This window comes from Tamandua tetradactyla, chromosome 5, assembly GCF_023851605.1.
Source record: "Tamandua tetradactyla isolate mTamTet1 chromosome 5, mTamTet1.pri, whole genome shotgun sequence".
Classification (NCBI taxonomy): domain Eukaryota; kingdom Metazoa; phylum Chordata; class Mammalia; order Pilosa; family Myrmecophagidae; genus Tamandua; species Tamandua tetradactyla.
The window spans coordinates 77,856,608-78,107,316 of NC_135331.1; the positions used below are offsets into that span (position 1 = coordinate 77,856,608).

At 38.3% G+C, this 250,709-nt stretch overlaps 3 protein-coding genes, 1 long non-coding RNA gene and 6 pseudogenes across 6 annotated transcripts; 4 read left to right on the forward strand and 6 right to left on the reverse strand.

The window, feature by feature from the left end:
- Positions 1 to 41,690: 41,690 nt before the first annotated feature.
- On the forward strand, positions 41,691 to 84,886 carry ACTL6A (actin like 6A). Of its 2 annotated transcripts, XM_077161132.1 has the most exons (14): positions 41,691 to 41,878; positions 48,420 to 48,496; positions 48,657 to 48,831; positions 51,299 to 51,399; positions 52,209 to 52,306; positions 73,508 to 73,602; positions 73,915 to 74,021; positions 74,334 to 74,423; positions 75,621 to 75,682; positions 76,700 to 76,814; positions 76,962 to 77,042; positions 78,208 to 78,303; positions 83,021 to 83,107; positions 84,394 to 84,886. In XM_077161132.1, the coding sequence occupies exons 1-14, from the start codon at positions 41,854 to 41,856 to the stop codon at positions 84,472 to 84,474; spliced, it is 1,290 nt and encodes a 429-aa protein (XP_077017247.1). In that variant the 5' UTR covers positions 41,691 to 41,853; the 3' UTR covers positions 84,475 to 84,886. The 2 variants fall into 2 exon arrangements, with proteins under 2 accessions (XP_077017247.1, XP_077017248.1); XM_077161133.1 differs by lacking the exon at positions 74,334 to 74,423.
- LOC143684278 (protein transport protein Sec61 subunit alpha pseudogene) lies at positions 52,318 to 56,390 on the forward strand (annotated as a pseudogene).
- On the forward strand, positions 78,317 to 83,013 carry LOC143684280 (nascent polypeptide-associated complex subunit alpha pseudogene; annotated as a pseudogene).
- Positions 84,887 to 85,103: 217 nt separating the features above from the next.
- MRPL47 (mitochondrial ribosomal protein L47) lies at positions 85,104 to 146,982 on the reverse strand. Of its 2 annotated transcripts, none has more exons than XM_077161135.1 (7): positions 146,839 to 146,982; positions 139,336 to 139,487; positions 138,780 to 138,840; positions 135,857 to 135,953; positions 117,923 to 118,053; positions 103,168 to 103,263; positions 85,104 to 85,447 (listed from the first exon to the last, which is right to left on the reverse strand). In XM_077161135.1, exons 1-7 carry the CDS (start codon positions 146,934 to 146,936, stop codon positions 85,324 to 85,326), a joined length of 759 nt encoding a protein of 252 aa, XP_077017250.1. In that variant the 5' UTR covers positions 146,937 to 146,982; the 3' UTR covers positions 85,104 to 85,323. The 2 variants fall into 2 exon arrangements, with proteins under 2 accessions (XP_077017250.1, XP_077017249.1); XM_077161134.1 differs by having other exon boundaries at positions 135,806 to 135,953.
- On the reverse strand, positions 90,211 to 100,108 carry LOC143682179 (integral membrane protein 2B pseudogene; annotated as a pseudogene).
- Positions 125,333 to 128,527, reverse strand: LOC143682180 (ras association domain-containing protein 3 pseudogene; annotated as a pseudogene).
- Positions 146,983 to 147,033: 51 nt separating the features above from the next.
- On the forward strand, positions 147,034 to 206,682 carry NDUFB5 (NADH:ubiquinone oxidoreductase subunit B5). Its single transcript, XM_077161136.1, has 6 exons — positions 147,034 to 147,254; positions 177,911 to 177,999; positions 179,234 to 179,300; positions 180,069 to 180,130; positions 185,132 to 185,238; positions 206,496 to 206,682. Exons 1-6 carry the CDS (start codon positions 147,131 to 147,133, stop codon positions 206,614 to 206,616), a joined length of 570 nt encoding a protein of 189 aa, XP_077017251.1. The 5' UTR covers positions 147,034 to 147,130; the 3' UTR covers positions 206,617 to 206,682.
- On the reverse strand, positions 153,340 to 155,432 carry LOC143682181 (non-POU domain-containing octamer-binding protein pseudogene; annotated as a pseudogene).
- On the reverse strand, positions 177,089 to 188,573 carry LOC143684283 (uncharacterized). The gene is made up of 4 exons (XR_013175950.1): positions 188,518 to 188,573; positions 181,265 to 181,359; positions 179,007 to 179,069; positions 177,089 to 177,314 (listed from the first exon to the last, which is right to left on the reverse strand). It is a non-coding gene; the product is annotated as an uncharacterized LOC143684283 (long non-coding RNA).
- Positions 206,683 to 240,898: 34,216 nt separating the features above from the next.
- Positions 240,899 to 242,245, reverse strand: LOC143682538 (serine/threonine-protein phosphatase 6 catalytic subunit-like; annotated as a pseudogene).
- Between the last annotated feature and the right edge of the window lie 8,464 nt (positions 242,246 to 250,709).

Consider the following 250,709-nt stretch of genomic DNA (forward strand, 5'->3'; position numbering starts at 1 on the left):
AGGGACTAGGTCAAGGAGATGAGTCAGGGTTTTCGGTGTAAAACAAACCGAAAGCAGTTTGCTGTGGCCAAGAATCACCATATTTTGTAATTTTTCAGGAAAAGCCATAAATCTGGATATTTATGTAAGATATTCTTGATTTTTTAAACCCTGTATAGTTGTTCTAGTTTCCTAGCTGCCAGAATGCAATATACCAGAAACGGAATGACTTTTAAAAAGGGGAATTTAATAAGTTGCTAGTTTACAGTTCTAAGGCCGAGAAAATGTCCCAGTTAAAACAAGTCTATAGAAATGTCCAGTCAAAGGCATCCAGGGAAAGATACTTTGGTTCAAGAAGGCCTATGAAGTTCAGGGTTCCTCTCTCAGCTGGAAGGGCACATGGTGAGCATGGTGTCATCTGCTAGCTTTCTCTCCTGGCTTCCTGTTTCATGAAGCTCCCCGGGAGGTGTTTTCCTTCTTCATCTCCAAAGCGCTGGCTAGCGGATTCTGCTTCGTGGTGCTGCAGCACTCTCTACTCTCTCTGAATCTCCTTCATTCTCCAAAATGTTTCCTCTTTTATAGGACTCCAGAAACTTATCAAGACCCACCCTAATGGGGAGACATGTTGTCACCTAATCCAGTTTAACAACCACTCTTGATTAAGTCATATCTCTAGGGAGATGATCTGATTACAGTTTCAAACATACAGTATTGAATAGGGATTATTCTGCCTTTACAAAATGGGATTTTGATTAAAACATGGCTCTTCTAGGGTCCATACATCCTTTCAAACCAGCACAATAGTCAATGGAATATTATTCAGCTATAACTAAGAATTAAGTTCTGCTACACATAATTACATCGTGCATGAAACTTGACATCATGTTTAATGAAATAAACCAGATACAAAAGGACAAATATTGTAAGATTCTTCTTAGATCAAATAACTAGAATATGCAAATTCAGAGAGAATAGAAAGTAGATTGCAGGGTACTGGGGGCAGAGTAGAGGCGGGAAATGGGGAGTTAATGCTTAACAGATAAAGGATCTGTTTGGAGTGATGGAAAAGTTTTGGAATTGGATAATGGTAATGGTAACATAGCATTGTGAATGTAATTATCACCACTGAATTGCTTATTTAAACGCGGTTAAAAAGGAAAATGTTCTGTTGCACATATGTTACCACCATAAACAAATTTTGAAATAGGGAAATATGCTTTTTTACCCATCAGATTGTAAAAGATTGAAAAATTTGTCATGTCCAGAAACTGGTGAAAGTATATAGAAAGTATATATAGAAAGATGCATATTTCTAAAGGCAATATGAACTTTGTATCAAAATTTTAAAGAAACGTTGCAAATCGTTTTAACTTCTAGGAATTTTTAGAAACTATTAGGGCATTATAAAGAAATTTTAATTGAGAATTATATACAATGGCAATAAATGTAAACAATCCAAATATTCGTCGATGATACTTATTTAAATAAAACATAATATCCCTCTATCCATAATATAGAATACTATAGATTGCTACAAAAAAAATAGGAGGGGTAGATCTATAGCTACATACTGACAATATAATTATTTAGTGAAATAAAATTTTTTGAAAAAAACAAATCCTGTATAGACCAAACAAAACATGATACAGTCCTGGTGTGGCACACAGGCCATCAGCTTTCAACTTCTGGCCACCTCAATAGTCTCAAAGCTTTCTTCATTGTCCAGCTTCCTCCTCAAGGAACTTAGAACAGGGGGTTGGATTTCTCAGCCCTCCCTAAGCAGAGTCAAACTATTCTCACAGCTGTTTTCAGTGCTTTCAATGCTTATATTTTTCTCTGCCTGGTTATTTACATGTTTGTATTCTCAGCTAGATTGCAAGTCTCTGGAAGAGGGGAACATCTTCTACTCATCTGTCTACTGCCAACATCACAACTGGAAATAGAAAGCATCTAATGCATGTTAGTTCAATGGGTGTACATAAGATTCAGAAACCTAGAGTGGCCAAGGACCATTTTTTTCATTTTCATCCCCACAGATATGCAGAACATCATGCATTACGCCCACTAATTCAGAAAAATGTTGGGTTTGCATAGACTTGCCATCTTGGGGTGCCACTGCCTTCCCTGGACCATGGATTCTGCTAACTGGACTGCGTAGACTGCTCTGTTGACATAGCAGCCTTCAGCACACTGACAAATCTGGAATGAGAATTTCTCTTTTAAGACTGAAATCCTACTATTGTCTGATTTTCTTATTAGACTCCAGTTTATATCTTTTCCCTTGTGAGCATACAAGTGAATGAGCCCTGGCGGTTCATGAGGGAGTAGGATAGCTGACAGCAGAGGCAGTAGCCTCAGGCCATATTTCCCCTGTCTGCATGGAGTGTCTTAATGGGAACTGAGATATGGGGTGTTTACCCTCACAAGTGTGTAATTTTACCGTTACACAACAAAATGATAGCGTTTTCCAATGGCAAAGTGTCTCTAAGAGACACAGAGCATGTGCCTCCCGCATGGGGTGGCTGTGGACCTGTGGGCAATATGGATGGCCTTATTTACTTTGCAACTGGACAGGACGTTTCCTGGGGCAGCTGTATATCCGTGCCACACTATATGATTTTTACCACACACTGCTAGCAACTGGAAAATAGTTAAATCTAGATGGCAAGTGACGCTTATCCCATGATAGTTTTATTCTTTAGCTGTTCTTGCCCCAGGGGGAGCTGCAATGGTTACTGAAAAGCCTTAGCTAACCACAATCATGTCCTTTGTGAATCTAAATTAGCAATATCCTTACTAAATGATGAAACCACCCAATTATGGAAAGCAGTCTTACAAAATAGAATGGCTTGTGGCACAAGGTGAAACCTGTCCCCTTATAAACACACAATGGTTGTGTATATATACCTGATCACTCACATAATATTTTACAAGCTGTAAACCATATGCAAGAGCACATACACAGTATTGATAGATTATCTACTGACCCCCTATCTACTTGGTTTAATTCTGGTACTCAGCCTTGGTGGCACTTCTCTGTAGGATGATCTGCCCTATGTGTTGGAGTATTACTATTCTGGTGTCTTTGATATTGTCGTTGTGGTGTATGGATGCAATGCCTGCCCTGTGGTCACTGCAGCCTGTTATGGGGGTGGGGATATGGAGTATGGTAGCCCAGGGCCCAGGCCCTCTCCTAAACACCCATAAAAAACCTGCTTTTGCAAAGGACAAGGTCAAGAAAGCAAACAGTCTCCCCAGAGGGAGGATGTAACCATGAATGTAAAAGCAGCAGTGATTGTATCTTAGTCTTGAACACCAATTTTGGTAAAACATCAGGTCTGAGGCCCCTGCAGTGGCTATACTAGAGACCCGATGTCCTCATACTATATGGAATGCACTTGTTCCCAAATCATGGACTCTGATTCCTTGTGGGGTGAAAAATATACAGAATGGCTACCACAGGAGAACCTCTCTTGCTTGTAAGTCCCAAAAAATCTATGTCTGCTTCTGTGCCTGGCATGTTTTCGGTCTTGCAGCAACCCCAGCCTGCTCTGCATAAGCTCAATGGGGGCCCGAGCACTATTATTCAGTTATCAAAATTCATAATGGGTTATTGAGAGATTCTAAGAGTATTTGAGGACAGACCTATTCCTGATCCCCTGTAGTTGGCATCTTACAGAGCAAAGATGCTCAAGAACAAAATGTCACTGTATCTCATATAAAATATTTAAATGTTCACTGAAACATAAAAAGATTTTTCCAACCTGGAAATATTTTTCCCTAGAAAACATCTTTTGTTTAATATATTGAAATTTACTTGAAAAGTAAATAAAGAAATTTTAATGCCAAAATATACATACTTAAGAACATACAATAGTAAGAGCTGATTTTGAAATAAAAGAGCCACCAACAGAAATGGAATATCTGAAGTGCTTGCCAGAGCTTCATCTTTTAATACTAGATTGGGTTCATTTTCAAAGCAGGATGAAATCCACCTTAACTGTAGTGGGACCCTTCGTCAACTTACAATGGCTTATTTATTGCTGCCACACAAAAATACATATTTATGCTGAATGAGTAGTGTAGTAAAACTTGCTTTTTATTGATCTAAAACTTACAATTAGTGTAATGTAACAAAGATGTCCAGTTATAGACATATCCATTAACCATGATGATTGATAACACCAGTTAATATTGCTCAATTAATTTTTAAAAATCACATACTTTTCAAAGCTGAAATAGTCATTTTTTTAATTTTTAACTTTTTTATCATATAGTTTAGCATATATATAAAGCAAAGAAAAAAAAAGCAATAGTTTTCAAAATATTCTTCAACAGTACTTACGGGACAGATCCCAGAGTTTGTCATGGGCTACCATATGATCCTCACAGATTTTTTCTTCTAGCTGCTCCAGAATATATGCATATACCACATTTTCTTTATCCATTCATCTGCTGATAGACATTTGGGTTGCTTCCACCTTTTGGCTATTATGAATATTGATGCTATTTGAGCATTAGTCAAAATATGTCTGAGTCCTTCCCTTCAATTCTTAGGGTTTAAATCTAGCAATGGGAGTTCCAGGTTATGGGGTAGTTCTATGATTAACTTTTGGAGGAACTGCCAATTTTTTTCCAGAGAAGCTGTGCCATTTTACACTGCCACCATAATATTTAAGGGTTCCTATTTCTTACACATCTTTACCAGCACTATTATTTTCCATTTTTTAATAACAACCATTCTAGTGGGTGTGAAATGGTATTTCATTGTGATTTTGATTTATATTTCTCTACCAGTTAATGATATGGAGCATCTTTGCAAGTGCTTAGAATATAGGAGGTTAGAGGGGTTAAATATTTTTTTTATCATCACAATCGACTTTTTTCCTTCTTTTTTGTGAAAAATAACATATATACAAAAAAAACTAGAAATTTCAAAGCACAGCACCACAATTAGTTGTAGAACATATTTCAGAGTTTGACATGGGTTACAATTCCACAATTTTAGGTTTTTATTTCTAGCTGCTCTAAAATACTGGAGACTAAAAGAGATATCAATTTAATGATCCAGCGTTCATATTCATTTGTTAAATCCCATCTTTTCTGTATAACTCCACCATCACCTTTGATCTTTCCATCCTTCTCTTTAGGGGTGTTTGGGTTATGACAATTCTAAATTTTTGATATTGGAAGGTTCTGTCACTAATATGGGGTAGGGAGATGGAACTATCTGATGTTCTGGAGAGGCTGGGCTAGGTTTCAGGACTTATCTGGACCAGAGACCCATCTGGAGATTGTAAATTTCTGGAAAGTTATTCTAGTGCCTGGAACCCTTGTGGAATGAAACAGTCATTTTTAACAGATTGCAATTTTGCTCCATGCCTGCCATTGAAGTAAACTAGAACATCCTACTGGCTTTATCAAAATTATTTTATGAAATATTTCCAGTTCCTCCTATTTTTTCCTAGATAAAGGTTGTGGCATACATAAAAATCTGTATATAGTTCTTGAAGAAATCTGGTCATTAAAAGCAGAGCTACAGAGACAAGAGTGGGGAGCTTTTTCCTGTACTGTGAAGTTTGGGTCTCTGTGAAGTAAAATTTCATCAAACTGAATGTGTTATGAATTTTAAATACATTTGATGCTAAAAGGGAAAAAATAAATAAGCTGTCTTTCCTTGTAGCTTCTCTTTAGATCTATGTGGTCATCACCTTGGTAACCCTTACAAAGGGCAGCTGACATCAAAAAAGAGTAAAAACACTGCTGAGAGCATAAACTTCATGCATTATAGATAATTCTGCGAACTTAGACTAAGGCAGGCAATAAATGGTCTTTAGATGAACCCAAGGGATCTTCCATTTCACAAAAATTCTTCATGCACTTATTAAGGACTTGAAAGATCTGAAAAGAACATCTTAAATTTTTCATCTAAGCAAAATAAATGCCACCCATTGCAAATAAGAGTTGAGCTATCTATTTAAAAAAATTTTTTTTAATTAAAAAAAAAAAGTCTAAAGAGACTATGATAATTCAATTCAATTCATGATCTTGAACTGGATCTAATGGTGGAGGAAAAAAACCCCAAAAGGACACTATTGGAACACATGCAAAAACTGGAATATAGGCTAAGCTTTATATTAATGTTAAATCTCTTGAACTTGTATGGAAAGTGGTTACATAAGTGAACATCCTTGTTCTTAGGAAATGTACGTGAAGTATTGAGTGATCAAGGAGCACGTTGTATACAATTTTCTCTCAAATATTTGGAAATTGATAAATGGATAGATAGATAAATAGATAGATGGGTAGATGGATGGATAATGTATAGCTAGGTAGATGGATAGATAGTATGATACAACCAGTATGGAAAAGGTGCCTTTCAGAATCTGTGTGGATATTATGCTGCATTCTCTGTATGGGTTTTGTGTTCTTTTTGTAACTGTCCTGTAAGTTTAAAATTGTTCTAGTTTGCTAGCTGCTGGAATGCAATATACCGGAAATGGAATGGCTTTTAAAAAGGGGAATTTAATAAGTTGCTAGTTTACAGTTCTAAGGCCGAGAAAATGTCCAATTAAAACAAGTCTAAAGAGATGTTCAATCAAAGGCATCCAGGGAAAGATGCCTTGGTTCAAGAAGACCGATGGAGTGCAGGGTCTCTGTCTCATCTGAGAAGCCACATGGTGAACATTCACAGTTTCTCTCTCAGCTGGAAGGGCACATGGTGAGCAAGGCATCATCTGCTACTTTCTCTCTTGGCTTCCTGTTTCATGAAGCTCCCAGGAGGCATTTTTCTTCTTCATCTACAAAGGTCACTGGCTTGTGGGCTCTCTGCTCTTATGGTTATGTCATTCTTCTCTGCTCTCTCTGAATCTCTTAAATATTTCCTCTTTTATAGGATTCCAGTAAACCAATCAAGACCCACCCAAATGGGTGGAGACATGTCATTACCTAATCCAGCTTAATAACCACTCATGGCTAAATCACATCATCCAGGGAGATGATCTGATTACAGTTTCAAACATGTGGTATTGGATAGGGATTATTCTACCGTTATGAAATGGGATTTTGATTAAAACATGGCTTTTCTAGGGGGCATATCCTTTCAAACCTCCGCAAAAATTATTTGATAAGAGTATATATTACACACAGCTATGGATTTGGTAAAACACAGCAAGTGTACATTTAAAATTTCTGCATTTAATTTTATATAAATATTATATCAAAGGGAAACCTATATACAAATGTTGAATTATAGTTAATGAATGTTTCCTTTCTAAGATATAGAACATTATCATTGCCCCAGACAGTTTTCACATGCCTCTTTCCAGTCTGTTCCTGTCCCATCCACCCTCGTTAGGTGACCACTTGTTTTAGTAGCCTTGGCTGCTCAAGCAAATAGCACAAAATGGGTTGGCTTAAACAATGGAAATTTATTAGTTTATGGTTTCGAAGCTAAAAGAAAGTCTAAATCAAGGCATCATCAAGGTATTGATTTCTTCCCAAAGACTGGTGTTCTGGGGCTGGCTGTTGGTCATGTCTCAAGGTACATGTTAGCATCTTTTGGTCACTCCCTTCTCTTCAGGGTACTGTTGATGTCCATTTTCTTTCTTCCTATGGCTTTTTCTCTCTGTGTCTGAATTTCATTCTGCTCCCATAAGAAGATTAAGAGCCATCCTGATTGGATGAGCCCACACACACCTTGTGCTAGTTTGAAACTATTATGGAATCCAGAAAAGTAATGCTCTTTTTTTAAAAAAATTATTTATTAATTTAAAAAATTAGCAACAAACAAAAACATTAACATATCATTCCATTCTACATATATACTCAGTAATTCTCAATATCATCACATAGTTGCATATTCATCATTTCTTAGAACGTTTGCATCAATTCAGAAAAAGAAATAAAATGATAACAGAAAAAAAAGATTATACATACCATATCCCTTACCCCTAGCTTTCATTTATCACTAGCATGTCAAACTAAATTTATTTTAACATTTTGTTCCCCCTATTATTTATTTTTTTTCCATATGTTCTACTCGTCTGTTGACATGGTAGATAAAAGGAGCATCAGACACAAGGTTTTCACAATCACATAGTCACATTGTGAAAGCTATATCATTATTCAATCATTATCAAGAAACATGGCTGGGCGGGCCATGGTGGCTCAGCAGGCAAGAACGCTCGCCTGCCATACCAGAGGACCCAGGTTCGATTCCCGGTGCCTGCCCATGTGAAAAAAAGAAACATGGCTACTGGAACACAGCTCTACATTTTCAGGCAGTTCCCTCCAGCCTCTCCACTACATCTTGAATAACAAGGTGATATCTACTTAATGTGTAAGAATAACCTCCAGAATAACCTCTCTACTCTGTTTGGAATCTCTCAGCCACTGACACTTTGTTTCATTTCACTTTTCCCCTTTTGGTCGAGAAGGTTTTCTCAATCCCTTGATACTGAATCTCAGCTCATTCTAGGGTTTTTCTCAATCCCTTGATGCTGAGTCTCAGCTCATTCCAGGATTTCTGTCCCACATTGCCAGGAAGGTCCACACCCCTGGGAGTCATGTCCCATGTAGACAGGGGGAGGGTGGTGAGTTTGCTTGTTGTGTTGGCTGGAGAGAGAGGCCACATCTGAGCAACAAAAGAAGCTCTCTTGGGAGTGACTCTTAGGCCTAAATTTTAAGTAGACCTGACCTATCCTTTGTGGGGTTAAGTTTCATATGAACAAACCCAAAGACCGGGGGCTCAGCCTATAGCTTTGGTTGTCTGCACTGCTTGTGAGAATATCAAGAATTAAACCTGGGGAAGTCGAATCTTTCTCCGTTCTCACCATTCCCCGAAGGGGACTCTGCAAATACTTTTCCACTCACTGATTGAATCACTCCGGGATTCATCGGGGCATCACTCTGGACAAACCAACAAAATCTCATGTCCTACCTGAGATTCCAAGTACTTATGGTGTTCAATCAAACTGTCTACATAAGTTATATTAGGAAATGCACTAGTCAAAATATAAATTTTGTACCAAATAAACAGTTTTTGCTTTAGTCTCACACATAAGGTGAAATTTTAAAATATTCATTACCATCTATTTTCAGCACCCTGTAGTAATGACATTCCTTTGTTCTTCCTCATGCACAAACATTTTTAAAATTTGTACATTTAGTCACTATTATTATACACTCTAGGCATTCCTAGATTATACCATCTCAATTTTTAACATCTGTCTTTCTTTCTGATTTCATTTATGCCCCTAGCCCTCTTCTCTCTATCATTCGCACATGCAGCTTCATTTAGTGTTTTAACATAATTGTATTACAGTTAGGTAGTATTGTGCTGTCATTTCTGAGTTTTTACATTCAGACCTGTTGTACAATCTGTATCCCTTCAACTCCAATTACCCAATATCTTACCCTATTTCTATCTCCTGATGGTCTCTGTTACCAACGAAAAAAACCATGCTCTTTTAATCCAATATTGTGGGTACAGATTTATTGTGGGTGGGATCTTTTTTAAAATGCAATTTTATTTGAAATATGTTATAAATTCACACACCATATAATCATCCAAATTGTACAGTCAGTGGTTCACAGTATTGTCATATAGCTGTGTATTCATTATCATGATAGATTTTTGAACATTTTCATTACTCCAAAAATAAAAATAAGAATAAAAGAAAAATGAAACCCAAACATCCCATTCCACCCTCCCCCCTACTATTTGTTTTGTGTGTGTGTGTTTGTATGTTTGTCTCTTTTTTTTTTCTCTTACTCATCTTTTCATACAATGGGTAAAGGAAGTGTCAGTCACAAGGTTTTCACACTCACATGTTCATACCTTCAAAGCTCTATGGTTATTCAATCATCTTCAAGAATTAAGGTTATTGGAATACAGCTCAACAGTTTCAGGTATTTCCCTCTAGCTACACCAATACTTCCAAAAACTGAAAAAGGATATCTATATAATACATGAGAACAAGCTCCAAAATGACCAATCAACTCTATTTAAAATCTCTCAGCCACTGAAACTTTATTTTATCTCATTTCTGTCTTCCCTCTTTTGGACAAGAAGCCTTTCTCATTCCCATGATGCAGGTCCCAGCTCATCCCTGGGTTTCAGGTCCTGTGTTGCCAGGGAGATTTACACCTTTGAGAGTCATGTCCCACACAGGGCAGAGGACAGTGAGTTCACCTGCTGAGCTGGCTTAGAGAGAGAAAGCCATGCTCTTTTAATCCAATCTTGTGGGTGCAGACTTATTGTGGCTGGGATCTTTTGACTAGGTTGTTTCCATGGAGATGTGACTCCCATCCATTCAAGGTGGGTCTTAGTTTACTGGAGTCCTTAAAAGAGCTGGTGGAGAAGAGAAAGAGCTCAGAGCTGATGTAGAGAGCAGATGCCTAGACACAGAGATTTGGAGATGGTTGGAGAGCCAACATAGAAGGCCACTGGGATCAGAAGCTGAAAGCAATGAAACCTGAGGGCAAATAACCAGTAGATGCCAACCATGTGCCTACCCAGCTGACAGAGAAATCCTGGATGTCATTGGCCTTTCTTGAGTGACAGTATCCTCTTATTGATACCTTACTTTGGACATCTCTATTGCCATAGAATTGTAAACTTGTAACAATAAATCCCCTTTGTAAAATCCAGTCCATTTCTGGTATATTGGATTCTGGTGGCTTTAACAAACTGAAACACTCCTTAACTGAAGTGGCCTCTTTCCTGCTTATAATGGGTTCACACCCCCAGGAATGGGTTTGGTTTAAGAACACGATTTTCCAGGGTACATAAGCTTCAGACCACACCACTCTTCTGATTTCTGAAAGTACTTTTAACGCTCATCTAAGAGTCTCCCCACTTTGAACTATGCCTTCAAATTGCTTTAATTTCCTTCGAATTAAATATAACTGCACGTTTCCTTCAGCGTAATAGTAAAAAATAGTGTTCATTTGTCCACAATCTACTTCTCCCTTGGTATGCCTTTTTCCCTAGTTCACATGTAATCACAGCATCCCAACTCCAGGAGGAATGATAATCAAAATCTGGGAAGGCTATATAGTTTGAAAATTACATCGAAAGGCAGGGTCCTTTGTTTAAAATTTATTATGAATTTCATAATAAATTTCATTAAGACCTTGACAGCCAAGCGCTAATCTAAGCACTGGCCATTTTAAGCATGAGGTTGTGAAACTGCAAACAGCCAACTCTGGTCAAAATATTGAACTGTGATAGTCTGGAATCAACTGATCAAACTAGTAATAGCAGAAAAGCAAGTTTATGAAACCTGCTGGGTCAGTTCCCGTTGAGTAGCTGGATGGTGAGGGAAGGTACTTGGGGGATTCTAGCAATAATAAACATGGATATGCCAATATTTCAGCCTTGTGTGTGCCCCACCTGGTCGAAGATCAGCCCAGTCCTTAGCAAGTAAATTAGGTTCAATCTATCTTAGTACCTCATTTCCCTGAGTACTAAAGGGTTAGGAAGCAAGCCTACTTCCCAACCTAACCTAATCTAATCAGAGAACTTTCCATTGATTTTTCTATTTGGAGCCGTAGAAGTAGTACCTTTCCCCCTGTGTCTTATAGAAAAGCACTAAACTAGGATTATTCTTGGGATTCTGATCAGTTTCAGAGTTTAGTGGAGCAGTTTTTCTAGATATACAGTGAGACCCAGACGTCTGAAATCTAACGCGGCATGCTTTGCACAATTTCGCAATTGTTTGGGACCTATGGTCCCTGTTTTCCTTCCATTTGTTTTCTATGGGAATGGAAATGTTTAACCTATGCCCATCCCTCCATTGTGTATTGGAAGCAGAGAACTTATTTCCTTGGTGTCACAGTCTACAGACAGGGAAATTTTGTCCACGGCAGACCACAGGCATAACCAATTATGATGAGACTTGTACTAAGCATTGTTTCTGAATTGACTTAAGGCTTTTAAGACATTGCGATGGAATGAATGTGTTTTCATGTAGAAAGAACATGCTTCTGGGGATCCAGAGGGTGGAATGTGGTGGTTTGAAGCTGTATGTGCCCCAGAAAAACACGTTCTTAAATTTAATCCATTCTTGTGCATATAAACCCATTGTAAGTAGGATCTTTTGATGAGGTTACTTCAGTTATGGTGTAGGGTCTTAATCTTATTACTAGAGTCATTTATAAGAGAATGAAATTCAGAGAGAGAGAGAGAGAGAGAGAGAGAGAGAGAGAGCCACAGAAGGAGCAGCCAAAAGCTGAAACCAGTGGAATAGAAGGGAGATGCCAGACACTGGCATGTACCTTGCCATGTGATAGAGAAATTATTTTTAAACCTCTCTCAGGTATTCCAAACAGAATAAATTCTAATAGACTTACTATGAGACACATACTAATCAGAATGCCAAATGCCAAAAATAAAGAGAATTCTAAAAGCAGCAAGAGAGAAGTGATACATCACGTAGAAGGGATTCTCAATAAGACTAATTCCAAATTCTAATCAGAAACCATGCAGGCAAGGCGGCAGTAGTATGATATATTTAAGGTACTGAAAGACAAAAACTACCAGCCAGACATTTTTTATCTAGTAAAACCATCCTTCAGAAATGAGGAAGGAGTTTAAAATATTCACAGGTAAACAGAAACAGAGAGTTTGTAAAAAAAAAAGACCTGTCTTACAAGAATTACTGTAGGGAGTTTTGCTGATTGAAAGGAAAAGACAGGAGAGAGTGGCTTGGAGTAGTGTAAAGAAGTGAAGATTATCAGTAACTAAAAGGGCAAATGCAAAACCCAGTAGTACTGTATCCTCAATACACAACTCTACTTTTTAATTCCTATGAGTCAGAATACAATAGAACAAGAAAAAAGCATATTTTAGTAATGGATATGAATGTAATATTGGAATATTACTTAGCCATAAAAAGGAATGAAGTCCTGATGCTTGTGACAACATGAATGAACATTCAGGACATTATGCTGAGACAAATATTGTATGATCTCACTGATATGAACTAATTAGAATAAGCAAACCGATAGAGTTAGAATGTGGAATATCGGTTACCAGCCAATAGAATGGGGTGAGAGAAAGGGGCATAGATGCTTAATTTGTATTTCTATTTAGGTTGATTGTAAAGGGTTGAAAATGGATGGTGGTGATGGTAGCACATTATTGTGAATATAATTAACAGCACTGAATTACATAGGTGAATGTGGTTAAAGGGAGGAACTTCAGGTTGTATATGTTACCAGAATAAAAATTAAACAATAAAACACAGGACTGTATAACGGTGAACTTTATTTTAGACAATGGACTATTGTTAATAGTATAAGTCTAAGAATGTTCCTTCATGAATTATAACAAATGTATGAGAGTAATATAAGGTGTTAATAATAGGATGGTATACGGGAAAAGATACAGTTAACATAAACCATGGAGGATAGTTAATACGACCATTTTAATAATCTTTCGTCAACTGTAATAAAGACAACCACTGTTAAAAAAATAGTATAATTACAAAGAAGTGCTATCATCAATTGTAACCAATGTTCCACACGAATGCAAAGTGTTGTTGGTGAGGTGGTGTATGGAAATGCTATATTTTATGCATGATTGTTCTGTAAACCCACAACTTCTCTAATCACAAAATAAAAAAAAATTTAAACCCTCCCCCCCAAAAAACAAACCTCTCTCAGGTATCGCACTGTGAATATTGTCAAGGCAGGAGCTACTTCATGTTCGCTATTGTATATTTAATACCTAACATGACACCTGATACACATTGGTGGCTAAAGAGATTTCAGGGTATTCGGGGCTGAAAAACACTTTTTTTTTGGCATGGGCAGGTATCAGGAATCGAACCCGGGTCTCCGGCATGGCACTTGAGAATTCTGTCACTGAGCCACTAACGTACTGCCCTGAATAAATACTTCAGAAAAAATGTCTATGCTTTGGTGTATAAATGCTTTACAGTCTTGACAACTAATTCCCTGAATTGCCCTATTATTACACATCCTTGATTATGCTCTTGCATACTCTGAAATGCCTGGGCTTGAATGTATGCTTTTAAAAAAATTTAACAGAATCATAGGGAGAAGATGATCACAAAGCCTGTGGATTTAGGTCACTTGAGCTCTGGGGCCATCAGATAAATATATCAGTACTGTATTTCCAACAACAATCCTCTTTGTTTTAAAATGTGAAACTGCTATTCACCAATATCTTGGTTCCATTCCCAGAAATCATGCTTCATTTAATTGGCAAGTTTTTGCAAAGGCTGTTCTCTATTATGCAGCCTCTCTATTAATGTGCTTGATTAATTTCCTCAACTGTTTCTTTATCCTATCCTAACTCAATACAGGTGAAAAAAGTCTCCTCTTCTACAAAGTTTTTAGACTTAAAAAATATATATAATGGAATTTTATATGCAGCATAACACATGCCCACTCCACTCCCAGGACAGCAAAAGTAACTATTCCAATCACATAGCTGTGACATTCTATATTTGAGAGGGGTGAACAAGGATAAATGTGATTTTTAATGTTCCAGTGCCAGCATCACAAAGAGGTATATAGAGGGTTGGATTTGAGTATAGAGGCAATAGCTGAATAACCAGTCAAATGAAGTAAAGATCTTTGACAGTCTTATTTGGTTCTGGGTAAGGGGTTACAGAATATTCCACAAGACAAGAAGTGTTGTATCAATCAGGTCTCTTTTGGTTGTAAGTAACAGAAGCCTAGCCCAAAACAGCATACACAAAAAAGGGAAAATTTTGGTTCTCATTAACTGAAGAAAGGGCATGGCACAACCAGGATTCAAGGATATCTGGAATCAGGAAGTCAAATGCCAACAGGAGTCCCTGCTTTGCCTCTTTCTCAAACCCCACTGACTGTTCTAAAGTTCTCTTTGAGCTCTCCCAACTTCAGTTTCAAAGGGATAGCCTGTAGTCCTTTTTTTTTTTTTTTTAGCCTACGGCCATGCCATTTTGTTCCAAGTTTTTAAAATCCTGAGGAAAAACTCTGATGGGCCCAGCTTGGGTCAATTGTCAAGCTTTGTGATCAGTATTTATCAGTACCCACTAGAACCAAATGGTTGGAATGAGGGCAGAAGTGGTTCCCCAGCAGAAGAGGGGGAAAATGCAGGATAGAAGATAATGGAAGGCCTCTTGCAATTCTCAAACTCTGGAAGTGGACCAAAAAACATCTAGAATTGCTCTGATTTACAAATGACCCTAGATCATGGTTGGACCCAATTCTGAGTTGCTGAGTTTCTTATACACAACACTCAAATGGATGAATATTGGTTTTTTGGAAGTTTTGAGAGATAGGGAAAATATGATAAGAAAAAGTTTATATGAGGCATTTGCTTTTTGGTGTTTGAGTTGTTAACTTGTTTTTTCAAAACGGCATGTGCATACATTCAATGGTTTTCAACAAAATAAAGAATGTGGGCATGTTCTAGAAGAGCAGAAGGAAGTCTGTAGAAAAATGACCTACCCTAATATTATATATTGCCATGGTATTAATAATCAAGGCAGAGGTGGAGTATGGGTGATGGAAAGGAAACAAATGTCTACAGACCTTCTGAAACCAAGATTCTGGGGAAAGCAGTTTTTATCAAGATGAACAGATTCATCTTTCACCCACTGTCTATTGTCTTTAGAGCACTGAGCAAGTGTAGTGCTCATACCAAACCGGTCCACAGAGGAAAAGTCTTAGAAGAGTTTTTCCTGCCACCTTGGGCTCTGCTGCTCTGTGATCACTGCTCTTGCCTACCTTTGTGATATTGTGCCAAAGGCCAACTATTTGGGGGAGATGGAAGAGGTGAGGAAATGGAAAAGTTCCCTGAAAGCATGGTGAGCTGGAAAAGCAAGTGAGGAAGTATTGAAGAAGGTAAATTAGTACGTTAACATTGTTTTGGGAGGTGAAGTCTGGATTAGAGAGCCAAGATTTATAAAAAAGAAAGAAAGAAAGAAAGAAACCAAAACATACTGGGTTTCCACTGGGAAAACACATTAGTTGCAAAACTGCAACGACCAATATGACAGATTCTGAGTTCTGATTCTCTGGGCTAGGGATACATATTTAATTTGGTCTCATTCTTGGATACACTGTATACTTTTTTTTGTTTATTAAACTAGCAACACTTTTCAAACCTTTTGACCAAAGCACATTCCTCTCCCCATCTAGTCAAACCAGAGACGTGAGTGGGTGTGTGTTGAGCAGTGGGGGTGAAGAGATGGTCAGTATCTGAGGACAATGTTTGAAATGGCTTGCTGCAAACAAAAAGTTTCGTTTTTTCCCTTCAAAAAATCATTTGAACTTTGCATTTCATTTATCACTGTATCAGTGTTTGTTTTGACATTAAGTGATTATTTAAATTACTTCTCCATTAGGTTACTTGATTCTTTTTCTCTGCATGTCCCTGTCTCCTGATCATTGAAGGAGAAAAAATGGAGCCCCTTAAGAAGATATGCCATGTGTTTGCTATGGCTGGGAGCATCTCCTCTCCTTGGTTACTTACTCTAATATATTCCTTGGGGTGCATATACCCCAGTTTGAGGGACATGGAGTTCTATGTGACATTGGCGCTCCATTCCAGGAGCAGTTTAAGGAGCACAGGAAATGGGAGTGGGTAAGTCGATACTAAGTCCATTCCAGTTTTCTGTAGTTGATACTCAAATCCTCTTAAAAGCCTCTGAAGGAACTGTCAGAAGTGGGGATTTCTTACGGCTTGGGCTCGTGACTGAGCTCATCTCACCTTCCAGGTAGTCAAGATGTAGAAGGGATCGTCAACAGACCCATGAAGGAGGCAGAATATAGCTTTGATTCTCTTCTTCTCCCTGCTGCTGATTCCTGGAGCTGGCTTTGGTTACTGATCCTGTCACCTCACCCAAGACCAAAGGGCTCATTCCTCAGACACTTTCTTTCCCCACTCATGCCACCTTCCAACTCCCACTGTTGAAGTTTCCCTCTCTTGTCTACCATCCAAGTAATACTTGCAAGTGAATTTATGATCACATGAGTCTGCTGTGGTGTGATAAGATTTCAGCTCAAATATTAGGATTTTAGAAGAGGCTGCACTTTCAGCCTCATGTAGATGGTTAAAGGCTACATTTAGGGATAGGTTGGTTTTCAGAATTCTTCAAATTTTGGACACGACAGCCTATTTCATGTACACAGGGCCCTCAAAAAAAAAAAAAAGGAGTATGAGAGCTTGGGATTTGGAGCGTAAATTCTGGTTGTGCCACTGCTGCGAGCTGCAACCTTGTGAAAGATTTTAACTGTTTTGGGTCTTAGTTTCCTTATTTGTAGAACGGGACTCTAAGCCCCTCTCTTTCAAGGGTTCTGTGGGAAGGGCAGGTATTCTTTTCTCCCCGCACCCTTCCTTGAGTCTGACACATCTAAAAGGAAGAGAGCCTTTTATAATGCGACTCAAGAGGGGAAAGGCCACAGACATTCTCTTTTAGTATAAAAATATAAACATATAATATACAACATATTGCATGGTGCAACCGTGGCTCAGTGGCAGAGTTCTCACCTAACAAGTGCTGGAGACCTGGGTTAGATTCCCAGTGCCTGCCCATGCCAAAAAAATATATATATACGCATTATATGTATTAAGGATCTGTTGACTCTGGTCCTCTTGCCTGCCAGCCCCACCCCCATCCCATCCTGCTTCTCACAGTAGAAGGAAAGGAGAGTAGAGATTACCTGACTACCCAGGCTGGCCGGTCACCAGCAGAGGCAAATACTAGAGCTAGGGGAGAAGGGATAGAAAGAGGTGGTGGCAGTGGCTAAAATGTAAGCACCCAGGGGATGAGCAGGGAGGTACTGTCAGCCAACCATGGGTGACCATGTGTCATGCTCCCACTGTCTGGGGTGAATGGCTTTGTGGACAGAGCTAGGGATAAGGTGAGGGGACTAGAGAAGCTATTTCCAAATTTCTGATAACCTGTGGACTCGGTGAGTGTTGGAATATAATGCTTGAATCTTAAGTATATGTTCTAAATGAGTATATCTCAGGATTTGGTGGGTGTACTTTACAGGCTAACAGCAAAATCATTTTGAAACTGCCTTGTTCCTTCCCATTCATGGTAAGTAGCATAAGATTGAGTTATTATATGTAGGGCAGATAACATCATACCTGGCATATTAGTATTTGGAACATGAAAAACATGGATTTTATTTTTCAAGGCCCCATGCACTTGTGAAACTTGAAAGTGGGAATTTTTTTTTTTGATACTTTTTTTTTATTAATTAACGGAAAAAAAGAAATTAACCCAACATTTAGAAATCATACCATTCTACATATGCAATCAGTAATTCTTAACATCATCACATAGATGCATGATCATCGTTTCTTAGTACATTTGCATCGGTTTAGAAGAACTAGCAACACAACCGAAAAAGATATAGAATGTTAATATAGAGAAAAAAATAAAAGTAATAATAGTAAAAACAAAACAAAACAAAAACCTATAGCTCGGATGCAGCTTCATTCAGTGTTTTAACATGATTACTTTACAATTAGGTATTATTGTGCTGTCCATTTTTGAGTTTTTGTATCTAGTCCTGTTGCACAGTCTGTATCCCTTCAGCTCCAATTACCCATTATCTTACCCTGTTTCTAACTCCTGCTGGACTCTGTTACCAATGACATATTTCAAGTTTATTCTCGAATGTCGATTCACATCATTGGGACCATACAGTATTTGTCTTTTCGTTTTTGGCTAGACTCACTCAGCATAATGTTCTCTAGGTCCATCCATGTTATTACATGCTTCATAAGTTTATCCTGTCTTAAAGCTGCATAATATTCCATCGTATGTATATACCACAGTTTGTTTAGCCATTCTTCTGTTGATGGACATTTTGGCTGTTTCCATCTCTTTGCAATTGTAAATAACGCTGCTATAAACATTGGTGTGCAAATGTCTGTTTGAGTTTTTGCCCTTAATTCCTTTGAGTAGATTCCCAGCAATGGTATTGCTGGGTTGTATGGCAATTCTATATTCAGCTTTTTGAGGAACCGCCAAACTGCCTTCCACAGTGGTTGCACCATTTGACATTCCCAACAACAGTGGGTAAGTGTGCCTCTTTCTCCACATCCTCTCCAGCACTTGTCATTTTCTGTTTTGTTGATAATGGCCATTCTGGTGGGTGTGAGATGATATCTCATTGTGGTTTTGATTTGCATTTCTCTAATGGCCAGGGACATTGAGCATCTCTTCATGTGCCTTTTGGCCATTTGTATTTCCTCTTCTGAGAGGTGTCTGTTCAAGTCTTTTTCCCATTTTGTAATTGGGTTGGCTGTCTTTTTGTTGTTGAGTTGAACAATCTCTTTATAAATTCTGGATACTAGACCTTTATCTGATATGTCATTTCCGAATATTGTCTCCCATTGTGTAGGCTGTCTTTCTACTTTCTTGATGAAGTTCTTTGATGCACAAAAGTGTTTAATTTTGAGGAGCTCCCATTTATTTATTTCCTTCTTCAGTGCTCTTGCTTTAGGTTTAAGGTCCATAAAACCGCCTCCAATTGTAAGATTCATAAGATATCTCCCTACATTTTCCTCTAACTGTTTTATGGTCTTAGACCTAATGTTTAGATCTTTGATCCATTTTGAGTTAACTTTTGTATAGGGTGTGAGATATGGGTCTTCTTTCATTCTTTTGCATATGGATATCCAGTTCTCTAGGCACCATTTATTGAAGAGACTGTTCTGTCCCAGGTGAGTTGGCTTGACTGCCTTATCAAAGATCAAATGTCCATAGATGAGAGGGTCTATATCTGAGCACTCTATTCAATTCCATTGGTCGATATATCTATCTTTATGCCAATACCATGCTGTTTTGACCACTGTGGCCTCATAATATGCCTTAAAGTCAGGCAGTGCAAGACCTCCAGCTTCATTTTTTTTCCTCAAGATGTTTTTAGCAATTCAGGGCACCCTGCCCTTTCAGATAAATTTGCTTATTGGTTTTTCTATTTCTGAAAAATAAGTTGTTGGGATTTTGATTGGTATTGCATTGAATCTGTAGATCAATTTAGGTAGGATTGACATCTTAATTATATTTAGTCTTCCAATCCATGAACACGGTATGCCCTTCCATCTATTTAGGTCTTCTGTGATTTCTTTTAGCAGTTTTTTGTAGTTTTCTTTATATATGTTTTTTGTCTCTTTAGTTAAATTTATTCCTAGGTATTTCATTCTTTTAGTTGCAATTGTAAATGGGATTTGTTTCTTGATTTCCCCCTCCGCTTGTTCATTACTAATGTATAGAAATGCTACAGATTTTTGAATGTTGATCTTGTAACCTGCTACTTTGCTGTACTCATTTATTAGCTCTAGTAGTTTTGTTGTGGATTTTTCCGGGTTTTCGACGTATAATATCATATTGTCTGCAAACAGTGATAGTTTTACTTCTTCCTTTCCTGTTTTGATGCCTTGTATTTCTTTTTCTTGTCTAATTGCTCTGGCTAGAACCTCCAACACAATGTTGAATAATAGTGGTGATAGTGGACATCCTTGTCTTGTTTCTGATCTTAGGGGGAAAGTTTTCAATTTTTCCCCATTGAGGATGATATTAGCTGTGGGTTTTTCATATATTCCCTCTATCATTTTAAGGAAGTTCCCTTGTATTCCTATCCTTTGAAGTGTTTTCAACAGGAAAGGATGTTGAATCTTGTCAAATGCCTTCTCTGCATCAATTGAGATGATCATGTGATTTTTCTGCTTTGATTTGTTGATATGGTGTATTACATTAATTGATTTTCTTATGTTGAACCATCCTTGCATACCTGGGATGAATCCTACTTGGTCATGATGTATAATTCTTTTAATGTGTTGTTGGATACGATTTGCTAGAATTTTATTGAGGATTTTTGCATCTATATTCATTAGAGAGATTGGCCTGTAGTTTTCTTTTTTTGTAATATCTTTGCCTGGTTTTGGTATGAGGGTGATGTTGGCTTCATAGAATGAATTAGGTAGTTTTCCCTCCACTTCGATTTTTTTGAAGAGTTTGAAGAGAGTTGGTACTAATTCTTTCTGGAATGTTTGATAGAATTCACATGTGAAGCCGTCTGGTCCTGGACTTTTCTTTTTTAGGAAGCTTTTGAATGACTAATTCAATTTCTTTACTTGTGATTGGTTTGTTGAGGTCATCTATGTCTTCTTGAGGAAAGTGGGAATTTTAAAGTATGTACAGAACCCCTGTGTTGGGCAAGTTGTATTGCCAGGCCCTGAGTGCATGTGTGAGTGTGTGTATGTGTGTGGGAGGTAGTGGTGTTGGTGATCAAATAGGTGTAACAGGCGGGTGCTGCCTTAGAGGAAGTTATCATCTAGTATGAGATAAAATAAGCACGGAAATAACTGTACATGAGGTAAAATACAACCGCTGTAAAAGACATCCAGGGTGCTTTTAGAATTCTGAAGAGGGAGCTATCATATCTGTTTGTAAGATTAATGGTGTAGGTGGCACTTAAAGTGGTTTTTGAAAGGTGGATTTTATTTAGACAGGCAGAGAAAGGGAGTGCTGTAAAGATGCAATGTTGTGACCAAAGCCCAATGGCAGAGAGACATGGGCAGCCACCAGAGAATGACCAAACAAATTTGAATGTCTAGGGTATCTGGTGTGGGAGAAGAGGATGGATATGTGGATTGAAGCTGAATTGCAGGGGTTCTTGAATTTCAAGCAAAAGCGTTTGGGCTGGATTCTCTACTTAGTGTGAGCAACTGAAAATTTTTAATGTGGGCTAATGTGACCCAAGCTGAGCTTCAGAAGAAGACCCTGAGCCATCTCCTGAAGAGAAGGAGCTAAAAAAGGAGAGAGGCAGGAGGCTAAGTGGATTATTGCTATTGGGATAAATTCTTACAGTTTTGTATTTCTGAGCTGAAGCTTATTTAATGCTGTGTATTGTTAGCCCTGGTACAAAAGCCTGTTCAGGATGGGAGTGAAAAAAGAAGATCAATAGGTATGGGACAAGGTTGGGAAAATACTCTCAACTAAATGGAGTTACTTGTCTCAGCTCTAAAAACCTTCTGCAATAGCATGTTTGACATTTTCAGTGGAGCCATGAGGATACAAAAGAATTTTGCAGCAATGTTCATGAGCATAAGATGTACTATTTCCAAGTGTTCAGAGGACAGCATTGTGAATAACAGGTCTTGAACAGGCATCTGGCCAGGAGTCCTGAGCAGATATATGTGCCCAGATGAGGCAGAACCTAAAACATGCTTCCATATGTGCCTTTAGACTTCATTTTGTTTATGGCCTTCTGGAGTCTGACCATTCGAGACAAACTGAGGCAATGAATATATGGATCTGCATAGCACGTGATTAAAGTGAGAACTGGTAACTGTGTAAGTAGTAAGGAGGATATATGTTGGAGGAGCATTGTTGGGGGATATTGACAGGACATAGCTACAAAATGAATACGAGGATAGTAACTGAGATTTCCTAGGTTCAGAACCTGGTAAATTCAGAATTTGAATTTTAAAAGGGCAAAATAATTTTATTTTTGGATATTTGAGTTTGAGATGCATTACCTCATGGGGCATGTAACTGCAAAGGTCTAGCAGCCCAAAGTAGAATATATAGATTTGAGAGCTGTTCACCCTGAGGTGACAAATGTAGCCACAGCAGTGGGTGAGATATATAGTGAAAGGGGAAGTGGGGTGGGGGCTATGAATAGCTGTCCCCAGGCTGGGGTAGGAGGAAGGGAGACTGAGCAGTGGGTAGAGACGTCACAAGGAAATCAGGACACAAAAGCCACAGGAGCAATCAATCCAAACAAATCATGTGGCTAAATTTGGAGAGAGATGGCTAGATGGAAATACATAGGAGTGGAGTTAAAGCTGAGGATCCTTAGGTCAGATGAATTAGATTTTCAAGAGAAGTGAAAGGCTAGATCATCTTAGAGAGTGATAGAGGGGTTAGAAGAATAGAAAATGTTTGAAATAGGCACCATGAGGAATATAATGGGAGGTAAATAAAGTTGATCAAAAAGACTGCTGATCCCAATGAGAATTCAGTTGATATATCATAGCATAAAAGTATAAGGGAATCTGTTATTTTTCTCTTCAGAACAATTAAAGTTGTCTAAAATTGAGAGTGATGATGATTGTACAACTAAGTGAGGATACTGTGAAACACTGTTTATTTTGGTTAGAATATATGCTATATGAATATATCTCAATAAAATCTGCAGATTCAAAATAAATAAGTAAACAAAGATTCAAGTGCTAGAGATGTGGAGAGAGGGAAGCCTATTCAGTGTTGGTAGGTAGCAGAATGGGGTAGCTCTTCTGGAAGGTAATGCAGTGAATTCACAGGAGGCTAAATATAGGGTCACCACATTATTATGCAATCCTGTTACTGGGAATATACTAGAAAGAACTGAGAGCAGGGACTCAGAGAGACATTTGCACACTGATGCGTATGGCGACATTGTTCATGATGCCCAATGGTTGGAGGTGGTTGGAGGGCACATTGACTGAGAGGCAGAAGGACAAACTGTGATGTATACATATGATGGAATATTGTATGACTACAGAAAGGAATGAAGTCGTGAGGCATGCAACGAGGTGAATGGACCACGAGGACATAATATTGAGAAAAATAAGCCAGAAACAAAAGGACAAGTATTGTATGGCCTCTTTTAGAAAATTAGGGCCTAGATTAGAAACTTTTACAGTACTCACATTTATTCCTGAGCTTTAAGTGTTATTTCTAAATTCTGAGATGCTGCATTATATGTTTATAACTATGTATTTTCCTGATACTCTGGGTATGTTTATAATGCCCGAGACTCAGGTTTGGAGTGCTGAAGCTCTGAAAGTCAGCATTGCCATGTACTGCAACTGTTAAAGAAGCTAAAAAAGAGATCAGTCTTCAATTAGAGATAAGAATGAAGCTAGTCTACTTGGGACTAAGGTAAATCAGAGCACAGGGTAAAGGATGACAGTATCTCTATTTTAGAATTTTACCTACTGTATGAGACCAAAGGAAGAGAGGTTTATTTTGTCCAAAACCTAAATTTTCTGTAGCACACAATCTAACTTAACCTGTCTGGCCAACTCAGCTAAATAACCTAAATGCATAGAGTCTAGTATTGGAAATGAAGTTTTGCAATTCAGTATAGCTCAATGTAATACCCAGAAACACTCCAGAGTATGTTGGTGAGAGAATTAAAAAGTATTGGCAAAGTCTCTTGAGGGACTGGAGGAAAAATATGCAACTCTTAAACTCTCATCTGGGAAAACCCTGATACTCTCTTAAACATTAGGGACTCTCAAGTTAACAGGCCAAACCCTTGATCTTGAGTCTTGCTCTTATGAAACTTTTTTCTGTAACAAAGAAGCTAAACCCACCTATAATTATGCCTAAGAGTTATTGGCAGAGAAATTTTTTGTTGCTCAGATGTGGCCTCACTCTCTCTCAGCCCAACTCTGCAAGGAAAATCGTTGCCCTCCCCTCCACATGGGACATGACATCCAGGGGTGAAAGTCTCCCTGGAGGTATAGGAGATGATTCCCAAGGATGAGCCTGGCCCTGGCACCATGGGATCAACAATGTCATCCTGTGGGATAAAGAAATGTAACAAAATAAGGTATCAGTGGGTGAGAGAGTTCAAATAGAGATGAGAGGCTATTCTGGAGGCTACTTTAGGCAGGCTTAGCTAGATATTGCTAAGTGCCATGTTGTGCCAATCCCCAACCCACAGTATTCCTGTGAACCCTAAAGAATACCCAGGACTCTGTCAGTGACTCTATAAGAGTTTCACTCACTGTTTATTTTTCAGAAACCTAAAACCATCAGATAGTTCCTAGGCCAGGTAAGCCCCGAGACCCAGAGGGGCCAATCTTTCTAAGAGTATCAACCGCTTGCATTTCCCTACCCTGAAAGGTCAACACCCCTTTTCAACATGAAGAAATTGGAATGGTCATTGCCCAAATAACCCTAGAGATTGGGAGAAGGATCAAAGGAGAAGGAGGAGTTGTAACAGAGAAGATAAGATTTTACTAATGAATGTGGCTACTGAATCATTATATTGATATTTCTTTTAGTCTCCAGTGCCTTAGAGCAGCTAGAAGAAAAAACCTGAAATTGTGAAACTGTAACCCATACCATTCTTTGAAATTTGTTCTAAAGTTACTTGTTAAAATGTAATTTATTGCTTTTTTGTATATATGTTTTATTTCACAATAAAGAAATGTATAAGGGAATATTCTCTATTTGATGTTTCCTTTAAACCTTGGTAGCTGTTTTAGTCAGTACTTTTCAGTTGGAAGTGATAGAAATCCCATTTCAGATTTGCTTAAAGAAGAAAGGAAATTTATTGGCTTACATAACAGGAAATTCTAAAGAGTATAACAACTTTAGGCATGGCTAAATCCAGGGCCTCAAACAATGTCATTAAAAATATGTTTCGGGCAGTGTGACAGTGGCTCAGTGGCAGAATTCTCGCTTGCCATGCTGGAGACCCGGGATTGGTTCCTGGTGTCTGTCCATTGAGGGGAAAAAAAATGTTTCTCTTCATTGTTTGGCTGCATTTTCTTATGTATTTGCTTCACATCAAGTAGGCTTTTCTTTGTGATTAAAAAGACAGCCACTGAATGCCACTAGGTGTAACTCAAAGAGTTGAACACAGGGACTCATATCTCTACACTTTCTCTTGGTAAAGGAGACCTTTCACGACTATTCACATTTTGTTGGCCACAGCAGAGGGTGCAGAGAAATAAAACTCTACACGTGCCTGGAGAAAGAGAACTGGAACTTTTGTAAATAGTTGTGGGATTAACCAGTTGGAGGCTGGCAGAGAGAAAGTGGTAGAAAAACCAAGACGAGAAAAGGATTGGGATGTTCTGAAGAGAGAAGGAAACAAGTAATGCAGGAAAGAGGTGGAGAGTCTGAAAGGCAAGGAAGAGATTAGGGGACTAGAGACAAAAGAGAAAAGGGAAATCTAATTTGATGGGAGCGAGAGAGTGGTGGAAAGCTGGGGGAATATTCACATATCTCATTTCATAGCTATCCATAGAAAAGTTCACTGCAGCTTGGGGAGGCAGACTGGGTTGAGGCTAGATATCTCCACTTGGATGAGTAGGTACCAGGGATACAGACTTGACTGTTGGTACTGGGGGAATATCCAGTCAAGCAGGCAGAACAAAGTAGTAAGGAAGAAGGCTGAACTATAAAAGTCAGGTCCAGATGCATAATCAGCAGCAGGGAGTGTGAAGTTGAACTTACAGGATGGACGAGGCGTCTAGAATGTTGCAAGGCAACATTCAGAGAACTGGGATGTTGCAAAGAGGTAGGCATTGGGTAAAACCTGGGAAAATTTGCCACAGATAAAGCCCCAATCTTTGGGCTATAGCTCTGGATGTCAAAGGGCAGGTGTGTAGAGGTCTATAGGAATAGGACAATGTCATAGGGACTTAAACACTAGGGAAAAAAATGAAAATCACTTTTACTCCTTGGCAGGTTCTGTTCTAGAAAAATGAGGTAAAAGTTCAATTGCAAGAAGGGCTATTTGATTTTGAGTTCTTTGAGTGGTGAGGCAGAGATTTGAAAAGCTTTTATTTTCTTTCAGAGGGTGGAAGGCCAGGGTCGAATGGATAAGTCGGGAGTAAGCAGACCCAGCTCTCACTGAGAGAAGGAATGTGTAGATCAGGGAATTACGCTGGTCCTAGCAGGAATTTTGTGATCAGACTGTTGAAAAGATCATGTTTGGTTGTTGAGGTTGATGGTAGTGCACACGATGGAGAAGACTGAGATCCTGAAATGATCAAAGAACATGGACAGCATCTTGAAGTTCCAGTGCTGATAACAGGAAAGAGGAGAGGAGAAAAGTGGAAGTGAATGGGATGGCTTCCTTCCAAAAAGGACAGGGTTGAGAGGAGTGGTGGAATAAATAGAGGGAAATAGCCATAAAATCAAATAGGCTGATGCCTCATTGTGTGAGCAAGGAAACCAGGAGAAGCGGCTGTCATTGGAGGGGATGGTGGTCCCGGTGGAAAGTCAAATTTTAGTCATAGTGAGGCATGAACGATGTGCTCAAGGATAGGATGGTTGTCAAGCCCAGAACAGGGGTTTCCGGTTGCACAGGAGACGTTAAAAGCCAGGCGTGGGAGATGGGAAAATGGATAGGTCCCAGGTACAGCACGGGGGAAGGCCAGAAAGGATGTGGTTATATAATTATAGACATATTTGCCCCAATATCTCTCTGCCTTTTATTTTATTGTATTTTTTTTGTATGGTCAGGCATTGGGAAGTGAACCTGGGCCTCCGGCATGGCAGGCGAGAACTCTGCCACTGAGCCACTGTGGCCCACCCTACCTCAATAGTCTCTTTATCCACTTTTTCATGAAAATGACTATTGCCTTTATAACTTAGCTCTGAGAGAGAAAATATGAACAACATTTTCTTGTTAGTGTATCAATTCAGGTAAAAAAAAATAGATAAAGTATACAATAAGACTCTATCTCTGGCAGTAGAAAAAATGCCTTCTAAAGATGGCCACTTCTTAATCCCTGGACCTGGGAATAGGTTTCCTTATATGGCAAAAGGGACTTTGCAGATGTGATTAAGTTTAAGGACCCTGCGATGGGGAGAGTATCCTGCACTATCTGGGTGAACCTGATACAATCACAAGAGTCCTTATAAGAGGGAGGGAGGGGTAAGGGTCCAAGGAGAGATGATGATGGAAGCAAAGCCTGGAGTGATGCAGAACAACAAAGCAGGGACCAGGAACCAGGGAATGCAGCAGCCTCAAGGAACCACAAAGGGCAAGAAACAGATGCTCCCTACATAGCTCCAGAAGGAATGCAGCTCCGCCGACGCTTTGATGTTAGCTCTGTAAGATCCCGTTTGGGACTTTCGGCCTTCAGAACTGTAAGAGAATAAATTCGTGTTGTTTTAAACCATTAAGCTTGTGGTAATTGATACAGCCACAATAGGAAAGTAATCTCTCTAAGGAGAGATGATACAGGGGACCCCTTCCCGAGGTCAGGGGAAGGCAGGAGAACTAGGGCGGACGCTAGGCGGAAAAGGAGTAATTGTCCTTTGCTACCCTTAATCTTTAAAATTTAATAGAAATAATAACAAATCCTTTCATAATGAATAATATGGCTATGCTTACAGATTCTAGAGCATTTTGAAGTTATGTGTGTCATTCTATAAAGAAAATTGTAAATCTCTTTGGAAAGAGACAAAGAAAGAGAGATATAAATGACCAAAGAGAGGGAAGAGGGTGGCTCAGTGGTAGAATGCTTGTCTTCCATGCGGGAGACCTGGGTTCGATTCCTGGACCATCTAGCTGTCCCCTGACAACCAAAAGAAAAAAAAGACAAGGAAGAAGAAAGGAAATAAATATTGCATTTGAGAAACAGCTATTCCATGGATTTACGTTTTGCAAGATATTTTCTGTATAGTTTAAGAGAGAATGAATTCCCAGGAAAGCAAAACTACTTGTGACAATAAATTCTGAGAAATTTCAGGAAAGTATTTTTATAAGAGTAGTGAAAATTCCTTATTGTCCATGTGTTCACTAAGTTGAGGTGCCATCCTATAGGTCTTCTGAATTAGGTTATATTTTAATTAAAAATAGCTAATTGTAAGAGTTAGTTTCATTATATTGCCTCCATTCCTGCCAAATCTCTTCTCGGATCGTATCTGAAGTATACTGTCATTTAATTCAGGCATTTGAAAGTATGTGTGAGGCATTATTTTCAGAGGGTTAATTGGATTTTTCTTAATTAACAATTTTTTCTTTAGTAACAAATACACATATATTCAAATATCATACATAGAGAACTATTTGGAGAGGAATCCTGTTTGGCAGTGGTTCTGTCAACCTTTCAGGGCTGGTGACTACACAATGAACAGGGCAAGCCATAAGTTAGAAAGTTGCAGCCAAGGGTGTGAGATCAGTTTGGAGGGCTTGGGCAAGATCAAGTTCAGGAAACCAGGGCAAGTTAGGCCCTCTGAAAACTAAGCTGCACCAGGTTAGGCATGAGGCATAGGCAGAGTCCTGGGAGGGCTACATAGGAGAGACCAGCAGGTGGGGGAGCACTCAGGGAGGGCTGCTTGGGAGAACCTGGCAGGAGGGGAGCACTCAGTGCCCACTAATGCAGAACTCAGGATGGGTAGTTCTGCCCAGTTCAGGGGAAGGTCAGCTCTGTCACAGGCAGCTAGGCCACTCCAAAGAAGGGTGGCTGGTTCCTAGATAGCAGCCTGGTTTTGAGCAGTTTTCCTGAAGTCAGTGGTGAAAAGGATAAGTAGACCATTCAAGTACTGGAGAATTCTGCAGAGAGCTGGATATTTCAAGAAGAGGAAAAAACAACAGTTTTTGGTAGCTTTGGGATATTTTAACAAATGTGAACCATCCTCTTTTCTATGCCTGTTACTAAAAGTGACAATCAAAAAGGAAAAGATTGATAGAGTAACATAATTAAAAAAAATTCTATATGTCAATAGTCACAAATATGCAAAGACATATAAACTCAAGATATTATAATGTGAGCTAGAACTATGGTTTAATCTACATGAAAGTTTATGACATCAGAAATAATTGAAATGCCAATCAACTGGAGATTGCTTAAACAAAAAATGAAATATCCCTACAGTGAAATTCAAAGGTTTTTTTTTCTTAAAATGTTAAAGAGTAAATATTTTTGGCTTATGGGCTGTAAAGTCTCTTTTGCAATTGCTCAACTCTGTGGGTTTAGCACAAAAACAACCATATATGATACAGAAATAAATGAGTATGGCTGTGTTCCAATAAAATTTTATAAAAATAGGCAGTTGGCTCATGGGTTGTAGTTTGCCATCCTCTGTTCTAAGCAATCACTTAAAAAAAATCAGGTAAATTTCTTCATAATGTGACAAGCTCTCTAAATTATATTAAGGGGAAAATATCTACCAAAGTATTAATCATGGCGAGGTAGTTTTGGAGGGAAAAGATAGTTTCATTTCCTACTTTATACTTTTCTCTCTTATGTTTTCAGTTTTTATAAATAAATTTATCCTTCTCCTTTGCTTATTTTATTGACTAATTTATATTTTTAAAATTATTAAAGTAATACATACTCATGGTTTAAAATCTAGAAAACAGTAATAAAAATGGGAGTGGGGGCAGGTATTAACTGATAACATTGCTTATCATTGGGGTTTTGGATTATCAGAGACATTGACTTTAGATATTTATAATACTGTAGCTGTTTAAATATTGCTTACACTCATCAGGTGCTACTTTCATAAACAGGAAGTAAAGATATTTTAAGATATATTTAAATAAGGATATTTAAAATACCATGCACAAAATTCAAATTCAAATGGTAAAATTATAGTATTACTTGTAAACAACAGGACAAAGATTGATGCAACAGCCTTCCTTTATCTTTTCAGAAGGCGTTTTGCCAATAGGTAACAAAAAGCCTTGAAATAGCACATGCCCTTTGCTTCCATAGTTTTACTTCTTGGAAATAATTAAAGATGTGCATAAAGATTTAGCTGCAAGGATATTCACCGAAGTGTTGTTCAAAGCAGAGAAAAACTGGAAGTAATCTAAACTTCAATAAGCGCAGAAATGGACTAAGTATAATATGGTACATGCCTTAGTTCCCTAGGCTGCTGAGATAAACCCCACACAATGGGTTGGTTTAACAACAGGAATTTAGGCTCACAGTTTCAGAGGCTGGAAGGGTGGTTTCCTCCCGGGATCATTCTGGCCAACCTGGCAATCCTTGTGTTCCCTGCCTTTCCCATCGCATTTGGAAGAGTTAGTTAGAAAACTGCAGGTCCCTTTCCTATATACAACATAATAGGAGCTCATTAATTAGTAGCTATTATTGTCATTTGGTGGATGAGTTCCTTCCTATTTTAAAATGGTTTCAGAAGCAATAGAGTGCAAGAATTTGGACTCAGTTCAGTATTTCTTCTTAGGCTGTGTAACAGCCCAGAACATGGTGCTGGCATGGTCCTAGATCAGTGGGAAACCCATGACTTACCCCAGAGTGCCCCCAGGTGGAGTGGTGTCACTTTATACTACCAGTTAATTAAGTGTTCACATGGTTTATACATCTCACAAGAGCTATGTTGAATGAAAAAAGAGGGGGATTTTCTTAAGGGATAATGAGTAACAGTGTAGACTTGCAAAATTCACAAAGGATCTAGCCCTTTGTATTAGTTAGGGTTCTCTAGAGAAACAGAATCAACAGGGAACACTCACAAATATAAAATTTATAAAACTATCTCATGTAACCGTGGGAACTCAGAGTCCAAAATCCGCAGGGCAGGCTGTGAAGCCAGTGATTCCAATCGAAGCTCTGAACGAACTCCACAGGAGAGGCTCACCAGCCAAAGCAGGAAGGGAGCCTGTCTCTTCTTAATTCTCCTTAAAAGGCTTCCAGTGATTAGATTGAGCATCACTTGTTGCAGAAGACACTCCCCTTGGCTGATTACAAATGGAATCAGCTGTGGATGCAGCTGACATGATCATGATCTAATTCTACGAAATGTACTCATTGTAACAGACAGGCCAGCACTTGCCCAATCAAACAGGTACCACCACGGCCAAGTGACACATGAACTTGACCATGACAGTTTACACCTTGTCAACTTGGCAGCTGTATATATCACCTTAAACCATATCTAATTTCTAAATAAAAAACATTAAGACACACTTTTTTTTCTTTCACCTAACAATACTCAACTGTTCTACCTATAACTGGAAACACATTAACGCTCTCCAAAATAGAGTACAAGTCCTTGGGTAATGTTCATTCTTAAACTTGATATCTTACAACTTAAATAGTATAACATGAACAAAACAGCATTACAGTCCTCATTTCTGTAACTGATCACGTGGGTGTAGTTCATATTTATCACTACCTTCTTCCGCTATTCATTCCATGTTCCCTTTACCCTCAGCAAGCACTTCAGCTGGCTGTGGTTCTTTGCCTGGTGGGGTGACCTAAACCTTCATTCCTGAAGTTTCAGACCAATTGGTAGTCCTGCCTGGATTGGGTTGTTGTAGTTTTCCATTGATTTTAATCACAGGGCATGGTAGTACTAAAAGACGCCCTAAGGGATCTCCTATATTCCAAGAAAACTCTTCTTTATCTCCACTGTGTAGTTGCAGTCCTATTTCCTCCTGATAGTCAGGGTCAATCACCCCAGACAATAATGCAATCCCCTTCTTGGCTTGTTGATCAAGGGGCATGAGTAGCCCGAAGTGACCAGGTGGCAGTCTTAGATTTCAGTTCAATGGAATTGTTGTTTCTCCTGGTGAAAGCACTCCCCCTTTTGGAATTAAAACCTGTGGAGCAGCAGAGCTCAGGGTCGCAGGGACAGGAAGCAAAAATTTTCCTAGTGGATCACTAAGGGTAATAGTGAGTGGTGCCACTCCCATTTCCACCCCTTTGTTTCCCATGGATCCTGGCTATGGGAGAAACAGCACCATACAGCGGATGCTGGTTCAGAGCATATATAGCTTCCCGGAGAACATTACCCCAGCCTTTCAAGGTATTGCCACCTAGTTGGCACCATAATTGTTTTCAAAAGGCCATTCCACCATTCTATCAATGCAGCTGCTTCTGGATGATGGGGAACATGGTAAGACTAGAGTTTTCCATGGGCATGTGCCCATTCCCACACTTTATTTGCTGTGAAGTGTGTTCCTTGATCAGAAGCAATGCTGTGTGGAATACCACGATGATGGATAAGGCATTCTGTAAGCCCACAGATGGTAGTTTTGGAAAAAGCATTGCATGCAGGGAAAGCAAACCCATAGCTAGAGTATGTGCCTATTCCAGTTAGAACAAATCGCTGCCCCTTCCATAAAGGGAGTGGTCCAATGTAATCAACCTGCCACCATGTAGCTGGCTGGTCACCTCGGGGAATGGTGCCATACTGGGGGCTGAGTGTGGGTCTCTGCTGCTGGCAAATTGGGCACTCAGCAGTGGTTGTAGCCAAGTCAGCCTTGGTGAGCGGAAGTCCATGTTGCTGAGCCCATGCATAACCTCCATCCCTACCACCATGACCACTTTGTTCATAAGTCCATTGGGCAATGACAGGAGTTGCTGGGGAAAGAGGCTGACTGGTATCCACAGAACGGATCATCTTATCCACTTGATTATTAAAACCTTCCTCTGCTGAAGTCACCCTCTTATGCGCATTTACATGGGACACAAATATATTCATGTTTTTAGCCCATTCAGAAAGGTCTATCCACATACTTCTTCCCCAGACCTCTTTGTCACCAATTTTTCAATTATGGTCTTTCCAATTCCTTGACCATCTAGCCAAACCATTAGCCCATGAGTCAGTATACAAACGCACCTCTGGCCATTTTTCCTTCCAAGCAAAATGAACAATGAGGTGCACTGCTCGAAGTTCTGCCCACTGGGAGGATTTCCCCTCACCACTGTCCTTCAAGGACACCCCAGAAAGGGGTTGTAATGCTGCAGCTGTCCACTTTCGGGTGGTACCTGCATATCGTGCTGAACCATCTATAAACCAGGCCCGAGTTTTCTCTTCCTCAGTCAATTCACTGTAAGGAACTCCCCAAGAGGCCATAGCTCTGGTCTGGGAAAGAGAAGGTAATCTGGCAGGAGTGGAAACCATGGGCATTTGTGCCACTTCTTCATGTAACTTACTTGTGCCTTCGGGACCTGCTCTGGCTCTATCTCGTACATACCATTTCCATTTTACAATAGAGTGCTGCTGTGCACGCCCAACTTTATGACTTGGGGGGTCAGATAACACCCAGCTCATTGTAGGCAACTCAGGTCTCATGGTAACTTGGCGGCCCATGGTTAAGCATTCAGTCTCTACTAAGGCCCAGTAGCAGGCCAAAAGTTGTTTCTCAAAAGGAGAGTAGTTATCTGCAGCAAATGGTACTGCTTTGCTCCAAAATCCTAAGGGTCTGCATTGTAATTCTCCTATAGGGGCCTGCCAAAGGCTCCAGACAGCATCTCTATTTGCCACTGACACTTCCAGTACCATTGGATCTGCTGGATCATACGGCCCAAGTGGCAGAGCAGCTTGCACAGCAGCCTGGACCTGTCGCAGAGCCTCCTCTTGTTCAGGTCCCCACTCAAAATTAGCAGCTTTTGTGGTCACTCGATAAATGGGCCGGAATAACACACCCAAATGAGGAATATGTTGTCCAAAGAGACCAATTAGGCATTGTGCCTCTTTTTTGGTCGTAGGAGGGTCCAGATGCAGCAACTTATCCTTCACCTTAGAAGGGATATCTTGACATGCCCCACACCACTGGTCACCTATAAATTTCACTTAGGTGGAAAGCCCCTGCATTTTTGTTAGATTTATCTCCCATCCTCTGACACGCAAATGCCTTACCTGTAAGTATAGAATAGTTGCTACTCCTTGCTCACTAGGTCCAGTCAACATGATATCATCAATATAATGGAGCAGTGTGATGTCTTGTGGGGGGGGAGAAATGATCAAGGTCCCTGTGGACAAGATTATGACATAGGGCTGGAGAGTTGATATATCCCTGAGGTAGGACAGTGAAAGAATATTGCTGACCTTGCTAGCTGAAAGCAAACTGTTTCTGGTGGTCTTTACTAATAGCTATTGAGAAAAAAGCATTTGTCAGATCAATAGCTGCATACCAGGAACCAGGGGATGCACTGATTTGCTCAAGCAATAATGCCACATCTGGAACAGCAGCTGCAATTGGAGTTTCACATGGTTGAGCTTATGATAATCCACTGTCATCCTCCAAGACCCATCTGTTTTCTGCACAGGCCAAATAGGAGAGTTGAATGGGGATGTGGTGGGAATCATCACCCCTGCATCCTTCAAGTCCTTAAGAGTGGCAGTAATCTCTGCAATCCCTCCAGAAATCTGGTATTGCTTCTAATTTACTAGTTTGCTAGGTAGGGCCAGTTCTAGTGGCTTCCACTTGACCTTTCCCACCATAGTAGCCCTCACTGCACGAGTTAGAGAGCCAATGTGGGGATTCTGCCAGTTGCTCAGTATGTCTATACCATTTATGCATTCTGGAACTGGGGAAAGAACTACAGAATGGGTCTGAGGACCCATTGGACCCACTGTGAGATGGACCTGAGCTAAAACTCCATTGATCACCTGGCCTCCATAAGCCCCCACTCTTATGACATTTTGGGTCCTCTGGAATTAATGTCACTTCTGAACCAGTGTCTAATATCCCTGAAATATCTGATCATTTCCTTTCCGCCAATGCACAGTTACCCTGGTAAAAGGCCGTCGGTCTCCTTGGCTTGGAGGATGATTAACAGTATAAATTTGTGGCAGTGTAACAGGTTTCTCCCCTAAAGGGACCTGGCCTCCCCTTCATTCAAGGGACTCTGGGTCTGTAAACAGTTTCAAGTCTGGAAACTGATTAAGGGACCGTGACTCTGTGTTTTTGTAATTCAGGTTAGACTTCTGTTCACTTGACATAGAACTCTTTTGTTTAAACAGCTGGAAAAAGAATTTAGTAGACCGCCCTTCTATTGTATTTCTAGGTACCCCATGATTTAATAGCCAATGCCACAAATCTCTGCAAGTCATATAATTTTGACTCCTGCTTTGAGTTTGCTGTCTATTGTCATAACCACGTTTATCCTGTCTTTGGCAATTAAGTGCTGCCACCTGGCTTCTGCCAATTTGGGATCCTGTCATCTCCATTGTGTTTAAGGATTCCAGCTCAGTGACAGCAGTTCCCAGAGTAATATCTGACCTACAGAGAAGTGCAACCACAGAGCTTTTTAGGGATGATGGTGCTAGTCTCACAAATTTATTTCTCACTGTTCTGGTAAAAGGTGCATCCACCGGACTTTCTGTGGTGTAAGAGCAGGCTTTGCATGATAAATCCACTCTAACATTCCAATTTCTCTAAGCTTCTGGATCCCCTCATCTACATTATACCAGGACAGTTCTGGCATTTCAACCTCAGGTAATGTTGGCCACCTTTTGATCCATCTTTCAACCAACTATCCAAACAAACTGTTAATACCTTTTCTAACCCCTCGAGCTATGACATTGAATGCAGAATGTCTGCCTAGTGGGCTCATATCAATAAATTCAGCCTGATCCAGCCTTATATTCCTCCCACCATTATCCCACACCCTTAAAATCCATTGCTACACATATTCCCCTGATTTCTGTCCATATAAATTGGAAAACTCACACAGTTCTTTTGGAGTATAACGTATTTCCTCATGTGTGATATTTTGTACCTCACCTTTAGGGGCCTGCTGGGACTTTAGTCTAGTTTTAGGTCTGGAAGAAATGAGGGGCGGTGGAGGTGGGTCAATGAAAGAATTACAAATATCTTCCAAGCCATTTGCTTCAGGGTATTCATTTGCAGTTTCATCTGGTGAAACAGGATTGATCACTCTAGGGCTAATCCCTTCAGGAGGAGGTTGGGTGGCCAACTCCTCAAGGCAGGCTTGAGGTGGGGTGACTATGTTCTCAGGTCAGACTATTACAGGGTTATCTAGAGAAGACTCAGCATGACCTAGGGTTTCAACCTCTCCACCAACATCATTATCAATCCATATGTCACCATCCCATTTTTCAGGGCCCCACTCCTTTCCAATCAATGCCCTCACTTTAACGGCAGACTATCATGCAACATTGAGATTTCAGTTTACGTTGTAAAGTTGCTACTCTAACAAGATTCTGAGTCTGATTTTCAGAAATTTTAAGTCTACGGCTATAGGAAATAAGATTTTCCTTCAGGACACTCATAGAAACTTCTACATCTGTCTGACAGTGCTTAAGTTTCTCGTTTGAAGCCTTAAGCCCATCCCTTTCACTCCTTAATGTAGCCAGTGTATCTAACAACAACCAGCCAACATCTCTATATCTCTTATTTCCACAAAACTCTGTAAAGGTGTCAAAAACGTTATCCCCGAGAGCTTGGCTTTGTACAAGTGAAGCATTAGGAGAATTGAAGGCGATATTTTGACTATCTCTTTTGCCAGTTCACTCCATGGATTGGGAGTGTCATTCTGCTTATGGGAATCAGAGTCCTTAGTGCCTCTGAGTCCAGTCAGAGTAGAAAACCATTCATAAAAACCCATTTTTAAGATTCTGTTTCTTAAGAACCACTCCTGGTACAAAGATGTATTAGGGTTCTCTAGAGAAACAAAATGAACAGGGAACACTCGCAAATATAAAATTTATAAAAGCGGCTCACATGACCGTGGGAACACAGAGTCCAAAATCCACAGGGCAGGCTGTGAAGCTGACGATTCTGATGGAGGGTCTGGACAAACTCCATAGGAGAGGTTCACCAGCCAAAGCAGAAAGAGAGCCTGTCTATCCGGAATCCTCCTTAAAAAGGCTTCCAGTGATTAGATTGAGCATCACTCATTGCAGAAGACACTTCCCTTGGCTGATTACAAATGGAATCAGCTGTGGATGCAGTTGATGTGATCATGATCTAATTCTATGAAATTTCCTCATTGCAAAAGACAGGCCAGCACTTGCCCAACCAGACAAACAGGTACCACTACTTGGCCAAGTTGACACATGATCCTGACCATGACACCCTTCATCTTTTTTCTCCCTTTTTATCCCACCCCCACGTCCCCAGGACCACAACGTTAATACTATAATAAACCTATTAGTGTGCTATAAAGTAAATATACGTTCGTTTTCTTTTTCACATATCTACATCATATTATTGAAATGGTTAGCAGAACTATTTTAATGGCAAAAAGACGTGTGAATTTGATTGATCATATTTCTATGGCTGAAAAACTCTAGATTCCAGATGTTTGCTCTGGAATGTAGGAGTGCTTGCATAGGTGTTTTACTTTTGGAACTTTAGCAAATAGAGGATGGCATTTATAACTAAGTAGTCTTTACACATACCTATGTCTACACAAAACACTCTATATTAAAATTTGCTTTTCAGAATTGCTAATGCCATGTATTTTGCAGCACGACATAAAATAATTCTAGATGTATTTAAGTTTGGGCATCATTTCTTCCAAAAATTGTCTTAGTAGGACGAAACTCTATTCCTTTCATAGCCTGTATTAATGACAGTTTCAAAATTAAATGACAGGAAAGCTTCGTTTTTCCCAACTCTGAACTTAAAGGACGAAGCCCACAAAGGATAAACTCAGCAGCATTTTGTAATGAGTGCCGTAGTTCCATCATCGGAGCGCTGACTGGGCTGGTGACAAAAGCGGTGCAGGTTCACGCGACTGTAGGCGGGCCTGGTACAAATTTACAAGTACTGGGGAACAGCGACCCAGTGAGGCAAAACCGAGTATTGCACCCAGGTACGGAGGGAATTCTTGATGACTGGATTTTATAAAAGATTTCTGAATGGACATTCATTTTTATAGACCTAGATAGAGAATCAATCATTGAACGCCTTCTGGGGCTACATAAGTTTGCATACATGTTATTTAAACTTTTATTTTCAGGTTGGCATACCTAATATTGTGTCTCAGAGAGGGAGGAGGAGGCTGCAGCATTGATTGCTATTATTATTATTTTTTACATGGGCAGGCACCAGGAATTGAACCCGGGTCCTCTAGCATGGCAGGCAAGCATTCTTGCCTGCTGAGCCACCGTGGCCCGCCCAGCATTGATTATTTTGATACGTTATGCCCACGAGGACTGAATACCAGGAAATAACCTTGAGTCCTTGTTGCTGTTTAATCTGTTATTGACAACATTAACGCAGGCTGAGCCGAAATTTTAGCAAGAAGGTATTAGGTTACAGAAAAAATATTGATGCAAAAATACCTCTGATTGTGTGTGTGTATGTACTTGTATTCTGCTGAGTCTCTGTTGTATTTGTCTTATTACATATTTCCTGTAAATTTTCCTAGTTGGGAAGAACAGAAGAAAACAAGCTTGCACACTGTAAGTCTTGCCTCAGAGGAAACAATGTCAGTACTACACAGAATGTGCAGTCCCCAGCATTGTTCTCTTAGGCTGCTGAATAGGTTTCTTATTTCTCAATTTTCCTTTTTTCCAACAATTCAATACTTCAGGGCCAATCATCTTCATGCCATAATACACTGTTTAGTGATTAAATTTTATGAAAGGCTTAAGTGTGCACTTTTATCTGATCAGCCCTGACACATCAGATATACTGTGCAGTTAATTTCATTTGAAGTTCATTTCAATGGTTTATTATTAAATAGAAACAAGAGTCCAATGATACATGAAGGAGTAAGCTGACCTAGAGGTAAGGATCTGTTTTTAAATATTTTTCCAAATTATCTAATGGGGAAAAAAATCCTTCCTTTCAAAGCAAAAATACCCAAGCATAACTTTTGAGTACATCTTGAACTGCTCCTGGTGTGGGCATGGTGGCAGGAAACAGTCACAGCATTTCAAACTTCCCTTTAGAGCACTGCAACTCAAGGGAGGGTGGGGGAGTTGTCAACACTGCTGATCTGTTTCGTTTCTGGTAACTCTGAACTGGTAGGACAGACATTTCACTCTTTGCCAGACTAGACAGCTATTTTTTTTCTAGAATATGTTCTCCTACATGCATGGGAGATAGTCTTGATGACCAATATCCATATATAAAATCAAATTTAAGTTACAGTATATGAATTACTATGCATTTGAATGTAAAATTTAAATGGATTGTAGCATATTATAAATTCACAAATATTATCTCTTCAATATTTAATTATTCAAGACCAACCCATCACAATTTTTTTAGGTGAGATAGAACATATATATAAAAAAGCAATAAATTTCAAAGTACATTTTAACAAATAGTTATAGAACAGATTTTTAAGTTTGGCATGGGTTACAGTTCCACAATTTTTTGTTTTTTTCTTCTAGCTGCTCCAAGACACTGGAGACCAAAAGAAATATCAATATAATGATTCAGCAGTCATATTCATTTGTTAAATCCTATTTCTTTGCTATACTCCTCCTTCTCTCTCTCTTTTTCTTTTTTTTTTTTGTGATAATAGATTTACAAAAAAAAACAGTAAATTTCAGAGTACATCGCAACAGTTACTTGTAGAACAGATTTCAGAGTTTGGTATGGGTTACAATTCCACAATTTTACGATCACAATGTTTTATAGGTCATCAGCTTTATCAGTCAAACATAAAAACAGAGTGGAAGTAAAAATGATTTGGGGATTTGATATGCTAGAATAAGAGCTGTAAATAAGGGACAACTATTAAACGAGGTGTACTGTGCTCAGTTTGTTACATGCATTGTTTCAGGACTAAACAAACTTTTTCCTAGTAAATATTTCAGGCTTGGTGGACCACATGGTCTCTGTTAGTTACTCAACTCTGCCTGGATAGAGTGAATACAGCCATAAATGGATGTTTGGCTGTATCACATTAAAAGTTAGTTTATGGTCACTGAAATTTGAATTTCATATAATTTTCACATCATAGAACAATTTTTTTTTTAAAACCATTTAAGAGTGCTTAGCTCACAGGCCATGCAAAGACAGATGACAGTTGGGCTCTGGCCCATGGGCCAAAGTTTGCTTAACCCCTGCATCATCTCACTGGGTCAATGGAAATTTCTTAAGTGATATAATATACTGTGATACAATCCTACTGGGTAAAGTGAATGGGCCAGGGTTTTCTCACTAGTTTTGTTTCCCACCCCATTCTCCATCACTTCCTGCCACCCTACAGCACCATCACTCATGAGTCTGTATTCAATTTTCATCAGTTTAAGAATAACCCTAAGTATAGATTCTAGACCTGCCAATTTCAGAACTGACTTCAGCTAGAAGGCTATGCAACTATCTCACAGGTGTGAGCAATGGAGAGACATGAACAGATTTGGGCATCTTTCTTTCTTAAAGAATAAAATATTTTACGAACACAGACTTAAAACTTTATTTAAAATTTTTTTATTAATTAAAAAAATTAACAAACAAACAAAACAATAAGATATCATTCCATTCAGACTTAAAACTTTTAAACAAAATATTTGCAAGCCAAATTAAGCAATCGAAAAGGAAGATACATCATAACCAAGAAGGATTTATCCTAAGAACACAAAGTTGATTCAATATTTGAAAATCAATAAATGAAACTCACTATTCCAGCAAACTGAAAAAAGAATGAAACATCATATGGTCATGTCAACTCTCAGAAAACTAGGTATTCAAGGCAATTTCCTCAACCTAATTAAAGACGTTTATTAAAAACCTACAAGTAACACCAAAGTCAACGGTAAAAGACTGAAGGCGGATTTGGGCGTTTTTAGAGATCAAACTGCTGCCAGCCTGGAGAAGCAGCAGAGCGACAACCGTTTGCCGTATCCAGGGACAGGCAGCGTCTCAACCTCAGACTTCGATGCCGGAGGTCTGCCTTCCTCGGCTGCCCTGGGCGGCCCCCCCCCCCCCCCCGCCCCCCGCCTTCCGCCCCCCGCCTTCCGCCCCCCCGCCCTCCGCCCTACCTCCTTCCCTCCCCTCCGGTTCTCTCTCCCTCCCTCCCCTCACCACCCCTCCATCCTCCCTCCCGCCCTTCCCTCCCCCCTCAACTCCCACCTCCCTCCTCTTTCCTCCTTCTCAGGCTCCCTCGGCCCCGCCCACCCTGCTAAGTCCCGCCTTCTTCAGCTCCGCAACCTAACTTTCTGCCCTTCCGTCGCTCTCCCCCCTCGCCCCGCCCCTATGGCGGCCTTCGATTGGCTAAACTAACGGAGCTGTCGCAGGGACACAGCAAGCCTTGTTCTGATTGGCCGGCGGAAAAGGCTGGCCCGCTCGCGACTGGTTGATGAGAAGAGCCAGCAAGTGTGATTGCGCGCCGGTGTGCGGCGCCGCTTTGTTGCTGAGGGGCGGCTGTGAAGTTAAGGGAGGGGGCTAGCGCCTCCCAGCCTCAGCCGGACACGTCCCTTCACCTGGCGGCTCCGCGTAGGGGTCGCGCCAGCAGCGGCCATGAGCGGCGGCGTGTACGGGGGAGGTGAGTGAGCGCGGCCGGGGAGAGCACCTTGTGTGGCGCGGGCTGTGTAACCGCCGGCCGGCCCTCCCTCCCGCCCCCTCGGATCTCACCCCGGACCCCAGCGCCCCTGCCCCGGCTCTCGAGGAGCAGGCGCCGACCTTGGGTAGGGGCGAGCAGCGCCTACCAGGGTCCGAGCCCGGCTCCAGTCCCCATCCCTTCAGGGGCGCGCTCGGCCGCGTCGCCCAGTGTTTCTAGGTCCTGGTGTGTAAAGGCCTGGGCGGAGGGCTGCCTCCCGGCCTAGCGAGGGCGCGCGACGGAGGGGCGGGCGCACCGGACAGCGCGGGCTCCTCCTCCCCATTCTCCTCCTCCTCGTCTTCATCCTCCTCGTCCTCGTCCTCGTCCACGTCCTCCTACTCGTCCGCCGCAACCTCCTCCGCCTCCTCCTCCTCGTTCTCCTCCTCGTCCTCCCCCTGCCCCTACTTCTCCACCTCCTCCTCCTCCGCCGCCTCTTTCTCCCCCGCCTCCCCCTGCCCCTACTTCTCCACCTCCTGTGTGTCCGCCTGGAGCGGCCTCCTACTCTTGCCCCTACTCCTCCCCATTCTGTTGGCCCAAGTGGAGTGGCCTCCTCCTCCTCCCTCTCCTCCTCCCGCTCTTCCCCTTCCTTCTTCCTCCTCCCCCTACTCCTTCTCCTCCCTCACCTCTCTCTCCTCCTGTTAGTTCACATAGAGGGCTTGCTCATCCTCCTGCTCCTTCTTTCCTCCTCCTCTCCCTCCTCTCCCACCCTTCCTCCTCCTTCTCCCCCCTCCTCTGCCTCCTCCTCCCCCTTCTCCTTCTCCACCTCTCCCTCCCTCTCTTTCTCTGCCTCCTGGTCCTCTTCACACTCCTCCTCCTCCTCCAGATCCATGTGGAATGGGCGTGGCCTCATGTCCTCCAATAACGCCTGGCCATGTTCACTGGGTTCTCTGGAGTTACGTGGGCAGGTCTGTTTAGGAACACGTGTGACCTAAGGGTGCCGGTGTGATGCATAGACCAACAGCCAGAATCACCTGGGAGCTTTTTGGAAACGCAGAATCTCAGGCCCCATCCTCAGCCTTCCACTGAGCCTTCATTTTTAGAAGACCACTGGCAGACTTGAAGCTCTGATGTCTGTGATTTGTGTTCTGCATTGTTTGATGAGTTAGTGGACAAGGAGACAAATTGGAAGTATTACTGTTATTGTTTCTGGAAAGGATGACATTTTATGAGTAGGGGATAAATAATGTTTTCACAGTTCTCAGTAGTTTTTGGCCTGTAGTTTGTGTCTCTTCTGAGTGGAGTACAGACCTTTGCTCTCTCTCCACTTACCTATTTGATTTTGATATCTGAATGATGGGAATTTGGAGAAGGCATCGTGGATCCTCACAATTACTCTCCCCCTAGCCTGAAGATGCAAGCTTGAGAGAAAAACTGGGTCATGTATGGTTTAGGTATTTGTAATAAACATCCTGTGTCTTGTTGGCTTATGTAGAGTCTTAAAGATCATTTCACAGTTAAGTGTTTAGAATTCACAAAAAATAAATGCATGTTTTATGATTGAGCTATCACTGTTTCCAACATTTAGAGTGGGTCTCCCTTTTACACATGTTGTCCATGTAAAAGCAAGCAAACCTCTCACCTAAATGTTGTGTAAATAACTTACTAGACTATTTTTTTTTTACTTTTTATTGTACAATATAACATATATACAAAGCAAAGAAAGAAAAAAGCAATAGTTTTTAAAGCACTCTTCCACAAGTGGTTCAGATCCCAGAGTTTGTCATGGACTACCATATCATCCTCTCAGATTTTTCCTTCTTTCTGCACCAGAGTATAAGGGGCTAGAAGAATAAATATATATATTTTTTTATAATCACAATTGACTTTTTTTTCTTTTTTGTGAAAAATAACATATATACAGAAAAGTAATAACTTTCAAAGCACAGCACAACAGTTAGTTGTAGAACAGGTTTCAGAATTTGGTATGGGTTAAAATTTCACAATTTTAGGTTTTTACTTCTAGCTGCTCTAATATACTGGAGACTAAAATATCAGTTTAATGATTCTGCAGTCATACTCGTTTGTTAAACCCTACCTTTCTCTGTATAACTCCACCATCACCTTTGATCTTTCTGTCCCACTCTTTAGGGATATTTGAGCTATGGCCATTCTAACTTTTTCGTATTGGAGGAGACTGTCAGTAATAAGGGGTAGGGAGATGGAACCAGCGATGTTCTGGAGAGGCTGGGCCCTTTAGGTTTCAGGACTTATGTGGTCCAGGAACCTATCTGGAGGTTGTTAGGTTTTTAGAAAGTTACCCCAGTACATGGAACCTTTGTAGGATCTTATATATTGCCCTAGGTGTTCTTTAGGATTGGCTGGAATGGTTTTGGGATTTGGCAAGGTATGATAGATATATGTCTAACTGAAGCTTGAGAGTGACCTCCAGAGTAGCCTCTCGACTCTATTTGAACTCTCTCTGCCACTGATACTTTATTAATTACAGTTCTTTCCCCCCATTTGGTCAGGATAGAACTGTTGATCCCACAGTGCAGGTCGGGATTCATCCCTGGGAGTCCTTTCCCACATCGTCAGGGAGACTTTCACCCCTGGATGACACTACGTGGGGGAGGGCAGTGATTTCACTTACAGAGTTGGGCTTAGAAAGAGAGAGGCCACATCTGAGGAACAAAAGAGGTCCTTCTGAGGTGACTCTTAGGTATACCTATAGGTAGGCTAAGCTTCTCTGCTACCTACTTAAGCTTCACAAGAGTAAGCCTCAAGATCAAAGGCTTGGCCTATTGATTTGGGTGTCCCTAATATTTGAAGCAGTATCAGGGGATTCCCTGATGGTAAAGTTTAATAGTTCCATATATTTTTTTCCCATCCCTCAAGGGTTGACTGTATTTTTCACCTGCTTGCTTATTATTAAACAGCTCCTTCTAGTTTAAAATCTAAAATTTATTGTTGTCTTATTTTAATAATTATTTCTGAACAGATCTGACATCTGTCTTTAGCTCTAGGTGTAATGCATAATTCACTGGGGTTTCCTTATCTCCCAGCTAGTTGCTGGGCCTACTCACTGCTGTTTGTTATCTTTCCCTGTACTCCTCTACTTCAGGTCCCTTTGCATGACAGAAGTAAACCGGTATGCCGTCCACTGTAGCCCAACTTTAATAAATTGTTAGTGTCATCACTCTTTCCCCGCTTTCCTGCCCGAATCTCTAACCTTAATCATTTCTTAGTCATCTCCCCCATGAGTTGAAATTACCAATCCTGGCTGTGTCTTCATCCACACAAAAAAATAACCACTTTCCTGCACCCTCTCAAAATCATTAGTCATTAGTATCCTGTTGGAATGTCTTAAGACCAGGTTAGAAAATTACCATCATTTTCTCATGTTTCCTCAAGAAAATCCCATTACCCCTAAAATTGGAAGCCATTTAGTCTGGGTAAAACCCTGAAAATCCTCAAATAAGTGGAGATAGCAGTGTTTTTAGTGGAAAAGGATCCAGTCATTGAGGATTTTTTTTTTAATCCATTGGAAGTTTCATCCTAGGTTTTAAACATTCAGACCTCTGTGGTTGTGATGTTAAGCTTCCTGTCACTTTTCTACTTTAGGTTCATTGGTGCATGAATCAAGGGAATTTGAGAAGTATTTAGGAGCTGTTTTTCCAAATTTGACAGAACTTGCTGAGAGGTATGAAAAAGATGTACAGCATGCCTCTTTGACAGGCCACCAAGTGCGATAGGGAATGCTGAGAGATGAAGTAGGCAGGTTGGAAGGCAGTGCTTCACATATGTTCAACTTCATATACCCATGGGACAGCAGGTAGAATTGATATGGATGTAGGATAAGAAGTTCAGGATCTAGATCTGGATCGAGGTTAGGGTTTAAAAGAGAGACATTTGAAATTAGGATTATCAGTGTTTAGATAGAAATTGAAATTTTTAAGGATGTTGGGGAATCACCTAGGAAAGGATAAATTGGGGGAGCTGCTGCTAATATGAAGTCCATGGCCTTCCCAGGGAGTCCCTCGTTTGAACTGTATTTTATAATAATTGATTTCTTTTGTAATCTGTTTTAAAACATTCTGAGAACGGATTCATAAAAAGTTGAAATTTTTGGTTAATCAAGTAATTAATTCATTTAGTGAGGTTATTTCTTTACCCAGAATTCTGGTTACAATTTTGTAACCAATTCATATTAGCCAATCTGTTCGTTGGTGTGCATTGCCTACTATTTATACTTGACATATGTGATAAGGTGAAAATGAATGCAGTATTTTGTTCTTACAGACCCCTAGACAAAATGATTAGGGCTAGAGAGTTTTACAGAGAAGGGTTAATTACATTGGAAAGTGTAATAAACAGAAATTTCATTTCGAATTATAAATAAAACTAGGTGTCTCTTCATTTTATTTAAATAAAAATGGAGCTATTACTTTCCAAAGTCACCATCTCTCAACTGTGAATATTTGCAGTGTAATAATTAAATATACCAAAAAATAGTATGTATGTAAGCATGATTATACTTCTATACTTACCACTGAGATTAAAGATATATTTTGCCATATCTGCCTCATAAAATGTTATTGATATAGATTCTTCCTCTCTCCTCAGAAATAACCACTGAACTCAGGTTGGTATGTAAGATTCCCATACCCCTGGCATATTTTTATATTTTAACTATATGTGTATGTATCCATAATGAATTAAATAGTATCTTTACACACACACACACTCCTTATAACTTGCTTTATGTAGTCAACATTCTTTTGAAATATGTAAGATCCAGCTGATTTACTTTTAACTACCATATAGTATTTCACAGTATGAATAGACTGTAATTTTTCTACTTAGAGACAAGAAGGTTTTTTTTTTTACCTTTTCCCATGACAAGAAGTGTGACAGTAGTAATGTTAGCTTTCAGTGCTTATTATACTTATTATGGGTCAGGTACTGTTCTGAGTACCTAAATACATTGAAGTATTTAATACATTTATGCCTTAAAGCATCCCTGAGATAGATACTATTATTATACCTATTTTATAATGAAGAAACTAAGGCAGAGAAGTAAGTAACTTGTCCAAGGTTGCATAGCTAGTGAACCTTCTTATATATGTCTCCTTGTGACATATGAGAGTGTTGCTCTAGAGAAGATACCATATAATAAGTGTAATTTCAATGTATGTACATCTTCAGCTTTAATAGATGTGAGTAAAATGATCACTGTAGTGGTTCTACCAATTTATAGCTTTTATTTACAAATGCATAGGAGTTTCTCTCCCTAAGTTCTTGGCAATACTTAGTCTTATCAGAATTGTTAATTTTTGCCAGTTTGATGGAGGTGAATGGTTTAATTTCTTTATTATTTTTAATGATTGGTTTTTGAAAATCTTTCTTTGAAAGTCAGTGTCTAAAACACCAAAGTGGTTTATTTTAGGAGGCCTGATGTTTTAGGTGAAATATTTTAAAAGGATAATTACAGGTTTTTCTCTGAATTTGAATGTAGAAAAGAAATTAACAGCCTTTTCTTTCAGGATGAGCTCTTGTCTGCTAAGTCTTTGAAGTGGGCAAATGTTGATGATAACCTTCATTTTAATGATTTTTACTTTGTCTATATCATTGTAACTTAAAACCTCGTTCTTCAGGCTCCTTATTTTTCTTTGGATTTGGCTAAGTTTCTTCCCTGATCGATGGACATATAGTCTCCCTTAATGTGTGATAAAATGGTACCTAAGTGTACTGGATATTTTTCCTGTTTCCCTCCAGATCCACTTTTCTCCCATTTTTGCTCTTTCTGACCCCTTGAAGACTGGCCTTATAGACCACAGCAGTGGACTGTCTTGCCCTCTGGCTTTTAAAAGGTTGGATGTGGTAGATGGTGGGGTGGCCAGACTCCTGCTTTGTATCTTTTGGCCCGTTATAATTAATAATAGGGCCTCCTTTTACCTTCTGGAGTGCCCCAGTTTGGATAATTCATGTGGCCAGTAGGGAGGGGGAAGGGAAAGCTTGTCCATTTATTACCCTTGTTGCTTCCCCTTCGTGTCAGTCATGGCTGACCGCATCCCTCAGCTGAAGGGGTTGGGTCAGGTCTGATCAGGAGCCCTCCCCACACAACTAGTCTCCAGGCTCTGAGAACAGTTCTTTCTCCTTGCTTCTTCATGTCTAAGAGAAGTAACAGGTTCCTGCTATTATTAACTCTGTAGTAACAGGTCCCTGCTATTATTAGCTCTAAGGTACTGCACCCTCCCTTCTGGTTTTCCTATTTCTCTGTAAATAATCTTTAATAAATCAACTCTTTCAAGTTATCCAATGTATGTGTACCATCTCTTTCCTGGTTGGACTCCTGGTAATACATAATGTATGGCTTGCTATATTTTAATTAAGTGAATCTTTAATTTAAGATGTATTTCAAGCTCATAATAATATAAATGTAATGCCTCTTTTAATTTTTATAGGGCTTTCACATATGTTTTATTTTAATCACATTTCACGTGGTACTTGCAAGTCGTAAATGTTAATTATCTTTTCATGTTTTTAGATGAAGTTGGCGCTCTTGTTTTTGACATTGGATCCTATACTGTAAGAGCTGGTTATGCTGGTGAGGATTGCCCCAAGGTAAGTGTAATGTTAGAGTTAATTGAATAAGTAAGGGCAATATATATAGAACTAAATTCATGCAATTCAAATAAGGTAAAACATGTTAGTTGGGAAGAACAAAAATGTCTCCTTGATAAAAGCAGCTGAAACTCATATGCCATATATTTTACTCTTACAGGTGGATTTCCCCACAGCCATTGGTATGGTGGTAGAAAGAGATGATGGAAGCACACTGATGGAAATAGATGGTGATAAAGGCAAACAAGGCGGTCCTACCTACTACATAGATACTAATGCCCTGCGTGTTCCAAGGGAGAATATGGAGGCCATTTCACCACTGAAAAATGGGATGGGTATGATGTATTTCCCAGAGTTGATTGTAAATGTAGAATGGACATGGTACCTTTAGATATAAAGCAGTGGCTTCTTAAAAGCCTAACATCAGATAAATTTTTTTGTTTCACAAATTGATGTGCCAGTCACTGAGAATACAAAGATGCATAAGACATGGTCTGTGCCCTTGAGGAACTCAGTGAGGTAAGAGAGATAGATGTATACATAAAAATCTGGTGCTTTGGGATAAGTGTTATATGATTGTTGAATATACAACTTTATTATTGGGGTCAGGGATAGTTTTCACAAAGAAGGTAACTTCATACCAACTCCTGTTCAATTAATAAGAGTTGGATGAAGTGAAGGGATGAATTTGTGAAAGGACTTCGGTGTTTGGAAGTGTCATACAGTTAAGTATGGCAGTAACGTTGGGTGCATAAGGGTGGCAGGAAAGGTAGGCAGAGAACAATCATAAAAGAACTTACAAACCATCCTCAGGTTTTTTTAAGCTAGTAACTGAAGAGTAACCCCAGAGCAGTTTGACGGGGTGTGATATGCTCATGCATATTGCAAGCTGGAAAGGCTATTCTGACAGCAATATGTAGGATTCATTGGAGGGAGATAAGAGAGACAGGAAAACCAGTTAGAGGTGAGAGTTCAGATGGAGAAATGAAGAGCATTCAGACATTGATGTTAGGTATGCTAAGGTGGCTGTCCACTAGAGAAGATGTACTGTGATTGAAGTTGTGAAAGGTAAAGAGGAATTGGGAAACTTGCCTAGATTTTTGGTTTGGGTGACTGAATAGAGGGTGCCATGCACAGATACAGAAATAGAAAGGGAGGAACAAGTTTAGGAACAAGTCCTAAAAGGCGGATGTGTTGGTGACACCCACAATCACCCCTAGGTTCTCTTAGTCACTAAGAGGACTCACAGGGATCAGCATTTAGTTGAGCTCATGGCTACAGATACACCAAAAGGGTTCACAGCAAAAATGGCAAAGGGAAATGGGACATGGGGCGGAGCCCAGAGGAAACTGGATGCAAACTTCCAAGAGGCTTTTTACAATAGAGTCATACAGGACATGCTTAATTCTTCCAGCAACGAGTTGTTAACGACATGTGTGTAGTCCACCAGGAAATTCAATAGAGACTCAGTACCTCAAGGCTGTTGCTGGGGCCTGGTTATATAGGTACTCTCTGCTTAGCGTGTATCAAGCTTCCAGAATTTCAGAAGGAAAGCAGGTATTCAGGTCAAACCACATAGTTTGTACAAACAGTGTAGGTACTGCAAACTTACTCTTATCATTTTGGGAAAATTTTATGTCAATGTAGGAACATTACCAGTTGCGTTCCTAGGTACCAGTCAAGGTTCACCCTTGCAGGTAGGCCTTTCTAATGGTAGTAGTTGCAGGACTAGTGTGTTAACTGTTTTTTAGCCTAGCAAGTTAATGTTTTATTGAGTTTAAAGTATTTAGGACATTCAGGTGGATTATTCAAAAAGTTGGTGAATAAAAAGTCTTGAGATCAAAACTTTAAGAAATAGAATTGCATTGTACTATCCAGTCAATGTTGAGAACATGAAAATAAGGTTGAGGATGGGGTTCCTAGTGAAAATGTATCCTATTTAACAATCAGAGTAGAAAAGGATCCTGTCAAGGGCAGTGAAAAGGAATAGTTAGGCATGTAGAAGAAAATTCAGGAGAAGGCCAAGAGGAGAAAAAGTTTCTAGAAGCATGGAATGATTAGTGGTCCTTGCTGTTCTCAACCGTGACGTTGAGATTTGCACTCAGAAGGAGAGAAAGAAGTTAGTTACCCAAGAAGTCCATTGACAGAAAAATCCAGTACAGTTGTGGAGGTATGTTGTACAAGTTAACAGAGTGTCTTGTTTAGCTATGGCAGAAAAAAATTATAAATTCTTGAGTGGTCAGTAGAGTCAGATAATTTACAGAGGTTAAGTGAGATTAGAAATGTGAAGTACACACTGGCTTTACCCATTAGAAGGTCATTAGTGATTTATATGAGAAGTTTCAGTAGAATATGTGGAAGCCAAATAAAAGACATTTGATTTTTTTCTATTTGAAATCTTAATCTTTCTCTAAGTTGATTAAGCTTTTGGGGGGGGGGTCAAGTACAGAAGATAAAATCTTCTTTGTTTTTTCTTAAACCATTACATACTGGGCCTTTAATAAGTAATTCCTGAATAACATTTATTTGCTGTTTTAGGTCTATTAAATACATTAATTACACTTGTGACAGGTCTGGGGTTCTAAGGCTGTTAGGGCTCAAGAGACCAAGAAGTGCTTCTATATGTAGAAAATTAAAGATTACCAGTGTGTGGTTAAGTATTTTGTTACAAAGTAGATCTGTAAAGTTGGTAGATTCTGTGTGTTAAAGTATGAATTGCTAAATCATAGAAACATCTCTCAAAAGATGCTGTATTTCTCTTTAATTAAGCATTGTTTTCAGGCTGTTGATCTTATATTCTAGTTGAAGATTGGGATAGTTTCCAGGCTATTTTGGATCATACCTACAAAATGCATGTCAAATCAGAAGCCAGTCTGCATCCTGTTCTCATGTCGGAAGCACCGGTGAGACAAAGACTTTCTTTTCCAAGTTTCTCTAAAGAAAAAAATCCCCTTTAGTTTTCTAATTATGAAAAAGAATGTTTCCTTTAAAGAAGCGTAGGATTTTATACTTTGAATTATGAAAATTAGGGAAAAGGAAATTTTAAATATCACAACTTCTTAACAACAAAAGGTCCTAATGGATTTTGGTGGTTATTTTTTTCTCAGGGATTTGTTTAGTATTTGAATTTCTTTTTGAAAGACTGCTTCTCATTTGGTTTATGAATTGTCTGTTGTGTTCCAAAGGCAATATATATCAGTTTTTTTTTGGGGGGGGAGGGTACGCAGTGCCCGGGCTGGGAATTTGAACCCAGGTCTCCTGCATGGCAGGTGAGCATTCTACCACCGAACCATCTGTGCAGCTATATATCAACTTTTAAACTCATGTTTGTTACTGTTTTAAATATCCAGTTTCTTTTATGAGTACCGACTCTTAAGTGGGAGAATTTGATGGTTTAAAATTCTTATTTAGTATTTTCATTGCCAAATACTTTGGCTCACTCTTAAGATATAGTTATCACCTTTTAAGTGTCCTGGATTTCCTGTACTTTGAAAATCCCGAAATTTCCAGAATTCTTGGCAGCAGACAATTTTCCTATGCTCAAATTAAATATTATGAGAGTTATTATTAAAAACTATTTGCCATGATGTTTTTTCTAATTTTTAATGTTTTACATCTTTGTTAATATAGTACTGTAATGAATGTTGATATAAATTAACATTTTAATTTTTAAACAATAAATAACTTGCATTTCTTTTTCCGTCTTTTCAAGTGGAATACTAGAGCAAAGAGAGAGAAACTGACAGAGTTAATGTTTGAACACTACAATATCCCTGCATTCTTCCTTTGCAAAACTGCAGTTTTGACAGCGTATCCTTAATATTCAGGTTTTCTCTAGAAGTAAACAGATGCAACTAATATGGTATCCCTGGCAGAAAGACATGCTTGTTCTTGCTTGTTCAGAGTTTTACTATGTTTTCTTTTCTTTCTTGCTTTTTAGCTGTACATCTTTTAGTATTTCTTACTAGAATGGATATGCCAAAAGATTTGAGAGGAAAATAAGAAAGTAACACTCAAATCCTGCTTAATATGTTTTGATTATTTTAGAAGAAGAGCATAGATAGAGGGCAATGTTTAAAGCAGCTGGCTTAAATGAATTCAAAGACTGCCCATTGTCTCCTTCTTTTCAATACCATGAAATATCAGAAATTGGCTTTAAAGTCAAGATTTAATTATCACATATTAATTACAAGAACATTAGGAAACAGACAAGGGAATATTATGTCCTGACCTCAAAGAATTTGTAATATAATATTCTTGTTAAAAGCTAAATAACAAAGGTTTACATAATACTTCAGAATGACATTGGTAGAGTATCTCTTGGTGGAGGTGCTGTGCTCTGGAGCAGCTTGGCCTGTGGGTAGCATTGCCTCACCTTGAGAAGAGTGGATCTGAAGTTGAAGTGGGATCTAGAGCCCAGGAACTGCCACTGTGGCGATTACATTTCTGGAAGTTGACAAACCCTTCTCTGTCATCCTGATGGAAATTCAGAAGCTAGAGAGAAAGATTCAGTATAGGGTGAAAGTGTTGTGGACTGCTGTTACCCTCTTACCACCTTTATCATCTTAGTATGCTGCCATATCCCCTGTTTGGTTATCATGTCTTCAGATTCGGCCCACCCTTTCTGTTGGATAAGAATGATTCTCGCTTTTAGGAGAGTCATTCTGATTTAGCTGGGTATCTTTCCCATTGTCACTTGTGGCTTTATCGTGCAGTTCTTAGATGGTGCAAAAATAACTGAATTGACACCCCAAGACCAAGTTCTCTTTAATGGAGTCCCAAAATTACTTGGTATGATCATTACTATTGTCCAATCTATTGTGTATGTGAAAATCAGAATGGATACACAATCAGAATGGGTTCCTTCATAAATGGCTGCTGCTTGCTAATCACCATTCAGTTCTTTGTTGCTGGCTTAGTTGTCTTACTTTTGATGAACTCATGAGAAAATGGTATGGTCTGGGCTCTGGTAGTTTTCTCTTCATTATGACTAACATCAGCAAGACCATGGTGTGAAAGGTGTTCAGCATTGGCTGAGGAATATAATTTGAAAGTGCTATCATTGCACTGTTCCAGCTGCTGGCCACATGCCTGGACAAAATCTGAGCCTCTCAACCTTTTAAGAGGCATCCTGCTGCCAGAGTCTCCCCAACCTTGTGAATCTGGTTGCTATTGTCTTTGTCTTTTGCAGTAGTCATCTACTTTCAGGGCTTCTGCGGACCTGCCAATCAGGTCAGCCCTTTTGTTAATGAGGATGGTAAAGCAACTTCCCTCTCAAGCTCTTCTGCACTTCCAGCATTCCTGTCATCCTGCATTCTGCTCTTGTGTCCAGTTTGTATTTCATCTCCCTGATGTTATCACCTGGTTTCAGTGGGAACTTGCTGGTGAGTCTGCTGGGTGCTTGGTCTGATACTTTTTCCAGTGTGTGCTTATCCAGGGGGTAGCTTTTCCTCTATTGCCTATCTCCTCCAGAATTTTTTGGTTCAGTGTTGGAAGATCCTGTTCATGCTCTTGCTGGGCTCGTGTACATTATTCTCCAAATTGTGGATTGAGGTCTCTGGCTCCTCTACCAAAGATGTTGCAAAGCAGCTGAAGGAGCAGCAGATGGTGCTGAGGGGTCACTGAAAAACTTCCCTGTCCATGAACTCATTCAGTATATCCCCACAGGAGTAGCCTTTGGTGGGCTATGCATCGGTACCCTCTCAGACTTTACTGACTTTCTGGGTGCCATCAGTTCTGTAACTAGAATCCTGCTTGTTGTCACCATTGTTTATCAGTTCTTTGAAATCTTTTTGTAGGAATAGAGTGAGATTGGCATCATGGGGGACTGAACCATGTATCCTCATGGACTAAGGAGGAGAAACACCCTCTTGAATTGTCTAGGAATGGGAGAAAATAAAAATCTTTCTAGGAGAGCTCTCATCACATGAGAGTGCTGTTGTTGTAAATGGGCTTCTGTTTAATAGTATTTTTGAATTTCGTATTCTTTCATGCCACTGTGTAAAGTGTTAGAAATTTTCCACTTTGAAATTTTGCTTTCTATTTTGGCATTGACAAAAAGAACTGTTAGAAATGTGGTTCTTATTCAGCTGACCACCAGAGAATTGAAAATGGTAAATGATTATTCTCAAGTATCTATTTAACTTTTTTTAAAACTGTATTTTTTTTTTTTCCACTGAGTGGTTATTTTCTTTTGTGGCCATTGGCTATCATTTCTAGCATAATAGAACCATGTTGGGGGACTTTAGAAAGTGAACACCATTTCTTACCACATTCTTCTCTTATGCTGCCAGAGAAGAGGCTCTCTGCCCCTGTAGTGGATGCAGCAGGGATCACCTGCCAGTCAGCCAAGGACAGACAGACCAGCAGGGAGGGGCCAATTGCTCCACTCTGCAGCAGCTCACCTCCACAGCAGTATCACCGGCTCTAGATACAGTATAGAGCCTGGGAGCCAGTATAGGAGTCCACTTACAGCAGTGGGAGCTGGAGAGGGCAGTGGAACCTCCTGCTGCATGAAGTTGAGTAAATGGGTGAGCTGCAAAGATCACTTGTGAAGAAACCAGAAGTGATATGGAAACAAAAATTCAGGCAGCTGCTCTTAACCTTTAACTCTCAAACCTCCCCGACGGAGAGAAGTCAGTGGGGTGGGAGGCCATATTCTTACTACTGGGTCTTTCCAGGAACCAGGGCCTCAAGGGACAAGGCTTCCGGTTCCTTATCCTCTCAACCACCCCTTCACTCTCCACTCTTACTCCTTATGTTTCTTCTTGTGCTGTTGCTTTTTCTTTTCTTTAGTTCCCTTGCTGTCTTTTGATGAGTGCCTGTTCTCTTGCCTGTATCACTCAGAGTCGGATCTATCTGAGTGAGATGACTTCCTGTCTCTGTTTCTTTTTCTTCTTTCTTTTTCTAGAATTCCTCATGGAGTCAGGCTTCTCAAATTCTGCTAACTTGTGTCTTTCTTCTCTCCGGCATGGCAGGCGAGAACTCTGCCCAAGTACATTTTAACAAGTAGTTATAGAACAGATTTTAAAGCTTGGTATGGGTTATAGTTCCACAGTTTTTTTGTTTTTTTTTTTTCTAGCTCTCTAAGATAGTGAAGATGAAAAGAAATATCAATGTAATGATTCAGCAGTTATACTTCTTTGTTAAACTCTACCTTCTCTGTATAATTCCACTATCACCTTTGATCTTTCTTCCACTCTTGAGGGGTACTTAAGCTATGGCCATTTTAACTTTTTCATGTTGGAAGGGGCTGTCAGTCATGTGGGGTAGGGAGATGAACTAGCTGATGTTCTGGAGAGGCTGGGCCCTCTAGGTTTCAGGACTTAGTCTGGTCCAGGGACCTTTCTGGAGGTTGTATATTTCTGAAAGTTACCCTAGTGCATGAAACCTTTGTAGAATCATATATATTGCTTTACATGTTCTTTATGATTGGGTGGAATGGCTTTGATTGGGGATTGGCAAGTATGATAGGTAGCAGTGTCTAACTGAAGCTTGCATAAGAGTGACATCCAGAGTAGCCTCTTAACTCTGTTTGAACTCTCACAGTCACTGATACCTTATTTGTTACCCTTCTTTTCCCCCTTTTTGGTTAGGATGGCATTGTTGATCCCATGGTGCCAGGGTCAGGCTCATCCCTGGGAGTCATCTCCCACGCTGCCAGGGAGACTTTCACCCCTGGATGTCATGTCCCATGTAGGGGGAAGGGTAATGGTTTCACTTGTGCAATTGGGTTTAGAGAGAGAGAGGCCACATCTGAGCAACAAAAGAGGTCGTCCAGAGCTGACTGTTAGGCATACTTATAGGTAGGTGTGTCCCTAATGTTTGACGCAGTATCCAGGATTTCTCTGTTGGAAAGTTTAATATTTTCATGTTTTTTTCCTGTCCCTCGAGGAACTTTAAGCTATACAGGATTAAAATCCCTCATTATTCTGGGCTGCCTGTGCTTGGATTGTTTAAATAATCTATCATACAGTGTGCTGGCTTGAAAGGATGTATATCCCCTAGAAAAGCCATATTTCAATCTAAATCACATTTCATAAAGGCAAAATAATCCCTATTCAATACTGTATGTTTGAAACTGTAATCAGATCATCTCCCTGGAGATGTGATATAATCAAGAGTGGTTCTTAAGCTGGATTAGGTTATGACATGTCTCCACCCATTTGGGTGGGTCTTGATAAGTTTCTGGAGTCCTATAAAAGAGGGAACATTTTAGAGAAAGCAGTTCAGAGAGAGCAGAGCAGAATGACACAGTCACAAGAAGCAGAGTCCAGAACAACTACTAAATAACCAGAAACAGTACAGAACAGCTCCTGGGGCCACGTCAGTGACCAGACACATAGCATATCCCAGTCTGGACCAGCTGGACTGGCTGCGATCACCCCCCAGAACCATGAGTTCCCAAAGCTGTGGTGGCCAGCGCCCCTCCCCCACAGGCCGCGTCCCAGAGGGGAAAGAAAAGGACCTTACCAGCAGCAGGGACTGGGCACAATCAAACGCCAATTGTAGAACTAATTAACAAATTCTGACTACTAAAAATATGCCCCCAGCTTAGGTGAACCTCATCAAAACGGAGGTTGCTCATTTTTGCCCTGGCACTAAGAGGGCAGGACTGACAGAAAAAGGGGGGGGAAAAAAAAAGAAGGAAACAGAGGTTTTTGTGGCTGTGTATCTACAAAGGCTTGACTGCCTTGGATACAGCAGCAGGACTTTTTAGGCTGCAACTGTCCCAGGCATAGACAGAAGTAGCTCTTCTGGGGGCTTATCTGGAGCTTGTGCCTTCCCCAGGGGAGGGGTGAAGCCCCACCCAGATGGAATCCCTCCATCAAGGAATTCAGACAACAGGGCTTGGTAATTTGAAACCATTAAAACCAGCCTACAACCTTTCCTCTGTCTCCACCATGCCCCTAGCAGATAGAGTCTGCCAAACTTAAAGGTACCACATCATCTTATGCTGGTGGGACCTGCAGTCAGTCAAGCGCCACATACTGGGCAGAATAAGAAAAACAGAGTCCAGAGACTTCACAGGAAAGTCTTCCAACCTGCTGGGTCTCACCCTCAGGGAAAACCGACGCAGGTGACTCTTTCCTCCTGATAGGAGGCCAGTTTGGTCGGGAAAATCTGGCTGGGGTCTATAATATCTAAGTAGACCCTCCTAAGTGTGTGTGTGGGGGAGGCACCACACAAGCAGGGCAAGAAACAAGAAAACAAGAACTGAAAAATTATCCTCTGTTAAACAAAACTTAAGCTAAAGGTCCAGATAAAGCTGAATGGAATGTCAAAGAACAGATAAGACAACAAATTCATCCAGCAAGAAAACCCTAGATAAAAGAAGTGAAAGCAATCTCCAGAATAAACTAATTAAGGTAATTAAATGCCTAGATGCCAGCAAAAAATAACAAATCACACTAGGAAAATTGAAGATATGGCCCAGTCAAAGGAACAAACCAACAATTCAAATGACATACAGGAGCTGAAGCAATTCAGAATGTATGAGCAGACATGGAAAACCTCATCAAAAATCAAATCAGTGAATTGAGGGAGGATATAAAGAAGGCAAGGAAAGAACAAAAAGAAGAAACTGAAAGTCTGAAAAAACAAATCACAGAACTTATGGGAATGAAAGACACAGTAGAAGAGATGAAAAAAATAATGGAAACCTACAATGGTAGATTTCAAGAGACAGAACATAGGATTTCTGAACTGGAGGACAGAACATCTGAAATCCGACAAGAAACAGAAACTATAGAGAAAAAAATGGAAAAATATGAGCAGGGACTCAGGGAATTGAAAGACAATATGAAGCGTACGAATATACGTGTTGTGGGTGTACCAGAAGGAGAAGAGAAGGGAAAAGGAGGAGAAAAACTAATGGAGGAAATTATCACTGAAATTTTCCCAACTCTTATGAAAGACTTAAAATTACAGATCCAAGAAGTGCAGCGTACCCCAAAGAGAATAGATCCAAATAGACATACTCCAAGACATTTAATAATCAGAATGTCAGAGGTCAAAGAGGAAGAGAGGATCTCGAAAGCAGCGAGAGAAAAGCAATCCATCACATACAAGGGAAGCCCAATAAGACTATGTGCAGATCTCTAAGCAGAAACCGTGGAGGCGAGAAGACAGTGGGCTGATATATTTAAATTATTAAAAGAGAAAAACTGCCAACCAAGAATTCTATATCCAGCAAAATTGTCCTTCAAAAATAAGGGAGAAATTAAAACATTTTCAGACAAAAAATCACTGAGAGAATTTGTGACCAAGAGACCAGCTTTGCAAGAAATACTAAAGGGAACGCTAGAGACAGATACGAAGACAGAAGAGAGAGGTTTGGAGAAGAGTGTAGAGAGGAAGACTGAGTAAAGGTAAAAAGAAGGAAAATTACATGTGACATAAAATCCAGAAGGCAAAATAGTGGAAGAAAGTACTACTCATGCAGTAATAACACTGAATGTTAATGGATTAAACTCTCCAATCAAAAGACATAGTCTGGCAGAATGGATTAAAAAACAGGACCCATCTATATGCTGTCTCTACTCAAAGGAAACGAGGCCAAGGACACAAATGGACATTTACGCCCCAATGTTTATAGCAGCATTATTAACAATTACCAAGAGATGGAAACAGCCAAAATGTCCATCAACAGACAGTTGGCTAAACAAACTGTGACATTTACATAAGATGGAATATTATGCAGCTGTAATACATAAGATGGAATATTATGCAGCTGTAAAACAGAATAAAGTTACGAAGTATGTAACAACATGAATGGACCTTAAGGACATTATGCTGAGTGTGATTAGCCAGAAACAAAAGGACAAATACTGTATGATCTCACTGACATGAACCGACATTAGTGAATAAACTTGGAATATTTCCTTGGTAACAGAGACCATCAGGAGATAGAAATAGGGTAAGATATTGGGTATTGGAGCTGAAGGGATACAGATTGTGCAACAGGACTGAATATAAAAACTCAGAAATGGACAGCACAATATTACCTAACTGTAATACAGTTATGTTAAAACACTGAATGAAGCTGCATATGAGAATGATAGCGCGAGGAGGGCTGGGGCATAAATGAAATCACAAAGAAAGATAGACGATAAAGATTGAGATGGTGTAATCTAGGAATGCCTAGAGTGTATAATGATAGTGACTAAATGTACAAATCTAAAAAATGTTTTTGCATGAGGAAGAACAAAAGAATGTCATTACTGCAGAGTGCTGAAAATAGATGGTACTTAATATTTTAAAATTTCAACTAATGTGTGAGACTAAAGCAAAAAATGTTTATTTGGTACAAATCTATACTTTGACTAGTGCATCTCCTAATATAACTTATGTAGATGGTTAATTGAACACCTTAAGTACATGGAACTTTGTATAAGACATGAGAGTTTGTTGGTTTGTCCAGGCGATGCTCTGATGAATCCTAGAGTGATTTGATCAGTGAGTGGAAAAGTATTTGTAAAGTCCCCTTCGGGGAATGGTGAGAACGGGGGAAAACGCAACTTCTCCAAGTGGAATTCTTGATATTCTCGCAAACAGTGTGGACAACCAAAGCTATAGGCTGAGCCCCAAGTCTTGGGGTTTGTTCATATGACACTTAACCCCACAGGGGATAGGTCAAGCCTACTTAAAATTAAACCTAAGAGTCACCCCCAAGAGAACCTCTTTTGTTGCTCAGATGTGGCCTCTCTCTCCAGCCAACACAGCAAGCAGACTCACCACCCTCCCCCTGTCTACGTGGGACATGAATACCAGGGGTGTGGATCTTCCTGGCAGCGTGGGACAGAAATCCCAGAATGAGCTGAGATTCAGCATCAAGGGATTGAGAAAAACTCTAGAATGAGCTGAGACCCTGCATCAAGGGATTGAGAAAACCTCGACCAAAAGGGGGAAGAGTGAAATGAGACAAAGTGTCAATGGCTGAGAGATTCCAAACAGAGTCGAGAGGTTATCCTGGAGGTTGTTCTTATGCATTAAGTAGATATCACCTTGTTATCCAAGATGTAATGGAGAGGCTGGAGGGAACTGCCTGAAAATGTAGAGCTGTGTTCCAGTAGCCATGTTTCTTGATGATGACTGTATAATGATATACCTTTCACAATGTGACTGTGTGATTGTGAAAACCTTGTGTCTGATGTTCCCTTTATCTACCTTGTCAACAAATGAGAGGAACATATGGAATAAAAATAAGTAATAGGGGGAACAAATGTTAAAATAGATTTAGTTTGAAATGCTAGTGATCAATGAAAGGGATCAGTAAGGGGTATGGCATGTAAAATTTTTTTTTTCTGTTATATTTTTCTGTTGTCTTTTTATTTCTTTTTCTGAATTGATGCTAATGTTCTGGGAAATGATCATGATGATGAATATGCAACAATGTGATGATATTGTGAATTGCTGAGTATATGTGTTGGGAATGTATGTGTTTCTTGTAATTTTTTTAATGAATAAAAAATTAAAAAAAAAAAAGAAGCAGAGTCCATGAGCCAGTGACCTTTGGAGATGAAGAAGGAAGACGCCTCCCGGGGAGCTTCATGAAACAGGAAACCAGGAGAGAAAGCTAGCACTTGATACCATGCTCAGCATGTGCCCTTCCAGATGAGAGAGAAGCCCTAACTGTGTTCACCATGTGCCTTCTCACTTGAGAGAGTCCGGCACCTAGGACAGGTTGAGTTAGAGTATGTGCTACAGAAAATTTAGGTTCTGGGCAAAATAAACATTTTTTCTTTTGGTTTCAAAGAATAGGTGAAATTCTAAAATACAATGTCTTCCTTAAGGTAATCCCAACCTGGTTGGCTTCGTTCTTATCTCTGATATCTGACAAACTTTTATAAAGAACACAGAATTTAGTTGGAATTAGAAAGAGCTCTGTATTTGAAGTTCAAGTTGCAGTACTTACAAATTGTGATCTTGAATTAGGAACTTAAAACTTGAGCGTCATTTGACACATTTATCCTGTGTGTCTTCCTGAATTGCTGTGCTAGTCAAGTAAGTTTTTTATATATTGAATAATCATTGTGATAACTGTTACCTAGCATTTTTCTCTAGTACTGTGGAGAGGACTTTAGCAAAAGTGTGCATGTGGAAAATTTTGAGCATTTGTTACAATTACTTAAAGTTGAAGATTTATGTTAGACTTTAGCAGGAGTTATAAAAATAGGTGCAGGCAAGACTATAGAAGCTTTGTATGTTAGACTTTTAAAAATTAAACTTTAGATTCTAGAGAATTGTTGAAGATTTTTGAATTGGGGAATGTTCTAGTTTGCTAGCTGCCGGAATGCAATATACCAGGAACAGAATGGTTTTTAAAAGGGAAATTTAATAAGTTGCTAGTTTATAGTTCTAAGACTGAGAAAATGTCCCAATTAAAGCAAGTCTATAGAACTGTCCACTCTAAGGCATCCAGGGAAAGATGCCTTGGTTCAAGAAGGCCGATGAAGTTCAGGGTTTCTCTCTCAAGTGTAAGGGCACATGGCGAACACGGTCAGGGTTCCTCTCTCATCTGGAAGCGCACGTGGTGAACATGGCATCATCTGCCAGCTTCTTCTCCTGGCTTCCTGTTTCATGAAGCTCCCCAGGAGGCATTTTCCTTCTTCATCTTCAAAGGTCGCTGGCTTGTGGACTCTCCTTCTCCTGGCTATGTTGTTCTGCTCTGCTCTCTCTGAATCTCCTTCATTCTCCAAAATGTTCCCTCTTTTATAGAACTTCAGAAACTAATCAAGACCTACTCGAATGGGTGGAGACATGTCATCACCTAATCCAGCTTAACAGCCACTCTTGATTAAATCACACCTCCAGGGAGATGATCTGATTACAGTTCCAAACATACAGTATTGAATAGGGATTATTCTGCCTTTATGAAATGTGATTTAAATTAAAACATGCCTTTTCTAGGGGACATACATCCTTTTAGACCAGCACCGGGAAGGAGAGAGAACTAGCATTTTCAATTATGCATTACCTTATTTGATTTTCATAATAATCCTGTTAGGGAACTGAGTTATAAAGTAAACTGGTCCAAATCTACCACTTAAGAATGGCAGTCCTGAATTTCACTGTAGGTCTGTTTGGCTGCTTCCTTAATGGGAAATGTGTAAACAGAATTGAACATTGTTTTATTTTTTAAGTTAAATAGACACTTTCAAACTAACACAGAAGAAAATAGAATAGTGTAACAAATCCCTGTCTGCCCATTACCTAACTTCAGCAATTTTCAATATATAGCCAAGTTTTCTCAACTAGCAGTCTTTCCATTCTCAGAACTCTTTCCTCTGATAATCCCTACCCATTCGTTGGATTTCTGCCCTTAGCCCTTCGCCTGTCTTGACACACTCTTCCTGGTTTAATTCACCTGTTTCTTTGTTTTCCATATGCTGTATCCTAAATTTTTCTGTGAGCCCCACGCCCACATCCAACTGCCTACTAACCTTATCTTTATAAGTGCCTCACAAGTCAGTATGTACAAAATGGAATTTATCTTCTCTTCCTTCAAACTTATTCTCTCTCATCTGTATATACTGAATCTGTGATGACATCATTTTCCACCCAGTTTCCCAGATCAGAAATCTTCCTCTCTAACCCTGCTAATTTAGTCATTCACCAAGATCTCTCTTCTTCCCTGCTGTCTCTTAAATCCATTTACTTCCCTATCAACTGCCACTGCTTTAGGTGCAAGCTGTTTTGGGGATTACTGCAACCCTTCCTCTTGTTCATTCTTCACACAGCAGCCCTAATAGCCTTTCTAAAGTGACAGTCTGCTTTAAGCCAGAATCATTTTGCACCTTTCTTCCTTGGTTCTGCTTTCAGGCTGCACTGCACTCCTTGCAGTTTCTTGGCCCCAGCATTTTCTCGTCTCCTGGCCTTTCCACATGCTCACATTCCCCCCCACCCCCACCTTCCTCCCCAATTTTTGGATTTCGTAGGATTCCTGGTCTCTCCTTTATGTCCCCTGGGGTGTGCTGAGCTATTCTTTTTTGCAGCTTTATGGATCGCTTCTCCACTAGATAGGATCACTTTCAGGGCAGAGACAGCATTGGTTCACCTTTCTGTGTCTTCTGTGCCTCAGGAATGCTAGTTCCAGGCATTCCTTATTTCCTTTCTTCCGAAAAACATGTTAGTAAGACATGTTGGGGAGATAGTGGAAAGGGAAAGTTGTTCATAAAATTTTTTTAATCTGTTTTAATTAAAATAATATAAAAAACGAGAAGTGAGAGTTTGCCAGATCTGAAAGGTCCTAATAATGCTGTGTCCCAGATTTATGACAGAATCTAGGAATACGAGGCAAACTAGAGCAAGAGTGAGAGAGAACCAAGGTGGCGGGGAGGGGGCGAGGAGCAATATAGGATCATAGTCTCTTTGCCAAATACCAGTAGATGCTTTCAGGAAGAATAGCAAATAAAATTAGGGAAAAAGAGACTGATTTATTTCATAAGGTAAAGTGAAAGATCCCTTTCCTCTAGGGGGAATTAATAGGCATCAGTACGCATAATAATGATTTATAGCCTAATGTAACAAAGTAGAGTAGTGTAGAAAAAAACAATGTTACTAATATCAGACTCAACACTTGACAAATAATAGATACTCAGCAAATAATTGATGGACTGGTGAGTGGCCTTACCACTAAACATCAGTTTCTACTTCTGCAAAATAGAAAAACTTTACTTCCCCTTGTCTCTTTTGCATGGTTCTTTGGAGGAAAAGCTCTTTGTAAACTGTAGGACAATGCATGAATGTAAAATTTGTGATTACTGTTTGTTATTAGGAATGTGAATCTATGGAATGATTTTCTAAAATCCTGCTTTCACAATAATTTATTTCTAATCAGTGATTCAGAACTATAGTAGTTCTGTAGATCAGCTAGGATTATGGTATGGTTCAGTGGAAACATCTTTATGTCTGATTTGTTTCACTCTTAAATTTTAGTCATTTTTAAAGTAGCTTTGTTGATACAATTCACATACCATACAATTTACACATTTAAAGTGCACAATTCAGTGATTTTTATTATAGTCACAGAGTTGTGCACTTAGCACCACAATCTAATTTTAGAACATTTTTATCACCCCTCTGAAGAAACCCATACCTATCAGCATTCGCTCTCCATCTCCACTGTTCTACCTTCTGTCTCTATAGAGTTGCCTATTCTGGAATTTTTATATAAATGCAGTCTACACATGTGATCTTTCCTGACTAGAGTCTTTCAGTTGGCATAATATTTTCAGTGATCATCCAGGTTGTAGCATATATCTGTATTTCATTCCTTTTTATTGCTAAATAATACTCTATTGTATGGGCATACCACATTTTATTTATCCATTCAGGGACATTTGAATTGTTTCCAGTTTTTGGTTTTTATAAGGAATACTGCTGTGAACATTTGTGTACAAGGTTTTATGTAGATGTGCGTTTTTATTTCAGTTGGATATATACCTCAGAGTGCAGTTGCTGGGACATATGGTAACTCTGTGCTTAACTTTTTGAGTATAGAGTTAAAAGTGTTTTACAAAGTATCTACACTATTTTCGTTTTCTACCTGCCATTTATGAGGGCTCCAGTTTCTGTACATTTTCAGCAGTCCTTTTTTATCTGTCTTTTTGATTAAGGCCATCCTAGGTGAATGGTATCTCATTGTGTTTTTGATTTTGCAGTTCCCTAATGATTAATGATATTGAGCATCTTTTCATGTGCTTTTTGTTTCTGTGTGTGTGTGTGTGTGTATGAAATATATATGAAATATATGATTTTTCCTACTTTGGAGTAATGGCTATTCACGTCTTTTGTCCATTTTTAAATTGGATTAATTTAAGTCAATAAATGTTATTTACATGTTCTGAAATACTAGATCATTATCAAATATATGATTCACAAATATTTTCTCCCATTGTTTGATGCTACCACTCTAGTGAGATCCTTTATTGCTCCTTGGATCCTCCTTATGAACTAGGAGGAGCTGGAGGGGAGGGAGGGGGATGAGTGTTACTGGCACCACCCAGTGTGGATTTCCATGGCCCAGAGCTGGGGGGAATGGGATCTGCCAGCGTTCACTGCTGCAGAACCTGTCAGAGTAGTTCTTGCCTAGGAAGTTAGGAGAGATGGGAGCTGCCACTTAGCTACCAGTTCACTGGAGCAGCTCTCCTGCAATAAAGAGCTATGCAGGAATAGGGGACTGTGCTCTTTAGCTGCCCTGTCTTGATTTGCCCTACAGAGAGGGAGTTGGGGATACAAAACAAGCAGTACAGGCCTTTGGCAGCACAGAGCTGTGGAATATGGAATCTGCCAATATTTACCAGCTGTCCAAGGCACCAGTAATAGCTCTTCCACCCCCTTGAGTTGGGGGAAATTGAAATGGCTTCAGTGTACAGTTATAGGAGAATGGCTGTAGTTCCTAGTTCAGATGCCATAGTCATCTGCTGTTCTTACCAAATTCCCGTAGATTTTGTTAAATAAATGCTTCTCAACTTTTTGTGAGCACTTTGATAAGTCTCCAGAGACTTTGAATGAGTGTCTTTGCTTATTTTGACCAGTTGATAGTTATCTCGCTGGGTGAAAGTTTCCTTGAGCTCCTCATACCATCATTCTAGAAGTACTGCCTCTTGTCTTTTTTAAAAACTTGTTATTTTGAAATAATTTCAAACTTAAGAGGACAGTTGGAAAAACAATTCAGAACCAATACAGAGAACTCCAATATATCCCCTATCCAGATACCCAGTTTTACCAACTTTAAAAATTTTGCCACATTTGTTTCATCTGTCTATTTTTCAATTTTCTAAACATTTGAGAGCAGGTTATATACAATATACTCCTTAAACACTTAATACTTAACATGTACTTTTCTTAAGAACGTTGATATTTACTCACATAACCTCATTAAGTATGTTTATCAAGTTCAAGAAATTTAACATTGATATAAAGCATAGTCTATATTCTTTTTTTTTTATTAATTAAAAAAAGAATTAACAAAACAATTAGAAATCATTCCAATCTACATGTACAATCAGTAATTCTTAATAACATCACATAGTTGCATATTCATCATTCCTTAGTACATTTGCATCGATTTAGAAAAAGAAATAAAAAGACAACAGAATAAGAATTAAAACAATAATAGAAAGAAAAACAAAAACAAAAACAAAAACAAAAAACCTATACCTCACATGCAGCTTCATTCAGTGTTTTAACATAATTGCATTACAATTGGGTAGTATTGTGCTGTCCATTTCTGAGTTTTTATATCCAGTCCCGTTGTACAGTCTGTATCCCTTCAGCTCCAATTATCCCTTCTCTTTTTTTTTTTTTTTAATTAACGGAAAAAAAGAAATTAACCCAACATTTAGAGATCATACCATTCTACATATGCAATCATTAATTCTTAACATCATCACATAGATGCATGATCATCATTTCTTAGTACATATGCATTGGTTTAGAAGAACTAGCAACATAACCGAAAAAGATATAGAATGTTAATATAGAGAAAAAAATAAAAGTAATAATAGTAAAAACAAAACAAAACAAAACAAAACAAAACAAAAACCTATAGCTCAGATGCAGCTTCATTCAGTGTTTTAACATGATTACTTTACAATTAGGTATTATTGTGCTGTCCATTTTTGAGTTTTTGTATCTAGTCCTGTTACACCGTCTGTATCCCTTCAACTCCAATTGGCCATTATCTTACCCTGTTTCTACCTCCTGCTGGACTCTGTTATCAAGGACATATTCCAAATTTATTCTCGAATGTCTGTTCACATCAGTGGGACCATACAGTATTTGTCCTTTAGTTTTTGGCTAGACTCACTCAGCATAATGTTCTCTAGGTCCATCCATGTTATTACATGCTTCATAAGTTTATCCTGTCTTAAAGCTGCATAGTATTCCATCGTATGTATATACCACAGTTTGTTTAGCCACTCTTCTGTTGATGGAGATTTCGGCTGTTTCCATCTCTTTGCAATTGTAAATAACGCTGCTATAAACATTGGTGTGCAAATGTCCGTTTGTGTCTTTGCCCTTAAGTCCTTTGAGTATATTCCCAGCAATGGTATTGCTGGGTCGTATGGCAATTCTATATTCAGCTTTTTGAGGAACCGCCAAACTGCCTTCCACAGTGGTTGCACCATTTGACATTCCCACCAACAGTGGATAAGTGTGCCTCTTTCTCCGCATCCTCTCCAGCACTTGTCATTTTCTGTTTTGTTGATAATGGCCATTCTGGTGGGTGTGAGATGATATCTCATTGTGGTTTTGATTTGCATTTCTCTAATGGCCAGGGACATTGAGCATCTCTTCATGTGCCTTTTGGCCATTTGTATTTCCTCTTCTGATAGGTGTCTGTTCAAGTCTTTTTCCCATTTTGTAATTGGGTTGGCTGTCTTTTTGTTGTTGAGTTGAACAATCTCTTTATAAATTCTGGATACTAGACCTTTATCTGATATATCATTTCCAAATACTGTCTCCCATTGTGAAGGCTGTCTTTCTACTTTCTTGATGAAGTTCTTTGATGCACAAAAGTGTTTAATTTTGAGGAGTTCCCATTTACTTATTTCCTTCTTCAGTGCTCTTGCTTTAGGTTTAAGGTCCATAAAACCGCCTCCAGTTGTAAGATCCATAAGATATCTCCCAACATTTTCCTCTAACTGTTTTATGGTCTTAGACCTAATGTTTAGATCTTTGATCCATTTTGAGTTAACTTTTGTATAGGGTGTGAGAGATGGGTCTTCTTTCATTCTTTTGCATATGGATATCCAGTTCTCTAAGCACCATTTATTGAAGAGACTGCTCTGTCCCAGGTGAGTTGGCTTGACTGCCTTATCAAAGATCAAATGTCCATAGATGAGAGGGTCTATATCTGAGCACTCTATTCGATTCCATTGGTCGATATATCTATCTTTATGCCAATACCATGCTGTTTTGACCACTGTGGCTTCATAATATGCCTTAAAGTCAGGCAGCGCGAGACTTCCAGCTTCGTTTTTTTCCCTCAAGATGTTTTTAGCAATTCGGGGCACCCTGCCCTTCCAGATAAATTTGCTTATTGGTTTTTCTATTTCTGAAAAATAAGTTGTTGGGATTTTGATTGGTATTGCATTGAATCTGTAGATCAATTTAGGTAGGATTGACATCTTAATTATATTTAGTCTTCCAATCCATGAACACGGTATGCCCTTCCATCTATTTAGGTCTTCTGTGATTTCTTTTAGCAGTTTTTTGTAGTTTTCTTTATATAGGTTTTTTGTCTCTTTAGTTAAATTTATTCCTAGGTATTTCATTCTTTTAGTTGCAATTGTAAATGGGATTCGTTTCTTGATTTCCCCCTCAGCTTGTTCATTACTAGTATATAGAAATGCTACAGATTTTTGAATGTTGATCTTGTAACCTGCTACTTTGCTGTACTCATTTATTAGCTCTAGTAGTTTTGTTGTGAATTTTTCCGGGTTTTCGACGTATAGTATCATATCGTCTGCAAACAGTGATAGTTTTACTTCTTCCTTTCCTATTTTGATGCCTTGTATTTATTTTTCTTGTCTAACTGCTCTGGCTAGAACCTCCAACACAATGTTGAATAATAGTGGTGATAGTGGACATCCTTGTCTTGTTCCTGATCTTAGGGGGAAAGTTTTCAATTTTTCCCCATTGAGGATGATATTAGCTGTGGGTTTTTCATATATTCCCTCTATCATTTTAAGGAAGTTCCCTTGTATTCCTATCTTTTGAAGTGTTTTCAACAGGAAAGGATGTTGAATCTTGTCAAATGCCTTCTCTGCATCAATTGAGAAGATCATGTGATTTTTCTGCTTTGATTTGTTGATATGGTGTATTACATTAATTGATTTTCTTAGTTGAACCATCCTTGCATACCTGGGATGAATCCTACTTGGTCATGATGTATAATTCTTTTAATGTGTTGTTGAATACGATTTGCTAGAATTTTATTGAGGATTTTTGCATCTGTATTCATTAGAGAGATTGGTCTGTAGTTTTCTTTTTTTGTAATATCTTTGCCTGGTTTTGGTATGAGGGTGATGTTGGCTTCATAGAATGAATTAGGCAGTTTTCCCTCCACTTCGATTTTTTTGAAGAGTTTGAGGAGAATTGGTACTAATTCTTTCTGGAACGTTTGGTAGAATTCACATGTGAAGCCATCTGGTCCTGGACTTTTCTTTTTAGGAAGCTTTTGAATGACTAATTCAATTTCTTTACTTGTGATTGGTTTGTTGAGGTCATCTATATCTTCTTGAGTCAAAGTTGGTTGTTCATGTCTTTCCAGGAACCCATCCATTTCATCTAAATTGTTGTATTTATTAGCATAAAGTTGTTCATAGTATCCTGTTATTACCTCCTTTATTTCTGTGAGGTCAGTAGTTATGTCTCCTCTTCCATTTCTGATCTTATTTATTTGCATCCTCTCTCTTCTTCTTTTTGTCAATCTTGATAGGGGCCCATCAATCTTATTGATTTTCTCATAGAACCAACTTCTGGTCTTATTGATTTTCTCTACTGTGTTCATATTTTCAATTTCATTTATTTCTGCTCTGATCTTTGTTATTTCTTTCCTTTTGCTTGCTTTGGGATTAGTTTGCTGTTCTTTCTCCTGTTCTTCCAAGTGAACAGTTAATTCCTGCATTTTTGCCTTTTCTTCTTTTCTGATATAGGCATTTAGGGCAATAAATTTCCCTCTTAGCACTGCCTTTGCTGCATCCCATAAGTTTTGATATGTTGTGTTTTCATTTTCATTTGCCTCGAGGTATTTACTAATTTCTCTTGCAATTTCTTCTTTGACCCACTCGTTGTTTAAGAGTGTGTTGTTGAGCCTCCAGGTATTTGTGAATTTTCTGGCATTCCGCCTATTATTGATTACCAACTTCATTCCTTTATGATCCGAGAAAGTGTTGTGTATGATTTCAATCTTTTTAAATTTGTTAAGACTTGCTTTGTGACCCAGCATATGGTCTATCTTTGAGAATGATCCATGAGCACTTGAGAAAAAGGTGTATCCTGCTGTTGTGGGATGTAATGTCCTATAAATGTCTGTTAAGTCTAGCTCCTTTATAGTAATATTCAGATTCTCTATTTCTTTATTGATCCTCTGTCTAGATGTTCTGTCCATTGATGAGAGTGGGGAATTGAAGTCTCCAGCTATTATGGTATTTGTGTCTATTTCCCTTTTCAGTGTTTGCAGTGTATTCCTCACGTATTTTGGGGCATTCTGGTTCGGTGCATAAATATTTATGATTGTTATGTCTTCTTGTTTAATTGTTCCTTTTATTAGTATATAGTGTCCTTCTTTGTCTCTTTTAACTGTTTTACATTTGAAGTCTAACTTGTTGGATATTAGTATAGCCACTCCTGCTATTTTCTGGTTGTTATTTGCATGAAATATCTTTTCCCAACCTTTCACTTTCAACCCATGTTTATCTTTGGGTCTAAGATGTGTTTCCTGTAGACAGCATATAGAAGTATCCTGTTTTTCAATCCATTCTGCCACTCTATGTCTTTTGATTGGGGAATTCAGTCCATTAACATTTAGTGTTATTACTGTTTGGATAATATTTTCCTCTGCCATTTTGCCTTTTGTATTATATATATCATATCTGACTTTCCTTCTTTCTACACTCTTCTCCATACCTCTCTCTTCTGTCTTTTCGGTTCTGACTCTAGTGCTCCCTTTAGTATTTCTTGCAGAGCTGGTCTCTTGGTCACAAATTCTCTCAGTGACTTTTTGTCTGAGAATGTTTTAATTTCTCCCTCATTTTTGAAGGACAATTTTGCTGGATATAGGAGTCTTGGTTGGCAGTTTTTCTCTTTTAGTAATTTAAATATATCATCCCACTGTCTTCTAGCCTCCATGGTTTCTGCTGAGAAATCTACACATAGTCTTATTGGGTTTCCCTTGTATGTGATGGGTTGTTTTTCTCTTGCTGCTTTCAAGATCTTCTCTTTCTCTTTGACCTCTGACATTCTAACTAGTAAGTGTCTTGGAGAACGCCTATTTGGGTCTAATCTCTTTGGGGTGCGCTGCACTTCTTGGATCTGTAATTTTAGGTCTTTCATAAGAGTTGGGAAATTTTCAGTGAAAATTTCTTCCATTAGTTTTTCTCCTCCTTTTCCCTTCTCTTCTCCTTCTGGGACACCCACAACACGTATATTTGTGCGGTTCATATTGTCCTTGAGTTCCCTGATACCCTGTTCAAATTTTTCCATTCTTTTCCCGATAGTTTCTGTTTGTTTTTGGAATTCAGATGTTCCATCCTCCAAATCACTAATTCTATCTTCTGTCTCTTTGAATCTATCATTGTAGGTATCCATTGTTTTTTCTATCTTTTCTACTTTGTCCTTCACTTCCATAAGTTCTGTGATTTGTTTTTTCCGTTTTTCTATTTCTTATTTATGTTCAGCCCATGTCTTCTTCATGTCCTCCTTCAATTTATCGATTTCGTTTTTGAAGAGGTTTTCCATTTCTGTTCGTATATTTAGCATTAGTTGTCTCAGCTCCTGTATCTCATTTGAACTATTGGTTTGTTCTTTTGACTGGGCCATATTTTCAATTATTTGAGCGTGATCCGTTATCTTCTGTTGGCGTCTGCGCATTTAGACAGATTTCCCTGGGTATTGGATCCAAAAGTTTGGAAGATTTTCCTATGAAATCTCTGGGTTCTGTTTTTCTTATCCTGCCCAGTAGGTGGCGCTCGTGGCACACGTTTGTCTGCGGGTCCCACCAGTAAAAGGTGCTGTGGGACCTTAAACTTTGGAAAACTCTCGCCATCCGGGGGGTTTGATAGCCGAAGCGGCTTGAGCCGGCCCGGGGTCCGAACGCAGGGAGGGTTGCTGGTCGCCGCAGCCCAGGAAAGAGCCCGTCCGAATTTCCTAGTCGGCCCTGGGCGACAAGCGTGGCGGGAGGGCGCCAGCGGCAGCAGCCCGCCCAAGAGAGTGCACGTTCCCCGGGAGTCACGGGTTTGGAAGGGGCCTCCCCCACCCGTCACCGTTCTCCACAGCCTGGGGATTTCCGATCCAATTCTCTCAGTTGGTCCGGGGGGCTGTGCGTGGTGTGGGCGCCAGCCGCCTTGGTTTCAGGGGACCGCCTCTCCAATTCTCCCAGCCGGCCCGGGAAGGGGGAAGGGAGTAACTCCGGCCGCTTGCCACCCCGCCCGGTGAGGCCCGCGCGCCTCGGCGATCTCACCCGAGCTGCTTCTCTCAGCCAGCCAGCCGTTCCAGGATGGGGTACGCTGTGTTTATCTCTGTTGTGGCTTTGGGCGCTTTCTGTATCGTTTCTACTCCCCTAGTAGCTGTCCTGGAGAAGAAACTAAGATCCACGTGTCTTACTAAGCCGCCATCTTCCAGGAAGTCCCTTAGTCTATATTCTTTTAACCTTATTTTTATTTATTTTTTATTTCTTTTAAAGTCTATTAATTAAAAAAAATTTGATAGCAAACGAACAAAAACATTAACATATTCTGTTATACATATATAATCAGTAATTCACAATATCATCACATAGTTGCATATTCATCATTTCTTAGAACATTTGCATCAATTCAGAAAAAGAAAATGAAAACAGAAAAAAAAAGATTATACATACCATACCCCTTACCCCTCGCTTTCATTGATCACTAGCATTTCAAACTAAATTTATTTTAACATTTGTTCCCCCTGTTATTTATTTTTATTCCATATGTTCTACTCATCTGTTGACAAGGTAGATAAAAGGAGCACCAGACACAAGGTTTTCACAATCACACAGTCACATTGTGAAAGGTATATCATTATACAGTCATCATCAAGAAACATGGCTACTGGAACACAGCTCTACAGACCTTATTTTTAAACTAGAATGATTTGGTATCAATTTTCAGTCCTAGGTTTACTTTAACACATTTTAATAAAAACCATATTGTACATGTTTTAACAAGTGGCTTGTGAAACATAATGGCTTACCCTTTACAATGTACGTTATTTTAGGAGCCTGGGTACTTTGTTTTCCTTAATTCTTTTAACCAGATTTGCTAATGGCCGTTCTACTGGACTAATTTTGGACAGTGGAGCCACTCATACCACTGCAATTCCAGTCCATGATGGCTATGTCCTTCAACAAGGTAAATGTATTAACCAAGGTACATTGAAATGATTTTAAATGTCATGAGAACACAGACAATGTAATAAAACATTGAATTGGACTATGGAAGCATAACAGTTGTCAAATAGTATTTTTTGTGTTTGTGTATACTTTAAAATCTAGTGTATAATGCATGTCTGATGAAGGCTGAGATGTATGACTTCATTCATGCTTTGAATGCTAATTCAAATGTTAATTCTACATAAAAAAAATTATATGTAAACATAGAGGAAATTTGTCCCAAGGAATTTGGACTTAATGCTTTCTTAGCCTAGTGTAATTTGTCTCTTAGGCATTGTGAAATCCCCTCTTGCTGGAGACTTTATTACTATGCAGTGCAGAGAACTCTTCCAAGAAATGAATATAGAATTGATCCCTCCATATATGATTGCATCAAAAGTAAGTAATGATTGAATTTTCTTTGTAGAAATAACCTTCACTTCCTGTTCCCAGTTGTGAACTCTGTTAACCTAGCACATGCTTTTTTTTTTTAATGTGCTTTTATTGAGATATATTCACATACAATAACAAACCATCCAAAGTATGTAATCACTGGCTCACAGTATATCATCAGAGTTGTGCATACATCCCCATGATCAATTTTAAAACATTTTCATTGCTGTAGAAAAGAAATAAAAGTAAAAAAGAAAATCCAAATCTTCCCATATCCCTTAACCCCCTCCTGTTATTAGCACATGCTTCTTGTAACAGGAAGCTGTTCGTGAAGGATCTCCAGCAAACTGGAAGAGAAAAGAGAAGTTGCCACAGGTTACAAGGTCGTGGCACAATTATATGTGTAATGTAAGTAACACTTATTTTCTTCAATGGAATGGTATAAGCTATCAATCCTTGAGTACTTGAGTAGAATATGGGCACTTTCTATTTTTTAACTTTTTTTTTTTTTTAACATGGGCAGGCACCTGGAATTGAACCCAGGTCCTCTAGCATGGCAGGCAAGCATTGTTGCCTGCTGAGCCACCATGGCCCGCCCTGAACTGTGTTTCTAATGATACTTTACAAATAAAAATTTAAGAATAGTTTACTTGGGATACTTTTTATACTCACCCAAAATAAATACTATATTTACAAATTGATACATATTTGATTTGTATTACTCTGGTGAGACCTGGAAGGAATTTTGGTTTTGGGGTAGAAAGAAATATTACTTTATTCTTTATTATTTATTCTATAATAACCTTTACATCTTTTGACTAAGAATATGGTGTTAGTCTGTGTTTGAGGCCTGTTAGTTTGGCTCAGTTATGTTCTCTTTCCTAGCATCAGTTAGCAATATCAAAAATGTAATATTGTTCATAGCAGGGATCTGATGAGCTCTTTTTTTTACTAGAAATCTATTTCTGAACATGTGACTTACCAACATGGGGAGAGGTTAGTAAAACAGCCTCACACAGAACACATTCGTGCTAATTTCTGATAATAAAAGGATCCAAGAGTTATTTATTATGGCATGAATCCATCCTGTTTGACAGTTTGCACAATTCTGAGGAGTCTTAAAATTTTTTCAAGTTATTAGACACATTTTTCCTTGGTGGCCACAGGTCATAGGTTTGTTTCACATCAGAAATTTTTAACCTTTACACTATGTGCAACCATTAAGTTACATAAGATGTGATATAAATGTGCATAGATTTCTGTTCATGTAATGAAATCTCCTAAGACTAAGCTTATTTTAAAGGAAAAACTAGTGTTCTGAAACTGGGTTTATTATGCAGGACAGTGGTACAAAGGTTCCATTTGTTGTTATCTCATGTCTTGTTCCATAACTGTTGTAATGTAAGTGTTATGTTATTTAGTTTCTAACACAGATGTTCACAATTGGGTTTCTTGATACATAGAGTTCCTGCTGGGTAGATTTATATCCAGAAACTTGGTCCATTTTCATTCAGAAAAGTATTTTAAATAAAATGATTCTTAAGTATATATTACAAAAACAAATCTCAGTAGCCTTATTTCTTAAACTTTTTTTTTTATCCATAGTGTGTTATCCAGGATTTTCAAGCTTCAGTACTTCAAGTATCAGATTCAACTTATGATGAACAGTATGTTTTCTTATTTTGTCTACAGGCTTATAATTTTTTTGCTAATTAAAACTTTAATACCAATCTTTTTGAAAACTATATGCAGTTGATCCTCATTATTCAGATTATGTATTTGTGAATTCACCTACTCTCTGAAATTTATTTGTAATCCCCAAATCATTATTCAACACTTGCACAGTTATTGGCAGACATACAGAGTGATGAAAAAATTTTGTCATCCAACATGTCATGCATGTTATCTGCTGAGGTTGAACTAGACAGTGCTCTCTCTGCCTTCTTGTTTCACCTTTCGTACTGTAAACAAGTATCCTTTTTGTGGTATATGTAGTGCTATGTTTTTTGTAATTTTTTTTGCCTTTTTACTGGTGATTTTGTTTTAAAGTGGCCTCCATGTATAGTACTGCAGTGCTTTCCAGTTAAGAAGGTTGTGTTTTGCCTTTCAGAGAAAATACGTGTGTTAGATAAGCTTGTTCAGGTATGAGTGATAGAATTTTAGTGCTGTTGTGCCAAGAGTTAAGTGTTAGTGAATCAACAATATATATTAAATAAACTGTATATAGAAACTCACATAAAACAAGGTTAGATCAGTTGATGACCATGTTATTGCCATAGGCCTAGAGTAACGTAACATTGTATTTCCTCTGGTGATGGTTCGGTATTGGCTAATTCAGTATTCACAACAATTCTATAGAATATGACTACCATGAATAATGAGAATCAATTGTACATCATAAATGAGCTTATTTTTCATAAATGAGCTTATTTTTCATCTATGTTAAAAGATGTAATCGTGATTTTTAAAGGGAAGGGAAAGGATATATTTGTTTAGTTAAAATAATTTGTAGAATGTGCTAATTGGCCTAAAGGTATAAAGTTATGCTAAGATATAATGAATAATGTTTTAAAATGAAATAAAATATTCTCACTCTGATTTCTTACAAATTGATAATTCCCTAGTAGTTTATAATTTTGAAGAGGATTGTTTTTGTCTTTTAATATTGTTTAAAATGTTTTCAGAGTAGCTGCACAGATGCCAACTGTTCACTATGAATTCCCCAATGGTTATAACTGTGATTTTGGTGCAGAACGGCTAAAGATTCCTGAAGGATTATTCGACCCTTCCAATGTAAAGGTATGAAAGCTTATTTCAGAATTAGTCCAGATTTTCCTTATATGTAAAGATCTTGGGTAATTATAAAGCCTGAATGACTGGCTAAATTTTTCTGATATGCTTTATTGTATAGAGTTCTTGTACATGACTCATTTTATGTTCTTTTAGGGTTTATCAGGAAATACAATGCTGGGAGTCAGTCATGTTGTCACCACAAGTGTTGGGATGTGTGATATTGATATCAGACCGGTAAGATTCTCCTATAAAGGTATCTTTTAGATCAATAAAATGCACACAGATCATGGTTAGATTGCTACTGTAGTTAGGTTGAGTTTGAGGTCTGCTTATTAAGAGAATATGTAAAAAGATAAGTGCTAGAAAAGGGAAAAAGGCAAAACTGGAGCTGTGCTGTTCAACGTGGTGGCTTACTATCTACCTGTGACTATTTACATTTAAATTAATTAAAATAAATAAAATTCAGTGACTAAAGCCTACCATATTGGGCAGTGCTGATTTAGAACATTTCTGTTATCACAGAAAGTCCTATTAATGCTGCCCTACAGATTTCTTAAAATGTAACATGTAACAAACCAAAATATGTATTATTAGTGATTTTTCTTGTATATAGAACAGCTTTACTTCTACTTTTGTTTTTCAGGAAGGTGTGGTTTAAACTATGTGTATGACTTGTCCGTGGAATCTATTTTAGACGATCTGCTTATCTTCATATATTTTGTGCTTTGTCAAGTTTTATATTATGTATTATACTTGTTACTAGATTGATTATCTTACTTAAATCCTAGGTTCAGCTTGTGGTTCACATACCGCCTTGTTTATTTTATTTTTATTTATTTATTTAATTAATTAATTTATTTTGGTGCATGGTTTAGGAATCGAACCCAGGTCTCCTGCATGAAAGGCAGGCATTCTAACCACTGAACTACCCATGCACTCTTTATTTTTATTTTTATTTTATTTATTTATTTAAATACCAAAAAAAACACCAAATAAACTCAGACATTCCTATTTTGATCATTCCATTCTACATATATAATCAGTAATTCACAGTATCATCACATAGTTGCATAGTCATCATCATGATCATTTCTTGGAACATGGAATCATCTAGAGCGTTTTAAATAAGCTAACAAAAACTTTGCCTAAACCCTATCTCCAAAAGTTTTTATTTAATTGGCCCCAAGCATTGGTGTTTTAACAGTTTCCCAGAGGAATTTAACGTGCAGCGAGTATTGAGAACCATTGCATTAAGCAATTAGGTCTCTATAGAAGTAAAACGTTTTCAAAAAACGAACAAAAGGGAACATTATACTGGAGGATATGTTTTTGATTTCTGTGTAGTTAAAACTGTTGAAAACATTTGAAACTAATTTATTTTTCTTATTTTTTATCCTAGGGTCTCTATGGCAGTGTGATAGTGGCCGGAGGAAACACACTAATACAGAGCTTTACTGATAGGTTGAACAGAGAGCTCTCTCAAAAAACTCCCCCCGTAAGTTTCGTTTTTCAGTAGTAATTTTCAGTCATATGTATTCTCGCTGATGGTGTAAGTTTATAGGTAAGCGTTCATTTTTTTCACTAGATTGATAATATTTTGTGCCTGGCAGTATTACTTAAAGTTACTAGCCCTTATTTATCAAATTTTCCTGGATATCAGCCATTGATTCCTCTTGCACTATTTCATTCTCATTTTATTTGCTGATTCCATACTTAAGTGCCTAATTGTTTCATGCTAGGCACTAGGAATACAAGTATGGTCTCTGCCCACCAAGGGCTCAGTCTACTAGGGTGGATAGATATGCAAACAAATAATGACTGTAATGTGCTAGATACTTCAGTGTGCCATGAACTGGATGGTCTTGGAAACACTGAGAAGCAAACACTAACTCCCTAGGAGTATCTCAGGACAGCTTCATGAAGAAACTGTTTGAAAGAATGAAGAGACAAGTGGTTGGTAATTTATGAAGGGTCATTCATATGGAGGGAATAGCATATGCAAAAGTTAAAAATTATTAATATGTTCCAATAATTCAAAGTAGTTGGTTTATAGTCTTTGCAAGAGAAGGAATGGTATGTATAGCTGGGAAAGTTGGATGGGTGCAAGGTCATGTCTTATTAAGTAGAGTTTGGATTTATCCAAAGATAATAACTTACAGGACTGATGGTCTCATACATTTGTATTAAGATTACTGGGTCTACTGCCATCTTGGTTCCGTGTTCATCGCACAAAATGCTTGGTGAAGCCACAGAAATCGTCCCTGCTACAGAGCCACAGTCCCAGGCAAAGACAGAATCTGGAACAGAATCTGATAGTGATGACAGAGCTGGAGGAACAGGATTCTACACGAGCAATCACACAACAAGTTCAGCTGGCAGCAGCAGCAGCTGAAACTGATGAAGAACCAGTCAGTAAAGCAGAGCAGTCAGAATGAAAAGAAGGCACGGAAGGTTATGTCCAAATTGGGTCTTCGATAGGTTATGGGAGTTACAGAGTCACTATCTGGAAATCTAAGAATATCCTCTCTGTCATCCCAAAGCCAGATGTCTACAAGAGCCAGCTTCAGATACCTACATAGTCTTGGGGGAAGCCAAGATCAAGGTTTTATCTCAACAAGCACAACCAGCAGCTGCTGAGAAATTCACAAGGTGAAGCTGTCTTGAACATTCAAGAAAATACACAGACTCCAACCGTATAAGAGGAGAGTGAGGAGGAAGAGGAAGAGGATGATCAAACAGGTGTGGAAGTTAAGGACATAGAATTGGTCATGTCACAAGCAGGTGTGTCAGGAGCCTGAAGAATGACAGATACTGTAAATGTTACTATGGAAGTAATAATGTATTCATCTGAAAATGAGGAATTTTTTTTTTTTTGGTGTTTCCAAAGAGTAACCTGTAGCTGGGTTTGAAATTTGTACTGTTTCTATCATTAATAAAGTTATGGCTCCTTGTTGGGTGAAAAAAAGATGACTAAGAACACTGTAGTAACTTCTAATCTGAAAGAATAGAAGAACCTGGTTTGGGAGAAGGTAATGTATGTATATATGTAATGTCAATAACAGAGTAGCAGCCATAATCATTAAATGATTGTTTGTAAGGTGCTCTGCACTAAATATTAAGTTAAAAAAAAAATAAAAACAAAACCTTAAAAATTACACAGGCCCTAACAGTATCTATAGAATTTATATATTTAATAGTCTTGATTTTCTGTATAAAGGAATGTTTTATATATGCCATATTTGGTAATTACCTCTTCTAATAATTAAAAGTGGTATTTAAATATAGACACAAGATTGACATCTGCTTTATTTTTACTATATTCTTGGAGATATATTCTGATCTTGTGCATACATGAATTCCCGAAATGATCATCAGATTTCATAGTCTCTGAATAATGAATACAGACATGGGCTCTGCTTAGGGATACTAACCTTTTCCTTTAGGAGGCAATTAAAAACAAAAACAAAAATAACAGGAAAAAAAATTCCATTGCAAGAGATATTGACTAGTTCCTCCATTTAAAAAATCCGTGTTCACACCTCCTGTCCCCAGAACTCCCTCCCATATACACACTATACTCTGCTCCTACACACACACATTTATTTCCCTGTGAATAAAGATGCAAACTATGTTCATATATAGTAATTTTAAAGTACCAACAACTTGTGAACTGTCCCTGAAGTTGAGTACTAGGTAGGGAGGGGAAAAATCTCTTGATAAAGGAAATATGATAAGGGACAGTACTGAACCATAAAATAATGCTTATCAAGAGAGTGTGAGTTCAAAATAAAGACACTAATTTGGAAGGAAAGCTGTGTGAGTAAACTTACCAAAGATCTGATGAGTAGACTGAGTTTTGATTTGGAAGGGGAGTGGGGTGTGACCCAAGAGAGGCAGGATTAGGATAACATGAAGACCTAGGAAAAGAGGCAGTTAAAAGTTTGGAGAGGACAGCAGAAAGGGAGGCAGATTCAGATAATGATTATACTTAACAAAGGTTTGATGTAAGGATGAAAAGAAATGTTTGACACACTTGGCAGTTTCCTGAAGTGTTAAGTACACTTTGCTCTTACATAAATTGTGAATGCCAGTTTTTAGTATGCAGTTTTCTTAAGTTTATACAGTTTATTTTCTTTTCATGCATTATACATTAAAAGCCATAATTAAAGTACTTTAAAAAGCTTTACAGGGATCTGACTTAGAGTAGAGAGATGAATGAAGCTGATCTGGATAAGACAAAGGTAAATCAGAATACAGGGTAAAGGATGATATCCACATTCTAAAATTTCAACTTCTGTGTGAGACCAGAGGGAATGATGTTTATTTGGTGCAAAATTTATATTTTGGGTAGTGTATTTCCTAATTTAACTTGTATGGTCCGTTTAGTTGAACACCATATGTACATGGAATCTTGAATAGGGTGTGAGACTTTGCTGGTTTGTCCAGATTAGTATGATGCCCTGATATATCCCAGAGTAATTTAGACAGTAAAGAAAGAAGTATTTGCAAAGTCTCCTTGGGGAACTGGGGAGAAAGGAGGAAATATTCAACTTCCCCATTTGGAGAATTTTTGCTATTCTTGTAGGCAGTAGAGACAATCAAATCAATACACCAAGCCTTTGATCTTACAGTTCGCCCCTATGAAACTTATTCCTGCAAAGAATAAGCTAAGCCTACTTAAATTTATGCTTAAGAGTCACCCCCAGGGAACCTCTTTCATTGCTCAGATGTGGTCTCTCTCTAAGCCAACATGGCAGGCGAACTCACTGCCCTCCCCCATATGTATGACATGACTCCCAGGGGTGTAAATCTCCCTGACAATGTGGGACATAACTCTTGGGATAAGCTGGGACCCGGCATCAAGGGATTGAGAAAGCCTTCTTGACCAAAAGAGGGAGGAGAGAAATGAGACAAAATAGTGTCAGTGGCTGAGAGATTTCAGAGTCGAGAGGTTATCCTAGATGTTATTCTTACACATCATATAGATATCCCTTTTCAGTATATGCTGTAGTGGAGTGGCTGGAGGGAAGTACCTGAAACTGCTGAGCTGTGTTCTAGTAGCTTTGATTCTTGATGATTTTATGATGATGTGTATTTTGCAGTGTGACTGGGTAATTGTGAAAACCTTATGTCTGCTCCTTTTGTCTAGGGTATGGTGGATAAGTAAAAAATATGGATAAAAAAATAATGGGGACAAAGGTTAAAATAAACTGGGTGGATGGAAATGCTGGTGGTCGATGGGGGGGTAGGGGGTATAGTATATTTGCATTTTTCTTTTGTTTCTTTTTCTGGAGTGATGCAAAAGTTCTGAAAGATGATCATGGTGATAAATACACAACCATGTGATGATATTGTGAGCCATTGTACAATGTATGGAATGTTTGTATGATAAAATTTATCAAAAAAAATATTTAAAAAAAAAAACAGCTTTATACAATGTGCTAGAATCTGAATGTCCAGGTCCTGTGCAGAAGGATATAAAGATCAAGAATGCAGACTCTTGGAAAAGTTCAGACAAGCTGGTCAAAACATCAGGTACACTGAAATCCTCAGATGAGCTCTTCAACCAATTTAGAAAACCAGCGATTGAAAAAGAAGTAAAAGCTCGAACACAATTCAGAAATATCTGGAACAAAATACAAAGGAACAGAAAGTATTCTAAAAAAGCCAGAAGGAGCTTTGGGAAAAGCTTTAAAGTAATGGCTTTGCTTTAGAATCTTTTTCAAGAGAAATGCAAAACAAGTGCCTTGGAGAAGAGTTTGAAAGATCAGCAGTCTTTGGAAGCTCAAGATAAATGCAAAGGGTGGCTTCTCAAAGACCGTAATTTAGCAAGGGAGAGAGAACAAGAGCAGAGGAGGAGAGCAATGGCTAGTACCATTGATAAGACTCTTCAGTGTGACATTATGACAGTGCTTGACCATCACTACAATGAATGATATTAAGATTAAATGCAGATGGTAAAATGATGGCTTTCAGACACTAGGATGCCAATTCATATGTTGTATTTTGACTCCTCTAAAATGATTCAACAATTTTCACTCACCAAAAAAGTTTTATGCAATAGTTCTAACCTGGGCCTAATATTACCATAGCTTTTGTAAAATTATCATGTGAAGTCAGTGTTTGAACACAGTAAGCCATTAAGAAGTTATCAAGATTGAATTTCCCAAGCTGTATCCCTTGCTAATTAATGCTCATTTTTCTTTCTCTAGAGTATGCGGTTGAAACTGATTGCAAATAATACAACAGTGGAACGAAGGTTTAGTTCATGGATTGGTGGCTCCATTCTAGCTTCTTTGGTCAGTAAATTTACTTTGTAAAATTGTTGAATATTCTTACTGAATAGTTTAACTTACTTAAACATATCACTAAAAATACTAACTTTATTAAAAGTACTGAGAGTAATTCCAGCATATCTTTGATGTTTGAATTTTATAACTATCAAATGAATGGAGAGCCTACTAAAATCCTAGTTTTACATGTACTAATATAACAAAATGTCCCACTGCCTTATTAGTGGATATTTGTCAACCTAATTTCAGTTACCACTCTCAAACAGAGGTGGAAATCAGCTAACCTACTCATGCTTCTTCTAATAATACTATCATTGGCACTGTCAGGACTTGTTTGCAACACACTATTTGCCTCCTGGCCCGTTGGTAAGGTGGAAATAGTCAGGAATTAGTTCTTGGGGCACGTGGTAAAGTCATGGTCATGGGTCTTAAATGTTGCTTAGACTGATGCTTGCATTGATCAGGAGAAAAAGTTCTTGTGTTTATCTGCCCCCCCGACTTGGAGCATTTCCCCATTCCTCTCAGAGCTGCCAAGGTGTCTGTCACTATAGTAGTCAAGCTAAGTATTTTTAGGTTAGTAAATGCTTGTAACTTTTTGCTTTAGCAGTCTTATTGGCTGTCCATTTATGTATTTTTTGTTTCTGTCCTATTTCTATCTCTTAAGAGATCTAAGAGTCAAAACTGGATACTATATATGGACCCATTTGAATAGAGTTAATCATAGTGAATATCTCCTACTTAAATATTCTGTTAATGCAGTCCAGCTTCCTTCCTCTTAGGTCATTTTCTTCTGTTCTTCACCTTTTCTCTCTGTACATATACGTGGTATAATGCTTGTGCACTATCCTTTGGATTTACAAAACCTCATTCTAATTCTCATGAGCATTTTTGAGTTCTAAATGTAACCATTAAACCAGGGCTAGAACATCTTTTAAATTTTATACTAGGATCAAGCAGTCCAACAATTTCTGTTGTTGCCTTAGGTTAACAATAAGCCATCATAGCTAAACCCTCAGTCTTCCTTGGCCAGCCATTTTCTAAATCTTCATGACAGCGTGACAGGTATAGATAAATCCAACATTCTTTCAAACTTTAAAGGCAAGTTAAATAGTGTCTTTTGATGCTCCAGGAGGGCAGATAAGGGATTAATGAAGTACTATTTTGGGGGGAGGGCTTTTAGTTTAAGAGTTCTTCAGGGATCCTTCTTTAGGGGTTGTTAAAATAAAGACATTAAAAGAAAAAAATATTTCTAATAAAAAAGGTATAACTATATATAATTTCTTTTTTGATAGGGTACATTTCAACAGATGTGGATTTCCAAACAAGAATATGAAGAAGGAGGGAAACAGTGTGTAGAAAGGAAATGCCCTTGAGAAGAATTCCCACACCTCTACCTTCCTGTCTCACCTTATGTTTCATAGCTTTAGTACACTCAGGAAAAGAATGACCATCTTTTGTAGAATGTTTATACATTTTTGCATATTTCAATTTCCACTTAAATTTTTTAAGGCTTTAACTGGCTCTATAAATTAAAATGAGTTTGTGCTTTCTTTGAAATGCACTTATTCTTATTACAAGCATTTTATAATTTTGTATAAATATCTATTTTCTCTAAATATTTTGCTTTCAGTAAAATGCTTTCCAACTCTGTTTAGTATATTAATTACCAGTGGATTGGTAGAATTGCTTTTTATGGACTAGTAAAACGTACTGCCTATACTTTTACCTCAGGCTTGCAAAATTAAATAAAAATTGCCATTCCAGAAATATTTTTTGGACTGTTGTGCGTTATGACTTGCTACTTAAAAGTTTATTTTTATCATTATTTTGAAAGAAGGTACTCACTGCTTATTAATAGTAGTATGCACACCCCCTTCCCATCTTATTACAGTAGTGATAATAAAAATATATGAGTTCCAAAAATCACCTTAATGCCTTTCCATGGCAGTGGACATTGCTTTCACACTTATAGATACTAGTAAAACCTGCATAGACACTGGAATTTATAAAATAGGAATTTAATCTGAACTTTATACTTGATTTAAAAAAATTCTTGATCACTTCCAGATTATCATGCCACATTCACATTTAAAACAGTGTATAAGTAAATAGTCATTTGACTGATAATACAATTTCTTCAATAAACCACTAAACATATATTTACTTTTGTATGTAGACTATTACCTACCCCCCTCCCCCCCAAAAAAGGTAATTAAGATATCTTAGACAACATTTGACTTCTGGGCTTCAGAAAGATGTGGAAATTTTTCTTGAAGAAATTTTTCTTTCTTTTTCCTTAAACTTTTCTTTCTTGCTTCAATGCGTGCTTGTTTCTCAATTCTCAGTCTAGAATAAAAAAAGCATTAATAGCAATTTATACAAAACTGTCACTTGGTACTATCAAAATACGTACAAATCAGTTACTTAAAAGTTTCAATCATGCCCGTATCTAGTGTGTCATGTATTATTAAATTTTAACAAAAATCACTATAAACCTGTATAAGTCAAAAGATCGAAAATCCAAAGCATCTGTAATTTCACCTTAACCTTCCTATTTCCTGACTGGAAAAAAGTACATACAGACCTTGTAAACTTATAACAGGCTGCCCAAAGTTCAATTCTGATATGACAAAGGATTATTCTGGAAATACTGTAATTTTATTGAAAACATTAGGTTGACATCCTGAGACCTTTGGATATGCCTTAATTTCAAACAGCACCTTAACATAATCATTTTCCTTAAAAGAGAGAAAATAAAGTCAGGCCAAGAAAGGAGGCATAGCAGCTGGGGAGATGCATCAGTTTCTGAGTAGTTTGCTTCTAATGCATCAGTGTCCCAGAGCATAAGGTATTTGCACCTCAGCTAAATTATGTCAAGGATCTCTAGGAACACTTGGAAACCATCAAAATTGCAAATAAGTTCGTGGATGCCAAGCCTCTACTGAACTTTGGTTATTTTATGGGATTGTATGATCAGTACACATAAATTTATATAAAATACAAGAATATAACTTGTGACAGACTAACTATAATGTGCTAGCACTGTGATTGAGGTCATAGAAATTTTGAGATATCGGCAAATGTCATTTGGGTGAAGATAAAAGTATGTACATACACAGAAAACATACAAGCTATTTTATAAGGTCAGACGTCAAAATGCCATTATCCATGCTATTCATCATTACTCCAAATAAATTCTGACAATTTATAAAACAATAAACTCATCTGAAAGAATAAGGGTTTGTTATTCTTGAGTACTCAGAAGATTATGCCCAAGCTCTGAAGGTAAGGCTAAAAGAGGTAATTTCAAAAACAATCATTAGAATATATTACAGAGCCTATGAAAGAGACACTGGGATGATAACCTATACAGTCATTATTTAGAGCTTTATCTTACAGGACTAAGGGGCAAAGAATAAAATGGTACATTAGGCTTGGATAAACTGTGGAGAGAACAATGCAGTTAGATTTCCACAAATGCTTGGCATTTGAACTGCGTCTCAACAGAGGAGATTCTAAGGCTGTAGAAATAGAAGGAGCAAAAGGTGGGGAAAGCAGGCCAGGGCGGCAGGTGACCGGTGCCCCTCCCCCATAGGCGGCTTCCCGGTCCGGTGGTGAGTTCCCCAGGCTGTGGTGGCCGGCAACCGGCGCCCTTCCCCCACAGGCGGCTGCCCGGAGGGAGAGGAGGGAGTTTCCGACAGTGGCAGGGACTGAGTCCAACCAAACACCAATAGTGGCATTAATGAAGGAGCCACAACATCTTTTCCTGGTGGGACCCACAGACAGACAAGCACCACATACTGGGCAGGATAAGAAAAACAGAGCCCAGAGACTTCACAGGAAAGTCTTTCAACCTGCTGGGTCTCACACTCAGGGAAATCTGATTAAATGTCCAGACGCCAGCAAAAAATAACAAATCACACCAGGAAAATTGAAGATATGGCCCAGTCAAAGGAACAAACCAATAGTTCAAATGAGATACAGGAGCTGAGACAACTAATTCTGAATATACGAACAGAAATGGAAAACCTCTTCAAAAACCAAATCGATAAATTGAGGGAGGACATGAAGAAGGCAAGGGATGAACAAAAAGAAGAAATGGAAAGTCTGAAAAAACAAATCACAGAACTTATGGGAATGAAAGATACAGTAGAAGAGATGAAAAAAACAATGGAAACCTGCAATGGTAGATTTCAAGAGACAGAGGTTAGAATTAGAGAACTGGAGGATGGAACATCTGAAATCCAAAAAGAAACAGACTATAGGGAAAAAAATGGGAAAATTTGAGCAGGGGCTCAGGGAATTGAATGATAATATGAAGCACACAAATATACATGTTATGGGTGTCCCAGAAGGAGAAGAGAAGGGAAAAGGAGGAGAAAAACTAATGGAAGAAATTATCACTGAAAATTTCCCAACTCTTATGAAAGACCTAAAATTGCAGATCCAAGAAGTGCAGCACACCCCAAAGAGATTAGACCCAAATAGGCGTTCTCCAAGACACTTACTAGTTAGAATGTCAGAGGTCAAAGAGAAAGAGAGGATCTTGAAAGCAGCAAGAGAAAAACAATCCATCACATACAAGGGAAACCCAATAAGACTATGTGTAGATTTCTCAGCAGAAACCATGGAGGGAAGAAGACAGGGATGATATATTTAAATTACTAAAAGAGAAAAACTGCCAACCAAGACTCCTATATCCAGCAAAATTGTCCTTCAAAAATGAGGGAGAAATTAAAACATTCTCAGACAAAAAGTCACTGAGAGAATTTGTGACCAAGAGACCAGCTCTGCAAGAAAAACTAAAGGGAGCACTAGAGACAGGTACGAAAAGACAGAAGAGAGAGGTGTGGAGAAGAGTGTAGAAAGAAGGAAAATTAGATATGATATATATAATACAAAAAGCAAAATGGTAGAGGAAAGTATTACCCAAACAGTAATAACACTAAATGTTAATGGACTGAATTCCCCAATCAAAAGACATAGACTGGCAGAATGGATTGAAAAACAGGATACTTCTATATGCTGTCTACAGGAAACACATCTTAGACCCAAAGATAAACACAGGTTGAAAGTGAAAGGTTGGGAAAAGATATTTCATGCAAATAACAACCAGAAAAGAGCAGGAGTAGCTATACTAATATCCAACAAATTAGACTTCAAATGTAAAACAGTTAAAAGAGACAAAGAAGGATACTATCTGCTAATAAAAGGAACAATTAAACAAGAAAACATAACAATCATAAATATTTGCGCACCGATTCAGAATGCCCCAAAATATGTGAGGAATACACTGCAAACACTGAAAAGGGAAATAGACACATCTACCATAATAGTTGGAGACTTCAATTCCCCACTCTCATCAATGGACAGAACATCTAGACAGAGGATCAATAAAGAAACAGAGAATTTGAATATTACAATAAATGAACTACACTTAACAGACATTTATAGGACATTACACCCCACAACAGCAGGATACACCTTTTTCTCAAATGCTCATGGATCATTCTCAAAGATAGACCATATGCTGGGTCACAAAGCAAGTCTCAATTTAAAAAGACTGAAATCATACACAACATTTTCTCAGATCATAAAGGAATGAAGTTGGAAATCAATAATAGGCAGAGTGCCAGAATATTCACAAATACGTGGAGGCTCAACAGCACACTCTTAAACAACCAGTGGGTCAAGGAAGAAATTACAAGAGAAATTTGTAAATATCTTGAGACTTCTAAAAGCATTACAATCCATATTGTAAATATATCCATAAGTAAATAAGTAAATATATCCATATTTACTTCATAAGTAAATCCATAAGTAAATATATCTAGACTTCTAAAAGCATTACATAGTTGTAGGTTGCAGATTTTACAGCTAGATCCTACTTCCCTTTATAAAGCATTAATCAAAGCTAAACACTGATGATCAAGGGAGTTTAAATCATAATATAAATTGTGATTAGTTGGTTTTATTTATTTATTTATTTATTTATTTTGGCATGGGCAGGCATGGAAATCCAACCCAGGTCTCTGGCATAGCAGGCGAGAATTCTGCCTCTGAGACACCACCGCACGGCCCAATTAGTTGTTTCAAACAATCTTTATTAAAGGAAGGTAGGTATATTGCATAGCTTAAAGAACGCATTAAAAAAACTTCTTAAAAAAGCATCAATTTTGGAAGGGCAGGGTGCCCCGAATTGCTAAAAGTATCTTGAGGAAAAAAAACGAAGCTGGAGGTCTTGCACTGCCTGACTTTAAGGCATATTATGAAGCCACAGTGGTCAAAACAGCATGGTATTGGCATAAAGATAGATATATTGACCAATGGAATCGAACAGAGTGCTCAGATATAGACCCTCTCATCTATGGACATTTGATCTTTGATAAGGAAGTCGAGCCAACTCACCTGGGCCAGAACAGTCTCTTCAATGAATGGTGCCTAGAGAACTGGATATCCATATGCAAAAGAATGAAAGAGGACCCGTATCTCATACCCTATACAAAAGTTAACTCAAAATGGATCAAAGATCTAAACATTAGGTCTAAGACCATAAAACAGTTAGAGGAAAATGTAGGGAGATATCTTATGAAGCTTACAATTGGAGGCAGTTTTATGGACCTTAAACCTAAAGCAAGAGCTCTGAAGAAGGAAATAAATAAATGGGAGCTCCTCAAAATTAAACACTGTTGTGCATCAAAGAACTTCATCAAGAAAGTAGAAAGACAGCCTACACAATGGGAGACAATATTTGGAAACGACATATCAGATAAAGGTCTAGTATCCAGAATTTATAAAGAGATTGTTCAACTCAACAACAAAAAGACAGCCAACCCAATTACAAAATGGGAAAAAGACTTGAACAGACACCTATCAGAAGAGGAAATACAAATGGCCAAAAGACACATGAAGAGATGCTCAATGTCCCTGGCCATTAGAGAAATGCAAATCAAAACCACAATGAGATATCATCTCACACCCACCAGAATGGCCATTATCAACAAAACAGAAAATGACAAGTGCTGGAGAGGATGCGGAGAAAGAGGCACACTTATCCACTGTTGGTGGGAATGTCAAATGGTGCAACCACTGTGGAAGGCAGTTTGGCGGTTCCTCAAAAAGCTGAATATAGAATTGCCATACGACCCAGCAATACCATTGCTAGGTATCTACTCAGAGGACTTAAGGGCAAAGACACAAATGGACATTTGCACACCAATGTTTATAGCAGCATTATTTACAATTGCAAAGAGATGGAAACAGCCAAAATGTCCATCAACACAGACGAGTGGCTAAACAAACTGTGGTATATACATACGATGGAATATTATGCCGCTTTAAGACAGAATAAACTTATGAAGCATGTAATAACATGGATGGACCTAGAGAACATTATGCTGAGTGAGACTAGCCAAAAACTAAAGGATAAATACTGTATGGTCCCACTGATGTGAACCGACATTAGAGAATAAACTTGGAATATGTTATTGGTAACAGAGACCATCAGGAGATAGAAACAGGGTAAGATAATGGGTAACTGAAGCTGAAGGGATACAGACTGTGCAACAAGACTGGATACAGAAACTCAGAAATGGACAGCACACTACTACCTAATTGTGATGTAATTAGGTTAAAACACTGAATGAAGCTGCATCTGAGGTATAGTTTTTTTCTTTTTTTCATTTTCTTTTTTCTCTCTATTATAGTTTTATTTCTTTTTCTGTTGTCTTTCTATTTCTTTTTCTAAATCGATGCAAATGTACTAAGAAACGATGAATATGCATCTATGTGATGATATTAAGAATTACTGATTGTATATGTAGAATGGAATGATTTCTAAATGTTGTGTTAGTTAATTTTTTTAATTAATAAAAAAAAAGGTGGGGAAAGTGAATAAAATGTTCAGGAAATGAGAAATGGCTTTGATGGAATGTGTAGCGAAGACTACATCAGGAATAGTGGGTTAGAAGGAGTTTGGATGTTAGCCTGTAGATGAGAAGCTACTGTTGTTTTGAAATCAATTTTTTCATTGTGGAAACATACATTAAATTTCCCATTTTCATCACTTTCAAGAATTCAATCAATTGGTGTCAATTATATTTACAATGTTGAGTTACTCACCACCATTCACTACTAAAACTTTCCCATTATCCCAAACAGAAACTCTACCTATAAAGCTCTGACTCCCCACTCCCCTGCCCCGGTACCCCATAATCTACTTTCTGTCTCCGAACCTTCATATTGTAGGTTTTTGAATGGCACTAATGTGATAATAAAAGGGAAAAAGGGAGCTGATTTCATGGGTAAGTTAGATTGTGATTCTAAAGCACATTAAAACATTTAAAAATTCAGTTCAAGAATATATTCTGATTCTATTTAAATTGTTTTTTTATTTTTAAGAGATGATTTTAATTGAATTATGAAATGAAAAAATAGTAAATGCCTGTTTACATAATCACTGCAGAAAATACAAAAGGTGGGATTATACCGTGGTATTAAATTTTCATATAGTTTTTCTTGAATGTTCTAGAACAAATTAGAGTTTCCAGGGCAAATTTTTTTTCAAAATGCTGGAATGTAATGCAATTGCGGATTTCACGTTTCCGAATACCGTTTAATGGTTTCTCTATGTTGCAGTTTTTAAGTATTCTCCTCATGGCCTGGTCAATAAATAAAACCAGGTGATCAGTGGTAACCATGTGTTCATGAATCAGACAGGGTTGAGGCAAATAGGTTCTAAGCTTGATATCGGTAAGTAACTCCAATAGGTTTCTAGGTGGCATAACTGAAATGTTCATAGGGATCACACAGTACTTATTTAGGTTAAGATCTAAACAGGCTGAGTTTCTTGGTAAAGTCAGGAGTGGTGTTGGCAGGATCACTATCTGCACACCTGGGACAGACATGCTGGAATTCAACTTTATCTTCCTCAAAGATCTTAACATTTTCCTCAACTGTATAGAACCAAACAGGTGGGGCATCTGCAGAATGTCCTTTAAGATGACATGTTTGAAGTACTTTATTTCACATGAGCAGACACCATCTGGTCTGTGTGCAAAATATATATATACAGGTGGGCTTCCCCCAGAATGACACCCAAAGCACAATCGCTAGCCCAAAACCCACACACTAACACCAGACTCTTCTCTAGCCAGCTGGTACCCCTTTATTTGGGTCCCTGCAGTCCACAGCAATGGCATAGGGGAAAGGGGGATGGGATGATGAGAGCTTCCTTCAATGCTTTTGAGCTCACCAGTCCTGGGCCAGCAAAGGGCTGAACGTCACTTGGCCACTGTGCAACACTGGGCACCCTGGGAGGGTGGCAGTGGCAGCTCCAGGTGCCGGGGTGCTGGGGAAGCTTGGAAGACAGCTGAGGTGGCTACTGCAGTGCCTACTTTTTTTTTTTTTTAATGGATACAAGCTCTTGGGAGAGAAGCAACACTTTTTGAGGAATCCTTGCTAAAAATACAGTGTATCCAAGGAAATTGTTAAAAGCTGTTGTTCTCGTACTACTAGTACTTCCCTCTTAAAAAAATTTCCAGAGGCTTTCCTAGCCTGGAATTCTGATCTCTAACAACTTCAGCAAGTATCTCTGTGGTTCCCCCAGTATCTATCACCTTCTGCAGAGACAGTAACCATGCTGAGCAACAACCTTGGTCCAGCAAACCACTAACTTGCAATTCGGTCTCTTTCCAGTTGCCGTTTTGGGAATTATATTCTCCTTTGGCTTCTGTTTGCTTTGGGATATGTTCCAGTGTTTTAAAAACAGTTGTTTTTACAATTTCTACACAGTTTTTAAAATTATTAGCAGGGGGTTCACAGGTCTGCTTCACTTCTCTGCCATACCAGAACTTACCTTCTTCCCATTCAATTATTATTATTTCCTTAACACAAGGAAAATTTGCCATACAAATTATTTTGAGATCAACAGTCTTAAATTCTAATGGAATGGAGAAGAAATATGTAAGTCTATTAGTCTAAAAATTGCAGAGAAATGTCAAAATAACTTTTTAAAAATCTATGATCAGAGCAATATAAATTTATATCTTGGATTGTTCTCAAAGACTTAGGAGACAGATGCAGTTTGCAGGGAGGAGAAAAGGAAAGTTTTATGCAAAAATGGAAAAGGATCTAATGTAACTGAATACTAGCAACAGATAATTTAGGAAATTCAAAGGGGTAAGAAAAGTTGAGGCATATTTCTGGCAGCTCCAAGCTGGAAACAACCCAAATGTTCTTCAACAGAAGAGTGGAAAAATTGTGGTATATTCATACAATGAAAATTCTCAGCAATATAAAAGGAACAAAGATATACTGTACAAAAGAATAAATTTCACAGACATACTGATCAAACAGAAACTGAAAATATCAAAGAGGACATACTGTATGAAAGGAAAACTGATGTGAAAAAGAAATAAGGACAATGATGGTCTCTGAGGAACAGTGAAAATGAGCAGGAAGAAGCACTAGGGAATTTCTTAGGTTACAGAATGTTATGTATTTTGATAGGGGTAGGATACTTAGCTGTACATATTTCTCAAATTTATCAAACTGACTGCATTTCACTGAATGCAAATTTTACCTATGAAAATAAACATTCTCACCCAAACACATTATTATCTGGAAAAATAAAATTGAGGCCCCCCTTTCTTAAGGATTTAGAAAAGTTTTAAATTTTGTTTCCTGATTGAAATTTGTGTAATACATGAATATTCTCCATAATCTCTACCAACTAAAGAAAAATATTTGTCAAATATTTCTTTTCTATGTATATATGTACAGTCATACCTGCACTTATTTTATTTTATTTTATCTTATTTTTTGCATGGGCAGGCACTGGGAATCAAACCCGGGTCTCTGGCATGGCAGGTGAGAACTCTGCCTGCTGAGCCACCATGGCCCGACCCCTGCATTTACTTATTTTTTTTAATTAAAAAAATTTTTTTTAAACATATAAACATGAACATTCTTACCGTATGATCATTCCATTCCTGGTATATAATCAGTAACTTACAATATCATCACATAGTTGTATATTCACTGCCATGATGATTTCTTAGAACATTTGCATCAACTCAGAAAAAGAAACATAAAGAAAAAAGAAAAAAAATACATACTATACACCTTATCCCCTCCCTCTCACTGACTGCTAGTATTTCCATCTACCCAATATATTTTGGACTTTGTTTCCCTATTTTTTTCTATACTCCTTACCACTTTCTTTCATTGATCAATAGCATTTCAAACTAGATTTATTTTAATATTTGTTCCCCTATTATTTATTTTTATTCCATATGTTCTACTCATCTGTTAATAAGGTAGATAAAAGGAGCATCAGACACAAGGTTTTCACAATCACAGTCACAATGTGAAAGCTATATCATTATACAATCATCATAAAGAAACATGGCTACTGGAACACAGCTCTAAATTTTCAGGCAGTTCCCTCCAGCCTCTCCATTTTCTCTTGGATAACTAGGTGATATCTACTTAATGCGTAAGAATATCCCCCAGAATAACCTCTCGACTCTGTTTGGAATCTCAGCCATTGACACCCTGTCTCATTTCATTCTTCCCCCTTTTGGTTGAGAGGGTTTTCTCAATCCCTTAAATGCTGTGTGTCAGCTCATTCTAGGGTTTTTCTCAATCCCTTGATGCTGAGTCCCAGCTCATTCTAGGATTTCTGTCCCATGTTGCCATGAAGGTCCACACCCATGTAGACAGGGGGAGGGTGGTGAATTTGCTTGTTGTGTTGGCTGGAGAGAGAGGCCACATCTGAGCAACAAAAGAGGTTCTCTTGGGGGCGACTCTTAGGCCTAATTTTAAGTTGGCTTGACCTATCCTTTGTGGGGTTAAGTTTCATATGAACAAATACCTAGACTGCGGGGCTCAGCCTAGAGCTTTGGTTGTCCACACTGCTTGTGAGAATATCAAGAATTCAACTTGGGGAGGTTGAATTTTCCCCTGTTCTCACCATTCCCCAAAGGGGACTTTGCAAATACTTTTCCGCTCACTGATGAAATCAATCTGGGATTCATCGGGGCATCACTCTAGACAAACCAAAAAAATCTCATGTCCTACCCAAGGTTCCATGTACTTATGTTGTTCAACCAAGCTATTTACATAAGTTATATTAGGAAATGCACTAATCAAAATATATATTTTGTACCAAATCAATATTCTTTGCTTTAGTCTCACACATAAGTTGAAATTTTAAAATATTAATTACCATCTATTTCCAGCACCCTGCAGTGATGACATTCCTTTGTTCTTCCTCATGTAAAAACATTTTTTAAATTTGTACATTTAGTCACTGTCATTATACACTCCAGGCATTCCTAGATTATACCATCTCAGTCTTTATCACCTATCTTTCCTTCTGTTTCATTTATGCCCCCAGCCCTCCTTCCTCTATCATTCTCACATTCAGCTTCATTCATTGTTCTAACATTACTGTATTACAGTTACATAGTATTGTGCTATTCATTTCTGAATTTTTACAATCAGTTCTGTTGCATAATCTGTATCCCTTTAGCTCCAATTACCCAATATCTACCCTATTTCTATCTCCTGATGGTCTCTGTTCTTAGTTGAAATTCGCCAACTTCATTCACTAATGTTAGTTCATATCAGTGAGACCATACAGTATTTGTCCTTTTGTTTCTGGCTAATCTCACTCAGCATGATGTACTCAAGGTCCATCTATGTTGTTACATACGTCATAACTTTATTCTGTCTTAACAGCTGCATGTATATACCATAGCTTGTTTAGCCCCTCATCTGTTGATGGACATTTTGGCTGCTTCCATTTCTTGGCAATTGTAAATAATGCTGCTGTAAACACTGGTGTACAAATGTCTGTGTCCCTGCCCTCATGTTCTCTGTGCAGATACCTAGTGATGGTATTGCAGGATCACATGGCAATTCTATACTTAGTTTACTGAGGAACTGCCAAACTGCCTTCCACAATGGTTGTACCATTTGACATCCCCACCAACAGTGGATAAGTGTGCCTCTTTCTCCACATCCTCTCCAGCACTTGTTGTTTTCTGTTTTATTGATAATGGCCAGTCTGGTGGGTGTGAGATGATATCTCGTGGTTTTTATTTGTATTTTCCTAATAGCCAGGGAAGTTGAGCATCTTTTCATGTGCTTTTTAGTCATTTGTATTTCCTCTTCTGAGCAATGTCTGTTCGTGTCTTTTGCTCATTTTGTAATCAGGTTCTTTGTCTTTTTGTTGTTGAGTTGAAAATCTCTTTATATATTTTGGATACTAGACCTTTATATACCATTTCCAAATATTGTCTCCCACTGTGTAAGCTGTCTTTTTACTTTCTTGACAAAGTTTTTTGATGCACAAAAGTGTTTCATTTTGAGGAGTTTCCATTTATCTGTTTCTTTCTTCAATGCTTGAGCTTTGGGTGTAAGATCTAGGAAACCACCTCCTATTGTAAGATTCATAAGATATCTCCTTACATTTCCTTCTAAAAGTTTTATGGTCTTAGATCTAATGTTTAAGTCTTTGATCCATTTTGAGTTAATTTTTGTATAGGGTGTGAGATATGGACCCTCTTTCATTATTTTCCATGTGGATACCCAGTTCTCTAGGCACCATTTATTGAAAAGATTGTACTGTCCCAGGTGAGTTGGCTTGACTGCTTTATCAAAGATCAATTGTCCATAGATGAGAGGGTCTATATCTGAACAATCTATTCGATTCCATTGGTCAGTATATTTATCTTTATTCCAGTACCATGCTGTTTTCACCACTGTACCTTCACAATACTATGTAAAGTCAGGTAGTGTGAGACCTCCGATTTCATTTTCCTTTCTCAGGATATTTTTAGCTATTCAGGGTACCCTGCCCTTCCAGAGAAATTTGGTTATTGGTTTTTCTATTTCTGAAAAGTAAGTTTATGGGATTTTAATTGGAATTGCATTGAATCTATAAATCAATTTAGGTAGAATTGACGTCTTAACTATATTTAGTCTTCCAATCCATGAACACAGTATGCCCTTCCATCTATTTAGGTCTTCTGTCATTGATTAGCTTGAGCAATTTCTTGTATTTTTCTTTGTATAGGTCTTTTGTATCCTTAGTTAAATTTATTCCTAAATATTTTATTCTTTTGGTTGCAATTGTAAATAGAATGTTTTTCTTTATTTCCCCCTCAGATTGTTCATTACTAGTGTATAGAAAAACTACAGATTTCTGAGTGTTGATCTTGTAATCTGCCACTTTGCTGTACTCATTTAGTAGCTCTAGCAGTTTTGCGGTGGATTTTTTTGGGGTTTTTGACATATAGTATCATATCATCTGTAAACAGTGAGAGTTTTTACTTCTTTCTTTCCAATTTTGATACCTTGTATTTCTTTCTCTTGTCTAATTGCTCTGGCTAGAACTTCCAACACAACATTGAAGAACAGTGGTGATAGTGGACATCCTTGTCTTGGACGTGATCTTAGGGGGAAAGTTTTCAGTTTCTTCCCATTGAGGATGATGTTAGCTGTGGGTTTTTCATATATTCTCTTTATCATGCTGAGGAAGTTCCCTTCTATTCTTATTCTTTGAAGTGTTTTCAACAAGAAAGGATGTTGAATTTTGTCAAATGCCTTTTTTGCATCAATCGAGATGATTATGTGTTTTTTCTGCTTTGATTTGTTGATATGGGGTATTACATTAATTGATTTTATGTTGAACCATCTTTGCATTTCTGGGATGAATCCTACTTGGTCATGGTGTATAGTTCTTTTAATGTGCTGCTGGATTTGATTTGGAAGAATTTGTTGAGGATTTTTGCAACTATATTCATCAGAGAGATTGGTTTGTAGTTTTCTTTTCTTGTAGTACCTTTGCCTGGCTTTGGTATGAGGGTGATGTTGGCTTCACAGAATGAGTTAGGCAGCCTTCCCTCCTCTTCAATTATTTTGAAGAGTTTGTGCAGGATTGGTACTAATTCCTTCTTGAATGTTTGGTAGAATTCACATGTGAAGCCATCTGGTCCTTGACTTTTCTTTTTTGGGAGCCTCTTAATAACTAATTTAATTTCTTTATTTGTGATTGGTTTGTTGAGGTCATCTATATCTTTTCGAGTCAATGCCGGTTCTCCATACCTTTCTAGGAAGTTGTCCATTTCATCTACATTGTCTAGTTTATTAGCATAAAGTTGTTCATAGCATTTTCTCATTAATTCCTTTATTTCTTTGGGGTCAGTGGTTATGTCTCCTCTTCCATTTCTGATTTTATTTATTTGCATCCTCTCTTTTCTTCTTATCAACCTTGCTAAGGGTCCATCAAACTTATTTATCTTCTCATAGAACCAACTTCTGGTTTTGTGGATTTTCTTGATTGTTTCCATGTTCTAAATTTCATTTATTTCTGCTCTAATCTTTGTTATTTCTTTCTTTTTGTTTGCTTTGGGGTTAGTTTGCTGTACTTTCTCTAGTTCTTCCAAGTGGATGGTAAATTTCTCAATTTTTGCTCTTCCTTCTTTTTTTGATACAGGCATTCAGGGTAATAAAGTTCCCTCTTAGCACTGCCTCTGCTGCAGCCCATAAATTTTGATATGTAGTGTTCCCATTTTACTTTGCCTTGAGCTATTTACTGATTTCCCTTGTAATTTCTTCCTTGACCCACTGGTTGTTTAAGAGTGTGTTGTTGAGCCTCCATATACTTGTGAATTTTCTGGCACTCTGCCTATTATTGATTCCAACTTCATTCTTTTATATCTGAGAAAGTGTTTCATATGATTTCAATTTTTTAAAATTTATTGAGACTTGTTTTGTGACCTAGCATATGGTCTATCCTTGAGAATGATCCATAAGCACCTGAGAAAAAGGTGTACAATGTTGTGGGATATAATGTTCTATAAATGTTAAGTCAAGTTCATTTATTGTATTATTCAAATTCTCTGTTTCTTTACTGATCCTCTGTCTAGATGTTCTGTCCATTGGTGAGAGTAGGAAATTGAAGTTTCCAACTATTATGGCAGATGTGTCTATCTATCTTTTCAGTGTTTGCCTCATGTATTTTGGAGCACTCTGGCTCAGGGAATAAATATTTATAATTGTTATGTCTTATTGTTGAATTGTTCTTTTTATTAATATATAGAGTCCTTCTTTGTTTCCTTTAATTGTTTTACATTTGAAGTCTAATTTGCTAGATATTAGTATAGCTACTGCTCTTTTCAGACTGTTGTTTGCATGAAATGTCTTTTCCCAGCCTTTCACTTTCAACCTATATTTATCCTTGGGTCGAAGATGCGTCTCCTGCAGACAGCATATAGATGGGTCCTTTTTTTAAATCCATTCTGCCAGTCTATCTCTTTTGATTGGGGATTTTAATCCATTAACATTTAGTGTTATTACTGTAAAGGTAGTACTTTATTCTACCATTTTGCCTTTTGGGTTTTATATATCTTATCTAATTTTTCTCCTTTTTACCTGTACTGTCTTCATTTCTACACTCTTCTCAACACCTCTCTCTCCTGTCTTTTCCTATCTGTCTCTAGTGTTTCCTTTAGTATTTCTTGCAGAGCTGGCCTCTTGGTCACAAATTGTCTCAGTGATTTTTTTGCCTGAAAATGTTTGAATTTCTCCCTCATTTCTGAAGGACAACTTTGCTGGATATAGAATTCTTGGTTGGTAGTTTTTCTCTTTTAGTATCTAAAATATATCATCCCAATGTCTTCTTGCCTCCAAGGTTCCTTCTGAGAAATCTATACATAGTCTTATTGGACTTTCCTTGTATGTGATGGATTGTTTTTCTCTTGCTGCTTTCAAAACTCTCTCTTTCTCTTTGACATCTGATATTCTGATTAGTGTCTTGGAGTATGTCTATTTGGATCTATTGTTTGGGGTACACTGCACTTCTTGGATCTGTAATTCTAAGTCTTTCATAAGAGTTGGGAAATTTTCAGTGATAATTTCCTCCATTAGTTTTTCTCCTCCTTTCCCCTTTACTTCTCCTTCTAGGACGCTGACAACACATTTATTCGTGCACTTCATGTTGTCATTCAATTCCGAGTCCCTGCTCATATTTTTCCATTCATTTCCCTATCTTTTCTGTTGCTTGTTGGATTTCAGATGTACTGTCTTCCAGTTTAGTAATCCTATCTTTGCCTCTTGAAATCTAACATTGTAGGTGTCATGGTCAGGTTCATGTGTCAACTTGGCCAGGTGGTGGTATTTGTTTGTCTGGTTGGGCAAGTGCTGGCCTGTCTTTTGCTATGAGGACATCTCACAGAATTAAATCATGATCACGTTGGCTACATCGACAGCTGATTCCATTTGTAATCAGCCAAGGGGAGTGTCTTCTTTAATTGGTGATGCTTAATCTAATCACTGGAAGCCTTTTAAGGAGGATTCAGGAGATACAGGATCTCTTCCTACTTTGGCCGGTGGGCCTCTTCTGTGGAGTCCGTCCAGACACTCCATCGGAATCGTCAGCTTCACAGCCTGCCCTACAGACTTTGGACTCTATGTTCCTACGGTTATGTGAGACACTTTTATAAATTCTGTATTTACAAATATTTCCTACTGATTCTGTTTCTCTAGAGAACCCTAACACAGTAGGTTTCCATTGTTTTTTTCATCTCTTCTACTGTGCCTTTCATCCCCATAAGTTCTATGATTTGTTTTTTTCAAACTTTAAATTTCTTCTTTTTGTTCATTCCTTGCCTTCTTTATACCTTCCCCCAATTTACTGATTTGATTTTTGATGAGGTTTTCCATGTCTGTTCGAACATTCTGAATTAATTGTTTCAACTCCTGTATTTCATTTGAATTGTTGGTTTGTTCCTTTGACTGGGGCATATCTTCAATTTTCCTAGTACGATTTGTTATTTTTTGCTAGCATCTAGGCATTTAATTACCTTAATTAGTTTATTCTGGAGATTGTTTTCACTTTTTCTACCTAGGATTTTTTGCTGGATGACTTTGTTGTCTACCTGTTCTTTGACATCCAGTTCAGCTTATTCTAGATCTCTAGCTTAGGTTTTGTTTAACAGATAAGAGTATTTCAGTTCTTGTTTTCTTGTTTCTTACCCTGACTGTATGGTGCCTTTTTTTTTCTTCCCCCCTTAGGAGGGTCTACTTAGGTATTACAGACCTGAGTCAGATTGTCCCAGACCAAAGTGGCCTCCTGTCAGGAGGAAAGAGTCACCTGTGTCAGTTTTCCCTGAGGGTGAGATCCACCAGGTTGAAAGACTTTCCTCTGAAGCCTCTGGACTCGGTGTTTTTACTATTCTGCCTGGTATGTGGCACTTGTCTGCCTGTGGGTCTCACCAGCATAAGGTGATGTGGTACCTTTAACTTCAGTAGACTCTCCTTACTGGGGTGTGGTTGAGACAGGAGAGGTTGTAGGCTGGCTTTAATCACTTCACTTCTCCAGACCCTGGGGTCTGAATTCCTTGAGGGAGGGATTCCACCTGAGCTGGGCCCCACCCCTCTCCTGGGGAAGGTACAGCCTCCAGACAAACTCTCAAACAAGGTTAATTTTGCCCATGCCTGGGGCAGTTGGAGCCTGAGAAGCCTTGCCACTGTATCTGAAGAGCAGTCAAGCCATAGAAACACAGCCCCAAAAAAGAAAAGAAAAATCCTTTTGAAAGCAGGATCGCTGTTCCTCAGGTTTGCCAATCAAGAGCTTAAGTTGGTACATTGCACTGTATATCTCTAGGTCCTATGTGCCCCTCCTTTCCTTCAGGGCCCAGACCCTTTCAAGTAATTTGTGCTGTCCCATCCAAAAAACCTCTGGTTTCTTTTTTTTTCCTTTTCAGTCAGCCCTGCCCCCTTTGTACTGGGGCAAAAAACAGCAACCTCAGCTTTTACTCAAGGTTTAGCTGAATTGGGGGTCTATTTTTAGTAATTAGAGCTTGGAGCTTGGTTGCGCTCAGCCCCTGCTGCTAGTAAAGTCTCTTTTCTATCACCTCTGGGAAGCGGTCTGTGGGGGGAGGGGTGCTGGCCACTGTGGCTTGGGGGACTCATAGTTCTGGGTGGGCTTGCAGCCGATACAGCTTGTTCACACTGGGGTATGCTGTCTGTCTAGTCACTGACGCGGCCCCAATAGTTCTTCTGTACTGTTCCTGGCTATTTACTAGCTTCTCTGGAGAATGAACTAAATCCCACTCTTCACTAAGCCACCATTTTACTTTTGATCTGTACCTATTAGCTTACTCACTCAGTTTTATCTACTCTTTTGGTATTAAGAATTCTTCCCTAAAATTCAGAAGATTCCAAAAGGATTCCAGATGACAAACTAGGAAGGGTCTCTAAATTTTGTTACCTTCTAGATGCTCCATAAGATACAATAAATAATGGAAAAACTATACTCCTGGAAGGATAAAGACAAAGTCAAATTCTTTTTAAAAAGGGGTAAGATATACCTACTAAGTATTACTGATACTAGTCAACGAATAGGAAATCATCTCTACATCCAACTAGTTAATGACTGGAAATCATCTGTAATTCAATAATAGAGGACTTATTTAAATAAATTCTGGAGCACATAATGGACTAAATTCATGCATTAGGATGATGCTATGGAAGACCAGTAATTGATATAGATTTTCAGGAGCTAGCAAATGAATAAAATCTGATTCAAAAACAGTATAATCAGTTTTTTGTTGGAAATATACTAAAATCCTACAATAACGCTTCACCATGACATGAATTCAGATACTATGCAACAGGCTTTCCTTTTCTCTTTCCTAGCTGTTTTTTTATTCAGTCAACTTTGTAATAACATCAGCCCAAATTCTGTGCAACTGAATAATCTGAACTGTATTACAGTTTTAGTATTTTAATATTACAGTAGTATTTTACCATCTGTCTACATATAAATGGATGAATAGAAAGACAAACTTCTAAAAGGATATACACTAGAAGGTTAACAGTGACTATTTCTGAAATGTTAGATTTTTATGTGACTTTTTAATCTGATTTTCTGATCTTTTTATAATGAACTGTACCACTTATGTAATCATATAAACTACAATATAAAGAAATTTTAACATATTCCATCTTCTGTAAAGATGATATATTTCGTTATTAAGGGTCACTGTGCTCACCTGATAAAACGGTCCACATAAGGCATTGCAAAGAATCGTTTCCTATTGTATCTTTTATTTAGGTGCCAAGGTATAGGCCATTGCTTGAACTTGTGCCTATCAAGAAAACAAAAAGTCATCACCTTACTGAAAACATTCAACACATTTTCACTTTTTACAAACACAACCTTAACTTTGAAGCAAATGTTTTCAATAAAATGAGGTGGAATTAGCTTTTAAAGCTTTCTAAATTTTTAGCTTTAAATTATAATATCATAAAATTATAGAAAAGTACAGATAACAGACACTCAAAAACCTACCAGAGAATTTCAGACATAGCCAAAGTTCCCTACTTCAACAATAACTACTATCATAAGTTGGAGTGTACCATTACCAGGTTTTTTTTAAATTTTGCTATATATATAATTTGATATCTAACATACGTTTGCATTGTTTAAACATAAATAAACTGTACCAACTTAACTTCAAGAGGTAATTGGTAGAGTGACATATATAGTAAATTCTAAAATGGAATTCCATACAGCATTTAAAATGAACTATTTATTGCTATTTCTATCTATCTATCTATCTACCTATCTCAATATAAATATGGAACCTAAAAAACCATAATATTGAATGGAGGAAAAGGAAACTGCAAAATGATACTACAACATTTGAAAATATTTCAATCAAAAAGTTAAAGGAGAAAATTTCAGGCCTTCTAACCAACAGTTTCTAAAAATTCAGAATTAATCTGTAATACCATAAGCCTAAATTCCATTCTCTTCGTAATTTTGGCTTTTAGTATATAATTTGACAGACAGTGCCATAAAAGGTACAGACAATTGTTTTAAGCAGAATACAGATGGTATTGTATTTCCCTCAGTTCATTCCACTTAGGCTGACCAGCTATCCCTGATTCCCAACAGCTAAGAACATGATACATCAAAAAAGTTGTATCTGGGTAGTACAACAGTGGCTCAGTGGCAGAATTCTTGCCTGCCATGCCGGAGATCCGGTTTGATTTCTGGAGCCTGACCATGCTCGCCTACCTGCCCCCTCCGCCCCCCAAAAAAGAGTTGTATCTTACCTTATCATCACATGTTCTTTTTTGACATAAGAAAACTGGATGTAATATTTTAAAAAGGAGCTCCGCATTTAAAAGGCTATCTTAAATATTTTAATGTACAGTAAGAAATTAGGAAAAAAGTATTAGGTCAGGGGAATAAGGGAGGGCTCTATGGCTGGAATCATGAAGTCACTCCAGGACGAGAGGTGAACCGTTACAATCAAGGTCTCTGCGCAGCAAACATCTACTCACGGACATCTAACTACCTGCTGCTCACCCCGTAGCATAATAATCCTTTGTTTAATGTGCTGCCCTTTCATGTCATCACCTGACCTCTGCCCTTAAAAACTGCACTCGCCAAAGCCTGTGCATGAACTCACCTCATTCCCTTTTGGTTTCGGCGAGCTCTGCCCAGGAGCGCAGCCAATAAAGCATGCTCATTCGCCTACTTTTCTTTCTCTCAATTACCTCATATCTTAAAACCTTTCATCTTGGTGCCGAAACCCGGGAGAGGAGTGTGGGTGCTGCCCGCCCGGCCAGGGGCACCCCGGCTTCCACTTGCTTCTCCTCCACACATCCAGAGACCAAGGATCCTTCGGCCTGCCACTACAACCATCACTCACTGGGTAAGTCCCTCCCCTCCTAGCTCAGCTGCCGGGTCTCGCATTTCTGAGAAGGACAGAGCCTGTCTGTAAATTACTCTCCGAAAACCGTGAATTCACGTTAGGTTCTCTCTCCCGAGGACTGAGGTGAACAGTGATGCCTGCAAGCCTCACACCCTTTTTCTGGGACTCGATAAGCTGTGGGGACACCCTGCTTCTCGTTTCCCTCCCAAACTCGGGTCCAGGACCTGAATGGAACTTTAAACCCGCTCATAAAAGCTTTAAGGACTCTCTCAGGGTGTTGGGACGCTGACGCCCCTGGGCCAGTTCTTTGTTCTTAGAGCCATTCCTTTATTCTGAGAGGCCTATCAGCATGGGCAATAAATCTTCTAAAACCCAACTCCTTACTCCTCTGAGTTGCCTACTGGCAAACTTATCCGCACTGAATCTACTTCCAGACATCCGGCCAAAATGCCACTCTTACTTTTGTAAAAAGGCTTGGCCACAATACCAATTGAATAATGGTTCTCATTGCCCTGAGGGGGGTACTTTCAATTTTAAGGTCCTTAACGACCACCGTGATTCCTGTCAAAAGAACGACAAGTGGGCCGAAATTCCTTATGTCCAGGCTTTTTTTCTCCTGCGCTCCCGTTCCTTTCTTGTACTTCTTGCCCAACGGCTCAGGTTCTCCTAGCCAAGGAAACTCTCAAACCCTCTCTCTCCTCTTTCTCCTTTTCTGAACCCCCTGACTCATCCTTTTTCAAGCGACCACTGTCTCCGCAAAATCCTTCCACACAATTCCCTCCTCCCTCTGGCAGCGCCTCAGATGCCATCTTGCCCCTTATCTTCTTCTCCTCCTCCGGCAGCTCCTCAAAGGCCATCTTTTCCCTTACCCTCTTCTTCTCCTCCGATGACGCTTCAGACGCCATCTTGCCCCTTGCCTTCTTTTGGTCCGGCAGAGCCTCAGCCGCCATTTTGTCCCTTACTTCCTCCTTCTGCTCCAGCCGCACTTCATCCACCATCTTATCCCTCACTTTCCCCGCCTATCTCAACAGTACTCCAGCTGCCATCTTATCCGTCTCTTTTTCCACCTGCACCATCACTGCCATCTTATCTGTCCCCCTCCTCTCTTCCCACCACCCTGGCAGCACTCCTGCCACCATCTTATCCTCCCCTCCTAACTCCACCTAGTCCCCTACTGTCCTCAACAGCCTTACCCTCCTCACCTGTAAGCTCTCATACCCGCTCAAAAGACTCTTTACTCTGTCCTCTACGGGAAGTTGCGGGACCTGAGGGGTTAGTTCGAGTACACACCCCTTTCTCCCTAGCTGACCTCTCTAATACTGAGAAACGGCTAGGTTCATTCTCCAGGGACCTGACCACGTATACTAAGGAATTTCAATATTAAGCTAATTCCTACGATCTAACCTGGCATGACATTCATATCATCTGTTCTTCTTCCCTAACCCCAGATGAAAGAGACCGTATTTTCAGTGCAGCCAGGGCCCAGGCCGACCAGGTCCATATAATTGACCACACCACACTGGTAGGAGCCGAGGCTGTGCCAAACCAAGAGCCAGGGTGGGAATATCAGGTTGACACTTTTAGCAGGGAGAAACGGGCGAACTAGGCGGAATAAAATGCTTACGTGTCTCATAGTGGGTATGCAGAAAGCTTCACATAAAATAGTAAACTTCCATAAACTAAGAGAAATCACCCAAGGTCCTGAGGAAAACCCGGCAGCATTTCTACACCAACTTACAGAAGCCCTCTCTCAATACACCAGCTTAGACCCTGACTCAGAGGCTGGTAAGACTGTATTAGCCACACATTTTATATCCCAGTCAGCCCCAGACATAAGGTGCAAACTGAAAAAAAATTGAGGACGGTCCTCAGGCCCCTATTCGCGACCTGGTAAACCTGGCCTTTAAAGTTTTTAATACACGCGATGAATTGGAAAGGGCGGAAAAGGAGTCCTGAGACCACTGAAAGGCCAACTTACAAACCCAATCCCTGAATGTGGCCCTGCGGCCTACCGCAATGGAGAAGAAGCCGGCTATGACTAATCTACAAAGTGCTTCAAATGTGGCCCTGATGGACTGGTCCTGCCAGTGCCCCAATCCTTGACCGCCCAAGGGACCATGCCCTCTCTGTAGAAAAAAGGGACACTGGAAAAGTGACTGCCCCTCGGCGCCTGGCCGTGGGGGGGCCGTCCTTCCAACCCCTAGTCCACCACTGGCAGTCCTGGGCTTGGCTACCGACGACTGATAATGCCCGGCCTCAGTGACCCCGATCACCCTCGCAGAGCCCAGGGTAACAATCAAGATAGCGGGTAAGTCCACCTCCTTTTTAGTGGACACGGGGGCTACCTTTTCCATCCTCCCCTCCTATTCAGGTCAGCTCTGTCCTTCCCGGGTCACGGTTACAGGCAGAGATGGACATCCTTTGCGCCCTTTAACCACTAAGCCACTCACGTGTTTAATAAAGGATCATCCTATTACACATTCCTTCTTAGTAATACCTTCTTGCCCCAGCCCACTACTGGGGCCGGATATTCTCACCAAATTAGGAGTATCACTACACTGGACAAAAATTACTCCTGCAAATCTACTACAGCCTCTATGTGTAGCCTCTGCCTCCGTCCAGGACCCTATACTTCCCGCTCACCCCTTACCACTCCACCTAGTCAACCCAAAAGTGTGGGATACCTCCACCCCTATCATAGCTTCCCATCATAAACCTGTTCTCATCTGACTAAAGAATCCGTTCTCATTCCCCTCCCGGCCACAATTCCCCATTTCCATAACCCATCGCAGGGGACTGCAACCCATCATCAACCGGCTCAAAGGGAAAAAACTCCTTATACCTACTAATTCACCATGTAATACTTCTATTTTACCTGTTAAAAAACCTGATGGTTCTTGTCTAGTCCAGGACCTCAGACTGATTAATGAAGCTATTATTCCTATCCATCCAGTGGTCCCCAATCCATATACTCTTTTCTCACACATACCTCCTCACACTACTCACTACACGGTCCTGGACCTCAAAAATGCCTTTTTACTATACCTCTGGACCTTGCCTGCTACAATCTATTCGCTTTTACCTGGGAAGACCTGGACTCTCTAGCTGCCTAGGAACTAACGTGGACAGTATTGCCTCAGGGGTTTTGCAATAGCCCCCCATATTTTTGGCCAAGCCTTAGCCAAAGACCCAACACAATGCAACCTAACTCCCAGTGTTATTCTCTAATATGTAAATAACTTATTAATTTGCAGCCCTTCTAAAGATGCCTTCACAGAAGCCACGGCCATCCTATTAAATTTCTTGGCGGAGAAAGGACACTGGGTTTCACCAACCAAGGCCCAACTTTCCTGTTCCACTGTTACTTATCTGGATCTCCTCCTTACTCCCACCTCTCAACACCTCACACTTGATAGGCAGCAAGCACTCCGCAAACTCCAGCCTCCGGAAAATGCTGAACAAATTTTATCCTTTCTAGGTTTCAGGGGTTCTTCCAGTACTGGGTCCCTAATTTTTCTGTTCTAGCAAAGTCCCTCTACGATGCAGCCAAAGCAATACCTGCAGGTCCGCTGGACAACCCCTCCGCCATATCCAAAGCCTTCTTGGTCCTTTGCAGTGCCTTACTTCAGTCACCTCTGCTTACCCTCCCAAATCTTAACAAACCGTTTATTCTATTTACTGATGAAAAGTGGGGAATGGCGGTGGGGGTTCTAACCCAACCTCTGGGGCCAACCTATACCCCAATAGCTTACCTCTCCAAACATATGGACCCTACTGCCTGCGGCTGGCTTCCCTGTCTCCCGGCATTAGCTGCAGCGGCCACCCTGACCCGTGAAGCTCTGAAATTCAGCCTGGATAAACCTCTCCAAATTCTGTCTCCCCACTGTCTGCAAGACCTCTTATCCCATAAGTCACTGTCTCTGCTCACTCCTTCTCGTGTCCAAGAATTTCATTTACTATTCCTGGAAAACCCAGACATTACTCTCTCTACTTCACCTCTAGTCTCAACCCAGCCACTCTTCTCTCTCAAGAGCCCTTGTCAAACCCCTTCCCCCAACCCACACACCTTTGCACTGAAATCATGGAAGAGCTTGCCTCACCATGCCAAGGTCTTTCAGACACACCGCTGCCAGAGGCAGATCTTACCCTTTTCATTGACGGTAGTTCAATCATAAACCAGCAGGGGAGGCGCAAAGCTTCATATGCTGTAGTCACTCCCTCTGAAATACTTGAGGCCATACGACTCCCGGAGTCAACCACATCCCAAAAAGCTGAGCTAATCGCTTTAACCAGAGCTTTACACTTAGCTAAACACAGGTCAGCTAATATTTACACAGATTCTAAGTATGCTTTTTTTTTATTTATTAAAAAAAATTAACTAACACAACATTTAGAAATCATTCCATTCTACATATGCAATCAGTGATTCTTAAAATCATCACATAGATGTATGATCATCATTTCTTAGTACATTTTCATCGATTTAGAAAAAGAAATAGCAAGACAACAGAAAAAGAAATAAAATGATAATATAGAGAAAAAATAAAAATAAAAAACACAAAAAATATATATAAAAAAACTATAGCTCAGATGCAGCTTCATTCAGTGTTTTAACCTAATTACATTACAATTAGGTAGTATTGTGCTGTCCATTTTTGAGTTTTTGCATTCAGTCCTGTTGCACAGTCTGTATCCCTTCAGCTCCAATTACCCATTATCTTACCCTATTTCTAACACCTGATGGTCTCTGTTAACAATGACATATTCCAAGTTTATTCTCTAATGTTGGTTCACATCAGTGGGACCATACAGTATTTGTCCTTTAGTTTTGGGCTAGTCTCACTCAGCATAATGTTCTCTAGGTCCATCCATGTTATTACATGCTTCATAAGTTTACTCTGTCTTAAAGCTGCATAATATTCCATCGTATGTATATACCACAGTGTGTTTAGCCACTTGTCTGTTGATGGACATTTTGGCTGTTTCCATCTCTTTGCAATTGTAAATAATGCTGCTATAAACATTGGTGTGCAAATGTCCGTTTGTGTCTTTGCCCTTAAATCCTTTGGAGTAGATACCTACCAATGGTATTGCTGGGTTGTATGGCAATTCTATATTCAGCTTTTTGAGGAACCGCCAAACTGCCTTCCACAGTGGTTGCACCATTTGACATTCTCACCAACAGTGGATAAGTGTGCCTCTTTCTCCACATCCTCTCCAGCACTTGTCATTTTCTGTTTTGTTGATAATGGCCATTCTGGTGGGTGTGAGATGATATCTCATTGTGGTTTTGATTTGCATTTCTCTAATGGCCAGGGACATTGAGCATCTCTTCATGTGTCTTTTGGCCATTTGTATTTCCTCTTCTGATAGGTGTCTGTTCAAGTCTTTTTCCCATTTTGTAATTGGGTTGGCTGTCTTTTTGTTGTTGAGTTGAACAATCTCTTTATAAATTCTGGATACTAGACCTTTATCTGATATGTCGTTTCCAAATATTGTCTCCCATTGTGTAGGCTGTCTTTCTACTTTCTTGATGAAGTTCTTTGATGCACTAAAGTGTTTAATTTTGAGGAGCTCCCATCTCTTTCTTTCTTTCTTCAGTGCTCTTGCTTTAGGTTTAAGGTCCATAAAACCGCCTCCAATTGTAAGCTTCATAAGATATCTCCCTACATTTTCCTCTAACTGTTTTATGGTCTTAGACCTAATGTTTAGATCTTTGATCCATTTTGAGTTAACTTTTGTATAGGGTGTGAGTTACAGGTCCTCTTTCATTCTTTTGCATATGGATATCCAGTTCTCTAGGCACCATTTATTGAAGAGACTGTTCTGTCCCAGGTGAGTTGGCTTGACTGCCTTATCAAAGATCAAATGTCCATAGATGAGAGGGTCTATATCTGACCACTCTATTCGATTCCATTGATCGATATATCTATCTTTATGCCAATACCATGCTGTTTTGACCACTGTGGCTTCATAATATGCCTTAAAGTCAGGCAGTGTGAGACCTCAAGCTTCGTTTTTTTTCCTCAAGATACTTTTAGCAATTCGGGGAACCCTGCCCTTCCAGATAAATTTGCTTATTGGTTTTTCTATTTCTGAAAAATAAGTTGTTGGGATTTTGATTGGTATTGCATTGAATCTGTAAATCAATTTAGGTAGAACTGACATCTTAACTATATTCAGTCTTCCAATCCATGAACACGGTATGCCCTTCCATCTATTTAGGTCTTCTGTGATTTCTTTTAACAGTTTTTTGTAGTTTTCTTTGTATAGGTCTTTTGTCTCTTTAGTTAAATTTATTCCTAGGTATTTTATTCTTTTAGTTGCAATTGTAAATGGAATTCATTTCTTGATTTCCCCCTCAGTTTGTTCATTGCTAGTGTATAGAAACACTACAGATTTTTGAATGTTGATCTTGTAACCTGCTACTTTGCTGTACTCATTTATTAGCTCTAGTAGTTTTGTTGTGGATTTTTCCGGGTTTTCGACGTATAGTATCATATCGTCTGCAAACAGTGATAGTTTTACTTCTTCCTTTCCAATTTTGATGCCTTGTATTTCTTTTTCTTGTCTAATTGCTCTGGCTAGAACCTCCAACACAATGTTGAATAATAGTGGTGACAATGGACATCCTTGTCTTGTTCCTGATCTTAGGGGGAAAGTTTTCAATTTTTCCCCATTGAGGATGATATTAGCTGTGGGTTTTTCATATATTCCCTCTATCATTTTAAGGAAGTTCCCTTGTATTCCTCTCCTTTGAAGTGTTTTCAACAGAAAAGGATGTTGAATCTTGTCAAATGCCTTCTCTGCATCAATTGAGATGATCATGTGATTTTTCTGCTTTGATTCGTCGATATGGTGTATTACATTAACTGATTTTCTTATGTTGAACCATCCTTGCATACCTGGGATGAATCCTACTTGGTCATGATGTATAATTCTTTTAATGTGTTGCTGGATTCGATTTGCTAGAATTTTGTTGAGGATTTTTGCATCTATATTCATTAGAGAGATTGGTCTGTAGTTTTCTTTTCTTGTAATATCTTTGCCTGGTTTTGGTATGAGGGTAATATTGGCTTCATAGAATGAATTAGGTAGCTTTCCCTCCACTTCAATTTTTTTGAAGAGTTTGAGCAGGGTTGGTACTAATTCTTTCTGGAATGTTTGGTAGAATTCACATGTGAAGCCGTCTGGTCCTGGACTCTTCTTTTTGGGAAGCTTTTGAATGACTGATTCAATTTCTTTACTTGTGATTGGTTTGTTGAGGTCATCTATTTCTTCTTGAGTCAAAGTTGGTTGTTCATGCCTTTCTAGGAACTTGTCCATTTCATCTACATTGTTGTATTTATTAGCATAAAGTTGTTCATAGTATCCTGTTATTACCGCCTTTATTTCTGTGAGTTCAGTGGTTATGTCTCCTCTTCCATTTCTGATCTTATTTATTTGTGTCCTCTCTCTTCTTCTTTTTGTCAATCTTGCCAAGGGCCCATCAATCTTGTTGATTTTCTCATAGAACCAACTTCTGGTCTTACTGATTTTCTCTATTGTTTTCATGTTTTCAATTTCATTAATTTCTGCTCTAATCTTTGTTATTTCTTTCCTTTTGCTTGCTTTGGGGTTAGTTTGCTGTTCTTTCTCCAGTTCTTCCAAGTGGACAGTTAATTCCCGAATTTTTGCCCTTTCTTCTTTTCTGATATAGGCATTTTGGGCAATAAATTTCCCTCTTAGCACTGCCTGTGCTGCGTCCCATAGGTTTTGACATGTTGTGTTTTCATTTTCATTCGCCTTGAGATATTTACTAATCTCTCTTGTAATTTCTTCCTTGACTCACTTGTTGTTTAAGAGTGTGTTGTTGAGCCTCCACGTATTTGTGAATATTCTGGCACTCTGCCTATTATTGATTTCCAACTTCATTCCTTTATGATCTGAGAAAGTGTTGTGTATGATTTCAATCTTTTTTAATTTGTTGAGACTTGCTTTGTGACCCAGCATATGGTTAAGTATGCTTTTTTAATAGCACATTGCCACTCAGCTATCTGGAGGGAGCGAGGATTCCTTACCACGAAGGGCTCACCATTAATTTAATGCTAAATTAATCCAACGCCTCCTTCAAGCCCTTCTGCTGCCCTTGCGAGTGGCCATCAAACAGATAACTCTGATGTCACCCGTGGAAACAACTGGGCTGATGCAGTTGCACGGGAACTAACCAAAGACCCCTCAACTTCAAACCTACCAGCACCAATTCTTTTCTTTACTCTTTCTTCCCTCCAACAGGCTTACTCTTCCAGGGAATGTGCAGACCTTCTCGCACAAGGAAGTTCTGCAACACCAGAGGGCTGGATCTTCCTCAATAACAAGGTGGCTCTCCCAACCGAGCAGGCTCACGAAATTCTTTCTCAGATACACTGATCGCTGCATATTGGACCCAGAGCCCTCACACAGTTCCTCCAGCCTTTATTCCACCACCCATCCTTAACTAACCTCATAACGCTGGTTTGTTCCTCTTGTCCCACTTGCCAAACGACAAGTCCGCAGGGAGGGTTGCGCCCTACTTTCCCAACTCACCAGCTAAGGGGCCACCTTCCCGGACAGGACTGGCAACTTAATTTCACACACATAAGGTATCATAAGAAATTATGATACCTTCTAACTAGTGTTAACACTTTAACAGGCTGGATAGAAGCTTTCCCCACTACATGGGAAACTGCTGACGTGGTGGCAGACATCCTTCTAAAACAAATCATTCCCCATTTTGGACTACCTACCTCCATCCAATCCGATAATGGCCTAGCTTTTATTTCTCAAGTAATTCAACAAACCTCATCAGCCTTGGGAATACAGTGGAAGCTACATGTTCCTTACCGACCTCAATCTTCTGGTAAGGTAGAACGAGCTAATGGTCTTATCAAAACTCAACTAACCAAGTTGGCCATTAAGTTATAACAATCCTGGGTTGACCTCCTTCCTCTAGCCCTCACCTGTCTACGTGCCACCCCGCAGACACCTACTTTTCTAAGTCCTTTCGAGCTTATGTACGGCCGCCCATACCTACTTAATCACCAGTTGCCGGTGCAGCCTCCTCCTTTAAGCTCTTACCTGCCACATCTCTCTTTAATCAGGCAATTACTGCGGGAACATGCTGACCGATTCCTGCCGCAACCAGGGGAAACTGATCCTGCCAATTCCCCCCACAATCTTCAACCGGGGAACGAGGTACTCCTCAAACAGCTGCAGCCCAGACCACTCCAACCATGGTGGACTGGCCCACACACAATGGCCCTTACCACACCTACAGCACTAAAACTACTGGGGGACTCTTCTTGGCACCACCTATCTCGGGTCAAATTATATAAGCAGGATGAGCCCTCCTACACTTGCCAGCCTCTGGGGCCCACTCAGGTTTGTATCACTTGTGCTACTCACCCTCCTAATTCCCACTGAAAGCAAATCCTATGTCTGGGAATTTCAAATCAGGGAAACGTTTACCCAAAATGGAAAAGCAACCACTCACGTAATTGGCACAGCAAACTGCCTGTTAACAGGTTGTAGCCAACCAATAACCATTCCTATTACTCCAGAATCAGTTAAAAAGGGCCCAAGGCCTTATGCCTGCTTTCCATACAACCAAACCAAAAGCTATTGTAACCAAAACAACTATAACATCATATATGGGGGATGTCCCTATTGGTTATGCAGGATACACGATGCTTACAATGAAGCACCTCATAAGGGTAACTTTTACATCAGTTCCCAGCAATTTTACATGAATACTGCAGATCCCTGGGACATGAAATGGTAGCAGGAATCCAAGGCAAACTATACTATAGCAGCTGGTCCCAATACCCTATAGGCACCATTAAAATACACTGTGAATATGTCCTTGTTAACACTACTTTTACCCAAGTGTCTATTAACATTGTACAAGCTGAGCAAAGCCTCTCCAATCACCTTGCCCAAACCTCTGCCACAACAACCTCGCACACATGGCTTCAAATCCTCCAACAAACCTTGCAATTCCTCAACCAAAAGCATATATTTCCTGAAATATCCCACTGTTTCCTGTGTGCATCATTAAATAGGCCACTCTTGGCAGCCGTCCCTATAAACCTCACCCAAATACACCAAATACACCAACACAGCCCTAGTTCCTGCCACACCACCCTAAAAAATATCCCCCTGTGGGAACCTGAGTCTGAAAACCTTCCTTATCCCCTAAAAACCTGCTACCTCACACACATTACTGTAAAACAAGCCAAACTTCAAAACTGATGCCAAACCAATGCCACTATCCACAACACCACCCATGCCCCCGAAGGGCAATATTTCTGGTGTAATAAAACTCTTATCGTCATTGGTAACAGAGTCCAGCAGGAGTTAGAAACAGGGTAAGATAATGGATAATCAGAGCTGAAGGGATACAGACTGTGCAACAGGACTAGATACAAAAACTCAAAAATGGACAGCACAATAATACCTAATTGTAAAGTAATCATGTTAAAACACTGAATGAAGCTGCATCTGAGCTATAGGTTTTTTTTTTTTTTTACTATTATTATTACTTTTATTTTTTTCTCTATATTAACATTCTATATATTTTTCTGTTGTGTTGCTAGTTCTTCTAAACCGATGCAAATGTACTAAGAAACGATGATCATGCATCTATGTGAGGATGTTAAGAATTACTGATTGCATATGTAGAATGGTATGATTTCTAAATGTTGGGTTAATCTCTTTTTTTCTGTTAATTAATAAAAAAAAAAAACAAAAAAACAACTCTTATCAAGTGCCTTAACCCCACTGCCCCAGGACCATGCTTCCTGGTAACTATTGTTCCTCAACTAACCCTCTATGGGGAGTCTGAACTAGCTTGGTTACTATCCCCCTCGCGCTCAGAAAGGGCTGCTTTTCTTCCTATCCTAATAGGCATCAGCCTAATCGCCTTGGTCGCAGCTTCAGCCACAGAGGGAGGGGCACTAGGACACAATATTCTAACCTCTCAAAACTTTAAAACTCGACTACAGGTAACTCTAGAGTCAACAGCCGAATCTCTCTCATCTCTACAACGCCAACTCACTTCACTAGCTCAGGTAACTCTTCAAAATCAACAGGCCTTAAACCTGCTGACAGCCAAAAAAGGAAGGACCTGCATATTCCTCCAAAAAAAACGTTGCTATTACATCAATGAATTGGGTCTGGTAGAGCAAAACATTCAAATGCTAAACAAGCTAAAGGAAAATTTCTATTGCAGGAAACAAGAAACCTCCTCTGCTCTAAACTGGTTCTCCTCTCCACTAACAGCATGGCTTCTCCCACTGCTAGGTCCAATTATCTTAATTTGTCTCTTTCTTCTCCTAGCTCCTTGCCTCCTTAACTTCCTCCAGGGTCGTATAAGAGAACTATCTAGAGTAATGATCAACCAAATGCTTCTGCATCACCTCCTGCCGACCTCATCAAACTCCTGCAGCCAGCCTCTCCTCTCTCCCAATCCTAACAATTTCAGCCCATAGCCCCACGCCGTCCCACTGCAGCAGAAAGCAGCTAAAAAGATCTCGATGCCCTACTATCACAAAAAGGCTGGAATGTTAGGTCAGGGGAATAAGGGAGAGCTCTATGGCTGGTATCATGAAGTCACTCCAGGATGAGAGGTGAACTGTTACAATCAAGGTCCTTGTGCAGCAAACATCTATTCACGGACATCTAACCACCCGCTGCTCAACCAGCTAGCATAATAATCCTTTGTTTAATGTGCTGCCCCTTTCATGTCATCACCTGACCCCTGCCCTTAAACACTGCACTCGCCAAAGCCCTGTGCACGAACTCACCTCATTTCCTTTTTGGTTTCTCCTTTTTGGTTTCGGTGAGCTCTGCCCGGGAGCGCAGCCAACAAAGCAAGCTCATTTGCAATCCTTTCGTCTACTTTCCTTTCTCTCAATTACCTCACATCTTAAAACCTTTCAAAAAGGTATTGGAATTACGTTTTTGTTAATAAGTGCTATTGGAAAAATGATATAATTGCTATGTTGACTACTTTAACTCAGGAGAAGTTAAAAAGCAAAATTTAAAAACCCTTGAAAAGACTACCATAATCAGATATCCTTAGGTTGACACAGATTCTCCCCTCTACCCCTACCCTTTCCTATTTGACTTCAACAAGATTACTCCAAATTAAGAACTAGCAGAAAGTAAAATAGTTTTTAGTGAGATATTTTTGATAATTTCTCTTTTCTGTGGTGGAGTAAGTCAGAGAGCATAACTACTTCCCTAAATTTGGATCCAAGCGCCCCCATTTCCAAAAATTCCATTAAAGGAACCTATCAAATGAGTAAGCTGCCATTATATGGTGTAATTTCAAGGTTACAGGAAAGCTCTCCAAACCACCCAAAATGCCTTCCCCATTTTGCTGATGATTAAAATTCTACTAATGATGTTGGCTGCTTAAATCCAAATGTAAATAAACCTCCAGGAAAGAATACACAGAGTCTTCCCAATTATTTATAACTAAGTATACATGTTTATTATCTTGTCTTCCTAGGTCTGACAAGATTTTGGAAGTGGAGGTAGGAAAAATGACATGTCATGAAAGTAGAAAGATGTACTGAATAGTGGACTGCAGAGTATGGTTTAAAAGATATACTGTTTCACACTTTGGTCCAGGACTTTTCCAGAAGGCAGTGGGTGCAAACTGGGACAAGTTGTTGGGAACTTACTCCTTTAGAACGTCTTTTTCAACAGTCCCAGGTTCTTAACGGGCAAAGAAGGCAGGTGTGTGCTGAAGCTTCAAAGGATTTATACCTCACTGAAATTGCATGTATAATGTACATTGTTCTGGAAAAAGAATTCAGAACTTTCATTAAATTCTCAAAAGGTTATATACTCCACATCAGACTTAGAAAGGAACAGTTATAAGGCTACCCTCATTGATAGCCTGGAATTCCAAAGGCGTTTGGGACCTTTGCTTATAAATTAGCTACATCTCCACTATATCTCATATGGTGTTTTTTTAAAAAAATATATCACGCAGGGGTATAAGGCATAGGAAGTCCACTCTCATCTGAGAAGAGATATAATGTAATTTCTTTACCAGATTATTCTTCCAAAGATGTCTCTTCTCCAAGCACCAGGTCTAGGTTTTTCTTGACCAGTCTGAAGAAGTCTTAGGGCATCTTCTCTTTCCTGGACAACTGTATCTAATGCATTCATGGACTCTACTACCTGAGAAGGGAATAGAAATATGCTATTTCAACAATCACCTACAAGAGAATTCCAAAGGGAAAGCATAAAGACTTAGCTACAGAAAGCCTATGTTGAATATTTTCTTTCAAAGAACCATTCTGTCAAATATTTCCTAAACTTTCTACATAGGTAGGTATATATGTGTCTGCAATATCACTTTTTGTAATTTTTTTAAAAGTTTCATTTAAATGAAAATTTATTTAGCTGAGACTTCCATATATGAGTTTTGCTTGGAGAGGGCAATTTTATAGATTCCTTTTGGAGACCCAATTTGACTTGTTATTTCAGAATTCAATGAGCCAAGAAGTGATTATCTGCTACTTTTTTTTTTTTTTTTACATGGGCAGGCACCAGGAATCGAACCTGGGTCCTCGGGCAAGGTAGGCAAGCACTCTTACCTGCTGAGCCACCGTGGCCCACCCTATCTGCTACTTTTGTTGTATTAAAAACCATGTTTTGACCTCAAAGAATCACTGGATGCCTATATACAATCAGATATTTTGGCCTGCGTGGCAACTGATGCTATCTGGAAAGAAGTATCAGTCCTACCATGCCTACATTAATCTCTAAAGATCTATCAAGATGAAAGAAGATAATATTGGAACTTCTATTTATTTTCCAGATGAGAGAGAAACTCTGATTGTGTTTGCCATGTGGCCTTCCACTTGAGAGAGAAACCCTGATATTCATCAGCCTTCTTGAACCAAGGTATCTTTCCCTGGATGCCTCAGATTGGACATAGACTTGTTTCAACTGGGACATTTTCTCGGCCTTAGAACTGTAAACTAGCAACTCATTAAATTCCCTTTTTTTTTTTATTAATTAAAAAAAATTAACTAACACAACATTTAGAAATCATTCCATTCTACATATGCAATCAGTAATTCTTAATATCATCACATAGATGTATGATCATCATTTCTTAGTACATATGCATCGATTTAGAAAAAGAAATAGCAAGACAACAGAAAAAGAAATAAAATGATAATATAGAGAAAAAATAAAAATAAAAATAAAAAATACAAAAATATATAAGAAAAAAAAACAACAACTATAGCTCAGATGCAGCTTCATTCAGTGTTTTAACATAATTACATTACAATTAGGTAGTATTGTGCTGTCAAATTCCCCCTTTTAAAAGCCATTCTGTTTCTGGTATATTGCATCCTGACAGCTAGCAAACTAGAATACATACCATACCCCTTACCCCTCCCTCTCATTGACCACTAGTATTTCCATCTACCCAACATATTTTAACCTTTGTTCCCCCTATTTTTTTAATACCCTTTACTACTCCCTTCCATTGATCAGTAGTATTTCAATGTATGCAATTTATTTTAACATTTGTTCCTCCTATTATTTATTTTTAATCCATATGTTTTACTCATCTCTCCATACTATAGATAAAAGGCGCATCAGACACAAGGTTTTCACAATCACACAGTCACATCGCGAAAGCTGTATCATTATACAATCTTCTTCAAGAAACATGGTTAGTGGAACACAGCACTACAGTTTCAGGCACTTCCCTCTAGCCTCTCTAATACACTTTAAACTAAAAAGGGATATCTTTATAATGCGTAAGAATAACCTCCAGGAAAACCTCTCGACTCTGTTTGAAATCTCTCAGCCACTGACACTTTATTTTGTCTATATCTCTCATATCCCCTTTTGGTCGAGAAGGTCTTCTCAATCCCTTGATGCTGAGTCCCAGCTCATTCTAGGACTTCTGTCCCACATTGACAAGGAGGTTTACATCCCTGGGAGTCATGTCCTACCATAGAGAGGGGGTGGTGAGTTTGCTTGCCATGTTGGCTGAGAGAGAGGCCACATCTGAGCAACAAAAGAAATTCTCTGGGGGTGACTCTTAGGCCTAATTTTAAGTATGCTTAGCCTGTCCTTTGCAAGGATAAGTTTCATATGAACAAACCCCAAGATTGAGGGTTCGGTCTATTGATTTGGTTGTCCGCACTGCTTGTGAGACTATCAGGCCTTTTCCAAATGGGGAAGTTGAATTTTCCCCCTTTCTCCCCATTCCCCCAAGGGGACTTTACAAATACTTTTTTTCCTTCATTCCATTCTACATATATAATCAGTAATTCACAATATCATCATATAGTTGCATATTCATCATCATGATCATTTCTTAGAACATTTACATCAATTCAGAAAAAGACAACAGAAAAAAATTCATATATACCATACCCCTTACCCCTCCCTTTCACTGATTACTAGCATTTCAATCTAAATGTATTCTTAAAGTCTATTTTGTCTGACTATAATACAGCTACTCCAGCTCTTTCGATTGCTCTGTGTATAAAACACCTTCTTCACCCTTTTACTTTCAATCTATTTGTGTCTGTGTACCTAAAGTGAGTCTCTTGTAGAGCATATAGATGGAGCATGTTTTTTTTTATCCTATGTACCAAGCTCTCTCTCTTTTTTTTTTGGTAGGGGGTTCATGATCTGGGAATTGAACCTGGGGGTCTCCCACAAGAAAGGAGAGCATTCTAACCATTTAAGTACCTGTGCACCCTGTACCAATCTCTTTTAATAGAGGGGTTTAATTTCTGAAATTAAAGGTAACTGAGAAAGATTTACTTCTGCCATTTAGCTGTTTTCTGTATCTTATATGTTCTTTGTTCCTTAATTAAACCATTTTTTTTTTTGCATTTAGTTATTTTGTACTGTGCCATTTTGATTCCCTTATTTCCTTTTCTTTACATTTTTTTGTTATTTTCTTAGTGGCTACCTTTATAATTACAATTAACATCTGTGATAGTTAGATTCATGTGTCAACTTGGCCAGGTGATGGTGCCCAGTTGTTCTGTTGCTGTAGACTTAAATCATAAGCATGTGAATTTCATCTATGGCTGATTATATCTGCAGTTGGCTAAGGGGAATGTCCCCTGCAATTAGTTTAATTTAATTAGCTGGAGGTTTAAAAGAAGTCAGAAGAAGATGTGCTCAGAACCAACACAGACCCAGACGTTTGAAGATGCAGAGGAAATGCCCAGAAAAGCCATTTGAAGACAGAGGTGGACGTTGCTATGTGCCTACCCATGTGATAGAGGAACACAGATGGAAGTTAGCTGCCTCTTCTCCAAAGAACTGTAAATTTGTAACTAAATAAACTCCCTTTATAAAAGCCAATCCAGTTTTGATGTGTTGCATTCTGGCAGCTTTAGCAAACTAAAACAACATCTTAAACTAATAATAAAGTTCAACTAGTACCTAGCTTTAGTAGTATACAAACACTAATTCTTATATCTCTGTCCCTCCTCACTTTATATTATTTTCTAAGATTACATCTTAATACATAGTATGCCCATTAACACAGCTTTTTTTTTTTTTGCATGGGCCACATCCCTTTCTTTTTTCTAGTTCATGGGAGAATATTCTTACATTTGTACTATTAACCAACTTCACTGTCCACAACAGGTTTCACTATGTGAAGCCTCTAGCTTTCTCTCTATTGATATATACAACCTGAAAATTCTATCAACCACAATCATGCACATAATTCAGCACTGTTAATTACATTCACAATAATATGCGGCCATCATCTCTAACGATTTTCAAACATTCATAGTCAACTTTATTAAAAATTCTGCACAAATAAAGCAGCAGCTCTCTATTCTCTACCTTCATTCAATCTTCTGTGTAATCTGTATTCTAGAGATTAGTTCCATTAGTTTGCTCATTATATTTAGTCCATATTAGTGAGACCATACAATATTTGTCCTTTTTTTTGTCTGGCTGATTTCACTCAACCTAATGTCCTCAAGGCTAATCTACGTTGTGGCATGCATCAGAACTTCATTCCTTCTTATAGCTGAATGTGTATACCACATTTTGTTCAACCACTCAAAAGTCGATAGACACTTGGGTTATTTCCATATTTTGACAAATGTGAATAAAGCCATAATGAACATGTGTTTGTGTCTCTGCTTTCAGTCTTCTGAGAATATGATTAGTAGCAGTTTTGCTGAATCATATGGCAGTTCAATACTTCTTGAGGCACCACTAAACTGTCTTCCACAATGGCTGTACCATTTTACATTCCCACCAACAGTGAGTACATATTCCTATTTTTCTACAACCTCTCTAACACTTGTAGTTTTCTGTTTGTTCAATATTGGTCATTCTAGTAGGTGTGACATTATCATTGTGCTTTTGATTTGCATGTCCCTAATAGCTAGTGATGTCGAGAAGCTTTTCATGTGCTTTTTAGCCATTTATATTTCCTCTTTGGAAAAATGTCTATCCAAGACTTTTGCCCATTTTTAATTAGGCTGTCTTTTTATTGTTGAGTTGTAGGATTTCATAATATAGTCTGGATATTAAACCCTTATGGGATATGTGGTTTTACAAATATTTTCTCCCATTGAGTAAGGCTGCCCTTTTTACTTTTTTGACAAAGTCCTTTGAAATGCAAAAGTATTCAATTTTGAGGAGGTCCTACTTAACTATTCTTTTTTTTTTCCATTGCTTTTGCTTTGACATGTGTTTTAGCTTCCTAAAGCTGCTGGAATGCAATATACCAGAAACAGAATGGGTTTTAAAAAGGGAATTTATTAAGTTGCAAATTTAGTTGTAAGGCTGCTAAAATGTCCACACTAAGACACCCAGATACCTTGGTTCAAGAGAGGCCGGCCAATGGATCCGGCACAACTCTGTCAGCTGGAAAGGCACATGGTGACATCTGCTTGCTTTCTCTCCTGACTCATTTTCATAAGGATTCCCCAGGGGTGTTTTCCTTCTGCATCTCCAAAGGGCTCCGGCTGTGTGGGTTCTGTTGACAATAAAGCTTTTTCCAAAATGGTTCCCTCTTAAAGGACTCCAGTAAGCAACCCTACCTTGAATGGGTGAAGACACATCTCCATGGAAACAATAAAAAAAAGGTCCCACCCAGCAATATGGAATGAGGATTTAAGAACATGGCTTTTCTGGGGCACATGACAGTTCAAACCGGCACAGTATGATTGGTGGTGTCCCACAGGTCCCCCAGACTCTGTTCATTTCTTCTTATGCTTTCTTTCTGCTCCTCACACTGGATAACTGTGTTGTCTTCAAGTTTGCTGATCCTTTCTTCTGGCTGTTCAAATTTGCTGTTGAATGCATCTAATGAGTTTTCTTTTTCTTTTTTCTTTTAATTACTGTAGTTTGTGGCTCCAAAATTTATTTGGTTCCTTTTGGTTAGGATACCAGTTTTCCTAATTCCTTTTAGTTCTTTGTATAATGGATTCCATCAGGTCACTGAACATATTTAAGACAATTGATTTAAAATATTTGATTAAATATTTTTTCAATATGAGCCTCCTCAAGGGTGGTTTCGTGCAAATTTTTTTCTCCTGGAATGGGCCACATTTCCTGCTTCTTTACATTTTGTATGTTTTTTTTGTTTTTGTTTTGAGAACAAGACATTATATTATGGTGTTATAACTCTAGAACTCAGTTTTTCAGCTCCTCAGGCATTGTTACATGTTTTGTTGTTGCTGCTGAATGCAGGAGCCATTAATTTGTGACTTTTCCAAATTATTTTGCTCCTAAATGTGACTGGAAAGAGAAAAGAGGGGGGAAAAAAAATAGGCACTCCTTAAGACTCCCTTTGAGCTGGCCACCCAAAGACCTGTAGTAGCTGATTAAAATCTGTGATTAGTGATCAGACCATACACCTCTGGATTTTAGAGAACCAGTTTTTATCATCCATCTTGGCACCAGCAAGCTTCCAGGAGCCCAGGCTGCAGTCCTCACCACTGCCTGCCACACAGCTTGGGGATGAGCATGGTAGCTGATGCACAGAAGGTGAAATTCTCTGATATTTACTGCAATTTACCAGCTTCTTTCTTCAGTTCTTCCCTGGATGCTACACAGTGTTCAACTAGATTTTAGAGTTCCAAAACAACCAGACAACTCCTGCCAGTTCAATAGTTGTTGCAGTGGGAATGATTCCAGGAGCTTCCTACTCTGCATCTTCCCAAAGGCATCCTTGTTTGCTTCTTATAATGTATAGAATAAATCAGAACAATAATACATACTTATTTATAAATAAGTACTCATATATAAGGGATTGTAATGCTGAGTCAGTCAAAATTTTTCATAGTTCTAAATAATGGGAGTTAGGGATAGGAATTGGGGCTGTTTTTTGATATGTACAAGATTTTCTTTGGGGGTAATGAAAATGTTCTAAAATTAGATTGTAGTGATGGTTACACAACTTGATAAATTTACTAAAAATCACTGAACTGTACATTTAACTGAATTTATTTTTCAAATAACTGAAACTTTCAAGAATGAATCCAATTTGTCATTTCAGAAACAATTTTAGGGAAAAAAATCTTCCCTATAAAAAATAAAATAAAACTCTTAAAAATTATAAATATTATAACTTTTTACTGCTGCAATTTAAAATGCTCCCCTGCAATACTATCCCTTCACTTAATATCTTTCCTATACCTTAACATGTTGAAGAGAAAACAGTATTTTAGCAAAGCTTTGATAGTTTAACATAAGAATTTATAAAATTAGTTGTAACAATCTTTCTTTGGCTTTAGCAGCCTTTTTCTTCTTTTCAACATTAAAAATACTGCTGCAATAACCAGTAGAGAGAGCATTAGTCTTCCAAGAACCATGATTTGACAGAATTTCAATACAATAAGTTTTCCAAATCACAACTTGTAGTGGATAATATAGATGAGGATGCCTATTTTAGATAAGTTTCAAATAAAAAAAACATCAGCTATCACTTTAAGTTTTAACAGTGTCTTAGTCCAAGAAACAAGTATTTTACAAAATGTAAGCTTTCAAATGAACTGGGGTAGGTTATTAAAAGACCAAGTAGGTGGTTGATAATAGGATACTCAAACTCAAGTCATATTCTGAATAGTAAAACCAGTACAAAAATCACAAAAGCATTCCTTGAATGATAACATGTTGGGTGACCATGTCACTGAAATCTCACCAATGCGCTAAAAAGAAATTACATGCAAAATTAAACAAAATGGTGGCTCAATGGCAGAATTCTTACCTGCCATGCCAGAGACCCAGGTTCGATTCTTAGAATCTTCCCATGCCAAAAATTAAAAAATTTTAAAAATTAAAAAAAAAGAAAAGTTAAACAATATATGCCATATATGCCATACATTTTATTTATTAAGCTTTTTTTTTTGGATGGGCAAGCACCAGGAATCAAACCTGGGTCTCTGGCATGGCAGGCAAGAACTCTGCCACTGAGCCACCATGGCCCGCCCTCGCCATACATATTTTACAGCTAGTTCTACTTTTTTTTTTTTTTTTTAACTTTCTCTAAAAGCTAAGGAAGAAATTATTTGCCCCAGTAGGATATGTTTTGTGTGGCACAGCATAAGCAACACTTAAATCTGCCTTCTTAAATACCCTCAAGATGGGTATTCTTTGAAAAGTCAGAAAAGAGATGCAATAAAAAGCACACTTCATATAAGATGAAAAGAATTGAAGCACTTAGGAATTTCAAAAAGAATCCATTAGATGTCAACAATGTGTCAATTTCTCAGGAATTTATAAACAAAAATATCTAGAATAAAACAAACTTAAGGTCTTTCTGGAATGACTGGATAACTTTCTCATTTTTTCAGATAAATGGGTGCCTAAAATGGGGTGATTTAACCGGATTTAAGGAAGGTTTCTATTTCACATGCATTTCTTCGGCTGGCAGAAACATGCACTTTTGTTAAAATTAGTATTTTCATAAATAATTCTGTTGTGTGGTCAGCTGGGTACATGCTTCCCTACCTTTCTTGCTGCAATCCTCCTTGCTGTAGTCCTTCAGAATTGAGGATCTGGTAGTATTTCTTTAATCAATATCCTTGCTCTACAGTATATAAGAACCAAATTCAATTTATAAAAGGGAGAAGAAAATGAAGAGGAAAAGGGAAGGAAAAAAGGAGAGATGAAAGGAAAGAAAAATAAAAACAAAGGAAGGGTGGAATAAAAAGAATATAACAAATTTTTTTTTGAATCCTAAACCTGATAAACCTCCTAGTTAACAATCAAGGGAAAAACAGCTGCTCCCAACCCTTCCCTCTCACTCAAACTCCATTTTAACCTTGAAAACCACCTTGGGATAAAATGCAACTTAAAAGGAGTTAGCAAATGGTCATAAGCTACTGGAAATTGGACTACCTACCCAGAGCAGCTACACCAATAAGACTTTCCATTCCACAAGGGAAAAATCAAGGGGGAAAGTGGCTCAACCCAAGAAGTCGGATCCAGTTGCCTGATGCCAGACTCTCTTATGAGCTCATCCTTTAAATTCAGCTTCCACCTTCCCTGGCTATGTTCCCACATTTTTCCCACCAGGAAATTAAGCAATCCTAAAATGGGTTCAATAACTCAAAATGGAATGTGTTCTAGTTTGCTAGCTGCCGAAATGCAATATACCAGAAATGGAATGGCTATTAAAAATGGGAATTTAATAAGTTGGTAGTTTACAGCTCTAAGGCTGACAAAATTTCCCAATTAAAGCAAGTTTATAGAAATGTCCAATCTAAGGCATCCAGGGAAAGATTACTTTGGTTCAAGAAGGCTGATGAAGTTCAGAGTTTCTCTCTCATCTGGAAAGGCACATGGTGAACACAGAGTTTCTCTCTCATCTGGAAGGGCACATGGCAAATATGGTGTTATCTGCTAGCCTCTTCTCCTGGCTTCCTGTTTCATTAAGCATCCCGGGAGGCATTTTCCTTCATCTACAAAGGTCACTGGCTTGTGGGCTCTCGTGGCCATGCCATTCTTCTCTGGATCTCTCTGAATCACTCTCATTCTCCAAAATGTTTCCTCTTATAAAAAAAAAAGGACTCCAGAAACTTATCAAGACCCACCCAAATGGGTGGAGACATGTCATCACCTAATCCAGGTTAACCTCCACACTTGATTAAATCCCATCTCCAGGGAGATGTTCTGATTATAGTTTCAAATATAAAGTATTGAATAGGGATTATTCTGCCTTTACAAAATGGGATTTTGAGTAAAACATGGCTTTTCTAGGGGACATACATCCTTTCAAACTAGCACAGAATGTTTTTACCAGTTTAAAAGCAAACAATAATTTAAAAAAAGCAAATATACTTTTCTTCTCGACCATAAACTTATTACACAAACCATGTGCTTCCATCCTCAGAGTCCTCAAACTCTAAGTCCTTCTATACCTGCTCTTTACTTTGTCGAATTCTTGCAAAATCCTTGACAAAATCCTCAGTTCCTAGTTTCTACAACTTTCAATTCACATGGCTGATTTCCTTTGATATTAAAAACAAAATAAAACAAAAAAACAAGGAGAATAAGCATTCAAATAGATTCCTTGTTAAGCTTTTTTTTTTGCATTGGCAGACACCAGGAATCGAACCCAGGTCCTGGACATGGCAGGCAATTCTGCCACTGAGCCACTGCTGCACTGCCCTTGTTAAGCTTTTAAAAAATCATTTGCACAACTAAGCTATCACATCATCATCACGTAATTAAAATTAAAAAAAGGAGTGGGGTAGATAGGGTTTATGCTTCTTGCCTCAAAGCACTCAGAATGCTGCCTAATGATGCCCACAGAGTCATAATTTATAGCATGGTAATCTGTAATCTCTAATTTAATAAACTTGCAGAGTCCCTTACACAGGATACTTAAGATGCAGGATGCTGTGTGACCTGGTTTTGGGAATTAAATCCAGATACAGAGAAGATCCTTATATCATAGGGTAACAAAACAGTCCTCCAACAAGAGAGAAATGGTTGCTGCTGTTGTTTACAGCTCCATGTGCTCTAAAAGGCCAGCATAGTTCCTGAGTGGCCATGAGCCCCATGTTTTAACTGGGTTTCCATACCTTGCTCAGGGCTTCTCCAACCTTGTATTTGTAGGTTATATTTATATAGCACCTCTTCAGGTTCTGTAGCTGTTCATCTTCCTTGCTCATGATACATAAGAAATTCTGAAGCCTAAAGGCTTCCTACTCTCCAATGACATGGTCACGAAGAACAAAACTAAGTATATCTGTCCTAGGCACTGCTAACAAACATAGATGGAACAAAGGTCTGAGTTGCAGGCAATCACTTGATCTTCCCTGCAGCAGTGCTTATAAAATGCAAATTTGGCATGACTACTGGTTATGAGACACTTTTTGAGCAAGGCCATAATCACTTCCCTGACAGTGTATGTGATGTTAACAGGAAGTGTGTTCATACAGCCGTTGCTAACCGGGAGTGAGTTCTGGGTTCTGAGAAGTCTATGGAGGTTTGCAGGGTTCCACCTGTACTTTAATGAAGCCAGTGTAAATTCCATTTGAATCCAAATTCATCTTCAATTTGTCTGTGACTGCTAAACTGTATTTATAAACTACTTTTCTTTGCTTTCCTCTTTGGTGAGGTAATTGTGGATTTCCTTCTCTTTCTCCACAATTGCTTTTGCTCCACAACGTAATGTCAAATTTCAAGTGGGTCCCGACATAGCAAAGTAATACTGTTTAAGAATTTCTTTTAGTTTTTCAATATGTCTTGCTGCCCTGGGGCACTCTCCTGAAAAAGGAGGTGCTGGTGGTGACATAGTCCTAGGCGCCCTCCTCTAGGCTGCTGTAACCATTGTTCACCCTGTTGGCCTTGTCCTACATGGGCAGCCTTCCCCAGTGCAGGCAGCCAGGGAGGATGCCCTGAACCCACCTGCCCTGAGAGGTTTACACCCAGCATGTAGCCTGAGGCACCAGCGGGCCATCCTGCTGCAGCTGCTGATCTGCCCAGCTGTCCCAGCCTCCTACCAAAACAAATGAATTTTATGATACATCCATTATACCTCAATAAAGTTTGTTTCTATTATTTCTTTACTTTTTAAATAAAACAACATGCAAACACAAACATTCTTACCATATGATCATTCGATTCTTGATATATAATCAACAACTCACAATATCACATAGTTGTATGTTCATCACGATCATTTCTTAGAACATTTGTATCAATTCAGAAAATGAAATAAAAAACAAAAAAAATTCACATATACCATACCCCTTACCACTCCCTTTCATTGATCATTAGCATTTTAATCTACAAAATTTATTTTAACATTTGTTCCCCCTTATTATTTGTTTATTTTCAATCCATGTCTTACTCATTTATCCATAAGGTAGATAAAAGAAGCATCAGACACAAGGTTTTCACAACCACACAGTCACATTGTAAAAGCTGTATAAGAAACATGGCTACTGGAACACAGCTCTACATTTTCAGGCAGTTCCCTCCAGCCTCTCTGTTACACCTTAACTAAAAAGGTGATATCTATTTAATGCGTAAGAATAACCTCCAGGATACCTTCTTAACTCTGGAATCTCTCAGCATTGACACTTTATTTTGTCTCATTTCTCTTTTCCCCCTTTCAGTTGAGAAGGTTTTCTCAATCCCTTGGTGCTGAGTTCCAGCTCATTCTAGGATTTCTGTTCCACATTGCCAGGAAGGTCTCCACCTCCGGGAGTCAAGTCCCATGTACAGAAGGGGAGGGCAGTGAGTTTGCTTGTTGTGTTGGCTGAGAGAAAGGCCACATCTGAGCAACAAAAGAGGTTCTCTTGGGGGTGACTCTTAGGCCTAATTTTAAGTAGGCTTAGCCTATCTTTTGTGGGGCTAAGTTTCATATGAACAAACCACAAGATTGGGGGCTCATCCTATTGCTGTGGTTGTCCTCACTGCTTGTGAGAATATCAGCAATTTTCCAGTTGGGGAAGTTGAATTTTCCCCCTTTCTCCCCATTCCCCCAAGGACAAACCTACAAAATCTCATGCCCTACTTAAGGTTCCACGTACTTAACAGCGTTCAGTTAAGCTGTTCACGTAAGTTATATTAGGAAATGCACTAGTCAAAATATAAATTTTGTACCAAATAAACATTTTTTGCTTTAGTCTCACATGTAAGTCAAAGTTTTAAAATATGAATGACCATCTATTTTCAACACCCTGTAATACTGACATTTCTTTGTTATTCCTCATGCAAAACATTTTTAAATTTCTACATTTAGTCACTATCATTACACACTCTAGGCATTCATAAATCATACCATCTCAGTCTTTATTGTATATCTTTCCTTCTGATTTCCTTTGGGCCACCAGGCCTCCTACCTCCAGCCTTCTCACATTCAGCTTCATTCAGTGTTCTAACATTATTGTATTACAGTTAGGTAGTATTGTGCTATCCATTTCTGAATTTTTACAATCAGTCCCGTTGCACAATCTGTATCCCTTTAGTTTCAATTACCCAATATCTACCCTATTTCTATTTCCTGATGGTCTCTGTTCTTAGCGGAAATTCTCCAAGTTCATTCACTAATGCTAGCTCATATCAGTAAGATCATACAGTATTTGTCCTTTTGTTTCTAGCTAATCTTACTCAACATAATGTCCTCAAGGTCTATCCATGTTGTTACATATGTCATAACTTTATTCTGGCTTACAGCTGCATAATATTCCATCACATGTATATACCACAGCTTGTTTAGCCACTCATGTGTTGATGGACGTTTGGGCTATTTCTATTTCTTGGCAATTGTAAATAATGCTGATATAAACACTGGTGTGCACCTGTCCGTTTGTGTCCTTGCCCTCATGTCCTCTGAGTAGATACCTAGCAATGGTATTGCTGGATCATATGGCAATTCTATACTTAGCTCCCTGAGGAACTGTCAAACTGCCTTCCACAGTGGTTGTACCATTTGACATTCCCACTAACAGTGGATAAGTGTGCCTCTCTCTCCACATCCTCTCCAGCACTTGTTGCTTTCTGTTTTATTGATAATGGCCATTTTGGTGGGTGTGAGATGCTATCTCGTGGTGTTTATTTGTATTTTCCTAATAGCCAGGGAAGTTGAGCATCTTTTCATGTGCTTTTTAGTCATTTGTATTTCCTCTTCTGAGCAATGTCTGTTCATGTCTTTTGCCCATTTTATAAATGGGTTGTTTGTCTTTTTGTTGTTGAGTGAACAATCTCTTTATATATTCTGGATACTAGACTTTTATCTGATGCATCATTTCCAAATATTGTCTTCCATTGTGTAGACGGTCTTTTTACTTTCTTGACGAAGTTCTTGGATGCACAAAAGTGTTTAATTTTGAGGCGTTCCCATTTCTTTCTTTCTGTTTTCACTGCTCATGCTTTGAGTGTAAGATCTAGGAAACCACCTCCTATTATAAGACTTATAAGATATTTCCCTACATTTTCTTTTAAAAGTTTTATGGTCTTAGAGCTAATGCTTAGGTCCCTGATCCATTTTGAATTAATTTTGGTATAGGGTGTGAGATATATATTCTCTTTCATTCTTTTGCATGTGGATATCCAGTTCTCTAGGTACCATTTATTGAAGAAACTATTCTGTCTCAGGTGAGCTGGCTTGACTGCCTTATAAAAGATGAACTGTCCATAGATGAAAGGTCTATATCTGAACATTCGATTCAATTCCATTGGTCATTATATCTTTCTTTATGCCAGTACCATGCTCCTTTGAGTGTGTTGCTGAGCCTCCATGTGTTTGCGAATTTTCTGGTACTCTGCCTATTTTTGATTTCCAACTTCACTCCTTTATGATCTGATAAAGTGTTTTGTATGATTTTAATCTTTCAAAATTTATTGAGACTTGTTTTATGACCCAGCATATGGTCTATCCTTGAGAATGATTCATAAGCACGCGAGAAAAAGGTGTATTCTGCTCTTGTGGGGTGCAATGTTCTATTAAATGTCTGTTAAGTCTAGCTCATTTATTGTATTATTCAAATTCTGTTTCTTTACTGATCCTCTGTCTAGATGTTCTCTGTCCACTGACGAGAGTGGGAAATTGAAGTCTCCAACTATTATGGTAGATGTGTCTGTTTCTCTTTTCAGTGTTTGCCTCATGTATTTTGGAACACTCTGGCTCAGTGAATAAATATTTATGATCATTAAGTCTTCTTGGTGAATTATTGCTTTTATTAACACACAGTGTCCTTCTTTGTTTCTTTTAATTTTTTACATCTGAAGCCTGATTTGTTAGATATTAGTATAGCTACATCTGCTCTTTTCTGATTGTTGTTTGCATGAAATATTTTTTCCCAGCCTTTCACTTTCAACCTGTGTTTATCCTTGGATCTAAGATACTTTTCCTGCAGACAGCATATAGATGGGTCCTCTTTTTGAAACCATTCTGCCAGTCTAAATTAGGGAGTTTAATCCATTAACATTTAGCATTATTACTCTCAAGGTAGTACTTTCTTCTACTATTTTGCCTTTTGGGTTTTATGTCATATCTTTCTTTTTTTAACCTTTACTGATTGTCTTCATTTCTACACTCTTCTCCACACTTCTCTCTCCTGTCTTTTCTTATCTATGTCTCTAGTGCTCCCTTCAGTATTTCTTGCAGAGCCGGTCTCTTGGTCACAAATTCTCAGTCATTTTTTTTCTGAAAATGTTTTAATTTCCAACTCATTTTTTGAAGGATAGTTTTGCTGAATATAGAATTCTTGGTTGGCAGTTTTTCTCTTTTAAATATATTTTAAATATATCATCCCACTGTCTTCTTGCCTCCATGGTTTCTGCTGAGAAGTCAACACAGTCTCATTAGGCTTCCCTTGTATGTGATGGATTGCTTTTCTCTTGCTGATTCCAAAATTTTCTCTCTGTCTTTGACATTTGACATTCTGATTAGCAAGTGTCTTGGAGTATGTCTATTTGGATCTATTCTGTTTGGGGTACCCTCCACTCTTGGATCTGTAATTTTAAGTTGTTCGTAAAGGTTGGGAAATTTTCAGTGATAATTTCCTCTATTAGTTTTTCTCTGCCTTTTCCCTTTTCTTTTCTTTCTGGGTGGGACCCACAACACATATATTCATGCACTCCATGTTCTTATTTAATTCCCTGAGTCACTGCTTATATTTTCCCATTCCTTTCCCTATATTTTCTTTTGCTTGTTGGATTTCAGATATCCCGTCTTCAGTTCACTAATCCTATATTCTGCCTCTTGAAATCTAACATTGTAGATTTCCATTGTTTTTTTCATCTCTTCTACTGTGCCTTTCATCCCCATAAGTTCTGTGATTTGTTTTTCAGACTTTTGATTTATTCCTCTGGTCGTCCTTTGCCTTCTTTATATCTTCCCTCAATTCATTTTTTTAAAATTTTTGATGACGTTTTACACGTTGGTTCAAACATTTTGAATTAATTGTTTCAACTCCTGTATCTCATTTGAATTATTGGTTTGTTCCTTTGACTGGGCCATGTTTTCATTTTTCCTAGTATGATTTGTTATTTTCTGCTGATGACTAGGCATTTAATTTCCTTAATTAATTTATTCTGGAGATTGTTTTCACTTTTTTTTTTTACCTAGGATTTACTTGCTGGATGATTTTGTTGCCTATCTTTTCTATGACATTCAGTTCAACTTACTCTAGATCTTTAGCTTAGGTTTTGTTTAACAGATCAGAATTTTTCAGTTCTTATTTTCTTGTTTCCTGCCCTGCCTGTATGGTGCCTCTTTTTGCCCCCTTAGGAGGGTCTACTTAGGTACTACAGACTCAAGTCAAATTTTCCCAGACCAAACTGGCCTCCTATTAGGAGGAAAGAGTCACCTGTGTCAGTTTTCCCTGAAGGTGAGACCCAACAGGTTAAACGACTTTCCTATGAAGCCTCTGGACTCTTTTTTTCCTATCTTGACCTGTATGTGGTGTGTGCTGCCTGCGGGTCCTACCATCATAAGTTGATGTGGTACCTCTAACTTCAGCAGACCTGAAGGCATGGTTAACAGAGGAGAGGTTGTAGGCTGGCTTTAATGGTTTCGATTTTCCAGACCCTGGGGTCCGAATTCCTCGAGGGAGGGATTCCACCAGAGCTGGGCCCCATCCCTCTCCTGGGGAAGGCACAGGCTCCAGACAAACTCTTAAGCAAGCTTAATTCTGCCCATGCCTGGGGCAACTGGAGCCTGAAAAGCCATGCAGCTGTATCCAAACAGCATCCCAGACACAGAAGCACAGCCACAAAACAGAAAAAGAAAAATCCTTTTCAGAGCAGGAGCCCTATTCCTTGGGTTTGCTAATCAAGAGCTTAAGTTGGTACACTGCTCTGTGTATCTCCAGGTCCTGTGTGTCCCCTCCTTTCCTTCAGGGCCCAGGTGATTTTAAGTATTTTGTGCTGTCTGATCCAAAAATCTCAATTATTTTTTCTTCTTTTATCTTTTTCCATCAGCCCTGCCCCTCTGCACTGAGGAAAAACCAGTAACCTCAGCTTTTATTCGAGGTTCAGCTGAGCTGGGGGCCTATTTTTAGTAGTCTGAATTAGTCAGTTAATTCCATAATTGGAGCTTGGTTGTGCTCAGCCCCTGCTGGTAGTAAAGCCTCTTTACTTTCCCCTCTGGAAAGCAGCCTGTGGGGGAGGGGCACCAGCTGCCATGGCTTGGGGGACTCATGGTTCTGGGTGGGATCGCAGCTGATTCAGCTTGTCCAGACTGGAGTACGCTGTGTGTCTGGTCACTAACATGGCCCCAGCAGTTGTTCTGTACTGTTTGTGGCTATTTACTAGCTGCTCTGGAGGACAAACTAAATCCCACACTTCACTAAGCCGCCAATTTGGCACCCTCTTCTCCTCAATAACGTTTTAAAAGAATAAATGACCTCTCTCTAAGCCCAACTCTGCAAGTGAAATTATTGCCATCCCCCGCATGTGGGCCATGACAACCAGGGGTGAAAGTCTCTCTGGCAACGTGGGAGATGATTCCCAGGGATGAATCTGGCCCTGGGACCGTGGGATCAACAATTCCATCCTGAGGGGAAAAAGAAGTGTAACTAATAAAGTATCAGTGGCAGAGATAGTTCAAATAAGAGTCGAAAGGATACTCTGGAGGTTGCTGTTATGCAAGCTTCAGTTAGACATTGCTACGTATCATAATCTGCCAAACCCCAACCAGGACCATTCCAGCCAATCCTAAAGAACACCCAGGGCAATATATAGACTCCACATGGTTCCATGCACTACAGTAAGTTTCCAGAAACCTAGAACCTTCAGATGGGTGCCTGAACCAGATAAGTCCTGAAACCTCTCCAGAATATCAGACAGTTTCATCTCCCTACCCCATATTAGTGATGACCCTTCCAACATGAAAAAGGTAAAATATCCATAGCCCAAACACCCCTAAAGAGAAGGATAGAAAGATCGAAGGGGATGTTGGAGTTATACAGAGAAGATAGGATTTAACAAAGGAAAATGAATGCTGAATCATTAAATTGATATCTCTTTTTAGTCTCCATTATCTTAGAGCAGCTAGAAGCAAAAATCTAAAATTGTGGAACTGTAACCCATGTCAAACTCTGAAATATGTTCTACAACTAACTGTGGTACTGTGCTTTGAAATTTATTGCTTTTTTTGTATGTATGTTATTTTTCACAAAAAAAGAAAGAAAAAAGTCAAATGTGATGATAAAAAAATATTTAAGCCTTCTAGCCTTCTATATTCTGGAGCAGTTGGAAAGAAAAATCTGAGAGGACTGTATGGTAGCCCATGACAAACTCTGAGATCTGTCCTGTAACTACTTGTTGAATAGTGCTTTGAAAATTGTTGGTTTTTTATTTCTTTGCTTGGTATATATGTTATACTATAATGTTTAAAAAAATGCACATATATATAAAAAATAAAGTGACCTAAACTGTCTAAAAATTAAACAGATAAAAAATAAAGAAATCTATATGACAAGTAATACAATAACCATACACTCACTGGTTTTAATATTATCGCACACAATAGCGTCCAGTCTCCCATAAACCTTACTTTTTCTAACCGCTCTGGACTTGGCATTGGCCATCTTTGCCTCTTGGCCTCCTGCTCCAGGGTTAGGAGCATGTTTCTTTCTTTCAACAGGACATACCTATAAAAAAGAGTACAAAATGTGTGATGACAACTCAACAACAAAAAGACAGCCAACCCAATTACAAAATGGGAAAAAGACTTAAACAGACACCTACCAGAAGAAGAAATACGGATGGCCAAGAGGCACATGAAGAGATGCTCAATGTCCCTGGCCATTAGAGAAATGCAAATCAAAACCACAATGAGATATCATCTCACACCCACCAGAATGGCCATTATCAACAAAACAGAAAATGACAAGTGCTGGAGAGGATGCGGAGAAAGAGGCACACTTATCCACTGTTGGTGGGAATGTCAAAGGGTGCAACCACTGTGGAAGGCAGTTTGGCGGTTCCTCAAAAAGCTGAATATAGAATTGCCATACGACCCAGCAATACCATTGCTAGGTATCTACTCAAAGGACTTAAGGGCAAAGACACAAACGGACATTTGCACACCAATGTTTATAGCAGCGTTATTTACAATTGCAAAGAGATGGAAACAGCCAAAATCTCCATCAACAGAAGAGTGGCTAAACAAACTGTGGTATATACATACGATGGAATATTATGCAGCTTTAAGACAAGATAAACTTATGAACCATGTAATAACATGGATGGACCTAGAGAATATTATGCTGAGTGAATCCAGCCAAAAACTAAAGGACAAATACTGTATGGTCCCACTGATGTGAACGGACATTCGAGAATAAACTTGAAATATGTCATTGGTAACAGAGTTCAGCAGGAGTTAGAAACAGGGTAAGACAATGGGTAATTGAAGCTGAAGGGATACAGACTGTGCAACAGGACTAGATACAAAAACTCAAAAATGGACAGCACAATAATACCTAATTGTAAAGTAATCATGTTAAAATACTGAATGAAGCTGCATCTGAGCTATAGGGTTTTTTTTGTTTTTGTTTGCTTGTTGGTTTGTTTGTTGTTGTTGTTTTTTACTATTACTACTACTTTTATTTCTTTTCTTTATATTAACATTTTATATCTTTTTCTGTTGTGTTGCTAGTTCCTCTAAACCGATGCAAATGTACTAAGAAACAATGATCATGCATCTATGTGATGATGTTAAGAATTACTGAGTGCATATGTAGAATGGTATGATTTCTAAATGTTGTGTTAATTTCTTTTTTTTTTTTCCGTTAATAAAAAATAAAAATAAAAAAAAATAAAAAAAAAAAATGTGTGATGTTATTCTGTGTTTACAAATAAGGTTGTGATTTCCGACATCAACAGTAATGATCTGTACTTGAAAGCCTTTAGAATCTCAATATATGGAATATCATCACAAAGACTAATATCTATGCTCATTTATTTAACTGTCATTTTCTACTTGCTGTATTAAGAGCTAGGAGAGTTACAGAAAAGCATAAAATGCCATCCCTATTCAAGAGAGAAGAGAATGAAGATGGTAGAAAAATAACATCTATGGAGTACATGTCATATGCTAGGCAGTATGCTACGCACTTTATATAAGGCTGAGAGAAATAAGGCATTCTAGGTCACACAGTTAACTTAGAATTCAAATCCTGGACTTCTCATTCTAGTTTTACTCTACCACGCTGAATGATGTGTTGTACTGAGTGATACTGACAACTACCAGAGAACTAAGTGAGAGATGAAATGCCCCTTCTGGCTAAGATAACCAAGAAAAGCTTCATAGAAGAGACAAGATTTGTTAGGATGGGAGAGACAGTTAATTAGGCATAATCAAAGGTACTGAAACAGCAAAGGTGAAGTAGGGGAAAATTTTGTGAATAATTCTGTTTGAGAACCAGAGCTGTCGGGATGGAAAGGAAATAAATGTGGAAGGCACTGAAAAGCACACAAAGTAAGTGGGGTAACTTTATGCTTTGAAAGAAGATGACAAGTTTGTGGGAAGGAGTGGCAGAACATAAATTGTTTGGTTTTAGCCATGCTGAATATTGAAATAGCCCTAACTAACTCTTTACTGATAATCCACAATAAGAGAGCTTTAATACAACTTATTTTCCAATAATGAACAGATCTGTATCATTAGTGGTTTTATAAGCACTCCACAATTCTTTAATCTACTATGCAGATTAAAGATTAAATGACCCTTCAAATCAGGGTCATTTATAACAGGGTCAGCTCCTGTTATAAATCAGGGTTATAAGAATCATAACTGAAGTGGGTTTGATGAGCGAACAACAGGATAGATAAGGAAAAGCAGTGTGCACTGCCCTACCTAACAACTAGTCAGTAGTTACTAGGTGGGAACACAAGTCTGGTCCTGCCAGATCACTGGTTTGATTATTTAAGAGAAGTCTGAAATCCATAATTTTGTGTGAAATTTCTGAATTTTAAAAACATGGGACACACCAAATGAAATATATCTTTGGACTAAATAGACTCAATTAAAGTGCAACCTCATCTTAAATCCCTTCAAACTTCTCTAATTTATCATGAGAACCTGTCAGAAAAATCTAGCGAAACTCCTAATTAAATGCACTCTCCAACACATATCTCCAAAACAAATGTGCTAACAATCTGAGCCTATGCAAAAGGTAACGAAAAGGAAGGAGGTCTGAGTGTGACTATTTTCCCCAATTCATCTTACTAGTTAGTTTCACTGAAATTGCTAATATAAAGGTGCTACCATGACTGGTAGAACCTGTAGGAAAATTTCTACACACCCAACTATTTAAGAAATCTGAAACATTTATCTTAATGGAATCTAACATGCCATATTTTCAAAATTTTTAGTGTATATAGCATATATATGGGTATGTATCTGAGTGTATATATATATTATATCATATGCAATACAAAAAGTCATTTTACTTCAAACATTTATGTGTACTTACCAAAGTTTATGTAAATCTTCGTTACTTTTGTTCCTTAATTGCTGACAGGTCCATGAAGCACCTATTAAAATGATAAATTCATTACATGTAATAATGTTTCTACCTATGAGCTCTTTAGCAAATTATTCCTTAACTTCTCTAAACCTCAGTTTCATTATCTGTGATACATATAATGATAGCTAACAACTTCAAAAGTTTCTGAGGATTAAATTAGATAACATATGAAAACATTAGTAAAGTAACTAACAGCACTGAAAAAATACCACCATGAGTATATATTTTCATAGTCTAATGTCAAAACAGATATAAAAATCTTTCATCATCTCTAAAAAAATGAAAACTAAAACCAACCTCCAAACTTCATTTTAGTTAATAATTTCAATGCACTCTTCTACTAAAACTTAATTGGAAAGAACATTATCTCTATTATATTGTCCTTTTTACTTTCTTCAGTAGACGTTCACAAAAGAAATCAGAAAAAGGAAACACCTAAATAATTCCAGAATGACAGAGGGTTCCATAATATATCTAATATTGACCAAATCATATATCTCACCAGATTTTACTTTTTCTTCCCCCCAGTTCTTTGGGTCATCAAAAAATTCTTCTAGACCTTTCCTTGACAACGTGGTATGAAGTAATCTACACTGTTGAAAAGATGTGGCACTTGGTGTAACCTTAGGCAACAAACTAAGAGCAAACCTGCAACTGAACACACAAAGAAGACATTAAATTTTTATATCTAGGTTTTATACGCAATGAACTGAATAATTTTCTCATTTACAATGCTAAAAAGCTACTTGGGATTCCTGAACAAGAAAAAAAACTTTTAAAATGGTTTATAAAAAGTATTTAGTTCCGGGTCAAGATGGCGGCTTAACAATGTACGCATTTTAGTTCGTCCTCCAGAGCTACTAAATAACCAGAAACAGTACGGAACAGCACTGGGGCCACGTCAGTGACCGGACACACAGCGTATCCCAGTCTGGACCAGCTGCGAGCCCCCCCAGAACTGTAAGTTCCCCAAGCTGCGGGGGCTGGCGCCCCTCCCGCACAGGCTGCTTCCCAGAGGGGAAAGGTAAAGGGGAAAGCCCCTTTACCAGCAGCAGGGGCTGAGCACAATTAAATGCTAATTGTGGGATTAATTAACAAATTCTGACTACTAAAAATAGGCCCCCAGCTCAGGTGAACCTGGTCAAAGTGGAGGTTGCTAGTTTTTGCCCCAGTGCCAAGGGGGCAGGGCTGACGGAAAAAGGGGATAAAAAAGAAGGAAACAGAGGTTTTTGTGGCTGTGTTTCTACAAAGCCTTGACTGCCTTTGGATATAGTGGCAGGACTTCTCAGGCTGTAACTACCCCAGGCATAGGCAGAAATGAGCTCTTTTGGGGGACTGTCTGGAGCCTGTGCCTTCCCCAGGGGAGGGGTGAAGCCCAACTCAGGTGGAATCCCTCCCTCAAGGAATTCAGACCCCAAGTCTTGGTATTTTGAAGCCATTAAAACCAGCCTACAACCTCTCCTCTGTCTCCACCATGCCCCCAGCAGGGAGAGTCCGCCACAGATCAAGGTACCGCATCATCTTATGCTGGTGGGACCTGCAGGCAGACAAGCGCCACATACTGGGCAGGATAAGAAAAACAGAGTCCAGAGACTTCACAGAAAGTCTTTCAACCTGCTGGGTCTCATCCTCAGGGAAAACCAACACAGGTGACTCTTTCCTCCTGATAGGAGGCCAGTTTGGTCTGGGAAAATCTGGCTGGGGTCTATAATATCTAAGTAGACCCTTCTAAGGGTAGGGGGGAAAGGCACCATACAAGCAGGGCAAGAAACAAGAAAACAACTGAAAAATTCTCCTCTGTTAAACAAAACTTAAGCTAGAAGTCCAGATAAACTGAATGTCAAAGAACAGATAGACAACAAATTCATTCAGCAAGAAAACCCTAGGTAAAAGAAGTGAAAGCAATCTCCAGAATAAACCAATTAAGGTTATTAAATGCCTAGACACCAGCAAAAAATAACAAATCACACTAGAAAATTGAAGATATGGCCCAGTCAAAGGAACAAACCAACAATTCAAATTACATACAGGAGCTGAAACAATTCATTCAGAATATACGAACAGACATGGAAAAAACCTCATCAAAAACCAAATCAATGAATTGAGGAAGGATATAAAGAAGGCAAGGAATGAACAAAAAAGAAGAAACTGAAAGTCTGAAAAAACAAATCACAGAACTTATGGGAATGAAAGGCAAGGTAGAAGAGATGAAAAAGGAAACCTACAATGGTAGATTTTGAGAGACAGAATGTAGGATTAGTGAACTGGAGGACAGAACATTTGAAATCAGGCATGAAAAAGAAAATACAAGGAAAAAAATGGAAAAATATGAGCAGGGACTCAGGGAATTAAAAGACAATACGAAGCACACAAATATACATGTTGTGGGTATCCCAGAAGGAGAGAAGGGAAAGGAGGTGTCATGGTTAGGGACATGTGTCAACTTGGCCAAGTTGTGGTACCTGTTTATCTGATTGGGCAAGTGGTGGCCTGTCTGTTGCAATGAGGACATTTCATAGGATTAGGTCATGATCACGTCAGCTGCATCCACAGCTGATTCCATTTGTAATCAGTCAAAGGGGAGTGTCTTCTACAATTAGTGATGCTAAATCTAATCACGGGAAGCTTTTTAAGGAGGACTCAGAGGAGACAGGTTCCATTCCTGTTTCGGCTGGTGAGCCTCTCCTGTGGAGTTCATCCAGACCATCCATCGGAGTCGTCGGCTTTGAACTCTGCGTTCCTGCGGTCACGTGAAACACTTGTATAAATTTTATATCTACAAGTGTTCCCTGTTCATTCTGTTTCTCTAGAAAACCCTAACTAATACAGGAGGAGAGAAACTAATGGAGGAAATTATCATTGAAAATTTCCCAACTCTTATGAAAGAATTAAGATTACAGATCCAAGAAGTGCAGCGTACCCCAAAGAGAATAGATCCAAATAAACATACTCCAAGACATTTACTAATCAGAATGTCAGAGGTCAAAGAGAAAGAGAGAATCTTGAAAGCAGCAAGAGAAAAGCAATCCATCACAGACAAGGGAAGCCCAATAAGACTATGCACAGATCTCTCAGCAGAAACCATGGAGGCAAGAAGACAGTGGGATGATATATTTAAAGTATTAAAAGAGAAAAACTGCCAACTTAGAATTCTATATCCAGCAAAATTGTTCGTCAAAAATGAGGGAGAAATTAAAACATTTTCAGACAAAAAATCACTGAGAGAATTTGTGACCAAGAGACCAGCTCTGTAAGAAATACTAAAGGGAACACTAGAGACAGATACGAAGAAAGTAGAGAGAGGTGTGGAGAAGAGTGTAGAAAGGAAGACTATGAGTAAAGGTAAAAAAGAAGGAAAATTAGATATGACATATAAAATCTAGAAGGCAAAACAGTAGAAGAAAGTACTACCCATGCAGTAATAACATTGAATGTTAATGGATTAAACTCTCAAATCAAAAGACAGATTCTGGCAGAATGGATTAAAAAACAGGACCCATTTATATGCTGACTCTACTCAAAGGACGTGAGGGCAAGGACACAAATGGACATTTACACACCAATGTTTATAGCAGCATTATTTACAATTACCAAGAGATGGAAGCAGCCAAAATGTCCATCAACAGACGGTTGGCTAAACAAACTGCAGCATTTACATAGATGGAATATTATGCAGCTGTAAGACAGAATAAAATTATGAAGTACGTAACAACAAAAATGGACCTTAAGGATATTATGCTGAGTGTGATCAGCTAGAAACAAAAGGACAAATACTGTATGGTCTCACTGATATGAACTGACATTAGTGAATAAATTTGGAACATTTCGTTGGTAACAGAGACCATCAGGAGAGAGAAACAGGGTAAGATATTGTGTAATTGGAGTTGAAGGGATACAGATTGTGCAACAGGACTGAACATAAAAACTCAGAAATGGACAGCACAATATTACCTAACTGTAATACAATTATGCTAAAACACTGAATGAAGCTGCATATGAGAATGACAGAGGGAGTCTCCCTCTATCAATGAATCCCTTCTATAAATGAAATCACAAAGAAAGATAGACGATAAAGATTGAGATGGTATAATCTAGGAATACCTAGAGTGTATAATGATAGTGACTAAATGTACAAATCTAAAAAATGTTTTTGCATGAGGAAGAACAAAAGAATGTCATTACTGCAGTGTGCTGAAAATAGATGGTACCTAGTATTTTAAAATTTCAACTTATGTGTGAGACCAAAGCAAAAAATGTTTATTTGGTACATATTTATACTTTGACTAGTGTTTCTCCTAATATAACTTATGCTGATAGTTGGTTGAACACCTTCAGTACATGGAACTTTGTATAGGACATGAGATTTTGTTGGTTTGTCCAGGTGATGCCCTGACGAAGCCGAGTGATTTGATCAGTCAGTGGAAAAGTATTTGCAAAGTCCCCTTCAGGGAATGGTGAGAATGGGGGAAAACTCAACTTCCCCAAGTTGAATTCTTGATATTCTCACAAGCAGTGTGGGCAGCCGGGGTTATAGCCTGAGCCCCCAGTCTTGGGGTTTGTTCATATGGAACTTGACCCCACGGGGGATAGGTCAAGCCTACTTAAAATTAAGCTTAAGAGTCACCCCCAAGAGAACCTCTTTTGTTGCTCAGATGTGGCCTCTCTCTCCAGCCAACACAGCAGGCAAACTCACCACCCTCCCTCTGTCTACGTGGGACATGAATACCAGGGGTGTGGATCTTCCTGACAATGTGGGACAGAAATCCCAGCATCAAGGGATTGAGAAAAACTCTAGAATGAGCTGAGACTCAGCATCAAGGGATTGAGAAAACCTTCTATACCAAAAGGGAGACAAGTGAAATGAGGCAAAGTGTCTCATTTGGAATCTGCTGAGAGATTCCAAACAGAGTCGAGAGGTTATCCTGGAGGTTATTCTTACGCATTAAGTAGATATCACCTTGTTATCCAAGATGTAATAGAGAGGCTGGAGGGAACTGCCTGAAAATGTAGAGCTGTGTTCCAGTAGCCATGTTTCTTGATGATGATTGTATAATGATATAGCTTTCATAATGTGACTGTGTGATTGGGAAAACCTTGTGTCTGATGCTCCTTTTACCTACCTTGTCAAAAGATGAGTAGAACATATGGAATAAAAATAATAGGGGGAACAAATGTTAAAATAAATTTAGTTTGAAATGCTAGTGATCAATGAAAGGGATCAGTAAGGGGTATGGCCTGTAAAATTTTTTTTTCTGTTTTTGCTTTATTTTTCTGGTATCTTTTTATTTCTTTTTCTGAATTGATGCAAACGTTCTGGGAAATGATCATGATGATGAATATGCAACTATGTGATGATATCGTGAATTGCTGAGTGTATGTGTTGGGAATGTTTGTGTTTCTTGTAATTTTTTTTTAATTAATAAAAAATTTTTTAAAAAAGGTATTTACATAATTACACTTTAACATTTTCAGGTCCTTCATACACTGCCAGTAGAGTAGGTAGAAACATTCTGAAGGTTAATTTTGCAACATGTACCAAGGGCTAAAAACGTGACTTCCTTTAACCCAGTAATTCCACATCTAGACATTTCAATTACAGTTATTATCATGATGGGAATTTATAAATTATGATGTCTATTAAAGCATTATTTGTGATATTAAAAGACTGATTATAACATAAATGTGCCAACAACTGAGGAATATTTAAATAAATAATAGTGCATCCACATTATGAAGCGCTAATTAAGCAATCCTATTTTTAGAGACCATAATGACCTGGCATACTGATTTAAAACAAAATAAACAAGTTCATCACACATGTTACATTCCTGCCAAAAATATTTAACATGAATCTAATCATGAGGAAATAGTCAGGCAAATTCAAAAGGAGGGATATTCTGTAAAGAATGATCTTTAAAAAGATATCAATGTCAAGAAAGAGAAGAAAGAACCATTCTAGATTAAAGGACTCCAAAAAGGCATGACAACTAAATGCAGTAAATGATCCTTGATTACATCCTGAATCAAAAAGAAAAAAAGGGACAATTACGGACATTTGATTTGGATTATATCCTATACACAGAGTAAAAGTGTAATTAATATTACACTTGTGTACGAGAAATGCATTAGTAGTGCAGTTCTGTATTCATAGTCAATTCCCTGGACATGATCATTATCTTAAGAGAATGACCTTGTTCTTGCAGATGTAAGCTGAAGCATCATGATGTCTGCAACTGTGACCTGCCTCGAATAGATCAGAAAAAAAAATCATAAATATAAATGGATAAAGAAAATGTGACAAAATGTTATTGATTGAATTATCTAGGTATAGAGCATTCAGTTAATTTTTACATTACAATTGGAATATTTTTGTGGGTTTTTTTTTTTTTTTTTAATTTCTATGGTTTTGACAGCTGGAGAATATGCTTATCCTAGCTGAGCTTAGGAATCTATCTTTGCAATTCGTTTCCAGGACGTTATCAGATCTTTCCAGTTCTGCTTACAGGAATAAGAAAACGAAACAGCATCAAAAAAACCCTGTGGCCCAGTGAATCAGTGACTTAGTCCTCAAAAGGCAAAAGTATGATATTACTGAGGATCAACTAAGAGAGTCATGAGGACCCTGTACATAAGAGCTTGCACATTTAATATCTAATCTAATCACTGATGCTAGAGCAAGACACCACAGGATTGAGAAATAGCTAAGGCCCTCCTCACAAAGATCAACATCTTCAGTGACCTGACAAGTGAATCTTGTGGACATTTAGCTTTTGACTCAACCCCTTTCCTTTACCTATAAAAATCTTAACTCACATCCCCACTGAACTGGTTTTGGGAAGATTCCGCCAGTTCTTCGCAATGTGTACTTGCAATAAATCACCGTCACACCGAGACACGTTTCTTCTTTGTAGCACCATGTTAGGTAGGCCCTTCTATGTAAAGATCCATGCTTGCAGTATCAGTTTGAAATCTTTTAAAATAAAATACTGGGCAAACAATGGTAGAACACAAAAATGCATATATATGTATATACATGCAAAGTTAAAAGGAATGAAAGGAAATCTGTTTTTCTGAGTGGTGGAATTACAGATGACTTTAAATTTTTCTTTAAAATGTCCAACCACATTTTCCAAATGGTCTGCAAATGAAGAGATTAAATATGAATTTATACTGATAACTTTTTAAAAGGTTAAAGTTATTTTTTAAGGAAGAAGGATAATGAGGTGTAAGAAACCAGTGATCGATCCAGGTTTGCCAACTTTGATCAAATTACAACCTCTGAGTCTGCAAAACGAAAAAAAAAATTGCTTATCTTAGAGATTAGTGTCAGTAGTAGTACATAATATTCAGTAATTGTGCATTCAAGAACAGATGCATTGCTCCTTAAAAAAACAAAAACCTGACATATTCTACTCGTTGCTGACAAACGCCAATAAAAAGAACGAAAGCATACACCCTACAGTAAAAAACAACGGTGTGTCCAGAAAAAAAATGTTTTTCCACATCGAAATAATGAATACCATGTGTACGATGTTACTTTCTCACACCTGGAGGGCGGCTTTCCATTCATTTGGTTATTTTCAGCTATTCATTGAACATTTACTGCACAATTACTTTGTGACAGATTCTAGAAATACAAAGGGCCCTTCTTTTTTTTAATCTATCCAACCCAACAAATCTTTTAGATCCATAGCAAAGTCTGACTGTTCTCACCCAGACCAACGTGATCACGCTTTTGGATCGTCGGTTTAATTAAACAAATACTGGGCATTTTGCAAACCCTACGTTCTGTCTGGTCCACAGAAAGCAGCAAGAAAATGTCTGAGGAAGGTACGGAAAAGTCAGCGGTGGGTGACTTCTCCAAGGTCACTTACTCCTCACGGAGGTGGGTTCGGGCTCAGCCATCCAGGCGGTCTCTGCGTCCCTAAGCTGTTCTCACTATCTCGACAACCAAAGAAGGCCCAGAGCCGGCGAGGTGGACAAGCCAACTCCAAACACCACTTACCCCGGGCTAGCAAGGGTCTGAGAATTTACTGCGGCGCTGGAAGCCTTCAGGGAGGCTGAGACCACTCGGTAAACCACCAACAAACGAGCCACAGCCATCTTCTCGCAAACTGAAGCGGATTGGGTTTCCGCCAGCGTGGCGTCACTTCCGGGTCTCACGCCGATAGGCCGGACAAAACAGGAAGACGCTCTTTGCCTTCACTAAACATGGTCACTGTCGGCTTTCGCCTTCACTAGTGAATTGGCCCTTTCGGCTCCCACTACCCTCTCCTCTAGGACTGCCCGGATTAGTTATGGCCGCCATGAGCTTGTTGCTGCGGGCTTCGGTCACTGCGGTGGCAGCTCTGTCTGGCCGCTGCCTCGGCACCCGGCTCGGATTTGGCGGCTTCCTCACACGTGCTTTTCCAAAGACTGTCGGTGGGTGCTGGCCTTGGGAGGAAGCGCGCTCAGGGGGTAAAGGGTGAGAGATGGAGGAATCTCCAGGTGACCTTGCTGGGGTGCGGAGGGAGCCGGGAGAAATTGCGGCTTGTGTCTTGATAGCAGAGACCTAGAAGGGACTGATGAGCAGATTAAAGGTTTTCCTGACGTGATCGGATCGGTCACACTTTAATTATTAATGAGCACTTGTAAAGTGCCATTATCATCCCGATTGGGGCTAATTTGCAGGTGACGCTAAGGGTAGAAAGGTACAGAACTGAGACCCGCAACGTTCAGACACCAGTTGTTTTTGTTTAACGTTCCACCTGCACCAAATACTAGTCCCACAAGATGGGAAATGAAATTGCTGAGGAGCCGTGCTGCCAAATGCCAGAGCCAACTTAGCCGGTAGGCTCAATACTGTAGAGCCTGTTATCATTTTAGGGAGCCACGGAAATGTTTTGATTTTAATTTCTGTTCAAACCAGAAGAAAATGAATAAGTCATCCTGTTCCATCCTGGCTTGTATTCGTTTTATATCACGGCAGTTCAGAAATACAGAGTTTAGTGACTTTTTATGAATGAAAGGCCACAGTGTGTCTCTGGAAGGGCCGTTTGGAGTCTCCCGGAGACTATGGTTGCGTGAATACGGGATAATTATAATAATGCTGCATCAAACACCTTATATTCAAAGTGTATCTTATTCTGATAAAAACTGCAAAGTTGGTACAGGGTTCTTAGCGACATTTTACAGATGGGGAAACTGAGACTCAATTATTACAAAAATAATGCACTGCTGTAGTAAATTTAGTAATAATATAAGACCAACAAATTTATTGAGCATTTACAATGTGCCAGACACCTTCTAGGACTTTAAAGGAATTAATTTAATCCTTTTGATCAAAGATATGCTGTAAGCTATTTACTTTATGTGATGCTAGTAGGTAGAGAGGAATTTTTTTACCCTTAAAGTCCAAAAGCCCTGCCCAACCTCAAAAACATCTCTTTCTATCTTACATCTCATCTGTTCTTATAATTTAGTTTGAATAATTCCATTTCACGTTTCACATGATGAAGCAGTACATAGGCGTTTGTTGGAAAAATGATGAAAACGGTTAGTGGTATTCAACGAATTTCCAGGAGGAAGTCCAACATGTTACAAACTACCTGTACTAATATTTTTTGATAGAATCCCTTTGTAAGCTGTTTCTGATTACAACCCCCCACCACTCCCCCCTAGTATTTATAATCAGATGTAACTGGATATACACTAAGGCAAAATTTCACTCCCAGTTCCTCTTTCTACACTTGTCCCCATTGTTGTAGTTTTATAGAGATCACTGACAGGTACTAAGCCCTTGCTACTGGGAGCAGGAAACTCTCTAATAGCTATTTATACTGAGGGTTACTGTTTCAACTGTGTGTGTTTGCTTTCAAACCTATTTTGCATATGATGCCTTAGCTGTCACTATGGGATGAAAGGTTTTAATCAATTATACTATTGTTTGCCTGCCCCTAATAGAATGTAGCTCCAGTGGAGTAGAGGATCTTGGCTGTCTTACTTTGTTTTCTTTGAAGATAACTGCCTAGGTTCAAATCCTGGCTCCAGAACTTAATGGCATTGTAACTGGTCATCACATGTTGAAAATTAAGTGGGAGGGATTTGGTTAATAACTTCTGGAACCTGCCTTTCTTCATCTATAAAAAAAGAGATTAATAATTATAATCTGTAACCTGTAAAGTGGAAAAGGTTTACAGCACCTGCTATTAGCCTTCTGGAGGACCCTGTGGCCACACCTCTTTAAAACGTCTATTGCTGTGATACTATCTTTATTCACCCTTGGTGAGAACCTTTCTCAGAAAATAAGCAGATAAAGATATTCTCTGTTTAATTAAATTATTTATTAAATGTCAAATATCAAGAGATTCCTAAAATCAGCATAAGTTCTCCCTTCAGCTTAAAGGAGCTCCAATTTAATGCAGAACACTGATATGTGCAAATTATGGTTTTAAAAGAAAAACCAACAGAGAATATTGTGCTGGTTTGAAAGTATTATGTGCCCGAGAAAAGCCATGTTTTAATCTTGATTCAGTCTTGTTGAGGCAGCCATTTCTTCTAATCTTGATCCAATATTGCAGGGTGGAAAGTTCGATTAGATTATCTCCATGGAGATGCGAAATGCCCAATTGTGGGTGTAATCTTTCTATTGGATATGGATGTGATTCTGCCTATTCTAGGTGGGTCTTGATTAGATTATTGGAATCCTTTAAAAGAGAAAACATTTTGGTGATAATCAGGAAACGACAGAAGCAACAGAAGCTCAGAGCCAGCAGAAACTTCAGAGCAGAGCCGACACATGGAGAACAGAGACATGGATATTTGGAGATGCTTGGAGCCCAGCAGACATTGCCATGAAATGTCAAGCAAGCCAGAACCTGGAGAGAGCCAAGGGAAGCCAAGAGATGAAAGCCAGCTCTGGAGAAGCAATGTGAGGAATGCTGACGTGAACAGAGGCTGAAGGTATTGGAGCCTAGGAGTAAGGAATTAGCATGCCTTCCCAGCTGATAGAGGTGTTCCTGACCCATTGGCATTCCTTGAATTAAGGTAACCTCTTGTTGGTGCCTTAATTTGGACATTTCCATAGACTTAGAACTGTAAACTTGTAACTTATTAAATTCTCTTTTTTAAAAGCCTCTCCAGCTCTGGTGTATCACATTCTGGCAGCTTGCAAACTAACACAAGTATTAATATGGATATATAAACAAAGTGTTATGGAATTGTTGGAAATTGAACTATGTGCCCCCAAAAGATAGGTTCAGGTCTCAACCGCTGGTCCTGTGGGTATGAACCCATTTGTAAATAATATCCTTGAAGATGTTATTAGTTAAGGTGTACCCAAACTAAATGAGGGTGGGCCTTAATCTAATATAGCTGAAGTCCTTATAAGCAAAAGGAAATTGGACAAAGAGGGAGATGCCATGGAGAGTACCCAGAAGCTGGAAGTCAACTGAACCTGGAAGAGAAAGGAGGCGACACCACCAAATGTTTCGCCATGTGACAAAGATTTGCTAGCAGTCAACCTCAGAACAACACAGTCTTTAAGAAGAAAGCATCACTTTGCTGATGCCTTGATTTTGGATTTCTCCTAGTGTCATAACTGAGCCAATAAATTCTCATTGTTTAAGCCAATCTATCATATGGTATTTGTTTTAGCAGTTGGAAAACTAAGCCCGGAGTCAATTCAGATATGGTAGGTATGGCATGTACACTGGATTATGGAATAGTTTTATCAATTGAAATAAAGAAAAAAGGATGAGTTTTGTGGTATGTTTGGTTATGAGGTTCTTGGGATACATAGGTATTGAGAAAAGGCTAAAACTGGGATGTTAGGACCAAATTGGAAGAGAGTAGGGGCTGAATAAGAGGCCAAAGTTTCTTTTTCTTTTTTTTATTTAATATTTTTATTGACACAACTTCACACGCAGACAGTCCATACATGGTGTACAGTCAGTGGTTCACAGTATCATCACATAGGGGAGTCACATACCAAACAATCAATACAATAATACTGGCATTTATAATATCTCAAATGGTAACTTTTACCACAGGTCTTTATTTCTTTATGCTGCTTTGAACCATTGTCTAATGTCCTTTCAGTCTGAAGAACTTCCTTTAGCATTGCTTATAGGGCAAGTCTAGTGGTGACAAATTCCCTCAGCTTTTGTTTATTTGAGATGTCTTAATCTCTCCATCATTTTTGAAAGGGAATCTTACCAGATATAAAATTCTTAGCTGGTAGTTACAACCCACTGCCTTCTCACCCCCATGGTTTCTAATGAGAAATCAGCACTCAGTCTAATTGGGACTCTAATATATGTAACATGTTGCATTTCCCCTGCAGCTTTCAGAACTCTCTCCTTATCCTTTGTATTTGATTATATAATCAGTATATGACAGGGTGTATTTTTTGTTCATGTTTATCCTGTTTGTTGTTCTCTGACCTTTTTGGAGGTAATATTCACATCTTTTGCTAAGTTTGGGAAGTTCTCTGCCATTAATTCTTTGAATATTCCTTCTCCTTTATTCTCCTTCTGGGACTCTTATAATGCATATATTGATGTTCTTGATGGTGTCCCATAGCTATCTTAAGTTATTTTTGCTTTTAATATTTCTTTTTCCTTTCTTTTCCTCATCCTGTCTCATTTCAAGAGTCTGGTCTTCAAATTCACTGATTCTTTCTTCTGCCAGCCTCAGTCTGCCCTTGAAACCCTCCTGGGCATTTTTCATTTCTATCATTGCGGTGATTGTCAACTCCAGTAGTTCTGTTTGGTTCTTTTTATTTTTTTAATTTCTGTTTCTTTACTAAGCTTCTCATGTTGATCATTCATTATTTTCCTGATACCCTTTAGTTCTTTCTCCATACTTTCCTTCATCTCCTTTAGCATTTTTTAGATCATTTTTTTAAAGGCTTTGCTTGATATGGCCACATTCTGACCTTCTTCTGCATCTTTATCCTCTTCCTTTTGATGGGCCATCATTTCCTGTTTCTTTGTCTTGTACTCTTTGGTTGCACATTGTACATTTTAACATTTGAAATGATAACTATGGGATTTACTCCCTGTGATTTCTGTTTCTTGGTTTTGTAACCAGGCAGTGGTAAGAGAGAGCTTTTCTTGAGTTTCAGTTCTGCTCTCAAGGAAGATCTGCCCAAGGTAAATGCAGTAAGCAGGGTTTTCCTGTCTTTCTCGGCCTCTGTTTTGTTCTGGGCTTTTGCTACTGTTTTAAAGTTCCCCCATTTATAGGAATTTAGTTGTCCTCTCTGCTTCCCAGGAGATAGACCTCCCTCTCCCAGATATTTGAAGGTGGCAGGCCTTTGTCCCAGACTGTCCACGTCTATATATAGTTGTTGTGCATTCCTTTGACTGTCTCACACTGCTTTTGCATGGAGTGCAAATTCTGGGAGAAGGTTCACCCTGCGGAAGATTTTTCCAAGTTAGTCTTTCCCAGCCATCACAGGACCAGGCATCAATGAGGTGAACTCAGACTGGCTCCAAAATGTCCTGAGAAGGGGATCAGGGAGAGAACCAAGGTCTTCTCCCTCAACTTCCAAAGCTGAGCTTTCCTGGCTTATCCAGCAAATGCAGCCCTTTAGCTTATTGTCCCCCACAGCCCTGAGGAAGTGCTGTGTGTTTTAATCTCTTCCGCCTCTGTCCCTGTCTGGGAGAGTTTATAAACAATGACTGCTGCCACTTTTTTTTTTAAAGGCTTAAAATGTAGTTTAATAAGTTGATGCTGTATTACTGCTCCATTTCTCAGAAAAACTCCAAATTTTTAAGATATCAGAGACAAATCAAACATGGTACATCAGTAAAAAATGCACAGCATAACTACCTAGGAAAGGGAAGGCTAAGAGCTACTGCCAGACCTTTAGCAACCCTGTTTCCAAGATTGAACTAAGCCTACCAAGAAAAGCTGTGAACATCCAAATCATAGATGCAAAAAGGGTCATTCCTGGGCATTCCTCACCCAAGGGCAAGGATTGATGCAAATTAACACAAGATATATTTAAAGATATACTAAAATGAAAATCTATGAGAAAATTTCTCTAGGACATGAAGGGGTAATACTTGGAATATAACAGAACTATATGTATGCTGCCCATGACCTCTGTGGATATTTGACTGAATTCTGTCCTGGGAATGAATGAAGCAATGGGGCTAAGGTTACTGGATAACGTGTGAGTTCTGTGGTATATGTGGCAGTGTCTCAGGTGAAGGGACAGGGAGTATAAGGATAAAAAAGCAAACAGAACAGGATGGACAAAGAATGGAATGATCAAGATTAGTAGAGCTCTAGCTGGATCCATTTTTTCCCTGGTTCCCCCAGGCCCTTGATATCAATTACATTTGAGACTTCAGGAATGCACACACAGAATTGATTTGTTAAATAATATACCACACTTAACTGATGTGTTAAATACCACCTACCCTCCCTTGCCCTTGGTCTCCCTAGAGTAGTATAGAAAGGGAAAACCTGAGTATTGGGAGAAATCCCTAATTTGCTTCTGGGGAAGAATTCTAGCTAGTCAAAATGGTCTTTCTTTTAAGGGTTTTGGGACACTAGATACTGCAGTGTTGATATTAGTATCAACGATGTTTGTTTGAAACAAATTCAGGTACAGGACCTGCATGGTTGAATGCAGGAGGGGTTCCACCAATTGCTCAGTTCCTGCCATTGTAGCAGCTTGGCCAAAGCATCCAGTTGTTGATGGGGTCAATCCCAAGGTTCCATCTGGCATCAGGGTGGCTGGTCCTGGAGGAGTTGGAGTACCAGCTGGCACAGGAGCAGTGGGCATGGCACCTCCCTTAGCCATGTAACCCATTCGTTTCTCCAGCTTTCACATCAGGAAAGGTTCCCTTGAATCCTTCTTGCTGTTGCCGCATCATTTCTTCCTGCTGCCATCTCATCTCTTCCTCATGGCGTCCGTGCTTCTCCTCCTGTCTGACCTCCAGTTGCTTTCATTTTTGTACCACTTGGTTGTGCAGCTCCTCCATCCTCTGAAGTTCTTCTTGGCATGTCATTGTTCTAGTTTGCTAGCTGCCAGAATGCAATTTACCAGAAACAGAATGGCTTTTAAAAAGGGGAATTTAATAAGTTGCTAGTTTACAGTTCTAAGGCCGAGAAAATGTCCTAATTAGAACAAGTCAATAGAACTGTGCAATCAAAGGCATCCAGGAAAAGATACCTTGGTTCAAGGAGGCCGATGAAGTTCAGGGTTTCTCCCTCAAGTGAAAAGGCACATGGCAAACACAGTCAGGGTTTCTCTCTCAGCTGGAAGGGCATGTGGCGAACACAGCATCATCTGCTAGCTTTCTCTCCTGGCTTCCTGTTACATGAAGCTCCCCGGGTGGTGTTTTCCTTCTTCATCTCCAAAGCACTGGCTGATGGACTCTGCTTCATGGTGCTGCAGCATTCTCTGCTCTCTCTGAATCTCCATTCTCCAAAATGTTTCCTCTTTTATAGGACTCCAGAAACTTATCAAGACCCACCCAAATGGGTGGAGATGTGTCATCACCTAATCCAGCTTAACAACCACTTTTGAATTAATCACATCTCCAGAGAGATGATCTGATTACAGTTTCAAACACACAGTATTGAATAGGGATTATTCTGCCTTTACAAAAAGGGATTTAGATTACAATGTGTCATTTCTAGGGGGCATACATCCTTTCAAACCAGCACACTCATCAAATCCTGCCTTATTAGCATGACTAGTGCTCCTGGTGAGCAGCCTCCATCTCCATTTCTGGCATCTCACCATCTTCCTTGATGTTGCAGTCTACTTAGTCCTGCTGCTTCTTCTCTGTCTCAGTTGAGTGCCTTCCAGTGCATGGCATACTCATACTCAAAAGAAGAGACTGTGCAAATCTGGGTGACTGCTCTTGCTTCTTGTGAAATTGGTGGTTCTTTATAACCAGCTTCTCTGGAAGCCCCTTTTCATCATCTAACTGGCCCATGGACTCCACTGTCACAGGTTGAAGAAATGTGGTTAGCAGGAGGGAGCCTTCACATCATCTGTCCAGAGCTTTCTGAGCAGCTGACTTCCCTAAGAACTCAACAATGCCTTTTCCTGAGGACTTTCCTCTATCATCACAATGACTACAACCCTTTCCACCTGACCAAACACAGAAAAGCCCTCCTTCAGCAGTTCCTTGGACATATACTGAGGAAGGTTTCTGACTGTAAGGGATGCAATATGGCAGGCAAAGTGCCCACACAGCTGCTTTCCACAGGGTGGCATGTTGTCCAGCTCCACTTTGGCACTCTCCCCTAGGGTTCGTGTTTCTAAGTGGATAAAGCCAAAGCCTTTATTCTTATGAATAAAGACCTTGCCTACTTTCCTATATTTTCCAAATTGTTTTCTCATTTCATCCTCAGTAATGTCAGGAGGAAGATTGCCCACAAAGAATGGCTACGTTGGGTGAAAATCTTCTCTCCTGGTTTCCTAAAATTCTTCAGGTTGGTAGCCAAGCCTCCACTTTGGCTGCTGGCCTGCTGCCCATTTGCAGGTATTGGTGGTGGCGGCAGCTGCTGTTGTCGCTGTGGGTGGTGAAGATGACGATGCTATCATGGAGCATGGTTTTGTTCCTCCAGGTTAAAGGTTTTATTGCTCTGCATTTCTGCACCCTCTACAAGCTGTTTTCTCCTTAGAGTAATGGCAACACTAAGTGGCCTCTACTGTCCCGAGAAAAGAGCCATTGTCACCTTTTTAGAGGTAGATTTGAAACAGCTGCTGCCCTCAGGACTGGGACCCAGCAATCTGAAATAACTAATCAAAAATTGTGATCAGCAATCAGCTGTTTTCACTCCTGTTCCTGGGGAAGAGGATTTTTATGTCATTTTCTTTCACCAGCAAGCTAGCCAGAGACTGGACCCCAGTCTTTTGTGGAGGTAGGGATTGGGTGGTGGTAGCTGCTGCAGGGACAGAGCAATTTACAGTTCTTTACCATAATTTTTTTATCAGACTCTTCTTCCTGCTCTTCCCTGCATCTTCACAGTGTTCTTCTGGCCTCTACATTTTCAAAATGGTTGTTTCAGAGTTCCTGCTTGTTTAATAGTTGTTTTAGTGGAAAGTCTGTGTCTTGGACCTCCCTACTGCGCCATCTTTCTTGGAAGTTCTCTTGTAATATACTTTAGTAATAACAATTATCTGGCATACTTAATGATATAAGTAACTGTGTAACTATTTAAGAGTAGGGTAATTATCTATAAAGAGTAAGCAGTTCACATTATTATCTGCATTAATGTTACTAGAATGCAGCCTTACCAAGCTTTCTTCCACAGCTTTCTTCCATTTTCCATGTCTATTAGTAGTGTAATTTATTAACAGTGTTCTGTAACACTGTATTTGTGTGTGTGTGTGTCTCTATGATTAAAAGAAAAATGTGGATGGTATACTTTCTCTCCTAAATAGGTGTAGTATACTTTCAGGGACTAAGGAAGGGTACCTCCTAACATTTAATTCATTTAAGTAATATGAATTCAACAAGTATGTGGCAGGTACTAAAGGATACTGACTTTACTTGAGTAATTAGGGGTGGATCTCATTGCTCTGTAATAAATAACAGACTATATTAAGGGAGATAACTGAGAGGCTAACCTCTACAGGGCAGTGAGACAAGATTTCTCTGAGTAGGTAACATTAGATCTTAGCATTTAAAGATGAGGTGTGGAGGCAGCCATTCAAAGAGCCTGAGGAAAAGTGGCAGAATGGAAAGTAGTGCAAAAACCCTAATGGTTCTTTGAATTGGAAGGAAATCATTGAGATAGGTGAGTTGAGGTAGGTGTGAATGTGTTTCTTTTTTATTCTAAGAGGTCATGTAGGCTAACCCATTATATGATGTTAATATTTGTTACATACTGTTACTGATATTTGAAGAACTCTGGAATGGGGTATTGGTGAGGCAGGCTGTTTTATTTTCAGGCCACTAAAATTGTTAAAAACATCTTCCTTATAAAAACTGAAAATTACTCTTTCATACACTGTTCTTGTTCCTTTCTGATTGACACAGAATGGTATAAGCCCTCTGTCACGGGATATACACTTCTGCAATTTAAAGATACTGATCAGGTCCCAGTCAGACTTCTCAGCTTCAGTTGTTTTGGCTTCAACATGTCACATTCCAAGTTGTTTGTCATGTTGGGTGCTTAAGTTGGGGTATGCTCTAGCTTGTCCCTTGTTCTAGTTTGCTAGCTGCTGGAATGCAATATACCAGAAATGGAATGACATTAAAAAAGGGGAATTTATTAAGTTGCTAGTTTATGACTCTAAACACATGAAAATGTCCAAATTAAAGCAAGGTTATAAGAATGCCTAACCTGAGGCATCATGGAAAGATACCTCGGTTCAAGAAGGCTGATGACGTTCAGGATTTCTCTTTCAACTGGAAAGGCACATGGCAAACATGGTGACATCTGCTAGCTTTCTCTACTGGCTTGTTTCATGAAGCTCCCTGGGGGCGTATTCCTTCTTCATCTCTAAAGGCCTCTGGCTATGTGGCTCTTGTCATATTGAAGCTATTTCCAAAAATGTTCCCTCTTTTAAAAGGATTCCAATAAACTAATCATGATCCATATAGAATGGGTGAAGTCACATCTCCGTGTAATCAGAGGTCACACCCACAATTGGGTGCTTCACATTACCATGAAGATAATCTAGTCAGGTTTTCAACCTACAGTACTGAATGGGGGATTAAACAGCTGCCTCCAAAAGATGGATCAGGATTAAAACATGGCTTTTCTATAGTACATAATCCTTTCAAGCTGGCACACCCTCTGGACGGTAAAAAAGATGTATTCCCATGTACAAAATATATTCACACCATCACAATGATGACAAAAACCTTAAACCATTTCAGTAACAATACAGATACAATACAAGGTTAAAACCAGTACAAAATCTCATCAAAGTCAGCTACAGACATGCTCTGTCCTAGGGCAAAATTTTCCCCAAACTCTGGACTTGTAAAACTCAGAACAAGTTATTTCCTGCCAACATACAAAGGAGGAACAGTCATAGGAGAAATTGGAAGAAACACAGGAGACGCCAGACCCAAGCAGTTTTGAAAATCTGCAGGGCAAACTCCATTAGATTTCAAAGTCTGAGAATCATTTATATTTGGGGCTTTAGAAAGCAGCAGTCTCACCCTTTCCAAGGACCAAGGCAGTGGCTGCCTCTCTCCAAATGCAACCTTGGGGGATGTTCCAGTTTGCTGGCTGCTGGAATGCAATATACCAGGAACGGAATGGCTTTTAAAAACGGGAATTTAATAAGTTGCTAGTTTACAGTTCTAAGGCTGAGAAAATGTCCCAGTTACAACAAATCTATAGAAATGTCCGCTCAAAGGCATCCAGGGAAAAATACATTGACTCAAGAAGGCCGATGAAGTTCAGGGTTTCTCTCTCAAATGAGAAGTTACATGGCAAACACAGTCAGAGTTTCTCTCTCATCTGGAAAGGCACATAATGAACACGGTCAGGCTTCCTCTCTCATCTGGAAGGGTGCATGGCGAACACAGCATCATCTGTTAATGTCTTCCTGTTTCATGAATCTTCCTGGGAGACATTTTCCTTCTTCATCTTCAAAGGTCGCTGGCTGGTGGACCCTGCTTCTTGTGGCTGTGTCATTCTGCTCTGCTCTCTGAATCTCTCATTCTCCAAAATGTTTCCTCTTTTATAGGACTTCAGAAACTAATCAAGACACAGACAAATGGGTGGAGACACACCTCTACCTAATCCAGTTTAACAACCACTCTTGATTAAATCACATTTCCAAAGAGATTATCTAATTGCAGTTTCAAATATACAGTACTGAATAGGGATTAGAAGAAACGGCTGCCTTTGCAAAATGGGATTAGGATTAAAACATGGCTTTTCTCGGGTACTTACATCATTTCAAACCAGCACAGGGGGCATTTCTCAGTTCCACCTTCTCCAAGCATTGGGACCACACCTGGACTCTCTGCCATCTCTGGGACACATTCTCAATCCCTTCATGAGGTGGTAGCCAGGCTCTTCCCAATCCCCAAGGAATGTGCTTCACTCCCTCTAAGGCCCAAGATGGCACAGCTCTTCTGCTGCAACAAGTGGAAGCCCCACCTCCAGCCTTCGGGGCAAACACCCTCTCCAAGTACTTGGGTGGGTTGTTTTCCTGGCCTGAGGCCTCCTGACCTCAGACCTTAACCTCCATGCTTCTGCTCTGAAGACATCCTACCTTCACTTTGTCTCTCTTCTAAAACTTTTAGGCAAGACTGGCAGTGATTGCCTATATACTCACAGCACTCTTGTTGGCTTTCTGTGTAGTAAGCAAGGATCATGCCCATCAAACAAGGAGCTTCCACAGATCCTTCCTGGATAACTCCATCTCCAATCCTGGCTTTTTCTGAAAAGGCTAACTGGTTCCACATTTGGTAAATCCTTGTGTGGGGCACTGTTCTCTGAGGTCTCCCTTCCTGGAAACCCAGAATTTTCCAGAACATCAATTTATGGTTTCTTTGTGTCCAAGAGTTCAGTTATCAGCTTATCATTTTCCTGTTACATTTAGCTATAGGCTGCATATTTATGTGCTTTCCACATTTAATTTGGAAATCTTCTGCTGAATATCCCAAGTTCATGGCTTTTAAAACCTGCCTTCCAGTCAAAGACAATTTTGCCAGATTATCTGCCATTTTTAAACAAGGATCACCTTCCTACCAGTTTGCATAACACATGCCTCATTTTGTCTAGAGCCTTGTCAGAGGTATCTTTAGAGTCCACATTTCTACCAACAGTCTCTTCAAAGCATTCTAGGCCTTCTCTATCAAGCTCCTCAAATCTTTGCCAGAATCTTCCCGTTATCCATTCAAAAAGCCACTCCAGCACGTTTGGTACTTGCAAACTAGCACTCCACTTCTCTGGTACCAAAATCTGTTTAGTTTGCTAGCTGCCAAATGTGATATACCAGAAATGAAATGGCTTTTAAAAGGTGGAATTTATTAAGTTGCTAGTTTATAGTTCTAAGCTCATGAAAATGTCCAAATTAAAGCAAGGCTATTCAAATGTCTAGTCTAAGGCATCCTGGAAAAGATACCTCAGTTCAAGAAGGCCGATGGGTTTCTCTCAAATGGAAAAGCACATGGCAAACATGGTGACGTCTGCTAGCTTTCTCTCCAGGCTTCTTATTTCATGAACCTGCTCCAGAGGCATTTTCTTTCTTCATCTCCAAAGGTCTCTGACTGTATGGGCTCTCATCACTCTTGTGACTCTGAAGTTTTTTCCAAAAAATGTTCTCTTTTAAAGGATGCCAGTAAACTAATCAAGACCCACATGGAATGGGTGGAGTCACATCTCCCTGCAATCAAAGGTTAATACCAACAATTGGGCATGTCACATCCCTGGAGATAATCTAATCAAGCCCCCAACCTGCAGTGCTGAATGTGGATTAAAAGAAAGGGCTGTCTCAAGATGGAACAGGTTTAAAACATGGCTTTTCTAGGTTACATAATCCTTTCAAACTAGTGCATATCTCAAGCTTGTGCTTTGGGGCAGACACATGTCTCTAGGTTTGTTTGGGGCATTATCCCTCGAGTTTAATCCCAATACTCTATTCTCTAGAATATCAGGTTAGAACAGGATTGAGAGAAGACTGGGAATATAGCAGGATAGGAAAGTCCAGGAATCAGTTCCTTCACCAAAACAGTTGTTGAACTGACAGGAGCTGTTAGAATCAACTATTTTGATTCTCTGGAGTCTGTAGTATTCAATGAACAGGTGAAGGAAAAGGCTAGAAATTGCAGTGAATATAGATGAATGTTACCTCCATGCAGTGGCTACCATCCCCCATCCCCCAGCTGTGTGTCAGGCAGCAGTAGAGACAACAGCCTGGGCTCCTGGTACTCTTGCTTTTGCCAGAGTGGGGTATAGGGACCAAGTCCTTCAAAATCTGGGAGTGTGTGGTTAATGCTGATCCCTGTTTTTGGTCAGTTCCTTCAGGTCACTGGGACCCAGCCCTGAGGGTGGCCATTTCCCAGCCCCCTCAGGTTAAAGCTACAGAGGAGTCTTAAAGAGGTAGCATCTATTTATTTTCTCTTTCCATTCCTCATTCAAGAACTAAAATAATTTGTAAAAGTCAGATAGATGGCTCCAGCCCTCAACAACAACAACAACAAACCTAGCAATCCCAAAGGAGTGGGACAATTGTATTTCCAGAGTTATAAGAACATAATACTCAGAATGTCCAGTTTCCAACAGAAAAATTATGAAACACAAGAAGAAACATTCACAGAAGAGAAGTGCCAAAAATCATCTCTGACAAATCTCATGCATTGGAACTGTTAATCAAAGATTTTAAATCAATTGTCTTAAATATGTTCAATGAGCTAAAGGAATCCATATATGAGGAACTATAGGAAATTAGGAAATATTATTGGAACAAAGTGAAGATATAGAAATTATTTTAAAAGAGATAAAAATTTTGGAGCTTAAAGTACAAAATTGAAATGAAAAACTCATTTAACACATTCAAAAAATTTTTTTTAAAAATTAAAAAAAAAAACCTCACAAGCACATTTGAGCAGGCAGAAGATGAATTGTAAGAGATCTTCACCAAGCCACATTATAGCAACATTGTCGAAACCTAAAAACAGAGATACCTTGAAAGTAGCAAGAGAGAGAAATGACTTGTCTCATACAAGAGATGTCCCCCCCCGCTCATCCATCTCCCCCCAAAAAAAAGATCAATAGTGGATTCCTCATCAGAAGCCATGGAGGACAGAAGACAGTGGGATAGCATATTTGCAGTCTTAAAAAAAAAAACCTTCAACCAAGCATTCTGTTTCTAGCAAAATTATCTTTGAAAAATGAAGGAGAAACTAACATTTACACATAACCCAAAGCTGAAAGGGTTCGTTACCAGAAGACCTACTCTACAAGAAATGGTACAAGGAAGACCTTCAGCCTACAAAGAAGACCTTTAGGCGGAAATAAAAGGACACGAGACAGTAAATCAAAGCCACTAGAAAAAATAACATTGGTAAATTGAGAACATTGGTAAAGGTAAATACATAGGTAAATTTCAAATCCTGTACTATATTTTTGGTTAGCAACCACTGTCCCTCCTCCCATATGGCTTAACAGGCAAACTTGTAAAAAGTATTTAAAATCTATGTTAATGGGGATACAGTGTATGAAAATGAATCTGAGGCAATAGCAGTATAAAGGGGAGGGGACAGAAGTGTAGAAGTAGAATGTTGTTCTAATTTGCTAGCTGCCTGAATGCAATATACCAGAAACGGAATGGCTTTTAAAAAGGGGAATTTAATAAGTTGCTAGTTTACAGTTCTAAGGCCGAGAAAATGTCCCAATTAAAGCAAGTCTATAAATGTCCAGTCAGAGGTATCCAGGGAAGGATGCCTTGGTTCAAGAAGGCCAGTAAAGTCCAGGGTCTCTCTCTCATCTGAGAAGGCACATGGTGAACACAGTCACTGTTTTTCTCCCTCAGCTGGAAGAGCACATGGCGAGCACAGTGTCATCTGCTAGCTTTCTCTCCTGGCTTCCTGTTTTGTGACGCTCCCCAGGAGGTGTCTTCCTTCTTTATCTCTAAAACGCTGGCTGATGGACTCTCTGCTTCATGGTTCTGCAGCATTCTCTGCTCTCCCTAAATCTCCTTCATTCACCAAAAAGTTTCCTCTTTTACAGGACTCCAGAAACTTATCAAGACCACCCAAATGGGTGGAGACATGTTGTCACCTAATTCAGCTTAACAACCACTCAATTAAAGCACATCTCCAGGGGGATGATCTGATTACAGTTTCAAACATACAGTATTGAATAGGGATTATTCTGCCTTTATGAAAAGGAATTTAAATTAAAACATGGCTTTTCTAGGGAACATACATCCTTTCAAACCAGCACAAATGTTTTTATATTACTGAAGCCTAAAGTTAATAGAAGGAAGGAAATAGTAAAGAGTAGAACAGAGATAAATGAAATAGAATATAGAGAAACAATTGATTGTGAAAGGACTGTGAAAACCTTGTGTCTGATGCTCCTTTTGTCTACCTTGTCAACAAAGGAGTAGAACATATGGAATAAAAATTAATAATAGGGGGAACAAATGCTAAAATAAATTTAGTTTAAATGCTAGTGATCAATGAAAGCAAGGGGTAAGGAGTATGGTAGGTATAATCTTTTTTTTTCTTTCCTGTGTTCGTTTTATTTCTTTTTCTATTGTCTTTTTATTTCTTTTTCTGAATTAATGCAAATGTTCTAAGAAATGATGAATATGCAACTAAGTGATGATATTGTGAATTACTGATTGTGTATGTTGTTTTATTTTGTTTCTTTATTTTTTAATTAATAAATAAATTTAAAAAAGAAAAAAGAGAAACAGTTGAGGCAATCAACAAAACCAGAAGTGATTTTTTTATAAGATCAATAAAATTGACAAACTTTTAGCCAGACTGACGAAAAGAGACCGGCAACAATAAAATTAAGAATGACAGTTGGGCCATTACTACTGACCTTATAGAAATAAAAAGGATTACAAGAGGGTACTATGAACAATATGTGCCAGCAAATTTGAAAACCTAGATGAAATGGACAAATTCATAGAAAAATACAAATTACCCAATCTGAAATGAGAAGAGATAGGAAATCTGAACAGACATATAACAAAGTAAAAATATTGAATTATAATCAAAATCCTTCAAACAAAAAAATATCATTCCTGAATTCTCCCCAAAATTTAAATGTTTGACACCAGTCCTCAAACTCTTCCAAAAATACAAGAGGAAGGATTATTACCTAAGTCATTCTATAAGGCCAGCATTACTTTGATACCAAAGCTAGATAAATCAGCACAAGAACAGAAAAGTAGACATCTATATCCCTTATGACTACAGATGTAGAACTCCTCAACAAAATACTGGCAAACAGAATCCGAGAGAATGTTAAAAGTATTATACATCATGACCAAGTGGGATTTATTCCAGGAATGCAAGGATGGTTTAATGTAAGAAAATCAATCATGTTAATAGAAGAAAAATCCCACATGATCACGTCAATTGATGTGGAAAAGGCATTTAACAAAATTTAACATACTTTCATGATAAACACTTTGAAAATTAGGAACAGAAGGGAACTTTCTCAACATGATAAAGGGTGCTTATGAAAAACCCACAGCTAATATACTCAGTGGTAAAAGGCAGGAAGTTTTTCCTCTAAGTTCAGGAATAAGGCATAAATGTCCATCATCACCACTGTTATTCAACATTGTACTGGAAGTTGTAGCCAGAGTAACCAGACAAGAGAAAGAAATAAAGAAATAAAATGCATCCAAACTGGAAAAGAAGTAAAATGATCCTATATTCCAAAAATCCTAAAGAATTCACATGAAAGGTACTTGAAATAATAGTACAATTTCAGCAAAGTTTCTGGATACAAGATAAATACACAGAAAGTCAGTTGAGTTTCTATATACCAGTAATGGATTGTATTAGTCAGGGTTCTCTAGAGAGAGAACAGGAGAGATCTGTAAATGTGAGATTTATAAAGGTGTCTCACCAACCATAGGAATGGAAGATTCCAAAATCTGTGGGGCAAGCTGTGAAGCTGGTGGCTCTGATGAAGGATCTGGATGAACTGCACAGGAGAGGCTCATTGGCTGAAGAAGCCGTGAAAGTCTTTCCTTCCTTTCCTTCAGCTGATCAGGTTATCTCATTGTGGGAGATATGCCTTAGTTGATTATACCCCACAACAGCAGGATATGCCTTGTTCTCTAGTGTTCATGAATCATTGTCAAGATAGACCATATGCTGGGTCACAAAGCAAGTCTCAATAAATTTTAAAATGTTGAAATTGTACAAAACACTTTCTCAGATAATAAAGGAATGAAGCTGGAAATAATTAACAGGCAGAGTGCCAGAAAATTCACAAATATGTGGAGGCTCAACAACAAACTCTTAGACAACCAGTGGGTCAAGGAAAAAGTTACAAGAGAAATCAGAAAATATCTTGAGAAAAATGAAAATGAAAACACGGCATATCGAAAAAGGAGAAAGAGCAAAAAATGGAGGAATTAACTGTCCACTTGTAAGAACTAGAGAAAGAACAGCAAACTAACCCCAAAGCAAGAAAAAGGAAAGAAATAATGAAGATTAGAGCAGAAATAGATGAAATTGAGAACATGAGAACATTGGGAAAATCAACAAAACCAGAAGTTGGTTCTATGAAAAAGTCAGTAAAATTGAGAGACCCTTAGCGAGGTTGACAAAAAGAAGAGAGAGGATGCAAATAAATAAAATTGGAAACGGAAGAGGAGACATAAACACTGACCTCACAGAAATAGAGGTAATGAAAGGATTCTATGAACAACTTTATGCTAATAAACTGGACAGTGTAGATGAAATGGAGAACTTCCTAGAAAGGCATGAACAACCAGCATTGACTCTGGAAGAAAGAGATGACCTCAACAAACCAATTACAAGTAAAGAAATTGAATTAGTTATTAAAAATCTCACAGAAAAGAAAAGTACAGGACCAGATGATTTCACATGTGAATTCTACCTTACATTCCAGAAAGAATTAGTACCAATCCTGCTCAAACTCTTCAAGATATTTTTCAATATCTTGTTAGTTAGAGTTCAGGCTACCTAACTCATTCTGTGAAGCCAACATCACCCTCATACCAAAGCCAGACAAAGATACTACTAGAAAAGAAAATTACAAACCAACCTCTCTAATGAGTATAGATGCAGAAGTCCTCAACAGAATTCTTGCAAATCGAACCCAGCAGCACATTACAAGAATTATACAGGAGGAGGGGCCAAGATGGCGGCTTAGTAAGGTGCGCGTGTCTTAGTTCCTCCTCCAGAACAACTACTAAATAACCAGAAACAGTACAGAACAGCTCCTGGAGCCACGACAGAGACAGGACACACAGCGAACCCCAGTCTGGACCGGCTGGACCGGCTGCTAGACTCCGCAGTGGTGAGTTCCCCGAACGGCGTGTGCTTCCCCGGGCCGCGGAGGCTGGCGGCTGGCGCCCCTCCCTCATGGGCGGCTTCCTGGACCGGCCGTGAGTCCCGGATCAGCAAGTTCCCCAAGCTGTGGCGGCCGGCTACTGGCGCCCCTCCCCCACAGGCGGCTTCCCGGTCCGACTGCGAGGCTCGGATCAGGGAGTTCCCCAAGCCGCGGTGGCCAGCGACTGGTGACCCTCCCCCACAGGTGGCTTCCCGGAGGGAAAGGAAAGAGTGTCCAACAGTAGCAGGGACTGAGTCCAACCAAACACCAATAGTGGCATTAATAAACAAATTCTGACTGCTAAAAGTAGGCCCCCAGCTCAGGCGAAACTGATCAAGGCAGAAGTCACCTATTGGTTTAACTGAAAAAGAGGAAAGGGGGCGAAACAGAGCCTTCTGTGGCTGTTTCTGTGGAGGCTTGGTTGCCTCTGGACTCAGCGCTGGGATTACAGAGGTTGCAACTGCCCAAAACGCAGAAACAGGCTGCTTTCAGGGCTCTCTACCACCTGAACCTTCCCCATGGGAGGGGTGAAATGCAACTCAGGTGGAATCCCTCTCTCAAGGAATTCAGATCCCAGGACTTCGCAATTTTAAGCCATTAAAACCAGCATACAACCTTTCCTCTGTCTCCACCATGCCCCCAGCAGGGAGAGCCTTCCAAAGTTAAAGGAGCCACAACATCTTTTGCTGGTGGGACATGCAGACAGACAAGCGCCACATACTGGGCAGGATAAGAAAAACAGAGCCCAGAGACTTCACAGGAAAGTCTTTCAACCTGCTGGGTCTCACACTCAGGGAAATCTGATTAAATGTCCAGACGCCAGCAAAAAAAAACAAATCACACCAGGAAAACTGAAGATATGGCCCAGTCAAAGGAACAAACCAATAGGTCAAATGAGATACAGGAGCTGAGACAACTAATTCTGAATATACGAACAGAAATGGAAAACCTCTTCAAAAACCAAATCGATAAATTTAGGGAGGACATGAAGAAGGCAAGGGATGAAAAAAAGAAGAAATGGAAAGTCTGAAAAAACAAATCACAGAACTTATGGGAATGAAAGATACAGTAGAAGAGATGAAAAAAACAATGGAAACCTACAATGGTAGATTTCAAGACACAGAGGTTAGAATTAGTGAACTGGAGGATGGAACATCTGAAATCCAAAAAGAAACAGAAACTATAAGGAAAAGAATGGGAAAATTTGAGCAGGGGCTCAGGGAATTGAATGATAATATGAAGCGCACAAATATACGTGTTGTGGGTGTCCCAGAAGGAGAAGAGAAGGGAAAAGGAGGAGAAAAACTAATGGAAGAAATTATCACTGAAAATTTCCCAACTCTTATGAAAGACCTAAAATTACATATTCAAGAAGTGAAGCGCACCCCAAAGAGAATAGATCCAAATAGGCGTTGTCCAAGACACTTACTAGTTAATGTCAGAGGTCAAAGAGAAGAGAGGATCTTGAAAGCAGCAAGAGAAAAACAATCCATCACATACAAGGGAAACCCAATAAGAATATGTGTAGATTTCTCAGCAGAAACCATGGAGGCAAGAAGACAGTGGGATGATATATTTAAACTACTAAAAGAGAAAAACTGCCAACCAAGAATTCTATATCCAGCAAAATTGTCCTTCAAAAATGAGGGAGAAATTAAAACATTTTCAGATAAAAAGTCACTGAGAGAATTTGTGACCGAGAGACCAGCTCTGCAAGAAATACTAAAGGGAGCACTAGAGTCAGATACGAAAAGACAGAAGAGAGAGGTGTGGAGAAGAGTGTAGAAAGAAGGAAAATTAGATATGATATATATAATACAAAAGCCAAAATGGTAGAGGAAAGTATTACCCAAACAGTAATAACACTAAATGTTAATGGACTGAATTCCATTTGTCTATGTCAAAAGACATAGACTGGCAGAATGGATTAAAAAACAGGATCCTTCTATATACTGTCTACAGGAAACACATCTTAGACCCAAAGATAAACATAGGTTGAAAGTGAAAGGTTGGGAAAAGATATTTCATGCAAATAACAACCCGAAAAGAGCAGGAGTAGCTATACTAATATCCACCAAATTAGACTTCAGATGTAAAACAGTTAAAAGAGATAAAGAAGGATACTATCTACTAATAAAAGGAACAATTAAACAAGAAGACATAACAATCATAAATATTTGCGCACCGATTCAGAATGCCCCAAAATATGTGAGGAATACACTGCAAATACTGAAAAGGGAAATAGACACATCTACCATAATAGTAGGAGACTTCAATTCCCCACTCTCATCAATGGACAGAACATCTAGACAGAGGATCAATAAAGAAACAGAGAATTTGAATATTACAAAATGAGCTAGACTTAACAGACATTTATAGGACATTACACCCCACAACAGCAGGATACACATTTTTCTCAAGTGCTCATGGATCATTCTCAAAGATAGACCATATGCTGGGTCACATAGCAAGTCTCAACAAATTTAAAAAGATTAAAATCATACACAACACTTTCTCAGATCATAAAGGAATGAAGTTGGAAATCAGTAATAGGCAGAGTGCCAGAAAATTCACAATTACGTGGAGGCTAAACAGCACACTCTTAAACAACCAGTGGGTCATTGAAGAAATTGCAAGAGAAATTAGTAAATATCTTGAGGCAAGTAAAAATGAAAACATTTCATTGTTTCATTTAAATGAAAATGAAAATATCAAAACCGATGGGATGCAGCAAAGGCAGTGCCTAGAGGGAAATTTATTGCCCTAAATGCCTATATCAGAAAAGAAGAAAGGGCAAAAATTCAGGAATTAACTGTCCATTTGGAAGAACTGGAGAAAGAACAGCAAACTAACCCCAAAGCAAGCAAAAGGAAAGAAATAACAAAGATTAGAGCAGAAATTAATGAAATTGAGAACATGAAAACAATAGAGAAAACCAATAAGACCAGAAGTTGGTTCTATGAGAAAATCAACAAGATTGATGGGCCCTTAGCAAGATTGACAAAAAGAAGAAGAGAGAGGATGCAAATAAATAAGATCGGAAATGGAAGAGGAGACATAACCACTGAACTCACAGAAATAAAGGAGGTAATAACAGGATACTAAGAACAACTTTATACTAATAAATACAACAATGTAGACGAATTGGACAGGTTCCTAGAAAGGCATGAACAACCAACTTTGACTCAAGAAGAAATAGATGACCTCAACAAACCAATCACAAGTAAAGAAATTGAATCAGTCATTCAAAAGCTTCCCAAAAAGTAAAGTCCAGGACCAGATGGCTTCACATGTGAATTCTACCAAACATTCCAGAACAAATTAGTATCAACCCTGCTCAAACTCTTCAAAAACATTGAAGTGGAGGGAAAGCTACCTAATTCATTCTATGAAGCCAACATCACCCTCATACCAAAACCAGGCAAAGATATTACAAAAATAGAAAACTACAGACCAATCTCTCTAATGAATATAGATGCAAAAATCCTCAACAAAATTCTAGCAAATCGAATCCAGCAACAAATTAAAAGAATTATACATCATGACTAAGTAGGATTCATCCCAGGTATGCAAGGATGGTTCAACATAATAAAACCAATTAATGTAATACACCATATCAACAAATCAAAGCAGAAAAATCACATGATCATCTCAATTGATGCAGAGAAAGCATTTGACAAGATTCAACATCCTTTCCTGTTGAAAACACTTCACACGATAGAAATACAAGGGAACCTCCTTAAAATGATAGAGGGAATATATGAAAAACCCACAGCTAATATCATCCTCAATGGGGAAAAATTGAAAACTTTCCCCCTAAGATCAGGAACAAGACAAGGATGTCCATTGTCACCACTATTATTCAACATTGTGTTGGAGGTTCTAGCCAGAGCAATTAGACAAGAAAAAGAAATACAAGGCATCAAAATTGGAAAGGAAAGGAAGAAGTAAAACTATCACTGTTTGCCGATGGTATGATACTATATGTCGAAAACCCTGAAAAATCCACAGCAAAACTACTAGAGCTAATAAATGAGTACAGCAAAGTAGCAGGTTACAAGATCAACATTCAAAAATCTGTAGTGTTTCTATACACTAGCAATGAGCAAGCTGAGGGGGAAATCAAGAAACGAATTCCATTTACAATTGCAACTAAAAGAATAAAATACTTAGGAATAAATTTAACTAAAACGACAAAAGACCTATACAAAGAAAACTGCAAAAAACTGTTAAAAGAAATCACAGAAGACCTAAATAGATGGAAGGGCATACCGTGTTCATGGATTGGAAGACTAAATATAGTTAAGACGTCAATTCTACCTAAATTGATTTACAGATTCAATGCAATACCAATTAAAATCCCAACAACTTATTTTTCAGAAATAGAAAAACCAATAAGCAGATTTATCTGGAAGGGCAGGGTGCCCCGAATTGCTAAAATATCTTGAGGAAAGAAAATGAGCTGGAGGTCTCACGCTGCCTGACTTTAAGGCGTATTATGAAGCCACAGTGGTCAAAACAGCATGGTACTGGCATAAAGATAGATATATCAACCAATGGAATCGAATAGAGTGCTCAGATATAGACCCTCTCATCTATGGACATTTGATCTTTGATAAGGCAGTCAAGCCAACTCACCTGGGACAGAACAGTCTCTTCAATAAATGGTGCCTAGAGAACTGTATCCATATGCAAAAGAATGAAAGAGGACCCGTATCTCACACCCTATATAAAAGTTAACTCAAAATGGATCAAAGATCTAAACATTAGGTCTAAGACCACAAAACAGTTAGGGGAAAATGTAGGGAGATATCTTATGAATCTTACAATTGGAGGTGGTTTTATGGACCTTAAACCTAAAGCAAGAGCACTGAAGAAAGAAATAAATAAATGGGAGCTCCTCAAAATTAAACACTTTTGTGCATCAAAGAACTTCATCAAGAAAGTAGAAAGACAGCCTACACAATGGGAGACAATACTTGGAAACGACATATCAGATAAAGGTCTAGTATCCAGAATTTATAAAGAGATTGTTCAACTCAACAACAAAAACACAGCTAACCCAATTACAAAATGGGAAAAAGACTTGAACAGACACCTATCAGAAGAGGAAATACAAATGGCCAAAAGGCACATGAAGAGATGCTCAATGTCCCTACCATTAGAGAAATGCAAATCAAAACCACAATGAGATATCATCTCACACCTACCAGAATGGCCATTATCAACAAAACAGAAAATGACAAGTGCTGGAGAGGATGTAGAGAAAGAGGCACACTTATCCACTGTTGGTGGGAATGTCAAATGGTGCAACCACTGTGGAAGGCAGTTTGGCGGTTCCTCAAAAAGCTGAATATAGAATTGCCATACGACCCAGCAATACCATTGCTAAGTATCTACTCAGAGGACTTAAGGGCAAAGACACAAATGGACATTTGCACACCAATGTTTATAGCAGCATTATTTACAATTGCAAAGAGATGGAAACAGCCAAAATGTCCATCAACACAGACGAGTGGCTAAACAAACTGTGGTATATACATACGATGGAATATTATGCAGCTTTAAGACAGAATAAACTTATGAAGCATGTAATAACATGGATGGACCTAGAGAACATTATGCTGAGTGAGACTAGCCAAAAACTAAAGGACAAATACTGTATGGTCCCACTGATGTGAACCGACATTAGAGAATAAACTTGGAATTTGTCATTGGTAACAGAGACTATCAGGAGATAGAAACAGGGTAAGATAATGGGTAATTGGAGCTGAAGGGATACAGACTGTGCAACAAGACTGGATACAGAAACTCAGAAATGGACAGCACAATACTACCTAGTTGTAATGTAATTAGGTTAAAATACTGAATGAAGCTGCATCTGAGGTATAGTTTTTTTGTGTTTGTTTTGGTTTTATTTTTATTTCTCTCTCTCTATTATCGTTTTATTTCTTTTCCTGTTGTCTTTTTATTTCTTTTCTGAACCGATGCAAATGTACTAAGAAATGATGAATATGCATCTATGTGATGATATTGGCAATTACTGATTGTATATGTAGAATGGAATGATTTCTAAATGTTGTGTTAGTTAATTTTTTAATTAATTAAGAAAAAAAAGAATTATACAGCATGACCAAGTAGGGGTCATCCCAGGTAGCAAGGATGGTTCAACATAAAAATCAATTAATGTAATACCCCATATCAACAAATCAAAGCAGAAAAACCACTTGATTATCTCTATTGATGCAGCAAAGGCATTTGACAAAATTATTAAATAGATAAAAATATCCTGATAAAGAAAAATGAAGTTGGAGATCTCACTCTACCTGAGCTCAATGCATATTATGAAGCTACAGTGGTCAAAACAGCATGGTCCTGGCACAAAGATAAATGTACTGACAATGCAATCGAATTGAGCATTCAGATATAGACCCTCTCATCTATTGACAGTTGATCTTTGATAAGGCAGTGAAGCCCGCTCACCTGGGACAGAACAGTCTCTTCAGTGAATGGTGCCTAGAGAACTGAATAGCCACATGCAAAAGAATGAAAGAGGATCCATATCTCACATCCTATTAAAAAATTAACTCAAAATGGATCAAAGACCTTAACATTAGCTCTAAGACCATAAAACTCTTAGAAGAAAATGTAGGGAAATATCTTATAAATATTATAATAGGAGGCAGTTTCCTAGATCTTACAGCCAAACCTTGGGCATTGAAGAAAGAGATAAATAGGATCTCCTCAAAATTAAACACTTTTGTGCATCAAAGAATTTTGTCAAGAAAGTAAAAAGGTAGCCTACACAATGGGAGACAATATTTGGAAACAATATATCAGATAAGTAAGTGTCTCGTATCCAGAATATAAAAAGAGATTGTTCAACCCAACAACAAAAAGACAAACAACCCAACTACAAAATGGGCAAAAGACATGAACAGACACTTCTCAGAAGAGGAAATACGAATGGCCAAAAGGCACTTGAAAAGATCCTGGCTATTAAGGAAATGCAGATCAAAACCACAATGAGATATCATCTCATACCTACAAGAATGCCATTATCAATAAAACAGAAAATGACAAGTGCTGGAGAGGATGTGGAGAAAGAGGCACACTTATTCACTGTTGGTGGGAATGTAAAATGGTAGGACTGCTGTGGAAGGCAGTTTGGCGGTTCCCCAGGAAGCTAACTATAGAATTGCCATATGATCAAGCAATTAACATTACGGGGTATCTACTAAGAGGACAAGGACACAAATGGACATTTGCACACCAATATTTATAGCAGCATTATTTACAATTGCCAAAATATGGAAACAGCCCAAATGTCCATCAACAGACGAGTGGCTAAACAAGCTGTGGTATATACATATGATGGAATATTTTGCAGCTCTAAGACAGAATAAAGTTCTGAAGTACGTACCAACATGGATGGACCTTGAGAACATTATGCTGAATGAGATTAGCCAGAAACAAATGGACAAATACTGAATTGTCTCACTGATATGAACTAACATTAATGAATGAACTTGGAGAATTTCAGTAAAGAACAGAGATCATCCGGAGATAGAAATAGGGTAGATATTGGGTAATTGGAACTGAAAGGATACAGATTTTGCAACAGGACTGATTATAAAAATTCACAAATGGATAGGACTTTACTACCTAACTGTAGTGTAATAATGTTAGTACACTGAATGAAGCTGAATGTGAGAATGATAGAGGTAGTAGGGCTGGGGACACAAATGAAATCAGAAAGATAGACAATAAAGCCTGAAATGATATAATATAGGAATGTCTAGAGTGTACAGTGATATTGACTAAATGTACAAATTAAAAAGTGTTTTTGCACGAGGAAGAACAAAAGAATGTCAATATTGCAGGGTGTTGAAAATAGATGGTAATTCATATGTTAAAACTTTAGCTTATGTGTGAGACCAAAGCAAAAAATGTTTATTTAGTACAAAACTTATATTTTGACTAGTGCATCTCCCAATATAACTTATATGGACAGTTTAATTGAATACATTAAGTGCATGGAACCTTGAGTAGGGCATGAGATCTTGTAAGTTTGTCCAGAGTGATGCCCCGATAAATCCCAGATTGATTTGAACAGTGAATGAAAAAATATTTACAATGAAAATTCAGCTTCCCGTTTTGGAGAAGGCCTGACATTCTTGCAAGCAGTGAGAACAACAAAATCAATAGGCCGAACCCTCAATCTTGGGGTTTGTTCATATCAAACATATCCCCGCAAAGGATAGGCTACCATCCTATCCCCAGAGTCACCCCCAAAGAACCTCTTTTGTTACTCAGATGTGGCCTATCTCTCAGCCAACATGGCAAGCAAAGTCATTGCCTTCCACCTCTCTATGTGGGATGTGACTTCCAGGGGTATAAACCTGCCTGACAATGTGGGACAGAAATCCTAGAATGAGCTGGAACTCAACATCAAGGGATTGAGAAAACCACCTTAACTGAAAGGGGAAAGAGAGAAATGAGACAAAATAAAGTGTCAGTGGCTGAAAGATTTCAAATAGAGTTGAAAGTTTATCCTGAAGGTTACTCTTACACATTATATAGATAACCTCTTTTTGGTTTAAGGTGTATTAGAGAGGCTAGACTAGGGAAGTGCCTGAAACTGTAGAGCTGTGTTCTCGTAACCATGTTTCTTGAAGATGATTGTTTTATAATGATACAGCTTTCGCAAAGTGACTGTGATTGTGAAAACCTTGTTCTGATGCTCCTTTCATCTATGGTATGGACAGATGAGTAAAAAATATGGATTAAAAATAAATAAATAAATAATAGGGAGAACAAATGTTAAATTGAATAGAGGTAAATAGTAGTGGTCAATGAGTGGGAGGGGTAAAGGGTATGGTATGTATGAGGTTTTTTTCTTTTTATTTCTTTTTCTGGAGTGATGTAAATATTCTGAGAAATGATCATGGTGATGAATATAGAACTATGTGATAATATTGTGAGCCATCGATTACACACCAAGTATGGAATATTCATACGTTAAGAATGTACGTGTTGTATGTTGATTGGTTTTAGTAATAAAAAAAAGGAAGAAGAAAAAAAATTGAGACCCAAAGAAAAATCCATACATCTTGAGCCAGCTGATTTTTGACAAGGGAGTCAATTCATTCAATAGGGAAATAAATGATGCTTGAACTTTTGGAAATCCAGACTTTTGGAAATGCAAAAGGATAAATGTCAACCTGTACCTCTCAACATACACAAAAATTAAAAATGGATCAATGACTTAAATATAAGAGCTAGTACTGTAAAATTCTTACAAGTGAACACATATGGAAAGATTTGTATGACCTTGTAGTGAGTAACCAATAGATTTTTTAGCCAAAGAATAAACTACAAAAGAAAAAAACAAGTAAATTTGATTTCATCAAAATTAAAATCTTTTGTGCATCAAATGGCATTATCAAGAAAATGAAAGGAGAACCAACAGCATGGGAGAAAATAGTTTCAGCCATATATCAGATAAGCGTTTAATTTCCAGAATATATAAAAGATGCCTACAACTCAGCAACAAAAAGACATCCAAATTAAAAAATGGGCCTAAGATTCAAATAGTTACTTCTCCAAAGAACATATACAAAAATGACCAATAAGTATATGAAAAGATGCTTAACATTATTAACTGCTAAAGAAATGCAAATAAAAACTACAATCACATCATCCTCATTAGGATGGCTGTTATTTAAAAAAAACTGAAAATAAGTGTTGGCAAGGCTGCAGAGACATAGGAATCCTCATACAGTGTGACACTGTAAAATGGTGCAGCCACTGTGGAAAACAGTTTGGAGGTTCCTCAGAAAGTTAAATACAGGATTACCATATGTCCCAATAATTACACACCTAGGTATATAGAAAGTCAATTGAAAGCAGAAACTTGATGAATACTTATACATCAATTTTCCTTGCACATTATTCACAGTAGTCCTAAGGTTGATGCAAACCTTGTGTCCATCAACAGATGAATGGATAAACAAAATGTACATTCATGCAATGTTATATTATTCAGCTGTAAAAAGAAAAGAAGTGCTGAACGTGGTACAACATGGATGGACCTTGAAGACATCATGTTGAGTGAAATAAGCCAGACACAAAAGGACAAGTACTGTATGATTTCCTTATATGAAACACTTAAAATAAGTAAATTCATAAAGACAGAAAGCAGAAGAAAGGTTACAAAGAGTAGGGAGAGGTTGGAATGGATTATGAATTTTGGTTTGGGATGATGAACATAGTCTGGTAAAAGCTACACAATATTTTCAGTGTACTTAATGTCAAACAATTGTCTACTTAACGTGGCCGAAAGGGTTTTTATATTATGTACAGGTTACCACAATTAAAAATAAATATATTTTTTAAAAAATGCTAAGTGATTAAGGGCTTATATGTATACTAAAAACTTACACATATTGCTAAAGGAGCAAAAAAGGTAAGGGTGCACTCAGTGGTAGAATGTTCGCTTTCCATGCAGGAGACCCAGGTTTGGTTACTGGACCATGTGCCAAAAAAAAAATAAAAATAAAAATACAATAATAATAAATAAAAAAGGGTATAAAATAAAGGAAAAAAACTAAATTGACCTTTGGCTCTTTTTGTTACCTATCATAACAGTGATTCTTAAGTTTGTGGGAAACTAAATTTGGGGGGTTTTGGACAGAACTTTATATTTACTTTATTTCATTTAATCATTTTAGAGTCAGTCTTTTATAAATGCATATGAAAACTTTTTTTTGGATTCTAGTTCATCACTGCATTTATATGCAGTACTCTCATAGCAGCAGTTTTGTTCTTCCATTACTCAACTTGTCAGCAGTGTATCTCTACTCCATCCAGGCCATTCAGAAAAATCTTGGCACTGCAGGGCTATGCAGAGAGCCCTTTAGCAACTTACTGCATTAATTAGTTAGCACCTTTTGGGTGCAACTGACATTGCGTCCTGTTTCTTCTGTTGCCCTTATTAATTTTTAATTATATTTATCCATTTGTTTTCTGTCTCAGGGAGGATATATATTTCTTCTGATTATAGGCCTACCATACGACCTGAACATATTAGGCACTCACGTATTTATTGAATTGTTGACTGATTAGTATTGCCATCTAACCCATATTTCATCTTTGAAATATGAAGGAACATTTGTTTCTTGGATGGTAAGATGCCATCTGAGCCTACGAGAATAGATTTTAGGAGAGGGGAGGAACTCCAGACATAGCATGAACAAAGACAAATCTTTCTGACATCTATTATGACTGAAATTCATTTAATGAGAGATTAAAACTTTTCATTCCACAGTGACAGCTGAGGTTTATATGCAAAATTTCCTTGAGAGCAGTTACATAGCTGAAATATAGTAACCCTAATTTACTTAGGAACCGCCAGATCTTTCCCTCTTCCTGGTGGAAATGGCTTATAAGTGACTGGTGATCCATCCAGACCTCCGGGAGCCAGAGTAATGTAGAAAGGATCTAGAAATGAAATTTTGCATTAGTTTTTCCAGCTGGGTTGATTAAATACTGGCTGGGGGAGGATTTGAAGAGCAGTATATTCATAATCACACATGCCTTACAAAGGGAATTTATTAAGCTTTGTTTGAGTTTATAGTTTTGTAGCATGTTCAAATTCCTGCTGGAGATTTGTTGAGTAAGTATTACTGGTCTTTTCCCTTGTTTTGCAACAAGCCCATAATGCATATTGTCTCATCGTGTGGAATGGCATAATTCAAATTAAATTTCTTTGTTTTGTAGCAATAGCAAATATTTGTTGCCGGTGTAAACACCAAAAGTATCTAACTTTCCTACCTGCTATTGAAACGGTTTGAAATGGTTATTTAAATATTTCTTTAACATTGAATAAAAATGAGAAGAGCTGTAGTTTTTAGCAGTCTACAATTAAAGACATCTTGTCTACCCTGGCCTTAATACTCAAACATTTTTTTATCTTCAATCCGTATTAAACTTTTATACAGTACATTTTCTTATATTGTAATCTGATTTATCTCAGAATATCACAGAATACTTATATGAATAAACATGTGTAAAGCATTGTAATTTAATATTTCTAGCTCCTGTTCGACACAGTGGCGATCATGGGAAAAGAATGTTTATCATCAAACCTTCTGGATTCTATGATGCACGTTTTTTGAAATTAGTGGTAAGTTTAAAATTTTTATTGAGCTGAACTCTTTGCATACAAATAAGATTTTTTTTGTTGCCTATTTATAAAATATCTTTCATTTCATTAGATTTTATTTTGTAAATTCATATTTCTTTCCTCAGAAGATTATGAGATAGTGCAGTAAGGTCTGATTTGTTTTAATCTCTTTTTAAATGAGTTAACCTTCCCTTCTTTTTTTAAAAAAAAAAGATTCATGATCATTGGAGATAAAATTTGAGCCCTTATTTTCTTCCCAATATAATGAGTTTTTAAAATATAAAGTGTGCTTCATGCTCTAAGAAAAACAAGATTTATAAAGTATGACACTTTGAAGACTGATTCATTTGGGGATAATTATTTCTTTGCTAAAAATTCTTTAAATTACAAAAGAACCATTGAACTACTTCTCTAATAAGGAGCTTCCTTATTTTGAGATACTATTATTTATATGTTGTTCAAGAACATTGATTTCAGAGAGTGAAGCATACTTGTAGTACATTCTTAATTTAGCAGTAAAATTATATTACTATTGAGGGTACTGATAGTATCTTTGTATCTCAAGCCTCTATAAGAGCAAAGTAGAGGCCTAGAAGATAGAAGATTGTCTGGTTGTGCTGTCACTTTTTTTTAAAAGCTATGCATCACCATGAACTCTGGATGCCCAATAGATCTTCTCGTGTCTCTTCCTGTTTTGCTTATTACCCCCCGTTATAGCCTTGGTTGAGTTCCCAGTTTTCTTACTATGATCAACTCAAGTTCTCTACATTGGTTGAAATCACTCTGATACGGAAATTTCTAACCTTCAGTACATTGCTTTACCTAAAAAATAAGAAAACACTGTCAAATACATATTATACTTGTACAGTTCAGTAATTAGGATAAAACAATCTACCTTGCTGAGAATACCATAATTAAGTCAGCAACAATTGAAAGAGGGTGAAACTCTAAGGGAAATGATCTGTTTTGAGTATGTGTCACCAGTGTCACTGATTACTTTGTTTTACCTTGTATCCATCAAAATGCTGATTCCTTCATCTTTTTCATTTCAGTTTGGGTGCAATTGGAAACTAGAGCAAAAGAAAAATCATAGAAATCAATAATTTACTTCTGCATCCTCAGTTTCATGTTTTACAAAAAATATGAAGAAATCACATATGAAGACAATTTAGGGTGAGAAAGAAGAAAGTTTGGAAATGTCATATGAAAAGTTCTTATTTTTTTATCTTAACAGAGATTCTACATTTTGTTGACTGGGATTCCAGTAGCAATTGGCATAACTCTGATAAATGTATTCATTGGTAAGTCCTCCTCTCTCCACCAAATTGGTAAATTAAAAAAGTATAGTACATTAATTTAAAACAATTACAGATTTTATCATGTAAATCTTGAAATAAATATAGTCATAGGAATTTATTTAAAATAACCACTTCTTAATCTGCAATAGCAAATTTTTTTTTTTAAAGCACTTTTTTTCTCCAAAAACTTTCAAGGGTTATCTCTTCTGTATTAGCCTCATAGAAGGCTCCAGAAAGCGTCATCATCGTCTTTCTCTTCCTCATTTTCTAAAACAGGCTTTATCAAGTCTGAGTAAAGGAAGTATAGAGAGACAGAAGGAAGAAAGGTTGGAATATATAAAATTATAATTCTCTGAAAAAGAATGGAATTTTAAATGATAGTAGGCATTAGCTTTTCATGGGGAATTCCGCTTAAAGTGTTCTAATACCTTGAATCCTGAAAAGTTTTCTCTAGTAAGTATAGGGGAAAACAGAGGGAATACTGTGTCTTTTGTTATATCTTATTACATTATTTAAAAATAAAACAGGAAACTCATATAATGTCTATACACAAGGCCATATACACAGAAGACATCTAAAAAAATTTAATGAATAAATACTTCAATGATTTTAAACCATATTGAAGTGAATTTAAAATAGATATTTTCATTAGTTACAAATAAAAGAAAAGGTTCTTTAATACCTTAAGAAATTGGTTTTTTACTTTAATGGTGAAGAATGAATGTTACCTATCCCTGATGTAAAGTTGAACTCCACCATTTTCTTTTACAGGTGAAGCTGAATTAGCAGAAATTCCAGAAGGCTATATCCCAGAACATTGGGAATATTATAAGGTTAATATAAGACATTAATTTACTTCTATTAGATGTCTAACTGATGTTGATGCAGTGATAATATCTTAATTCAGCAATATAGTTTCTTTTATTTTCATTTTTTAGTATCAAGTAGATGATACATTTTTGCAAGCAACTTCTTTTTTTAACTTTTTTTTTTTTTAACATGGGCTGGCATCAGGATACGAACCCAGGTCTCTGGCATGGCAGGCAAGAACTCTGCCACTGAGCCACCATTGCCTGCCCTTTTTTTTTTAACTTTTTATTTTGAAGTACTCTCAAACTTACAGGACAGTTACAAAAATATTAAAAACCACATACAGAGAACCCTAACATATCCCTATACCCTCACATACCCAGATCAACCAATTTTAAACTTTGCCACACATATCATATGTCTATCTCTCCATCAACCTAGATGTTTATCTATCGTCTTCCTATATATTTATCAATCTATTTTCTGAATACTTGAGCAAGATTATGTATCTCATGCTCCTTGGCACTTAATACTGCCTTGTACATTTCCTAAGAACAAGGATATTCACTTATGTAAGTACCTTAAGTACACTTATCAAGTTCAAGAATTTTAACATTAATTAAAGCTTACCATATATATTCCATTTTTTCATATGCCTGAAAACTGTCTTTTGGGCCTTTTCTCCTCTATTGTTAGATCCTATCCAGGATTACCTACTGTGTTTAACTGTCATTGTCTTTTTACTTTCATTCTTTTTCTTTAATTGTGGGACCCTTATATACACATAAGCTTTCCCATTTCAACCACTCCCGACTATAACATCTAATGGGGTTATTCACATTCATAATATTGTGGTACCCTCACCACCTTCCATTACTAAAACTTTCCCATCTTCCCAAACAAAAACCCTACATGCGTTATGCATTAACTCCCCATTCCCTTTGTGCCCATCACCTACCACCCATAACACCCGCCCTTGACAACTTGCACTCTTAATTTTTGCCTCTATGTGCTTGCATATTCTCTGATGTTTTCTTTGTAGTTACCATGGGGCTTATATTAAACATCCTAATCTAATAGGATTTGGATGTGTTTGCCTAGATAACAACTTAATTTCAATGGTACACACAAACTATATTCTTATACTGTCTCCTCACCTTTATGTAGTTCTTGTCACAAATTGCGTAATTATGCATTATAAGTCCAAAGCCACTGATTTCTTATTACATTTTATGCATTTACCCTTTAGATTCTGTAGGAAGTAGAAAGTAGAGTTAACAAACCAAATATACAGTAGTACTGGTGTTTATGTTTATCCATATTATTACTGTTAGTGGAGATCTCTATTTCTTCATACAGCTTCGATCTGTTGTTTAGTGTCCTCTGCTTTCACATGCAGAACTCTCTTTACCATCTCTTATTGGGCCAGTCTGTTGATGACTAAATCCCCCAGCTTTTGTTTATCTAGGAATGTCTTAATTCTGCTACTTTTTTTCTTTATTAGAGAAGTTATACGTTTATAGAATAATCATGCATAAAATATAGGATTCCCATATACCACCCCATTATTAACAACTTGAATTGGTTGTGGAACATTTGTTATAATTGATGATAGCACATTTTTGTACTTGTACTATATTGTATACTTGTACAATATCATTGTAATTGTAACTATAGTCCATATTTTAACTTAAGGTTCACTGTGTAGTGTAGTTGCATGGATTTAAAAAAAAAAGTTTTTTATTCTGTTCCTTACATTTGAAAGGCAGTTTTGCTGGTTATAAAATTCTTGGTTGGCAATTTTTTGCTTGTAGAACTTTTAATATGTCCTCCTACTGTCTTTTTGCTTCCGTGGTTTCTGGTGAGAAATCAGCACTTAATCTTATTGAGGCTTCTTTATGTGACATGTTATGTGACTTTCAGAATTCTTTGTCTTTGACTTTTGGCAATCTGATTATAATGTTTCTCAGTGTGGGTCTATTTGGGTTTATCCTGTTTGAAGTTTGTCAGGTGTCTAGGAGTGTCATGTCTTTCATTATATCTGGAAAGTTTTCAGCCATTATTTCTTTGAACATTCTTTCTACCCCTTTCTCTCTTTCTTCTCATTCTGGGACTCCTACAAGGTGTGTATTGATATTTTTGATGGTGTTCCACAAGTTCTTCAGACTTTGTTCACTTTTCTTCATTCTTCTTTCTGCTCTTCAGACAGGAGGATTTCACTTGTCTTAACTTCAAGTTCGCTGATTCTTTCTTCTGCCAGCTCTAATGTACTGTTAAACTCCTCAAGGAAATTTTTTTTTTCTTCCATGGGCAGGTACTGGGAATTCCGGCATGGCAGGTAAGAACTCTGCCACTGAGCCCTCCCTCCAAGGGAATTTTAAATTTTTGTTAAGTGTGGTCTTCAAGCTCTGTTTGGTTATTTTTCATAATCTCCATCCCTATTGATAATCTCTTTGTGTTCATCTGTTATTTTTCTGATTTCCTTTAGTCCTTTGTCCATATTTTCCTTAGGATCTTTGAGCACGTTTAGGATCATTTTTTTTTTTAAGTCTTTGTTTAGTACGTCCCAGGTCTCACTGATGGTTTCTAATACTTTCATTTTCTCCTTTGCCCTAGCCATCACTTCCTTTTTCTTTGTATGCTTTGTAATATTTTATAGCTGAAATCTGGACATTTTGTTATTTTAAAGTGTTATCGCTGCAATTTAGACTCTGTGGTACCTTTTCCTTAAGATTTTATCAAGCTAGTGTTCTAACAAAGCTCACTTTGAATGCCAGAAGCTAACAGGAAAAAAAGAAAGAAAGTAACGGAAAAACCCCTGACCTTTCTCAGTCTGTGAAGATTGATTTGTATAACTGTTCTCCTCTAAAGCTTATCCATACAGTGGGTGTTAGTTTGCAAGCTGCTGGAATGCCATAAGGCAGAACTGGAACAGCTTTTAAAAGGGAATGTAATAAGTTACAAGCTTACAGTTCTAAAGAAGTGAAAGTTTCCAAACTAAAGCATCCAGGGAGAGATACCTTAATTCAAGGAAGCCCGATGTGTCTGCAACACCTCTGTCAACTGGGACATTACACTGGTTCCTTGCTTCTGGGCTCCATTTCCTTCAACCTCTCTTCCTGTGGGGGTTCTTCACTTTGCTTCTCTGGGGCTTGCTTTCATCTCTTGGCTTCCCTTGGCTCTCTCCAGGTTCTGACTTGCTTCACATCTCATGGTAATATCTGCTGGGCTCCAAGCATCTCCAAACATCTATGTCTCTTCTCCATATGTCTGGATCTGTGTCAGCACTGCTGCGTAGTTTCTGTTAGCTCTGAGGCTTCTATTGTTTCTCTCATTTCTGTCATTCATGTTGCTTCTGGCTCTCTCCAAAATGTTTCCTCTTTTAAAGGATTCCATTAAGCTAATTGAGGCCCACCTGGAATGGATGGAGTCACAGCTCCATCTAATCAAAAGTTAATACCCACAGCTGGGCATACCACATCACTGTGGAGATAATCTAATCAAAAGATTCTAACCCAGAGTATCAAATAGGGGTTAAAAGAAATGGTAGCCCCCACAAGATTGGATTAGGATTAAGACATGGCTTTTTTGGGGTGCATAATACTTTCAAACCAGCACACAGAGTTTAGAAATAGCTCCAGGCCCAGGCATAGAGACCACCCTGATCCTTTCTGCTCAAGTGTCTTTTCTTGGGCATGCACATATAGCCCTAGGAATTCCTCCATTGATACAGATATGAATGTCTCCTCTTCCCTAGGAAAGGGCTGCAGTCCTGCGAAGTGCATTGTGTGTCCTGCAGCCAAGAATCCCTAGCCCCAGTGTTCTGTAGGAGAGTTCAGTGAATTGCCTTCTACACACAGGGCAAGTTTTGGGGTGGCAAGTCCCACAGGCCACTACCAAACAGATTGGACCAGACATACATGCTCTCAGTAGTTATATGATGGTTATTCTGCCCCCTCCAGAACTAGGACTGGATCTACACTGGGATGGTGGGTGACTCCATGCCAAGACAGGAAGAGGAGAGGGATGGACCATCCAGGGTGCCATGAGATCCTGTCACATTTAAATGGCCTTGTTATGGTGCTTGAACAGTTATTGCATTTGTTTTCTGGAGCTTTGAGAGAGGTGTTTCTGGCAGTTCTTGCCAGTTATTCTTTTGGTACTTTATTGCACCGTTTACATTATCTTAAGTTTTACAGGTTTTTAAAGAATGGCTCTGAAATAGGATCTTGGTCTTACAATGTGACAATCAGAATTTATCCTAAGTTCAGTGCCATAGGAAAGATTTTAATTAATTTTAATGAATGCCATTTATTGAGCACCTACTGTTTAGCAAGCACTGCTAAATGTTTTGCAAATATTATCCCATGTAAAAGGTACTATTACTGTCCTACTTTAGAGATGAAGAAACTAAGACTTAAAAGACATTAAATGACCTGTTCAGAAGATGAGGCCAATATTTGAACCCAGGCAGACTTAACTCCAGAGTGTAAGCTGATAGGCATTACACCATACTTTCATGGGTACCTAAACCCGAAATTGATTCCTACTTGTCTTTATAAGTGGTGTAGCATGAGATAGCCCTATCATGTTTTATGTTCTGAATGAATTATATTTCACAAAAGAAATACTTCACATTAAATCTTAAGGTAAGCCATACAATTAGTTTATCTTTACTAACTGGTGAAAGGAGTTCCATTTTGAGTCACTAAAACCTGCGTTTTCTTCCTGAATCTGGCACCTAAGATATTTAGTACAGTGTGATTCGAAAGAGAACAGACTTTTGAGTTAGACCTGGCTTGAGTCCAGAATTTGTCACTTACTAGCTGTTTGTTTATCTATTATAGGATAAAATAGTATCCACTTTCATTAAAATTCTTTAAAATATATGTGAAGTAGTTGGCACACAGTAGGCATTATTTATTGGTTTTCCTAACTGAGATGGTCATTCCAAACAACAGTCAACTAAAAGGGCACAGTATTGTTCAGAAACTGACTAATTTTAAACAAATTTTCTCTCACAGCATCCTATATCAAGATGGATTGCCCGTACTTTCTATGATGCGCCAGAAAAGAATTATGAAAGAACAATGGCTATCCTTCAAATTGAAGCCGAAAAAGCTGACTTACGGTAAAAAAAAAAAGTGGGGAAGAAAATCCTTTTCTAGGGTGGCAAACAAGAATAAAGGTATAAGACTATTCAACTCTTTATGATTTTCTTTGTAAAAGTATGAAAGTAGGAATGAGGGTTGCTGGCTTAGAGTAGAAATTATAAATTGAGATTAAGAAATTATTAGGAGATACTGTCAGATTTTTAAAAATTCTTTTTAAAATACCCTACTGTTTTTTGTATATGCCAAACCACTCCACCACAATTTTTTTCTCTCCCACACCTAATCTCATCATTCGAGGTGGCCATTATTTAATAGTTGTTAATGTATGTTCCTAGAAAAAAAATTTACACATTTAAAATATATTTTATATATCATTTTAAAGATATACAAATGGAATAATCTTATAAACACTGTTCTGCACTTGTCTTTCTTTCATTTGGTATACCTGGGTGATCTTTCTGTAATAGCATTTATCCCATTCTTTTTTTTTTACATGGGCAGGCAGCGGGAATCGAAACTGGGTCTCTGGCATGGCAGGTGAGAATTCTGCCACTGAGCCACCATTACACTGCCCTATCCCATTCTTTTTACTGGCTGTATTATATATTTAATCGGATGAATGCACCTTAATTTTTTTTACCAGTCCCCTATTATTAGTATTTAGGTTCTGTCTTAGTTTGGCAGGCTTCTATGACAAATACCACACAGTGGATTGGCTTAAACAACAAAAATTTTTCATTTATGATTTTGAGATTAGAAATCCAAAATCAAGATGTTGGCAAGGCTTGCTTGTTTCCAGAGTCCGGGACCATTCTAGTGCCAGCTGCCGACAATCCTTGGAGATACTTATCTTGTATCTCTGCCTCCTCTCACATGGCAGTGTCTTCTCCTTTCTGCCTTCTGTGACTTCCAGGATCTCTTTTTAATGTGTCAGTATATGGATTAAGATCCACTCTGATTCAGTTGGCTACCCCTTAACAGCATCTTTACAGTGGGTAGACATCCATGGATTAAGATTAAGAACATGTGTTTGTTTGGGCACATAATTCAGCCTACTACAGATTCTTTTCATGTATTTTGCTATTAATACGTAATGCTGTGGTGAATATCTTCATGTATATGTATATGTATGTATTATTTATTTATTTATTTATTTTGCATGGGCAGGCACTGGGCATTGAACCCGGGTCTCCTGCATGGCAGGCAAGAAATCTGCTGCTCAGCCACTGTTGTACCTCCCCTCATGCATATATTTTTGCATACTTATACAGTATATCTAGAATATGAATTCCTAGCAGTGGCACCAATAAGTCAATGTTAAAGGCTTTCACATTTTGGATAGATCTTGATAAACCCTTCTCCAGAAAGTTGCACCAGTTTTCTTTTTCATCAATGCATGATAAATCATGTATTTCCATACCCTTCCCAGTAATGAAATTTACACTTAAGCATTTTTTTTTTTCTTGGGGTGCATGGTCTGGGAACTGAACCCGCGTCTCCTACATGAAGGGTGAGCATTCTGCCACTGAACCACCTGTGCACCCTCATACTTAAGCATTTTTGATGATAAAGTACTTTAAAAAATATTATCTCATCATTTTAGCTTCTTTGTAAGTTGAGTTGTTTTCCATATTGTCTCTTATTTGTTTGTATTTCTTTCTTGGTACATTACCTGCTATTCAACTGATTTGAACATTAATCAAATTAGTCCCCTTTGTTTTTGTTAAAATATGTTTTCCCAGATTGTCATCTGACTTAACAATGGAGAATTTTTTTGCAACATCAAAGTGTTTTTGTTTCAGATGATAAAAATGTAGTAGTAGCTAACCTGAAAAATTTTTTTTTCTTCATTATTTAAAAAAATTTTATTGTGGTAACATGCTTACATTTTTTAACTTATTAGGTGCCAGTGTTTCAGTCACTTTATGTGTATTTATTCACTTAATTTTTGTCAGGTTTGTCTGGGATTTTTTCATGTTTTCTGACAATGATTGAATAAGTAAATATATAACTCCAAAATTACTTTTTTAATTAAAAAATTTTTTTTTGCATGGGCAGGCTCCAGGAATCAAGCCCAGTGGCAGGCGAGAATTCTGCCACTGAGCCATCTTTGCCCACCCTCCAACATTATTTTTGAGTGTCTGTACATGTTTTCTTTTGCTCCTTTAAAATTTGATCCAATTTGAGATATGTTTTGGAATTAGAAGTGAGCTTTAAATGATAGACAATAAAATGTACCTATTAAGTCCAGTGATGTTTGAGAGAAGTATATACCTGTATAACCACCACCCCAAAAAAGATCATTTTGATCACCCCAAAATGTTCCTATTAGCCTTTTTCCCTTCAGTCAGTCCCTTCCCCTGCTTAGTCCCCTTCCCTGCTGTTGGCCTCAGGATCCCATTGTGATCTGCTTTCTATTCATTATTTTTTGGGTTCTGTAGTTTGTTAAAATTGCTATGATATTCAAAAATATTTAAATGATGAAAAAATATGATTGGCTATGTTTCTTAGATATACAGGTATATGCATATATAGTGAAAATATAAAACTTCATTAAGTAGTTAAGAGCGTGAGCAGTGATATGGCTCAAACTTAATAACAGGACAGTTTTGAATATCAGACAATGCCTTTGAGTTCTAATTAAAGAGACAGATCCTAGAATTTCTCAAGACATATAGAGATCCTAAAGAGTTAAAAACAAAAAAGAAATTAAAAAATCTAAACTTTCACCTCTAAAGGAAAGATACCGGTACTAGAATGGATTGAGGAGTACCTTGCAGATTAAATATATATGCTTAGGTATTTGGAAAACTGAAACATTAAAGAAATATATAAAATAGAAAAGGACCATTTCCTGTAATTCACTCTCCCAGAGAAAACTGTTACTTTTGCTTCTTCAGACTACCATTTTTCCTTTTTATTGTGAAATATAGCATATATTAAAAGAGAGCAGTAAATTTCAAAGTACATTGTAACAAGTAGTTACAGTATAGATTTCAGAGTTTGATATGAGTTGTACTTCCACAATTTGTTTTTTTCTCCTTACTGCTCAAAGACAGTAGAGACTGAAAGAAATATTAGTATAATGATTCAGCAGTCATAATCATTTGTTAAATCCAACTTCTCTGTTATAACTCCATCTTCTCCTTTGATCTTTCTCCCAGTCTTTATGGGTATTTGGACTATGCCCATTCTAACTTTTTCATGTTGGAAAGTACTGTCGATAATATAGGATAGGGAGATGAAACTAGTTTAATGTTCTGCAGAGGCTGGCCTCTCTGGGTTTTAGGACTTACCTGGCCTAGGAACCCATCTGGAGGTTGTAGGTTTCTGGAAAGTAATCATAGTGCATAGAACTTTTGTAGAATCTCAAATAGAACTGTAGGTGTTCTTTAAGGTCAACAGGAATGGTTTTGATTGGGCTTTGGCAAACCGTGGTATTCTACTTTACTAGCTGCTGGAATGTGACATACCAGAAACAGATGGCTTTTAAAAAGGGGAATTTAATAAGTTGCAAGTTTATAGTTCTAAGGCCATGAAAATGTCCCAATTAAAGCAAGTCTATAAAAATGTCCAAATTAAGGCACCAACAAGAGGTTACCTTCACTCAAGAAAGGCCAGTAAAGTTCAGGGTTTCTCTCTCAACTGGAAAGGCACATGGCAAACATGGCGACATTTGCTACCTTTCTCTTCAGGCTTCTTGTTACATGAAGCTCTCCTGAGGACATTTTCCTTCATTTCCAAAGGTCTCTGGCTGTGTGGGTTCTCTGCTTTGTTCTCATGGCTCTAAAAAGTGGACTGTCTCCAAAATGTTTCCTCTATTTTTTTTTAATTTATTTATTAATTAAAAAAATAAAGAAACAAAATAAAACAACATATAATCAGTAATTCACAATATCATTACTTAGTTGCATATTCATCATTTCTTAGAACATTTGCATCGATTTGGAAAAAAATAAAAAGATAACAAAAATAAAACGATAACAGAGAAAAAAAAGTTATACATACCATACCCCTTACCCCTCGCTGTCATTGATCACTAGCATTTAAACTGAATTTATTTTAGCATTTGTTCCCCCTATTATTTATTTTTATTCCATATGTTCTACTCCTTTGTTGACAAGGTAGGTAAAAGGAGCATTAGACACAAGGTCTTCACAATCACACAGTCACATTGTGTCAGCTGTATCATTATTCAGTTCTCCTCAAGAAACATGGCTACTGGAATACAGCTCTACATTTTCAGGCAGTTCCCTCCAGCCTCTCCATAACATCTTGAATAACAAGATGATATCTACTTGATGCATAAGTGTAACCTCCAGGATTACCTCCCGACTCTGTTTGGAATCTCTCAGCCATTGACACTTTGTCTCATTTCCCTCTTCCTCCTTTTGGTCGAGAAGGTTTTCTCAATCCCTTGATGCTAAGTCTCAGCTCATTCTAGGGTTTTTCTCAATCCCTTGATGCTGAGTCTCCGTTCTTTCCAAGATCTCTGTTCCACGTTGCCAGGAAGGTCCGCACCCCTGGGAATCATGTCCCACGTACAGAGGGGTAGGGTGGTGAGACTGCTCGTTGTGTTGGCTGGAGAGAGAGGCCACATCTGAGCAACAAAAGAGGCCCTCTTGGGGATGACTCTTAGGCCTAAATTTTAAGTAGACTTGACCTATCCTTTGCGGGGTTAAGTTTCATATGAACAAACTCCAAGACTGGGGGCTCTGCCTATAGCTTTGGCTGTCCACACTGCTTGTGAGAATATCAAGAATTCAACTTGGGGAAGTTGAATTTCTCCCCATTCTCACCACTCCCCAAAGGGGGCTTTGCAGATACTTTTCCACTCACTGATCGAATCACTCTGGGAAAAATCACTCTGGACAAACCAGCAAACTCTCATGTCCTACCTGAGATTCCAAGTACTTATGGCATTCAATCAAACTATCTACATACGTTATATTAGGAAATGCACTAGTCAAAATATAAATTTTGTAACGTAAACATTTTTTGCTTTAGTCTCACACAGAAGGTGACATTTTAAAATATTAATTACCATCTATTTTCAGTACCCTGCAATAATGACATTCCTTTGTTCTTTCTCATGCAAAAACATTTTTAAAATTGTACCTTGTACATTTCACTATTATTATACACTCTAGGCATTCCTTGATTATACCATCTCAGTCTTTAACATCTATGTTTCTTTCTGATTTCATTTATGTCCTCAGCCCTCCTCCCTCTATCATTCTCACATGCAGCTTCATTCAGTGTTTTAACATAACTATATTACAGTTAGGTAGTATTGTGCTGTCCATTTCTGAGTTTTTGTATCCAGTCCTGTTGCACAGTCTGTATCCCTTCAGCTCCAGTTACCCAATATCTTACCCTATTTCTATTCCTGATGGTCTCTGTTACGAACAAAATATTCCAAGTTTATTCACTAATGTCAGTTCATATCAGTGAGACTATACAGTATTCGTCCTTTAGTTTTTGGCTAGTCTCACTCAGCATAATGCTCTCAAGGTCCATCCATCCGTGTTGTTACATACTTCATGAGTTTATTCTGTCTTAAAGCTGCATAATATTCCATTGTATGTATATATCACAGTTTGTTTAGCCACTCATCTGTTGATGGACATTTTGGCGCTTCCATCCCCTTGCAATTGTAAATAATGCTGCTATAAACATTGGTGTGCAAATGTCCGTTTGTGTCTTTGCCCTTATGTCCTCTGAGTAGATACCTAGCAATGGTATTGCTGGGTCGTATGGCAATTCTATATTCAGCTTTTTGAAAAACTGCCAAACTGCCTTCCACAGTGGTTGCACCATTTGACATTCCCACCAACAGTGAATAAGTGTGCCTCTTTCTCCACATCCTCTCCAGCACTTGTCATTTTCTGTTTTGTTGATAATGGCCATTCTGGTAGGTGTGATATGATATCTCATGTGGTTTTGATTTGCATTTCTCTAATGGCTAGGGACGTTGAGCATCTCTTCATGTGCCTTTTGGCCATTTGTGTTTCCTCTCCTGAGAGTTGTCTGTTCAAGTCTTTTTCCTATTTTGTAATTGGGTTGGCTGTCTTTTTGTTGTTGAGTTGAACAATCTCTTTATAAATTCTGGATACTAGACCTTTATCTGATATGTCGTTTCCAAATATTGTCTCCCATTTTGTAGGCTGTCTTTTTACTTTCTTGATGAAGTTCTTTGATGGACAAAAGTGTTTAATTTTGAGGAGTTCCCATTTATTTATTTCTTTCTTCAGTGCTGTTGCTTTAGGTGTAAGGTCTATAAAACCGCCTCCAATTGTAAGATTTATAAGATATTTCCCTACATTTTCCCCTAACTGTTTTATGGTCTTAGACCTGATGTTTAGATCTTTGATCCATTTTGAGTTAACTTTTGTATAGGGTGTGAGATACGGGTCCTCTTTCATTCTTTTGCATATGGATATCCAGTTCTCCAGGCACCATTTATTGAAGAGACTGTTCTGTCCCAGGTGAGTTGGCTTGACTGCCTTATCAAAGATCAAATGTCCATAGATGAGAGGGTCTGTATCTGAGCACTCTATTCGATTCCATTGGCCGATATATCTATCTTTATACCAGTACTATGCTGTTTGACCACTGTGGCTTCATAATATGCCTTAAAATCAGGCAGCGTAAGACCTCCAGCTTCATTTTTTTTCCTCAAGATACTTTTAGCAATTTGGGGCACCCTGCCCTTCCAGATAAATTTGCTTATTGGTTTTTCTGTTTCTGAAAAGTAAGTTGTTGGGACTTTGATTGGTACTGCATTGAATCTGTAAATCAATTTAGGTAGAATTGACGTCTTAACTATATTTAGTCTTCCAATCCATGAACACGGTATGCCCTTCCATCTATTTAGGTCTTCTGTGATTTCTTTTCACAGTTTCTTTTAGTTTTCTTTGTATAGGTCTTTCGTCTCTTTAGTTAAATTTATTCCTAAGTATTTTATTCTTTTAGTTGCAATTGTAAATGGAATTCGTTTCTTGATTCCCCCCTCAGATTGTTCATTACTAGTGTATAGAAACACTACAGATTTTTGAGTGTTGATCTTGTAACCTGCCACTTTGCTGTTCTCATTTATTAGCTCTAGTAGTTTTGCTGTGCAGTTTTCCGGGCTTTTGACATATAGTATCATATCATCTGCAAGTAGTGATAGTTTTATGTCTTCCTTTCCATATTTGATGCCTTGTATTTCTTTTCTTGACTAATTGCTCTGGCTAGAACTTCCCACACAATGTTGAATGACAGTGGTGATAGTGGACATCCTTATCTTGTACGTGATCTTAGGGGGAAAGACTTCAATTTTTCCCCTTGAGGATGATGTTAGCTGTGGGTTTTTCATATATTCCTTTTATCATGTTGAGGAAGTTCCCCTCTATTCCTATCATTTGAAGTGTTTTCAACAGGAAAGGATGTTGAATTTTGTTAAATGCCTTTTCAGCCTCAATCAAGATGATCATGTGGTTTTTCTGTTTTACATTAATTGATTTTCTTATGTTGAACGTTCTTGCATACCTGGGATGAATCCTACTTGGTCATGGTGTATAATTCTTTTAATGTGCTGCTGGATTCAATTTGTTAGAATTTTATTGAGGATTTTTGCATCTATATTCATTAGAGAAATTGGTCTGTAGTTTTCTTTTTTGTAATATCTTTGTCTGGCTTTGGTATGAGGGTGATGTTGGCTTCATAGAGTGAGTTAGGTAGCTTTCCCTCCTCTTCAATTTTTTTGAAGAGTTTGAGCAGGGTTGGTACTAATTCTTTCTGGAATGTAAGGTAGAATTCACATGTGAAACCATCTGGTCCTGGACTTTTCTTTTTGGGGAGCTTCTTAATGACTGATTCAATTTATTTACTTGTGATTGGTTTATTGAGGTCATCTATTTCATCTTGAGTCAAAGTTGGTTGTTCATGCCTTTCTAGGAAGTTGTCCATTTCATCTACATTGTTGTATTTATTGGCATAAAATTGTTCATAGTATCCTGTTATTACCTCCTTTATTTCTGTGGGGTCAGTGGTTATGTCTCCTCTTCCATTTCTGATTTTATTTATTTGTGTCCTCTCTCTTCTTCTTTTATGTCAATCTTGCTAAGGGCCTATCAATCTTAATGATTTTCTCATAGAACCAACTTCTGGTTTTATTGATTTTCTCTACTGTTTTCATGTTCTCAATTTCATTTATTTCTGTTCTAATCTTTGTTATTTCTTTCCTTTTGCTTGCTTGGGGTTAGTTTGCTGTTCTTTCTCCAGTACTTCCGAGTGGACAGTTAATTCCTGTATTTTTGCCCTTTCTTCTTTTCTGATATAGGCATTCAGGGCAATAAATTTCCCTCTTAGTACTGCCTTTGATGCATCCCATAAATTTTGATTTGTCATGTTTTCATTTTCATTTTCATCGAGATATTTACTAATTTCTTCCTTGACCCACTCGTTGTTTAAGAGTGTGTTGTTGAGCCTCCACATATTTGTGAATTTTCTGGTGCTCTGCCTATTATTGATTTCCAACTTCATTCCTTTATGATCTGAGAAAGTGTTTTTTATGATTTCAATCTTTTTAAATTTGTTGACCCAGCATATGGTCTGTCTTTGAGAATGATCCATGAGCACTTGAGAAAAATGTGTATCCTGCTGTTGGGTGTAATGTCCTATAAATGTCTGTTAAGTTTAGCTCATTTATTGTAATATTCAAATTCTCTGTTTCTTTATTGATCCTCTGTCTAGATGTTCTGTCCATTGATGAGAGTGTGGAATTGAAATCTCTAACTATTGTGGTAGATGTGTCTATTTCCCTTTTCAGTGTTTGCCTCATGTATGTTGGGGTATTCTGGTTTGCTGCATAAATACTGATGATTGTTATGTCTTCATGTTGAATTGTTCCTTTTATTAGTACATAGTATCCTTCTTTGTCTCTTTTAACTGTTTTACATTTGAAGTCTAATTTGTTGAATATTAGTATAGCTACTCCTGCTCTTTTCTGGTTGTTATTTGCATGAAATATCTTTTCCCAACTTTTCACTTTCAACCTATATTTATCTTTGGGTCTAAGATATGTTTCCTGTAGACAGCATATAGAAGGATCCTGTTTTTTAATCCATTCTGCTATTTTATGTCTTTTGATTGGGGAATTCAGTCCATTAACATTTAGTGTTATTACTGTTTGGGTAGTACTTTCCTCTACCATTTTGCCTTTTGTATTTTATATGTCATATCTAATTTTCCTTCTTTCTGCACTCTTCTCCACACTTCTCTTCTGTCTTTTTGTATCTGTCTCTAGTGCTCCCTTTAGTATTTCTTGCAGAGCTGGTCTCTTGGTCACAAATTCTCTCAGTGATTTTTTGTCTGAAAATGTTTTAATTTCTCCCTCATTTTTGAAGGACAGTTTTTCTGGGTATAGAATTCTTGGTTGGCAGTTTTTCTCTTTTAGTAGTTTAAATATATCATCCCCTGTGTTCTCGCCTGCATGGTTTCTGCTGAGAAATCTACACATAGTCTTATTGGGTTTCCCTTGTATGTGATGGATTGCTTTTCTCTTGCTACTTTCAAGATCCTCTCTTTCTCTTTGACCTCTGACATTCTGAGTAGTATATGTCTTGGAGAACGTCTATTTGGATCTATTTTCTTTGGGGTACACTGCACTTCCTGGATCTGTAATTTTAGGTCTTTCATAAGAGTTGGGAAATTTTCAGTGATAATTTCTTCCATTAGTTTTTCTCCTCCTTTTCCCTTCTCTTCTCCTTCTGGGACACCCACAATACGTTTATTTGTGTGCTTCATATTATCACTCAGTTCCCTGAGTCCCCGCTCCTATTTTTCCATTTTTGTTCCCTATTAGTTTCTGTATCTTGTCGGATTTCAGATGTTCCGTCCTCCAGTTCACTAATCCTAACCTCTGTCTCTTGAAATCTACCATTGTAGGTTTCCATTGTTTTTTTCATCTCTTCTACTGTACCTTTCATCCCCATAGGTTCCGTGATTTGTTTTTTCAGACTTTCCATTTCTTCTTTTTGTTCATTCCTTGCCTTCTTCATATCCTCCCTCAATTCATTGATTTGGTTTTTGATGAGGTTTTCCATGTCTGTTCGTACATTCTCAATTAGTTTCAGCTCTTGTATCTCATTTGAACTATTGGTGGGTTCCTTTGACTGGGCCATATCTTCAGTTTTCCTGGTGTGATTTGTTATTTTTTGCTGGCGTCTAGACATTTAATTACCTTTATTAGTTTATTCTGGAGATTGCTTTCACTTCTCTTACCTACGGTTTTCTTGCTAGATGAATTTGTTGTCTATCTGTTCTTTGACCTTCAGTTCAGCTTTTTCTGGACCTCTAGCTTAGGTTTTGTTTAATAGAGGATAATTTTTCAGTTCTTGTTTTCTTGTTTCTTGCTCTGCTTGTATGGTGCCTTTTCCCTCCCCACCATTAGGAGGGTCTACGTAGGTATTATAGACTTCAGCCGGGTTTCCTCAGACTAAACTGGCCTCCTATCAGGCGGAAGGGGTCAGCTGTGTCAGTTTTCCCTGAGGGTGAGACCCAGCAGGTTAAAAGACTTTCCTGTGTGGTCTCTGGGCTCTGTTTTTCTTATCCTACCCAGTATGTGGTGCGTCTTCCTGCGGGTCGCACCAGCAAAAGATGTTGCCGCACTTTTAACTTTGGAAGACTCTCCCTGCTGGGGTTGTGGTGGAGACGGAGGAGAGGTTGTAGGCTAGTTTTAATGGCTTCAAATTGCCAAGCCATGGGGTCTGAATTCCTTGAGAGAGGGATTCCACCTGAGTTGGGCTTCACCCCTCCCCTGGGGAAGACACAGGTGGGAGACAGCCCTGAAAGCAACCCATTTCTACCTATGCTTGGGACAGTTGCAGCCCGAGAAGTCCCGCCGCTGAATCCAGAGGCTATCAAGTCTCCGTAGAAACACAGCCACTAAAACCTCTGTTTCCTCCCCCTTTCCTCTTTTTCTGTGAGCCCAATGAGCGAACTCCACTTGACCAGGTTTAGAGTTTCTTTCTGGCTGCCGCGGCTTGAGGAACTCACAGTTTTGGGGAGGCTTGCAGCTGGTCCAGCTGGTCCAGACTAGGGTACGCTGTGTGTCCGGTCACTGATGTGGCTCCGTGAGCTGTTCTGTACTGTCTCTAGTTATTTAGTAGTTGTTCTGGAGGACAAACTAAAACGCGCACATTGCTAAGCCGCCATCTTGACTCCAATGTTTCCTCTTTTAAAGGATTCCAGTAAGGTAATTAAGACTCACCTGGAATGGGCCACATTTCCTCTGTGGAAATAATATAATCAAGTCCCCAACATACATTGCTGAATAGGGTTTAAAAGAAACAGTTGCCTCCAGAAGATTGGATCAGGATTAAAACATGGCTTTTCTAGGGCATATAATACTTTCAAACCAGCACACATGGTAAATAGGAATATCTAGCTAAATCTTGCGAAAAAGTAGTCTCCAGATAGTCTTTCAACTCTTTTTGAACTCTCAGCCGCTGATACCTTAGTTTGTTCCAGTTTTTTTCTTCCTCTGGGTCAGGCAGGCTTGGTCCAGAGGCCAGGTTCATACCTGGGAGTCATATCCTACCTTACCAGGGAGACTTTCACCTCTGGATATCATGTCCCACATAGTGGGGAGAGTAATGATTATACTTGCCAAGTTGGGCTTAGAAAGAGAGAGGCCACATCTTAGCAACAAAAGAGGTCCTCTGGAAGTAACTCTTAGTCATAACTTTAGGTAGCCTTAGTTTCTCCTCTACATAAATAAGCTTTGCAAGAGCAAGTTTTAAGATCCAGGGCTTGGCCTATTGACTTGTGAGTCCCTAATGTTTGAGATAGTATCCTCGATTTCCCCAGTGGTAAAGCTTAATAGTCCATATTTTTCCTCCCTTCCCTCAATGGACTTTGCCAGTATTTTTTAGTTATTTGCTCAACTTACTCTGGGATGTATCCAGGCATTACATTAAGCAATACAGAATTACAAGCCCTCATTCCCATTCTGGGCTCCATGTATTTGAGTTGTTTAAATGATCTGTCCAGACAGGTTGCGTTTTAAATTTTGGACAAAATAAACCTCTTTTCCTTTGGTCTGTTTGGGTAGGTGAAGCTCTAAAATATAGACAATTTCCTCCTTATCCCTATATTCTGATTTACCTTAGTCCCAACTGGTTCTTATCTCTAATTGAAGCCTGATCTTTTCAGTTTCTATAGCAGTTATTATATGTGGCAATGCTGCCTTTCAGACCTGCAAAATTCCTACTCTGAGTCTTAGGTGTCACAAAGGTACCTAGAGTTCCAAGGAAATACCAGGTTATAAATATATAGCACAGTCTCTCAAAATCTAGAAATAACAATTACAATTTGGGGCTAAATGTGACTGCTATAAGAACTTGCAACCTAGGCCCCAATTTTCTTATAACTGTTTTCTAAAGGAGACCATACAATATTTGTTCTTTTGTTTCTGGCTTATTTTACATCACATAATGTCCGCCAGGTTCATTCACCTCATTGCATGCCTCAAATTCTTTCCTTTCTGTGGCTGTACAATTTTCTATCACATGTATACGCCATGTGTATGCGTTCACATCCTGAATTTGAAACAACTAATTTAGGATGTTCAAACAGACATGGAAACTCTCATCAACAGTCATATCAGTGAGTTGAGGGAGAATATAAAGAAGACATTGGTGAACGTAAAGAAGAACTTGAAAATTTGAAAAAACAAATTGCAAAACTCATGGGTGAGAATGAAAAACTCAGTAGAAGGGATGGAAAAAACCAAAAAAACAATGGATACCTACGACAATAGATTTGAAGAGGCAAGAGGGAGGATTAGTGAACTAAAGGAGTGGACATCTGAAATCCAGCACACAAAAGAAAATATAGGGAAAAGAATGGAAAAATATGAGCAAATCTCAGGGAATTGAATGACGTGAAACACATGAATATCTGTATTATGGGTCTCCCAGAAAAAGAGAAGAGAAAAGGAGCAGAAAGACTAATGGAGGAAGTAATCAGTGAAAATTTCCCCTCTCTTATGAAAGACATAAAATTACAGATCCAAAAAGTGCAGCATAACACAAACAGAATAGATCCAAATCAACCTACTCCAAGTCATTTAGTAACCAAATTGTCACTTGTCAAAGACAAAGAGGGAATTTTGAAAGTAGGAAGAGAAAAACAATCTGTCACATGCAAGGGAAGCTTGATAAGACTGTGTGGATTTCTCAGCAGAAACCATGGAGGTGAGAAGACAGTGGTAAGATATATTTAAGATTCTGAAAGAGAAAAACTGCCAACCAGGAATTCTATACCCAGCAAAACTACCCTTCCAAAACGAGAAGGAAATTAAAATATTTTCAGACAGTCACTGGGAGAATATATGACTAAGAGACAGGGTTTACAAGAAATACTAAAGGGAGCACTGCATGATTTGATCAGTGAGTGGAAAAGTATTTGCAAAGTCCCCTTCGGGGAATGGTGAGAACAGGGGAAAATTCAACCTCCCCAAGTTGAGTTCTTGATATTCGCACAAGCAGTGTGGACAACCAAAGCTATAGGCTGAGCCCCCAGTCTAGGGGTTTTTTCATATGAAACTTAACCCCACAAAGGATAGGGCAAGCCTACTTAAAATTAGGCCTAAGAGTCACCCCCAAGAGAACCTCTTTTGTTGCTCAGATGTGGCCTCTCTCTCCAGCCAACACAACAAGCAAACTCACCACCCTCCCCCCCTCTACGTGGGACATGACTCCCAGGAGTGTGGAGTGGACCTTCCTGGCAACATGGGTCAGAAATCCTAGAATGAGTGGAGCCTCAGCATCAAGGGATTCAGAGAAACTCTAGCTGACACTCAGCATCAAGGGATTGAGAAAACCTCGACCAAAAGGGGGAAGAGTGAAAGGAGACAAAGTGTCAATGACTGAGAGATTCCAAACAGAGTCGAGAGGTTATCCTGGAGGTTATTCTTATGCATTAAGTAGATATCACCTTGTTATTCAAGATGTAATAGAGAGGCTGGAGGGAACTGCCTGAAAATGTAGAGCTGTATTCCAGTAGCCATGTTTCTCGATGATGATTGTATAATGATATAGCTTTCACATTGTGACTGTGTGATTGTGAAAACCTTGTGTCTGATGCTCCTTTTATCTACCTTGTCAACCGATAAGTAGAACATATGGAATAGAAATAAATAATAGGGGGAACAAATGTTAAAATAAATTTAGTTTGAAAAGCTAGTGATCAATGAAAGGGAGGAGTAAGGGGTATGGTATGTATAATTTTCTTTTTTCTGTTTTTTTATTTCTTTTTCTGTTGTCTTTTTCTGAATTGATGCAAATGTTCTAAGAAATAATCACAATGATGAATATGTAACTATGTGATGATATTGTGAATTACTGGTTATATATATAGAATGGGGAAAAAAAGGGACACTACACAGAGATAGGAAAAGAAAGGAGAGAAAGGTCTGGAGAAGAATGTAAGAATGCAGACTATCAATAAAGGTAAAAAAGAGAAAAAATATTAGATATGACACATAAAATCCAGAAGACAAAATGGTAGAAGAAAATACTGCCTTTAAGTAATAACATTAAATGTTAATGGATTAAATTCCCCAATGAAAGGAAATAGACTGACAGAATTGGTTAAAAAAAACAGGACCTATCTATAGGCTGTCTATAGGAGGCTTTGAAATTTGTTCCTTTTTTGTATAAATGTTATTTTTCACAAAAAAAGAAAAAAATAGTCTATTGAATAATAACTGCACAGGTATATGATACAAATAAAATAAAATTTAAAAAAATCTTGAAAAAGAAAAATGAAAGTTTTCATACTATCTGACTTTAAAGCATATTACAGAATACAGTGGTCAAATCAGCATAGTACTGCCATAAAGATAGTTATACTACCATTGGACTTGAACTGAGTGTTCGAATAGACCTTATCTATGGACAATTGATCTTCAATAAGGTGGTCAAGCGAACCCAACTGGGACAGTGCAGCCGCTTCAATAATTGGTGTTTGGAGAACTGGATATCTGTATGCAAAAGAATGAAAGAGGATTCATATCTCACATCGTATACAAAACGAACTCAAAATGCATCTAAGCATTGAAAGAATGTCAGAAACAAGAAGACAGATATTATTGTGCCTGTTTGAAAGGGTTATGTATCCTAGAAAAGCCATGTTTTAATCCTGATCCATCTTGTGGAGGCAGCTGTTTCTTTTAACCCCTATTCAGCACTGTAGATTGGAAACATGATTAGATTATCTCCATGGAGATGGGCCACACTCAATTGTGGGTATTAACTTTTGATTAGAGGGAGATGTGACTCTACCCATTCCAGGTGGGTCTTAATTAGTTTATTGGAATCCTTTAAAAGAGGAAACATTTTGTTAAAAACTTCAGACACATGAGAGAGCCCATGTAGCCAGAGACCTTTGGAGATGAAAAAGGAAAATGCCCCTGGAGGAGCTTCATGAAACAAAAAGGCTGGAGAGAAAGCTAGCAGACGTTGCTATGTTCACTATGTGCCTTTCCAGTTGAGAGAGAAACCCTGAACGTCATTGGCCTTCTTGAACCAAGGTATCTTTCCCTTAGATTGGGCATTTCTATAGCCTTGTTTTAATTTGGACGTTTTCACAGGTTTAAGAACTGCAAACTAGCAACTTAATAAGTTCCAGTTTTTAAAAACCATTCCATTTTGATATATTGTATTCTGGCAGCTTGCAAACTAAAACAATTATGCCTCAGTCACACGGACTAGCTATAATATACAAACTTGGAGATTTGAAGTCGAGTACATGGGTTATTAGGTTGGGGCCTATTGTAAAGGGTCCTAGATTGTAACCTCTTACAGTAGTCACATATATTCAGGAGTTGTAATTGCTGTTTCCAAATTCTGAGATACTAAGCTATTTGTGAATAAACTGGTCATTCCCTGAAACTTTGGGTATTTATGTGATACCTGAGACTCAGAGTTAGAGCGTTAAAGCTATGAAAGTCAGCATTATTCCAAACAACAACTGTTAAAAAAGTTGAGAAATTGATCAGACTTCGACTAGAGATATGAATGAAGCTGATCTGAATAGGACTAAGGTATATCAGAATGCAGGGTAAAGGGTACCTGGGTGGTTCAGTGGTAGAATGCTTGCCTTCCATGAAGGAGACCCAGGTTTGATTCCTGGACCATGCACCCAAAAAGAAAAAGAATACAGGTTAAAGGATTATATGGTCTATATTTTAAAACTTCGACTTCTGTGTGAAACCAATGGGAAAGATGTTTATTTGCTGCAAAATTCATATTTTTTTGTTCTTTTTTAAAAAATTTTTTATTCATTAAAAAAGAAATTACAAGAAAGAAACACAAACATTCCCAACACATAAATACTCACCAATTCACAATATCATCACATAGTTGCATAGTCATCATCATGATCATTTCCCAGAACATTTGCGTCAATTCAGAAAAAGAAAAAGACAACAAAAAAATTTTTACATACCATACCCCTTATCCCTCCCTTTCATTGATCACTAGCTTTTCAAACTAAATCTATTTTAACATTTGTTCCCCCTATTATTTATTTTTATTACATATTTTACTCTCATCTGTTGACAGGGTAGATAAAAGGAGCATCAGACACAAGGTTTTCACAATCACACAGTCACATTGTGAAAGCTATATCATACAATCATCATCAAGAAACGTGGCTATTGGAACACAGCTCTACATTTTCAGGCAGTTCCCTCCAGCCTCTCCATTACATCTTGGTTAACAAGGTGATATCTACTTAATGCGTAAGAATAACCTCCAGGATAACCTCCTGACTCTGTATGGAATCTCTCAGCCATTGACACTTTGTCTCCTTTCACTCTTCCCCCTTTTGGTCGAGAAGGTTTTCTCAATCCCTTGATGCTGGGTCTCAGCTCATTCTAGAGTTTTTCTGAATCCCTTGATGCTGAATCTCAGCTCATTCTGGGATTTCTGTCCCACTTTGCCAGGAAGAGCCACACCCCTGGGAGTCATGTCCCACTTAGACAGGGGGGAAGGTGGTGAGTTTGCTTGCTGTGTTGGCTGGAGAGAGAGGCCACATCTGATCAACAAAAGAGGTTCTCTTGGGAGTGACTCTTAGGCCTAATTTTAAGTAGGCTTGACCTATCCCCTGTGGGGTTAAGTTTCATAGAAACAAACCCCAAGACTGGGGGCTCAGCCTATAGCTTTGGTTGCCTACACTGCTTGTGAGGATATCAAGAATTCAACTTGGGGAAGTTGAGTTTTCCCCTGTTCTCACCATTCCCTGAAGGGGACTTTGCAAATACTTTTCCACTCACTGATTATATCACTCTGGTATTCATCAGGGCATCACCTGGACAAACCAACAAAATCTTATGTGCTATACAAAGTTCCATGTACTTAAGGTGTTCAGCCAACTATCTATGTAAGTTATATTAGGAGATGCACTAGTCAAAGTATAAATTTGTTCCAAATAAACATTTTTTGCTTTAGTTTCATATGTAAGTTGAAAATTTAAGATATTAATTACCATCTATTTTCAGCATAATGCAGTAATGACATTCTTTTGTTCTTCCTCGTGCAAAAGCATTTTTTAGATTTGTACATTTAGTCACTATCATTATACACTCTAGGCATTCCTAGATTATACCATCTCAATCTTTATTGTCTATCTTTCTTTGTGATTTCATTTATGCCCCAGTCCCCCTCCCTCTGTCATTCTCATATGCAGCTTCATTCAGTGTTTTAACATAATTGTATTATAGTTAGGTAATATTGTGCTGTCCATTTCTGGATTTTTATATTCAGTCCTGTTGCACAATCTGTATCCCTTCAGCTCCAATTACCCAATGTCTTACCCTATTTCTATCTCCTGATGGTCTCTGTTACCAATGAAATATTCTAAGTTTATTCACTAATGTCAGTTCATATCAGTGAGACCATACAGTATTTGTACTTTTGTTTCTGGCTAGTCACACTCAGCGTAATGTCTTTAAGGTCCATTCATGTTGTTACATACTTCATAACTTTATTCTGTCTTACAGCTGCATAATATTCCATCTTGTGTAAATGCCACAGTTTGTTTAGCCAACCGTCTGTTGATGGACATTTTGGCTGCTTCCATCTCTTGGTAATTGTTAATAATACTGCTATAAACATTGGTGTGTAAATGTCCATTTGTGTCCTTGCCCTCATGTCCTTTGAGTAGAGACAGCATATAGATGCATCCTATTTTTTAATCCATTCTGCCAGACTATGTCTTTCAAAATTCATATTTTGCATAGCATATTATCTAATTTAATTTGTATGGTCAGTTTATTCAAACACCATAATTACATGGAATCTCGAATAGAGCATGAGATTTTGTTGGTTTGTATAGGTTAGTGTGATGCCCTGTTATATCCCAGAGTAATTTGGGCAGAGAATAAAAAAGTATTTGCAAAGTCCCCTTGGTGGGCGGTGGAAAAAGGAGGAAATATTCAACTTCCCCATCTGGGGAATTCCTGATATTCTTGGCAAGCAGTGGGGACAACAAATTCAGTAGGCGGACCCCTCAATTTCTGGGGTTTGCCCCTATGAAACTTATTCCTGCAAAGGAGAAGCTAAGCCTACTTATAATTATGCCTAAAAATCCCCTGTAGAGAACCTCTTTTGTTCAGATATGGTCTCTCTCTAAGCCAATTGAGCAGATGAACTCACTGCCCTTCCCACTAAGTGGGACATGATGCCCAGTGGTGTAAATCTCCCAGGCAGTGTGGAACCTGACTCCTGGGGATGAGTGAGGACTCGGCATTATGGGATTGGGAAAGCCTTTTCTTCTTGACCAAAAGGGGGAAGAGAGAAATGAGACAAAATAAAGTTTCAGTAGTTGATAGATTTCAAACAGAGTCAAGAGGTTATCCTGAGGTTATTCTTACGCATTATATAGATATCCATTTTTAGTTTATGGTGTATTGGAGTAGCTAGAGGGAAGTACCTGAAACTGTTGAATCCAATAGTCTTGATTCTTGAAGACCACTGTATAAACAATATAGCTTTTACAATGTGACTGTGTGATTGTGAAAACTTCATGCCAGATGCTCCTTTTATCCAGGGTATGGACTGAAGAGTAAAAAAAAAAATAAGGTTAAAAAAAAATAAGTAAATAAGAGGTTAGGAAAAGAGATTTAAAAAATTAGGTAGATTGAAATACTAGTGGTCAATGAGAAGGAAGGGTAAGGGGTATGGGATGTATGAGTTTTTCCTTTTCATTTCTTTTTCTGGAGTGATGTAGATGTTCTAAAAATAATCATGGTGATGAATACACAACTAAGTGATGATATTGTGAGCCATTGATTCTGTACTGTGGATGGATTGTACATGTATGAAAAATTCTCAATAAAAATATTATTTAAAAAAAAGTGAAAGCTTCATAGAGGTTATTCAATTTGTGAAGATGTGGAGGAGGAGAAGTAAGTGGGTCTTAGAGTTTGAGAATATTTCACCTAATCCTGATTTTCTTTTTCTTTGGAATTATTGAGTTTATGATGTTACCCAGGCACAGTGCTATACTGGTGACTGGGGAATAAGAATTCATTCCTGCTCTCGAAAAGTTTTCTGTCCTAGGGATAGTTAGCTACTATATTCAGGGGTGTGTAAGCACCTCAGAACGGTTTGTTTTCTTTTTTTAAGTCATAGCACTTGGCAAAGCATCATCCATAACGTAGTAGGCATTCTGAAAATGACTCTCCTAGCATCCAAAAAGCAAGAAGAGAGGTAAAGCATTGTCACAATTCAGGTGAAAGTGGTCTCTCCAGACAAAGAGCAGGGACAGTAAAACAAGCATTTGATAGTCAATTCACATGATGCTTTGGTGATAAAAACAAGATTTGTTAGCTAATTATATTAGCAAGATAATAAAAAATATTATTCCCCTATTTTACTTACAAGTATATATCAACTATATACATACACATGCATCTGTGGAGGGAAATAATACCTTACATAAATGCAAAACACACCATAGTGGCTATTTTTTTTTTAATTTTAAATTCTTTAATGCAGTGCATAATTATATTAATTTTTTCCCATCATACAGCTGTGCATTTATCATCACATTCGACTTTTTTTTCCTTTTTTATGAAAAATAACACCTATACAAAAAAGTAAATTTTAAAGCATATCACAACAATTAATTGTAGAACAGATTTCAGAGTTTGGTATGGGTTACAATTCCACAATTTTAGGTTTTTACTTCTAGATGCTCTAAGATCCTGGAGACTAAAAGAAATGTCAATATACTCATTCAGCAATCGTACTCATTTGTTAAACCCTATGTTCTCTGTATAACACCATCACCTTTGATCTCTCCCACTCTTTAGGGTATTTGGGCTGTGACCATTATGACTTTTTTTATTATGGAAGGGGCTGTCAATAATATGGGATAGTTGATATTCTGTAGAGGCCGGGCCCTCTAGATTTCAGGATTTATCTAATCCAGCACCCATCTGGAGGTTGTAGATTTCTGAAAAGTTACCCTAGTGCATGGAACTTTTATATATATAATGCCCCAGGTATTCTTTAGGATTGGCAGGAATTGTTTTGGTTGGGTGGGGTTTGGCAAACTATGATAGGTAGCAATGTCTAACTGAAGCTTGCATAAGAGTGACCTCCAGAGTAGTTTTTCAACTCTACTTGCTCTCTGTCAGCCACTAATACCTTATTTGTTACACTTCCTTTGCCATTTTTGGTTAGGATGGCATTGTTGTTCCCACAGTGCCAGGGTCAGGCTCATCCCACCAGGGAGACTGTCACCCCTGGATGTCATGTCCCATGTAGGTGGGGAGGGCAATGATGTCACTTGCAGAGTTGGGCTTAAAGAGAGAGAGGCCACATCTGAGCAGCAAAAGAAGTCCTCCAGAAGTAACTCTTAGTCATGCCCATAGGTAGGCTAAGATTCTCTGCTACCTACATAAGCTTCACAAAATGAAGCCTCAAGATCAAGGGCTTGGCCTATTGATTTGGGTTTCCTTAATGTTTGACACAGTGTCTGGGATTTCCCCAGTGGTAAAGCTTAATAGTTCCATATTTTTTCTCCCATCCCATTGCTGACTTTGTCATTATACCTGATGCCCAATGAATGGAGGTGGCTGAAGTATGTAATAACTGAGAAGTAGATTGGTGAATGTTGGTCTAGTGGCTATTCTCCATGGGGATAATTCATTCAAATTAAGTTTGTAATTCGAAGTGCTGGAATCACAATATTGCTGTTCCATTTGTTGCAGGTTACAGGAGCTAGAAGTACGAAGATTAATGCGGGCGAGAGGTGATGGACCTTGGTATCAGTATGAAACCATTAATAAGGAACTAATTGATCATTCTCTAAAAGCATCTCCTGACAACTAATCTTATTTCTCCAAATATGAATTATATTCTCTGTAGCAGAAAATAAAATATTAACTATATTCTGTATTTTTGCTCTCTGTGATGAATTAGACCCTCTTCCATTCCTCTATTTCTCAATGTTGGTTGGTTCACATAAGGGTTTTGATTTTGGAGTTTTAGCTTCCTCTTTTAAAAAGGTTTAAAACGTAAAAATAAAAACTGTAGAAATACGAGTATATGAACTCCTAAATTTGAGGTAACTTTGAAATATTAGTGCTTTATTTATTTGACAAATGGAAGTTATAGAAGTGAAGTTAAATATCAGGCTGTATAGTAAGTTGTACACATATCTGTATTGTAGACATCTAGATTATTCAGTGACAATTCAGGATTTTAAGTTACACAAGAAATATTGTGTCAGTAATATAAAATATTAACACTTTCATAAACAAATTTTCAATCAATAAATTTTAAAGTTTATGATGTTTTTCATGTTTTCTTTTTTAGCCATATAATATTCTTAAAAAAGTTTTTTCCTTAGATACAATCTGTAAGATTCCTTAAAGTCCTTCTTTGTAGAAACTGGAGAAGTTGTTGCACAAGATAAAATAATTAATACAAAGATTATGAAATGTTAGTAAAAGCTAAAAATAATGGCCTTCATTTATCAAACGTGTGCTGAGAACTGTGCTAAATGACTATCTCTTATTACTTTCAAAATGATGTTGCCAATTACTATTAATATCTGTGTTTTATAGATGAGAAACCCGAGGCTTGGAAATAAACATATAATATTTACGAAAATAAACATTTAGAATACTTGGCATTTCAACTTCCTAAATGGCCTTTTTGCAGTAAAGTTTGCTATTTTAAAACCTGCCTGTGAAAGCATTACTGCTTTTAAAAATATGCATTTAAATTCTTCCTAAAACTAAAAATGAACCCAGGTCTACCAAAATTCAGGCCAGTTGGTGTCCAATATACTATCTGTAATGGTTAGATTCTGTTGTCAACTTGGCCAAGTGATTATGCCCAGTTGTCTGTTCAGGCAAGCACTGGCCTGACTGTTGCTGCAAGGATATTTCATGGCTGGTTGATAAACCAGAAGGCTGGTGTATTAAATCATCAGTCAGTTGATTGCATCTGTGGCTGATTACATCAGCAATCAACTAAGGTGTGTCTCCCCAATAAGATAATCCACTCAGTTGAAGACTTTTAAGGAAAAAGAGGCTCTTTCACTGCTTCTAGCCAGTGAGCCTCTCCTGTGGAGTTTGTCCAGACCCTTCATTGGAGCTGCCAGCTTCACAACCTGTCCTATGGAATTGGAATCTCCCATTCCCATCGTTGCATGAGGTATCTTTAGAAGTCTCATATTTACAGAACTCTCCTGTTGGTTCTGTTTCTTAGAGAACCCGAACTAACACAGCTTGGTATTGGGAGTGGTTCTTGAGAAACAGAATCTTAAAAATGGGTTTTTACAATTGGTTTTCTATTCTGACTAGACTCAGAGTCACTAATGACTATTTCCAATAATCAAGATGGCACTAATAGCCCATGGGGTCTGCTGGCAAAAGAGATATTCAAAATATCATCATTAGATTCTGCTAATTGTATGCTTATATCAGGCAAGGCTCTAGGTGAGAATGTTTTTGACACCTTTACAGGGTTTTGTGGAATTGAGAGGTATAGTGATGTTGGCAGATTGTTAGATAAACTGGATACACAGTGATAAGGAAAAGGGATGAGCTATAGGCTTTAAATTTGCACCTTAAGCACCATATGAATGATGTAAAAGTTTCCATGTGTGCACTGAAAGAAAATCTTATTTCCTGTGGTCACAGACTTGAGATGTCTGAAAACTAGACACAGAGCCTATTGTGTGAGAAGCAGATTTACAAAGTAAACTAAAATCTCAACCTTGCAGGGTGTCTGCTGTTAAAGTAAGGGCTTTGATTGGAAAATAATGGGATCCTGAAACATGGGATGGTGATATATGCCTGATAATGATGGCAGCAGGGAGACAAGATCCCTGGAATATGCTGAACCTTTGCTAGATAGACCTGTAATGGACTGCCCTGAGGAAATAGCTTCCTGACCTCCATCCTATCCTGAGGAAACTGCCTACCAGCCTACAGTCTGCCCTGAGGAGTCTGCCATCCAACCTCTACCTAATAAGATTAACCCTTCAATGCCTGCTAACCCTGTAACCACCTCCCCTGGGGAAACAGTCCTCAGTCCTTCGTCTGGAGCAACTAATCCTGTTTCACCAGATGAAATTGCTATGGAATACCCTGAGGCAATTGGCTTGAAAGACACTTCTATTTTTTTTTTCATGACCACCCCCACCACTCCTCTTTTCTTCAAGACCTAATAACTAGACTAAAGTCCCAACAGACTCCTGAAGGTGAGGTACAAAGTGTGACCCATGAGGAGGCATGCTATACTCCAAAAGTACTGCATGAATTTTCCAATCTGTATAGACAGAACTTGGAAATATATGTGGGAATGGATATTAATGATATGGGATAATAGTGGAAGGAATATAAAGTTGGATCAGGCTAAATTTATTGATATGGGTCCACTAAGCAGAGATTCTGCATTCAGTGTTATAGTTCGAGGGGTTAGAAAGGGCATTAACAGTTTGGATGGTTGACTGAAACATGGATCAATGTTACCTCAGGTAATGGCCAACATTACCTGAGGTGGAAATGCCAGAACTACCCTGGTATAAAGTAGATGAGGGGATCCAGAGGCTTAGCGATGGGAATATTAGAGTGGATTTATCATGGAAGACCTGATCACACACTCCAGGAATGTTCAGAGAACACATCTTTCACGAAAACCTTGAGAAATTCATGAGACTAGCTCCATCAGTCCTGAAGAGCTCTGTAGTTATCCTTCTCTGTAGGTCAGGTATTACTGTGGGAACTGCTGTCACTGAGCTGGAATCGTTAAATAGAATGGGGATGAATTGGATCCCGAGTTGGCAGAAGGCAGGTGGCGACAGTTAATCACCATAGACAAGGTGGGCATGGCCACCATAATGGATAGCAGACTCAGAGGAACAGTCAAAATGATCTGACTTGCAGAGACTTGTGGCATTGGCTAGTAGATGGGGTATTTAGAAGTAAAATAGATGGGCAGACTTATTGAAAACCTTGTCTGAGCTGTATAAGCAGAAGAATTCTAGGTCAAGTGAACAGAAATATAAGTTGAATTACAAAAACAGTCATGGCCCTTAACCAATTCCCAGACTTGAGACAGTTCACAGACCCAGAGCCCCTTGAATGAGGAGGAGGCCAGGTCCCTTTGGGGGAGGACCTTGTTACACTGCCACATATTTATACTGGATTTTGGAGACAGCATATCCCTCATTTGGGTGTGCTACTCTGACCCATTTACTGTGTGATCAGAGAAGCTGCTAGTTTTGAGTGGGGACTGGAACGGGAGGTTCTGCGACATATCCAGGCTTCTGTGCAAGCTGCTCTGCCACTTGGGCCGTATGATCCAGCAGATCCAATGGTGCTGGAAGTCTCAGTAGCAAATAGGGATGCTGTATGGAGCCTTTGTCAGGCCCCTATAGGAGAATCACAATGCAGACCATTAGGATTTTGGAGCAAAGCCTTACTATCCTCTGCAGATAGCTATTCTCCTTTTGAGAAAGAGCTTTTAGCCTACTACTGGGCCTTAGTAGGGACTGAATGATTAACCATGGGCCACCAAGTTACCATGAGACATGAGTTACCTATCATAAGTTGGGTGTTGTCTGACCCAACAAGTCATAACGTGGGGCATATACAGCAGCACTCCATCATAAAATGGAAATATTATATTAGAGGTTGGGATTGAGCAGGTCCTGAAGGCACAAATAAGTTACACGAGGAAGTGACCCAAATACTTATGACCCCCACTCCTGCCATATTACGTTCTCTTTCCCAGACCTGAGCTATAGCCTCTTGGGGAGTTCCTTACAGTGAGCCGACTGAGAAAAAGAAAACTCAGGCTTGGTTTACAGATGGTTCTGCACAATATGCAGGGATCATCCAGAAGTGGACAGCTGTGGCACTATAGCACCCTTTCTGGGATGTTCTTGAAGGACGGTGGTGAGAGGAAATTCTCTCAGTGGTGGAACTTTGAGCAGTGCACCTGTTTTTTTTTTTCATTTTGCTTGGAAGAAGAAATGGCCAGAGATGCATTTGTATACTGACTCATGGGCTATTGCTAATGGTTTGGCTGGATGATCAGGGACTTGACAGAAACATTATTGTAAAATTGATGACAAAGAGGGCTGGTGAAGAGGTATGTGGATAGCCCTTTCTGAGTGGGCAAAGAACATGAAAATATTTGTGTCCGATGTGAATGCTCACCAGAGGGTGACTTCAGCAGTGGAAAGTTTTACAATCAAGGGGATAAGATGACCCTTCCTGTGGATACAAGTCATCCTCTTTCCTCAGCCACTCCTGCCACTGCCCAATAGGCTCATGAGCAAAATGGGCATGGTGGTAGGGATGGAAATGAAGCATGGGTTCAGGAACATGGACTTTCACTCACCAAGGCTGACCTGGATACAGCTACTGCTGACTGCACAATCTAACAGCAGCAGAGACCCACACTCAGTCCCTGATATGGCACCATTCTCCAAGTTGATCAGCCTGCAACCTCGTGGCAGGTTGATTACATTGAACCATTTCCATCATGAAAGGGGCAGCAATTTGTTCTAACTGGAATAGACACACACTCTGGATATCGGTTTGCCTTCCCTGTATGCAATGCCTCTACTAAAACTACCATCTGTGGTCTTACAGAATGCCTTATTCACCATCACAGTATTTCACACAGCATTGCTTCTGATCACAGAACCCACTTCACAGCAAATGGAGTGTGGGAATGGGCACATGCTCATGGAATTCTCTGGTCTTACCAAGTTCCCCATCATCTAGAGGCAGCTGGATTGATAGAACACTGGAATGGACTTCTGAAAACTCGATTATGGTGCCAATTAGGTAGCAATATCTTGCAGAACTCGGTTCTGTTCTCCAGGAGGCTGTGTATGCTCTGAATCAGCATTCACTGTCTGGTGCTGTTTCTCCCATAGCCAGGATTCACATGTCCAGGAATCAAGGGGTGGAAATGGCAGTGACACCATTCACTATCATCCCTAGTGATCCACTAGAAAAATTTTTGCTTCCTGATCCTGAAACCTTAAGCTCTGCTGGTCTATAGGTTTTAATTCCAAAAGGAGAAGTGCTCCTATCAGGAGACACAGCAATGATGCCATTGAATTGGAAGTTAAAACTTCCACCTGGCCACTTTGGGCTTCTCAAGCCACTGAATCAACAGGCATGAAAGGGGATTACTGTTCTGTCTGGGGTAATTGGTCTTGATTATCATGGGTAAATACGATTGCAACTGCACAATGGAGGTAAAGAATTTTCCTTGAATACAGGAGATCCTCTAGGGTGTCTCTTAGTACTACCATGCCCTGTGATTAAATTCAATGAAAAACTGCAACAAACAACCCAATCCAGACAGGACTACCAATGGCCCAGAAACCTCAAGAATGAAGTTCTGGGTCACCCCACCTGGCAAAAAACCATGACCATCTGAAGTACTTGCTGAGGGTAAAGGAAACATGGAATGGATAGCAGAAGAAGGTAGTGAAAAATATGAATGATGACCAAGTGACCAGTTACAGAAACGAGGACTGTGATTGTATGAATATTTGCTCTCTGTTTCATTATGAGTATGTTTGCATTTGTATATAAGCAAATATCTTGTTTTCTTCTTATTGTATGACATAAATTGTATTGTTCATGTTATAGCATTTAAGTCTTAGGATATGAAGTTTAAGAGTGAATGTTACCTAAGAACTTGTACCCTATTCTGGAGAGATGTAGTGCATTTCTGGTTGTACACAGTACAGTTGAGTATCGTTAGGTGAAACATATGTCTTTTATTGTGCTCTATTTGGAAATTACGCATGTTTGAAGGTACTGTGTATAGTTGCCAAGTTGACAAGGGGTGGACTGTGATGGTTAGATTCTTGTGTCAACTTTGCCAGCTGGCCTGATCATTGCTGCAAAAATATTTTGTGGCTGGTTGATAAACCGGAAGGCTTGTGTATTAATTCATCAGTCAATTGACTGCATCTGTGGCTGATTACATTTGCAATCAACTAAGGCACTTCTCCTACAATGAGATAATCCAATCAGTTGAAAGATTTTAAGGGAGAAGAGGGACTCTTTCACTGCTTCTTTAGCCAGCGAGTCCCTCCTGTGGAGTTTGCCCATGTCTTTCATTGGAGATGCCAGCTTCACAGCCTGCCCTTTGGATCTTGGACTCTTTCATCCCCATGGTTGTGTGGGACACATTTATAAATCTCATATTTACAGATCTCTCCTGTTGGTTCTGTTTCTTTAGAGAACCCTGACTACCACACTATCCTTAAGGCCAATAAGGACATCTACTATGCTACCTAAACAAACAATAGCAAAACAAATAAATCCATGGGCCATTCATCTAGAAAATACCTTTTGAGTGTCCACTATGGGCTGTTGACAATCCAGCCAAGATCCTTTGTGATAGTTTCATTTTCTTGTTTCCCCAGAAGGCTGCTCTACCCAGTTACTCCCAGATATTTTTCTGAGGATTCTCTATGCATACTGTCCCTAAAGCCACTGCTTACAAACCATTCAGTTTTGTATAAGAGGTATAAGTAGAATGGAAGCAGATAAGTGGTGATCGTAAATGATACTAGATCTAGGTACATTTGTGTTTTAGTTTGCTAATGCTACTAGAGTGCAGTTTACCAGAAATGGGTTGGCTTTTATAAAAGAGATTTATTAAGTTATAAGGTTATAGTTCTAAGGCCATACAAAATGTCAAAACTCTGTCATTCAGAGAAAGATATCTGGACTCCAAAGAATGACCAATGTCTGTCATGGGAAGGCACATGACTGGCATCTGCTGTTCCTTGTTCCCTGTTCCATTACTTCTAGCTTCCAATTCCAGTGGCTTCCTCTCTAATCCCCTGTGGGTCCTGATTTAGCTGCTCCCAGGCAAAACTCTGGATTTCATCTCTTAGCTTAGCATCTCATGGAAAGGCACATGGTGATGTCTGCTGGGCTCTGCATCATCAAACTTGAGGGTCTAGTGTTTGCTGTCAGCACTCCAAGCATCATCAAATGTCTGCATCTGTGATGGCTCTTAACTTTCTCTCTCTGTGAGCTCCTTTAAGGACTTCAATAAACTCATTAAGACTCACCTTGAATGGACAGTCACATATCCATTTAAATCAAAAGGTCACATGCACAATTGAGTGTCTCACAGCTCCATGGAAACAATCTAATTAAAGTTTCCAACCTAATCAATAGGTCTGCCTCCACAATTATGGATTAAGATTGAAAGAACGTGGTTCTTATAGTGTATATAATTTCAAACCTGCACAATTTCTGTGTTTATTTTTTAAAGCCCATGTGGGTTATTTTTTGCAGTAGTAGGTTTTCTCTATTTTTTCCTTTCTGCTATTATATAAATATGATAAAAGTTTAATGTGGAAAGTATTGAAAGAAATACTAATAATCCCACAACCTATAAGAAATTAGGGGAAATTTCCTTCAGTCTTTTTTTTTAAACATAGCTAAGATCAAATATACAAAATGAGTTCTTTTTTTTTAGTTTTGTAAGTATTTCTTGGGGACAAACATTAATAAAGAGAACATATATGTGTTTGTATTGTGTGTGTGTGTGTGTGTGTTTTGCATGGGCAGGCACTGGGAATCGAAGTCAGGTGTCCAGCATGGCAGGCGAGAATACTGCCACTGAGCCACCCTCGCACTGCCTTATACTGGTTTTTATGCAAATTTTTTTTTCCGTTCAAATATTTAAATTTATATATTTGTCATTTTGATATGTACTGGGAATTAAGTGCTCAATATTGTTTTAGCTTGTAAGCTGCTGGAATGTTATATATCAGAAACAGAATGGCATTTTAAAGGGAGAATTTATTAAGTTGCAAGTTTACAGTCCTAAGACCATGAAAATGTCCCAATTAAGGCAAGGCTACAAAAATGCGCAAATTAAGGCATCCAGGAAAAGATACCTTGGTTCAAGAAGGCTGATGATGTTTGGGATTTCTCTCTCAGCTGGAAAGGCACATGGTGACATCTGCTAGCTTTCTCTCCTCATTTCATAAGGCTTCTCCAGGGGTATTTTCCTTCTGCTCCAAAGATCTCTGGCTCTATAGGTTCTGTTGGTTTTGGTGACTGGTTGGTGTTTCCAAAATGGTTTCTAATTTGTAAATTAATTAATTAATTTCACAGTTGGAGCTTGTTTAAACTACTTGCTGCTAGTAAAGTCTGCTTCATTTCCCCTCAGGGAACCAGCTTGCTGTGCCCATGTGGGAGGGGTGCCAGCCTCTGTGCTTAGGAGACTTCAGTTCTACCAAACCCCTAACCCCTGCACCCATTTCAGACTGGTGTATGATGTGTGTCCACTCACTGATGTCCCCCAAACAGTTCCATACAGTCCCTGGTTACTGTTTACTAGCTGCTCTGAAGGACACACTAAATTCCATACTTCACTATGCCACCATCTTGCCCCACCCTGAATTTTTTTCTTAATTACCTCTTCAGATAGCTCATTATCAGTGTATAGAAACACTATTGATTTTTTTATTAATTTTTAAATTAAAAATATATATAACAACAAACACATTCTTAACTTATGCTCATTCCATTCTACATGTATAATCAGTAATTCACAATATCATCACATAGTTGCATATTCATCACCATGATCATTTCCTAGAACATTTGCATCAATTCAGAAAAAGAAATAAAAAGAGACAACAGAAAAAATTTCATACATACCAAACCCCTAACCCCTCCCCCTCATTGATCACTAGCATTTCAGTCTAAATTTATTTTAACATTTGTTCCCTGTATTATTTATTTTTATTCCGTATGTTTTACTCATCTGTTGATAAGGTAGATAAAAGGAGCATCAGACACAAGGTTTCAACAATCACACAGTCGCACTATGAAAGCCATACCATTATACAATCATCTTCAAGAAACATGGCCACCGGGACACAGCTGTACATTTTCACGCAGTTCCCTCCAGCCCCTCCACTACATCTTGAATAACAAGGTGATATTTATTTAATGCATAAGAATAACCTCCAGGATAACCTCTTGACTCTGGAATCTCTCAGCCATTGACACTTTGTCTCATTTCACTCTTCCCCCTTTTGGTCGAGAAGGTTTTCTCAGACCCTTGATGCTGAGTCTCAGCTCATTCTAGGATTTCTGTCCCACATTGTCAGGAAGGTCCACACCCCTGGGAGTCATTTCCCATGTAGATAGGGGGAGGGCAGTGAGTTTATTTGTGTTGGCTGGAGAGAGATGCCACATCATCTGAGCAACGAAAGAGGTTCTCTTAGGGGTAACTCTTAGGATGAATTTTAAGTAGGCTTCACCTATCCTTTGTGGGGTTAAGTTTCATATGAACAAACCCCAAGATTGGGGCTCAGCATATCGCTTTGGTTATCCCCACGGCATGTGAATATATCAAGAATTCAGCTTGGGGAAGTTGAATTCTCCCCCTTTTCACCATTCCCTGAAGGGGACTTTGCAAATACTTTTTTATTCACTTGTTCAAATCACTCTGGGATTTATCAGGGCATCACTCATCACTCTACACAAACCAACAAAATCTAATCTAATCTACTCAAGGTTCCATGTACTTTATGGTGTTCAATTAAGCTGTCTACAAAAGTTATATTAGGAAATGCACGAGTCAAATATAAATTTTGTACCAAATAAATATTTTTTGCTTTAGTCTCACACATAAGTTAATTTTTTAAAATATTAATTACTATCTATTTTCACCACCCTGCAGTAATGACATTCCTTTGTTCTTCCTCATGCAAAAACGTTTTTAAATTTGTGCATTTAGTCACTATCATTATATACTCTAGGCATTCCTAAATTATATTTCAGTCTTTATTGGTTATGTTTCTTTCTGATTTCATTTGTGTCCCCAGCCCTCCTCCCTCCATCATTCTCACATTCAGCTTCATTCAGTATTTTAACATAATTGTATTACAGTTAGGTAGTATTGTGTTATCCATTTCTGAGTTTTTACAATCAGTCCTGTTGGACAATCTGTATCCCTTCAGCTCCAGTTACCCAATATCTTACCCTATTTCTATCTCCTGACGGTCTCTGTTACCAATGAAATTCTCCAGATTTATTCACTAATGAGAGTTCATATCAGTGAGACCCTGCAGTATTTGTCCTTTTGTTTCTGGCTAATCTCACTCAGCATAATGTTCTTAAAGTCCATCCATGTTGTTACATACTTCATAACTTTATTCTGTCTTACAGCTGCATAATATTCCATCTTGTGTAAATGCCGCAGTTTGTTTAGCCACTCGTCTGTTGATGGACATTTTGGCTGTTTCCATCTCTTCGCAATTGTAAATAATGCTGCTATAAACACTGGTGTGCAAATGTCCGTTTGTGTTCTTGCTGTCATGTCCTCTGAGTAGATACCTAACAATGGTGTTGCCGGGTCACATGGCAATTCTATATTTAGCTTCCTGAGGACCTGCCAAACTGCCTTCCACAGCCATTGTACCATTTGACATTCCCACCAACAGTGGATACGTGTGCCTCTTTCTCCACATCCTCTCCAGCACTTGTCGTTTTCTGTTTTATTGATAATGGCCATTCTGGTGGGTGTGAGATGATATCTCATTGTGGTTTTGATTACATTTTCCTAATAGCCAGGGAAGTTGAGCATCTTTTCAAGTGCCTTTGGCCATTTGTATTTCCTCTTCTGAGAAGTGTCTGTTCAAGTCTTTTGCCCATTTTGTAATTGGATTGGCTGTCTTCTTGTTGAGTTGAACAATCTCTTTATATATTCTGGGTACTAGACCATTATCTGATATATCATTTCCAAATATTGTCTCCCATTGTGTAGATTGTCTTTTTACTTTCTTGATGAAGTTCTTTGATGCACAAAAGTGTTTAATTTTGAGGAGTTCCCATTTATTTATTTCCTTCTTCAATGCTTGTGGTTTGGGTGTAACGTCTAGGAAGCCACCTCCTATTATAAAATTTATAAGCTATTTCCCTACATTTTCTTCTAAGAGTTTTGTGGTCTTAGATCTAATGTTTAGGTCTTTGATCCACTTTGAGTTAGTTTTTGAATAGGGTGTAAGATATGGATCCTCTTTCATTCTCTTGCATGTGGATATCCAGTTCTCTAGGCTCTATTTGTTGAAGAGACTGTTCTGTCCCAATGAGTTGGCTTGACTGCCTTAGCAAAGATCAATTGTCCATAGATGAGAGGGTCTGTATCTGAACATTCTATTCTATTCCATTGGTCAGTATATCTATCTTTATGCCAGTACCATGCTGTTTTGGCTACTGTAGCTTCATAATATGACTTAAAGTCAGGTAGCCTGAGACCTCTGACTTCATTTTTTTTCTCAGGATACTTTAGCTATTTGGGACACCCTACCCTTCCAGATAAATTTGGTTATTGGTTTTTCTATTTCTGAAAAGTAAGTTGTTGGGACTTTGATTGGTACTGCATTGAATCTGTAAATCAATTTAGGCAGAATTGACATCTTAACTATATTTAGTCTTCCAATCCATGAACACAGTATACCCTTCCATCTATTTAGATCTTCTGTGATTTCTTTTAACAATTTCTCATAGTTTTCTTTGTATAGATGTTTTGTCTCTTTAGTTAAATTTATTCCTAAATATTTTATTCTTTTGGTTGCAATCGTAAATGGAATTCGTTTCTTGATTTCCCTCTCAGATTGTTCATTACTAGTGTATAGAAACACTACAGATTTTTGAGTGTTGATCTTGTAACCTGCCACTTTGCTGTTCTCATTTATTAGCTCTAGTAGTTTTGCTGTGCAGTTTTCCGGGTTTTTGACATATAGTATCATATCATCTGCAAATAGTGATAGTTTTACATCTTCCTTTCCAATTTTGATACCTTGTATTTCTTTTCTTGTCTAATTGCTCTGGCTAGAACTTCCCACACAATTTTGAATAACAGTGCTGATAGTGGACATCCTTATCTTGTACGTGATCTTAGGGGGAAAGACTTCAATTTTTCCCCATTGAGGATGATGTTAGCTGTGGGTTTTTTCATATATTCCTTTTATCATGTTGAGGAAGTTCCCCTCTATTCCTATCGTTTGAAGTGTTTTCAACAGGAAAGGATGTTGAATTTTGTTAAATGCCTTTTCAGCCTCAATCAAGATGATCATGTGGTTTTTCTGTTTTCATTTGTTGATATGGTGTATTACATTAATTGATTTTCTTATGTTGAACCATCCTTGCATACCTGGGATGAATCCTACTTGGTCATGGTGTATAATTCTTTTAATGTGCTGCTGGATTTGATTTGTTAGAATTTTGTTGAGGATTTTTGCATCTATATTCATTAGAGAAATTGGTCTGTAGTTTTCTTTTTTGTAATATCTTTGTCTGGCTTTGGTATGAGGGTGATGTTGGCTCCATAGAGTGAGTTAGGTAGCTTTCCCTCCTCTTCAATTTTTTTGAAGAGTTTGAGCAGGATTGGTACTAATTCTTTCTGGAATGTAAGGTAGAATTCACATGTGAAACCATCTGGTCCTGGACTTTTCTTTTTCGGGAGCTTCTTAATGACTGATTCAATTTCTTTACTTGTGATTGGTTTGTTGAGGTCATCTATTTCATCTTGAGTCAAAGTTGGTTGTTCATGCCTTTCTAGGAAGTTGTCCATTTCATCTACATTGTTGTATTTATTGGCATAAAGTTGTTCATAGTATCTTGTTATTACCTCCTTTAATTCTATGGGGTCAGTGGTCATGTCTCTTCTTCCATTTCTGAATTTATTTATTTGCATCCTCTCTCTTCTTCTTTTTGTCAACCTTGCTAAGGGTCCATCAATCTTATTGATTTTCTCATAGAACCAACTTCAGGTTTTGTTGATTTTCTCAATTGTTTCCATGTTCTCAATTTCATTTATTCTGCTCTTATCTTCCTTATTTCTTTCCTTTTGCTTGCTTTGGGGTTAGTTTGCTGTTCTTTCTCTAGTTCTTCCAAGTGGACAGTTAATTCCTCAATTTTTGGCCTTTCTTCCTTTTTGATATAGGCATTTAGAGCAATAAAGTTCCCTCTTAGCACTGCTTTTGCTGCATCCCATAAATTTGATATGTTGTGTTTTCATTTTCATTTGCCTCGAGATATTTACTGATTTCTCTTGCAATTTCTTCTTTGACCTACTGGTTGTTTAAGAGGGTGTTGTTGAGCGTCCACATATTTGTGAGTTTTTTGGCGCTATGCCTATTATTGATTTCCAACTTCATTCCTTTATGATCTGAATAATTTCAATCTTTTAAATTTATTAAGTCTTGGTTTGTGACCCAGCATATGGTCTATCCTTGAGAGTGATCCATGAGCACATGAGAAAAAGGTGTATCCTGCTTTTGTGGGGTGTAATGTTCTAAAAAATCTGTTAAGTTGAGCTAATTTATTGTATTATTCAAATTCTCTGTTTCTTTATTGATCCTCTGTCTAGATGTTCTGTCCATTGATGAGAGTGGGGAACTGAAGTCTCTAACTTTTATGGTAGATGTGCGTATTTCTCTTTTCAGTGCTTGCCTCATGTATTTTGGAGCACTCTGGCTTGGTGCATATTGATGATTGTTATGTCTTCTTGTTGAATTGTTCCTTTTATTAATATATAGTGTCCTTCTTTGTCTCTTTTAACTGTTCAACATTTGAAGTCTAATTTGTTGTATATTAGTATAGGTACTCCTGCTCTTTCCTGATTGTTATTTTCATGAAATATCTTTTCCCAACCTTTCACTTTCAACCTATGTTTATCTTTGGGTCTAAGATGTGTTACCTGTAGACAGCATATAGAGGGGTCCTGTTTTTTAATCCATTCTGCCAGTCTATGTCTTTTGATTGGGGAATTTAATCCATTAACATTTAGTGTTATTACTGTATGGGTAGTACTTTCTTCTACCATTTTGCTTTTGGATTTTATATATCATATCTAATTTTTCTTCTTTTTACCTTTACCGATAGTCTTCATTTCTACACTCTTCTCCACTCCTCTCTCTCCTGTCTTTTATACTGCTTCTAGTGCTTCCTGTAGTATTTCTTACAGAGCCAGTCTCTTGGTCACAAATTTTCTCAGTGATTTTTTGTCTGAAAATGTTTTAATTTCCCCCTCATTTTTGAAGGATAATTTTGCTGGATAAAGAATTCTTTTTTTTTATTAATTAAAAAAAGAATTAACAAAACAATTAGAAATCATTCCATTCTACATGTACAGTCAGTAATTCTTAATAACATCACATAGTTGCATATTCATCATTTCTTAGTACATTTGCATCGATTTAGAAAAAGAAATGAAAAGACAACAGAATAAGAATTAAAACAATAATAGAAAGAAAAAAAAACAAAAAACCTATACCTCACATGCAGCTTCATTCAGTGTTTTAACATAATTGCATTACAATTGGGTAGTATTGTGCTGTCCATTTCTGAGTTTTTATATCCAGTCCCGTTGTACAGTCTGTATCCCTTCAGCTCCAATTACCCCTTCTCTTTTTTTCTTTTCTTTTTTTTTTAATTAACGGAAAAAAAGAAATTAACCCAACAGGATATAGAATTCTTGATTGGCAGTTTTTCTCTTTTAGTAATTGAAATATATCATCTCACTGTCTTCTTGCCTCCATGGTTTCTGCTGAGAAATCTATGCATAGTCTTATTGGGCTTCCCTTGTATGTGATGCATTGCTTTTCTCTTGCTTTTTCAAGATTCTCTCTTTCTCTTTAACATCTGACATTCTGATTAGTAAATGTCTTGGAGTACATCTATTTGGATCTATTCTGTTTGGGGTTCGCTGCATTTCTTGGATCTGTAATTTTAAGTCTTTCATAAGAGTTGGGAAATTTTCAATCATAATTTCCTCCTCCTTTTCACTTTTCTTCTCCTGGGACACCCAAAACATGTATATTTGTGTGCTTCATGTTGCCATTCAATTTCCTGAGTCCCTGTTCATATTTTTCCTTTAATTTCCCCATATTTTCTTTTGCTCATTGGATTTCAGGTGTTCCATCCTCTAGTTCACTAATCCTATCTTCTGCCTCTTAAAATCTGACATTGTAGGTTTCTGTCATGGTTAGGTTCATGTGTCAGCTTGGCCAAGTGGTGGTACCTGTTCGTCTGGCCTGTCTGTTGCGATAAGGACATTTCATAGAATTAAATCATGATCATGTCAGCTACATCCACAGCTGATTACATTTGTAATCAGCCAAAGGGGAGTGTCTTCTGCAATAAGTAATGCTTAATCTGATCACTGGAAGTCTTTTAAGGAGGATTCAGAAGAGACAGGCTCTTCCTGTTTCAGCTGGTGAGCCTCTCTGTGTAGTTTGTCCAGATTCTCCATTGGAATCGTTGGCTTCACAGCCTGCCCTGTGGATTTTGGACTCTGCGTTTCCACGGTCATGTGAGACACTTTTATAAATTTCATATTTGCGAGTGTTCCCTGTTGATTCTATTTCTCTAGAGAACCCTAATACCCTTTCCATTGTTTTTTTTATCTCTTCTACTGTGCCTTTAATTCCCATAAGTTTGTGATTTGTTTTTTCAGATTTTCAATTTCATCTTTTTGTTCATTCCTTGCCTTCTTTATATCCTCCCTCAATTCATTGATTTGATTTTTTTTTTATTTCAAAAAAACTATTTATTTTTTAAAATAATTCATGTGAATAGAACACAGAGAAAACTTTAGTTTTGTATTAATACTTCGCTTAACACAAAAGCTTTCCTTTTTTTTGAAATATATAATAGACCTATTATATTTTGGTTAGCATTGATTATGACAGCCAGAATTTATTTTTATAAATTTTTTTAACTCTTTACAATTATTTAGAATTTACATTATAACAAATAAAATTTACCTTTTATTCATTTGGGGCTTGTAGTTCACAATGACTATAACAAACAAATGTATTTCTTAAAAACTTTTTGTATTTATTTCACCTATAGCTTTTATTTATTTAGACTGCATATAATTAGAAATAAATTTGATAATAAATTTAGACAGGTTTTCAACTTGCACATTTTTAATAGTAGGAACAGATACATTAGTACATTGAACAATTTCCTATATTTATTTTTTATAATGTTTTCCCTTAAAATTCCCTTTTATGTATTTTTGAATTATTCTGTTTCCAGCTAGGCATTAAAATAGTTAATGTATTGGCTACTGCTTATGAATTAGTAAACGACATTTACCTGTTTTTTATGCATTAGGGTTTGGCACTGCTTTTAATTTTGCTAGTTGACTACTGCCATTTTGTTATGACTGTTTTTTTTTGTTTTTTTTAATTTTTTTTATTAATCAAAAAAAAGAAAAGAAATTAACATAACATTTAGAAATCATTCCATTCTACACATGCACTCAGTAATTCTTAGTATCATCACATAGATGTATGATCATCATTTCTTAGTACATTTGCATCGATTTAGGAAAAGAACTAGCAAAACAGCAGAAAAAGATATAGAATGTTAATATAGAGAAGAGAATTGAAATAATAATACTAATAAATATATATATATATATAAAGGAAAAAGAAAAAAAACAAAAGATACAAACAAACAAACAAACAAAAAACTGTATTTCAGGTGCAGCTTCATTCAGTGTTCCAACATAGTTACATTACACTTAGGTATTATTGTGCTGTCCATTTTTGAGTTTTTGTATCTAGTCCTGTTGCACAGTCTGTATCCCTTCAGCTCCAATTACCCATTATCTTACCCTGTTTCTAACTCCTGCTGGTCTCTGTTACCAATGATATATTCCAAGCTGATTCTCGAATGTCGGTTCACATCAGTGGGACCATACAGTATTTGTCCTTTAGTTTTTGGCTAGACTCACTCAGCTTAATGTTCTCTAGGTCCATCCATGTTATTACATGCTTCATAAGTTTAGTCTATCTTAAAGCTGCATAATATTCCATCGTAGGTATACGCCACAGTTTGTTTAGCCACTCGTCTGTTGATGGACATTTTGGCTGTTTCCATCTCTTTGCAATTGTAAATAATGCTGCTATAAAACACTGGTGTGCAAATGTCCGTCTGTGTCTTTGCCCTTAAGTCCTTTGAGTAGATACCTAGCAGTGGTATTTCTGGGTCGTAATCCATTCTGCCAGTCTATGTCTTCTGATTGGGAAATTCAGTCCATTAACTTTTAGTGTTATTACTGTTTGGATAATATTTTCCTCTACCATTTTGGCTTTTGTATTATATATATTATATCTGATTTTCCTTCTTTCTACACTTTACTCCATACCTCTCTCTTCTGTCTTTTCGTATCTGACTCTAGTGCTCCCTTTAGTATTTCTTGCAGAGCTGGTCTCTTGGTCACAAATTCTCTCAGTGACTTTTTGTCTATAAATGTTTTAATTTCTCCTTCATTTTTGAAGGACAATTTTGCTGGATATAGAAGTCTTGGTTGGTAGTTTTTCTCTTTTAGTAATTTAAATATATCATCCCACTGTCTTCTAGCTTCCATGGTTTCTGCTGAGAAATCTACACATAGTCTTATTGGGTTTCCCTTGTATGTGACGGATTGTTTTTCTCTTGCTGTTTTCAAGATCCTCTCTTTCTCTTTGCCCTCTGACATTCTAACTAGTAAGTGTCTTGGAGAACGCCTATTTGGGTCTATTCTCTTTGGGGTGCGCTGCACTTCTTGGATCTGTAAATTTAGGTCTTTCATAAGAGTTGGGAAATTTTCAGTGATAATTACTTCCATTAGTTTTTCTCCTCCTTTTCCCTTCTCTTCTCCTTCTGGGACACCCACAACACGTATATTTGTGCGCTTCATATTGTCATTCAGTTCCCTGATCCCCTGCTCAAGTTTTTCCATTCTTTTCCCTATAGTTTCTGTTTCTTTTTGGAATTCAGATGTTCCATCCTCCAGTTCACTAATTGTAGCTTCTGTCTCTTTAGATCTACCATTGTAGGTATCCATTGTTTTTTCCATTTTTTCTTCTTTGTCCTTCACTCCCATAAGTTCTGTGATTTGTTTTTTCAGATTTTCTATTTCTTCTTTTTGTTCAGCCCATGTCTTCTTCATGTCCTCCCTCAATTTATTGATTTGGTTTTTTTTTTTTTTTTAAATTTTTTTATTAATCAAAAAAAAAGAAAAGAAATTAACACAACATTTAGAAATCATTCCATTCTACAAATGCACTCAGTAATTCTTAGTATCATCACATAGATGTATGATCATCATTTCTTAGTACATTTGCATCGATTTAGGAAAAGAAATAGCAAAACAGCAGAAAAAAGTATAGAATATTAATATAGAGAAGAGAATTAAAATAATAATACTAATAATATATATATATATAAAGGAAAAAGAAAAAAACAAAAACAAAAGATACAAACACACAAACAAACAAAAAACCATATTTCAGGTGCAGCTTCATTCAGTGTTCCAACATAGTTACATTACACTTAGGTATTATTGTGCTGTCCATTTTTGAGTTTTTGTATCTAGTCCTGTTGCACAGTCTGTATCCCTTCAGCTCCAATTACCCATTATCTTACCCTGTTTCTAACTCCTGCTGGTCTCTGTTACCAATGATATATTCCAAGCTGATTCTCATATGTCGGTTCACATCAGTGGGACCTTACAGTATTTGTCCTTTAGTTTTGGGCTAGACTCACTCAGCATAATGTTCTCTAGGTCCATCCATGTTATTACATGCTTCATAAGTTTAGTCTGTCTTAAAGCTGCATAATATTCCATCGTAGGTATACGCCACAGTTTGTTTAGCCACTCGTCTGTTGATGAACATTTTGGCTGTTTCCATCTCTTTGCAATTGTAGATAATGCTGCTATAAACACTGGTGTGCAAATGTCCATCTGTGTCTTTGCCCTTAAGTCCCTTGAGTAGATACCTAGCAGTGGTATTGCTGGGTCGTAATCCATTCTGCCATTCTATGTCTTTTGATTGGGAAATTCAGTCCATTAACTTTTAGTATTATTACTGTTTGGATAATATTTTCCTCTACCATTTTGGCTTTTGTATTATATATATCATATCTGATTTTCCTTCTTCTACACTTTACTCCATACCTCTCTCTTCTGTCTTTTCATATCTGACTCTAGTGCTCCCTTTAGTATTTCTTGCAGAGCTGGTCTCTTGGTCACAAATTCTCTCAGTGACTTTTTGTCTATAAATGTTTTAATTTCTCCTTCATTTTTGAAGGACAATTTTGCTGGATATAGGAGTCTTGGTTGGCAGTTTTTCTCTTTTAGTAATTTAAATATATCATCCCACTGTCTTCTAGCTTCCATGGTTTCTGCTGAGAAATCTACACATAGTCTTATTGGGTTTCCCTTGTATGTGACAGATTGTTTTTCTCTTGCTGCTTTCAAGATCCTCTCTTCTCTTTGACCTCTGACATTAACTAGTAAGTGTCTTGGACAACGCCTATTTGGATCTATTCTCTTTGGGGTGCGCTTCACTTCTTGAATATGTAATTTTAGGTCTTTCATAAGAGTTGGGAAATTTTCAGTGATAATTTCTTCCATTAGTTTTTCTCCTCCTTTTCCCTTCTCTTCTCCTTCTGGGACACCCACAACACGTATATTTGTGCGCTTCATATTGTCATTCAGTTCCCTGATCCCCTGCTCAAGTTTTTCCATTCTTTTCCCTATAGTTTCTGTTTCTTTTTGGAATTCAGATGTTCCATCCTCCAGTTCACTAATCGTAGCTTCTGTCTCTTTAGATCTACCATTGTAGGTATCCATTGTTTTTTCCATTTTTTCTTCTTTGTCCTTCACTCCCATAAGTTCTGTGATTTGTTTTTTCAGATTTTCTATTTCTTCTTTTTGTTCAGCCCATGTCTTCTTCATGTCCTCCCTCAATTTATTGATTTGGTTTTTGAAGAATTTTTCCATTTCTGTTCGTATATTCAGCATTAGTTGTCTCAGCTCCTGTATCTCATTTGAACTATTGGTTTGTTCCTTTGACTGGGCCATATCTTCAATTTTCCGAGCGTCATCCATTATTTTCTGCTGGTGTCTGGGCATTTGATCAGATTTCCCTGGGTGTGGGACCCAGCTGGTTGAAAGCTTTTTCTGTGAAATCTCTGGGCTCTGTTTTTCTTTTCCTGCCCAGTAGGTGGCGCTCGTGGTGCTCGTCTGTCTGCACGGCAGTCGGCCCGGGAAACCGCGCATGGAGGTGGGGGTCGCTGGCCGCTGCGGCTTGGGAGAGTGCCGGTCCTAATTGCCCAGCTGGCCCGAAATGCCAAGCGTGACGGGAGGGCCCCGCTATCCAACGTTCCCAGTCAGACCGGGGAGCCACGTGCGTGGAGGGGACCCCAGTCGCCAGCCGACCCGGCCGGGAAAACGCGCGCCCCTCAGGTAGCTCACCGCAGCAGATTCTCCCTGCCCGTTCAGCTGTTCCGGAATGGGGTACGCTGTCTTTTTGGTCTCTGTCGTGACTCCGGGAGCTGTTTCGTATTGTTTCTGTTTCTTTAGTTGCTTTTCTGGAGGAGGAACTAAGACCCACGCGTCTTACTAAGCCGCCATCTTCTCCCTCTATTGATTTGGTTTTTGAAGAGTTTTTCCATTTCTGTTCGTATATTCAACATTAGTTGTCTCAGCTCCTGTATCTCATTTGAACTATTGGTTTGTTCCTTTGACTGGGCCATATCTTCAATTTTCCGAGTGTCATCCATTATTTTCTGCTGGTGTCTCGGCATTTGATCAGATTTCCCTGGGTGTGGGACCCGGCTGGTTGAAAGGTTTTTCTGTGAAATCTCTGGGCTGTTTTTCTTTTCCTGTCCAGTAGGTGGCGCTTGTGGCGCTCCTCTGTCTGCAGGTCCCACCAGTAAAAGATGCTGTGGCTCCTTTAACTTGCCAATCTGAATCTCGCAGTCGGCCCGGGAAACTGCGCGTGGAGGGGGGGTCTCTGGCTGCCGCAGCTTGGGGGAGTGCTGGTCCTAATTGCCCAGCTGGCCCTAGACGCCAAGCGTGGCAGGAGGGCCCCGCTATCCAACGTTCCCAGTCAGACCGGGGAGCCACGTGCGTGGAGGGGACCCCAGTCGCCAGCTGCCCTGGCCTGGAAAACGCGCGCCCCTCGGGTATCTCACTGCAGCGGATTCTCCCTGCCCGTTCAGCCGTTCCAGAATGGGGTACGCTGTCTTTTTGGTCTCTGTCGTGGCTCCAGGAGCTGTTTCGTATTGTTTCTGTTTCTTTAGTTGCTGTTCTGGAGGAGGAACTAAGGCCCGCGTGTCTTACTAAGCCGCCATCTTCTCCGGAAGTCCTCGTTATGACTGTTTTTAAACTTTCATAGGTTTTAAAATTACTTTTAAGGAGGAAATTACTGATTTACTGGTCCAAAGGGCATTTTTTCTATTAATTAATGGAAAAAAAGAAATTAACCCAACATTTGGAAATCATACCATTCTACATATGCAATCAGTAATTCTTAACATCATCACATAGATGCATGATCATCGTTTCTTAGTACATTTGCATTGGTTTAGAAGAACTAGCAACACAACAGAAAAAGATATAGAATGTTAATATAGAGAAAAAAATAAAAGTAATAATAATAGTAAAAAAAAAAACCTATAGCTCAGATGCAGCTTCATTCAGTGTTTTAACATGATTACTTTACAATTAGGTGTTATTGTGCTGTCCATTTTTGAGTTTTTGTACGTAGTCCTGTTGCACAGTCTGTATGCCTTCAGCTCCAATTACCCATTATCTTACCCTGTTTCTAACTCCTGCTGGACTCTGTTACCAATGACATATTCCAAGTTTATTCTCGAATGTCGGTTCACATCAGTGGGACCATACAGTATTTGTCCTTTAGTTTTTGGCATTGATTTGATTTTTGATGAGGTTTTCCATGTCTGTTAGAACATTCTGAATTAATTGCCTCAACTCCTGTATCTCATTTGAATTGTTGTTTTGTTCCTTTGACTGGGCCATATCTTCAATTTTCCTGTTGTGAATCATTATTTTTTGCTGGCATCTAGGCATTTAATTACCTTAATTAGTTTAATCTAGAGATTGTTTTCACTTCTTTTACCTAGGATTTTCTTACTGGATGACTTTGTTGTCTATCCATTCTTTCACATTCAGTTCAGCTTATTCTGGACCACCAGCTTAGGTTTTGTTTAACAGAGTAGAATTTTTCAGTTCTTGTTTTCTTGTTTCTTGTTCTGCCTGTATGGTGCCTTCCCCTCCCCCCTGACCCTCAGGTGGGTCTTCTTAGGTATTATAGAACTCAGCCAGATTTTCCCAGACCAAACTGGCCTCCTCTCAGGAGGAAAGAGTCATCTATGTCAGTTTTCCCTGAAGGTGAGACCCAGCAGGTTGAAAGACTTTTCTGTGAAGTTTCTGCACTCCGTGTTTTTCCTATCCTGCCCAGTATGTGGTGCTTATCTGCCTGCAGGTCCCATCAGCATAATGTGATGGGGTACCTTTAACTTTGGCAGACTCTTCCTGCTGGGGGTGTGGTGAAGACAGAGGAGAAGTGGTACATTGGCTTTAATCACTTCAAATTTCAAAAACCTGGGGTCTGAATTCCTTGAGGGAGGGAATCCACCGAGATGGGCCCAACCCCTCCCCTAGGGAAGGCATAGGCTCCAGAAAAGCCCTCAAACAAGCTTGTTTCTGCCTTTGCCTGGGGCAGTTGCAGCCTGAGAAGCCCTGTTGCTATATCCAAAGGCAGTCAGGCCCTTGTAGAAACACAGCCACAAAAAGAAAGAGAAAAAGTCTTCTCAGAGCAGGACCCCCCATTCCTCAGGTTTGCCAATCAAGAGCACAAGTTGGTATGTAGCTTTGTGTACATTCAGATCCTATATGCACCCTCCTTTCCTTAAGGGCCCAGACGCTTCCAAGTATTATGTGCTATCTGATCCAAAAAACTGTTTCTTTTTTTCTTTTTTTCTTTTTCCTTCATCCCTGCCCCCTCAGTGCCAGGGCAAAAATCAGCAACCTCTTTTTGTCCAGGTTCAGCTGAGCTGGGGACCTATTTTAATAGTCTGAATTTGTGAATTATTCCACAAATTGAAGCTTAGTTGTGCTCAGCCCCTGCTGCTAGTCAAGTCCCTTTCCTTTCCCCTCTGGGAAGCAGCCTGTGGGGTAGGGGCGCTGGCCACCCTGGCTTGGGGAACTCACGGTTCTGGGGGGGGGGTGCTAGCAGCTGCTCCAGCTGGTCCAGACTGGGGTACGCTGTGTGTCCAGTCACTGACATGGCCCCAGCAGTTGTTCTATACTGTTCATGGCTATTAAGAAGCTGCTCTGGAGGATGAACTAAATCCCACACCTCACTTTGCTGCCATGTTGGCACTCTCTCCAGAAAGGCTATTGATTTTTGCATGTTAATCTTGTATCTTGCCACTTTACTGATCTCGTTTATTGGCACGAGTAGCTTTGCTGTCATTTTTTTCTGGATGTTCTAAATATAGGATCATATCATCTGCAAACAGCAACAGTTTTCCTTCTTCCTTTCCAATTTGGTTGCCTTTTATTTCTTTTTCTTGCTTAATTGCTCTAGCTGGAACTTGTAGCACAATGTTGAATAACAGTGGTAGCAGTGGGCACCTTTGTCTTATTACTGAACTTAGAAAGAAAGCTTTCAGTCCCACCATTGAGTATGATATTAGCTGGAGGTTTTGCATATATGCCTTTCATCATGTTGAGGAAGTTTCCTTTGATTCCTACCTTTTTGAAGAATTTGTATCATGAAAGGATGCTGAATTTTGTCAAATACCTTTTCTGTGTCAATCAAGATGATCATGTGTTTTTTCCATTTTAATTTGTTAATATGGTTTATTACATTATAGATTTTCTTGTGTTGGACAACCTTTGCATACCTGGAATAAAACCCACTTGGTCATGGTGAATAATTCTTTTCATATTCTGTTGGCTTCTATTTGTAAGTATTTTTTTTATTTCTTTGCATCTATATTCATTTCAGAAATTGGTTTGAAGTTTTCTTTTCTTGTTGTATCTTTAGGTTTATAGTTAGGTAATGTTCCAAATTCAATTGTTTGGAAGAGTTTGAGCAGGAATCAAATTAATTCTTCTGGGAGTGCTTGTTAAAACATGAAGTTGTTCAGTTCTGGAATTTTCTTTCTTTATAGGTTTTCGATGACTGATTGGATGTCTTTACTTGGGATTGGTTTGCTGAGGTCTTCTATTTCTTCTTGAATCAGTATAGGTTGTTTGTGTGCTTGTAGGAATTTGTCCATTTCACCTAAGTTGTCTTGTTGGCATACAGTTGTTCATAATAACCACTTATGATATTTTTTGTTTCTTCAATTTCCATAGTAATGCCCCCATTTAATTTTATTTATTTACATCTTCTCTCTTTTTTATCTGTTAGTTTAACTAAGGGTTTGTTAATTTATTTGATCTTCTCAAAGAACCAATGTTTGGTTTTATTGATTCTCTTTGTTGTTGTTTTTTTATTCTCCATATCATTAATTTCTGCTCTAATCTTTGTTATTTCTTTCCTTCTGCTTGCTTTGGGATGTTTGCTGTTCTTTCTCCAGTTTTTCTAGTTGTTCAGTTATGTCATTGATTTTAGCTCTTTCCTTTTTTTTAATATAGGCCTTTAGGGCACCACCTTTACTGAATCCCATAAGTCCTCATATGTTGTGTTCTCATTTTCATTTGTCTTAAGATATTTACTGATTTCTCTTGCAATTCTTTGATCCACTTATTGCTTAAGAGTTTTTTTAACCTCCATATATTTGTGCATTTTCCAGGTCTCTGTTTATTATTGACTTTCAGCTTCATTTAACTATGATAAGAGAAAGTACTTTGTATTACTTCAATCTTTTAAAATTTATTGAGACCTGTTTTGTGCCTCAGCATATGGTCTGTGTTCCATCTATGTTCCCATGAGCACTCAAGAAGAATGTGTATCCTGCTGTTTGGGTGCAGTGCTCTCCATATGTCTGTTAGGTCTAGTTCATTTATCATATTATTTAGTTTCTAAGTTTCTTTCTTGGCCTTTGTTTAGTTGTTCTATCTATTGAAGAGGGTCATGTGTTGAAGTCTCCCAGTATTATGGTAGTGTCATTTATCTGTCCCTTCAGTTTTGCCAGTGTTTGTCTCATGTCCTTTGGGGTACCTTGATTAGGAGCATAGAAATATATAACTGCTATTTCTTCTTGTTGAACTGCCCCTTTTATTACTATATAGTGTTCTTTATCTCTTATAACATATTTGCATTTAGAGTCCATTTTGTCTGATATTAGTGTAGCTACTCCAGCTTTCTTTTGGTTACTACTTGTATGGAATATCTTTTTCCATCCTTTCACTTTCAACCTATTTGCATCTTTGGGTCTAAGATGAATCTCTTGTAGACATCTTATAAAGGGATCATATTTTCTAATCCATTCTGTCAGTATGTACCTTTTCATTGGACGGTTTAATCCATTAATATTCAAAGATATTACTGTAGTTCTTGATTCAACCATCTCATCCTTTGATTTTTGTCAGATCTATTTTTTTCTCCCTTTCTCTCCTTTTATCTTTTAAATTACCCTGTTCTAGTTTGCTAGCTGCCGGAATGCAATATACCAGAAACTGAATGGCTTTTAAAAGGGGGAATTTAATAAGTTGCTAGTTTACAGTTCTAAGGCCAAGAAAATGCCCCAATTAGAACAAGTCTGTAGAAATGTTCAATCTAAGGCATCCAGGGAAAGATACCTTGATTCAAGAAGGCCGATGAAGTTCAGGGTTTCTCTCTCAAGTGGAAGGGCATATGGTGAGCACAGTCAGAGTTTCTCGCTCATCTGGAAAGACACATGGTGAACACAGCATCATCTGCTAGCATCTTCTGTCCTGGCTTCTAGCTCCCCGGGACATGTTTTCCTTCTTCATCTCCAAAGGTCGCTGGCTTGTGGACTCTCTGCTCATGGTGCTGCAGCATTCTCTGCTCTCTCCAACTCTCCATTCTCCAAAATGTTTCCTCTTTTATAGGACTCCAATAAACCAATCAAGACCCACCCAAATGGGTGGAGACATGTCATCACCTAATCCAATTTAACAACCACTCTTGACTAAATCACATCATCCAGGGAGATGATCTGATCACAGTTTCAAACATACAGTGATTGAATAGGGATTATTCTACCTTTATGAAATGGGATTTTGATTAAAACATGGCTTTTTTAGGGGGCATACATCCTTTTAAACCAGCACATACCCTTACTTCAATTCTTCAATTCTGTGCCCTCCTCCAATTCTGTGCCTCTCTCTCCTGTCTTTTGTTTTCATTCAGCAGAACTCCCTTCTTGTAAGGCCAGTCTCTTATTAAGGAACCCTCTTAGCTTCTGTTTATCTGTGAATATTTTAAACTCTCCCTCATTTCCTAAGGACAGCTGTGCTGGACAGGGATTTCTTGGCTGTCAAGTTTTCTCTTTCAGTATCTTAAATGTATCATACCACTGCCTTCTTGCCTTTATGGTTTCTGATAAGAAATTGATACTTAATTTTATTTGGTTTACCTTGTATGTGGTGAATCACTTTTCTTTTGCTGCTTTCAGAATTTTTTCCTTCTCTTCAGCATTTGACAGTCTGAATTCTGTGTCTTGGAGTGGGTCTATTTGGATTTATCCTGTTTGGAGTATGCTGGGCTTTTTGGATGTGCATTTTTATGTCTTTTGTAAAGTCAGGAGATTTTCAGCCATTATTTCTTTGAATATTTTTCCTGGCCCTTTCCCTTCTCTTCTCCTTCTGGGACATCCATGTTTCATATCTTTGATTATTTTCTATTGTCAATCATTTCCCTGAGACCCTGCTCAAATTTTTCTATTTTTTCTCCATTTGTTCTTTGTATCCTAGTGATCTGTATTCTAGCTTACTGATTCTTTCTTCTGCCTTTTCAAATCTGCTGTTGTGCATCTCCAGTATATTTTAAATTTCATCTATAGTGTTTTTATTTCCATATCATCTGTTATTTTTCTATGTATTCTTTCAAATTCTTCATTATGCTCTTCTAATGTCTTCTTAATATCCTTTATCTCTTTATACACATTTTCCTTCATTTCTTTGAATTGATACAGATTTGTTTGCTCATTTTTGATGAGTTGTTCCAGATTCTGTATCTCCTTTGACTTTTTGATCTGTTCCTTCAACTGGGCCATTTCTTCTTGAGCTTTAGTATATTTTGTGATTTTTTTTGCTGATATCTTGTCATCTGATTATTTTGATGGGTCTATTCTGAAGGTCAACTTTTCTCTCTTGTCTAGGGTTTAATCATGGCCTGTGTTTGTATTAGGGTACTGCTTTGACTGTTGGGTTGTCCAAAACAGAGTTGGGTACCCATGCAAGAGGTGTAGACCAGCTCCAATCTGGGACAGGGCCTGGGATAGAGTGTGGAGAGGCTCTGAAAAGCCCTACAGTTCATCTGCACTTTCCAGCCTGCTCAGCAGATGGTGCTGTCTGGTGACTTAATTGTCCTCAGAAGCTGTTTACCTCCTGGAGCCCTGGCAGTGACTGACTAGGCAGGCTGAAACTGTGGGATTCCTGTGTTCTCACTTTGCCAACCATGATCTGGCTCAATGTAGGGCTGTGTCCACCACTGTACTTGTGGAAGGGGACTCCTCCAGCTGCCCCAGTCTGTAGCCATCCCCCTTTGCCTCAAGGGGGAGGAAACAGTCTCTGTCCATGTTTTCTGAGATTCTTTATCCCTCACTGACCTGAGCCCTCAAAATGTCCTCCAGGAACCCACACAGTTTATTTGGGTAATTTCTGCCAATGGCTTAAGTTCTGCTGTGGGTCTCTGTGGGCTTGGGTCTCTGTGTCTGGATACAGGTAAGATCTGTCTCACTACTGTGAGGGATTTTATGGTCTGTGTACCCAGTGGGAGTTGGGAAGGATTCCTACTGCACTTCCTTCTCCTTTCCTCTCATCATAGATATCCTTCTCCTAATTCAGGCCCTGTCCTTTGCATCTGACATAATAATGAGTTGATAGAGTTACCCAGAATAATGTGTTAAGGAAGTGTCCTTATATAACATGTTTGAATTGTCATGGAGATTACTGGAAATTGTCATGGAGATTGATTTCTAGTGACTTAAACTAATACTGGAAAGTGTTTTTTCTGAAAGAGCCTATTTAGAAACAATGCATTTTCATTACAAAAAAACCATAAAAGATGGAAAAGAAAAAAGTTCACAAAAAATGGAATCACATTGTGCATATCATATATAACCTGCTTCTTTCACATAACTTTTCAAGATCATCTTTCTGTAGTTTTCATTTCTTAAAATTAAGCTTTTTTGAGATTACTGTATATTCATATGCAGTGACACTTTGCAAAACTATAGCACAACATCACCATCAGGATAGTGACATTAATACGGTACAGATTCAGAACATTTCCATCACCACAGAATCCCTTGCATTGGCCTTTTATTCCCACAACCACTTCCCTTCTGCTCCCACCCCCTCCTTAACTCCTGCTAACAACTAATCTGTCCTCCATTTCTATGGTTTTGTCATCTTTTAAAATATTATATAATTGGAATTTTATAGTATGGAAACTTTTGGGATTGATTTTTTTTACGGAGGAGAATTTTCTGGAGATCCATCCAGGTTGCTGGGTACATCAATATTGTTTCTCTTTTTATTACTGCATAACATCCCAGGGCATTGAGGCAACACAGTTTGTTTAACTATTCATCCATTGAAGGAATTGTTGCCAGTCCTTGGCTATTACAAATAGAGCTGCTATAAACAATTGCACAAAGGTCTTGTGTGATCATAAATCTTCATTTCTCTAGGATAGTTAATGCCCAGGAAAGCAACTGCTGAGTTGCATGGTAGTTGCGTGTTAGGTTTTGTTGAAGTTGTTGTTTTAAGAAACTATCAACTGTTTTCCAGAATGGTGGTACCATTTTACATTTTCACCAGCCATGCATGAATGATAGAGTTTCTCCACATATTTACAAACATTTGGTATTGTCACTATTTTTCTTTAGCCATTCTAATAGGCATGTAGTGATATATCATTGTGGTTTTAATGTACATTTTCATAAAATCGAATGATGTTAAACATCTTTTCAGGTGTTTATTTGCTCTCTGTTTATCCTCTAGTGAATTATTCTTCATGTCTATTGCTCACTTTTTAACTTATTTTTTAAAGTATTTTACTGTTAAGCTTTGGGAGTTCTTTATATATTCTAGATACTATTTCTTTGTCAATTATGTAGTTTGCAAAAATTTTTTACTATTTTGTAGATTAGCTTTCCACCCCCTTATAGAATTGTTCTAGATGGCTAGCTGCTGGAATGCAATATAATAGAAACGGAACGGCTTTTAAAAAGGGGAATTTAATAAGTTGCTAGTTTACAGTTCTAAGGCCAAGAAAATGTCCCAATTAAAACAAATATATATAGAAACGTCCCATCTAAGGCATCCAGGAAAAGGATACCTTGATTCAAGAAGACTGATGAAGTTCAGGGTTTCTCTCTCAAAGGGAAAGGCACATGGTGAACATGGTCAGGGTTTCTCTCTCAGCTGGAAGGGCACATGGCAAACATGGCATCATCTACTAGCTTCCTCTCCAGCTCCAGGGAGGTATTTTCCTTCTTCATCACCAAAAGTCGCTGGCTGGTGGACTTTCTTCTTTGTGGTGCTGCGGCATTCTCTGATGTGGCTTTCTTGTGACTCTGTCGTTCTTCTTTCTCTGAATCTCCCACTTTCTCCCTAATGTTTCCTCTATTATAGGATTCCAGTAAACTAATCAAGACCCACCCGGAATGCGCAGAGACATGTCTCTGTCTAATCCATCTTAACAACCACTCTTGATTGAGTCACATCCCAGGAAGATGATCTAATTAAAGTTTCAAATATATAGTACTGAGTAGGGATTAGAAGAAATGGCTGCCTTTATAAAATGGGATTAGGATTAAAACATGGCTTTTCTAGGCACATAAACCTTTTCAAACTGGCACAAGGATCTTTTACAGAGCAAAGTTTTTTAATTTTGATGAAATCCAATTCATCAGTTTTCCTTCCCTATGAATTGTGCTCTTGATGTTAAGTCTAATAACTTGTCTGGTTCTAGATCTTGAAGATTTTCTCTTATGTTTTTCTCAATATTTTATAGTTTTTCATTTACACAAATCTGTGGTTCATTTTGAATTAATTTTTGCATGAGTGTAATACTTATGTGGAAGTTCTTTGTGTGTGTGTGTGTGTGTGTGTGTGTGTGTGTATGGCTGTCCAGTTTCTCTAGTACCATTTGTTGAAAAGGCTATATTTCCTCCATTGAAATACTTTTGCACTTTTGTTAAAAGTCAATTGGGTTACCTTTGTGAACCTTGTTATAGTTTCTCTTCTGCTCTATTGATTGAAGTGTCTATCCCTCACCAGTACCATACATTCTTGATAATGGTAGCTATAGAATAAGACTTGAAATTAGGTAGTTGGATTCCTTCTTTTTTATTCTTTTGCAAAATTGGTTAAGCAAATCTATTTCCTTTGCCTTTCCACATAAATTTTACACTAAACTTGTCTATCTACAAAAAATCTTGCTGAGGTATTGATAAGAGTTGAATTAAGCATGTATATCAGTTTGGGGAGGACTGACATATATATATCATGTTGAATTTTCAATCCATGAAAATAGTAATTCTCTCCATTTATTTAGATCTTCTTTGGATTTCTTTCATCAGTGCTTTGCAGTTCCCTCTGTTCCTATTTTTCTGACTGTTTTATAATGAACTGGTATTGAAATGAGTTTTCTGTATTTATTGATATGATCATGAGTTTTTCTTTTTGCCTTTTAATATGGTGGATTGCATTGGTTGATTTTTGTATACTTAATCACTCTTGCATCAATTCTTTTTATATATTTCTGGATCCTATTTGCTAATACATTGTTAAGATTTTCTGTCTGTTTTCATGAGGGATATTAGTGTGCAGCTTTCTTTGTATGTACTATCTTTGGTTTTGTTTTAGGGTAATACTGGTTTCATAAAGTGAATGGAAAGATGTACCCTCTTCTACATTCTGGAAAAGATTGTGTGGAATTGTTTTTGGAATGTTTGGTAGAATTCTCCTGTGAAGTTATCTCATTCTGGAGATTTATTTTGGGGTAGTTTTTAAGTTAAAATGTTAATTTCTTTAAAGTTATAGAAATTATTTCATATTGGATAAGCTATGGTAGTTTGGGTTTTTAGACACTGGTCCATTTCATGTAAGTTGTCAAATTTATGTGTGTAGAGTAAGTTTCAGCATTACTTTATTATTATTGTTTTTTTTTTGATGTCTGCATGATCTGTAATGATGTCCCTTGTTTCATTTCTGATATTAGTAATTTGTGTCTTCTCTCTTCTTTTTCTTTGTCAGACTTGATGAAGACCTGTCAGTTTTATTGATCTTCTCAAAGAACTAGTTTATTGTTTCACTGATTTTTTTTTTTAACATGGGCAGGCACCGGGAAATGAAGCTGGGTGTCTGCATGGCAGGCGAGAATTCTGCCACTAGCCACCATCACATCACCCTCACTGCTTTTTTTGCATTGCTTTCTGCCCTAAATTTTCATGACTGTTATCATTATTATTTCATTTTTTTCTGTCTGCTTCAGGATTTATTTGTTCTTCCTTTTCTAGGTTTTATGAGGTGAGAACTTAGATTACTGATATAAGATATCTCTTCTTTTCTAATGTGCACTTTAGGGTGCTAGAAATTTCCCTCACAGCATTGCTTTCACTATTATTTTTAAATTTTTGTAAGTTCAATATATTTGGATATGCTTTGAGATTTCCTCTTTCACCTGTGGATTATTCAGAGGTGTGCTGTTTAATTTCTGAGTGTTTGGGAGGTTTCCTGTTATCATTCTATTGTTGATTTCTTATTTGATTCAATTTGTGGTCAGAGAACACACTCTGTATGATTTCAAGTCTTTAAAATTTGTTAGAGGTTTGTTTTATGACCTAGGATATGATTACCTTGGTATATGCTTTGTTGGCCCTTAAAAAGAACATACATTTTCCTGTTGTTGAGTGGTGTGACCTATAAATATCTATTAGATCCTGTTTGTTGATGGTATTAGTAAGTTCTTTTGTATCTTTGCTGATTTTCTGTCTAGTTGCTCAATTGATTGTTGAAAGAGGTCTGTTGAAGTCTCCAGCTGTAACTGAGAATTTGTCTTTTTCTTCTTTGAGTTCCATCAGTTTTGTTTCACATAGTTAGTAGCTGTGTTGATTGGTGCATCCACACTTAGATTGCATTGCCTTCTTTGTGGCTGGATCTTTTTATTTTTATATAATATCCTTCTCTATCTCTGGTAAATGTTTTTGCTCTGATGTCTACTTCATATGATATTAATACAGTCACTCCTAATTTCCATTGATTAATATTGGCATAAGATATCTTTTTTTCTATCCTTTTACTTTAAACCTGCTTATACCATTATATTTGAAGTGAGTTTCTTGTAGACTGCATATATTAGAGTAACTAAAAAATACTATTCTACTAATCTTTTACTTAGTGTATTTACACCATTTGCATTTAATTATTTGTATGTTAGGGTTTAGTCTGCAGTTTTTGTTTTCTATTTGTTCTCTGGTTTTTGTTTCTCAGTTTCTTATTCCTTCCCTCTGGTGGATTATTTGAAGATTTTTAGATTTTCATTTGATTTATCTACAGTATTTTGGAGTTTGTCTCTCTGTATAGACTTTTTTTTTTTTAATACATGGGCAGGCACCGGAATCGAACCCGGGTCCTTGGGCATTGCAGGCAAGCACTCTTACCTGCTGAGTCACCATGGCCCGCCCTGTATAGACTTTTTAAAAGTATTTTATCTAGGTATTGCTCTATCTTTCTATCTATCTATCTAATCTATCATCTTATTGCAGTATACTTTTGTCATCATTTTACCAGTTTGAGTAAAGTGTAGAAATTCTACCTTCCTTTGCATACTTTTATCCTCCCCTGTTTATAATGTATTTGTCTTAAGTATTTCTGTTACACATATTAGGACCACATCAGATAGTGTTATGATTTTTGCTTCAGTCATAAAACATAATTTAGAAAGCTGAAGAGAAGGAAAGACTATTGTATTTACCCATATTTTTGCTTATAGTATTCTTTCTTCATGATGTCCCAAGTTTCCTTCTTTTATCATTTCCTTCCTATTTATAGAAATTCCTTTAACCATTCTTTTAGGTCATGTCTGCTGGTGACAAATTCTCTTAGTTCTCCCTCATATGAGAATGTCTAGATTTCCTCTTCATTCCTGAAGAATGTTTTCTTTGGGTATAGGGGTCTGGGTTGACAGTTCTTTTCTTTCAGCACCTGAAAAAACTGTGTCATTTCTAGCCTTCACAGTATCAGTTGAGAAATCCATTGTCATTTGAATTGGTTTTTCACTTAATCAATAAGGCATCATTTTTTTCTGGCCATGTTTGAGAGTTTTCAGAAGTTTAATTATAATATAACTTGACATGAATGTCTTTGGTTTATATTTTTGGGGGTCTTCTCAGCATCTTGAATCTGTGAGATTATGTCTCTTGCCAACTTTAGAAAGTTTCAGCCATTATTTCTTTGGGTACTTTTTTTGCCCTGTCCTCTTTCTCCTTTCCTTCTAGAATCCTAATGACACCAATGTTAAATGTTTTGTAATAGTCCTATAGGTGCCTGAGACTCTGTTCTTTTTTTTTTTTTTGCGCTTTAGACCAATTTATTTATGTGCATTTAAAATATCCAACAAAGGACAATGAAGTTTACAGCTGGGACAGGTATATATAACTAGAGGTAGTTGTAGTCCATCATATACACTGAATAACAGCTTTGCTGTTGAAATTTCTTAAAACTTAACAAACTAAAAGAAAAGGCTGAATGATACAAAAGGAAGAGAATTTTGGTGTTGTCTGTTCTAATTGTCTTTTAAAAAAAAGCAAAAACATCCTGTTTCCCCCAAACCAGTAAATAAGCAAGAGCAACATGCAGCAGTGTGAGTATTAAGGCATTTCTCAAGTCTTCCCAAATGAGTATAAGGTGGGGAAAGGATGGGGAAGAAAATTGATAGAAAAAAATATTACTATAGAGACCATAAGGAACAATAAATTTAGATAATTTAAAATAAAAAAGGCAAGAGGCAGCATTTCAGCAGCAAAATGCTCAATAAAAAGTATATTGTAGAGGGTAATACATGAAAGCTGGGGCAAGAAGAGAACAGGAAAATGGATCAGCAGTATGGGGGAAGGCCTCAAAGGAAATACAGTATCATTGTTCTGGGAGGAATAATGCATTTTGAGCCTGGAACTGACTGGAATAGCTTTGGTTCTCTTGTATTTACATCTTTGAAGACCATGATTGTATTAGCTAGAGTTCTCTAGAGAAACAGAATCAGCAGGAGATACCTGTAAATACAAAATTTATAAAAGTGCCTCATGTAACTGTGGGGATGTAGAGTCCAAGGTCTGTAGGGCAGGCCATGAGCTGGGAGCTCCAATGAAGGTCCTCAATGAACTCTCAGGAGGGGCTGGCTGGCTGAAGAAGGAAGAGTGATTGTCTCTTCTGAGTCCTCCTTAAAAGCCTTCCATTGATTAGATTAAGCATCACTTACTACAGAAAACACTCCCCTTGGCTGATTACAAATGCAGCAGCTGTGGATGCCACCAACGTGGTCATGATTGAAGTCCATGAAATGTTCTCATAGCAACAGATAGGTCAGTGCTTGCCTGACCAGACAACTGGGTACCCCATGTGGCCAAGTTGACACATGAACCTGACCATGACAATAATTGAGGCAATATTTCCACAATGATAGCAGTAGTTAGGAGCAGACCATACTGTTACACCAGCTTTTCATCAAACATAAATTTGTAGATTTCATGCACCAGTTGGTGTGCTCTGCAGATGAGTTCAAGTTGTTGATATGAAAAAACTCATTTGTGACCTTTGCTCCAAAAAATCAACCTGCTTCTCGGGGACTCAGCCCAAGTATCCACATCTTCAGGATCCGACCAAACCAGGTCACAAAATGCTCCTTTATGAGGAATTTCCTGATTCCATTCAACAGTTTGAATTTGATCTAGTGTTTTGATATCAGGAGTTAAATCACCATGAACACAAAAAAATCTGCTCATCTAGTAAAGCTGCTACTGTGAGCATGTAAAAAACCTTGGTACAATATCTCCAGGCATTAGCATTTTCATATTTGGCTTGGAACTCATTATAAAATCCATATACCTGTGTTATCTGTCTACTCTCATGATTTCTGCACCAGGGTGTAATATTATCAGGACACTTAGCCTTTAGTGCAAGAAGGTAAGTGAAAGTCCAAACTATAGTAACCTCCATCTTCAAAGTCACCCATAAATGTGTAGTTTGTGTCAGGAACCTGATCTGCAGTTCTGAATAGTTCATAAATGTCATAAAACTGTCCATGTACATCTCTATACACTGCTACTGGTTTTGATACTGGCTAAACATTTGAGTCTTCTAAGAGGAGGTCACACACACAGCCATATAACTGCTTTAGGTCATTCTCTGGCAGATACTTGCATATCCATGCTATCTCCACATACCTGTCCAAGTCTAATGGTGTCATTCTAGAAGTACAAGCCACAGTGGCGGTGGATGTTGTAGTGGTCGCAGCTATGGAGGCCGAAACCCTGTGTTCATTTTATTTTATTTTATTTTTGTTGTTCAAATTGAGTAATTTCTATTGTTCTATCTCCCAGCTCACTGACTCTTTCCTTTGTCCCCTCCATATCACTGCTGAGCCTATTCACTGGGCTTTTAATTTCACTTAGTATTTTACCAGTTCAAATTTTTCCATTTGGTTCTTCTTTATATTTTCTATTTGTTTGCAGAGCCTTTTAATTTATTTGTGAAGCCTTTCTGTTTTTTTAAGCATGTTCATAATTGCTGATTGAAGCATTTTTATTATTGATGCTTTGAAACCTTTGTCAGAAAATTCTAACATCTCTGTTTTCTTGGTGCTGTATCTACTGATTGTTTTTTATCATTGTTTGAGATTTTCCTGGTTCTCAGTATGATGAATAATTTTATTAAATCCTGGGCATTTTTGTACTTCCTTATAAGACTCTGGATCTTATTTAAACTTTCCTTTATGGCTTATGATATTGAGCGTCTTTTCATGTGAGTATTGACCATTTTTATGTCTTCTTTGGAGAAAATATCTTCTATTCAAGATATTAAATCTTCTGTTCAAGTCATTTGCCCATTTTAAAAATGGAATCATTTGTCTTTTTATTTCTGGCATATATGTGGTTTCCTAATTTTTTCTCCTATTTCTGTTGGTTGTCTTTTTCACTTTCTTGAAAATGTCCTTAGATGCACAAAAGTTTTTAATTTTGATGTAGTCCAATTTATCTATTTTTTTCTTTTGTTGCTCATGCTTTGGGTATAAAGTCTAAGAATTCATTGCCCAATACAGGACCCCAAAGATATTTCCCTCGGTTTTCTTCTGAGAGTTTTATAATTTTAGGTTAGTTTTATAAAATTAGTTTTATAATTTAAGGTTTTAAAATTTAGGTTTATAATTTTATAATTTTATAATATTTAGGTTGTTGATCTATTTTGAGTTAATTTTTGTATATGGTGTGAGGTAGGAGTCCGCTTTCATCCTTGGATACTCAGTTTTCCTAGTATCATTTGTTACAAGACTTGTCTTTCTCTATTGAGTGGACTTGGATCCCATGTCAAAGATTAATTGGTCATAGATGTGTGGCATACTTTCATGTTTAATGGCTGCATTTTATTCACTGTGTGAATGTACATAATTTATTTAATAATCTCCTACTTTGGGACTTTTATGTTGCTTCACACCTCACAACTAAGTCTTTACATGGATTCCCAACTGGTTCCTTAGGATAAATTCCAAGGAGTTCCTTAGGATAAATTCCAAGAAGTAAAATATTGATACATCTTCAAAATTGCCTTCCTGAAATATCCTAATTCACACTTCCATTGGAAGCATAACAGGGCATACATTTTCCCCAGCCCTAAAGTCTTAGAGTCTTAAAGTCACTTGTCATCCTGGTGGTAGTATTTTGCCAGATAGTTTCTTTCAATACCTGTAAGGACTTGTTGAGCAATGTAATTCTCAACATAATATTTGTCACTAGCCACAAGCCTTGTGCTTTTATTGTGCACTGCAGATCTTTGTAATTTGACTGTTAACTAAATTATTTGATGTACTCCTTGAATTATAATAAAAGATGATTAATGCCAAAAAATAAGAAATTTCTTCAGAAAGCAATCTTCTAGTCCCTGAAGGCATTTTAATGTTTGTCTTTAATTTCTTTATACATGCTAATCATGGTTATTCTATATGCTGTACTTGGAAATCAAATATCTGAAATTTTACAGATCTGCTTTTGCCTATTGTTTTTTTCTGCTTGCTCATGGTGCTATATTTTCTTGTGTGCTTAGTTGTTTTCTTACTTTGAATTATGGTTTTCCCTGCATTTACTTCTTCTAAGCATTACCAGTCCAGTCCAGGAGCACTTTAAATATGAAATCATTCTCCACAGACTGGAGAGACTTACATGTACTCATTGATGATCAGAAGGGGTCCTGATGCAACAACTGAGTTAACCAACCCATAAAAAAATATTGGCAGGATTGCAGATCCTAAAGTACAAAAAACAATATTAAACATTTTGGGGTATAGATTTGCCTTTGTCTGACTCCAGTTGGGTGACTGAGTTGAAGGAGAAGGTGGAGGTACTCAATGCGTTCAGCAGTATGGCATGCTGCATTTCATTTTGACTAAACTTTTAATTCTGAGGTACAACACTCAGAGTTTTCATGGTACTCCTGAAAACTGGATCCTGAAACCCAAGGAGGACTTTGCAGGCCCAGACCAGTGTTCTGGGCTGACTGTGTGACTTCGCATGGAGTGATGGCATCATTACCTGATGGCTAGCAGCATATTTCTTATCTCAGTAGTCCTTATTAATTCCACTTTCCTTCAGATATGCAGCCACAGATTCCCTAGAGCTGGGTGATTTCCATAACATGATATTTTTGCATATCAGCACCACAGCCTTCCCCATGTCCTAGAGGGAATTGCAGATCTGCTTCATTTACTTGGAAACCACATTTTCTGCTCCCGTAAGGAGGTATTTTGGATAATCATACAAAAGTTGGATAATTTTTAAGGAAGGAGTTGGACTTCCAGGTTGCTCTGTCTTCTTTGGCTGTCATGTTAGTACACCAGGCATCATCACTTGAGATTTAAAGATGATGCCATGCCTTAGAATGCCTGGTGAGAGGAAGGATTATTTTTTAGTTCCCTGTTATAAATCTTGGAACCATGTCACTATCATGACTCCAGAGAAAGGTGAGGCTTAATGCTACCTTGAATGAGGAAGATATGATGTAAGGGAAGTCCTGAAAAGAAAGGGAAATATAAGAAAGTTCTCAGATTCTTGCATAGAATAAGTGAGGGAAGGAAGAAGAGAGGATGGATTTGAACAAATAATGTAATGTACCACATTAACATTTATTCTACTTTGTCTTGCATTGTTTCTTCATTAGTGTTGTTCTAGTTTGCTAGCTGCCAGAATACAATATACCAGAAACAGAGTGGCTTTTAAAAAGGGGAATTTAATAAGTTGCTAGTCTACAGTTCTAAGGCAGAGAAAATGTCCCGATTAAAACAAGTCTATGGAAATGTCTAATCAAATGCATCCATCTAGGGAAAGATACCTTGGTTCAAGAAGGCCGATGAAGTTCAGGGTTTCTCTCTCAAGCGAGAAGGCACATAGTGAACACAGTCAGAGCTTCTCTCTCAGCTAGAAGGGCACATGGCGAACACGGCATCATCTGCTGGCTTTCTCTCCTGGCTTCTGGTTTCATGAAGTTCTCCGGGAGGCATTTTCCTTCTTTATCTCCAAAGGTCGCTGGCTCATGGACTCTCTGCTTCTGGGTGCTGCAGCATTCTCTGCTCTCTGGGAATCTCTTCCATTTTCCAAAATGTTTCCTCTTTTATAGGACTCCAGAAACTTATCAAGACCCACCCAAATGGGTGGAGACATGTTGTCACCTAATCCAGTTTAACAACCACTCTTGATTAAATCACACCTCCAGGGAGATGATCTGATTACAGTTTCAAACATACAGCATTAAATAGGGATTATTCTGCCTTTATAAAATGGGATTTACATTAAAACATGGCATTTCTAGGGGACATACATTCTTTCAAACCAGCACAAGTGTCATCTATCTAACTTTTGCATCTTCTATGAAATTACAAGCTTCTTAGGGGCATTAGGGCTTTGGATTCCAACTTTCATTCCTTAGCTACATTACCTTGAGTAAGTTCCTTGAGTTTTTGCAGTGTTGATGTCTTCATATATAAAGTGAATTTATAATATATAATGGACACTACTTTTAGGGTTTTTGTGAGGATTAAATGAGATAATGTCTATACAGCACTTGGTATAATAGGAGCACATTAAGTTGTCACTCTTCTCCTCCTACTTTTCTACATCTTTTCTCCATTTCTTTTCTTCCTCCTCCTTCTCTTTCTTTTATCGTTCTTTACCTCCTTCTCCTGCCAGCCTCATAGGATAAACTTTTCTTGAGAAATATTCATGTATTTAAGCTGTTCTTGAAACCACTTAAATTAGATGGGGCTACCAAAGTGACACTGGAAATAGTGCAACACAATTTATGGTGAGTCATACCATACATGTCTGCCAGTAGTTTCATCAGCACATCTTGACTTCCTTACCTACTGTTTAGAGCTTTCTGCTGATGTGGTCTTTCGTCACACCATCCTTTCAGGAAAGTTAGGAGATATGTGAGTTAAAACAACACCAACAACAGAGGAGGCAATGAGAAATAAGAGAGGGAAGTGAAATTATATGTTTTTTTTTCATCCATTTAAAGTATTTTTAATCTTATTAACATTTTATAGAGGAAGAAACTGAAGTCTGGAGCAGTTCATTTATCACCTAAGGTCATATAACTAGGAAGTAGAACTGGATAGCTATAGCTGGGTTTAGAACACACACAGGAATCTTATCTCTCAAATCAATGTCCTGTAGATTTTTAAATTGCAGGTTCCCTCACAAATCATGAAATCCACTGGCTCCTCCCAGGCTTAGTCATTTCTTGCTGCCTGAACTCTTACACTATGCACTTTCTGCCACCAACCATCCTGCAGCCAAGACCAAACACAGCCACCAGCCTCATCTTTCTCACAGATCACTTTCATGTGTGTCACTTTCTTTTCTTTTTAGCAAATCATAAGGAAGTTTTTATTGGGTCCTGTAGAAGAGAAATGCTCAGCTGTCAAAAAACTACAAAAGGATCCCTGGCTCTGGGCTGGGTGGTGGTAACTGACAGAGAGAGCCCCCTCTCTGGTGGTCCCGGGGTCAAGTTCTCTAGAAACGGGCCTGGAGGTGAACAAGGTATGGGTGGGAGCCCTAGACTCCAGGGAACTTTGTTTGGTGTAAAAACCTGGACTGGAAGGACTTTGAGGGAGAACATCTCCCTGCAGTTATTGCCGTTGGATATGACACATATAAAGTGAAAACCCAAGGGGACAGATGGGTCAGCCCACAGTGTGGGAAGTGGGGACAGTGGTTGTCAGTGGTCTCTGTTCCCCCCAATCCCACATCATGTGTCAGTCCTTGAAGGCATGACAGCACTGGCCAGAGGTAGCCCCTACCATGGCTGGGACTGGGCTGCAGTCCCCTGCTGTGCTCACCAGTGGCCCCAGTTACCCCACAGCCAGGGCTGGAGGGGCTTCCAAGCCCAGAGAGAGCTGCACAGTCCCATCTCCCCCCACCCACCCCTGGCTTTCTTCTAGGCTGGAACCTTGATGGGGGGCCATCTGAGGGGACAGGACATGGCTCACTTTCTTGCTCAACAACCTTCGGTGCCTCTCCATTGCCTGGAAAGAAGTCTGAAGTCTTTGCCTCACTCTAAGCTGCCTGTAACATCACTTTCTTTGCAGTGACATGCTTTCTGGATCCTCAATTCTTTCCAAATCGGGATGGTCATTTGAATTTATTTTGTGCCTCCACCCCAGGCTAGTTTTTTTTTTAAAAAAAAACTTTTTTTACTGTGTGGTATAACATATATACAAAGCAAAGATATAAAAAAGCAGTAGTTTTCAAAGCACTCTTCAAAAAGTGGTTACAGGATAGACCCCAGCGTTTGTCATGGGCTACCATATGATCCTCTCCTATTTTTCCTTCTAGCTCCTCCAGAATATAGGATGTTAGAGGGCTTAAATACTTTTTTATCATCGCAATAAACTTTTTTCCCTTCTTTTTTTTTTGTGAACAATAACATATATACAGAAAAGCTATAAATTTCCAAGCACAGCACCACAATTAGTTGTGGAACATATTTCAGACTTTGACATGGGTTACAATTTCACAATTTTAGGTTTTTACTTCTAGCTGCTCTAAAATACTAGAGACTAAAAGAGATATCAATTTAATGATTCAGTATTCATATTCATTTGTTAAGTCCTGTATTCTGTGTATAATTCCACCATCACCTTTGATCTTTCCATACCTCTCTGGGGTTGTTTGGGCTATGATAATTATAAATTTTTGATATTGGAAGGGTCTGTTGCTAATATGGGGGAGGGAGATGGAACTATCTGATGTTCTGGAGAGGTTGGGCTAAGTTTCAGGAATTATCTGGACCAGGGACCATCTGGAAGTTGTAGGTTTCTGGCAAGTTACTTTAGTGCCTGGAACCCTTGTGGAATCTTCTGTATTGCCCTAGGTGTTCTTTAGGATTGGCTGGAATGGTACTGGTTATGGGTTGGCAGGTTATGATAGGCAGCAAGGTCTACCTGAAGCTTATGTAAGAGCAACCCCCAAAGTAGCCTCTCAACCTTATTTGAACTCTTTCTGCCACTGATGCTTTATTAATTACACTTCTTTCCCCCCATTTGGTCAGGATGGAATAGTTGATCCCACAGTGTCAGGTCTGGATTCATCCCTGGGAGTTCTCTCCCACATCGCCAGGGATGCTTTCACCCTTGGATGTCATATCCCATGTAGGGGGGAGTACAACGATTTCACTTGCAGAGTTGGGCTTAGAGAGACTGAGGTCACATCTGAGCAACAGCAGAGGTGCACCAGAAGCAACTCTTAGGCATGCCTATAGGTAGTCTAAGCTTCTATGCTACCTACATAAGCTTTACAAAAGTAAGCCTCATGATTGAGGGCATGGCCTATTGATTTGAGCATCCCTAAAGTTTGACACAGTATCAGAGGATAACCTGATGGTAAGGTTTAATTGATCCATAGTCTTTCTCCCCTTCCTCAGGGGACTTTGCCAATGCTTTTTGATTATCTTATTAATATACTCTAGGGTGTTTCCAGACATTACAATAATCTATACAGAATTAAAGGACCTCTTTCTCAGTCTGTCCTCCCTGTGTTTCAGTTGTAAAAATGAGCTATACAGATAGGTTGAATTAGATTATGCGCTACAGAAAATTTCAGTTCCAGATCAAATAAATCTTTCTTCCATTGGTCTCAAAGTGTATATATGGTTCAAAAATATAGATAGTGTTTTCCTTACCCCTATGTCCTGAATTACTTTAACCCCAAACTGTTTGGCTTCATTCTTATCTCTAAATATCAGATTATATATATAAAACAGCCTCTCAAAATCCAGAAATAATAATCACTACTCTGGACTTAATGTATCTGCTCTAATAGCTTATCATCTAGGCCCCTGTTTTCTTATAAGCATTTTCTAAAGGTGACCATGCCATTGTTGTTTTTTTGTTTCTGGCTTTTTGTCTCACCAAATGTCCAACGTGTTCATCACATCATTGCCTGTCTCACGACATTGTTCCTTTTTGTAGCAGCACAGCCTTTGTTCATAAGTATACACCATCTTTCACCATTTTACTTCTCCGTCAGTGTATCTTTCAGCCACTTGCATTCATCGGGCATCATGTAGAGGGCCCAAAGTTCACAGTCCATCAACATTCTCAATTTTAGATAATTTAATTGTTCCCAAGAGACAGAAAACCAATAAATACAGCCTCACCAAATAGGAAATCTAAACCCTTCTTAGCTCTTGTCCTTCAACCCATTATTTACCTCTGCTGCTGCTGTGATAGTACTGATGGTTTCCTTTTGAACATAGCTCATAGCATGCAGTAATAGTATTCCCCTTGTACCGTGGACTTAAACACTCTTTATACAAGAATCATGTCTTTGAAGTAATTCTTACAAGAACTCATTCATATTTCTAGTGTGAGTCAGTGGGACACATAGGTCTATACAACCCCTTTCAATCTTGTTCATCTTCAATATGGTAATATTACTTCTAAACCCCTTAGAGAATCACCTTCGCTCCTATCTATTCCCTTACGTTGGAGTTCAACCTCATTAGCTAATGTTTCATGCATCTCTAGCTTCTATGTATCTCTAAGTCCCCTGTATTCTGTATTATAAGTCTTGGATTTTATCTTTATGCTGGTTATAAAAGTGGAATCATACAGTATCTGTCCTTTTAGGTCTGGCTAATTTCACTCAGCATTATGTCTTCAAGGTTCATCTATCTTGTCATGTACTTCAGGATGTCATTTTGTCTGACTGCTGCATAACATTCCATTGTGTGTATATATCACATTTTGTTGATCCACTCATCTGTTGATGGACATTTGGTTTGTTTCCATCTTTTGGTGATTGTGACTAATCTACTATGAACATTGGTGTGCAAATGTATGTTTATGTCATTGCTTTCAGCTCTTCTGGGTATATACCAAGTAATGCTATTCCTGGGTCATAGAGCAGCTCAATATTTAGTTTCCTAAGGAACCACCAAACAGTCTTTCATAGTGGTTGCACCATTGTACATTCCAACCAGCAGTGCATAAGTGTCCCAGTTTCTCCACATCCTCTTCAACATTTATAGTTTCCTGATTGTTTAATAGCAGCCATTTTTATAGGTGTGAGATAGTATCTCATTATAGTCTTGACCTGCATTTCTCTTATAGCCAGTGAAAATGAGCATTTCTTCATGTGCCTTTGAGCCATCTGTATTTGCTC

Excerpts from the sequence above, each read along its gene's own strand:
- ACTL6A (XM_077161132.1), top strand. The coding sequence starts at position 41,854 with ATGAGCGGCGGCGTGTACGGGGGAG. Across the intron at positions 73,603-73,914 it reads TGGCTATGTCCTTCAACAAG|GCATTGTGAAATCCCCTCTT; the intron begins GTAAATGTATTA and ends TTTGTCTCTTAG. Across the intron at positions 78,304-83,020 it reads TCTCTCAAAAAACTCCCCCC|AGTATGCGGTTGAAACTGAT; the intron begins GTAAGTTTCGTT and ends TTCTTTCTCTAG.
- MRPL47 (XM_077161134.1), bottom strand. The coding sequence starts at position 146,936 with ATGGCTGTGGCTCGTTTGTTGGTGGTTTACCGAGTGGTCTCAGCCTCC. Across the intron at positions 135,954-138,779 it reads GAAGATTTACATAAACTTTG|GTATGTCCTGTTGAAAGAAA; the intron begins GTAAGTACACAT and ends TCTTTTTTATAG. Across the intron at positions 85,448-103,167 it reads TATGTGGACCGTTTTATCAG|ACTGAGAATTGAGAAACAAG; the intron begins GTGAGCACAGTG and ends TTTTTATTCTAG.
- NDUFB5 (XM_077161136.1), top strand. The coding sequence starts at position 147,131 with ATGGCCGCCATGAGCTTGTTGCTGCGGGCTTCGGTCACTGCGGTGGCA. Across the intron at positions 179,301-180,068 it reads TCTGATAAATGTATTCATTG|GTGAAGCTGAATTAGCAGAA; the intron begins GTAAGTCCTCCT and ends TTTCTTTTACAG. Across the intron at positions 185,239-206,495 it reads GCCGAAAAAGCTGACTTACG|GTTACAGGAGCTAGAAGTAC; the intron begins GTAAAAAAAAAA and ends CATTTGTTGCAG.